This window comes from Erithacus rubecula (genome assembly GCF_903797595.1).
Source record: "Erithacus rubecula genome assembly, chromosome: 11".
NCBI classification, from domain to species: domain Eukaryota; kingdom Metazoa; phylum Chordata; class Aves; order Passeriformes; family Muscicapidae; genus Erithacus; species Erithacus rubecula.
The window spans coordinates 6,077,872-6,280,972 of NC_136663.1; the positions used below are offsets into that span (position 1 = coordinate 6,077,872).

The window sequence follows — 203,101 nt, forward strand, 5'->3', positions numbered from 1 at the left end:
GTCACACATTGTGAATAATAAGAGTAGACAATTTGTGAACAAACCCAGAATCAGAATAGAATTCATGAAAACAATTTAGCAGACATCTGAATAACAGATCTCCTTGCAGACAACAGCAGTGATTTGCAGGTTGCTTCTTAATTAAAAAGGGAACAGTTAAATCCATCAAGCTTTGTGCTTTGAAAAGTGCTATTATTGTAATCCTAATATTTCATCTATATTTCTGCTTTCAAAGTGGCTTTCAGGAGACTACTTCAATTTACCTTTTTTGACAAAAATAACATTTATTAGGACTTTAAGTTCAAAATGCTTATCGAGAACTCATGGCAAAATACATTACAGGGAATATTGACTGTCTCAGAACAAAGAATTCTAAGTCCAGGAAATGCAAAGAAAAAAGTTAAATATTACAAGAAATCCAAGCATGTAAAGATAAGGAAGAGTTTGCTGGGTTCAGCTTTAATTCTGCCCGTCACAATTTTAAAACACATCCTGAGAACTGACTGAAAAAAACCTCACTGTTCAACATGCACTATGCAAAATGCTTGGAAGGCTGATCTCTCTCAGAGCCTTTTCTCTTCCTGAACCAGCATGCAACCATTTTGTTGATGTGCAGATGTGAAAATCCAGTTCTGATTTCTCCTGAATTCACACAACAGAGTTTAAAAAATATCTTTTTTTTGCAGGCATTCCTAACACCAAGTCAGACTATCTGCAGTAAAAGTAAAGTGTCTCTGAAGCATTGGTAAGTGGGGTTGCTTTTGGTGGTATCAGCCACACAGCTCCTGCACAAATGGAGTGAACAACCACCACACCTGGGGTCTGCTCATTGCTCAGGTTTCCCATTTGTTTAAGGATTGATATTCTCATGGCTTCTCTTTGGGCTAACATCAGCACACCCCATGGAAAAACACAGCATTAGACCTTGATGGTTGTGAGTTACAACATAAATTGCATTGCCCACATCTGTTCTCAGTACAGAGCTCCCCTTCCCTGACACAGGAGTTTTACAGATTATCAGATCCCACTTTCTGTGCTCGTGGTGCTCATTCTAGACAGAATTTGTTTCTATACAGAGGATGAGCACAAGGCTATTTAAGCCACAATTAAGCCCTCAGAAATAGGCCTTAAGTGATGCTGCTGTCAGCTCCCTAAATTTCACCCTATGTAATTTCTGCCATCACCCACTCACATTATGTTATTGTCTATGGCTTCAGAAAATTACTACTAGCGCATGCATAACTTCCATTCAACAAAGAGCCTCAATGATTGTTTTCTTAAACGCCCTCTGAGCTTCCCATATTGACTCTTGTGCTTGTACAAAGACACTTTTCCAGTATGAAATTTCTCTCCCATCTTGCATGGGAAGGAGCATGATTCAGAGTTCACCCTGGAACATCTCATCAGGGAAAAAGAGTTGGCTATGCATCATTTCCATTCCTAACACTATACTGACCTCTAGAGTAAGAAGTGCTGCACACCTGACAAATCGGCTGGGTAGCTCAGAGAGAACAAGAAAGTGAAATGGGGTCTCTCCTTTTTGTCTCTCAGCTGTCTGCCCTTGGGACAGGTCCCAGGAGCAAAGCTCTGGGACAGCACAGAGCCCTGGAGTTGGATCTGGTTGAGCTGATAATATGGATTAAGGTTCTGGCCATGCCTTATCCCTTGTGACCAGGACTAGGAGTCTCACAACACCCCATGCAGCATTTCACATTTTGATTCATGTCCTGAGGATTAAAAAACTTCAGACTCATATAGACTGGCAATGGTTCACACAGCTTCAGCTCTTTACTCTCATTTTCACTTTTCAAACAATAGTATTTTAAGATCTGAACATGTTCTATCTCCTCAAGGGAAAGCAATAAAAAATATGTTCACAGTTTTCTCTAATGATATCAATTTCCTTTGCCTTGCCTTTTCCTTTCTCTAAGCACTCAACTGAAATATTGATTACAATATTCTTCAAGTATGAGTGAGTTTCTTTAGGAAAAGTTTTCAAGGCTTCAAAACATATTCCAAAAAGACTCAGTTTGAAAGTACGCTTTACTTGTCCTCACCTGGATTTCTCCAGGAAGACCCTACAGACTCTTACTGGTAAAGTATTGAAATGTGAGTGGAAAAGAGCTGCTTTACACCATATTGGCTGGCCTGTCTCCTAGGTATAGCCAAGAAATAGAAATGCCTGAGAACACATTACTAAGGTTGAGAGAATCCATTAAGAGACAAGTGGCTCCCATTCAGGCTCTGGACAGCCCACAGGAGCAATAAGGACAACCCTGCCACTTCCAAGAACTGCCCACAGAATTGGCTGGCTGAGTTCCAGTGTCAGACAAATGCCTAAAAATTTCATTTTACATCCTGACTACAAATATCTCTGGACTTATGAAGCTGTCTCACAATCAGAGATATTTTGGTGTGATGGATTTGCACAGTGATCGCCTTCAACAATTTACAGTAGTTTTTCATATCCTGCACCAACATATCTTTTCTTTTTTTTCCAGTGTAAGTCAGCTATTTCTGCTCTCCTGTTCCCTTAGGTGAAGTCAAACCAATCTCTTGTAAACAGGTATAAGACCTCTGAACTTCTGCTGACTGGAAGGCAGAAAGCCACTTCCTTTGATCTTCTGCATTACTGCAGCAAAGTTCAGAGTAAATTTAAAAACAGCACTAATAAAAGTTTTTCTATTAAAAAAAAGTTTCTCTAAGAATTATGTTGATACTTAAAAAGCCCTCCCAAGACGTATGTGGCACTACAAAAAGCTTTTCCATGATTTTTAAAAATAGCAACTTCCAATGAGACGTTAAATGAAAAGAAAGCCTCGTGCTTAAGATTTCAAAAGGTACACAGCTTGTGATGATTTTCTGCATTAATTCCCTTCAGGATCAAAAGCAGCATGTACTTTCCCACAGAACCATGAAAAGCTCAATTGTCAGTAAATACAGGTCAGCATTAAAGTGTTTCAAGCAGGCAGGGGCTAAGCATGAGCAGCAGGTGAAATGGCAGGGCCACAACCAGCCTGGTGTTAAAGCACAGGGAGCAGAGCTGGGCAGTAGAGGGTAAAACAGCTTTCTGCAGAAAGGTTTGTTTATTGGTTTCTTTCCCAGACTAAAGCAAGTTCCTGTGTGGAAGCTCCTGGCAGCCTCCAGCAGAAGGGGCTCAGTGTCTCCTGCTGGGAGCATTGTGCCAGCACACAGGTACTGACCCCAGCACAGCCACTGTCCCAGGGCCAGGGGAAGAAGACAGCAAGGGGAATCAGATCCCTCAGGATCCCCTGAATAACACACCCTTTGCACCCAGCAGATGTTCCTGATGACCCTTTCAGAGCTGTAAAACATCCCCTTGAAGATCTCATTGGGCAGCTAAAGATGACCCTGTCCTGGTGCTGCAGGGAGGAACTGTGAAGAGAAAATGCAAAACACTCTCACCCACTGCAGTGGGGCTGCAGGGCAATCAGAAAGACTGCAGGGAAGTTAATATCAGCCCCCAAGATGATGGACCTGAAGCTGCATTTTTATTATTAAGGGGATCTATATCTAAAGCTACACACAGAGTTCTTCTCTGAGCCCATTTTTGGTCTTGCCCTCTGCACTGTGTGACCCTCCCAGTCGTCCCAGGGTGTCTCTGTCCTTGAGTGCTGACATTTCCCACTCCCACCCTCAGCACACATTCAATTATCAATGGATGAGCACAGAGTCACCCTCAGCAGTGGATCCAAAGAAGACAAGCAGCACTGAGGGCTGGAGGTTTGGCATTGCACCACTTTGGGGTTAAACACACAAGGGTGTGATGGAAATTGCACCTTCAGGGAAAGTTTACAGCAGGGTCAGCTGGGGATCTGGGCTGCACAGGCTGCTGGACATTGCCATGGTGAGGTACCAGTGGTGGAGCAGCTGCAACCTGACCTGGAAGGAAGCCACCAAAGCCTGCATTTTATTTATGTTTTACATGCTACCTCCTAAAATAAAAATCAATATGTGTCAGACTAGTGGTGTTTAAATGGATAATTCCCTTTTTAGTGAACTGATGCTTCCCCTTGCCTGCATGATAAACAGCTCTGGGAACATAAAATAGGAAAAGATCTTGGACATAAGATGAGAGGTACTCAAGAGACTTGAGGTTACAGGACGAGGCAGAAAACCAAACTCACTAGCAAGCTGCTCAAGGTCAAAAACCAAAGTGGTTTGTCAAGATGTGCTGCTTAGTTTTTCAAACCCAGAGTAAAGAGAAACAGAAGATCCAACCTATTGTGTGCATCCTCCAGGGCAGCACTGGGAGAGGGACAAGTAGATAAATAACCAAAAGTCAACAATCCAGAAGACAATGAGGAAAGCAAAAGGGAGAGTGAGAGGACAAGGCATGTCAAGAGGGGGAGATCACCCAGCAGGTTCCTCAGGAGCTGGAGGAAACACTCTACAAGGGGTAAATACACAGGTCAAGGGTGAATCTCCATTCCTGCTGCCACGTGAGATGCAGTTATCTGCTTCAAAGGCACCTTGGCTGATCAGCAGCCAAGAGGAAGCCTGAAGGCTGTTTAGTAATTGGCACTATGCTGGGTTTCTTGGTTTTCCTTCTATCTGCCATGCTTTTCTATCTTTTTTATTTTACATCTCTAAATGTGTTTCAGTCTACGACTGACCCAGAAATGAAAATAATTAACCCTGTTGCTATTATTCATTATTGATTCTCTCATTTGGTAAGTGCTTGGCATTTGAGTGAGGAGCAGAGGGCAGTGGCTGAAGTCCTGTGGGCCAAGGTTTTTACAGAAATTTTTACAAATATAGATAGAAAATATAAATATAGGTGATTTTGCATTGGATGTTGTGTTTTGTATTTGTTTGTAAGACCCTCAGAGTGTGCTGGGTTTGTATCCATGCTCTGCCATGCTGCTCTTTATGGAATAACTTGCATGTTAAAGAGCAGTGCTGCTCCTCTCTGCAGTGGCACACACTTTGCTGCCAACATACGTGGTTAGATCAGGTTATGAATGTACAAGAAAATGCATCAAGTGACAGCACTGGGGACAGAGAGTGGGGCAGGACAAAACCATTTTGTGAACAGGAATATCCCAACTGGTACTCGGCAAGGGCACTATTTGATTGATTTTTTTTTCCCTGATGATAAAATTAGACCAGCATTTCCACTGGCCAGTGTATTGATATGATGCTACACTCAATATGCCCTGGAAATACACAGTTTATGAGGCTTTGGTGGGGACTAGTGGTGCCACAGACCTGCCAAGGGCACCCAGGAGATCCCTTGGCCCTGCAAGGAAAAGCATCCACACCTCAGAGAAGTTAAAACATGTTTGACATCCAGGGCAGTCACAAACTTGTTGTTTTGGCTACACAGCAGTTCCTCTTCAGGAATGGGTAGCAGCCATTTTACAATCAGATTAAATCACTTTGCACAAGCTGCCTAAAGACAAAGTCAAATTCTCTTCCAAAAACTCCCCGTGCTGCCAGCTCCTTTCTGTACCAAAACAAGATCTGCCTGGCCAGGATTCCCCTTTGTAGTGTTAGTTCTAACCTAGATCACTGTCTTGGCCTCCTTCTCTGAAAAAGCAAGAAGGGACAGTGTAGGATGAGGGACAAGAATGGGCAGGCAGCAGCACCAGCTTCTAGAAATAGTGACAGCTTTTCATTGCTTTACATGATTGCACAATTATGGCACAAGTTGCATGATACCATTCTTGGATGAATAGCTAGAACTTCCTAAATAAGGATTACAAGTGATAAATAATTAATGAAATTGCAGATAATACATGACAGGCAGTTAATACCTTTTCTAGGAACAAACTTCAAATAATTCAATTCCTCTGCAAGACAGTGATTCATCAAACATGTATGTGAGCAAGAGAAGTCTGGTGTGAACATCAGAGGTGAATCAATAATGGTCATGAGGGTGGTCAGCATGCACAGTCATTGAGGACTGAAATAAAGGCATTTGGACATGAGCAATGCTTCTGGGGCATTCAAACAGTACTCTGAAGATTTTATGAAGTTCTAAAGCTTTGTAGTGTCAGGCTCCTTTCTGACATTTGGAAGCCAAGTATCTTGAAAAATTTCAGAGGGAGTAGGGGAGGTGAAGAAAGGAAGCAGTGAAGAGGGGAAAATATAAAATATCATGGAAGGGCCACTTCTTTTCAGCTCAAAAGAATCTGTTGGGTTAAAAATGACATTTTTCTCATTGTACCCTGAGGCCTTGCTGCCAGAGGTGTGAGCTCTGAATCCAAGAGCAATCCTCTTTAAAACCAAACAGAGAATGTTCTTATAGTGGCAGCCATGGGAAGAAATTTCCAGGAATGCTTTGAAACATTCCTGTTTACTCCTCACTGTGTGAACAGAGAGCCTGTGAACTAAACTTCCACAGAGCCATGCTTTGAAACAGGATTGAAACTCGTTCTTTTTGTCCTCACCTGACTTCTACTAGAAGCTGAACTTTATTTCTAAGCTAGTTTGGGCCAACTTCAAGGCCCAACAGATGAAAATTCTTTAAGAAACTCTCACTGCATCAGCTCAGGGTTCAGCCTTGAGGGCAGTTTTCAAAAGGTTCCAGGGAAAATTTCAAATATTCACTATCCCAGGCTGTCACCAGAAATGCTCAAGCACTTGACATGGGGACACCTGGCACCCAGGCTCACACTGTCCCTGAAGCTCAGGTAGAATTTGCCCCCTTCCTTGGCTGCTTATATGGAAATGATCTCCTCTGCAAATCTTGCCTAGGGCTAGCAGTGCAATGTACAGCCTCAGAGAACAGGATTTGCCAGCTTCCAGGTTTGTCTGGGTTCCAAAGGCATTACTCATGCTAAATTCAAAGAAATTAAAAATAAGCAGAAGGTAAAATAAAATGAAGACACAACAATAGTCTAACAATATTAAAACCTGACTCAAACTGTTAACAGCCCCACCGTAGTTACTGACTGTCAAACAGCATCAAGTCAGTATATAGGCAGAATTTTTTGTGATGTAAATATAAAAGGGTATCCCAGACAACTGCAGCATTCCCCATGGCAACATCCTGTGAACTCTTCAGAAAATGTAAATAAAAACATAAAGTCATGTCATTGTGCACAAAAAATCCTGCAGAGGGGATGCCCTACAGATATGAGCTCTGCAATAATCTGTCCTCCTGGAAGCCTTGATGATTTTCTTCCCATGGCTTTTTGTGTGTGTGAAAGGAGTTTCCTTCATTTAACAGCTCACATTCTGTTCTGGGGCTTGTTAGTGCAAAGGAGACAAGTCTAATTTTGCTAATCCATGCTGTGAAGAGAGTCAAACAGCATTTCCTACCCTCACTGCCAGTATGAAACAAAATCACACTTCTATCAGGTTCTTAATACTATCTCACAAGATAAACCTCTGTTGCTAATAATATCTGACACTTCTATGTATGAACACACCAAAAATACTTCAGAACAAATTGATCTCTGGTGTAACTGTATTGAATTTACTGGAATTAAACTAGAACTAGGCTGGCATGTTAGGGGGTCAAGGCAATAAGTTGGAGAGGCTCTTTTCCCCTCAGGCTCACCTGACAGCCAAGGTTAATGGTGCCAAGCAGAGCTCCAACATTCCCTGCAGCCACCAAAGGCTTGGATCAGGATTGCACAGCACTGAGAGGAGCTGCTTTCCTGCAGAAACCTGGGCAAGGAAGCAGATCTCTAGTCAGTGTAGTTCTCTGATTCCTCATTCCAGGCTGGCACATCTGAGTGGGGTGTGTGCCTTTCTCTTGCCTTAATTATTAATGTACAAACTCATCCTGCCTCCAATGGAGAGAATGAGGGACAGAAAACTGTCAGAAATGCTCTGAAGTTAGGAGGAATGTTTTGCAAATATAAAGTTTGCTAGTCTGACTACTTACAGACATTTTTGGTTCTCCCAGGGTTCATCTCCAGGTCCTGGAACCACTCTTGCCTGGCAGTAACAGACCTTCATGTGCCAGTAAGAATGGAAAGATCACCTCAATCTCCTGAGGTGTGTATCTGGCTATTAGGGGAATACACTTGGTTTGCAATTTATGGCATCACCTCAGAGTTCATGCAGCATTTCATCCCAAATGACCTGCTCAAAGCAGACAAACCAAGGAACTGCTTCCTTTCTGGCAAGGTGCTTTACAGTACAATGTGAGTTCAACAGATTGGAAATTATAACAACTATAATCATGTTCAAGGATGCTCTGCACACAAGTGCCAGGACAGCAATTTACAGAATGTTCCTGCAAACAGCACCATGACTTCAAGAAAATATATTTACAGCACCTAAGGGAGAGGGAAAGACCCAGTGGCCTGGAGCCTGTGTTTTGGGACTCATAATACAGCAAAGATGTGAAACACACCCAGCAGACCCAGCCAGAGATCCCAAGGGGTTTGGATACTGACAAACAGCAACATACAGCTGAGCCTGATGTATATATATATTTATGTTTGGTTTTTTGTTATATATATATATATATATATATATATATATATATATATATACAGGGGTTTTTTTCCTGGGGCATTTCTCATGAAAATATTAATAAAGTGACATCAGCATAAGAGAACCCCAAGGTACTACAGCAATGGGTCATACACACACCTGAAAGAAGAGAAAGGCACAGAGGAGGCTGCAGGTGCCTGGTTGTTTCAGTCTGACTGCACTGATAACCTTCAGTGACTGCAGTTGCTCAGATAGGCACATTTGCTCCCTTATTGTTATATTTATTTAGAAATAAATGGCAAGAATATAACCATTATCAATGAATAATGCTTCTATAAAATGGCTCTCTACTAAAGCAATGACTCTGGAAGCAGATATTTCAGTGTGTATAATAATTAGAAAATATCTATTGTTGAAAAAACCTTTCTAAAAAGAACATTGCAGACCCAGGTGTCCTCTGTTGATGTTAAAGGAAATCCCTCATCACTGTCACCCCAAAGAAATAAGTGCAGTGAGAGAATTGAAGTTTGGATAAGTGCCCATGTCTTGGACATGCCATATGGTAGCCACGTCTTCCCGATGCTTTGGTTGCATCAAAATGTTTTTGGCATTCACATGAGCCACATGGAACCTCTCAGTGCCATTCTCAGCCCCACAAAAGGACAATCTGGAAGTTATCCAACATAAACCATCATGGCAGTTTGAGACTGCCATTCCAGTGGCCAAGGCTGGAATGTTGGAGCAGAGCTGTGTTACCCTGCCCTAGCCCACCAGCCCTGTGGCTGCCCTCCAGGCCACCTCTCACACCTGCACAGATATTTCAATCCACAGATGGAGGCTTTACAGGGAAAGCAAACAGGCAGAACCAGTGGGAACAAGGCTTAGAGGCAGCAGGGACACAAAAAATTATACCTGGAAACGAAATGCCAGAGATGGAAGATGCACTGGGACAGCAGAGTGAAGATGAAAGCAGAACCACAAACCTTTAAATGTTTAGAATAGCAATAGTGCAAGGGAGAAAAACACCAAGGCAATGTCATATTCAAGACAAGGTCAGAAAAAATTAGCTTTAGGATAATAAGAAGATAAGAGATAGCACAGGGAAAAAACAGGAAGAGATTACAGAGAAAAATCCATTGTAGAAGGTCTGACCAGACCTTGGAGTACTGCAGGTCTCAGCTCCCAACACAGGGTGCCAAGAGGAGGCACATACAATGGAAGTGCCTTTGGTGGGAATGCCAGGAGGCTGACAGCAGAGCCCAGCACAGAAATTAACTCCTGGCAGCAGGGATAAGGACAGGAACATTTCCATGTGAATAAAGGACAGCCATGGAGGTCACACTGAGACAGAGACCCAAGGAGGAAAACACAAGGATTTTTCAAGGCATTCATAGTCTTTTGTTTCCTTTCCAAACTCTTTCACTGGGAGCAATCACATACCCAATTATATCTATACTAAAAATCTAGAGGAATTGGGCAATAACACAGTTATCTCAAAGGGATGTGGTCAGGACTGTTCAGGTTTTTGCATGGTAACAGCAATAAAAGAATCTTAAATTCTGTCCTGTTTCTCTGGGAAGGTAAATATCAAGTTTGTTTGTTTGTTCTCATATTGTAGCTGATGTTTCCTCTCATGTTTTCCCATGGTTTACTCATTCACCTCACAGACAGCTTGAGTTTCAGGATTCAGTTTCCTCCCTATTAAAATGCAGCCCTTGTAGAGTGGAAATTGCAAGGAGAGACCTTGTACAGCAATGCTGATCAAAAGTTTGTGAAACAAGGTGTAAAAATTTACCTGGGTAGGTCTCCTCCAAGGTGATGTGGCATAGAAGAGGTGAGTCCAAGACATCAGGATACCGGGTTTGATTTTTACCTGAGCACACTCACTACTAGAGCTCACATTTGGGATTTGGCATTGCTGCAATTTGGGGTAACAGACACTACCCACACTGCTTCCCTCCCACTCTTACACTGCCAGTGTTTCCTTCCCCTGCTACCAAATGAAATCAAAATGCCACAAAGAGATGAAAGCACATCAGATATCCCCAGGATTGCCCAAGGAGAGAGCAGAGCTGGGCAGGCTGTGCTGAGCAGCAGTGCATGCCAGGCATTGCCCATGGGAAAAACTGACATCAGCAAGGATCCTAGTTAAAAGTTATCTGCTTTTGGGTGTAAAATCCCAGGGTGAATTTGTATCAACAAAGGGAATGTTTGTAAAGTACTGACTGGTTTTGGAAATATTCCTTCCCCTTCCCAATGTAACCAGCAGTGTGTGAGTTTAAGAGCATTTTTTATCCAGAGGAGGTGAGACTACATCTTAGCCCACTAAACATTACTCACAACCTCCCAGGAAATTTGGCTGCACGAGGAACCATCCAATATCTTAGAACAGCCTCTGGGCCAGGGTAAATTCTTTAATCTCAACCGTTCTAAATATTATTTCCACAAGACACATTCCTTTTATGCACCTAATCCCTGGAAATGTTTGCTTGGCTGCTTTTGCTGATCTTACATGAAACAAACTGTATTTTTAAAGTTCTGGTTCTGGGTCCTGGTTTTTATGAGAAATGCACAGGGAATGTAGCAGAAACATTATTTATGGAACATAATTTCTATATGTAATGTTTAAATGAAATTTATATATTTATTTATGGTCCCTTTCCAGGTAATGTAAAGGTGGCCTATCCACCAGAGTCCAGACTGGTGATTTTTATTTAATTAATGGTTTTGATGACACATCATGTCCTCAAGTCCATTTCATTATAGGATTTTTGGGTAGGTCACACTTAAACTCTCAAGGACAGATGGCCTAGAAAGCCTCAGAGAATTCTTCTGATAGTAAATTCTCCTGTTAGGATTTTGCAGGTTCTTGCAAATCTGCATTTAACTATCCTCACTATCTATTTAACATTTATTTTAGCAGACTGAATATTTCCTCATTATTTGGGGGGTTTTTTTGTTTGGTTTTTTTGGGGGTTTGGTTTTTGGTTTGTTTTTTTTTTTTTTTGTGGGGTGCTTAGGACTAATAAAATATCCCTTTCTAGAACTAAACAGATGGGGCTACCCTGAAAGGTCTTCCAAGGTGTTCAGTGTTCTCTTGGCTCTTCCACCCCATATTTTCAACCTGCATTTGGATCTACTGCCAGCAGGACCTGAGATAGAGTTTGCAAGAGATACATCCCTGTGCTGTGTATTCCTGTAATTCCTGTATTCCTGTAATTCCAGCATTCCTGCCTGGAATTAGGGCATCACATCAGCCCTGGCCACTTTCCACACTCATGTTTTTAATATTGCTGTCTCAGCTAGAATTCCCTACTGACAAACCATAAAACAGGAATGGAGAAGAGGAGCAAGATCACTTATTAACATGCAGGAGTCATTAATGAGGATACAGATCAAATAAAATTTAGTGGAAGGGGAAAGTAAATTAAAACTGACACCAACAGATGTTTATGAACAACGGACAGAAAAGAGACTGTAAAGATTTCCTGTGTCTCACAAAACATCAACAAGAGATGCACCAGTGAAATTGAATTGCAGCAACCAGAGGAAGGGATGATAGGGAATCTTTTTCTCCCAGAACACATAATTAATTTGTGATGCATCTGCCATGAATTACTACGAGGTCAAATTAGCAGGACTCAAAAACATTCAGCTGTTTCTATCAATAAGAATATCCAGAGACTTTTAACTATGAGTAAAATGTGAGAGGGAGTTTTTTGTAAGTGCTGAAACACAACTTTTATCACAAAACATGTATTATCCTCTGAAAACACGGATAGTCAAGCACCACAAAACTATCATGTGAAGGGGATTTTCTTGAAGAAAAAAGTGGAGTGGAGGGTGTTCTGGTCTGTCTTTTAACTTAGGTATAAATTAACCTGAAAACAGATGTGGGAAGGTAAATACTCAAAACATCAAAAGTCAAAGGCAATCCCCAGAGGCAATACAAAATGGTCGAGATCATTCAAAATGGTTAAAGGTCATTCCAAAAAGCAAAAAAAAAAAATATTAGAAAGGTCAAAGGTTACTGGAAAGATTGAGGGTCACTGAAATCTCAAAGGTCACTAAAGAGATAAAAAGCCACTAACACATCAAAGGTTTCATAAAGGTAAAATGTCAAGGACAGGTCAAAGGTCACACAAGGGTCTCTCACAATGTCACAGGTCACCAAAAATTCAAGGATTAGCCTGAAATGTAAAGTGGTCTAAACGACCATGGGCCACAGAAAAGTCAAAGGTCATCCTGACAGTGAATTTTATTTTCCTGAAAGTCAAAAGTCACCCCAAAATTCCAAAGGTGGAAAACCAACCATATGTAAAAAGTCATCCCAAAAGATCAAAGGTCATCTCAACAGGCCAAAGGTCATCCTAAAATGTTGAAAATCACTCAAAGGATCAAATTCTCCTCCTGAGGGTCAAAGATCACTGAGAGGTCAAAAGCAATCCCAAAATTCAAATGTCACTGAAAGGTGAAAAGCCTGTTGCTCTCTGCCTTCCTAGGGCAGCCAGGGAGGGAAATGGGAGGGGATGGAGTGACTTTGTGCCCCCTGAACCAGCACCCTGTGCAAGGACAAGCAGTGATGCAAGGGGGGGATGTGCCCACTGAGATGCAATTACACAATTAATTGTAATTATTTACAAAAGATAAATATGCATCCTGTTCAAATATTAATAAAATTAATACACAGAATGATACAGAGAGGGGACAGCAGGACAATTTCAGTATTTTGGGTGGTAACCAGCCCCTGGATTGACTATAAACCCTGTCCTTGTTGCACATAGAGCAAAGTTTGGTACCTAAGAATTTGCCCATGCTTCTGACAGTGCTGCTTAGCAATGAGGAAGAAAATATCTAACTTCAAAGGCCCTTTGAAAGCCAGTAGCTTAAATATAATTGGGCTGGAAGTACTCCCCTGCTTTTCCTTCATAAGGTGCCCAGCTTTGTGAATAGTGAGAAAGCACAAACCCATTGCTGGCAATTACTCCAAACAGTTGTACCAACCAATTTATAGCCTGGGAGGCTTGTAAATTGTGTTCTGCCATTAACCTGGCTCAATTATTCAGAGTTGACATGTCAAGCTTTCAACCAGCTACAAAGGCAGCAAGGCCAGATGCTCTTTCTGAGAGAAAATTATAAAGGAGGGAAAAGTGTGCTGTCATGTCACTCCATGTTGGCCAGACCTAAAGGAACATTCTAAGAGGAATAATCAAAAAAAAAAAAAAAAAAAAAAAGGGTTCTATGTTCTTCTAAAGGTCTGGCTTTATTCACAGGAACTTTAGTGGTGTAAATCAATTGTCCTGTACTTCCAAAATCAGTTCTCACCTCTTGTGCAGTATTTTCAGTCCTCATTCTTCAAACCTTGGCCAGATGCTGCTCTAGGTGCACATCCACTGCACTGGAGGGGAAGATGCAGGTTAGTCCTGCCCAGGGAGCAGTTCCCAGCCTGAAGGCAAAGGGCTGGGCACCCTTCTGCCCCTCCTGTCTCTGTGTCCCAAACCAGCCCTCACCTTCTTGGCAGTGTGGATGGAGAGGCTTCCAGGTTTGCTCCTGGCTGAGAGGACCCACACAGGAAAACTCCTTCAGAAAACAAGACTTGGAGGAGATGCAGAAAACTGCAGTTTTCAAGGAGTACCAAGGGCATGGAACTCCTGCTCTCTTGGCCTGAGAGTTTGGTGAACCAAGTGGATTCAAGTCTCTTTTAATATTCCAGATGGGAGCCAGATGACTCCTTTCTCCCATGATTTACTTTATCACCTTATTACATGATCTGTGTGTCTCCTTACATAATTCACAACTTTGTAAAATCCACCAGCCCATGGAGATGGAAAACAGCAAAGCAAAGATGTCACAGAGTTACAGGGGCACAGGGTGGAGTTTAATATTTTATTTAATAGGACAACTCCTGCAGCACTTCTTTCACACCTCTGCTACTGCCTCCAGTATTTTCTTGTTCTGAGCTCAAGGCAGACTTTATTCACCCCAGTGAATGGAATCTTAATTTCTCTCAACCTCCCTGAAGTAGTTCTAGGTTTATTCTGAGGCAAGAACCTGATACTGGCTGTTGGAAAACAACTGAATTTGCTACATGCTGGGAAATTTCACACACAACATATGTCAAAAGATGTCAATATATGTCAAAACACACGTCAACATTTTAAAATTCAAACCTAATTGTTTGTTATTTCTTCCAAGCCACACATTAACTGTCAGCACAAAAGTTTCCACAGCTACCCTATGACCTACACCAAGGAGCAGCCCTGGCTCTTGGAGAAGCTCAAATCCACTGAGGCAAGAATGTGAAAACACAGCTGGGTGCAGCAGCTTCTGCTGCTGCAGTAAATCCCTTTGCCCTTCCATGCATCTCTCTACCCTGAAAGCCTTTAGAGGTGAAATCAGGAGTTTTCATTCTCATTGCAGTTCTGTTTTGGCACTAAAAATCCTTCTTGAGGCAAGGACAGTTTGGCATATTCTCCTTGTCTGCCCATCAAGCTCTTAAAAAATTAAGTTATTAATCATCTGAGCATTCACCTCTGCTGCACTTGCTGACCAGAAACTCCCATAGGTGGTTATTTCAAATATGACTCTGCTTCTGTTGAAGACTTCTGAATTTAAAAAAAAAAAACCAACTTGAATTATGGACAAATGCACCTTGTCATAATTACTGCCTAGCAGAGTATTTTTAAAGCAGTCAGCTGAGCTTCTAGTTTATATTTCAATAATTTGCTTACTTGGTAAAAAAAACCCCAAAACCTAAAAAAATCCAAAAAGCCCTGACAAACCCCACATTCATCACACAGTTTATCTGAGGTCTCCTCTATAGCAAAGCATTGCTTGCAAGGAGGAAGAGAAGTTTGCAGCTAAACTGTTTTGTAACAGATGTATGGATGGAAAAAGTTACTAACTGGGAGTGTTCTCCCTGCGAGTCTCCCGTTGCTATTAGTGCTGCTCTGTAGGGTGTAGCTTTCCTCTGGGGCTGCTGTGTTTGCTTTACGTGTTGCTTTTCCTCTTCCTTTTGGTCAGGAGCCTTTTTACGACCTGGCAAAATAACACTGAGCAGCAGCACCAGATCTGCAGGACAAAAATGAGCCTTTGCCTCAAATACCCCCGAGACAAATGGAGGTGAGTAGAAACAAGTCTGGGCTGGGGAATTGCTGTTGGTTTTGCTGTTCAGGAGGTTTTGGCGTTATTTATTAGTTATTAGTACCTTGGATTTGTTTGGGGGTTTTCCCCCCTATCTGGCCACAATGTTGGGAATTTAACTAAAGTCAGGCGTGGAAATAAAGTGGAGTTGTAATTGCTTCCAGGCCTTGGGGAGGGATTGCAGAGTTGGGTGGGACAGGAATCCTTAGAGCAGGGTTTGCTGGGCCTTCATGGCAGACCCAGACACATTTTCCCTCCTCTTTTTCCCTGGTCTGACAGAGTGTCTCTGCGTTTCTGAGTCCCTGATGAGGCATTTACCCTGCTCCCATCACCTCCCTGTACCTCATATATAATGCAGAGGTTGTATTTGCTCAGCTGTATTGAATCCTGCTATAAAAGCAGGGGGCAGAGGGCAGGATGCACAGTGAATCTCTGTAACTAATAAAATATAGCACCTGCCCTGCTGGAAGTGTGAGTGTGAAACCAGAGTTGACAGGGTAAGTGATCCCAGTTCATAATCCTGTAATGCTGGCACAGTTTGGTGGGACTGGCAGAGAAGTGGTGCTGAGAGCTAAGCTGGACTTTGAGATAAATTAAAAATGGTGTCTTTAAAGGAAAATTACTGTGTAGGGGTTTGATGACGTGCAGATCTTTTACTCATAGGGTGTCATACCTGGCAGTTGGGTGGGTGAGAATGATTTTGTGTTGTACAAACAAGACTCCACATGAGTCAAAAATTGGCAATTAAAGACTAAATTTTCTTGACACTCCTTCTTTCTGTTTTCTAAGTTGTCTTTTAAGAATATTGAAATTTATTAGGATGGTTTTTGTTTGTTTTTTTCCTGCACTGTTCGATGAGTATTTCTAATATCAAGCTTCTAGGTTATATTAGTTTTGCATGCACACCTATGGTATGTTGGTCTCCTACTGTTTTTTCATGGGGTTTGGAGCCAGGTTTCCTGACTCAGCTTCCAAAAAAGAAAACACTGTTATTTCCTGTTTGCTGATAATTCAATCTTATGTCTATTTAAAAGTTTTCTAGGGAAACACTGACAGCAAACAACTGCAGGTCAGAGACCACAGGGCTAGTTCATGTATGAAACAGAATGAGCAACTTTATATTCCTAAAATACTTGATATAATATAGAATCAACAATTCTAATAATGTAGAAACAACAAACTTTTTTAGATTAGTTTCCTCTCCAGCTCACAGAGACCAGACACTGCTCCCTCATGTTGTAAAGTAGCAGAAAGCAGAGTTGAGGGGTCACTAAAACTCAGCAAGGGTGTCAGAGAGGGACAACCTCAAACTGGGGATATAAAAATTACCTTTGTCTTGGTCTGTCCCATGTAGTCCCAATGTGTGACTGGGTGCTCATACAGAGCTCTGGGTTTGTTCATCCCTTTCCATGGCAGAGTTCACTGCAGCTGATGGAAGATTTTACATGTCCATAGCAGAGCTCAGGATATGACTGCTCATGGTTTCATGGAAACACTGAGTTTAGCTGCCTTTTTGTTGGCAAACCCAAGCCCACACAGCTGAGTCACTCCACACAAAGCAGCAGCTTTGAACATTTGCTTTTTCAAAGTACAATCTCCCCCTTTCACCGAGGCTTCCAGGACACTTTTTGCAGCAGAACTTTGCTTTTCATGTGCTACACTGAGACAAAAACACAGGCAGTCACACACTTGGTAACAAGGGAACATAAACAAACCCAGAATTGAGGCCTGGATCGTGTTTAAAACCTTGAACCACAAGCACAGAGAAAACAATTAAAAATAACCTGAACAGCTATTTTCACAACCTGATTTTATGTGAGGGAGTATTTCTACAGGCTTTTCAGTTTCTCTTTTTGGACAGCTTGACATGCTGCCCACAGCCTGTAAATTTGAAGGAGCAGGTTTTGGGCACATGGAAATAACCTATTGCAGTCATCAAAGTCACATCCAGGCACTCAGGGTGATGCAGGACCAGCCATCCCTTCTGTCCTGAGCTCTCAGCTGGAGCAACCTTGGATTTCTGCTGTGAGCAGCTCATGCTCACCAGTCCCTCTGCTACTGGGTCATTCTAGCTGGCTATATATTAGTTATTTAGATTATTTTAATAATTATTCCACATTGGGGGAAAAAAAAAAAAAAAAGAAAAAGCATGTTAATTGTAGAATTGTAGAATCCAGAGACTAAGAAAAATATCATGCCAGGAGGAGTACACAAAATATCCACCTGTAAAATAAAAATGTGCTGGGGAGTCAGTGGAGAGTGAAGAGAAAGAAACACCAGAGCAACCAACTAGAAAAAGAAAGGCCAGCATAAGACTTGATGGTCACAGGAAGATCAAAAACAAAAGTAAATTGTTTAAAACCTCTCAGTTGGGATACATTTCAGAAGAGCCTCCTAGTCTCAAAGAAAGCTGTCAGAACAGCAAATTGAAGTCAGCAGGCGAATTTGAACAGGAGATGTCCTAAAAAGAGGTGAAAACTATTCCTATAAGTAACAACTGGCATGTCAGAAAGTAAAGTACTTTTAAAAGAAAAACATTGAGAATGGCCATAAACTGAATTTGAAAATCTTCCATCCAGTGTTTTACTACTTGCTGCTGGAGATCTGACAGCCATTTAAATTATTTCTCAAGCTCATTTAAGAAAAAAAAAAAAAAAAAAAAAAAAAAAAAAAGGCTTGCTTTCCTATTCCATCAATTAGAGAAAAATCATCACATCATTTTCTGTTGAGAGTTAGTTGATGGATGTCGTGTCATATATCACTGCCTCTGCATCTGACAGGAATCAAAGCAGACACTTTGAAAGGCAAGAGTCTTTGAACTGCTAATTATGCTTAACAAAGAAAGTGTTTCACATGTTGCTTCTTAATGAAATTTCTGCTTTTACCTAAAAGGTTTTTCTCCCATCTTATTTCTGGACAGCATGAAATTATGTTGAAGATAACAGCAATCTATTTATTTCTGATTATACTGTAATGTTTAAAAAAATGGGGGAAATATTCTGTGTTTCTTGCATAACTAAAAGCTTCTGGAGATTTATTGTGAAATACTGGCAAAGGTAACCCTCTGGTAGATATGTTTCTCTTCTGGATATATGATACTAAAGACATCTGTGAATGTTCTGAATGTTAGAATAGTATTTTAGCTCTATTTCTCTATCCCCAGGAATTTCCTCTTCCCCGGCTTTCTCTTTGGAGTCTTATTCTCAGAGTGGTGTAAAATACTCCAACAAAAGCTACACCCAAATAAATCTTCTCAAACAAGAGCAATTACCAAACAGGAGGATAATTTGTAGAGAGAAAAAGGTAATGAATGCTGGGGCAACAATTTGGCACTTACATTCCACCACATTTACATAAGGTTCAAAAAAAAGAAAAGAAAATGAATAAAGAAAACAAAACAAAAAAAAAATCAGCAAAACCCAAAGAAAGAACAAACACCCAGATTGCAGTGCAACCCCTCAGCGCCTCAAATCTTTTGAATTACATCCTTCTCTAATCTTAAAGCTCTGGAAGTGATGCCAAAAAGTGAAACTCTGCAAGTCCTGGGTTAGGAAGCAAGTGGTGTATGTGTGTCTGCTCTGCTTTTATCTGCCAGAGAAGGGATTGTTTTGTATGGTCAGCATCAAGCCATATCTTTCAAATTAGGAATCTTCAGTCTAGGAAAATACTGGAATGTGGGGCCATGAAGAAAGTCCCTGTAATGTAGAGAATGTAAAATGGCAAGTCAGGAATTCATACTAAAGGCTGGAGTACCTGATGTGAATAAATAAGTTTTATAGTATTACTCTCCAACACTGGAATAATGGATTTTTCTGCTACTAGCCAGACCAGAATTATTTTTTAAAATTATAATGTTCTCTGATTATATTCCATGAATTGAAGAAGGGAGTGCAAGATTTGTGCTAGCTCCTCAAACTGTAAGGGACAATGTAAGCTCAAGAGTGTCGATTCTCATTTTCCTTAAAACTACTTTTAAAAAGCTTTGCATATACAGGCAGAATAAAAATGACAGGTCTGCTAACTACTTCAGAATTGCTCCTTTCCACTGCCAGTCTGTCCCACACATTCCTGTGAAGTATGCAGTTTTGGAAAAATGCTTAAAACATATAAATAGTACAATTCAGTCAGTTGCTGTTCATCAGTAAATAAGAGAATTCAGAGGGACTGTCACACAGCAGAGCCTGGCATTAGCTCTCAATTGCCTCTTTGTGAAATCTCCCTGCTGTTTCCTCACATCCATTCACAAACATTCTTCCTTTTCACCCACTTACAGTCCCTACAATGTTTAGGAGCTCAGCTAATTTGACTGGGATTTAGATGTGGACATTAGATAATAAAAGCAATTTTTAAAATCCATAGTGTGCTGGCAGTGTCCTGAAATGCTCCTGTTGCTCTGGCACTGTGTGAGCTCTGAGTTGGTGCCAGTTTGACAGCACTGCTGGGATGCTGGGCTGCAGGGAGCAGGTTTGGTGCCATTCCTGGGCAGAAGTCCCTGGATGTCAAGTGTGGAAGAGGCTCACCATGGAACATGCAGCAACTTCTCCCTGTGATACTGAGCTGGGGGGTCCCTTTTGTGGGCCATGTTTATGCACCCCATAAAAATGTGCTCAAGGATGAAAAGCAAAAGGAAAAGAAGATGATGAACCAAAAAGAGAGTTAGCCCCATTCTGCCCTGGGAAGGCAAAGAAAGAGAAGAGTAACTCAATGAGATCACTACTGAGAGCTGCTCTGGTGCTGCCTCTTCCCTTCTGCTCCAATTAAGGTCCTAAAGGCAACTGCCTAAGTATCTTAGACCAAAAACCCCATCTAGCCAAAATTCATCTATGCACATCACCTCACAGGCAAATGTTAGCCTGTACCTTCCATTTTCCAGTCCTGGGATTTGCATTTTCCCAAAGGATCAGTGTGATTCCTGAAAACATTGGTAAACCACACAGTGGCTGTTGCACATCAGATTAACATCCCAGAGAGAAGCTGCTGGCTGGACAGCTGTGTTTTTCATGAAGCACATCTTTTACCTTATACCTGGTGGAGTGGTGGGTGATTTGGGAATTTGGAAATTATTTTGGAAAACAGGTTAGGACAAACAGAGAGAATTTCTGCAGGTAAAGCTGAACCTGGACCAGGTGACCCCTGAGGGACTTCTCAGTCTTTCTTTTCTGTGATTTCTCAACTTAATGCTTCTGTCTCAGTAACTAGGCAGCTGGACCTCTATTAGCCTACAAATAAGACAAATTATGGGGTATGGCTTAGATGAGGCCAGTTTGGACTGCTTTACTTGCACTCATGAGCAGCCCTGAGCTCTGGAGCAGAGCTAACAGGCTCCATGCATGGCCAGGTACTGTCTGGGCTTTCAGACAACTGAAAAGCTGAAATCTCTCCCTGCAAAAGGAAGGTTGTGCATGCAAACACTATCCATTCCACAGCTTTTATAGAAAATATCCAGCTGCCTACCCTAGTCTGTGATACTGCTTGTGAGGCACATATTCCTCCATTGCATTAGAATTCCTGTCACAATATTGACTTTTAAGTGAGGGAACAGACTTCATCTGTATGTTTGGAGGCAGAAGTTCTAAAAACTACTATAAAAAATGTCAGTTTCTGACCTTATCCTCCAGCTGAGCCCTGAGAACTTGGTCTCTTTAGAGAGGCTGCTATCAGTGTGCTCAAACATGAGCCAGGTTAATGCAGTTAACCCTGAATTCCTGGTGCTGTCCTGGCCCTGCCTGCAGGATAATGAACTCACCAGTTTCAGGTGTTGATGCTGCTTGGAAATGATGCAGCACTGGCCTGTGTGCTGCTGGTAGCACTGAGAAAAGGAGCAAAGGGAGAGGCAACACCATCCATTCCACTCTCACCCACTCTGGGTGGAATCAGTCCTGCTGTCTCCAGTGACAGCTCCCCTGCATCCTGCTGCACTGTATTTACTGTGCTCAGCAGCTTTGGTAAGGGATTGAAAGCCCTGGATTTAAAGCTATCACAAAGCAAATAGTCTTGAAAATAAGTGTATTTGAGCAAGAAGAACCAAGTCCTCATCTGGCAAGGAAACTTTCATCTCCCCACTTCAGTCTTTCTCCTATTTACAGTCTCAATTGTTCACAGGGGAAACTTAAGATTTATCTGAGTCAGAATATACCTGCCTTTTAGTTCTTCCACTGCTGAGAAATATGTACAGTTGTTCCCATTATTGCAGAAGGATTGGTTTGTTGGTAGATTTTAACATCACCCCCTGGTGTCTTCTAATTTTTTTTTTTTTTAAAGGCTCTTATTTTTGGAGCTTAGGAGTCATAATGAATAAAAACCTGTGAATGCAATTCATTTCAGATCCACATGTTGAGTCACGGGTTCCTCTCCAGTATGTGCAGGAGTCAAATCTTGCCCTTGTAAGGGGATTGGCAGTAGCTTTGGAAATATCTGTTCTCTTTCCCAGTTTGCAATCATGTGCTGTGCTTCCAGCTCACTTTTTATATAAAAGCAAATAAACATTTTATCTGCAGGCGTCAGATACTGTCTTAGTAACCACCCCTGTGTCTGTGTGCCGCTGCACAGGGTGGGAAAGGAGCCTCTGAAATTTGTTATGTGGTCTGAGCGTGTCTCACCCTGTTCATATTCCTGCTACTGTCAGGAGATCCTTCTCTCTCCCTCTCATCTTTTACTCAACCCAAGCAAAGCCAAACAAGTGCTTCCCACATCTCTCTGTCATCCATCACCTACCTACTCTTTTATCATACCTGTGCAGCCTTTTCAAAATCAATGCTTACATTTTGTCAGTCATTATTGAACAGCTTTTCAGTGCTCTAAATCCCTTGATTTGGAGAATGCCCAAGCTAATGATGTGAACAGAACAAAACCATTTCAGGCACTGATTCAGCTCAGCTCTGTCCCTGAGATCCTCCTCCCTTTGAAGAAGAATTCACTTTGCCTCTTGGAGTCTATTTCTGACCTTTGCCTCCTTTTACCTATTTGAAATATATGTTTTTGCCATGCACCTGCTTGGGCAGTAGTGCCTCACAGGGCCAGCCAGGGACTTCTTTGTGCTGTCCTGGGGGTAAATGTCACCCTCACAGCCTTATCAGCACATCAGAGAGACACACAGCTGCATTTGCCCCCTATATTAATTAATAAGATGAACATTATCACACATTTTGTTAAGCCATGAGTACAACAGCAATCTTAGGCAGTACAATCCAGTCTTGACACTGATCCTAATCTAAAGGCAAAGCTGTGCTCAGGCAGGACAAGCTTTCAGGTTTTGATGGCTGCTTGTGTTCCCAGGTTTTGGTAAGGGAAAGGTGTTGAAAACCCATTTATAAATGATTTATAATCGACTTTTGTGGCCCTGGATGGGTCAGATAAACATGAGAGTGAATTTGCTGAGGAAAACAAGCTGCCATTCTGAACAGCTGGAGGTTTAGCCATCCCCAGAGCAAAGTCCATCAAACCCAGAGAAGTGGCAAACTGCCAGACAGCTGCATGTGTGTCACTTTGATGGTCACACAGAAATGGCCTCTGGGCAGGAGGGGATTCATGGTAACTCTCTGAAGCCCCAAGTGCCTCATTTCTGATCTTCCTCTGGCAGTATATTTCTTCTTCCATTTTCACTTTGTTCTCAAAGATTCACTCTTCATTTAAACCCTCTAAGGAAACTCCTTGCAAGATAGATATACATTACCCTTTCAGGAGAAACAGAATCTCTGTCAGAAAAATAAATACTGAAATCTGTTTAGTAATGCCCCTCATGTAGACATCTCTCCCTCATCTTCTTTAAATATTAGTTTAGAAACCAGCTTTCATTGATAGAAATTTAATTGCCACAATCCAGATAGCATGGAATATTTCTATAGTGATGGTCTAATGTTAATTTGCAAGAATGGGAGAACATTTGCCATCCTAACAAATTCCTTTTGTCCTTGGATGAAAGAGACAGCAAAGACAGTGCCCCTGGCTAAGTGGAGACATGAGACAGATATTCACAATGCTCTATAGTCAAGGCTAGTGTTGGAGATGTTAATAATTTTCAGTTTAACTCCTACAGAATTAAAACTAAAGCTTTATACTCATTTTCATGCAGAAATCTGCTTAGAAATAGCCTGACTTGGTGTTTTGAAAGGTGCCAAAGATTACTTCTTCTTGACCTTGGAGATGTGGATCCAAATAATGATGTCTGGGGGTTTATATGAATGGTTCTTCTCAGAGCTGTCCATCACAGCTAATTTTGCCAAATGCACATGAAATTGATAAAACCAGAAATATCTTTTACTTATTCTGAGTCTGTCCATGAAAATTGATGAGCACTAAACTCTAAATCCAGCAGTCTAATGTAAGACTTAAGAGCACCATGTGAGGGACAAGATTTGGTGGACATTGTTCTTAACTACAATTAAATTCAGTGTGCAAACCCATGTGCTGATGATAGTAACACCAACCAGCCTAAACACTATTTCTACACCACCCTCCTCCTTTTCTAAAGCAGTGGTTTGGGGCTAAATCTGTGGGTGTAAAAATATTTAGTTGAATTCATCAGGCTTGATACAGGTGCAGGGCAGAGCCACCATGATTCACATCCCTTACCTGTGGTTTATCCCTGTTCAATCCAGCCCTTACTGGTGTGTGTGGAGCTGACAAAGACTGTCCCATGTCACACAGGGACCAGGCCCACAGAACACACTGAAGCTAGCAATGCTTGGGCAGAGCTGTATCAATCCTTGGCTGCCAGGAGGAAGGTGAAATCAGGGAAAAGATTGCTATAGAACAGAACAGAGTTCAAGAATTGAGTTTGTCTGCAGACCATGGTGAGACAGCAGTGCCATTGAGCCAGGCTGCTCACTGGGGACACTGGGGACACAGTGGGGACACTCAGTCTGCCAAGGCTCCATCTGCACCTTGGCTTGTCAGGACTAAACAAGTTCTCCTCTGCCTGTGAGCCCCAGAGCCCAGCACATCTAGGCCACAGTGAGAAAGCAGCACCTGCCAGTGTATCTGCAAGGACTGTTGTGAGTTCTGCACAAATATTATTTGTGGGGAGCAAAAAGAGATTAGCATGTAACCACTGGCTCTCGGTAGAGTCACCTTCAGAGCAGTCAGGCACTGTGCTATTAATCTGCCTGCATTTCCAGAGCACTGATCACTATGTATCTTTGCATCGTGGCCATCCATCACACCACCAGATTCTCATCTAAATACTGCCAGCAGCACTGTGAGCAGCAACATTCCCTCCTTCTCCCTCTGCATCTTATTACTGAAGCTGCTGCTGGCAAAGGAAAGGAAAGTGGCTGTGTCCACAGTGACACTAGCAGAACTGTCAGCTTAATCAGTGCTGATCCTTTCCCCCTCATCCATGCTTCTCTGCCCCTGGTCTCCTTTAGGAGGCAGCAGGAAATCCATATAGGTTCACCACTGTGCACAGCCATCCAGAAATCCTGCTCATGTTCCATAAATCCTTTGGCACCCTGTCTCCAGCTCCACGTGCTGTGTCCCCCTGGGCCACCCAAGGCCCCCAGGCAGCACTAGCAGGTAGCTGCATTTCAGGAGGAGTAATTCCATCTGGTCAATAGTCCCACCAGCTGTGGAGAGCTGCTTGTTAAACATCTCTAGATTGCACAGTGATATGAAGCTAATCAACTCCTGCCTCAATTTTCAAATCTCATTGAAAACCATAGCTTGTCTTCCTCTGCAGTACTGCTTCATTTTCCCCTTCCACTGAGCTATTATTTAATTCACTGGCAGTAGCTGGCACTGGCTGGAACACAGTTCAGAGGATTGACCTGAGGCCACAGCCCAGGGCTGAACAGTCCTGCAAGCTTGGGCAAAGCACTGTGCCCCTGTTTCCTCATCTCTGACATAAGAGTAATGTTTCAGCTGCCAAGGGATGCTGGAATAATTATGCTTCAGGAATATTCAATGCTAAACACTTCTGCCAGTCTATTTATCATGTTTATAGAGTAATAGCTTTCAGGAATAAGAGATTAGAGAATATCCCTGTAGTTGCAGAGTTGGGCCTGACTCCTGGCTCTTAGGAAACAGGAGAAACCCTAGGCAAGGTTTGGGCTTCAAACCTCCTCCTTTAGGATGGAAAATACAACCTTTCCCTCTATGGAAGATAAATAATTCCTATTTATGAGTTTTTAAATGGAACAGTGACTGTCAGTTTTTAAGTGAATTGTCACCTGTACAGTTCCAGTATGGATTCAGCCTATAAATAAAGGACAAGAAGGAATAACTGCAGTTGGAAGAGGATTTGCAGCACTTGGTCAATGTCTGATTCTTGTATTAAATGAAACCTTGCACACCAGGATTAATTCAATGAGGGAAATGTCTGTCACAGCCATAGTCATTCATGACATTGAGCAAGACAGCTATTACTTGTATCCCTTCCACTGAATTTCAGGAGAACACCACCAGACCCAATAGCTGAAAAACCAGAGAAGGCTGCTCATGTCTGTAAAACCAAGGGCCATGCTTTGTGAATTTCCCTTTGGCACAGTTTCCACACAAACCTCTCTGCCACAGTTCCAAGAGTCAAAGACAGGCCACACCTGATCTCCCAGGGAAGTTTTGAAGAGAAGCCCAGCAGATTTGATTAATGCCCAGTGGTGTGAGCAAACAGAGCCCATCCTGCTGCCTCCCAGTGCCCTGCAGCTGCTCCAGTGCAGTGAAGCTCCAGGGCAGATGCTCTCCCTGCTCCTGCCCCTGCTCCCTGAGGGAACACTCAGCTGCTCTGCAGCTCTTTATGCAGTTAATGGACTCCATGCAGCATCTGTGAGCAGGGGCTTTGCAGGGCCCCTCATTTGGAGCAGTTCCTCCTGTGGCACAGCCCTTATGGCCAGTGCTGACCAGCAGCTGCAAACCAAATGCTGTGGAGTTGCACTGACACACACCAGCTGCCCACTTGCCCTTATCAACTTTCACAGGTTTGATAAAATACACAATTTATTAGCATCAGTGAAGTTACTGCCAGAGCTGGTCTCTCTGCAGAGCAGTGCCTTGCCTTGCACAGGATATGCTTTATTTGCAATTATGCAACTTCCTTGTGGAATATATTTTCCTTTAGCCCTTTTCATCTTCTCTCTAGACAAATATTTTAGATGTAGACTACAGAAAGCTTTTTCTTTTTTCCCAAAATGTTAAGAAAAGCTGCAGGGGCAAGGATGCTCATTTGAGGATACCAGTAGATGTTGGAAAGGAAAACTTTGGATGGCACAAGGAGTGCCTTGGTAACCTTGGTTAACCTTGTTAACCTCTGGTTCAAGGAGAGGAGGAGGGATCACTGAATAAAAATTGCCTGTCCTTCCCCTTTCCCTTCCTGCTGGGAAGGTGAGTGATCAGAAGGATGCTCCAGAAATCACTCCTGGTGGTCTCCTTGGTCTCACAGATCTGGTGGGTCTGATACAGAAGGTAGGAATGGTCCTGGGATCCAGGACAGTTGGGTCCATCATGGTTTGACCCCAAATCCTCTGGGACAGTGGGAGAACTCTGGGTCACTCTGTGCCACAGCCCTGCAGCTTTGGGGTGCTCCCTGGGGCCCGGAGCCCCTCTCTTCATTCCCTGTGTGCAGCCCCCCCTGGCAGGGCTGTCCCTGGAATCCACCTCTAGGTGCTGCTATACTACCAGCTATGGATTTCCCGGCAGGAAAAACGGGAAAGGCACGGCAGCAACAACTTGGTGTTGCAGGAGAGAACTGCAGCAGCTCTCAATCACCAAAATGTGCCTTTTTAAAAAGCATCGTGTTAATTCTTGCATAAAGCAGCACAGCTTTCCCTCCCCATGCCCTGCAGGGATTGCAGCAGAGGGGATGAGCCTGAGCATCACCTTCTGCATCATGTTTTGACTGAGGGACAGCTCTAGTTTAGCTTTTCACACAAAGGAAAAAGAAGAGGTTAAACTGGACTAGTGGCATTGTCAGGATAGGACCCTACCAGGTCAAGAGCAAGGACATGAGTGATTTGTCACAGACAGCAGTAATGCACATGGGGCTGGTTCTGGAGAGTGAGGTTTAAGGCTTCAGGCATTAGCAAATTAGCATTTTGCCTAATGAGATATTGATCACTATCACAAAGCATCTCATGACCACCGTAAGCTTACCACAGTGTGATGGAAAATTAGAACATGTACCAGAAAGCACATTAATCCCTTCTCCTCCAGGAACTTTACTCAGACATTTAGCCAATCTGCAAGTCCTATCCTGCTGTTTACTAAATGAGTGACAAATATTCCCTTGTTTCCCAAGGGCAGCCTCAGTTTTCCCCTTTACTGCCATACAATGATTTTCACCTTGCATTAGGTAAGGCATTGTTTCTCCTTTCCTGATGCCCCAAGCTACACAATTCTAAGGTGTTTCATTCAGATCTGATCCATGCCAGCTGTGACAACTGAGGAGGAGGATTTTGTCTCTCCACCATCCACAGATGATGTATTAACTGTTTTCCTGTGTGAGTCCCATGCTGTGCAGGATTTAGCATAAGTTCTTTGTGACCATCCTACAACCAGCCTTACCTCTGTGTCCCTGGGTAACAAGAACTTTCAAAGTTCACATTGCATCCCTGACAGCACATGTAGACTTACATAAGTGGTTTATTCCTATATGTACTGCAGAGAGAAAGAATAAAGAAGACTGTGCTTCTTGTAAGTTTACTCTGGTCTGCAGGAACTTTCTGAAAATGCCCACAGGACACAGTATTTCCTTTGAAACCTTAATCTCAGATTAGGGCAGGAATGGGGTGTGATCAGGCACAAACCTTGGAGAGCAGGTCTTTAATTTTTCCATCTGGGAACTCTCCTTTCAACAGATGCATTTAATGCCTAATGTGATCTCTGGTGGTCTTTGCATGCTGAATGTGAGAGTTGTATGATGCTGCTCATCAGAAGGGAAGGTCTCAGGCACACCATGAGAATCAGTTGGGTGGCAGAGAGCTGTGTTAGGGTCAGTGATGGGAGCAGCAGAAGTTGGAGCACAGTCCAGCACAGGTGATCCTGAGACATGGGAGGCAATACCTCAGGGGAGGAAAAGCCTTGTTGTTAACCTTGGGATGTTCAGCCCTTGCCACTTCAGCATATAGAAAACAGTGCCTGGCAGGAATCACAGGTCCAGCTGCAGCAGTGTCCAGGCAGTCCAGCAAGAATATTGATCTGTGGGTAAGAGGTCCTGGCCAGATACAGACAACAGCTCTGCATGGAGGTGAACCTGTGAAAGAATGGCCCCTACCCACTGCTCTGCCCTGCCAAACCATGCCCCAAATAAGAAATGGTGCTTGAGAAACAGCAGGGAGCCAGAGGTACCTTACAGCCAGCACCACCTCCTGACAGAGCTCTGGAGAGCTTCCCTGCACCTGCTGGAGAGCCCAGATCTCTGCTTGTCCTTTCTCTAAGGAATGACAACGTTTGCTCTGAGCCACTCCTGGAGCTGTGCTGGAAGCTGAGCCCTGGGAGGGTACCTGGGCTCTCTGCTGGTGCCTGAGCTCAGCACAGTTTGGGAGCTGGCACTGCTGCTCTCTGCCCTGATGCCCCACGACCCTCACCCTGCAGGCTGAGCCTGTAGTGCTGAGCAGCTCCCCACCCAAAGGTGCATTCTGCAGCACTTTCCCTGCAGCCTGATCCAGAGCCATGCTGCTGCCCTGCCTTTGCCAGCCCCCTCATTCCTGTGCAGTTTCACACAGCCTGCAAACTTCTCCTCTGTGAGAACACACAGCCTGCAGGCAAAGCTGTCAAAGCAAAGTGCAGCTTCCTGCTGCTAAGCAGGGAAAAGGCATCTGGGGAATCCAGACCTGATGCCAAAGTTCTTAATGCCTGCAGAGACCTTAATGCCCCCACAATATTCTGCTGTCCCTAGATGGGCACTGCTGCCCTGGCTGACCCAGCTGCCAGCTCTGCCCAGGCATGAAGCCCCTCCTGGTGAATAGAGAGACAGGCTTTCCAAATATTATGTTGTGTAGAATCAATCTTGACTTCTCACCTATCAGCCAAATCCTCACACTTCCCCCTGTGTGCACACAGACATATCACAGCTTCTTTGCATTCAAAGCTGGAATGTTATTTCTAATTTTTATGGTATTTGTTGATACTGCTGCAGGTGTTTGGGGGCTGAGTGAAGAGGAGAGAAGGCAGTTTATGCTTTTCAGTAGTGGAGTAGGATGTGTCTGTGGGCATGCTCTGCATCTAAGGCAGTGTTACTTATATCAGGGAGGTTTTTCCTGGTCAAACCCTGTCTTCTTAAGCACTACAGACATTATCTCTTGCTCTGTCTTGCAGTACCTCCTGTAATTAGCTTTTACATTAGAACTCAGAGTCCATTTTCTGTGTCAGACAATGCCTCAGCAAATTTTGGCTGAAGATTGAGGATTGGTATCTGTGGGAACTGAGCCAGAATTTATAGCAGAAACACAGGTTCTATTTTTCACTGAATTATATCTTAGCAAATGTCAGCGGGTGTGATAATTACTTGCTGGATGAAATATGCTTTTTTTAATCATGTCATTTGTTCCAAAACACTGTTTCTGGTATTTTCTGCAAGGGTTGTTTATTAATGACACCTCACAAGCTGAGAAACTGGGACTTTTCCCTCCCAGCCTCTAACAGGAGTGAAGGGCTGTGTTTGGGGTTACTAACCCAGACTCACTGCAAGCTTGCCCAAAATACAATTACCTGCTTTCATTGCAGCAGATGCTCTTACAAGACCTCCTGTGATTCTGTGCTACCTGTGGCCCATGATTGCCAAGAGCTGTACAGGGCAATCAGAGGAAGGGCTGGGCAAGCCCAGGCTGTTGAGCAAGCCCAGCCTGTCCTCCTCAGTGCTGGTGGCATCCCAGCCCCTCTCACTGGTGAGCTGGTGGGGACCCAGCAAGGCAGGACCTGCTCTCAGCTGAGTGCAGCTTCCCTGGAGCTGGACAACACTCGAGTCAGAAGAACAATCACCGCTAAAAGTGGATGCAGGTCAGCTTTTTCACTGCTTTCTCTCAGGCAGGACACTCAGTGATTTGTCCTAGGCTGGGAGCAGTTTCTCTGCCCAGGGTGGACAGGCAGTTTCCTTTATCAGGAGTCCCCTCATGTCACACATGTCACAGCTGTCTTTCTGGCCCCTCTGTGTTCTGCATTCTTGTATCAGCTTTACTTTTTATTGAGTTGATCCTTAAAATCCTTCTCAGCATAAAAATCTAACAGTTGCCACCGTGACAGGGTGACATCTGTGTCCATCCCAGTCAGAGGCAGCTGAACCCTGCTTTAATTTCTCCCTACCCCACTCTTTTCCCATCTCTACAGCTGAGTGTAGGCTCACACAAAGGGGTTCAGTTCAGAAGAACAAAGGGGAAAAGATCAAATACACATCAGTAAGGTGAGGCATATATTCATATGACAAATGGCTCACTTTCTGAGAACAGACTGTATTCAACATGGGAGGAAACCTTCCCTGTGGACATGTAAGAGGCTGGAGTACCCACCACAGACATTTTAGGCTCTCAGAGGCTGTCAGGGTTTAGCATTAACTGTGCTTGTTGGCCCAGTCTCTGATATAAAACAGATGATGTGCCACCTCTCAGTCACAGATATTTTCTGTCAAATGCCTGAAATACAAACATATGTAATATGGGCGCTGATTATGCTTCAGCATGTTTTCTAACAAATTATTTTTTAGAAATAAAGCATTAAACAAATGGGAATTATAATGAAACAAGACAACAGTGATAATGCCATTGTATGTATCTGAAGTAATGATGGGGCTAGATCAGATAATGAAGGTGTAAAATGGATAAACATTGGCATCTCTAATACCCATCATAAATTCTAGAACATTGAAAAACTGCATGATATCAACAAATAAACAGTTCATAACACTAACAATAACAACCTCATAGAAAAAACGATATTTGGAATGCTAGTGATTGAAGGAAAGTGTTCCAAAATGCAGAAACCACTACAGGACCACATAAAATGGATATTTGAAGCATGAAAAATAATCAGAGCAATTCTCCTGCTATTCCTCAGCTTCTTGGCTTATGCTGGTATCTCACAAAGCACCTTTTGCTCTTCTGGTTTCATCCTTGCACGTGCAGTGGGGGTGACAACTGCTAAAGATAAGAGTGACATTAATTCCTACGGCCTTGGCATTAGCAAATTCTCTGCAGATCCCTCTGCCTGACAGGCAGGAAACTTTGTTATAACAAAATGTGCTGCCTAAAAGTGTTTATAATGATGAGGGGAGAGGAAAGGATATTCTGTGGCAGTGTCACAGGGGAGGGTGTGAAGCACAGTGGATGGGAATGGCATCACTGCTGCTTTGCACACTTGGTCCTCTGTCACAGAATATGTGATGGAAGCAGCAGAGGTGACAGGGTGATGGGAGCAGAGGTGACAAGGGGACAGCAAACTGCAGCACAGGTGCCTGGGGATGGCAGCCCTGCAGGGAAAGGCTCCAGAGCTGCACCCCCTCTGCACCAGCACCACTGGGATCACAATTCCAGCCCACTGGCTCGAAGAGGAAAGGGATGGATTGGCCTTTCCTAACCATCCAATCCTCACCTCAGAGCTTGCTGTTTGGTCAAAATCAAACCAACGAATCTGCTGAGGTCCAGCAGCCCCAGATTTGGCCATATATTGTAATAATCTGCACCAGCTCTGCAGAGCCCTTCTGGGTGTCACTGGGGATGAAGAGCAAGAAACCAGATATCCATCAGCATTAGCAGACTAATAACAGTGTCACAGAAGGCAGGACTGTGGCTTATCCCTCTCCTCCAGAGCTTCCTCATCACTCTGCAGCCAGGGAAGCGAGGCACAGGGTGGTGCTGCCAAAGGAGATTCCTGAGAGCACAGGATCATCCTGCAGGAACATCCCCTGCCAGAGGCTCCCAGCCCAGGGGGCTCCAGCAGCCCCTGCTCCTCAGGAGCAGCAGAGCACACCCTGCTGCCACGCTGGGCTCTGCTCAGCACATCTGCTGCCTTTGCAAGCCGTGCCTCTCACAGGCTGAAATTAACTTCTCAGACAAAAATCTGCTTTATTGGGAATGAAAATGAGCAGCAGACCCATCAACACAAGCACAAGTGTGTGGCCAGCAGGACTGTAACAACATTTGTGATTAAGCAGCCTTTCCCACTGTTCCCTTCCTCCACATATGATAATTTAGTTATGGTGCCATTTTTCCAAGACAGCTAAGTGAACATATTTTTCTCTTTTTAGTTGACTGTGGCTATACTTGAGAAAATTAGTTTTTATCTTTTTAATAATCTAATTTTCATAAACCTTTTAACGCAAAAACAAAAACTACTTAATGCACAGCAAGATAATTAATATTGAAAATAGACTCTGCAGGGGAACTGTAGTACCTGCTGCCTTGCATTAGGCTCTCAGAATAATGAATTAGCCAGGAACTTTAAGTAAGTTTGTAAGAACAAAATAAACAGTACCAACACAAACACCATTTTCACTTGATTTAGACAGATCACATCAAGAAGCTACTTAGTATGTTGATAACCTGACTTTGAGAATAACTTCACCAGTGTCCCTGCTGGAAATGCAGTGACTCTTAAAAAACAAAATCTTTCATATTCAGAATTCCCACTCTAGAGGTGACAGCAAAAAATGTAATTACTTACGTGGCCTGAAGAAGAGAATTTGCCTTTTCCCTTACCCACCAAGCCTTAATGGGGTGAGAGAAGAGTTTGCAGCTGGAACACAGAATGGGCCAAACCACCTCAGATCTGCTCCCAACCCTAGGACAACAATTGTCCAGTTTGGAGCAGGATGAGGCTCCCTGCTGCCCTAAGGGAGTGGTAAAGGTGGATATTCCCTTTTCTAGCAAACAGTAAGTTAATTTGGATTTGTTTTCCTTTTTTTTTTAGAGTGCAGGGAGAAACAGCAACTAATCTTTTCTGCTGAACACACCTACCCCTAAGCACATCATTCATTAATGCTGAGAACCAGGCACTGCCAGCAGAGACTGAAAGGGCCCTTAAATGCCAAAAATAATGTGTGCACTTAGAGAGCACTTAACACCTTCAAAGTACTGTACAAATATTAACTAATTATTTAAGGAAATGATTATTTAAGGAACTAATTACTGACAGCAAGAAGTTCACTGTTTTTTGTGAGCATCAGGTGCATGCCAGGGATCCTTTGAAGGACTCTGATGAATTTGCTGGGGCTGCAGCTCACTCTGGGGGGGGCTGATTGCTGATGTTTTGGGGTGGGAGCCCAACTTTAGCTTGTCTGGCCCACGCGAGGATGCTCAGCTTAGGGGGACCCAGTGGCATTGGTTCTGCACCCATAATTCACAAGGGACCATTTCCAGAAATATCCCCTCCAATCTCTCTGGCAGACAAGATGCACAATCTACATGATCAATAAATGTCCACAAAAGGTTTTTTATCTGTCACAGTTACAGTCACTTCACGAGGGACTGCTCAAAGATGTGAGGTTAAAATTCTGTGCTGGAATAGGAAATGGTGGGAGGGGAATCAAACAAGAATACAGATTTGTTTAAAGCTCATCAGGGAATGATAAGGATAGGAAAAAAATCAGAGTGAATTAATGCTGTCAAAGGGTTTAAAGAGAATATGAAAGATTATTATTATATGAGTATCGGGGGATGACAAGCACAAATCCTAGACAGACAAAATGTCCATTAATTAGTAAACTAAGCTGGTAGGAAAATAATGATGACTAGAATCTGTCTTTAATGAGACAGATAAAAGAAATGTGAACAATTCAGAAATGAGGAAAAGCCAATAAAATACATTTTCTTAGTGGCATATGAGAAAATACTTCAAGGAAAATGAGCTGATAACTAAATCAGCTGATACATATCAGTCTATGTTATTGGGGGAAGTGGTGAAAATGCCATGCTGCAAGTGATTATTCCTCCTAATTAGCCACCAGAAGAGTAAGAATTGACTAAAGAAAAGGCTATATAGACACTTAGAATGAGAAATAAATTATCCCAAACACTATTTTCTGAATATGTACTTAATACCCTTTCTGAACTAATCACCATTGCTCTGGAAGGCAGTGAAGGTGAGGAATACAAAAAATGGGACAGAGAATGGGATAAGAAATGGGTTAGGGAATGGGAAAGGGAATGGGACAGGGACAGGGAATGGGACAGGGAATGGAATAGGGAATGGGATAGGGAATGGGAAAGGGAATGGGACAGGGAATGGAATAGGGAATGGAATAAGGAATGGGACAGGGAAGTCGCACCACAGGTTGCTGTACAAGATCCCAACATTTTGGGACAGAAATCACAATCCAGCATTTTCACCTGTGCTTGCATTGGTACAATAATGACAGAACTGCCAGCCCATAATTCTATGGAGAATTAGCATAACAGTGCCCCCCAAACACCAGTTTTTGGGGGTGTTGACACATCCAGCTACCTCAGAGATAACTCTGGTCACAGGTTTTTGGCACCTGAGAGCTGGGACCAGCAGCACAGAGCCTCCAGCAGTGTTGGTCTAGCAAGAATAAATCTCAGCAGACAAACTTGATTGCTTTTCTGATAGAAACAGAAAATTAACGGATGAAGGGAATGCTGGAGCTGTAATATATTTGCATCTGAGCAGTGCATTTGATACTGTGCCTCATGAAATCTTTCTAGAAAAATTAATTTAAATCAGCTTGAAGATGAACACTGTCTTCTTAATTGAAAATGGGCTGGAAAGGCATAAAGAGAGGCTGACAGGGAGTGGCAAAGCATGGAGCTCAAGATGAGGAGACTGCAGAAGAACCACAAAGCTTACTGTTAATTTATGTTTAATATCTTCACTGTTCATCTAGAAATGGTGAAGGAAACAACATTTTAATAAGATATGCAGATGAGATGAAACTAGGAGGAATTAGATCCTCCACAAAAGATGCAAACAGATCCAGAGAGAAGCAGCTGGGTCTAGACAGTATAAAATGCATTCAGGGTTAGTTACAGAGCTGGAGACTGTGACCAGTTTTCCTGTTTACTGGAACAAACAGATCATTAGTTTTCATTGGTAGGAGGAAAGGAGGTTTGGGCTCATAATTTTGCATGTCTGCTTCTGTGGATGTGAGTGCTGAGAGCCTGAAGGCTTATGAAAATCCACTTCTACCCCAGCATGTACAATTTGGACACTTCCTAAGTTAGCGACATAAGGCAGGATTTGATTTCCACATGGGTGACATTTTCAGGCTGCAGTCTTCAGGACAGATGTGCATATTCAATAATACTTGCTATCCAAAATCATTAAAAAATAAAAAAGAAATTTTAGACTTTGCCTGCTAAACATCTGAAACAGAACAGTAGGTAAATTCCATCTACTCTCTTCAAACTTGTGGGCATGAGTTAGAACCCAGCTAGAAATGAGCCATGGCAGCAAAAAGGCAGTGAAGTTTGGGGCAGGACAGGTTCAGATCACCTTTGTGCTCCTCTGTTCTTCCTACACCTGGAACATTGTGTTCAGTTCTGGGAAGCTCATTAGCAAGGAGATATTGAAAAATTGTAGTGAGTTCAGAGAAGAGTAACAAAAATTATCAAGGGGATAGGGAGATTCATTTATAATGGAAGATTAAAGGAACTAAATCAGTACTGGAAGAGCTGAATCTGTAATACACTCAGAGAAAAATGGCTACAGAAAGATGTCACAGTGCTGAAAGGTATAAATGCCAAAGACAGGGAAGAATTAAGTGGTGGGGGGTAAAAGGAAGTATGAAAATTGGAATGAGAAAGAGAAACAGACTAAATATTCAGAAAGGATTCCTGACAAGGGAACTCCCATGTGTTGCAACCCTGGAAGTTAGTGAAGAAAAAGCCAGATGTGCACTGGATGGTGATCACCCAGTCCCCCACAGATCCAGGGGGTCACTGTGCTGCCCCCTGCTCGTCCTGGGATGGGCACAAATGCCCCTCTGGGGGTGGCATGAAAACAATTAATATATGTATGAATATGTATGAGGCCATTGTTCACTGTGAGCTGAGGTGACAGTATAATTTCCTTCATATAATTTCAAATTTCCTCCAGCGAGCATTTGTTCAGAATGGAGAATTTGGATTCTTGTCTCTGGGCAATTTTTCCCTTGATTATCTGAGAGATTTAATGCTTGGTGGTACCGTGGGACCAGAGACACACAGAAATTTTCTTCTCCGTGTAAAATTTCCAGATGAATCTCCCACACTTACAGTCACTTGTCATCACTCTACAGAAGTGCTCCTGTATGCTCTGTGCCAACAGCATCAAACTCAGGGCAGGTATCCTTTATGCCTTGCCCAGGCCAATACAGATCCTTCTCCAGGATTTCAGCCACCTAAGGATTATGTGGCTGATGCAACACATCAGCTTGGGCTCCTCATCTATTTTATTTTATTTCATAGGTAGTACTGCTTCCACCTCTCATATTGACTTAATATGGATTAAGTCAAGCCCAAGCCTTGTACTGATGAGTGCAGCACAGTTTGCATTGTTACACACGTGAGCCCACTGGTTTTGTAAAGCAGCATGTGAGCTATCTGTTTCCAGAATGAGACAATGTTTTAGCTGAGATCAGCTCTTATGTGTTCTGCATCACCTATGCTCTCTTCAGGAGGAATTTTCTGTGCATTAGAAAATGTAGTTTGGCCCTCCCCCACTCCTAATGATAGTTAATTAAACCTATTCATGTGCATAAACCACCTTCCATGAATGATTGAACAAAGGGAAAGATTGGATAGCTGCAGATCAACCTTGAACATAAGCTGATAGATCAGAGGAAAAAGTGGAGATTAATTAAATGAAGCATCTTTGGGAGTACTGTTCACCCAAAAAGTAGCAGCCTAGGAGAAGGAGACACACTTTTAGAACAGAGAGCTGAATCCTTCTGCCTCTTGCACAGGTGAAGCTCCTAAAACAAGCACAGATGCAGGAGCTTATCTGGAGGGGAAGCACAGACCTGCTCCATGAACTGGAGCCAGTGGGGTGAGCTTTGCCTGCCTGGCTCCCAGCAGCTGCCAAGGGTGAATTCCTGATCTCTGCAGAGCCGGAGATGGAGTCAAACAAATGACTTTGTATCATTGCCATTTGTATTCTGCCTCCGGATACTTTCGTTCCTCTTGCTTTGAGTAATATTTTTTCAACCTTGTCTTCCCATTAAAATTTCCTCTTCATTAGAGAGCATTTCAATATAATTTCCTCCTGAACCGAGCTCAGGGTACAGCCCAGCTAATAAGAATTGCATGATCTGCATTATTATGCACACATAATCCATTATAATTGAATCTTATTCCACTTTAATTGCACATGTTTACAAACACTGCAACAGATTATGTATTTTAGTTGATTGTGCCATTAATGATTGAAAAGTCAATGCTATTTTGTGTTAAACCCATTTTTGGCTTGCCTAACAAGTGAAACTGCAAAAAACTTCTGGAGAGTCACAAGATATATTTCTAACTCTCTCTGTTTTATTTTTTAAGTGTTGAGAAGAGTTGTCCCCAAACTGAAGCCATGCATCTTTAAAATTGCAACACTTGGTATCATCCAAACCATGCTCAGTCTTCCAGAGTTTGGCAGGGTCTTAGTTAAATGCTTGTTCTTGGTTGAATTTGGAAGCAAAAGGCACTTTAGTGACACAGACTTTGTTGCTTGCCATGATTTACAACAGCCCCACCACCCACAAGCTGAATGCTTCTGCATTTCCAGGGAAGAGCTCTGGACCCAGAGCTCACCCATTCCTGAGCAGGCTGAAATTTCTGAGCATTTCTGAGCAGGCCCCCATTGCCTGAGTGGGACTTTTGCTTTTGGGCAGTGAGATAAGGTCAGCAGATGCAGAATTATTTAGGAAATGGACCTCCTGAGACTTCAGATACCGAAGAGAATTGGAGAATTTGGCAGCACACTGTGCTGTTTTGGTGCAAGGTCAGTTAGATAAGGTCAGTCAGGATGTTAAATCTAGCCACTGCCTAGTTTGTCATCACATTTTCTAACAGGAACAAGGAAGCCTGATAGACCAGAATCCCCAGAAGAAAAACGTACAAAAGACCAAGTCAATATTTTTTACCAAGATTTATAGAAAATGTACTTCTTTTTATGTGTCTTTTCTCAGATACATTAACCCTGTGTAGCTTTAACAGAGATAGAAATGCTTTATCTGTGCTCTGTTCAGCTTTTCCCTACTTATTCTGCTGCTCTTTAAGCCTCTGTGCAAGGCATTTCCTCACCCTAAAATCTGTCCTTCAGGCATGAGTAACACCCTGCTGTATATACTGACAGAACCACCAATTTAAAGCAAAGAGTTCTCAAAACTAACTGCAAATTTTTGTCACCACGGTATCACAATTCCAGTGGGTTTCCCTCGAGCCTCCCCTGATCCACAAAGTCAGTAACTGGGAACTGACTTCATAACCCCAAAAATGAATATTATCTTGTTTAAATTGCATTATAATTTGATAAAATATTACTGTGCTAGTGAAGGAGAAAGGGTTTGTCCTGAGTGGAAGACAGTTTTGGCAGAAATCAAAATGCAGGTGATGTGCTCAGCATCCTCAGGATGTGATTGTTTATGTCTTTGACAATAAATAATACATCACAGGCACTGACAAATGGAGCTTCACAAAAGTCTTGTGAAGTAAATCAGCAGCTGTTATCCAGGACAGAGAGGGAGATGGGCCATAAAAAGGTTAAGGAACTTGACCAAGAGGATAAAGACACCTGTGGCAAAGTTCAGCTCCTGGGGGTGCCCTGGTCTGTGCTGGGAACACAAGCCCTTTCCCTCCCAATTCCCTTTTAGCTACCAACTGCAAAGAAATGGCCACTAATAATGCATTTGGATACTAAGTTGTCAGAAGGACGTGAATCCAGGAGATAAATTAATGATTTTTATGCTCTGTGATGGATTTACAGAGAATCTCAGAGGCTTTAGTTTGGACAGGCTGAGTTCTGCCATGCCTTATTGTTTCATCTATTGGATTTTTGATAAATATAAAGCTCTCCTGTGGGACTGGGGATCTGAAGTGCTTTGGAGTGGACTTAAGAAATATGGCATGATTCTGTGTTTATACCAGGAAGGCTTTTGTTTTGTGCTTTTAGGGATTTGGGCAGGAACCATGCCCTTGTCATTAATTGTTGTGCATTATGACTCAGAATAAACTTGCTGCATTGTTTAAACTATTTTCCAAGCATCACAAAATGTTCAGACATTTTGTCTATGTTGAAGTGTGAGGTTCTGTCCACCTCTACACAGCTGTGAAATATTCTAGACTGGGGATATGCTGATAATGCAGAGGTGATCTTGTAGACGTTTATGTTTACAATTATTTATGGCAGTTTGTTGTGATTTGAAAATACTTTGGGCTGAACCTGGTTAATTCACATAGGCAGGATTTCATTGCTCTAACTGCCTTATCCTTTCTTCCTTCCTTCCCTCCATGGATGACATCCTGCTGCCTGTAGCCACGTCCAGATCTGTACTCCACAGCTCAGTGTAAAGTGGCCACAACCACAGTGGGCATTTCTGTCCAGGTTTACACTCAAGCCAAGAATTTTTTTGTGCTTTTAGGGTAGAGGATGTCAGCATGCTCTCTGTAGTCATGACCCAGTGCTGAGGAAATGCTCTGCTCTCCTGTGATGGGAAGTGTGGCAGAAGTGAAAGCATCACTGTTCTCCCAGTCCTTTCCAAGCAGCCCCTGTGGGAGCTGACATTTGAAGGATTCCTGCATGGGGTGGGTTGTGGTGTCAGCCAGGGAAGCCAGGATCCAGGAACAGTGGCTCACAGGTACTTTGTGAGGAGCTAAAGCTTTTGTTTGTGGGGAGCAGCTCTGCAGAGCTCTGGAAGGAGCAGCTCTGCAGCTACAGAGGAGCTGGTACAAGGTCAGAGCCTTTAGAAAGGGCAAACAGAAAACAAACCATGCATGCACTGCCTGTGTGCATTTGCATGCATGTGCTTATGCAAGTAGGTCTGTGGCTGTAATTAACTCCTCATTCCTGGGTGCATGTGGAAAACAAAGCTGCAGAATACACTCTCCTCCTTGTGTAAGCATAACTACATAAACTTCAGAAGAGGAAAGAAGAGGGATTTAAAGCACTGCAAAAGGATGTATTGAAGCTGAATCCCTTGCAAAATCCTCGTGCTAAATCAAACCTGCTTGTTAATAAGCTCATACACTCCTCCATCATACAAACTATTAGTTTTACACTCTCAGTACTAAAACAAATGGTCAAAAGTATTATCACTGTTTTTAACCTGGCAAAGGTATTTGCTACTGTCCTGAGATGTGTCTGCCAAGCTTCAGGGCTGAAGCAATTTTTATGCCTGAAGTTTTGTACATACAAATCTCTGGAGGGGAAAAAAACAAAAAACAAAAACAAAACAAAACAAAACAAAAAAACACCAAAAAACAAACAAAAAACCACCCAAAACAACGAGCTATCTGATGAGTTGGCAAAGTCTTAACTGGTGTTGAGCAGCTGGAGAATCTGGAAAGCACATCAGACTTGGAGTCTGTGGGGAAAAGAGGAAATTCTGAGGTTACCAGAGTCTTGCCATTAAAGGAACAAATTAAAGGGAGAGGTGAGCAGGCAGAGCACTTCAAAGATGGAATAGTCTGCAGACAAGAGAGAGTGTTGATAAGGCCATTAAAAGCCAGCCAGAGAAGTGATTAATGGAACAGAATTGCCTTTTGGTTTGTGGGACTAACAGTCAATTGCATCCCAATGGAATCACCAGAGATCTGAGCACACAGGCCAAGCCATCACTGAAAATCTGCATTTTTTCTCACTGCCCTCCCAAATACCTCTCCTTCCAGCAAATGCTGACAAGCTGAACTTCCCAGATCTACTGGGATTTTAGTGGGCAAGCTTGGTGGAAGAGGAAAAAAGCAGAGAAATGGGGGAATAGGATTGGTGGCATGCAGAGCTTGAAGAAAAAATCTAGGAGTTCATTGAGTGGAAGCCTGGATGTGAGGACAGCTCAGGTCCCAGCCCCAGGAATTCCCTGGAGTCCTGCAGTGCAAACCCCATGGCCAGGGAGGGAGGTTCCATCTCAGCACAAAAGTTTTGTGTCCCTGCTGGGCAGAGTGAGCTGTGGAGCAGCTTTGAGCTCACACCCAGGAGCAAATGGAGGGGCTTTCACCACCCCAAATACCCAACGATTAACTCAGCAGTGACTGAAATAAAAGAAGCGTCATGCATGGAAGAATATTTGGCACATTTCCAGGTCTTAGCAAACACAAAACCCCATCAGTCTAAAGAAGCATTAGGAGTTTATGATGTGGAAATAACTGGCTGGTGTGTGACGCATTTCCAGCTTATGGTGAGCCATCTATTAGAAGAAAATGTTTTAGACATTCTGGGGCTGGACTCAAGCTCCCTGCTATAGGCCAAATGCCATGGACATGAGGCGAGTTTCAGAAACAGAATATCCTGCCATGTGCAGAGAGGGAAGAGATCAGGGAACATTAGGCATAATTACTTCTCAGCTGTTCAGTGCTCAGATGAGGTGATGGGGGAAAGTCTTCTGTAATAGCTGAGTTCAGGCACCTTCTGTCTGCTGTGGTGATACCTTTGCTGGCTTCCTCTCACTCTCAGGCATCCACTGGATGCACAGAAACCTTTTACAATTTGACCATTTGACTTGAAGAAAGTGCTCAGAGGAAAAGGGAATCTGCAGAAATGGCAGGAGTGAGTGAACTCTTCTCAGTGCATCTATTTTAGAAGCAAGGAAAAAAAAAGGGTGGCTTAGTCATGTGCAACAATCAAGGTCAGCATGACCTTGGGTTTGAGCAGCACTCCATCCTCTCCAGTGGAGTCAGGGAATGCAGAGCATTCCATGGACACCACCTGATTTTACAAATATTTTCAGCAGCAGGAAAAATACTTCCTTTACAAAGAAGCAAACCAAAACACAAGGAAATGCCCAAGAACCCAACAGCACATCCAGCAGTGACAGACTGTGGTTGCCAGTCCATCTCTGTACCTGCATTCTCCTTGGGAATAAGCTGGGAAAAGGATCAGTATGTCACTGTCAAAGGGGGGCAATGAATCCTTCATCACCAGGGTAACTCCAAAGGTATCCACAAGCACTACAGCAATTTCCTTAATGGGCACTTTGTGAAGAGTGTTTCTCTAGAGAAGTTAATCACTGGAAGAAAATCTCAGATAGTTTCAGCAGGGCTAGTCTCTTCCTTCCATGACCCTGGAGGTGCAGGAGCTGCCCCAAGGTGTCTGCAGTCTTCATGGTGCTAGCAGACCCAGCAGTGCACCTCTGACTGATAAATGCTGGCTTTCATATAGAGAATACAAGAAAATGAAAGCCAAAACTCAATCAAGCTGAAAAATAGGCCTGTATCTACTTTTTTTTTTTTCCTTCTTCTAAACACTAATTTTCTGCCCTCTGGGTCTTTTTAATTCTTCTCTCTGCTATTTTTGTCAAAGACAAGATTTGTGCTTTTTATTTGGCACAGTCTTTTCAGTTCCTCTGGGGAAAAAGAAAAGAAAGAAAAAGAATAAGCTGTGGACATATCAGCACCAGCTACAAAGGACTACAGGGAAGGATTCTCTGCTGCAGAAACTCTATTAGACAGCACACAGCACCAAAGGAAGGGATGTTTGGTCCAAGCTCTTTACCTTGGGCAGGCTTATTTTCCCCTTATTAACCCTGTGACATTAAGAACCTTCCCAGAAGTGTTCACTCTTCTCTCCTGAAGTACCAGGGCTTCTCAAATGCATGTAGGATGTGGACACTCACACACACTTGTTTCCATTTCAGACAATTCCACCTGGACATGGTGCACTTACTCTTCATGGCCTTTATGAAAGGAAATGTTCAGACATTTGCAGGAACAGAGTCCCTTTTGCTTCCTGACTTGAATATCACAGTAAATTTATGGACTCTACAAGTTCCTTCATGCTCAGAAGGCAGGATCTGTTGCAGGATGAGTTTTAATGCAGAATTACAGAATGTCTTAAGTCAGAGGGGACCCACAAGGATCATTGAGTCCAGTTCCTGACCCAGCACAGGACACCCCAAGAACCACACCCTGTGCCTGAGAGCCTTGTCCAAATGCTCTGGGAGGTCTGGAAGCCTTGGGGCTGTCACCACTTAGCTGTCACTCCTCTGAAAATGTGTCAGGAGGTATTTTCATGGGCAGCATGACATCCTAGCCATGCTGTTCCCAGCTAGCCTGCTTTACATGAGCTAAAGAGATACCTACTTTGTGCCAGCTGAAGGAGAACACTTCTCCATGAGAATGGTGCCATTCTGCTGAGAAGCAGCACTGTGGCATGGAGCTGTGGCATTTTCCAGCAGATAGGAGCAAGCCAAAGTAGCAGGGCAGGCTCACTATGTGTCATATCATGCAGCAGCACAGCCCTGACCTGGCATCACACCCCTGTGCCTTGGTGTGACCATAGGGGACCAGACCTGGGCTAACACAGCCCTGCAGAGCTCTGTGTGGTTAGTCTGGGGCTAAAAGAGCTGCTGGCTCTCTGCAGGAGCTGTGCCTGTGAGTCCTGAGAGCACTGAGCTGTGAGCAGCACTGCAGCAGAGCAGAGCCCTGCCTGCAGCAACCCTCACTGCACCTGGGGATGTAAAAACCCTGCCTGCAGCAACCCTCACTGCACCTGGGGATGTAAAACCCCTCCTGCAGCAACCCTCACTGCACCTGGGGATGTAAAAACCCTGCCTGCAGCAACCCTCACTGCACCTGGGGTGTCTCAGCCCCTCCTGCAGCAACCCTCACTGCACCTGGGGATGTAAAACCCCTCCTGCAGCAACCCTCACTGCACCTGGGGATGTAAAACCCCTCCTGCAGCAACCCTCACTGCACCTGGGGTGTCACAGCCCTCCCAGGGACATGGCTGGGGTCAGTGCTGTTCCCTGAGCAAAGCAGCAAGAGCTGAGGGTCACCCACTGAGGGACTCAGGAGGGAATAGAAGAATTGTCAATGCTGAGCTATTGGCTGCCTGCTCCTCCCGCTGCTGTTTCCTGGGAGCTGAGGATCAGACCAGTTCTATTTTCAGGATTTAGATAAAAGTTTCAGTCACAGGTCATGACTCCTTCAGCTACAAGGGATTCTGAGCATTTTTCCTGCGGGGTGGGAACAAGAGAGCAGCTGCTCTGCTGTGCCTGCCAAGCTCTGTCCTGCCTGGCTGGAGTGCCCAGCTCAGGGAAAGCTGCTTCCTTCATCCAGAGGCCATAAAGATGCTGACACCACCAATGTGCACACCAGGATATTCACACATGGTCTCCCAGAGCTGGCCTGCAAACATACTGTCTGAGTTCCTGACTGGTGCAAAGTCTCTTTTCTGTGCCCTCCTCAGACACTGCCTTGCAAGGCACAGGATTTCACACAATTACTGCAACACTGGAGATCTCCTGGCAGGAGCAGAAAAACAGAGGGCTGGGAGAAGGTTCTGCATCACTGAGCTCAATTGCCTGCAGTCACAGGCCATCATTTCATAAGATCCCCTTCACCCAGCAGTGAAGCTGTTATCACAAAACTAGTTTTACATAGTTTACTTTCTTTACCCCCTCCTCATTGTCATTTAATGCCTCATTCTTCTGATGGCTGGAAATCTTCCCCAAAATTTCCAGCCTTCTACCTATTTGTTCTTGTGTCAATGCTGTTTTTGAGTTGAAACAGCTCTTCCCACCTCCAGCCTGAGCTCTCCTCCCCATGCACTTGGCAATGGCATCTCTCAAAGCCATAGAAAGGAAAAGCTGCATTTGCTGCACTTCTCTGCAGCTGCTTCTTGTTTTAACAGACCTTTCCTGAGTTTCTGTGCCAGGACTGGCTGCTGGTGCTCCAGGTAAGATCTCATCAAGCCCTGGAGCAGGGATGTGCACACTGGATGTCTGGTGCATCATCATAGATTCACAAAGTCTCTTGGGGCATGCCAGAACATCTGACTTCACTTTTTTCTCTATCATTTCCAAAGGATATGCCTCATTTCTCAGAAACAGTGCATGTCAGGATTCTCTCAGTGCCCAGCCCTGCCCTTCATGTGATCACATTCTTCTTCACACTTTCATCTCTCCTGCTGCAGCCTTCAATCTATTCCATTTTTTAAGTAGTTTTCTAAACTTCCACTATTGTACTTATTCACCCTGGTTTCATCTCAGCCACAAATTTTGAAGCATCTCCTTTTGTGCCAGGAAAATTAGAATTATAAATGCAATCAATCTCCCCCACCAACCCTCAAGGGACACCAGGGTCACCACTACACCCCAAATTTTCCCAAAATATACTCTCTCTAGTTCTCCAGACATTTCCTGCACAATTCCACTAATCCCTGTTTTCTGCAGTTTGACTAATCTTGTCACCATGTCAAATACACTGTAGCAGTCCAGAGAGATTAGATCTACTGCACTGCTTTTGTTAAGAAAATCAATTATCCTATCAAATAAAATCATCAAATGCATTGCTTTGGTGAAGCTTTGCTGCATTCTTTCCTTTAAAAAGAGGTCCTTTCACTTCCTGAAGCTTTGTATAACTTTGAGGTCAGAAAAACCAGCCTTTAGTCACATAGATCATATTTTTCCTTTAAAAAATATACTAAGTGAGTACTACACAAAGGGGTGACAGGAGCAGTGCCCCATCTGGAGCCACATTCTGCACAAATTGGCTCTAGCAAAACCACAGCAGAATAGCACCTAACCTCTATTACCAGCCTTTCCACCTTTTTTAAAAAAAGATGTTTGGGGTTTTTTTATTTTTTTTTTATTCTTTAATTCAAAAGAGGTTTGAAAGTGTGCTTTTGCAGTGTCAAAGTACAAACTCATGGGTTTAGGAGTCAAGCAGACCAAGTTCCAGAAAAATAATATAAGCCCTGGATTTTCACAAGACCCGTGGAAACAAAATGCTGAATCTTCTCCTATGGCAGTGAGGAAATCTCTTCCCTAAAAGAGGCCAGAGAATTTGAAAGAGCATAGAAGCAGGTGATTAGAAATGAAAATAAAATTGTGAATATTACATGTGTTTTGTTTGGGTTTGATCCAAAGGCTTCTGGATGGTGCAGGTAATGGGCTATTAGATGTTCACAGCCTTCTGGCTGCAGATCTAATTTTTAAGCATTTCTATATTCTTTGGTCTCTCATGAAAAAGAACATGAGTTTGGGGACCTGGTGGGCTCCCATGTGCTAAATTTATGATGCCAAGTTATCCATCTTAACTTATTTTCTCTCCCTGTTTCCTCTCCTCCCTTCACCCTCCCCACTGAGGAACTCCTTGTTCTTGCCTCAGCCAGGGCAGATTTTTCACTTGGCCCACTGAAACCTAATTTTGGTTGTTCCTCCCCCTGAGGATGACCAGATGTGATTGCAGTGCCAGTTTTTCACAGCTCTGCTCTGTGAGGAAGCCCTGCAGAGATCATCAACCCACAGATGTGCAGGTGATTGGGGGAGGAGGACAGGGACAGGAGGGTAGCAGACCATGAGCTGGAGGGGTTTCAGTGCCAGAATTGTGGGGTTTGCAGGTCAAATCACATCTTTATGATTTTTTTCTCATGTCCTCATGCCTGAGGAAGAGTCTATCAGTCATTGCTTGCCCCTCTACCACTTCACTCAGCTCAGCCCTTCTGCATTCCCTCCTCTCAGTTTCAGCATCCACTGGGACTGTTCCAGTGGCTGCTGAGACAGATCTCCAAGCCAGGCTGTGCAGGTCTGCAGGAAGCTGTTTTTATTATCTGTTTATACTGCACACACACAATAAAGATGGCAAGTTAATGAAAATTAAGAAAAATGAAGGTATTTTACTTGAGCAGCTCTAGGACCATCTTAAACAGCCATGCATGGGTAATTTACCTTGTACTGCCATTAGGAAAAAGTAAAACAGTCAGTGACTGGAATTAGAAAAGAAAGTAATGAAATTCAAACATGATTATTACCAAAGATAGGCCCTAATAGGATACTAGAGTCCAGATGAAAGTTCAGACAAATTTGAACTTAGTGGCAAAAAAATCCCCACTTAAATTTCCTTTTCACAATGCATTTTTATGAACTTCATAAGGAAATTTTAGCAAATCTGATTGTGCAAAGAAAAACTCTTGTCATAATTAATCCAGCTCAGAAATTGGATGCCAGCAAAGGGGGAAATTTCCTTCTCATTTATATTCTTGTCAAACCACTGAAATCAAAAGAGCTTCAGGAAAGTTTAAAACTTCCTTTATAGAACTATATTGCTTGACAGTAACAGGACTCATACTTACATTTAGATGGTTCTCCCATCATATTTAAATATTATTGGCTGTTATTATTTAATAGATAAAAGATCCCTGGAGAAAAATCCAATGTCAGGTTTGAAGTTTTTCAAAGCAAAATGCATTTCTATATCTGGAAACAGAAATTAGAGCAGACAGTACTACTTATACAGTAGAGAATATATCATAAATATCATACCAAGTACATAAATGTAGAATCTTGATCCTCTCTGTCATTAGAAATAGCTATACTAAAAATTAATAGCATGAAATTTCTTCATGTCAGATATTCCAAGGAATATTCTAGTAACTAAAATATTGAGAGTTACTGAAATGAAGCACATAAATAACATTGGGCACACAATGTCTTTTTGTTCAGTGCCTGCACTGCTCTTGACACAATAGAGTTCTGGAAAAGAACCCTGAAAGGACTGAGCTGGCCAAAGTAATTAATGCACATGATTGTTTTCTCTGCAAAAGAGAGGACAGAAAAAGCACATCTGCTTTTGGACCCAGACTTGTGTTCCTCACTGTGGTGAGTGGGAGACATCCCTTGCAATCAATCCATAACACTGGGCTCCTGTTTGGCTCCACATCAGTTCCCTCGTGCTGTCCTGGCACAGGTGGGAGCATCCCCATCCACTGCTCTGTATTTACACAGCTGGAGATGAGAGATTAATCATGTCACCTTTTCTTTCCCCCTCTGGTGGGTATAATTTTGATTCCTTCTGTCTTGAAATCCTGTCTTGACAAACACTGAAGTATCTCTGAGCTCAAATGCAAATGCAGCCCTTGTTTTGGTTCTGCCCTGAGTTTTCTGACAGAGACAAGACACACACTCACACCACTGCCCACAAGGGCCCTGCTCTACTCTAAACAGGTTAGTGGCCCCAATGTGGAGTCTCTCACACAGATAATTTCAAGTCCTGCAGGCTCTGTGAAGACAGCAGCTCATTACTAGTGTAGGGTGTGAGCCTCTCATACCCCACAGTCTGGGGAAGTTCCAGAGCTCTCACAGCTGGGAAAGGCTGTGCCAGGCTCAGGAGGGAAGGCTGACAAAACAAATCCCCATCCAGGACCTTCCCTGCCATCCCCAGCATCCTGCCAGTGCTCCTCTGCAGCAGCCACACCACACAGTGCCCCACACACATCTGCAAGGGCAGAGGAAGCAGGGCTGCACACCAGGGAGCATCTTTCACACTGGGCTGTGCCTGCACAGCCTTCACAGCTTCAGAGACCTCCCTGCTCACCTGGCCTTCCTGGCCCTTCCATCCCACTAAACCAGAGCAGAGGTTCTGTATCAGACTGAGAGGGACTGAGGTTCTTTGCTTATTTGGTGGATTCCCCCAGGTTAGATTTGGGGAGACATGTGAGGATCAGTTATTCACCTCTGCTCTGCAGATAACACAGCCTTTACATTGAGCTGGCTGCTGGGGGTTGAGCCCTGCTCAAGCCCACCAGGCTGGCATGGTTAAAGATCCAGCTGGGATACAGAAGAGCAAGCAGGAGCCAGTGAGCATCAAGGCAAAAAGAGAGGGGGGAGTTGTTTTAGCCCTCTGTGCAAAAATAATAGTGATTCTGAGGGGGAAAAATCCAGGTAAATAGACATGGTGTGTGAGATAAAGGAGACCCTGGGGATGTTTGTTCCTGCAGTGCCAGATCCATCATGCTTCCCCCAAAGGGTACTGCATTCCCAGAGACTGGGGTTTTTTACTCATTTACTGCAGCAAGAGGCATTTGAAATCTGAGCAGGGGAATCAAGTGGAGAAAAGCATCCTTCTTGCAGTGGCTGTGGGTGGGAGGAGAGGGGATTAGAGGAGTGAGCCAAGGGTTAGAGCCACAGGCTGTGCCTGTGTGTGCCTTTATCCTTAAACACAGCCCAAATGCATCCCCAGAGCCTGATCCTGCAACACCCTGGTCACAATGCAGCTGGGTCATTCTTGCAGAAGTACAGACTTCCTGGGACTGTTTCTCCAGGTCTGTTTTATTCCCACCATTACAACATCACTGGTTTCTGTGGTGTGAAGCTCCAGCTGGGAGCTGCTGCACCAGGGGTTTGTGTATTGTTGGAGAAATTCTCATGCAGTGAGGATATGGCCCCTCACCCCAGTAGGGATGAACTCCACAGCTTGTAATGCATCTTCTGTGCTTCTCTCAGAGGCCAAATTTTGAGTCAAGGTTACTTCTAAGACTCCGAAAATAGAGCAAGTACAGACACAAAAACTTAAATAATCTTCTTAAAACTTTTCAGGGCAGAGGAAAGGTCAGATTACAGGTGTATCCATGGACAACTTGTTCCTTTTTTTTTTTGTTGTTGTTGTTGTTGTTGTTGTTTTAAAAACTCATGAAAGTGGAGAGATAATGAAACATTACTTCAATATCCGTAATGGGTATAAAATCATTTCAAGCAGATGTAAACAAACACCATTAGGTAATTAAAACCAGAGATGACTGACTGGATAAATTCCTCTGGAGTCCACTTCAGCTTTTGGTGATACATTGAAATTTTTGCATATGCAGAATTGAAAAATTCAACAGAGAGAGTGGAAAAAAGAGGCCTGTTTTATCAATAAAAAAAAATGTGTGTTTATGCCAGAGGAGTATCCCTGTAGCTGATCTTAAAAGCAAAGATTTATCCTTCTGCCTGTTTCCCTTTAGAAAACCTCTGCTTGGTTTCCAAAGCCATTTTTCCCCAACTAATTTATTCCTAAACACATCCTGTGCTCTCAGTTGCAGTGCTGATGGGGAAGAGGTGGCAGGTTTGTACAGGCTTTTCTTTATGGGGAAGGAATAACTTTGTACAAAACCTGTATAAATGTGGGAGATGTATGTTTAGGACCAAATGTTGTCCTCAGTGGTATAAATCCCAAACAACTCTGCTTCAGTAAGTATAATCAAATCCCTCTGGTCACTCTGCAGGAAAACTGAGAAGAGATTTTGAGCTTTGGTGAATATTTGGTGTTCACAACCATCAATCCTGTGCTAGAGGATTTATGTGCCACTCTAAGCACCTGCTGCAGAATATAGATCAGGAAAATTAAAAAGTGGCATCTTGTGTGAGGTTTCTCCTGTCCCTGCCAGCAGGCATTTTCTCCAAGCAGGCTGGGCTTTGAATCCAGCCCAGGCAATGTCCCTCCTTCTCCCTGGCTGCCACCAAACCCCTGCTTCACCCTCCAAACATCCCCCATGAGAGTCTGTGGTGTTCCAGACAGAACAGCCAAAGGACATCAGACATTGTGCCTTTGTGAGTGGCTGTGTGAGATCACACAGCACCAAACACCCTGCACAATGTGGGGGCTTCTCAGACAGTTCTAGGTTCTTGCTCTTCTGAATTTCAAGTTCATCAGCAAGACAGCAGCAATATAAGCTTAGCAAGACTGAATTTCAGTCATCCTGTTTCAGTTCTCAGGGCAAAGCTCATAAAGGAATTCACAAAGGCAGAGGATTATTTAGTTTACAAGTGGAAACTGAGGCATGGTGCTACAAAACATCCTCCCCACAGTCCTGCTGCTGGCCTGGCCATTTACCTGTCTGCTTCTCTTATTGCTTCACTGAAAACTCCCTCACTGGGCCATGGCAAAACCCCTTTCCCTCCCTCTTTGCACACTCTCTCCATAGCTGGTTCTTTCCATCTGGATCTTTCACTCCTGGAGTGCAGAGCTCAATGTACAGCACCAAATCATCAAAGAAAGCCAAAGAGGCATCTCACTGATGCAAAGGACCTTTCAAAAGAGAGGGAACAGAAATAGAAGCATGAGCTTCATCAGGCAAGTGACTATTCCACCAAAGCAAGCCAGCAGCAGCTGAGTAAAGAATAAAAAGAACAACAGATTAAAGGAGATATTGGATCCTGAAAAAATCCTGAAATGATGTGTAGGGTGGTGGCAAAAAAAAGGCAAAAGAATTATCTAGTAATATCTTGCTATAATTGCTGGATAAGTGATATTAACATAGGAACAGGAAAGTGTGAACAGAAATAGCAATGAAGAGTTGGAGAAACAGCCAGGCACTGTGTGTAAAATCAGCCAGCATCTAAGTGGCCAATTTGGTGTTTCTGTGAAAGGTGAATTGCACAATGCTTTATCTGCCACAGAGCAGGGAAATCACAGCAGTGTCAACTGGAGCAGTGCTTCAGGAAATTATTGAACAAGAGAGAAACAACCTCTGATCATGGCATTCCAGGAGAGGAGTAAATCCACAGAATTGCACACAGGGCTTAGACCAACGTGGCCTGCAAATGTCTGAGCAGTAATCCATTGCTTAACAAATGGGAAAGCAGCAGGCAGCAATTGCTGCTCAGCAGAACTGCTCAGAGCAGGGAACCATCTCTGCCCAAGAGTCTCACACAGTATCAGCCTGAGAAAGCACTGCTACTGAGAGGCTGGGGAGAGTAGAATTGCTGAAGTGTGAAATCCTGTTGGAATTACTCAACAATCACACTGGAGACTGGCCCCAGCAGCTGGGTGTGCATCCTCAGATACATATTTTACCAGCCTTTAAGCAGGAAACATTCCCTGGGCCCAGCAAGCAGCATTGTGTAAGCAGCCTGTTTTGTTGGATTCTGGTTTGTTGCCATTCAAACTTGCAGTCAATCTTCAGTGATTTGCTGAAGAGGATTGGGCACACTGGAAATCATTTAATTTCATCGTCTCTACCAAAAGAATTCAATAGTTTACACAACCCATTGTTGTGAAAGGTGATCAGTGAGCCTGGATTTCCCCTGCAGGCAATCACAAAGGATGCCTGACCTGTATCTCTGTGGAAAGCATAATAAAGTCAGTGGTGTGCTCCTGTTTGCACCAGCAGAAGCAGTCTAAAGAGCAAAAAAGGTTTATTCTGATGTCTTTGCTGATAACTGTCTTAGATATGTTCCAACCCTGCTGCTCCTCAACATCTCAGGACTAGACCCTGTTGCAGTTTGTGAAAGCTTTGATGTTTCTGAAAATTAGCTCTGCTTTAGGATATATTTGCTCTAGGTAACATCCTGACTGGCAAATATTAAATAATTGGCCCATCTAGAAGTGCAGGAAAACTGTAAGCTCTCAAAAGTAGAGAGGAAAGTTAGGGAAGGAAGGGTTAACCAGCCTTTATTTCTGCCAGTAACTCTGTTCCCCATCTGCCCCCATGAAGTATGAAATGCAGCAGATGTTTGATCCTGATCTATCAACCACCATACACATGAAGGCTGAATTAGTGAAGAAGGCGGCAGAGGAATGTTTGCCAGAGAAGAACAAGAAGATTTCCAACACCTGGGCAACTTAATGGTGGCAGATGGCAAAAAGCTGAAGGCAAAGAGAGCACCAGCAGCTGGTGCACAAATGGGGAGGAGAGAGGCCTCCTCTGAAACTGCACAGGAAGAATTTAATACCAGCAGTTCTGTAAGAATGATAGTGTGAATATACAAAGAGGAGCCTGTGTTTTAATTCAGACAACTCTCATCAAAAGTACTGGTGGATTGTCAGCCAAGGAGATTTTCACAGCAAGAAGCCATCTATTTGCATCAAACACTGTCAGTCTGCAAAACAGCAGCTTCTGGGTCATTTAACAAGACTCCAGATGTAGTTATTTTCTCTTAGGCAAGCAGCTCAGAGAGCTGTGCAGGAAGAAGGCAGAGCTGGCATATAAAGGGGGACAATCAAGCAGCATGTGGAGCAATTAGCCAGTCACTGTGATGTAACTCACTTAAATGAACACTTGGGTGTCCTGTGGTTCTCAGCACAAGGCTGCAAGACTGTGGGCAAACACGGGGTGGCATTCACACAGGTGCTGCCTGTTCTGCCACAGGATAAAGAAAGGAAACCAGGCAGAGCTGTAAATCTGGGGACTGACATCAACAGGGTTTCTTGATTTTTTTTTCATTTAAATGACAGAGGTGATTAATGCTTGCTGACAAGATAATTGTTAGGAATTTATCTTCCCCCACACTGGACTCATCCTTATTAGGGAATAGCTGCCCTATGCAAAATTCAGGTTTGAGCTCCACATCACCCAAGAGTATCTGGATCTGTAGGGCAGAATTTGGCCCTTTCTGGAGGATCCTTTTTCCTGCTAGACTAATTTTCACTGACACTGTGATTATAGATCCTGAGAACAACCTGTTTGTTACCTGTTGTGCACACCACACCTGCAGCCTGCCAGGCTAATGCTGCACTGAGCACTGACACTCTACAGAGACACCCAGCACAGAAGAGTCATTGACAGATCATTCCTCTAATACACAATTCACACCAAGTTTCTGTGGATTAGTGAGACTGCCTGCTGCTGTTTCAAAAGGCTCAGCAAGTGGGTAGAAGGAATGCTGTCTGATAGGTATGCAACTTCAAAATATCCTCCTACTGTTCCTAGAGAATTTGTGACCACAGGAGGAGAAAAGGTTATTGTGTGTGCAACCTGAAGCTTTAATTATATCGTGTCCTTTCTTTTGCAAGCAGAAATGTATATTTGTAACTGATAGTTACACTTTCTAGTTACGTATCTATCAAATTCCTGTTATAGTGAGGATGACTCATAATGAAATTATGCATTAGTTGCTCTGCTCATTATATTATTTGGCTTACTGTCAACATGCAAACTGCAAATGTCCTGAATTCCTCCTGTCCTTCATCCTCCTTGGCCATTTCCTAAGTACGTGCTGGTCAGAAACCAACAAATGCATTTTAAATTGTTGCAACTCCTTTGCAGGCAAAGGGTTTTCTCAAATAAGGTCCACTGCTGTACAGCTGAGCAGCAATTTCCCCTCCTACAGAATAGGATTTTCCTGATGGAATGCAGAGTGAAAGCCCATGTGAGCCCTCTGCTTTCCTGGACTGTCCTACTGTGCAACATTCATACAGTCCAGGACAGAAAATTGGAATACCTGTGAGGAAAGGGGGAGTATGGTGGAATCTCTCCCTAAGACTGAACCATGATAACTGATCAGCCCCAGGAGATCTTTCTGGTCATTCCCTGTCTACTCTGCACACCTTGAACAGTTTATTCTCCCCTTCAATTACTGCCCAATGTAAGAACCTCTCCTCTCCATTCAGTCGTGCTGCTCTTCCAGGCAGCTGTCACCTGCTGACCCCAAATCTGAGTGGCTTTAACTTGCTGTGAAGGACTGAGGCCCTTGGGATCCCCCTGGCAGAAAGATCCCTGGAGGAAGGGGAGCTGGGGGAGCTTTTTATGAGTCTTCTATAATCAGCATACACAACTGGGGAGCTGTGAGCATGGGTGGCACCTGCCACCTGCTTTAACCTGGCATTGAACATTGTGTCCAGTTCAGCACTGAAAGCTCTCAGAAGATCATCATCAGTCAGGACTCCTAGACCTGGTTGTCTCCAACCAGAATCTTATGTCCCTTGAGCTGCTGTGTCATCCCACTTACAAATCAATGGCACAGTGAGACCCGTACTGAAACAGAAATTTATTTCTTGGGACAATGAGAACTTTTATTTTTTTCCCTTTTCTTTTTCTGCCTTAAGGTGAATGAAGGGCACATGAAAGATGCAAGACAGGTGACATGAAAAAAATTTTTCTTTAAATTATTTAGAAAGCAGGTATTGTTCAGTCAGCCCTGCTATCAGTTCAGCATGTAGCTGCCCACCTTGAAATTCCTGCCCACAAAATTAAAAATCCCCTTTGCTGCCACCAGTTCTGGGAGAAGCTTGATGTGCTAATAATACCCCACTGTAAACTGAGAAACAAAACTGGAGCCTTGAGCCCCCCCTCCAACCCACTGACTGTGTAAGGAGCAGTGGCTAAAGAGGGAAAGGGAGAATGTCCAAGAGCAACAGCAAGTGTGGCACAGGGAAGCACAGAGAGCAAAGGCAGCTCTGTTAGGAGCAGCACTGATTCAGAAGCAAGCACCATGCTCATGGTCTCTCCAGATGTCCCCATCTATGGCTGGCTTGCACAAGCTTGCTGTCACTCAGTTTCAGTGAAGGCCAATGCAGAAGGAGGAGGGAGCAGTGGCCCATGCTGTGCACAAACACTGATTTGCAGTTTGGTGAAGCAAATCTGCCATTAGTGCTATCCTAACCTCCTAACCCTTTCCTTCCCAGGGTGTGAGGCAGCCATAGCTGGGGTTTGCTGTGATCTACTTTCCTCCTTAGTCTCTCCCAACACCATTCATTTCTGGGATGTCTCCTGAATGGTATTTTCATTTAGAGCAAAGAGTTGTGAACCAGGTGGTACTAAAAAAAACCGGCAGGAGTGGAACAAGCAGCAAAAGAACTAAGTCCCCACTTGCTCTGCCCCAGCCTGCCTTGGCTCCAGGGTGCCTCTCCAGTCCCCCAGCCCGTGTGTGCCACTGCTGCTGGCAGAGACACGGCTGTGCTGGTGGCTCTCACTTTTGTCCACTAGGGACCACACTGAGATCAGCAACACCAGCGATAGCAGATGTTAACAAGCCTTTCTGCATCTTGACCTGGGCTGGTCCTGAACTGACCACCAGGAAGAGACTCCAAGACCTCAGCAGAGCACAAATATCTCTGAGCTGGGATTTGGTGATTAGCAGAGCTTCACTGAAAACAGCAGCGTCCTGTAGCATCCCTCAGCACCTCTCTTCCCCACATCGAGGCACCTCGAATGCTGTGCTTCGGTCTCATTTCTTCTGCCCACCTCATCCCAGGTGCTGCTTACTCAGAAATTCAGACTGCGAGTCCCCGCCATCTGCAAACACTATTTTGCCATTTGAGAAGCACAGTGTACATCTGTGACTCTGTGCGCACAAAGCAGAGCACGGTCCCTCCATCCCCCTCGTTCTCTTTGTGCCACAGCTGCCTCACGGAGTTTGAAGAACTTTCAGCTTCCGATCCCTCCTCGCACCGAGCCCTGCGCCAGCCCCAGCCTGCGGCGGGGGCGGATGCTGCTGCTCCTCTCGCCGCTCGCATCAGCCGCGGCTCCTTCCATCCCCGGCTGGGATTTTCTCGTTACTTTCAAAACAATGTGTGAAAGCCTGCTCTGCAGAAACAGCAGCCTCAGTAAGTTTAAGGATGACTGAAGCTGTTTCCGCTCGCAGGGAGGTTTAAGAACCACGGAGGGATGAATGGAGTGAGAGCTAGCGCTGCATTCCGAGCAGCCATCCTATTACAGCCCTGAACAAAAGCGGGAATGGCAGGTCTAGCCTAGGTTAATAAACCCTACGGAGTGCATGCCTAAAAGCACCACGAAACAGCCTTAAGTCAGCTGAGAAAACTAATTTCAAGCATGGCTGTCTAGTGTGCCTGTCATTCCTATCATCCCTCCAAACTATTTCGGACATTTTGAGCAGCGAGTACTAAGCGATGAGTTAGCAGGGGCTGTGACATTAATGGTCCGAAAAGGTTTCGGCAGCGGCAGGGAACGATGACAGCGCTTAGCAAGCGGCGGCACTCCGGAGGATTCCGCTGGATCTGTGTTTGTTGATATCTGGGCTTCGCCTCGGAGGAAGATGTGAAGCTCTCGGAGGTAGGATGGGAACAAAGGGAGCTGTTGCTGCTCGGTGCCGCTGCCGCTGCCTGGGAGGGGGCGCTGGCATGGGGCAGCCGGGGTGGGAATTTGGGGACAGCCCTGGGTTTTATGGCAGAAATGCCTCCAGGACAGCCTGGCTCTAACCTCGCTGCCTGCGGAGGGGGCATTCCACGCAGTTCTTCCCTCGGAGTGAAATACTTAGAGGTCATACGAGAAAACACTTTGCTCCTTTCCTACCGAGCCAGCCGGGCTCTTTCTGAGACGGGAGAGGGGAGAGGGGGAAGCTGCCCTAAAATAAAAGGGGAAGAGGAAAGCTGTGGAGCCTGTAAACTGAGGGAGACATGCTTTTAATGTGTAAAATGTGTCTGAAGTGCCAACGATGTCATTTGAAAGGGGGAGAACATTCGCGGGGGAAGGTGGTGGGAGGAATTTTCCGGGTGAGAGACTCCTTAGGTTATAACCTATGGCAAAAGAAGGCGTGATGTGTCCATCCATTTTGCATAATCAAAGCTTTCTCTGCACTGTTGGCATTGTTCTGCTGGACAAGAAATGTAGTTTCAGACAGAAAAAGGCACGATTTCCTCCCGTGTCACTGCCAGCCCCATGACACCCTCCTCCCCTGAGAACCCAGCGTGGGGAAGGATGCACACGATGTTTAGGTGGATGCTGAAGGGACTGTGAGCAAGGGCTGGGGGTAGAATGAACACTCAGGATAACAGGAAGGCTTCCCCTTGAAAAACCTTGATCCTCCCCAGCCAGGAGCCCAAGAGGTGATAGGAAAAGTTAGAAGCCTCATGTACTTTTTTATGACGTGCCTATTTAGCATCACTAGGCAGGAAAATGTCCAAACATCAGAGTCAGGTCTGTATGGACAGGCAGGGCAGAGGGGTTTGCACAAGGTCCTGGGCACGGCTGGGCTGGGAGTCCCTGTTTTTGGGAGAGTGACCCTAACCAGGATGAACAGCAGGAACATAATGAATGAAAATCATATTTCCATGCATATGCAGAGCCCTTATCATTTGGTGTGCTTGATCTGAGTGTGATGTTCCCTGGGTTGATGAATTGTTCCAACTTGTTCATTAAAGTTTCATTTCCAAACAACAGAGAGACTTCAGAGTGAGTGGTATTTAGTAACAATAAAATGTTCTGCCTGTGGAAATGCTTCTCACAGGACCCATTAAAAATGCACTTAAAGAAGCTGAGAGTCATATCTTGCAGCAAGAGGTATGGAGTCACTTGCTGTGCTAAATGTTAAAATTAAGGTTATGATACCATTTTAAATCTACTTTAATGTGGATGTCACTAAGTATGCTTTACAATACTGTTGTCAAAAGCTCACAACTTCGAGAATTCTGTTAGACTGATTGTTTTCATTAAATCTTCATCAGAAAAAGAATTCCTACATGCAAGGACTTACCAAGTAATTTGAATTTACTCATCCTAACTAATGTTCTCTTTAAGGAGAACTTCAGTGTGTTATGCTGCATTGTAAATAGGTTGTGATACAATTCACTTAAAAACAAAATACCAATGAATAGGTTGTGATACAATTCACTTAAAAACAAAATACCAATGACAATTTAACAACAAGAGTGCTAAATGCATTCAGTCTAAGTGAATACTGGTTGTGCCAAAAAGAAGAAATATTGGATCAGGAATGGCAAGAATTGCTTTTAAGAAACATAAATATTCCCCATTTGATCCAAGCAAGAACTTTTCAGTTAACTGCATTACTTTGCATTGCAAATTTGGGGGCAAATAATTTCAACCCGTGTTATGTACTCTACTGAGTACATAAAGATAACAGTGAAAACTTTCTTCCAAAGAAATTGTTGCAGCAGTTTGCAATATGGATCAAAGAGTTGTTAGGCAGGGATATGAAATCTGTGCCAGAAATGAGCAATACATGCCGAAATCAAGTATATGGATTTTCTTTCCATCTCCCTTTTGTCCAGAAGCTTAGACAATTTTACTTTTTTTACTTCAGTGCCTCTCTGAGAGAAGGGCCTGAAGGGATAAAACCATGAGAAGGTGGGAGAATGCATTCAACTTGTGCCCAGGTTTCTTTGGGGGACTTGGGCAAATCCCCAGCATCTCTGGGAATTGGGCAGTGCCACAAGGCTTAGGTGGTAACAATGCAATGGAAATACAGCTCGTGGTGCTCAGGGAATGAGGCTGAACACTGGGCTCCAGACAGGGAACAATGCAATGCTAAATTGTGTCACAGAAGGAGGTTAATGTTTCAGTCATTTTCAATTGTAAAATATGACGCAACGCAAATCCCGTGATCCAAAACTAAATCTGCTCTCAAAACTATCCCAGAAAAATTGGTCACTTAGAAAAACTTCTGACCAAATACCCATTCACTGAGAGCCTGTCAGAAGTGACTCTAAACCTCCCATCATTCCATCAACGTGCAGATAGTGAAGCAAACTACATCAGATTGATTCACTGTGCTGAGGAACCATTTCCCTGTTTTCTTCAGAAGCTCAATGAGCCCTTTTTGCCACAAATCTCACTTGCCTTTCTGTTATGAACTGTCTGTGGAGGTCATGCAATTCTCTAATTTATTTATTTTATATTATTTAGGGCTTTCTTCAGCAAACAACTGTTGGCTTACAGATCTTTTGGGAATGGCAAATGTTTGCAAATTCACACTGTGTTGCTTGGTTCAGTCCTGTGGTGTTCCTTGATTAGATGACTTGTGCAGCTAACTGGCAGAAAACGAATTGCAAATTTCACAACCAAGTGTGCTGTTTCATACTGGATTTCCATCACATTCTGAGCAGTCAGGTTTAAAATTCACGTCTTGCAAGTAGTCATAGGAGCAACACATAAGCAATGAAGTGCTCCCACCAGACAGATGTGAGAGCCAGGTTAAACAGCTTTCAATTTCATATGAATATTCATGAAAAGTGTTTGGATTCCTGCAGCTCTGTTGAAATGAATAGTTGGCATCATCCATCGTGCCCTGCATGGGCCCTTCTCTCACAGCCCTTGTCACGTCCCCATAGTCTCCCCAACTCTCCTGTGTAACTCCACAGTGCCAGTGGAAACTGTTTGTGCAGCCAATTCAGGAGGAAAAAACGCCATCATGGAAATTTCTAATTTTTCCACATTAAAACCTCTCCTGTTGTGCCTGTCTTGCACATTCTGTGACATGAAGACAGCCAGCAGGGAGGACAGAAAAAGAGCAACAGTGAGGCAGTGAGTGCAGGAGAAAACACTGAAAGAGGGGAAAACAAGGGTGACAGGCAGAAGGAGGGATCAGTGGCACATAGAGCAGGTACAGGGGAGGTGGGAATGGGAACAGCTGGAACACCAATAGACAAGGACAATTTTTAACAGTGAATCTAGTGAATTTGGGTCACTAACCTCAAGGTCTATGGCTTTACCAGGCTCAGCCCTGGAGGTGTTGCTCCCAATCCCTCCCTGTGCTCACCAAAAGTGCCACCAAGCAAGGGGGTGACACAGACTAGTTTTTGTCATGCAAGGGTCTGATAACACACCAAGGAGGTATGGAAGAGTGTGAAAGTGGCAGATGAGAAGAAAACTAACATCTAATATATGGTTTAAAAGCAGTCAAAACCAGCTGGGTGAAGAATTTCTGTCAAACATATTTCCTCACAGATACACAAAAAAATTCAGCTGTCAAAACACCAAGCTCTTTTACTCAGAAACAAATCAAGGGGAGAAGGTTATAAAACATGAATATATTTGCCTTTTGAGATATTTTTGCACTGTACTTATGTCATATAGGAGGAAACCTCATGTCTCCCACTGAGTGAGCTCTATTGTCCATGTACTTTATATAGAAAGTCTGGTGTGAGCTAAATCAACAGGGCTGCTAAGACTTCATAAGGCAACCAGCAGTTACACCCCCGTCAGATGGCCCCTTTTTACCTTTTCAACGATTTTAAAGTCCAATGATCCTAGATATCCTTTTTTTTTATTCTAAAAATAGAAGTGGGCCTAAACTGCAAGTGCTGTGAGTCACACAGTGAGAGTCACTACAGGCAGCACACGTGTATTCATATTGTCAGAGCACACGTAACACCAGGCTGATACTGCCTGGGGAGAGTAAGAGAGTGAGAAGAATTAGAGGAACTAAAATCAGAGCAAATACAGAGAATCTTTGCTAGCACAAAAATTGACTCAATGTAGTCTGGAATAAAATCCCAACTTGAATTCCCCCTAGATACTGTTAAAACTCCTATTATGTCTTCTTCTTCTTTCTTAATACAAAGCTGTCCTGCTACCCATAAGTAATCTCTTCTTGTGCCAGTTGGGATGCCCCAGCCATCCCCAGGTACCAGCAATTTTGCCTGAATTCAGTGCTCTCCCATTCTGTGCCACTGCACTGTCCTGAATCAACCACTGCCAGAAGAATTTTGAAGACCAGAGGAGCCAAAAGAGCATTTGTCCCACTTCCCCACTTCCAGAGGATCAGAGCTCAGAGGGAGCTTTCTGCTTAAGCCCAAAGTGATTCATCTCTCCAAGGTTGCCATCCTGGTGGGACCCATCCAGAGAGCACTGTCCCTTTCTGTCTGTTTAGGTGTGATACCAAAGAAGGGATAATTGCCTGCCTTAAAGTGCTGCAGAAAACATCCAATATCCTTGGCTATGTTGTACTCATGGGCAAGCTATTTTCCACCTCAGCAGAGTGGTACTCCTCATTGACAGCCATTTGTTATTTGCAAATTTAGTTAGGCCTTATAAATGTCAGGCTCCCAAGTGCATAAATAATGTTTCAGAGTAGTAACCTGAAATAAGTCAAACTAGGAATGGTGAGAAGATCTGGAGTATGGTCCCTTTGGGACCTGCTACCACTTCTAATTAATATGTGATACTTAAAACATCACAGCCCATGGTTAACTCAAAGTCAGGGGGAATAAAGGAATATTAAATCCTCCTGGAGACCTGTGTCCAGGTGCTCCTCAGTGCAGCTGCCAAATACCCTGACTCCTGACCTTGCTCAGGGGTGAAAGGGATTTTTGGGGGGACAGCCTAGGGAATCCATCAGCCAGGCTGCCCCAGGGCTGGCATTGCCCCTTGTCCTCCTATTGCCTTCCCATTCCCATCTCACCACCCACTCCTGCACCTCCCACACTCTCCTGGCCCTCCAAGCCCAGAGAACCTCCTGAAAATTGTGTACGAGGGAGACAATGAGCTCCAGAGCTGGTGCAGGGAAAGCAGGAGAAGGGCAGAGAAGGAGCAAGCACAGGGAGGAAGGAGCAGCCACAGTCCTGGCACAGCTGAGCACCCCTAAATTGCTCTGCCTTATCGACCTGCCGAGGCTGCTGCAGAAACAGGCTCCAGACAGCCACAGGCTGAGCACAGCAGAGAGAGGAACAGCCCAGGGCTGGCTGAAGGGCAGAGAGGGACACCAGTGTCTGCCCTGGCTGGTCTGTGATGGGCAGGGCCCATCTGGTTATTGATGAGCTGGGCTTAAGCTTCTATGTGCAATTCCAGAGCTGCTGTGGTGGTGATAGGGAAAGAATTGATTCAGCTGTGAAAACCAGTCTTTGTGGAGCTGCTGTATGGAGGGCTGCTGTGGTTTGGCAAAGTTTGCTGCTCTGGAAAAGAAGAGTTTTGGAAAGAAAGCCTGAGTGGAAAGCATCACATTAACTAGGACATCTTTTTATTTCTTCAGCACAGGATATATAGTTCAAGGTTTAGGGAGCAATAACCCATGGAGGAAACAAAGGAAGTTCATTTGTAACCATAGCCTTTTATTAACTGGGAATATGCAAATTAAATGTCCCCTGACTCTTGAAAACTGCTCTCAGTGATGCCTCAGGGTATTTTAAAAACTTCTGGCAAATTCCCCCTTTTTGTTTGCTTCCTTATAGCAAGTTGATCTGAGTGTCACTCTGCTCTTTAAAAGCATTGCTGCTCTCCTAATTATTAATTGCATGAAACACACATTCCCCCATCTTGCTAAAAGTATCACAGGACAAACTCTCTGAATATGAAATATCTCAAAAAGTCCAAAGCAAAATCTCTTTTGGTTGAGTTTAATTAAGATGATCCAGTATTTTGTGTGCAGCTGATTTGGAAGGATTTTGTCGCAGGTAAACATGCTTTGGGAAAAAAAAATTGCTTTTATCTCTCCTTGCTTGCTGCTTTAGTTATATTTCAAGTGGATTAGTATAATCTTTCCATGGCCAAACTCCACAGCTAGTCTGTTCCATCATTGTTCTAATTTTATGAAAGGAAATGACTGAAAGCAATTAATTTAAAAACTCTCCATAGATGCATATGTGGATGCTCCTATTCACTAAAAACTCAAAAAAACCCTCTGTATTTTAAAACAATTTATCTGGTGCATTAAGCATGAACAGAATGTCTTTGTTAGGTGCACCTACCTTTTGATACTTCCCCACATAAATATGCTCATTGTGGAGACAGATCTGCAGTAACAGCCCAGTCAGAGAGCAGCCCCTGTTAAAGCAAATTTGAGTTCCAGGTGGGTTTTAATTTTCTTTTTTGCTGTGTGATAAAGCTGATTGATTTCAAGTGAGGAGTCTTTCCCTACTGAGACCTGAGCTGTCAAAAGCCATCACTGAACCTGCAAAATTCTGTCATAACACCAGAAGCCCAAACTCTGCTCCAGAACCATCAGAGTTCAGGGAAAATCCCCAGTAATTGACAAGTGAGGTTTTCTTAGCAAAGATATTCTGCCAGACTGAGCCATTATTTTGTGCACACACAGGCACCCACCTGGGGGCCAGTGCTAACACAGAGAGTCAACTCTTATTGATATGAGTGAATTCATCATCACTGAGGCCACACAAGAGGCTTCACACTAAAACCTTGGACTGGGCTATCCACAAACCCTTCAGATTCATCAAAAAGGCAAATTCCCACGTTGTAAAGTGTATTTGATTTCTTTGGAATTTAATGAAGCATCTAAATTTCCTTGAATTTGGGGGCAGGGATAAGTCAGAACTCCTGACCCCAGAGCTGTGCCTGCCCTTAGTAAAACACCTGAGCTGTGAGTGCAGATCAGTGCTGGCACCCAGAGCAAGGTGCAGGGACTCTCCTGGCAGGCCAGGAAGAAGTTTTCTCTGCAGAGATATTCCTGCTCTGTTCTGTGCTCATCCCCAGTCAATGCAGCAGCCCTGCTTATCTGCAGGAACACTTCCCAAGCCATTTAAACATTCCTAGGGGAGCTTCCTAGAAGATTTAGCACACCCTGCTTCTTTCACTGTGAAAATTTGAAGAAAAGGTGTTTTTCCACTCTTCTTTGCTTTTCAGTTCATTCATACCCTCTTCATTCTCCATTAAAACATGCTGTTTGTTTACCCTTTCCACTCTCTGTTCTCGTCTCTATTTAAAACCCTCACACACCACAGCCTGCTGGTCACTAGCCAGGTATCCAGATGGTATTTCTGCACCACATTGATAGGTGCCTTAGAAATAGCAGGGAGACAGGGGGGGAAAATATCACTGAAGATTTCAGATGCTCTTTTTGATAAATGGCAACTGTAGATCTAATTAGCCAGGTCCATCCTTTTGAGAAGCTGTGGAAACAACAACAATTGCAATCCCACAGAGCAAACACACCAGGACATGTCTCTCACTGTCAGGTTTAAGCTTTCCCCTCAGAGCAGTGTCAGACAATGTCCATCTGTCCATCCTTCTCCTGTGAAACACCAGGTTCTGCCAGGGTTTGAAGGTTTGTCTCAGAGCCCATCACCCTCCTGCCTCAGCACCACTGCACTGTGTCAACCACTTTTATGCAGACAACTGGTTTCCAGAATAAAGAGCAAACACTGCTCACCTTAATTGCATGAGCATCCCTCTGGCAGTAATCAGGCTAATTGCTTCAGTCAGGCCAGCAGGACTTGGCTCTGAATCAACCACCAAAATGATTATAGCATAAGTGCAGGAGTTCCTCTACAACTCCAAGGCCCACTTGTTAAACATTATTTACACCTCAGAAACACTGTTCATCTCTTCCATTTTATCAGGAGAAAGGTAGAAAGGTTCCAGAAGCATCTCTGGGAGTGGGGGGGCTGAGCCCACCCCAAATGCAATGACAGGGGAGACAGGTCTCCTTCCCCTCTGCTGAAATTCCACAAGAAGTGTGCCCCAGGGAGCTCCCATTCATCATGTCTGGAAATCCCAATTCCTCCCAGGAATGGCACAAAACTGCACAGAACCTGCCAAGAGTGGAACCATTTGCTCTAGCTGCATGTTTGACTTACACCTTAACACATGAGATAACATATCCTTGAAAATATTTAGCTTGCCCAATAAAATGGATAGATAGTCTCTTTACCTGCAGAAATTTCTAGGGGTTTTCTGAAATCCTATTAGGCAATTGCTCTGCATCCTGTGGTAAATATTTTAGCCTAATACAGAAGTTCCAGCAGATTGATTTTAGCAGTTGGTGCTGGAGGGGACAGGGAGTGAAAATCCCCAGAGCCAGCTGGTACACTGTGCTGGACATTCCAAACAGGGAACCTGGGCCAGGACAGGCTTGAAATCTCATTTCTACCAAGAGGTGTTGGGATAGAACCAGCTCTCAAGGGTGAGATCTCCAGTCTGGATTTTAGAGAACTGTGCCTTTTAAAATACCATTTTGGTCCCTTTTGACTGTTTCCATGAGCTCCACTCTCAGGCAGAGCCCTGGCTGAGCTGTGGTTTTTGGCCTGTCCCAGAGGACAGTGTGACCCACAGCTGGAGCAGGAGCTGCCTCTCAGCTCTTGGATTAAAATCCTTGGAGTTTATAGATTCAGGAGCCCTGAGGGTTAGGGTGGAGGTGAGCAAGGTGATAAAGGGACCACGTTCAGCACCTCCAGCCTGTCCTGGTCCTGCTGAGCTGCTCAAATCTCCTAGTGCAGCTAAAGCTTTTGTCTAAGCAGTTCCAAGCCGTTGCCTCCCCTCTTACAAAAATCTTTACACGTCTCTAATCATTTTTACTGTCAATCTCTGCACTCCTTTTATAACCATTTAAGACTTTATGAGATAGGATGACCAGAAATGAAAAAAGATTCTGAGGATAAAGCATGCAATTGATTTATGCTAATGGCACTGTAATAATATTTTCAGTGTTTGATTTCTTTTTCATTCTGTACACAGCTAAAATGATGATTACTTTTCTATACATCTTTCATTTATTGAACCGCCACTTACGTCGGGCTCCACAAATTTGTTCTCAGGTCTGTTTCCAAAGCAGTTAAAATATAATTAATTTAAAATCTGCCAACACATAAGAAGTTGAGGTGATTCTCTCCAATCAATCTTACTAGAATTCATCAATGAATTTCACCAGCTGTCATGCTTCTTGTGCATTTGTCTTTGTAAAGCTCCTCTGACTTCACCAGCTTTGACACACTTAACAACTGTTAATACTAAAAAAACCTCCCACTCTGTAATTTCTATTGAACCCCATCATCAGCCTTAGAAGCCCCCAGATACACATGAATAAATATCACAGTCACCTGTGACAGCATCTTTAATGATTTTAACATATTTTACAGTGAGCTTTCATCTCTTATGCATAAGTCAGCGATACAAAAGTGAAGTGTGCCAAGATAAGTTGGAGTTTATAAAGGAAATTAGAGAATAAATGTTGTTGCCTAATTTTGCTTTCATAATAGATTCTGTCTTGAAATATTAGGTGTCAAATCACCTTACCCCAAAAGGATTAGAATATGAAAAGCACCTCTCAGTGATGGGGGAATAAACCCTGACTATTGTTGTGATGGAGTTTGATAACCCAACAGAAAGGATTATACAGGACAGTGTCAACAATAGCCAGAGACTGAGCATAAATAGAATTTTAATCCTGTTTGTCAGCTAAAGATGAACAAAAAACAACACAAAGATGATACAAAATTCAACACAAGTATTTCATCAGAGGCGTGAGAAAGCCACTTGCTTTTCTTCTATTTACTACAAGGTGGTTGTGGCCATGTCTTATTCTGACTGGTAGGACACAGAAATAAAATATCACAAATTTAAGATCTGTTGGAAGCTGGAAACATCAACAATAAAAACATTTTATCTTCAAAGAGTTGCCAAAATTAAGGGTTACATTTTTCAAAGCTGCTCATCATCAAGAATGCCTTCAGAGCTCCCTGGGAACAAAACTGAGAACAGGGGCACTGGTCTTTCATTCCCAGCCTACAAAACAACTAACAGTCTTCACACCTTCCCTGCAGACTAGAAAACAGAGATGTGGGCAAGTGATTTTTTGTTAAAGGGATTTCACAGTTGCAAATGGCCTCACACAAACCTGTTTTGTAGGTGTCACCTAATATCCAAAGTCTCTATTTTTTGGGATGGAACATTGGCATCCTTAACTGCTGCAGGCACAGGAGCCCATCCCCAGCTCTGGATGTGTGCCTGTGCTCAGCTCATGGGGTCATACAGCAGCTCTGTGCCTTCATGCATGATACATGACACAGAGGAGTACCCACATAACAAGTACAATTTTAGCTAATTGCCATATTTATTATTAATGTGGGTGACATGCTAGCCAATTAAAGCCTCGTGTTGAGCCAGGTGGAAGACAAACATGTGTCCATAAAGATCAATTAAATGCATTTAGGAGGTTGCACACGAGTGCAGCATGCAGCCCAAGAATGTGCTGGGCCAAAATCCAGTGTGAAAAAGGGGTGCACAGACCCCAGCACCCCAACATCACACACCCCCCTCCTCTGTGGCTGCCTCAGTCTCCTGGAGGCAGATTTCTGAGCTCTGGTTGAGCACAGAGAGCAATGGAAGGTTGGAAGGTTGGGCCAGCAGCAGCAAACAAATTGCGGTATCAGGTGCTGATTGATGATTTTGCAGCTCTCAGAGGCTGGATGGGTGAGAAGTGATGCCCTGGGGTGGAGAAGGGACAGCAAAGTGGTTGGGCCAGGCAGGTGAAAGGCAGGGGGTAATTTATTAGAGACCACACCATTTTCTGGCTCTTTCTCTCTGGCAATGTTTTTTCTGGGTTGTGTGTTTACAGAATCGCAGCAGCAGGACCATCAGCTTTTCTTCCAAAGAGCTTGTTACCTGCCAGTAAATTGCAGAGTATAATAGCACAAATACAGCAGAATGACATTTTCATTCATGAGGTTTCATAGTAACTGCAGAAACAAACCTTCCCTCTCTGAAGCAGTGACTGCCTTTCAGATTCTCAAGCTCTCATTTCCCAGGACAGCACTTTTTTCCTATTTCTTCTTATGTGTTTTTTCATATATTCTATTTCTGTCTTTCATGTGCACATAACTAGGAAACATTGCTTATCCAAACAGAGTTCCTTTCCCTCTCTAACTCATCTTTTTCATCTATAACTTATTTTATTGCCAGACATGAAAAAACAGCTACAAATTATATGACAGCATCTCCCCAGCTCCTGAGATTTCAGATGTGTCTTGTGCTGTGGTATCCCTGTCACTAAATCTGTGTGAATAAGACAGAATATGTGTTGCAAAAGTAGTGTTTTGTCATAAATTAACCCTCTTTTCTTCATTCAGATTCTAGAGATATTGTCAAATTGCTTCACCTTCTGCTAACTCGTGGTTGTATTTACTATCTATCCTCACAATTGAAAAATCAAACTAACAGGCTGTTATATGTGAAAAGTAGTTTTTACTGTAAGAAAATGAAACATAAAAACAAATGCTAAAACCCATAAACTTCAGAAAAAGCAAAGCTACAGCTGTCATCCTTATCATCAAGAATGGCAGCAGCATCATAGCTAAAAATGAAAATCCTCAAATTCAATGTTCCACAACGCCAGGCACTGATTGTACCACCCCACAGCAAAAACTGACCCCTCCTCAATAAAAGGTGTGTGTTTCAACTGAAAAGGTGTCAAAAGAGGAATTGCATTTTCTTATTTGAAAGCAGATGAACAAAATCACAAGAAAAGTCTAAAAAAAAAGTTAGCAGCCTCCCAAACCACAGCACAATGACCAAACCCCCCTATATTCACAGAATTGTGCCCACTTTTGCTTTGTTCTCCTGGCTCAGTGCACCTGGTGTAAGAGCTGCCACCCAAGTAAGGCAAATGCTGTGCCTGGATGCAATCCTGCCTTCAGAGCAACAGCCTTCTGAGGAAGCCACAAGAAATTCCTTAATTGGTAAACACAGGATAATCTATGCCAACAGTGGCTTCACCCTGACAGAGATTAACTTTAAGCCTTGAAGCATGAATTTTTATGGAGTTGCAGAATTTAATTTGTTAGTGCTAAATGTTATTACTCCGAGCGCTCTCGTGGCTCGCAGACGTGTCCATCCCATCTGAACCATTCAGTGCTTAATTAGCACAATTCTTTGTGATGGACAGGAGAGGATCACCTGAAACCCAGAGGTTCATCTGTTAATGAGTACCAGGTTAATGAAGGGGGAGAATGGAGAGGAGCACACATATTTTTGACTAGTCCCAGTATTCCCAAGTGAGATTGTAGAGGAAGGTAAATAACACTGAAATGCTGCCAGCCTTGTTTCCCTGGATTTCTGAACTGCTTCCCCTTCGCTGTTGCCATGCCAAGCTTTGAATTGCATTGTGCCCAACTTTATACAAACAAATTTGCAGAAAATTCATTTCAAAGTCTGACTTAACCCTAATACAAACAACAGCCAAACGTGAAAATTGTGTGTTTGAGCAGTTGGGCTATGGCTGCTCTTTCTGTGATCACTTAAACGTGGAAGAGAAACAATAAAGCCAGATTTGCTTTTATCTCATCACAACTAAGCCCTGGATTTTGCATAAACAGATACCAAATGCACCTAAACCTCTTAATCAGCTTGCTTTTTTTTTTTTTTTTTTTTTCCTAAGTACACGAAATAAAGCATAGGTTTGGGGAAGGAAGAAAAGGAAAACTTTGTTGTGTCCTTACAGGAATATTTGAACTCTCTTTTCAAGGGTAATCTTTTCCCATTCTAGCCCCAGAAACTACACAATGCTGCAGTGGGGATGAACTTGCATCAAGCAGCTGAAGGAAATCTGTGACAACAAACCCATGTGGAAAACCCACTATTCTTATATGCACATTTCTAAAGTTTTTATCAAACTAGTGAGAACAAAAACATTTGTTTTCCCCCAAGTATCTGAGTTTAGAAGGATGCCCCAAGCATTCAGGGCTGAGCAGGGGAGGTGTGTAGCTGGTGTCTGGCCACAGGCAGCAGCTCCTTGGGCACCAAACCACAGCTGTTCCCAGTGGGGCCAGCACCTCCTGGGGAGAGGGGAGGCTGGCCAGAAAGCTGCAGGCAATTAGAGGTAATTAACCCAGCTGGAAATCCATCCCAGGCTGCTATTAGTGAGACACTCGGGAAGGAAGGGGACCATGAGTCCAGACTCTGTGTTTCCCTGTCTTGAGTGGCTTGTTTGACAGAGAGGTATCTATGGGAGGATCATTTCCCCTTCCTGCACTGATGAAAAAGCCCCCAGGGTGGGAGTCAGCCCCACATTGCCCTCACCTGTCATTCCACTCCCTCTCCAGCTCTCTCCAAATCTCCAGGTGATGCTTTGCCCCTCTCTGCTGCCTCCATGGTCTCACCAGGAGGTTTCCTCCACCCCAAGCCCAGGCTGTGAGGGAGTTCACTGGACAAGAAGAAGGGCATGGCCAACACCATGAGCATGATTTCCCTTAGGTGCCTCATGAGAGACCTACAGATGTAAAATGAAAGGGAAAATGAGGCAAGGATTGAGGTGGTTGAGGGACACCCTGTCCAGGGGAGTCAGGACAGCTCCCAGCCACCAGATCTCAGAGAGTGCAGCACTTCCCAAACCTTTTCCCTTCCACTCCCTGGCATGAAACAAAGCTGGGTGTTATCTGGGGACAGCCTGGTTTTTCAGATTTGCAATTTTGCTCATGGACATTCAGCTGTTCTATAAACAGGTTACAAGTTCAGGTCAGGCCAGGGCAGCCTCTTTCCCTCAGTAAAACTCTCAGTGAACTCAGCTTGGCCTGAAAGCAGCCTCAGCAGAGGGGCTCCAAAGGCAACAACTCAATTATCTCTGCCCCACAAGATACACAGAGCTCCCCAAAAGCTGTGCTTTTTTGTTCAAGAGAGCAAAGATGGCACGATTCCCTTCCTCACACCCTGCTCCTTCAGCCCCTGCTATCCAACCTTTTAAAAACAACAGACCATCCAAGCAAAGCCTTTTCCAGCCTCTCCTGCACTGTTGGAAGTGTGAGCAGCATGTGCTGCCAGCAAGGGCAGGCTGAGCCCTGCCTGGCCCCAGCACTGCTCTCCTCTGGCTGGGATGGAGCCCAGTGAGCAGCCAGAGGTGCCCTGCCCTCACCATTGCCACACAATTGCTCTGCTCTAGCAGACAGTGACTTCTGGTAGTGCAATCCACACCTCTGCCAGCTCCTGCCCTGCTCAGCTGTAATTCACTTGGCTTCAGAGACGGGTAAAAAGCAGATCAGTTCACTAGAACTACCCTCTCTCCTTCCATCCTATTTTCCCTCATTATGTCCTTCCCCTGACCACAGTGAGTGATCTTTAGCAGCACATGCCCCACCAAGGCAGGTGCACATTTATAGTGCTACTCAAGATAAGTTTAGGCCTTTAATCTTTCAGAACAATTTGCCTTGCCAGCTGTTCACTATCAGAGTTTGCTCCAGCTAAGACTCCCCAGCACCTAAATATCTAAAATATGTAGTGCACTTAAGACCTGTTATTTTGCTGTCATTAATCCCAGCTAGCAGTGGAATACACAAATAGTTGCAGTCCCTTCAAAGTTTCAGAGAAAAGCACAGGGCACAAACCCACAGCAAAGTCTAAGGACCAAAAAAACCCACACCCCACTTTTAGGCAGTGCCATGTCAGTACATACAACACAGATGTAGAAGATGGGTCTGGGCAGTTAAATATTTCCTCTTTTTTGGGCAGCAGCCCTTCTGCCCAGCCAGCATCATGGAGCTGAGCAGCAAGGAGCACAAAATGAGTCCCTAGTGCTGTCCCCACAAGAATAATTGCAAATACTGAATAGTCAGAAAATGGAGTTGACAGCATGAAAATGTCAGTTCAAAACTCAGTGGGGGGGAAAAAAAAGTGTAAATCACTCATTTTTAAGGACATGACTAGTTTCTCTAAGAAGTACATTTAAAGTTAAATTATCTTGACTACAGCAGAGAAAGGTCAGTTAATCCTTTTACTTGGAGCACATAGCTATTCCCTGGGATGTATTTTTTCCTTGTTCCATGCAAGTTTTTGTATCAGAGGGGTCCCAGTTTTAACACAATTAAGTTACTGAATTTTCATTTGCACTGTTGGTTTGTTCTCATCTTGCTGGAGTAAATGCAGTTTCCAGCCCCACTCCCCCACAGAATTAATTTTTCCTTTGGCTTTATGGAAGCCATCAATTTACTGCCTGGCTTTTCTCATGATTTAAAAGCATCATCTCAGTAACATTGTTATCTACCAGCCATATTTCACAGATATTGGGAAAGTGGTTTATACTGATATCTTACTTAGCATCTGGCTGACAGGACAATTGCAGGGAAATATTGCCAGAGATATAAGGCCATTTTGTGATAAATAATGAGCTTTAAAGCTTAACAGGTTGTTTTCTTCAGAAAAAATCACAGCAGTTCTCCTATGCACAAAATAGCCACTTACCATACAAAGGCTGAGATGGAAAGTGCCCTTTAATGCCTTGAATAAATCCTAGAGAGTGGCCAAGCAAGAGCTTAGTTCTGACCTGAAGTTTTTCATGGTTTCTTGAATTATCTAATTTGCTAGAAATAAGTGACTGCTTCTGGGAGTATATGTTAGCTAATAATGCATTCCGGAGTTATTAAGGTTTATCATGTAAATCTTTATTTGAATGCTTTTAAAATGCATATTACTTTCTTGATAAACTATGATGGCTCCTTAGGAGCCATTAATACAAATTAGGGTGCATACCAGATGTAGTAGAAGGCCTTATGAAAAGTACTTATTCCACAAGCAGAGTAATCAGCTTTTAAATTATATTAAATACTGCAGCTGTAATGTTTTTCCCCCAGTCTCAGGCATCAGAACACTTCTTAAAATATATTTTGTGCTAAATTTCATTTCCTCAGATAAAAGCCCAGTTTTCAGATGTGCAGCCAGGAGGTGAGAAGTCAGAGACTGACAAATTGCAGGGAGGGGAGGACAAGCTCCTTTCACTTGTACCAGTTACAATTCCCCAGATACTGTTCATAAATTTCCATAATCTAAAAAATGCCTTGCTTTTGATCAGAAACCTCCAATGTACATGCAGAGTTTCTTGGTTATTATTCTTCCCTCCTGGTTCTTGTATTTGGTGCCTTTTTACAACATCCCACAGCTACCCCTGCCCTGCACAGCGAGTTCACTGTGATAAATTTATTATTTACTGTGATAAATTTATTTTCCATAGTCATAGAGGGCTTGGGTTTATTCACCACACCACAGCAGCACTGCAAACATCATCCCCACGTGGAAAACCCTGCTGCATGTTAAATGAAAAGGATGATAGGAAGAAAAGTTTCACTGAGTTCAGCTGGAGTCAGGTCAGATCACAGCATCTCACCTTGGCCTCCTTTGAGCTCCTCCAAGGCAAAATGAGGTTTTGAGCCAGGAAAGGCAAAACCAGGGCTGTGGAAACAAGTTTCTGGGGGAATGCTGTAAACATAGCTCAGCTATAATTACAGATGGCTCATCTAAAGGAGATCTTTGCTGTGAAATAACAAAAAGACAAAAATCTGAGTAAAAGCCCCAGGATCTGCCCATGCTGGATGAAGTGACCTTGTAATCACTGTGAGTGGCATGTGACCTTCAGAGGCTGGTGGGCACAGGTAAAGAGAGGATGGGTTCATTTGTATATTGTGACAGATAGAAAAACTGCATAAAATTGCATTCATACAGGAAAAAGATCTGAGGATGGGTTCTGTTTTGCTTTTCACATGAAGTGTCCTCACAGCTCCATTTCTGCACCCCTGTGCTCCCATTGCCAAGCAGGGGAGGCAAGCAGCTTTCCTGCCTGGGTATGGGGCAATTTCACTTTGCAAACTCCTCAAGGGCTTGCAAAATATTGCTGGGATCAAACTAGCCATGAGAACTGGTCCAGAGAGCAACAGGGAGAGCTTCTGTAAGCACCTGGGGAGCCATGAGGTGCTGCAGCACCTATATGGTCAGCTAAATTAACTCAACTGGGGCTACAAAGCCAGGGAGAAATCTCCTTTCTGTCTGGCAAACACTGCTTTCTGATCACCAGTCACAATTTTTGCAAGCTTCTGTAGTGTCATGACTTGGTACTAATTATGCATTTGAAGACAACATGCTGGAAAAAAGCTGTTAGTATTCCCTGACATATTTTTGCTCTTTAGGTTGCAACAGGTAGCAGGGGACTATGGAAAGAGGGTTTGTTTATGTGTTAAGGCTGCAGGTATCCATCTACAAAGTCCATTATTCATCAGTGATATATCATGCTGGTGTTGAGCACATCCTGTACACACAGATATATCTTCTTGACAGACTAAGACAGGCAGGATTTGGAGAGAAATTCTGCTTTTTAAAAACAACCTCAAGCAAACTGCCCATATCAGATTCAGTTTCCCTTGTTTATGTTTTTGAGCCCCTTCTCCATCATGATCACATTCCTACTGAAACCTTGTGGTTTCAGACTTTGGCCAGTTCTGCTGAAAGCAAGATAATTGAAACACATTAAAACCTTTTTCAATGACTCCTTATTTCATCACAGATCAAGTGAGACTATCTGAAGGAGTCTTCTCCTTCCCTGCAGCTCTTACCTCTATTATTTTCTTTGCTATAATGAACTCACTTGGTCTAAGTTCAAACTTTTACCTTTTCACACCCTTTGCAGGAAACAAGTTTGGTTTGGTTTTACTATGGCAACTGTGCATCAAAGGTAGGATCTTTTATCTGTCTCTAGAGATAGAAGTCTCCAGACTTGTGTTCTCTCTTCTTTAAGCAAAGATTAAAATATATGTGGCAGCAAGGCTTGTAAGATCCAGTTTCCACAGCTGTTGGTGTGAATTGTTTGTGTTTATGGGAGCTTTGGACAGAGGAGGCAGATGCAGTGTCAGATCAGCTCTGCTCATCTCCCAGGTGTGGGGTGGATGGCTCTGGATGTGCTCCAGGCACAGGGACAACAAATGCTGCCACAATAATGCTGCACTTTTATCCTTTGGAAAGCTGTGTGAGGCACCAGCTCCCTTGCTGCTCCTTACATGGTATGAGCAGCACTAGGAAAGGTTGCAGTGCAATGGGGATGTATACAAAAGGTGATAATTTATATTATAATATCCAATAATAATGTATGTGCATGTGTTCCCATGAATGCTGAGACACCCTCAGTTTGTCACTTTCTGCACAACTGCAGTCACTACACAGTCACAGGAAGGCTTTCAGCTGCCAGCACATGTTGACATTTCTGGGTTTTTTCTGTTAAACTGAGCAAGCATTTGATCAGAGTTCCATTAACCCAGTCCTAGGAGGTGTTTTGGCACAGGATGCTCCTGTTGCTGCCACATCCAGTGGCTCCAGTCTCTGGCGTGGTGCCCGTGCTCAGGGCAAACACACTGCAGGGCTGTGAGATTAACACCTAAGTGCTGAGGAGAGCTAAAAATACTCCCTGTGTGCCCACAGCCGAATTTGGAGAGGTTTTGTGCCATTTCTTACCCCAGCTCCAGGCTATCTCCTGCCAGCATCTGAGCCAGCCACACTCAGCCACTGCCCTGGCAGCTTTGGAGTGGTCACTGGTGCTCCTTTCCTCTTGTTCTGTCCACTGGTCCTGTCACAGGGAGGGGCAGAGGAGCAGCACAGCCCCAAAGCTCTCTGGAAGTGCCAGCCAGAGGGCTGACAGGCACTTGGCCACCTTGCTTTCCAAATCTCTGCAGGTGGATCAGCAGCAGACTGAAAGCACTCGAGCCCCACTCCCACACAGCTCCAGAGGGCAGGAGCACTGGAGAGAGCAGCAGAGGAAGAATTACCCTGCAACACTTCTGAGATGATTACCATTTAATAGATGCTGTTCTGCTAGAGAGACCCACAGCTGTGTGCAAGGGGCTTGGCTCTCCTGAGAACAGTCTTTCAAATGGATTTTGTGACTGTGGGAGGGCAGACAGGTACTCCAGGTGTATCACACTGGGATTGCTCTCAACCTCAGCAGAGCAAAGGGGGTACAAATTCAAGCATACGCAGCAGGCAGAAACTGTTTCATACAGAAAAGAGGTGTGTTCAAAGAGCAGTGTGTTAGGGAAGCATTTTGCTTCCTTTCTCTGTAGTGTTGCTGTGCCTTTCATTTAAAATTTTTGAGAGGTGAAGTTAAATTTACAAGCAGCAAGGACATAGGAAAAGTTGATAATAGCCATGGGCTCAGTCTATAGGGATTGATTCTGCCAGTGATTGAGCTGCTTTCCATTAAAAGGCTGACAGCAATGCTGGGTGTTTGATTTCCCCTTCCAATATCAGGATTTTTTACCCAAATTTCCTCCCTGTCCTCTTCAGGACTGTTGGGATATCTTTCCATTGCACTTCTTTTCCTTGATTACTTCAGCAATCCACAACATCAGTGTGTAGCAACACACTAATCAAGCAGATGCAAAAATGTATTGGGCAGTCACAGTGACCACAGTGTCCAAGGGGGATTTCTGATAAGACTATGAGGCCAAAGAGGTTTTTAACACAGTTTTAGACCTCCCAGAAATGATGTTAAGACAGTAAAAATATTCTACAGACCTGGCACAGCAGTGCCCAGCAGCCTGCATTGATTTTCCTGAGTGGGTGAGCTTTATTTCCAGAAGAGCTCACACAAAGCCAGGTTGCTGTGATAGTCCCTAAGGACATGGTGTTTCAGGAGGGCAAAACACCATCCCTGTATATTGCACACAGCTCTCCTGTACCTCAGACCTCTCCAGTTCTCACTCCCATCCCCAGAAAGTCAGAAAAGTTCATCAATTATTGCTTGTTTTAAACAAAACACCAAAATCCCGTTAAAGTTGTTAAGGTTTCACAGGATGTTCTCTAAAGCTGTCACTGATACCAGAGGTGCACTCAGCCATGTCCCAAGCAGCACCAGGTGTCACCCCAGCTGCCCCACAGCCACATGTGCATGGCTGGGCTGGGAGAGGATCCCAACCCCAGCCAGGGCAGGATCTCACCCCAAATCTGGGCTCAAACCACACAGCCACCCCTGGCACCGAGGGTGCAATGAACTGCAGGCAGGCTGAAGTCACTGACCCTTGTGCAAGAACACCTCCTGCACCCAGAGATTTGCTGCAATCCCCTCTTTGATTGCACTCAGTGCAGGGAAATAGTGGAAAACAGACCCACTGAGGGACAAGGAACATGAAAACCATGAGAACTTTGTCTCTGAGAAAGCCAGTGCAGAGATTAGCCCTGGTAGCTCCAGCCTCACAATCTCAGATGATCTATGGCTCAGGTCTGGTGTGTGAGGCAGCCAGCCAGGAAGGGGAAAGCATTGCAGCTCAGGGTTATTTCTATTTTTAACGTTTCCGTGCTTATTCCTGCCTTCCAAACAAAATGCAGTGCAGACAACTACCTGTGCACTGAATTGCAGAGGTAACTTGGGTGGTTTCAGATGCAGGAGAAGCTGCAGAAGGAGACATTTCTTAAGTGAGAAAATCCCGTGATAACCAAGGAAATTAAATCACTTTTACCCACTTGGTAAATCTCCCTGCAGGCAGTTCTGGGACAAATTAGCAATAGGTTATAAACCCCAGAGGTGTATTAGGAAGCCTACATTCCATCTGATGATTTTTAGGTCATCTCTTAGAGATTCACATAAGAAAATGTTTTATTGGCCAAATGTAAATATTTCTCCCTCCAATTTTTTAACAATGTTGTTCCTGACTGAGAAACAGCTGCCAAATAAAGCAGCTACCCTCTTATCCAGGGGAGAGAGTTCACCCAGGCTCGTTATTGCAGGCAGCTACATTGTAGGGAGTAGTTAGCAGTAATGAATAATTAATGAATAAATAATGTATTTGTGTCTCAATACCCCAAGGTCTTTGGGCACCTTCACAGAAAATAATTAAAACAATAGATTACAAATAAGATGACAAATCCCCAGGCAAGTGGATGTACATAAAGCCACAGTAATGTAAAAACAGAGAGGACGTGAAGGCAAAAGCTTAAAAGTTCTTGTGCTTTGTTCTCCAGAGCTCACAGCTCCTGAAGGTGCACTGTGCCCTAGCCTGGGATGAGAAGAAACCAAAACCAAAGGCAAATACCAGCCCTAGCAAGAAATATTCACAAGCCTTATTGTCAAATCCATCTAAACAGTAAAAATGATAGCTGGGAAGGAAAGCAGAGGTTTGCAGTTTCAGAGGTGCCTGAATCCATGAGTGCAGCCTGTGTGAGAGCTCCTGGCTCCTGTGAGGACCTTTTCCAGTTAATCCTCTAGTAATTCAAATGGTTTAAGGCGGTGCAAAGAGCAGTTCTGAGTGTTTCCAGCTTTGTGCCCCTTACACAGACTGTCCATGTGCTGTAGCTGCTGATGGCTGGGCCAGGCACCATCAACAGCAGGAAGCAGCCCAGCAGCAGGTTACATACACCTTTGGACTTTGGGGTAGTCAGAGCCACCCCCAAGCACAGCCTGAACTGGAATTAAAGGGAGCAGCCACTGCTCCCTGTGTACACAAACACACAGACTGTTTTCAAACCCCTTTCATACCCACTTGAATAGCAAAATACAGTAGTCTAAAAACAGCTTTTTCCAAACAACCCAAAGAAAGGTTTCCAGCTACCATTTGAGAAGCCATAGGCATAATGTTTAAATAATTCACTGATCTGAATGGCTATGAGGAAAACGTGGAATGAGTCTGGCATTGCTGAGTCTTGGGGAGCAGAAGGGGAAAGTGGCTGTTTGCAATCTGGAACACCTCTGTCCTGTCTGTGCAGATGCTCAAAGAAATCTCTTCCCAGATTTTTATTTCTCTCTTGATGGTGCAGCAGGAAGGTCACTGGAATCTAAATCCTGATATGAAATACTTTCAGTTATTTGTGAGCATTGTGAAACCAATATTTCCCCACTGCAGGGAGAGAGCACATTTGTCATGTTTGCCCATATATCCAACCTACAGCATCACCCCTTTCCCCATCACACTCCCAATTGTACAGCAGCTTGGCAGTGCTGCCACTGCACTTCATCTTAAGCATGAGCTGAAATCCCCCTCTGATTTACACCCAGTGATTCACCTGAAACCCCCACAGGTCTGAGCAGAGCCAGCACCTGTGTGATGGTATGGGGTGAAGAAAGTGGCAGAGCCTGCAGAGCTAGGAGATGAGACAGCTTCCTTCAGCAGTGCCCACAGTTAGTTCAGCTTCAGTTCGTCAGGAAATTTCACCTTGGTTTTCATTGTTTACCTCATTCCATTCCCTATTACATTGGCAATTCTCTCAGTGAAGCTCATCATTACGTTTCTCCATTGTTTCTGCACTCCTCCCCAGGGCTCAATGCAGCGATGGGAAAGTGTGAACAGCCTCACCAATTAACACAGCTCTGCCAGCATCGGTGCTCCCCCAGCTCCTGAGGCAGTGACTTTTATCGAGGGGACAGAGCTTGGGTGAACACCTGGAAACCTTGGCAGAAAAATCAGGACCCAGATTTCACAATCCCTCAAAAGCAACCAGGTTCATTCAGAGATGCTAGAGTGCTGGTGGGAGTTAGTTGTATGTCCCAGCCAGATTCAGCCTGGATTTGGGGTCACACCTCCCCTGTCCCTGAGCTGAGGAAAGCTCAGTGTGCAGTGTCACTCCTTCCTCACGGGGTCACAGCTGCTGGGACAGGATCCACATCCACCCTTTATAAAAAGGAAAGCAACTTCTGGAGGTCACACTGCTCCCCTTCCTCCAGTAAAGCTCACAGTAATGGGAGCAGTTATGTCCCCAGGCACTGCTGACTCCCAAAACGAATTTATAAGTGGCTTACTGACCATTTAGACATGACCTAAGAAGCATCTCCAGCACCAGTAAATGTCATGGCATGGTGGGGAACACTCTGCCATCCAAGTGAAGTTTCTCAGCCTCAGCTCTCCCACCTGGATGGAGGATGCTGAGTCCTGGCCACATCTCACCACCACCAAAGTGAGGATTTAGGGGCAAAGCACAACTCCAGAAAGATGGCCATGTCCTTACACTTACCAGAACATCAACTTGGGGTGCAATAAAGCACATAGTGCTGGGTTCAGAGGTTCTCCTTCTTCATACTGGAATGCTATAACTATTTTTTAATAACTGCTTTATGTCCATTGCCTGGAGAATTTGGGTCAGTATGTGTTATAGCTTTAAAAGACATAAATAATTACTGCTTCAGAGTTGCTTAATCAGGCTGCCTCCAATAAGGTTTTTGGTGAGTTTTTTTTTGTTGTTTAATTGTTGTTGTGCTGTGCTTTGGTTGGGTTTTTCCAGTAGATTAAAGGGTTATTTCTGTTGGAAACAGACATCTTGGTAATACTGAAAATGAAATGTCCTAAATCAGAGCTTAGGAATGCATTATTTCACACACTAGCTACTGAATGATGAATTAATAACAGTATCTCAAATACATCTTCCATCAATATGCTTATTCAGATTCCATCAGCATTTAATTAACATAAATTATATGACATTAGGAGGATTCAGGCAGTCATCAAAAAGAACACTTCTCTTGTAAGCTACTGAAATTCTTGTGGTTTCTGCAAGGCAGCAGTTTTTATTTTTATTTTCCTCTAGAAATTCATCACAAATCAAATGTTTTCACAGCAAATTTAGAGCTGACATTTTCCTGATTTTCTGAGGATGAGAGATTAGATCTCTGGCTTTGTTTCAGGTGTTCTAAGTTTTATGCCAAGGAATAACACTTATAGAAAACAAGTAATGGCAGCATCTGACTGCAGAAGGACCTTCAGCAGTTCCTATAACTCTACAGTGAGGTTGAGCATCAGTAAACCACACAAGCAACTTTTCATTTAAGCATTTAAAGTCAAGAGAAAATAGTTATGAGTGTCCTAAAAAGACTGGGTTGGTTTTTTAAAATCTCATAACAATACAGTAGGTCTTGCTGTTCTGCCTTCAGAAGTGTGCAAGGAAAAGCACAATGAATCCAGGAATGGGAAAGTTTAGGTGCTAGAAGTGTCAGCCAAGTGTCCAGAACAACGAGGAGGAAAGAGCAGCTGTAGTTCCCCCATGGGGCTGAACAGCATCCAAATGCTCATTTGCAAAAAGGAGGAAACCAAGCACAGAAGGCAAGAGTGAAAACACAAGGGCATGCAGGTGCCTGATGACAGAAGTGGGGATATAAATTTTGCTGTGTGCCTTGCTGCAAGAGAGGGAGATGCCTGCTTTAACTTATCACAGAGAACTAAAAGCTGGCAGAGTTAAACTAATAAAAAGCTATTTGAGTAAAGTACCACTCTAAAAGCACATTTTGCTGATGTTTTTGTGGCTTGTGCTTCTGTTTAATTGCATTTTTTTGTCCTTAAGTTTTATGCAGCAAAAAAATTTAGTCTAAAGAGATGTGACAAACCAAAATATTTTATCCTGACAGATGTGGTTGTTCTTTAAACTAGGGCAGGGGATTGACAAGTGTCCAGCTCCCCAGCTATTACTCCAGGGATGCAGTAGTGCAGTTCACCTGCATGGATGCTGCTCTGCAGGCTGGGATGGCAGAGCTGCATGTGCAGCTGGAAGCAGCTTTTCCCAAAGCTATGTAAAAGCTTCTTATGCACAGTAAAGAGCATATCCCAGCCCCAAAAATTTCTGGGGAGTTTGTAACAGTCAAACAGAGTTTGGCTCTCCTCTGCATCACATGAAGGAGAAAGAGTGGCAGTATAAATAAATGGAGTTAATATATACTGCAAGTGGTGGGGAAAGGATGAGCCCTGCATTCCATTACCCTATTCTAGTCCATATAATCCACTCCAAATGACTCAATATAAAGCTCACTCTGCAATGGCCCTCCCTGCTATTGTTATGAGCTGCTGTACAGTGACAGTGCTAAGCACCCTCAGTCCTGCAGCAAGCAGCTGCTCCCTCTCCAAAGCATCCACAAGGGACCAAATAGGCAAAGGGAAGATAATAACAGCTCAAAGTGTCCAGGATTAGGCAGCAAGTCAGTAACTGAAGCAGGAATAAAGCCATCCCATGTCCTTCCTGCTCTTGCTCAGTGCAGTGGGCTCCAGGAAATCTTTGGTTGCATTGCTCCCCTTGATGCAAGATGCTGTGTTAATAATCCAGAATTGACAACCACAGTTTCCACAGGCATCATGCAGGTCTGTACAGGCTGGCAAATAAGCCAACAAGCATGGCACAGGGTCTGGAACAGGACAGTTCTTCCCTGAGATGGCAGAGGATGTGTGTGCCCAGGGAAAGATCAGAGATGTAGCTCTATTTTGGGAGCCTCTCTTCAAAGTGTGCCACTTTCATGCCCACAGTCAAAGCAGCTGTGGGTATTTGTGAAGCCTCAAAACTCTGCCCACAGAATAAGTGACATTTGGGTTTTCCCCACTGAAGAAAATCACTTGAAATGTTTGAGCCTCAGAGCTTGGAAAGGGGAACTGCAGGACCATCATTTTTATGTTGCCATTCACTTCCATCCCATCTTTTTTCATACCCAGAATTGAAGAGCTCAAGAGGAGTTCTTCAAAAACAATAGTAGTGGCCTTTAATCATCCTCCCACCTTAAGATACTATTAGACACAGGAAAGGTAAAACTATCATCCTTCCTTCACCCACAGGGCAACACATCCCAGCTGTATGTTTGCAGGACCCACAGATCTTTGGGTACACCTTCACACCCCAAAATACTCCCAGGAGCAGAGGGAACAGCACAGGCAGGGGATTGGGCACCACCAAGGCTCTGGAATTTTTACAATATTGACTGAGATTTTCAAAGGGGAAACAAACTGTCCCAATCTGATTCTAGCTCAGTGTGAATTGGACTCCCAACCTCTGGGGTAATTTTTTTAAAACATCCAGATCAGAATTAGTAACAAAAGCATTTGCCTTTTTTCATCCTCCCTTTACTTCTGCATTTTCCATTACACAAGTATGAAGCAGTACTGTACTATGACAAGCAGCCACAGCTAAGCTGAAACACCACTCCTGCTATAATCCCTCTCTTTCAGTTGCTCATTTCCCTTTCTCATGACATTCTCAAGAGGATTATTAATAATAACTGGGGACAGGGAGCTCTTCTGTCTCTAACTTTGTGATGGGTAAGTTTTCCCTGGAACATATTACTGAAATTTTTTTTGCCAGACATCCCTCTGCCATGCCCCACTCCTCAAGAGCAGTGGTATTTCCAGAAATTAAGTTAGCTCCACTAACTGTGTTATACCTTCCATTCTTGACAAACCACCCTTCATTGCCTTAATGTTCCCATTATGTTTGATGTATTGCATCACTGTTCATTTATTATGGCATTTTAACTTAGGTTCAGATTATATATCACTGGTGGAACTCTCTGGGATAAAGGGCAATGAACGTTTTAATTGCCTGATAAATTATTAAGGACACTCCTTTAATTGGGTAATGTGGTGTTTACATCTTTGAAGCAAACACTTATGGAATCTGTATGGGTGCAGATTTGTCTAAACACACAGCCAGCAGCCTCTATCTCCCCTTGAGAATAATAGTTTTATCAGGCTATTAAAATAAACACCACACAGGATAGATTGTACCAGATGCCAGGTAGATCAGCAGCTGGAACAAAGGGATGAGCCTCCATCAAAGTCAAAGGAGGTACATTGACTTACATCAGCCAAGGGACTGGTCTTCCACATCCAATGGATCTCTCAAAGCGAGGCAAAATAGCAAAAAAAACTACATTTTCCACTGCTTTAGCTAACCTAGTTCATTTGAACTGAAATGGGTCACAGTGTACCCACACAAGGAGTTCAGCAGCAAACCTGACTTCAGAGGGAGCCCAGGGAAAATGCAGCTGGGGAGAGAAAGTGCATATTGCACTGAACATAGCCTGCTATGGCAGAAACCCGGGCTTCTGGCTGCTTTTGCATGCAGGTCAAAAATAAAATATCCCCTGGAAGGACACAGCATAAGCAGCCCCTTCCAGCCCATAGAAAAAAGATGGAAGAGTACAGCTGGGAGGAAGCACAATCCTCCCTGAAACCTCTCTCCTCTCAGCTTTTTCTTCTGTCTGTTCACCTCTCTACTTTGAAACTGGGATTTCTTCAAGTTTTTGCAGCATCTCCTCCTTCCTGAGCTGTGTGGATGTAAAAGTATTTGTTGCTTTCTTTCCAGACAGATGCTATGCTTCTTGCTTATTAAAATAGGGAGAAGGGAGCAGATTGTCTAGGATGAAGCTTTATGCTTCTTAGAAGTGTTGAAGAAATAGGCTTTTTAGGATAAGTTAACATTTCAAAGGTGTTTCATATCTGTTTGTTATCAGCTTTTGGTAACACAGAGTGCCTGAGCTCAGTCCCTGCATACAGAATAACACTGTAATGAATTGCACTTTATCTCACTCTGACTTGACCCCTGCAAGTCAAGCTCTACCCAGGTTCAAGGTAAAGAGGTTCTAAGCCTGCAGGGGACAAAGCCACTTTTATTTCTGCAACTTTGCAGTGGCTCCACTGACAGCTGGCTTTGGAGCAGTCTCCCTGTGATTCAGGGCAGTCCTTGCTGGGCTAAGTGGCAAACAGTGCACAGATCCCATGGGGAGGGTGAAGACAGAGGAAACAAACCCATAGTATTGCCTGTTTTAGCAATTTGGGTAGAGATAACCACAATTTCCATTAAAGGCACTGGCAGACAGTCCCAGCAAGGGCAGGTGTGCTGGCACCCATCTGAGATGAGCTGGAGGATGGGCAGCACCATCACCCAGCAGATGTAATGGGGAGCCTCTCCTGTTTTCCTCTGGTACAGTTTGGGATCCTCTTCTCTCCACAAAATTGTTTTCACCAGAATTGCAGAGCATTGGGCCACCTGGTTTTCACTTTATCTAAGGTTTCTCACTCCTCTACAGTCAGAGAACAGCAAAGCAGTTTGATAAGAGAATACATGAACACAAATACTCATTTACATGCACATCTTATGTACTAGCCACACTACTTTTCCTAAGAAAAAGATGACACTTTAGTGTCTCCTTTCCCTGTCAAGAGGTTCCTGTGTTTTGTTGGGGTAAGAATCCACCCTTCTGTCATGCCACAACTCTGTCACACAGCTGGATTTGTTCCCACAGCATTTGAGTAAAAACACAGTTCAGCCTTACAGATAAAAGAGCCCTCTGTCCTTCCAAGGGCTGCTGAGGAAAATGCAGCCACAAACCCACTGCTTGCTGTTGGTGAATCTCAAAAACAAAGCCAAATTAGGTGAAATCCCAGTTGTTGCCTCCTTACAAAAGCTGAGGCTGAACCAGTGCATCCAGAAAAACATCTGATTCAATGCTCAGATCTTAAGAAAATCAATCCCTGTGAGCATGTACCCAAATGAAAACAAGTGTAGATGGAGAAATTCCTCAGGTTAATGCTTCCAAACAGATCAATACACAAATGCCTGTGGATTGATTTCCTGGAGCTTCAACCCCACATTAGCTCTTCAGGACAATCCTAATCAGCATGGATCTATGGAAACAGGGATTGGGGCTATTACATTTTCCTCTCCCACCTTCTCCAAATTCTTCTTCTTTTTACTTATTGCCAGACTCTGGCTGCTTGGGCACCTACTCCAGAAAAACAGAACAGCTCTCCCTGCTCCCTCTCCATCCTGTCCTTCTCTGGAGCACACCTTGCACCAGGGCAGCAGGACAGTGCTGAGAGGAGCCCTGAAATGCGCACCCAGAAACACTCTCCCTCACAGCTGAACTTTTAATTTGAAAAATCATGTTTCAGCACTAAAAGTGAGAACTTTGCCAAGGAAACCACCTTGGAGAGGCATACTGAAAGTGCAAGCAGCAGAGCATTCAGGCTCTGCTCCCTTGGCATCAGAGCTGCTCTATCAGGAGAGGCAATGCAGCTGAGCACTGAACATCCCAGCTCTGCTGCAGCACCCAGCAGGGATTCCCTGCAGCAAACTCCTCCTGCAGCCAGCCCAGCTGTGCTCCCTCCATCCAGGGTGGGCACTGGCAGCAGCAGCACCCATTTCTGGAGATCAGCGTTTCCATTTCCTGAGTATCCAATGCCCCTTGTAGAAATGGACAGGTAATGGAGTTTCCAGTCTGGTGGACAAAGTAGGTCAGAGAGGAAAAATTTAGTTGCAGTTGATCCGAAAATGATGTTTTCCATGTAATTAATAAAATCCACGTTTCATTTCAAGTCTGCTTTAAATATTTTTAAATACAGGGTTTTTTAAAATTAAGTGACATTCTAAAACTAAAAAATTATTTCAAAACAGAGTCCAAGAGTTTAATTTGAATTATTGAAACAGCATCTTGTGAACTTTAAAGCAGAGAGAGAAACAGTTTTGGAAGTTCTGAACCAAAAAATTCTGCAACAAAAACTGACTCAGGACATCTCGGTGAAAAGTCTGAGCACCACTGAAGCAAAAAAATTCCACTTGGAAAGAGTTAGTGACAACTTCTGCAGCCTGTTGCCCATTCTTCTCCTCTCTGCAAGTCTTTACAATAAAAACATATCTAGAAGGGTCAGCAGCAGAAGTGTGTCACCTACACTACCTGCAGGGATTAGAAAACTGGTATGAATTATCCTTTTCATTAATTACTTGATCCTACCTAATCCCCAGTAGATGATGTTGACCTTGATAGATCAAATCTAGGTTTCTTAGCCCACACAACCCCTTTAAAGTGTTTCCTAGCTCCCACTGCAGAGACACTTCCCATCTGTATTGCCTCCTGGCTTGCTTCCACTTGCTCAGAAGTTCCATGGCAAATCCCCTGTGAGTCCTGCCAGCTCCTCTGGGAAAATCCCAGCCCTTCTGCACCAAAACATTATAAATCCTCCAGAAAGGAAAAGGAAATCTTTGAGATGTGTGTCACTCTGAAAATTCAGGGAGATGCATGTAAAACCCCAGAGAGCCATGGGCTGTTGAACATCCCAGGCCAAACTAACACCAGAAGAACAGCATAAAACTGCAGCATGAAGGAGGCTGCACTTTGGATGATCCCAAGCCAGTTCTACTGTTCTGTGACATATGTAAATTGATTTTTAAGCTTAGTGGCTACTTATCTCTGATAGCAAAATTACATTCAATTAGGCTTGCTAAATAATTCATGGCAATACATTTGATGTGGCAGGAAGTTCCAGCAGTGAATCCCCAGTGTTTCACATCATGCTGACAGTAACTTGGATTGTTTCTTACAATCAAAGACATCTTCCATTTTTTCCACCATCCACACCCAGATTCTTCTGGGGCTTGAAGCCTGGAGAATGGATATTGAGAAGAAATTCTTGAGCCTGAGGAAAGTGAGGTCCTGGCACAGGTTGCCCTGAGAAGCTGTGGATGCTCCATCCTTGGAATTGTCCAAGGCCAGGTTGAATGGGGCATGGAGCACCATGGGCTAGTGGAAAGTGTCCCTGCACATGGCAGGGGTTGGAACAAGATGATCTTTAAAGTCCCTTCCAATCCAAAACATTCCATGATTCTATGAAAAAGAATTGTTCCAATTGCAGTTTTTAGCTTAAAGCAATTTAACCATACACGGAAGCTGGATTTACTGCTGGATTTTTCTCCAGCAATGAAACATTTTTGAAGCTCTGCAAATCTTTTGTAATGAGGTGATGCAGAACCACTGTTTAGTCATGCAAATGAAATGAGAATTAACTGTAAAGCATTCTGAGGACCATGAACTTTTTGCCAGAATTCATAGCAAAAGGTTTTTATTGTCAATCAAAAGGCACAAACACTTCAAAACTGTCCTTTGTGTGTGTGCATTGTTGGGAGAAGGGCAAACAAAACAGAGTAAACATTTTCTGCAGTCTGCAGAATACACAGGGTATCAAATATTGCTGGAAGGATGAAAATAATTTTATGAGAAACTTGTGAACAGATACATAGAATTACTACTGCAGGCTGAGAGGGAAGAAAATTTTCCATTCATCACTGAAGTACCCCAACCTTTACCAAATCCATTCTTTTGCCATCTCCTACACAAGACCAGAGCAGACTTTCAAAGAAAAAGATTACAGCAAGCAAGCTACAAAATTCAATCTGTTCTGCTTTGCAGTCTGAATTATGTTTTCTCTTGATGGTCAAACAAACTGTTTTTCTCCCAAGGCAAACCTACTATCCCTCCATTGAACCCTGGTGAGCAATCCCAGGCTTGGCCCAAGATAGCCAAAAATCAGCTGACTCCTTGTCTCAGTCACTTTCTGTTTTGGCATTTGCATTCTCATTAATTGCTTTGTAAAAGACTTTTATTAATACACAGGGAACAAAGAAACAATGACTGGAGCTTATGTTGGATTGGAAACTAAGAACCTGCAATTGTGCCTCCTGTTACCTGGCTGGTTTTGTTTATTTGTGCCATGATGTTTCACACTCTCTCCTGCATAGGAGTGTAATTAAAGCCACCTGGAAACATGAGCAACAAAAGCCACTGACTCCAGTCCTGCATGGCAGTATATTCCTCTAACTTGGTTTTACATTGTCTCTCAGATGCAGCCTGGCTCCAGGTCTGTTCCCAAAGGATGGGTAATTCCATAAATATGTGGTACCCCCTCCCCAGCTACACTTTTTCCCTGGAAATACCAGATGCCAGCAGTGCCAGCCCTTAGCTCAGAGCACCCACAGCACTGCCAAGTCAGACTTTCAGGTGTTTAAAGGCCAGCAGAGGAAGGCAGGAGGGGAGATCCACTCCACACTGCACATGCAGCACTTCCCTCTGACTGAAACACTTTCTAAACACGGTTTAGCAGGCTGTATATAGAATTTGAGCTCTCTATTACCCTAATCTTAGAGATTACTACAGTCTCTCTCTCTGCTAAGGGATCAAAGATGAATAACCATTTTAACCTGTGCTTCCAATGTAGCTTTTACAACATGAGATATAATGACCAGGTGCTCAGCTGGTAAAAGCTGCTGCAACTTTATATTCTCTGCTAGCAATAACAGCCAGTTCACATCATCCAATTCTTGCAAGATTCATATTAGACCAAGCTGATTCAGATCTCAGTAAACTCTCTAGCATTTATTCTTTTCTTTTGTTTGTTTTTGCTGACATCTCCACTGATGCGAAACAGCTCGGTAAGATACTGTCTCTGCTACAAACACTTAAGTTTGTTGACACATTAGATCAGTAATAGGTACTTTGGAAGAAGAAATATAAAAACCCTTCCACCATTTGCCAGATTGCAACTGGCACATTGGGATTAAGACCCAGTGGTCCTGCACAGCATGTGGCAAAGAAGGAGCATGAGCACTAGTCCCAGGTACAGGCTGTTTCCAAATTCCTGTTTGTCCCTGTTTGCAGGGTGTGCCCCCTTCTTTACACATCAACACCTTCTACCCAGCCAGGGAAACAATGTCATGGTCATCATGAGGGCAAGTAAACATTGAAGCTGTGGACTCTCAGCCTCAGGGTGTGGGTGTCTCCATGAGACAGAACCCAACTGGCTGGGGGTGGCTCAACAAGCAGCAGCATCCTCTATAAGGAATGAATCAGTTGTACTCTGCACAGAAACCCCACAGAATTGGGTTTGTCTCCAGTTCAGTCTAGAGCTATAACTGTTTGTGAAAGACATAGAGGAATCCAGCTAAAAAAGTTTTGAAAACCACACAGGTGTTCTAAGAGCCAAGTGCCACCCAGATCTCTGGTCATGGAGCCAGGTGTCTGCAGTGGGGCTCAGCCCTGCAGTGAGAGCAGGCAGCACACATCACAAAGCTCCAAACATCAGAGGTTAAAACATGCATTGCAGGAGGAGCACATGCACTACAAAAGAGTTGGTGGATTAGTCAGAGAGACTGGCAAAAGATGGGAAAGGCTGGAGAGCACTTGAGCATGATGCCAAAAAAGCACAAGCCGCTGAATGGCTCTGCTGCTCTGCAAGCTAAATGGCTATTCACACCTTTAGGACCAAGAGTGACAGCACTAACAAGATTTATCACACAGCATCTACTCTGGACTCAATGAAGGACTGCCCCAACAAAAACCTGCCAGCTCTGCTGATGTATATTATCTTTATTAGAATGGCCTCTCTGATAACTGCATTCATTAGGAATTTTAGCAATTCATTTCTTAGTGAGAACTTCTGTATATGAATTCAGCACAGACAGATGTGAATGGGAGCATTGGAAAGAGCATTATACTAATTCAGAGCTATATTTGTCAGTGGGTGTAGCAAAGAGAAAGGTTTAGTTATTTTTCTGTAAAGCACATTAAGTGAAATGATGAATTACTGAAGAGCCTGCTACCACCTGAATTTGTATGTAGCCCACACTTAATCCTAAAGTCAGATGCAACATGGGGACACTGAGGCCATTACCCTCAGGGTGCAGTAATTAGTGGGTTTTTTTACCAGAATCTACACATATTCCAAATTAGACACAAAACCAAAAGCAAGGAACCTTCCTAATGGCAACTCAGTGAAGCAGGATGCAGCAGGATCCAACATCCCTCCCTCTGAGCTTTCCCACCAAAGCTGTTGGGCCATGGCAAGAGCTTTTGGGAATGCCACCCAAACATGCAGGGTAAAGCAGCAGTTTCCACAGCTGCTCATTCAGCAGTCTAAAAACAGCAAAAACTTAAAGTCCATGCACAATTTCAGTGTTATCCCCTGGTACCACAAGATGAAGCTTTCAACAGCAAGGTCACACAGAAACTCCCAAGTTTGCCATGCAGCATCATTCCACTCCCACACAGCCTGACAGGGCTCTCAGAAAAGAAAAAACCATCTCTTGTTTAAATCTGTGTGCATTTATGAATTTCTCAGCTTTCCATATACTGAAAAGGTCACCCCATGCTGTAAAGGGTCAGGAATAGGAAATGCAACAGCCTTTGACTTCTGACAGCAAGTTACTCCTTTAATCCTCACAGCAGAGATGTTCACTCTGGTGCTGAGAGCCTAAAATTTACCTAGTCCTGCTGCTGAACTAGGGACATCATTAAATCAGAGGTTTACACTGTTTGTGAGCCATGAACATCAGTCTGACTGTTCCCCAGTCTCTACCAAAAGCCACAGGTCAACACCCAGCCCCTCCTTTCCCTGGACAGGGCTGAGGAGATGAACATGCATGAAACAGCAGCAAGGTATGCTGAAAAATCAACATTTCAGGCCAGTAAATCCATCCTGTTTAACCTGTGAAGAAAGGGGTTTAACCTTGCAAGGTATTGACACAAATCTCACAGAATAGGCAAACAGCAACTTAATTTTAGTGGCATATTTTTATCCCTGAGTGGCCAGTCTTGCTAAATGGCATGTCTAATCCTCCAGAGGGACAAAGACCAGCAAAACCTACAGCATGTTGTTATTGCAACAGACAGGTGAGGGAAATCACCCCACAGCCCATCCCATGCAAGGGGACACAAATGATGTCAGAGGGAGCAAGTGCCACAGTGCATTTGACCAAAGCTCTGCTGGAACAGCAGGAATAAGGGCTGACAGACCTGCTTTCATGACAAAAAGTTCATCATGGCCTCTGTGGAAATGAGATGTCCTTCCCTGCACCAGCTGGTAAACACAAAGAGACAAGGGGAGCAGATAGACCAGAATTCCAATTACATGGTGCCAGGTTGGACATGGGTGCTACATCCAACTTCCCTCTAATACTTCAAAGCCCTTCAGAGGCATTTTTAAACAAAAGGCTAAAATGCAAATCTCAGCTCTTGCCAGCTAGAGAAGAATTTTCCACAACAGCCTCTGAAACATTGGGCACGTTATTATTAACGTGCAAGAAGTGGACATTAATTAATGCTGAATTGCAAAGAAATTCCAGTAGTATCACATATTTCACTCCTGCTGCTGCAGCAATGAGCTCATTATGAATAAAGAAATTAAAAACATATATCAGAAGGCACAATTAATGGTCTTCCACTTATTATTAACTGTGAGCAACTTACACTACCAGAGCAGAATAAACGAGGAGGAGTGTATCTGAGCTTTTGTTACAGGATAAGATCACAGCCCAAGGCACATCCTTTGCTGAGAACAAAGTGTTTATCAAGTGACTTCAAAGATACTCACTGTGACCTTGAGCCAAACACTTAATATCTGCCAACCAGCAGGTTTTCTATCTACAGAACAGTAACAGCAGCTCTTACCTCCTGCAAATTCAAAGTTTAGGGCGTGAGGACCTCTTTTCTACTCTGTCCTTGCACGGTGCATCCCATAATGGTTGTGAACACCCTCAAGACTCCTCCAGCCACAGCAAGGGGACAGTGGAATCACAACTCAGGGTCAGCAGGGAGGTGTTTAGGAGCAGCCCTGCTGGGGTAACCAGAAACATCTGGACACAGTGGGTGGCAGCAATGGGTGGTACCCCAGACAGGGAAAACTGGGCTCAAAGAGCCAGAGGTGAGCCAAGACCAGCTGAAGGGGGTGAAGCAGATGAGCCAGGATAGGGTCAGTCAAAACTTTGTTTGTGCTGCCAGGAGAGGGGGTGATGCTCTCTTGTGCAGGTGTAGGATTGCACAATCATCCTTAAAGACAAGAGCCAAAGCCACAGCTGCAGTAAGTGACTGATGCTCCAAGGACACTGGGGTAGCTGAGCTCCAGCAGCAGACCTGGCCCAGGGACACCAGCTCTGTTCTTCAGCATTTGCCCGTTCCCAAGACATCTGTCACCTTGCAAATTAACCCAGGCTGACATTCAGCCAGGCACAGCTGCAGCTGCAGTGAACCTTTCCTGCAAGTTCCCATGTCACATACTTATTTCAGTACTTCTTGCTTTCATCTCTTTACTATTTTTACTATTTCCATCAGTCTTTTTGGCTTGAAGTGAACAGTTTGCCTTCACATTATTTCCATCATTGCTCTGCCCATATCCAATAAGTGTGTCAGTGGCTGCAAAATTCCATGAAGCTTAACTAAATCCATGTTTTCTAGTAAATAACAGCAGCGTGTCCCCCTGTTAAAAAAAAAAAAAAAAAAAAAAGAGAGATTTATTAATGTAGCATCAAATTAATTTCTGTTTTATGTAATTATGCATTGAATTTAAAAAGAGATGTCATGCAGGCAATATTTAGAGTCATAATAGACAATCTGTAAGAAAGAACAAAGGAAAATAATGTTAATAAAACATTATGCCCTAAGCAAGAAATATGCTTCATATATCAAACATGAGTAAAGATAGTTATTTGATGTAAAATGGAGGTGTGACCTTGCTGCAGAAGTGTTCATTACCTAACACTGCAACAAGCAAATTAATGGATTTTGGAATGGTGCAAATAACAGTAATAATAATAGTCACTTTGGTTCCTGGCATTTGCTTGCTGACAGCCAGATTTAGCAGCAAGTGGTTTGTGTTATTTTTTTCATGAAAGGGATTGCAAACAGAATTCCACATAACCTTAAAGGCATCATAGAAGCATGTGCCTCATGCAAGGGTATTGATGAGTAATCAAGGCTTTGCAAATGCTTATAAACCAGGCAGTGGAAACCCAAAAACAAAAGGCTGGCTGCCAGAAGAGGATGGACTTTGCACAAGGACACAGGTACATGTGGTACCCCCAAGTGTGCAACATCCTGAAATTCCAATCCCTACATGGACAGGTGATTATTGTGGTTATTGTGGAAATTACTCACACAATTTCATATGCATTTTGCACATGATAAACTGTGATAAACAATTAGTTGATGCTGCTGGAGGGAACTGTAGCACTGCTGGGAGGTTTGGAGTTTTTGCAGAACATCTTTCTCTCTGCAGAGAGTCTCTTGCTAAGTGATGAGGGTTGTCTTGAATTGTTGAATTACCTCCTCCAGCAGGTCCCAGTTCAGTTCTGGCCCTCCTGGGCTGTAGCTGCACAGAGCCCTGCCAGCCAGCATGGCACCACCTCAAATTATCAGCCCCAAACTTCATCTTCAGCAGCTGATGGAGGAGCTTTGCCCTTCCCACCCCCTCAGCCTGTCTGCAGAGCACCAGGAGCAGGCCACAAGAATAATGTGCTATTCTAGGTAAAAATTTACTGCAAGAGTGGCTGCTGCTCCTGGAGGAGTTGGACAGATAGGGAAAAGCTGATGTCACTGCAGTGATAGAGAGAGCACTGAAGTGTGCTGCCCCAGCTGAAGGATGTGCTGCCAAAATTTACCAAAGGGAGCAGGAAACTCTGTACAGGGGGTTTTACCTCATTAAACCTCACAAAACCTAAACTGAGGTTGCAACAGAGCATGTATTCTGTGTGGACCTGGCAGGGTTGCCTTTATTTTTCAACAAAGATCATAAATAGATTTCTAAAACACTTTGATGTGTTTAAAACAGTGAAGTTACTAGGCAAGTATGTACAATAAAAGAAACATCTCTGCAAATGGAAAACCCCCAGGCACATATGCCTTTCTAAATGCTATTGGAATTTTAAATCCTGATAATTGCTTTGTATTGTAAACAATTGCATTATGAGCATGAACAGCCCGTGCATCACCAGGCTGCACTTTCAGCTCTGTCTTCACTCATTTCCCTCAAAACACACTCTGAAGGCAATAGGCTCAAATCTAGCTCATGGCAAGGGCTCAAGTGAGGTCATTTAGTGGACAAACCTTGTTTCTCTGGTTTTCTGTTCAAGAGTGGCAGAGGGAGGGAGCTCTGCACTCTGGGGCAAGGCTGGGCACCAGCTCCAATGCTGCCAGCTGGGACCTTGTCCTGGAATGGGGAACAAGCTCCAGCAGCATTTCCAGAGAGCACCAAATGCTTTTAGGTGTCTACAGCAGTGATTTATTAGAGACCACTAGAACAAGGCAACTTTTCTAGCATAGAAAATTTCCCTCCTCAAAGTGAAACCAATTAAAATGGAGAAGGCTGAAAACAAACCTGGCTGCACCTTTGCAAGCTGTTGTTTCTTTCAGACTTGCTCTGAATTTAGCAGCTGCAGAGGCTGCATCTACAACATATTTAATCTGCCCTGGGTTCTGTGCATTTCTCCTCTCCCATCACACCCAGGCTGATGTTCAGCAGTGGAGCCCAGCTGCCCCAAAATGCCCCATGATATTGCTGCTTATGCTTTTCAGAGAATTTGGGCTGAAGTTGTGTGGTGGGTGCCTGCTGCTGAGTTTCTGGAGTGAAAGTTTCACAAAATAGCATCACAGTTTACGAGCAGTGGCCTGGAGAGAAAATGCTGTGTTTTCACCATGTTAAGGGCTCTGAAGCATTTAATTGAAAATCTTTAGGAATGCTGTGCTTAGGAGGAGGAGCAGGGAATTTGACAGTAGGTTTTAGGTGTCAGATGTGTGCCTTATGCTATTTCTGGGGAGAAAAGAAAGAAATAAAAACAAGCCAAACTGGCCAAATTGTGAACCTATCCAGCTTTGCAAATACTCAGTAAAGACCTGCTCAAACATAGGTGCCAAATTCTGCAGTCAGGCTTGCTCCCAAATGTCCTTACCCCACAGATCCCAGGAGGGGAAACTTCCTCTCCCAAGTCCTTGGGTTTGGGGATAAAAGCAAAAACTCCTTCTCTCTGTGTCCATCCAGGGGCTGCATTGTCCTCCCACAGATCCAGCACAGCAAGGGATCACCCACACTTGGGATGGGTCTGTTTTAGCCACTCCTGTACCATGGCCCAGACCTTTTGGCCAGGCTGCAGGTGCAGTCATTATCACTTCTGAGAGTGCTGTGATTTTCTGTACTTTCAGTTCCTCAATTACATTGATTATGACATTAAACATTCCTGGTACTACAGGAACAAACTAAAAATAATAAGCTTGTATCTTCCTAATACAAATGAAACCCATTTGTACTACTAAAAGTGTAGCAGGTTCATTGTTTCACAGTAATGAGGCTTTCATCTCAAGAGATTCAATTCATAAGAAATACTTGCCAAGGCTTTGCACATTTTCTTTTTTTTTTTTTTAACTGCCATTAACAGTCCTTTAAGTTCATATCTTATTCAGCATTAGACCAACAATTGAAATAAAATGGAATAGACACAGAAAAGCAGAATAAAACCACCATCATCTCTGATGGCAGGGACCTCACATCACCCTCAGCCAGGCAGCCCAGTGCCCACCCAGGCTGAAGGCATTGTGCACCTTCCCCTGCTATAAATAGCTGCAGACACCTTTGCTCCACTTCCCAAAATAGACACACATTGCAAAGGAGATAGGAAGAGCAAAACACTGTACATAGGCTCTGATTTTATTTCTATAAATATGAATTTGTAACCCAGGCAGGGTGGGCAGCTGAGGAGATGCTCTCTGCAGGAATCTGCAGGGGAACCAGGGGAAGGATGCAGTCACCACGTGGGGGGTGAGGAACAAGAAGGTTTTGATGCTTTTCCACTTTTCCCCCGTGACATGGTCCAAGTCACAGCACTGCAATTAAAATGTATAACATGAAAATTGAGAGCTGGCCCCTCCAGAGCAGCAAGGGGAAGGACGAGCATCCATCTCCCCTTTTCTTCCTAACTGAGGTGGAAGTCAGGCCTTGTTTATCAGAACTTTGATTACCTAAAAACTCATCCCTTAACCAGAATGAGGTCGTGCTCCTGACATGTTCAATTGCATCAAAAATGGGTGTGAATATATCAGCCTTCATTTATCAGAACTAGTTTATTCCTTCATAAATGTAGGTGTGAGCACTTTTGGCTTTGCTTGTATGGGCAGCACATTTACACTCTTTTTAGCTTTTTCCTTCTAAAATTAAAGACCCTGAAACCACAGGTCTGAATCTAAGCAGGGTTGGATCAGGCTTCCCTAGGCAGAGCATATAATGGTGGAACTCTCCTGCTCAGATATTAGAGATACCACACACCTTATGGGAGCAGAGATTTTGTCCCAAATTGCTGCATCCATGGAGTATGATCTCCCCAGTGCCAGAGCTGCACTCCAGCTGCTGGTGCTTCCCAGAGCTTGGCAAGCTTTCACAGTGAGCTCCAAACCCTCCTGCAGAAAGGGAAAATCATCTCATGGATCTGGTGCTTTGTTGCTGTTTGTTGTAATGATTCAGAGGAATTAGTGCCATGGAACATAAGGGAAGTGAGGAAATATAGAGAAGGATGTGGGTTGCTCAGTGTCTCCCTTGTGACCCTGCCTTGCTCTTCATCCTTCCTCTGTTCACTTCTGCCAAGGGCTACTGGAAGGGCTTTGAAAAGAAATCCAGGAGTGATATTAATTCCTGATTTATCTGGTAAAAAAGAATTGGAAGCAGCTCAGTTCCACATATTTAGATTTGATGTCCTCCTCACTAAGCCAGGGGTCTGAGCATCACAGAAAGCCCCAGACAGAGCAGGACAGTCCTGCTGGGGCAGGCACAGCATGCACAGAGAGCTGGGGCTTCCTGGCTGTAGCTGCACCAGACATGCACAACATGAGCAGTCACCTCCAGTCCAAAATATTCCCTCATCCCTGAGGAACCCCAGGCACCTCTCACCACAGAGCTCCCTGGCCTCGGGCATCCTCCACTTACACTGACTTTCTGAGCACAGTTACTTACTATTTCAGACACAGAGCATTCTTAGCCTCACCTTGGATCAACTTTTCCAACAATACTATTCCTAAGGAAACAAAATCTTCAGTGAGCACCTTCCCTGCACCAGAGCACAGGCAGCACTTTGCTCTGTGTGAGGAGGGGGTCAGGCAGCAGGGGCTCATTACCAGAGCCAGGCAGCATCAAACACACCAGGCACAGCTCCTGCAGAAAGTCACCCTGTCTCTGAATCTTTGTGCTTGGCAATCAGTCCCACGCAAGGCCAGAAATCTGGCTTATTAAATCATGAACTGCTGAGCCCCTCGTTAAATGCCAGCCTCATCTTCTCCTGGGGGATGATTTACCCTGCAGATGGGGTTACTGACCCTGGAGGAGCAAAAGGGATTTCTAGCACAGATGAGGCAATTGGGGCACGTTTGCCACCATAGGGTAATGCCATGCTGTCTCACAGAGAGGCTGCTTCCCACACACATCAGAAAATATCCAGTATAGCTGTGTGCACACAAGGCATATGTTTCTGTATAAGGTATCTGTATAGTGTAGCTCCTCTTTCTGCTTTCCCCGTGTTTTATCTTTAAATTGGGAGAGCTTTTTAGTAGCAAATCATCAGAGAGGAACTGCTAGTTACCAAGGAGATTCTCTGATGAATCAGAGACTGACTGGTATAAGACCTAGACAGGCTGTAGCTTCTTAATTTGTGAGACCTTACATTTCAAACAGGGGAAGAAAGATCCTAGCACAACTAGCTGTGGACCTCACCAGCAAAAGGTGCTTTTCTTTTTGCCACAGAAGGAAACAACAAGAGTGCAGAATGGGAAATCAGTGAGCAGCCGGGACGAACGGGAGCAGCTCTCCAGCACGTTCTTGACTCAGAAAAGCAAATTCCACCCAAGGACAAAGTGGCCCGATGGAGGTGACTGAGGGAAAGGCTGGGAAGCCCCTGATTGTACAGCAGCACAGGCAGGGGCATGCAGGGATGAGTGAGCCCTGGAGAAAGAGCTGCACGCCTGCTGCTGCTCAGCCCTGACTTTGGGAAGCAGAGGTGCAGCCAAGTGCTGCCTGTCCTGCACTGGCACTGCCCCAGCCCCTTTCTGCCTGACTCCTGCAGCTCTCTTCCAAGGAGCAGGGAGAGGGATGAGCTTTGCCCAATGACAGAGGAGGCACCCACCCCAGCCGGAGCATCCTGCCCTGGAGGGAATGGCCAGCATGCCCCAGAGGAGCCACGGCAGCCAAGGATGTGCAGGCAGAATGCATCTCAAGAAGGGCTTTTATAAATGTGGGGAGGACAAGGAGCTTCGTGATATAAAGTTTGGAGAGAGAAAGCTCAGCTTTTTTTGGGTTGACTTTATTCAGAGGGTCTTCACACCCACTTCCTTCTGACAGCTTGTTTCTGTGTAGTTGCTGAATTCTGGTGCTTTGCCTCTATTTAAAAACCAAAAGTAATTAAAACTTCCTGGGAACTGTGAAAGCAGCGAGAAATACTTGGACACATTGAGAGACAAGATATTTGGAAGCCTTCTGCTGGTAGATAGGCTGTTTTGCTAAAGGTGGCAACTACAGAAGTTCATAGATGAGAGGGAAAATCTCCCTGTCACATCCCATTGAAATCTCCATTTTAGGCACTGCTGCTCCTCTGCTGCTCAGGTAAACCTGATCCTTGTGGGGGGAAGCTGCTGGATGGGCCAAGGTATTTGGGATGGGGACAGTGGGAGAACTTAGGGAAGCACTGGGGAGTGGAGAGTAAAGCCTGTATTAGAGCATCTTCAGGTTCTACTGCTAAGAGCACACTGGAAAAGGATTTCCTAGAGCAATTACATCTGACAAGAGGCTGGCACCAGCCAGGCTTTAACCAAGGAGTCGAGTGAAGGACATTTTATTAGTCAAACAGTTTCAAGTGCTGCTTTGAGTTATAAATTACACTTGCTCATCTGAGGAATGAATTCACTGTTGGTAGCACTTGTGAGCTGGAGCTAGAGGCTTACAGTAATGTCTAACTGATGCATATTGTGATGTTTCAACTTATTAGTGTACCCTGTGGACCTCATTTGGAAAGCAAAATACTCTAGAATGCTGCAACAGAGACTGAAAAGAGCATATGGGGTAGGGAAGGGACACAAGAAACACTCCCTGACAGCAAGCTGCTCTCAGAACCACCATGAAAAAAATGTCAGGAAATTCCAGGCTGTGGCTCACAGCCAGGGGGGAACTCACTGTCCATTCCCCTGTAACTCACACCCAGGAGTTCATACAGCATTCACTGGCAGCACTCCCCAGTGTCAGGCAAATTAAAGGTGTGGGAGTAACAAATTAAAACAGGCTGACAGCTTTAATGCACTTATTGGGGGTTTGGGTCTTATTTGACTTCACATTTATGATCTTTATTTATTTTAGGGTTAACTTAAAGTCATTTATGAGTTTGCATTTAAAACAGAAAAATCATGAGGAAGCTATAACTGCACACAGAGCTCAAACTTCCACACTGTCCCCAGCTTCCAAGCATTGTGCTACAGCACAGCAGTGCCATTACTCCAGCCCTGGCTGATTGGGAATATCCATATTGCTCAGAATACATTCAGAGGTTGTGCTTCCAAATGTGTACAAGCAGCAGAAGCTGCTGGAACAGGAATGGTATTATACACAGTGATTTTAATCCAAGAATAGAAAACAGGCAGGTAAGGGATTTATGAACAGAAAATCTATGGCAGTGAGCATTTAAATAATTTGGATAAAAACTTGAAGCTGAATAGAAGTGTCCAGATGGGGAACTGTGTAATAACAATCTGGAAAGCCTTGGACATTGCTTGCTTGTGGTTTTTGCTGCACAGGGCAATTGGTCTGAGCACAGGGACCAGCAGCAGCAAAGCCCCTGGTGGTGTGATCCCTGGACTGGAGCAGTACCTGCATTCTGCCTTTGCTTGTGAATTTTGACTGCAGTAAGTGAGTAGGAGATTGACAGTGGTGTCCACAGTGGCTTTGGGGTTGGGTTTGTCACCACAAACATTTGCCTGTTTGTGGTAAGGTCAAGGAAAGAGGTAGGAATTTACATTCAGGAAGAGTGTAAACTGCCAGGTGAAAGGGGTTTCCACCAAGCAGGGGTGCTTGACAAGACAGTCCCTCCTACTAACCTGATGTGGGAATGAGCAGAGATTTTGTTAGATAACACTAAAATATAGAGACTGGCAGAGCTTGCTCCAGACCTCCACACATTCTTATATGGTGTTTCTGGGCAATCAGTGATTCTCAGCACATAGAGTGTCTGTTGCTGAGCACAGAGCCCAGGCACTGGGGAAACTGATGAAACAGCCATACAGATTAGCTCTCTGTCATAATCTACTCAGTCCCACTGGAGGAAATCCTGCCTTTGCCTAGCAGGCCTTATTGCCCCACTAGAAATCATCTTATTCTGCAGCAGCCCCTTGGAAGGGCAGGTGGGTTTTGCCTCACAGGAATGGCCTGCACCAGCCTCAGTCACTGGGTCCTCACCACCCAAAAAATGTGGGTAGATAGATGGTATTGTCCCTGTGTCCCCAGCATGATGTCCCAGCATCACCCAACCTCAGCCATCACCCAGGAGCCCCAAGGCTGCAGTCAGGCAGGTTTAGGGGCAGGACTCAGGATCAGCCCAGCACCTCCCATGCCCTGGAAGGCAAAGCTGTGTGCTGGCACAGCAGGGAGGTGCAGGATTAGTCCTGAAAACCTTCTCTGAGTGACCAGGTTGCATCAATGGGCTCTGGAGGACTCCTGCAGCCAGAGGTCTTGAGAGGGGAGGATAGGAATTACAACATGGGGCCCAAGACAGACAAGGGAAACAAAAGCAGAAGGCCTCAGCACCCTTCCCACCTTCAAAGCTGGTAATTTTTTATCTCCCTTTCTACTTTTGCTTTCAAAGGAACTATAGAAGTCACCCTTCTCTGTGCTGCTGTGCATGCCAGGTACAGAGTGCTGGGATATCCCCACACCAAGCACTGAACCAAGGTGCAGTGCCTTTCAGGCTATATCCAAAATGCCAGAGACAACCCAGACTGGAGCATTGCTGCATCCAGAATGGACCAACACCTCTCCCCTTTGTACTCCAGGATCATTTGGTCAGTGTGCCCTGAGCCAGGTGCAGGGTGTTGTGCCAACAGAGGGCAGGGACAGCAGAGCAGTCTCCTGGGTTTGTGCATGCTTCTTCATGTATTCTTCAAATACTGATGCTTGCACACCCTGCAGGTGAAGGGCAGGCAGGGGCAGCAAAACCCAACCAGCAAAGGGGTCTGCATGAACTTCCTGAAGTAATCTTTGGGGAGAGATGCCAGAAGGTCCCACTCCCACAGGAGTGCCCCTTTGGAGCTCTGCAGTGCCTCTTGGGCTGAGCAATCCTTTTGGCTCATACCATCTAGTTTAAATGCAACAAGCATCCTCCCCTAGGCAGGTGCAAGCCACAAGCACCATTATTCTGGACAGATAAGCCACTTAGAGCAACACTGCCTCTCTCTTAATGGAAAAGAGGCATCACAGCAGTAGCTACACCATGGACCATTAACTTACTGCCAGGCAGATTGATCCTAGACTTTAACATGCATTTAACTAGAGGTCTAGAGCAGAGGTATTGCAGTGTAACTGTGGAAATGCACTTTTACAGGAACAGCTTTAGTGCTGGTTGAACTCAAGTGGCAAAGCTGCCTCTGCTCTTGTGTGGCCAGGGACTCACTTCTGTGTGTCCAGGCACTGCCAGGTGGAATATCTGGATGCTAACAAAAAGTATGAGGCAGTATAACTTCATAAAGTGTTTCACCAGAAATTAGGCAGAAAATTACTTAAATGACATTTATGTAAAACTTGCTCAGTGCAGAACAGAAGATCTGCACTTCTGATGCAGCCCTACAGATGCTGGTAACCCCTGTGCTTCAGACACATTGATATTCCTTGCTGGGCTGCATCCAGGTGGAGCTGGCTCCACTTAGCACAACACAGGCACACACCTGCCCAGCCATCATCTCCCAGCTGCACTGCTGGGTGTGCAGGAGGGATAAGAGGCCAAATTTCTATATAATACCAGTCAGTTTAATTACAGCTTGCTCAGCAAAGCCTTGCCCATTTCTAAAACAGGTCAGTTGTACCCCTCAGTTGGTGAGCTGGTCTTGGTGACTGGTATGTGTCCAGCAGCAGGTTTTCTTCCTAAAATCAATGGAGATTTCAAATTGCCTTTAATTGGAGCTGTCAATGACCCCCCCTGTTTCTCAGCAATTAGCTTCTGGGTTTGAGCTGAAGAGTAGCCCTCCACACTAGAAATACAACAAACTGGAAAAACTGTCCATTTTTTGTTCTGCTTTAATTGTTAACTCTGTTGTTGATGTGTAAAGGCTGGTGGGGAGATGAAATACATCCCATATGCAGGAAGCACAAGTGACAAACCTCAGAAATGTTTTAAGCCCATCCATGTCCCACCCACATACTTACAGCTGGGTTTATTCTCCTTAAAACTAAATCTGATCCCTGCTAAAGACACAGTTAATAATCTCTGAGTGAAGCTGTGAGGTTTTGAGGAGCAGTGGACATTCCAGAGGCAGGGGAGCCTGTTGGGAAGCACTGCAAGGTGATCCAGCACTGCAGGCTCCCCTCCAGGGACCAGCAGGTCAGCATCAGGAGGCAAAGGGTGTTCCTGGGATTTTCTGTCAGCACAAGTGTAAAAGGAAAGGAGCTTTCCCTTCCTCACCTCATCTCCAGCTCTCTCACTTCCCACTCAGCACATCCATCCTTCTGTGTCCCCAGCTCTGTCCCACCCAGGCTTTATTCTACCTCCCCAAGTTAAGGCACTACACCTGACACCACAAATTGCCTTACTCTCACTCTTTTCCCATCCCTCTGCTCTCCATCCCACAGCCTCCTGCCCTCCTGCATTGCCCCCACACCAGCTCCAGAGCTGTCACAACATTCTTATCTGAGGGATGATATGTGTCCAGCATCTCAAAAAACCCTCCAGCCATATTATTGAAACCATCTAACACCACATCTGACTGGCACAGGCATTGAACTACTTAAAATAATTGCATTTCTCACCAGTTACAGATAAAACAGACCCTTTTTAATCATTTTTTAATCATTAAGATATGGCCTGATGTGCATTATGAGATTATTAACAGCCCCGTAAGTGAAATAACAGATACAAGACCAAAAGCTAAATCATAAGTGTTCTCAGATGTCTGTAGATTAATCATTTTATATCTCCATAAGAGAATTCACCAAGGCTTTCCATTATCACAAAGTCTCAAAGCCACAAGACAGGTCTGTTCCCAGTTGCAGCTCTGCCTTTCCTGCAGGTGGCAGAAGAAGGGAAGGAAGGCAGTTGTTTGCCTCCAAAAATAAATTAATAAAAAATATGGAACAGGACATAGAAGTTTTGATTCCTCATTTTTCTGTTTTAGTCAGTGAAAAAGCAGTGCCTTGGTGTGTCTGTCCTCTACAGCAATCATAGAATTAATACTGTTCTCAAAGCATTTTTTTCTTCAGCACTTTCTTGAAAGCACACAACCACTCCTGATCTCACAGGCTCAAACAGTACTGTTGGTATTTTTTCAATTGATTGCAGACTCTTGATTCATAAAAATAAGCATCACCAGGAGCAAAAAAAGGGTTCAGGTGCTGCTGAAAAGTGCAGTGACTGCTCAGAACCTGCAGTTCTGAGACAGAAACCTGCAGCACAGGGGCCAATTTCCCTCATTTGGGGTTTCAAGAGGTGCCTACACAGCAGAGTCTGAGCTCTGTGCACCCCTGTGGAGTGCTGCAAGTGCTGAAGGAGCAGCACAGCTTGGTTTTAATTGCATAAGCACACAGCTTGTTCAAGCTGCACTCAGGCCACCCTCGAGGAGCTGGAGTGGTCTTTAGAGCAGTCAGCCTCCTCTGTATACACATAAGGTGCTTGAGAGCTCCCATCCTTGCTGCTGGGCTGCAAACTAGTGTTTCCTTTCATGCTGGTGAATCAAAAAGACCAGGAAATTACTGATGTCAGAGTGGTCAGGGAAAGCAAGACAAAGTTTGAGCAGAAAAGCTCTACCAGGATTCACTGTAAAACATCAGATGAGTTTAATCCATCTGCTTTTTATCTTTACAACCACACAAGGAAGAAGCAGTGCACTTCATCAGGAAGCCACAGCACTGCTCCCAGCCCAGTATCTGCAGGAGGGACCATCCTGTCACACACAAACACCCATTCCAGGCTGACCATTTTTGGGTTTTTTGTTTGCACCTGACACAAGCCCCCAGCCACTCTCATAAGTCAGTCAAAGCATCCGCAGCTTCCACAGGCAAACCCATCATGTGAGACAAATGGCTCATTTGTTTTCACCATGGTTAATGGCCATGAACTTGGAGGCTGAAGTTTCAGTTCATGCCAAGGAATACAATAATCATCAATAAATTCTGTCCACAAACAACCAGAGAAATCCTGAGCTGTGCTATGGACCAAGGATGGAAAGAAGACTCGTTTATGCCTCAGTTGTTTGTGATCACTGCAACACTCCCAAAACTGGCTCCCTCAGAATTACATTTAGTGAGTTATTGCTATAGCCTAACCCAGAACAGCTCAGTAGTTTGTCACTAGATCTGCTGTCTGACACCACAGACAGCTGCTCCCACCCAAAATCACCCATTAGAGCACATGCACTTGTTCAGCTAGAGACAGAGCTCAGAGCTTGAGCATCAGGCCAGGAACAGAGCAGCCAGGTACTCAGGTCAGGCAGCAGAGCCATTAAATACCCTCTAGCCAGGCTGTTTGTTTAGGAGAGGTAGCTGGGAAAAGGGACAGCAAGTCCCTTGTCCCTGGTCAGAAGCATTACAGACTGGAGCTCCCTTTTGTGGGACCATGGCCAGGCTATTGCTTTTTCAAGGACCTGGCCAAAATCCAGCCCCTAAAAAGCATTATCAATGGCATGTTGTTAGGTGTCCTGAGGAAGGAGATATTACAGAAATATGAGCTATCATTCATTATTGCTGCCAATTTTATAGGACAAGTGTCAGCACTACACAGCCAAGGCCTCATGTTTCTGATGGCAGCAGGGGCTCAGAGCCCTGGAAAAGCAGGACAGGCACCCTCGTGCTTGGCACCAGCTGGGGACAGGGCCACCATAGACAACAGCTCAAATACCCTGCCACAGCTCAAATCTGTGTAAATTTATATCTTTCCCAAAGGACTTTTTCCCTTCCACCTATAACTAAAACCCCTGACTGTGCTTTTCCCAGGGAGGTGACCTGGTGCCCACATCTATCTCCTGGCTGCACCCTGGTGTTTCCCCCAAGCTGCTCCCCATCAGGGGTGTCCACAGGAGCACTCAGGCTCAGTGTCATGCTGCAAACCATCTGGTACAGGCAGCATCAATCAGCTTCCCTCAGGCAAGGTCTGATTATTAACAGTGGAATTTTCCAAATATTGACTCATTTTTGCCTAAATAATCCCATTCTGTTGTCATCACCCACAAAGCTGGCTCTGCTTCACCTTCTGCAATACTTCAAAAGTGACTTAGCTGCCTCAAAGATGCCTCACATATAAAACCAGCAGAAGCAAGTCAGGTTTAGTAGAGTCCATCAGCTAAATTGGAGCTCCCAGACCCCCATCTGCTCCTGTCAGACAGTGATGGGCATGAATCAATACACTCATTTCTGCACTCTTTTTCCACGACTGCATGCCTACAGCAGGGAGGGAAGCACATATGTTGAGCCTCACTGAACCTGAGCATAGATTACAGTGAGCACAAAATGTGGCATTTTGATGCAATATAATGTACACATCTCACCCCAGAGGGGTGCAATACTGTGAGTAAAGATATCTTTAGAAATAATATACATATAAACAGAAAATACATCAGACAGTACCTTGGAACACCAAGCACAGTTTTTCACTTGCTTGCAGCTCCCCATTCTTTAGTCCAACACCTCTTAAAAAAAAAAAAAAACAAACCCAAAACCCACAAAATTTCTTTAAAATATCTCACAAAGAAACACCACAGACCAAAGCCCCAAGGCTCCCTGTCTCCTGGGTGAACTATTCCTCTGCTCTTCATTAGCCTTGATTATGGGCACCTGGGACCCACAAGCACCCAGCTCATGCTGGGCTGATTGCTCTGAATTGCCATGGTTTCATTAACTCCAACAGATCCCTAATGATAATCAGTGTCAGCTGAGGATGCAGGGGCTGTTTCTGCTATTCGTTTATGAGCCCAGGAAATGTTTGGAGAGAGCAGATAAAAAAAATTCATGTTATTTTTCTTGTTAAGCCTGAATTCGGGAGGGCAGTAGCTAAAGTGAACTTGCTTGCAATCAAAAGGATTTGCTTTGTGATACATTGATTCTACCTCTGAAATTCAGGCATGAGGTTTAGCATCCATTTACTTAGAACAACTTCAAGGAACAGCAAGCAGGAGGTAGAGAGGTTTTGGATGTTTTCCTGTTGCTAAGGAAACTTCCTCAGTGGTGGCTCTGTGCTCACCACAGCTGGGTCACTTGGGCTTTGCTTCTCTGAGTAAGGGGTGAGTCATGGCTGGAGAGTAAATGCACCAACTTCCAAAGGAATGCCTTTATCCTGTGCCTCCACTCACATCTGAAAATAAAGATTATTAGTAGTGGCTCATAATAAAAAGTTCTAGCAAATCTATATTAACACTTTCATCAGTAGTCACATGCTCTATATTACCAATTGTATCTAACCCTTCAAACACACAAGAAAAATAAAATTATTTTTTCTACAGACTTACTGAAGATCTAACAGCTTGGCATTTGAGCAACAGTGACTTTGTTTCACTGAATTTTCCCATCCACTCCCTTAACTAGATGTTACCTCCCAACACAGAGCTGCAGGGCCAGCCCTGTGTCACGAGGAGCCAACGAGCAGCATGTGGTGACACTGGAAAAAGGCACTAAATCTTCACGTGTTATTTGGCCACTGATTGCAGCTGTACATGGCTAGGGAGAAAAACTCAGAGCAAAGTCTTCTGCTCTCCTATCAGTACCTGAATCATGCCTCCAGGGGAGCCACAAAATTGAACCCAAATCCAGCCTAAACTCATTTGCAAACTTCGTGCCTCTATTCTCCAAATCGTGACTTGCACTAAAGATAATTCCATTTGCTTCCAGATTGCCTTAAAAAACCCTTCACCTAACTTTGACCTCAAGTCCTTCTGCTACAGTAAGGGCTGAGAGAAGATTGTTCTTTAGGACTTGTTAATACTCTTGTTAATACTCTTAAAGAGATTAGTCAAGTCTCCTAAACAAATATCAGAATAGATTCTGGATTAAGCTTGGGTGTTAAAATGACCTTGCTGATAAAATCAGCATCATCAAACCTCACAGATTGAAGAGGGAAGCCTTGGATGTAATTTTGACTTGGGTTCATGGTAAGTTCTCAGATTGCTCTGCATCTCTCTCCCCCTATCTCTAATACTCTTGCAATATTCCTTGGGAATCAGTACAAGAAGTGTCAGATCTTCCAGATCCTTGTGGGAAGACAATATACTGAGACAGTCACTGGGGCTATGCACCACCCACTCTTCTCTTTCACTGAAGCTCTTTGCTTTTCCCAGTTTGGGTATTTGAGTTGTCTGGCTGGTTCTGGTGCCAGCACGAGGCTGGTTTGTGGAACATCCCAACTCCTGCATTGCTCAAAGTGCTGTTGATCAGATGTGGATTCAGCTCTGTGCATCTGGTAGGGTGGTCAGGAATGTTGGTGTGCCCTGGGGTCCAGCATGGACCAGCTCCTTCCCCTGCCACCTCTGAGTGATTTCCCCTGCCTGCAGATAATGCAGAGTTATTTATGTCCTGTGCCTGTGCAGTTTCCTTTGTGCCTCACTTGGGTTTCAGAAATAATTAGTCCTGCAAAGACTGACGGGGTTTTTGGCTTTGTAACAGATATTTTCTTAAGAACCAGGAGTGAGTTGGTGAGGTTTATGTTAAGTATTTTTGTCATTGCATTGTGGCCAGGAATGAATCCCAGAAATTTTCCCAGGAATCTGTGATGAGCATTTCACTAAAGAGAGGCCATTGCTTCACTTTCAACCTACATCTCTTCTGTTGTTGCTCTTTTACATTTCTTCTCAGATTTCTGTGCAAAATCTCTAGTGTCTGTAATGGAAAAAATTTAAATCAAATAAGAATTAACAGGCTACTGTTAAAAAAAAAATTCCTTAGAGGGCAAAGTCCATTACAACTGAAGTGTTCACATTTACTTCCAAATCTCTTCACCCAATTTTCAGTTTAATTTAGTCATTTGCTAATCCTAATTTCCCAGCCCTGTGCTTATGATATCTAACCAAATATCACTCATGTGGAAACACATTAAAATTCTTCAACAGACTGGAACTTTTGGCCTCTGAACTCTTGTCACTTTGCTCCACAACTATCAATGTGTAATGGTGGGTCTGACTCCCTCTCCTCACAAACATTTTAGTCACCAGTCCCTTCCTGAGCACTGTGCTCCATTTCACTGGCAGTGTTGTCCATTGTGACCAAAGTCCCACCAAACTTCAAGGACATCTAATGCAGGAGCACAACCTTTTCCAAAAGATTTCTTCATATACTATTATTTGGGTTTCCTCTGGTCTTAAATAATTTAATACATTTCAATGTTGACAGCATGGTGTGTTGTGCATAGAAATAGCAAATAAATACTGTGTCCAAATACTGGGATTGGTGTGATTTGTGCACAGCAGTGAGAACTGAGGAGCTGTATTGCACACCCTTGACTCCCAAGTGAAAGGATGAGTGATCAGGTTTGTTCCACAGGAGAGCTGCTGTTTGAACAGGGAGATCCAAAGGCTCTGATTGCCTCACACCACCCTGGTTCACCCACTCCAGATGGAGCTCTGGCAAAAACACCACACAAGGGACCTGATCCTCTGATCCCAGCTGGGCTCACAGGGACCAAAAGTGTCTGTGAGGACCCCAAGCTGAGGCTGAAAGTGCATCTCCAGATGAGGCAGCTGAGAGACACTTTGTGCTCAGTGATGCTGGCTCCCTTCCCTCCACAGCTGCCTCATTTGCTCTCTTCAGGGGGTTAGATTTCTGTCAGCTAATTTAAGGAGAAAAGCCTTTTTAATCTGGTATTTTACCGACTCAGAGTATGTATATTTTTATACTGTGAATTAAATATGAACATTAAGCTCTTTAGGCCGGGACTTTGTCTTCTGAGATCTCTTCAAAGCCCTTAGCATGCTGCTGGTATTACAGGTGTAAATACTACACATAATATAATACAGCTTGGATCCCAGAGATCTGTTTCACTGGGAATGGGCTCACAAAGTGTTTCTTTGTTGGACAGAAAAGGCTCAGGAATGAGGAGGGCTTTCCCAGAAGTTTGTGCTGAGCCTTGACCTGGAAGAACTTGGGGTCAAGAGCCTCTTTTGATTTAGGTTTCCTCATAGCTCATGAGGCTCTTCTTGCTTTGGTTCTACCAGTTAGAAAGGGACAGCCTGCCCAAGGAACAAAAACACAGTTTAGCATACAGAGCACTCCTTTGAGAATTGGACAAGAGCTGTTTAACCCTGCCAGTAACAGCATGTCGTAGCTCAAGGCAGAAAGGGAGAATGAATTCCCTAACCAGATGAAGGCAAAGAGGGGAAAAGGACTTAAGAAAGTAAAACCTTTGTAGAAAAGAATATATTATTAACTGAAAAAGTAATTTAACAGAATTGTAATGTTCTCATACCACTGAGCAAATCTAATACCGACTCTGCAAATTTAATAAAATCGCTAGAGAGGCAGAGAAGTTCAATCTGAATGCTCTCTTCTGAGACTGAGGCCAGTGCCCATTAAGTACAATAGAAATACTTCATCAGCTTCAACACCTGCCAGATCAGGTGTCCACTGGATTTGGATTGTCAGTGGCTGTTATTGTCTCCACAGAGTAATCCACTCAGATTTGCCATGACGACTAAAGTAACATCTAATTTCCACAACAATACAACCAAATTCTCAGTGTGGAATTATAACATCCTTTAGATTGGAAAATACCTTTAAGATCATCAAGTTCAGCCACTAACCCAGCACTGCTGAGTCCACCACCAAACCCTGTCCCCACATGGTTCCTCTGCATCTCTCTGGATCCCTTCCAGGGGTGATGACTCAACCCCTTCCATGGGCAGCTTGTTCCATGGCCTGACCACCCTTTTTGGGGAAGGAACTTTTACTAACAGCCCTTCTAAACCTCCCCTGGCACAACTTGTGGCCATTTCCTCTTATTCTCTTGCTTGTTACTTGGGAGAAGAGACCAACCCTCACCTTGCTAAAACCTCCTTTGAGCAGGTTATGGACAGCAATAAACTGTGCACACACATCCTGCAGCCTCCTTTTCTTCAGGCTGAACAACCCCAGCTCCCCCAGCTGCTCCTCACAGGGTTCCAGATCCTCTCCAAGCCCTTCTTTGGATGTGCTCCAGCCCCTCAGTGTTTTTCTTGTAGTGAAGGACCCAAAACTGGACACAGCACTCAACGTGTGGCCTCACCAGTGCTGAGTCTGGGGGCACAACTCTGCCCTGGTCCTGCTGGCCACACTGTGCAGGGTGAGATGAATTGGCTTTCTTGGCCACCTCTGACTCCTGTTTGGCCTGTACTCCCAGGTTCTTTTCTGCCAGGCATCTTTCCATGCCATAACCCACGGGGAATTCAGCAGGCTGCAATGTACATGGAAAACTCTGGCCACTCACTGATATTTCACCCAGCTATCTTGGTTTAGCACTTTTTGCAGGTCTCAGCAATGTCTCTAAGTTGAGTGTTCCATTAACTTCTTCACCTCTTATGTCTTAAAAAAGGCAGAAGTAATCTTAATCCCCCTTATCTTGCTGCACTATAATCTTTCTGCATTCCTGGTGCCTTCCCACAGAGACTTTGTGGAATTGTGGTTTTTGCTTAGCCCAAAATTGGCTTGGAGGGAGACTGTGCAAAAAGTTACCTGAACAAACAAAAATAGAAATTAAAGTCTTAGTTTGTTCCTGATTTTAATTCAGATCAGATTAGAGTGGGGTTTGTTTTACTGCATTTTGAGAGAAGGGAGCATTTGTCTTTTGAGGTAGGAGATTGATTCCTGTTAGAAGCTCTCAATGGATTGTTCCTTTGGATGATCCACACACTTGAGCTGCTGGGACCAGCAATTAACCCAAACCTGTCAACTCTGGAAAGAATGTCACCATCACATCAGTGGTGTTCCTTCCCCTGGTGAACTCAGGGTGACTGTAATGGGGAAAAAAAAAAAAAAAGTGTAAGATTGGAAACTGTTTAAATAAAAATGACCAGGAAGAACAGGTAAAAATCAACTTTCTTTTGTATGGTATTGAAGTAATTTTGTGAATCATACATCTGTAATATCTTACTGTATTAGTAAAAGCAGTACAGAAGCTTTCAAGTTCAAAGCAAGTCTCAGTTTATTGCTTCAGAAAGTGCAGCCCAAAAGCTACTGATCTATTTGTACAGATAAGCACCCCACAGAGTTCTCAGAATCAATGCAAACACTCAGGCTAAGATTCAATGCAAATAATAAATAAGTGCAGACTTAGGAGATAGAAATGTAAGACTTAAAATTAATTGAAATGCTGACCCAAAGAGTAGCTCTTTATGTGCATTTCTTCAAATGTAATTCCAAGAAAGGGAAAAAAGTGCAAAAATTTCAAGGTAGTAGACAAGAGAAGAGACAAGTAGAATCCAGAGCAAAGAAGATAGACAAGGGCTAGGAAGACCTGGAAGAAACACTGGATTTTTTTTTTCAATTATTTTAAAAATATATGAACTTAAAACTACTTTGTACAAACCAAGATCTATTTTTGTACCATGTTCTTTTTTGAGTTCAAGAAGAGTTTTGACATGGAACCTCTGTGTTTTGCTGAGCCATTTTCATCTGCTTTGGTTGTCTCTGAAGCTGCCAAGGAATGGGATGGGATGGGATGGGATGGGATGGGATGGGATGGGATGGGATGGGATGGGATGGGATGGGATGGGATGGGATGGGATGGGATGGGATGGGATGGGATGGGCCGGGCCACCAATTTTAGAAGTTCATATCAGCCAGTTAATCAGTTCAAGATTCTGCTGATGACTGTACAGTAGGGTTTGGGTCATGCCAATCCTGAAATCTTGAAATTATTTAAATTCTTCAAGGCCTTATGAATTCCAGGAGCTCCAACTGGACTGTGCAGGGCACAGCAGCAGAGAAAGGCCATCTCAGGATGGGTCTGGGAGGTCCTGGAGAGGCTGCTCAGAGCCCTCCTCAGAGCTGGGTGCAGGTCCATCAGAACCTGCTGATCCTCTCACCCATCCCTGAGCACCCATCAGCAGGTGCTCAGCACTTCAGCTGGATTTCACCAGCTCCAGGTGGAAGGAGCAGAGGGCAGGCCCCAGGCTGATGGAAATCAGCTCTACTGAAATCACACCAGACAGTCCTGGAGGATGAGAAACACCACTGACTTTCCTACATGGTCCAAAAGAACACTTAGGGAAAGAAAACCAGAGAGAGGGTCAAAGTTTTTTTTAAAAAAGAAGATAGAAAACAAGACATTGTCAAAATATCAATCAGAAGCCAAAATCTGGCAAGATCTGCTCTTGTTTAACCTTCAGCATGAGATCAGGTCTCAATCTTTCTATTCTTGGTAACAGCTGATGAACACAGTGTAACAAGGTATTAATAAACATCTGCCCAGCTCTTAGATTAATATGGAGAAGAATTAATGGAGGTCTTAGCACGTTCATATTTTCTAATTATGGCAGATGACTTTATTTATAGAAATAATAGAGAGAATGGAAATTGTCACTGACACCATGTCAATATACATAACCAGATCCAATCATTTAATTGCATTACATTTGGCCATGGAGTCACATCAATAAAGGTCCCTCCTTAGCCAGAGCAGTTCAGTGGTCACTAGGTAATTCATGTTAGAGAGCTATTGGGATTAATTTTACTTTCAGTGAATCATGAGGAAAGTAAGTAGCCTCAGACATACCTGTTCTGTGTGTCTCACCCTGAAATCTTTCCACCACTGCCCCTTGTGTATCTGCCTGATTTTCATGCTCATTTCTGGACACACTTTGCCTCCAGTCCCCAGAGCACCCAAAATAATGAAGCAGCACCCAAATGAGGGCTGTGCTCTGTTTCAGTGCTGCTGGCCATGGCTGAGCCAGCTCCTGCAGCTGCTCTGGTTCTTGCAGTGATAAAGCATCACCAGTGCCTCCGTGGGAATGATAACACACTACACCACTGGGATAAATAAAGCATAATGTTAAACCTTGATATGTTTACACCTCCTAAGAGAGGGGAAAGAGGCCTATAAAACTCCCACTAAAAGAGCCAGGGCTGTTCAGTTCATTTGCAGCTTGATAGGTAAACCCTGCAGCCTGATTTTATTGGGATGTACTGGTGCTGCTCTTAGAGAGCAGTTGGGGTTTAAGAAGGGTCTGGATTGAGTGTGGCTGATTCTTGAGGATTTAAAGTCCATTTCATAATGTTTAATTTAGACAGGTAGGGAAGTTTGGATCTTTCCTCCCAAGAGCAGGGAAAAGTAAAACAAGGCTGTAATTATGGTGACAGATGGTTTGTCACACCCAGAGCATTGCTAGTAATTTTGCTCCTTATACATTGAAAGAGGTCTGGAGTGATGCTGAAAAGCTGAGAAAGTCTTCTAGTTCTCTCTTGTTCTTCCAAAAAGTGTTTCCTAATCTGTTCTGGTCTTCTGAAGCTATCAGTCTGAATTAATGAAAACAGAGCAAGGGAATGGTACAATTTCTATTAATTATAGAGGCAGGTTTGTGCAATAAACAGAATTCATATCCCTACAGTGTTGCTTAAGTACCTATAATTCAGCTGCCCTGCTCAGAACTGCAGCATCTTCTTCACATTGTTTTACAAATTAGCAAACCTGGAATCAGCAGCTGTGTACAGTGTGAAGACATTTAGTTTAACTGCAGGGGATCTGATCTGCTGAAATCCACGGGTGGTCTTCCAAGTGCTGCTTTTTGCTGGGATTGAGTTGCATCTCCCAAATTAAGTGTTCCTAGATCAGCTAGATGTTTTCCATAGAAGTGAAAATATAGACACTTAGGAAATAGTATCAGTTATTGTGACTGCTGATACTCTTCCAAGTACTGCCAAGCTAACATTTGGGGGATGCCCTTTCAAAGAGGAGCAGGAAGGGGGGTCAGGGCACTGCTGGAGCCAGCCAGGTTTGTATTTACAGCAGGGTACATGCAATAGGAGCCCACACATGCTATCTTTACTCAGTGACCCATACCCTGCAGGAATTTATTCTGTGCATCAAAATCTGCAGGGCAGAACTGGGTGTTGCCCTTCCTCTCCCCCTGCCAGTGCTGCAATGAATGAGCATCCTCTGTCCCACCAGAGCAAGCCCAGAGCCTCAGGAGGACCTGGCTGCCAAAAGCACTGCTGCTCCAGCTGTGGGGAGGCCAGTGAGAGCTTTACAAGCGGTGACAAACAAAAAAAATCAAAGTTCCTGGGGGCATATTAAAGCTGAAAGGTGCAGAGTGAGAGTCATTTTTGTTCCACTCCTGCTTTCTACTTTCCAGATTCAATAAACTTCACTTTTCCCTGCACTGAGTGAGAGGAAGCAAATTGCTGCTTCCCAGTCAGCAAATGTGCTCGGCAGCAGAACTCAGCTGCAAGCCCAGAACTTTGCACCAGCAAACTGGTCTGACTGGGGAGCACTCTGGAACACTCAGTAGCAACATTCCCCAGCCCCTGAAATGTGCCCATAGCTGAACATTTTGGGTGAAAACGTGTTCTGATAGCAAATAACTCCAGCAGGCTACAGAAAAAACAAAAAGCCACTTCTCTGAGCTATAGTGCAAAAGGTTGATTTTTTTTTAATCTACTACTCACAGGGCTGCTGGTGTTACATTTTAAGCATATGACTCAGGCAGTGGAGTGGAAAGGTGATAAAATCCTTGACTTTGATTGAATTTCCATTGTGGCAAAACGTAAAAATAAATGCAAACACTATGAAGAAATAAAAAAAAAACAAAACTATTGGACAAAATGTTCCACATCATTTTTAAAAATCTGTACAGATACTGAAAAAAAACAAAACTCTTTTTTGCCTTTCATGAAGGTCAAAAATCAGCTTTCAAGTATTCTTTCAACAGGCATTATGTTTAAATACTGAACCTCCTGCCTGTTTAAGGAGCGTTTTCTTCAATTACATCCAACATTAGTGCAGCTGTTAGGATTTCCCAAGGCACCCCTGCAAACTGAAGAAAAGCCTTTGCTGTGGTGCTGACAGGCTCTGTGGCATTGCTCTGGCCCTTTGCTTGATTCTGCATTCACTGCTGACCTCACAGGTGTAAATAAGAAGAAAATCAAGTACCCAGTCACTTCTGAGTACATTTCAAAGAGCACTGGAATGATGGACTTCATTAAGCTTGTACAGCAGCTTAAAAAGAAAAAATGTTTAAAAGCAGCTCTAGTGTAAGGAAGAGTATGGGTGATAGTTAAAATTTTCACCTCCTACAATAAAAATGCAGCTCCTGATAATATTTTCTCTAATTGAATTACTACTATGAAATCAATAAGTGATAAAAGCCCTCCAAACACATAAGGAGGAAGACTAGCAGCTTTTATTTACTTACTACACTGTATTAGGGAAAAAGGTACAATTTTTCATCAGGGACAGCTCAAGGCATGAGCTGGGCATTAGCTGACACCTCCACAAGTTACCCTACAGGTATGTCTGCTTAAATAATCCAAACTATTTGAAGATTTCAAACATCCACTTTCAGGAGCAAGGTAATATCCTGAGAATAGCTCCAAATGAAAACATTTTTGGTTATACTTCCCTTAGCAGCCTCCTCAGCCACAAGCTCTGCTGTACAGCACCTTTAAAATGGAAATGGTCTTCAAGGTCAATGTGACAGCACAGCTTTTCTGCATTTTGATTCAAATGTAATTCACATGATTACTGAGGCTCAGAGATTCTCAAAAGAGATGGAGGCAGGAAGAATGTCCATAGAAACACCAATTTGGGTGAAAATTAATACCTAATTGTTAAACTGTCCTAAAGAGCAGAGAATACAGACATAATACATATGCTCTGATTTTCAGCATCTATTTCCTTGTTTCATTAATGGCAGTATTAAGTGATTAGTAAAAGCCTTTTGTTGTTTGGAAGAAGGTGGGTTGAAGCTGGCCAAATGATGGACACAAAAACCAGGGGAGGTGAGATGGTTCAGGCTGTACCTGTGGCAATTATTTGAACAAATCCCATCTGTGTGGCACTGGAGGATAGGAGCCAGCTCCTGCTCCCTGGGCAGGTCTCCTGTGTGTCTTCAGTGCACATTTTAGCAGCCAGAATCTGTTTTTTGTCTCCCCTGTGACATTTGGTGGGTCAGGACAGTGATTTCTTGCTCCTGATGGTTCTGCCATTCAGCAGTGCTGGGTGTCCTGGGGCCAGCATCAGCAGCACAGCCCAGGGCAGAGCCAACAGTGCCTGGGGTGAGTGATTCCAGGGAGGTGCCACGGGGCTCTCCAGCCTGGGAGTGTCCCCAGGACAGAGGTGGGATGTTCCTCTGGCTGTGACTCCTTGGTGGTGAGCAGTTTTGAGCCTGCAGCACACGAACCATTTCCCAATTTGGGAGATCCTTTGTACTCTGAGCGCTGGTGCCCAACACACAAACGAGCTTCCCTTGAGCCTGGGAAAGGGGGTGGTGCACAGAGCTGCTGGAAAACAGTGGGAGCTTTTTCCCTGAAGGAAGGTAGAACAGAACACACACCCACACACAAGGACATGTGCTGGACTCTGCCCCTGTCTGAGGCTGTGGGAGGTGGGTAGGGAGAAACCCACCCTCACTGAGTGCACATGCACTCCCCAGCAGCATGGGGATCAGGATATGCTGAAACAGTGGGAGTTGGAGAGTCTGGAGAGCTGAATTAGGACTTTTCCTGGAGCTGCAGCCTGCCCTGGTCAGCACAGCCAGGCATGTCAGGTGAACCCACCCGTGCAGGGGAAGATGCTCAGTGCCAGACCTGTCACTGACCCTCCCAGACATTCAACTCTCTGAGTGTCTTGCACTGTAACTCCAGGACTGATATGGGTGTCATCCTGAGAGCTATCACAAAATAACTTCCCACAAACAGCCCAGCCACCCAAAATCTATCCCTGCATTCTGACAATTTCACTGTGTTGCCAGCTCACACTTTGCTGCCACCAATTCCTTAAGGCAGTTTTGCCCAGCTCTACTGAAAAGGAAAACACTCACTGTGCCCTGGGGGAAGTGAAGCATGGAAGTCCCGTTATCACTGACAGAAGTTTTGTCTCTAATTCCCCATCTGCTCTTCTGAATGTTAACCTACAGTGCTGGCACATAAACTTCAATGATAAATAAGAATTCCAAGCAGGAAGTGACAAAGTATTAGTCAGATAGGATGGTGGTGTCTGCAAAAATGTGGTGTGGATGCTCATGTTTCACACAAGAGAAATTATAGGACAAAATATTATTATGCTACACTGATCAAGGGAAAATGCTATCACAGAATAAAACAAAGTAATGCTCAAAATCAGATTTTATTTATTTATTTATTTATTATTTAACCTTTAATACATGAAGGATCCTGCATAGTTGTTCCTTTCTAATCTTATTGCTATTTGTTTTTAGCAGCTGAGTAAAACAGCACACGAGGCAAGAAATCTGTGAGGAGAGTAATAATGTGATGCATAGTGTTAACTTGCTTGTTTTGGAAATATCAATTTATCTTGGTTAAATAGAAGCTTGGCCCAAGTACTAAGCCAAGTAATCATGATTAGGGTGAGAAGAAGACATTCACCTCCTGGAAACTCAATGCTCTTTAGCAGTAGGAGCACTGCAGTGACATTGTTCAAAGCTGGATGCTTGCAGTAATTAATATAGATTATTGTCATATGAGGAATGGAAGCATCTGTGACTACTCCTACCATTCCTTTCATTTCTAGATCAGTTATAAGACCAAAAATACACGGGGTTTTTGTTTCATGGACGTGGCCCTTTCAGTGTTCACTGCTCCACTCAGAGCATGGAGAGAACAGCAGAGATTTTGTTCTCTTTTTTGGTTCAAAACTGCATTGAAGGCATGTGCACACTCTTCTATCTTAGAGAGACTTTGTTTTTGTTCTTTCTCAATATCATTTTTTCTGACCCTCAAGAAAAATTTGTTTAATTCTAAAAATTATACTACAAGAACACCTCTGTAAAGAGATTAATGAACTCCTGAGCTATTGTTTTCCAAAGAGGCTGAGTCTGCATCTGTATCATCCAGCATATCAAGAACTGAACCCATCTGCAGAGCAGGTGCTTTAGAATTTACACTGAGTTTTATTTTACACTGAGTTTTACTTTACCCTGAGTTTTACCATTGTGGCTGGTGCAGGGCTAAGCCCAGTGCATCAGCCTTGTCTCAGCAGTGAATTGACTCCTCACCTGATTTCCTCCCATCCTCCTCACATTTGTGCCTTCCACCACTACCTTGCTGCCAGGTGCTGCTCTTCCTGCTCTCCCTTGTGCAGTCACACCACTACTCTCTTTTAGGATCCCTGTCTTTCTAACACTCTGCCTTCACATGACCCTCTTAGTTTCTGCCTTTCTCCCTTGCCTTGCTCACCAAGCTGGATTTGTTTGTGTCCTAACCACAAATTACTCCACTAGAAAGGCCTCCTTCTTCTTGCACTGGAAATGGTTCTCTGGGGCAGGTACCTGCCCAGGGGGAATTAGGGCTTTGCAATGTTCTTCCAATCAGCCAGTTGGCTTCTGTCCCTAATATGTGGCTTGGACATCCTTGCCATCACTCCACAGACTATTACAGAAAATATCTGGTCATATATGAGCACAGGACCCCAGCTGGTAAGCATTAGCTGTGTTTAGGGGTCATTAGAAATATTATTTCCACATTATTCCCAAGAGCTGTTCTATTTTGCTATGAACAGTAGAACTACTCAATGGAGAGAAACTTCTTCCATTCAATTACTATCTTAATATTGAGCTCATTGTTAAAACAACATCTCTTCTCCACTAATCAGCAAAAAGCAATCAGGCAAAGCAAACAGGGACCTCCAGAGGACACGTGTGAGTTCAAGGGTCCCCAGAGTTCTGGCCATGTTGCACATGACTCAGACTCAAGAGCCAATAGACAGCTGCACTGCAGAAGTACATTTTAAAAAATAAGGACATAAAGTCTTAAATTATGTGGAAACTGTGTGAAGTGTCTGCAGAAAAAAAATATGTCTGGAGCTTTTCTACAGCACTTGGGCACAAAATTTTGTTTTGTGAATCTGAGCAATTTATCATATTCAACTAAGAGGGCTACAGATGGTGAAGTTTGTGTTCTGAAAGGATGACAAGCCATTGCAAAGTGCTTATGATGCCAATTTTACCCTTTTCTAATAAGACAAAGAGGAAAGATGCTCATGAGAACCAAGCTGGGTGTTTGTTTTTTACCAGAGTTGCTTATTTCACAGCTCCATGACTCAGTATCAGTAATATTGGGAATTACAACTTTCTCCATCAAGCCCTTTCCTTAGTTTCAAGGGAGACAAGGACTTTCTACCCAGTGTCTGCCATAACCAGCTTTCTAAGCTGATGTGTCAGGACTATTCACAACCTGCCTGTGGACATTCCCCTGCATTCAGAGGTTCTCCAGCAGGTCCAAGAGGCCACATCTGATGGAACACAGCTGCCAGACAGCTGGAGATACACTCAGGCTCCTCCTGTTCCTCCAGTCCAGCAGTCTCTGACATTTAGGTCTCAACTATCTGTTCCTTGTATGTGTCAGCAGATTTAATACTACATTTTTCACTGACAGACAGAGAAATTAAACCAGCAGCACACAGTTGTCAGTAACTTTCTTGAATTTTCAGGTCACATTGGCAGGGCTGATCCAGCACTCCCAGTGCTTTTCCCTGGTCACTTTTTTGAATCAGATTTTTAGGAACTTGCCTGCACAAACACAGTGCAGAAGTGGTTGCCTGCAACAGTGAAGGAGCTTTGCACCAGTACCCAAAGCAGAGCCAACCTGCTGGCTGTGTGAGCAGGGCAGGCTGGAGCTGGTCTGGACCAGGGGTGATGCCAGGGAAGAGTTTCTGCAGATCAGGTCCCTGCCCTGCCCTGCTCTGTGTGTCACACCTGTGCCTTTGCAGGTGTCTCTGGGTAGTGCTATTCAGTAAAATGTGGCAGAAAATAAAGTCAAACAACAGCTAAAACTGGGGAGGGGAGGAGGGAAAGGGGAGCACAGAAGACAGACCAAAGGCACCAGAAGAGTTGTATTTATTTCCTAATCCCATCTCTTTTAGTGGCTGTGATGAGCGCTGTAACTAAAGGAATCTAACTGAATTAGAATTTCAATATGTCCTGAGCAGATTGGAGCTGTTTCCATTCATGAGCAGCACGTCCCAGCTGTAATTGCCTGCTTGCTTATCCACATAGCTCTTTACAGCTAATCCAAATGCAGACTCAAAAATAAATAGTGCCAGAGTATTCACTTCCCACTGGGCAGGAGTTTCAGCTCTCCTCTGCCTTGGCTTTGTTCTGGCTGGTGCTCTCCATGCACAGGGACTGGCTCAAAGCAGATAAAAGATGATTGACCCACACAAGGAATTAGGTGACAGAAAAGCCACTCCTGCCATATCTGCCCTGCCTGTTTGTGCTTTTCCTCTGGGTGCTGCTTTCCATCTGTTTATCTTTCTCTGCCTCCCCTCCCTCCCCTGCCACACCACTCATGCAATGTGCTTCTCCTTCGTGGTTTCCCTAAAAGCTGCTGGTGTCCCTGTGTCCCCACCACCCCTCCTGTCCCTGTGCTCCTACCCTCAAACACACCTCCAGTGCTTCAGTGCTGAAGTGAAACCCTCTTCAGGGACATTTAAAAGCCATGTCCTTCTCAGATCAGCTTCTCTGGAGGGGTGTAAAGCTGAGGCACAGTTGCACAAAGCTGGAAGGGATGTCCCCATGGACAGGACTTGGCACAGCCACAAAGCAAGGCTCTGCCTTTGCTCTCTGACACAGACATCTGTACGTGTCTTGGCTCTCCTCCCTCCTCCCTGGGGGAAAGGGTTGTCCACCATTCTTTAGGCTGTTTTTTTGACTACAACCACCACAGATTTCCTGGGAGCCTTTGGCCAAGTCACAGCAGCCTCTGTGCCTCTGTTCATCACCTCTAAAACAGCACTTCCAACACCCTACTGCTTCAGACTGTGGGGTGTAAATCCCAGGTCCCTCAAATGACAGCAGAGAAAGGACACAGGTGTTCACTTCATCATAGCCAGAGGCATTCAGCTCCCACTGTGCAACAAATTACTCTTAAAAATAGATTTATTAGTGCCCAAAACAGCATCCTTTAATATCTGGTCAAGTAAGTACCCATAAAAACTCAGCTAGGGAGGTCATTCCCTCCTGATGACCAACAAGAGACTGACCACAGCATGGAGCAGTGTGCCTCCACCCCATCTCCCTTCCCTCACCCCATCTCCTTTTCCTCTGTGTTTGTCAAGGCATAGCCCTGAACCACAGAGCCTCCTCAGTGCCCTTATCCCACATGCTCTTATCCAGCCAGGGGGATAAGATATCCATGCTCTTACCTGGCACAGCTCTGGTGGTGCAGTGCAGCACCAAAGTGATCTACCCTTCTGCAGTGGCAGGGGACTATGTTAAGGTTTAAAGAAGAGCATCAACTGAGGCAGTGCAGTGTTTTCACTGCCTTCCTCCTTACCCCAGGATCATTCTCCATCAGTGTAGCACTACCTGGTCTTTGACAGAGCAGATCTCCCTATAAAACACTCTAGGCTCAGCTGGATAGAAGCAAATTGGAGGGAGGTGACCCTGCACTTGCCACTGCTGCACTCCCTCCCAGAGCCAGCCCCATTTTACAGGCAGATTGTGCCCTTCTCTGAAGCCAGGCAGAGCTGAGATGATGAATATAGTTCTTGTCCAATGTGTCACTTGCTACGTAAATTCAAATTCAGCACGGAAAGCTAAAAATGTTTGCAGAATCCTGACAGGCAGAGTGGACAATTATGTTCAGCTGCTCCTCACAAACGTTGATCCTCACGACTGCAACGTGCCAAGAGAGGCATTGCCTCGTGCTTGGATTGCAAACTCTCCACACCAAAACCTGAGGCTGGCTCTGCACTGTGTGCTCTGCCTCCTGGAGATGGGCTGGGTGTCCCCAGCCAGCCACAGTGGCACCAGCACTTCTCCTGTACAGAAACTGATGGCAGTGCCAGGCTGCCCCAAGGCAGCCCAAAGGTCACCAAAGAAGGGAAGGTGTGAGTCTCTTGCTTGCAGTGACAGCAGCTCCCTCTTTTTTAGCTGAGCTGGGGACACAGGGATTTCTTCAAACTTGCTGTTTCAATCAAGTAAATCAGAATAATTGAGACTAACACAGTATGGCCAAGGTGAGTGAAATGAGTTGTCACTGGGTAGTCATGTATAGAAAGAGACACTTAGAAAAAAGAAGATTGGAGAAGGAAGTTAAAGGTAAAAAGATCACAAGGAATAAAGGCTAAAAAATCTACAGACATGTAGAGTAATTCAGGTAAGGGATTTTGTGATTTACCCTCAGAACTACATCCTTTTTTGGAGCAATATGAAGCAAATGCTGCCCTGTTGTGTTTTCTTCACACTGAAATACTCAGTCAGGTGGTTGCTGTTGGATGAACATATTGATATTCCTTAGGACAGGACAGAATATTTCTAATTTTATAAGAGCTATCTCAAGTCTTCACCTTGCAATGGCTGAAAAAATGAACAGCCTGTCAGGTTTTCTAGTGAGTTCCATGAAATCCACCAACAGGTAATGTTCAAAAATAGGATGAGAACAAGAGAAGATGGGAGGAGTGGGAACAGCATCACAGACTCATGTATTTGTACCAGACTGTGCACTCTTTACTCTGCATTTCTGCCCTTTACCTTGAGAATTTACTCTGAATAGACCCAGAGATGAAGAATGAATTGTGTTTTGTGAAAACCAAAGCTTGGCCTCCTTGTCTGTCTCTGTGGCAACCATGTCAAGAGACAACAGTGTTGATGCCACACTGTGAAAATAGTGAAGGAGGCAGAGATGCTCTGGCAGGGTGAGGCAGAAAGCCCAGAGTCCCACTCAGCATCCTGACTAGCAAAGTCACATCAACTACAGCAGTTTCTGGATATCCTGCAGGAATATCCCCCACACAGTCCTGGTAGTCAAAAAAGTAGCTTGAAGTATCTCTTCTCCACTGTTTTAACAGATATTTTAACAGGTATTTTTGTGACTTTAGGTGATCTATCTGTTCAAGCAATAACACAATCCACTCTGAATACAAGGCTGACATCCTGCAGCAATGAGTTCACAGGCTGATCACTTGTTGCATGATAAAAACAAGTTGCCAGCATCTGACTTTAAGAAGCAATGGGGAGAAAAAAAAACAACCAAAAAAACCAAAACAAACAAGAAAAACAGTGTTATTTTTTTCCCAGAAAAGAGAGAGGGGGCAGTGAAGAAACATGGCTCACAGTCCTGCCTAGAGACTTACCCAGGAGGGAGTAGAGCATGGAAGTTTGTTAACTGACCTGGTGGGGCAGAGAATGCTGGTGAAGGTTTCAGCTTTGGAGGTTGTGAATGCTCCAAAGGCCTTCAAAGCAGGGTCTTGGGGAGCTGGTATTGTTGCTGGTGCACAATAGGTTTTTATCTAACACCTAACCCTGCCTGAAGGAGCCATGGACTTCAGGCACTTGTGTTGACCTCTGGAGTAGTGTTATGATGTCATCAGTGTTACAATTTTACACAAAATTAGGTGTGCAATTGTGTGTTAAACAGTGGTAGTTAGCTTGGATTGCTCAACTAACGAAGCAGGCAGCATTAAAGCTGCCACATATGGACTGCTCCAGGGCACTGGCACTGTGGGGGAGTCTGAAATCACTCTGACTTCACTGGGAAGAGAAGCACCCCTTTTCCTTCTCTGGCACCCCCTCACCCAGCTCCCAGCCCAGCAGTGCTCCTGCAGTTTGCTCTGGGGTTTATAAATCTGCCCAGGTGTCCCTGTAGGCTCAGACAGGTGGCAGAAGCTGCTGATGACCTCTAATGTGTGCCCAAGATTTGCTTAATTAAGAAAAGGCTCTCTAATATCATTCACCACCATCCCCTGATGGCTCTGGGACCACTCAGGCTGTGGCAGCACAACCAGCCAGGCTTTCCTGTAGTGTGTGACATCCTAAAGAGTGCAGTGGCAAATAAGAATTTTATTTTCCAGCATTGAGGGGCTCAGCCTCAGGCTCAGTCCAGCATGCAGTGTGGCCCTTGGGTAGCTGGTCTGGCCCCTCCTGCAAGCCTTGGAGCAGAGTGGGTGGTCACTGTGGTGCTATCTGAGGTAGTGTGGGTAAAATCTTATCCAGCAGTGTGAGGATGTGCCTCAAGGTCTTAAAAGTGACATTTCTGACCAATAGCACTATCAAAACACTTAGTTGTTGGCTGTATTAATTAGATCCCAGCAGATGCTACTTTACCTTCTAAACTACAGTTATTTCAGGGAAGTTGTGCCTCATCCTGTTGATTATTCCCCAATACTTAACTACACAGGTTGTAAGGAAAGAACAGAACTGTTCTTGGCATTCAGATTGCAATGGTGATCACAGAATCAGGGAAAGGGCTGGGAGAGATTCCCTTCCTTCCTCCTCCCTTCTTTTGGACCACCTTCTTGCCCAATTTGCTGTTCACAAATCCAGCCAAAAGCCTCATTAAATATTGCCACCTCTTATTTTAAGCAAGGTCCTTGTCTGCAAGTCCAGAACTGAGCCAGCATCTGAGCAGGGCAGCAGGATCCCAGCAGGGAGGAGGTGACAGGCACACCAGTTTGCCCAGTTTGCCCAGTATGCCTGGCCAGCTGCCCAACCAGGGTGTGAATTTGGCCTGGGGCTGGGTCATGACCCTGTGGTGGGGGCTCCAGGTGGAATGCCCAGTCCCTTGGCACTCCTCAGCCTGGCTGCACACAGATGGATTTTGGCTCCTGTCCATGTCAGTCTTCCCCTGCAGCCACCTCCATGGTATTTAAGTATTCTCCTGGTTCACCACTATGCAAATATTGAAATTAGCCTTTGTATGATTATGGAGACAGTGGCATTAGAGACTTTCTCAGATCATGTGCCTTCTCTGCTGACAGCATCAGCCATCAGGTTTATTTTTCAGTGAGGTAAAGAGTGGCCCCCAGTGTATGAAAACTTCACAGTGAAGTATTTGGTATCTGGAATTATTTTTTTTCCTTAAGCTTTTACCTGAATGCATTAAAAACACAATGGTGTGCTGTAAAAGAATGCAAAATGCAGCCTTTATAAGAATGGGCAATTATCAGAGACCAAGATTTTTAACTGAGCCTCACTAAAACCAGGAGAATTTAAGAGGGGCTACAAGGAGAGTCAGAGCCCCACTAGCAGGTCCAATATGGCCAGAGACCCTGAGAAAGGCAACAGATCTCATAGTGAAGTGAAACAAAGGAGTCCTTGAGCAGGGATCTTACTGCCAAATGGCCTCAGGATAGTCATTTCTCCATGGGAAAATATATCTTTGTCATATCAATTATATTTCCACAAACTGCTGCATTTACATCTCATATTTGTGCCTCATTCAGACACCTTCCCTGAGAGCCTCACCTTAGAGAGCTGCAGAACAACCTAAAACCTGTAAAGAGTGTGTATGTGCTTAAACAATAGCCATTTTGTACCCAGCAAATACTGCCATAAGAACATTGGACACAGCTATTACCTTTTCCTAAACTACTGCTGATTTCTTGCCCATGGCATGAATCCTTTGCAGCGTGGAGCAGAGCTAAGCCTGATTAGCCAGCCTCATCTTTTGCCAGTGGGGCTAATGGGATTTATTCTCCATTCTAACACACTCTCATCCCCATTATTTTGCATCCCACCTCGAGTTAACAAACATTCCATTTCCAGAGCACACAGGGCATGGCCACAGGGGATCTGCACGCTGGGTGTCATGTGCTCTGCCACCCTGGATGGGCAGTGACAAAAATTATCCCTCTTCCCCCAGGTCCTTCCATCGTCCCACTGCAGCGAGCAGAGCCAGCCCAGGGCAGCCCTCTAAAATGTTTATTTGGACCAGTGGCCGGGGATCCACATCTTACAGACACGATGAGAAAAGGTAAATGGCACCGTGCCACATGTCTCCCGTGGGTTTGGATGCTTATGGGTGTGGCCCCTGGCTTCTCCCAGTGGGGCACTGGAGCAGAAGGAGGGATGCAAAGGGTGTCCTGTCCTCCCTGTGCCCCACAACCCCAGCTGCTCCCCCAGGAGCCCCAGGGTTACTGTGCCAAGCAGAGCAGAGGGGCAATGCCAGAGCCATGGCCAAAATCTTACTTGTTCCCAGGACACCAGCAGCACTGTGACCATCCCTGATTTGGGTTTAAAAGCACATTAATCCCCAGCCACAGGAATGCAGCCCCAACCCCTGTGAAGCCTTGTGCAGGTGTCCTGCCTGCAGCCCTCAGCCACACTGTGCCCCAGGCAGATCACTGCCCACACAGCTGTTGCACATCTGGGTGATGCATCCAGCTGCCAGAGAAGTTTTCTGGTTGTGCAGGGCCATGTGTGAGGGTGAGCAGGTGTGCACTACATTGCACAGTGGCTGGGGTCGTTCAGCTGCTGAAAGTGAGCTGTGGCTCCCCAGCCCACTTGAGTGGTGCTGCTAGAGGGAACAGGCTGAAGGACACAGAGGAATAAATGAGTTACTGGATCTCCCAGGGGAGCAGGGAAATGTGACAAAGAGAAGGAGAGGCAAGGAGAGGTTTGAAGTCCACAGACAAAGGCAGTGCTCAGTTGGGAATAAAAGAAGTTGAATATCAATGATGAAAGAATAATTGTCAGGAATGCTCAGACTCATCCTTCCAAAATCCCTCTCTCTTGCAGTAAGATTTGCTGGACAGCTTGTCTTGTCACAGCAAGGACACATTTGCCTTTCTTGTCTTTCCTTTGCCCCTTCCCACCTCTCCTTCAGTTCCTCTCACAGTCACAATTGAGTGTAAATCACTCAAGTGAAACTAAAACAGATATCAATGTATGTACAGTGCCAATTACCAAAACACACTCCTCAGTAATTCTAATAAGACATTACTGTTGGCATCTGCTTGGGAATATGCATTCCTGAATCCAGGCAGCAGAGCTGGACCCTCAGATTCTTTGGAGAATTGGCCAATCTGCTGGATGTTCCTGCAAAGGTTGCATAGATCTTTGGATTATCTGATCCCAAACAGATATTTTGAAGACAGAAAGGCCAGCTTTGCAGCATTGGAGCTGGTTGTCTAAATGCCTCCTGTACTTCTGCCTGAACTGAGTTTTCCCCAGGCTAATGTCCTCCTGCATTGGAACCCTGTCATGGTCCAAGGCTGGGCACTTGGAGGAGATATCTGCCCACACTTTGGGCTGGCTGGAAGCTCCTGATGAGCACAGCCTGTGGCTTGAAGCCAGGCTTATTAACTTGGGCTGAGGGCTCAGCAAAGTCTGGTCAGCACAAACCCAGGCAGAGCTCAGCCCTGCTGCCTGCAGGAGCAGGAACAGGCAGCAGCATCTCTGTGCCTACACACCAGCCATGGTAAATTCAAGCCTTTGGGTGGGTTTATTTCCAAGAGTTTCTGTAGAGCTGCACTTTGTACCTTGGACACTGAACTTCTTTGTACCTTGTGGGTGATTAATAAAATGCAGGAGGGAAAGGGAGGAAAATAAGATGGAAATAAGAGAGTGCTGATGGCAGCCTGAGGACTGCAGAGGAGAGGTGTGAACACAAAGCAAGTGCTGTTAGTGGGAGAAACTCATCCTCCAGTGTCTGGGAGTGATTTTAACACATGTAAGGTCATCAGTGCCATCATTATATCAAACAGGTGGTGCTTTTTAGAAAAATGACTCACCCTAAACGACCCTTGCCCAGGAATTTTGTTCTTTCAACTTCAGACAGGAGATTGTCAAATGGATCAGCAAACTTGTCACCCAGCAAATGCTACAACCACAGACTTTTGAGGGGTTGCACCATAATATTAACTGGGCTGCAATGAGGCACTTGCTCTGAAGGAATCACCTTCTCCTGGCTGGAAGGTATCTCTCAGGCATCTCTTTCTGCAGGACCAGCACCAGAATATCTGTATTTCATTGCTGTTTTACCCATTGACAATTCCCCAGCTGCCACTTTTTATGCTTTGGAAAACTAGTTGAGCCTTCATTCTTTCTCAGCTGTCAAAGAGTCCCTCCACACCATTGCAACAAAACAAAGCACTGGTTTGGTTTGGTTTGGTTTGGTTTGGTTTGGTTTGGTTTGGTTTGGTTTGGTTTGGTTTGGTTCTGTCCAGCCTGGTGAGGAAGAGGGGAGGAATTGAGTGAACAAAGCTGTTATTATCTATAGGAATCCACCTACAACCATCACTGAGTCTATTCTGAGTTCTCCAGAGAGATTTCTTGTTGCCATAGGTCTACTAGGAAAAACTGGTGAAGCCAAATACACCTGTAAAGAAAAATGTAAAGAAGGTGGCTTCTGAGCAGAAAAATCCCTGAGCAGGGAATTCTGCAGATAAGATACAGGAGCAGTTTCTGACCATTGCATTCAAGGATTCCTGATATCAGTAACACTTCACCATGAGGTGATTTGAGTGACATCTGCATTAGAACTGTGATATCAGAGAGGTGAATGTGAATCCAAGGCCATTGTGGAATATTCAGGCAGGCAGGCATCCCTGCCTGAGCAGCCCCAGGACAGTGTGGTGCCAGAGGAGGCAAAGTCTCCCTCAGTACCACAACATGGGCCATTTGCAAGGGCAGGCTTTGAAGGCAGGTAATCTGTCTTTATTTGAAATAAATCAAGTAATTGCAGGTGCCTGGTTATTCTAGCTTTCCCATGAGGACACTTAGCACTCTTGACAGAGCTCTTAGCACAGCTCATTTTGGAGCAGGAGATACAGAAGGATCTGCTGGGCACATTGCAGAGGGATCCCCTCACTGCTGCTGAGCAGGGACATGGGGAGGGAAACCCAGGCACAGGCACAGCTGAGATCCCTCTGGCACCTCAGCCTGGGGACAGCAGCCAGTTTTTATCCTCTGAGCAATTTGGCAGAAAGAACATGGACATTTAGCAGGGGAGAGCTGCAGTTTGGAGATGATCAAGGGCACTAAGATCTTTAGTCCTTGGGGGCTTGCTTCCTATGAAATGCCTTTGCAGAGGTCAGGGAGCCCCTGTGCTCTGACAGCTGGGGCTTCTTTAGAAACCAAGAGCCCCCCTGGATGTTACAGGGAGTGATCTCAGGTAATCACAGGTGTTGGGTGGTCACTCGATGTGCAGTGTCTGGGTGCAGCCAGCTGTGCTTAAACACAGCACAGCAGGCAGCTGGCTGTGCCTGGGCAGCTCTGGGATCCAAAATCAGCCAGCTAAGCAGGCATTATTCCAGCTGACCGAGCAGAGAGAGGCCCTGGGCTGTGCCAGGAGTTCACAGGTACAGCACCCACCCTGCCACAGCTGCTCCTGTGCAGGCACTGCTGCTGCCTGGGGAGGGAGGTGAGACTGCTCATGGACAGGCACTGGGCAGAACATACTGTGCTCCCCAAACCAGGGCTCCAAGGGGCAAAAACCTTAAGTTTTGTAACAACAGACATTCCCAGTATCACCCAAAGAGAACTGGCAGCTCCCCAGTGCAGGCACGAGGAGGAGGAGGATGATTGATAATGATGACTCAGGGAAAAAAACCTTCAGTGAGGGGTACCAGGCTATCACTTTGCTGTTGTTCAGAGCTTTGAATAACAAATATTTACAAAGGAGCAATGGAAGCAGGGCTCCAACCCTCATTTCTGAGGCAGAGCTTTCTTTAGCTTTATTTCCTGAGGCAGGTGAGCTTGGTCACCAGCCACCTTTGCCAGGTAGCTCATCTTCACTACACACCCTTCAGTCCATCCTTTTTTTACCTCTGATGGCATGTTCCTTGGTTCAAGGCCACGTGGGAAGCACTTGTAACCAACCTCAATTAGCTATTTGTTTTTAAATTGTCCATTTGTATCCCTTTTATGTGCTATGGCATTAGTGAGTGATTGCACTGGGCCTGTTTTATGCCTGCACGTTGACATAAGTTATGCTGTGTGATGGTTTAATGTGCTGGAACTGCATGACAATCTCTGCCTTCCTGTCTGCTTCCATTTGGGAGCAATGCAAATCCTACTGGCAGCAGTTAAATACAGTTTGATAAATAATAATAGAAAAGTAACATTAGATTATTACTCTACATTACTTCTTTGAAAGCAATTGCATCTGCCAGTTTACAATATATTTTTTCTCTCGAACAGCAGAGAAAATCTTGACAGGCTGAATTACCATTTCATTTCCAACTAGGAAAACACTGACAAGCTTTAAAGGATGGCTTTGAAGAGAAACCATGGACACCTAAAGATGTAAACTACAGTTGGATAAAAAAAACTCAAGGGTTCTTAGGTACAGGAGATTATTGACTGCAATACCATCTAAGCAAGATTTTTGCTATAAAACCCCACACCATATGTGCTTTTCCTGACTATGACTCATCATCTAAATAGAAATTCAATTCCAGTCTCAGGGAGTCTATGATTAAACATATTTTTTGCTGTTGTACAAGCTGTGTTTATGTATGATTTTACATCTGTCTCATCTCTATTTCTTTATCCTTAATAGTCAATGTAAGTTCTCTGGTTGACCTGACTCAGTGATTTATATTTTTTTTCCACGGATGAGTGAAACTCGGTGGCTTCAGCTGAAAGGAGTGGTGGGTTTGCTAGAGCCCAAAGTGACGTTGATGTTGCTCACCTGGCATTTTGCAGACAGTAGAAGAGGAACTTCTCCCACTGTGTCCATGTTATGGTGGTGCCAGGGCTCAGAGGTGTGCGGGTGCTTCGGGTGCTGCCTGGATGATTCAAAAGAACCATAACAGAAAACACAGGAGATTTTGACCAGCCTCAGGTCTGTAAGTACATTTTAAACCCACAAAGTTTGAGTGTGTTTGAAATGTACTCAAATATTTCCTTCTCCACCATTGTGTCCTCATGACCCATTGAATCATCAAAGGCTCGGAGATGAAAGAAGGACTTATGGTTAGAAAATGCAAAGGACTCTCTGCTGAAGGGGGAATGGTTTGTTGTATCTTCTTTTTCTTCTCTTTTTCTTTTTTTTTTTTTAATCCCAGAACAAATAGCTCTGGTGGATAATTCTCTATGAGGGCTTTTGCTGTAATGAGTAACTGGGCTTCCAAAATGCTGTTTTATGAATAAAGTAAATAAGCTCCCAACCAAAAAAAAAAACCCACAGAAAACAATTGCAGAATCCCCATAGTGTTTCATGAGCTTTGAGTCACACTCAGGGTGGAAAATTGCCCAAACCCATAGCCTGTAGTAAATCAAAAGAGAGCATGGTCCTTTCAGATAATATTAATGATGACTTTCCTCAGTCTATTTCTTGTGGTAACATAAGACCTGTCACCCTATCCAGCTGGAGAAAAGACACCTGAACACCTTCTAGTGGCCTGAGATGGCCCTGGCAGGTCAAATGCACCTCTGGGATAATTCTCCTGAGCCAAACAGGCTGTACCAAAGTATTTACTGAGCTGGCACAAGTGTCTAATGTTTGTATTTGCTGTAAGGGGTTTTTACCTTTTCAGAAATGGCTGTAATTTATTTTGGAGATGCATAAGTTTCCACCAGGTCAGAGTGAACCCGTTGAAAAAGGACACCTGAGGACCTTTAAGCCTTTCTCTGCCAGGAGATGGGTATGGAGGTGGAACTGCCCACCCTGTAGAATCTGCATTGATGATTAAATATGAACTTCACATAAGAATGTATTATTTTCAACCTCAGAAATATTTACCAAAAAATCAGGGATCACGACCTGCTGGACAAAAGGAAAACAGTCACAGCCCTAAAAGCTGGAGAGGACAGGGCCATCCTGCTGGGGCTGGCCATGATGGTGTGCTCTATCATGATGTACTTCCTGCTGGGAATCACCCTGCTGCGCTCCTACATGCAAAGGTAACTCCAATTATCCAATTATCCCTGCTCTCACACCCTGCTCCACCTCACTCTGTGTGGTTTTGACTCTTTTTATTAAAGTTTTGTAGCTGTTCATTTGGATGACATAAGCCTAACTCTGCACTTGCTTGCCCCAGGATAGATTAGGCACAGGCACAGTGAAAGCAGTTTGAGTAATTCTGGTATAAAGTGAGGCAAGAATTAGATCCCTGCTTGACAAAATCTCAATCCACAGGCTGCAGACCTGGCTCAGTTTAGCAGCAGTGCAATATCCATATCAGCTGGCCTGCAGTCTGCTGAGCCTTACAAGCTTCTAAGACACACAACAAAAACCCAAAAATTATTTTGCAGCCTTGAGAAACAGTCTGCTTCCAAATGAAGGATGGAGAATTAATTTGGGAAAGAAATCAAGCTCTTTGTAGCATGCAGTTTTCCATGTTGGTTATTGCTTTCATTTTAACAAGTGAAATCCTCGTGAAAGATAGTAATTTGCTGAAAGCCAAAGACCATCTTTCATTATTCCTGTGTTGCACTTAATTTTTCTGAGGTTTTCTCTGGTTTCCTCCTCTGCCACTGAGCAGAGAGTTTGGACTGTGATTCATTAACAACATTTGCAATCAGTTTTCAAGCATCAGCCCCATTTAAAATCCAGCCCAGACTGCAGTAAAACTGTGATGGGTTTTTTTCTGCCCTGATTGGTGGAGTTAAGAGAATGAAAAATGTATAACTGGGGATCAAAGTATGAATCTGCCATGCCCCAAACCACACTAAAGCAAGGGCAGTACCTGGAACATTTGGGATTAAACACCACAGGCTGCTTCTTTAGGCACATGCAAAAAATGCCCACATTTAACTGGTGTGAACATCCTCAATTATACTGGTGCACTGCATGAAAATATTCCCTCTTGACCCTGCAGTGATAAGGAATACAGATGAGGATGAGCTGTAGTGATTCACAGCACCTTATTTATGTGATAAAGTTATTTGCCTCTTTTTAAATCAAGGCAAAATTTCGATTTTGAAAACTGAGATCAAGATCTGTTAGCTATTCAAGGGCATTTGCTATTCCAAATTGCTCTCCCAGATCTTTCAGCAATATCAGGGTCAATTGCAGAGGCTGCTGAGGTCAAAATCACTCACGTGGAAGGAGTTGATTTATATTATATGATATGTGAAAAAAAAAATGCCAGGAGATATCAAAGCACCACCAAAATATCAACTATTCCATCTTCACAAGTCTGTAGTGGGTAGGTGTCACTTTATTACCCCCCTGCATGAATAAAACAGCAGCCAGAAAGGTGAAAGTGAGGAGAAGACAACCCAGGAGCCTTTGCTGTCACTTTTTTCCACACAGACAGATCTCCTCAGGGGTTATTCTCCTTTACAGCAATACCCCTCCAACAAATACTGCCTGGAAGGGGGGAAAAATCCTTTCATTCAATTTCCCCCCTGAAAACATAGCATAATTTAATATAAATGTGAAACGGAATATGCAAGCAGAATTACTGCCAAAGTAAAACAGCAATAGAATTAGTCAGGAATCTTTGATATCACGAACTGTGTCAGGCCTCTCACAGGTTTTTTGAGGGGCCAGCAGACCCTCATTCCCTTCATGGTAGGCAGGACAGTCCCACTGGGGGTGAGCTGATGGGCTGAGCAGGATTAAAGGGGTGAAACCTTCCCCCAGCCCACACAGGGCTCTCTGCAGAGCCCTCACTGTGCCCTTTCCCCAAGGGAAACACAGCTGCACATTTTTAAATACATGCCAGCAAACATTGCTAGTGCACAGCTCCATCGTTCCAGTTGCAGCCTCTGATGAGCTGGGGATGAGATGAAATCCTCCAGAAAAGTTACAACCACTGACTTAACTTACAGAAAACTGAGCAAGCTGCCACCAGGAAAGGTTTTCCATAGGTAGAGCAGCATGAGTACAACTTGAGGGCTTCATGCACATGAGAATCCATACCCTGCTAATTCAAAATTGTCCTCTCAACCTTCACTTTAAATTGCCCTGGATTTTGAGCTAACCCTCAGGTCTTAGCTCAGGGTGTTGTCAGGCAGCCCCGTGTGTGTTGTGCTCTCCCCAGCACAGGCTGCTCAGTTTTCTTCTCTCTCTGCTGACAGTCTTTCAAATACACCTTCTCCAGGGTCAAAGTCCCAGTTCACTCTCCATTTACACACAGACACAAGTGAATAGGGCAATTTTGTGCCAGAGCTAAAGTTTGTGTGCTATAGAATAAAACACTAGATGTGATGTGTGACATGAAGGAGCCCAGGCTTTGCTGCAACACAAGATGCTCCTACAAGATGCCCCCAGTATATCTCTGATGGGAATCCCGAATTGGCTTTAGTGCTTATTTGCCTATTCTTGCCATGTTCTAATGCCTCTTTTTTTTCCTGCTCAGTGTCTGGACAGAAGAGACTCAGTGCTCACTTCTCAATGCATCCATCACAGAAACCTTTAACTGCTCATTTAACTGTGGTCCAGAGTGCTGGAAAATCTCTCAGTACCCCTGCCTGCAGGTGTATGTTAATCTCACCTCTTCTGGCCAGAAGCTTCTACTCTACCACACCGAGGAAACAATGAAAATTAATTCTGAGGTAGGAGCACAGAATAAAATTTGTTCCTAAATGGGTTTCTTGAGGGCTTCTCATCTCATTACATCCATTCCTCACTTTAAAGCAATATAGTGCTCCCAGCTCCTGCTCCACTGATAAATACAGAGCAGAGAAAGCAGAGATCAGTGCACAAACCCAGCTCACATGGCTGGAGAGGGGCAATTTTCTGTCTCCATCCATTCCTCATGGGGGGCTGTGCCCAAGGGCTGGAGCCCCCTCATCCTTTCAGGGGATCACCCAGCACTTGTCACATTGATATTCTCAAGTTACTTCCACCCAGGGAAGTGAACTCCCTGTGACAGTGAACACCCCTGGAAATGTGCAGGGAGCACCCACATGGCAGTGAGAGTGGAAATGGCCATTCTGCTGGGCCAGGCAAGGTGGCAGGGAGAGACAGGAGCCCATCTCCATCTCTGGTGACAAACTCTGTGTCTGAGAGCTCCACCGAGGGCAGCTGGGCTCCATCACTGCAAAGACCCTCAAAGTTTGCTGAGTGGGGAGTGGGGACCATAAATATAAGAGGCCTGGCTTTGGGGTGTGAATAAGACAAGGAGTTCCCTGACTCCAAACACTGAACTAACAGGATTATTTTGAGCAAGTCTGAAGAATTCCCCTCTCTGCTTCTGCAAGTGCCAAGTGCAGGGTAGCTCCAGCCAGGTGGGATGGGGAGAGCTGCTGTGTGATGAGGAGGGGGTGAGGAGGCAGCAGAGGCACAGAAGGGTCTGCAGCAGTGGCAGCACAGCTGTGTGTGTGCCTGTGGGGATGTGCATCACTCCCTTTCACAGGCAGCTCCAGCTCCTTCCACAGAGAAAGGTGAGATGGGAACAGGGAAATGTCCCTCTCTTCTTCCTCTCTTCATATTGACAGCACCTCTGTCCCTGAGAATACAAACTGGGCTGAGCTGGGATGCAGTGCAATCATTAGACTTAGAGCTGCCAGGTTTTCTTTAACTCCTTGGCTGCCCAAGGTCACTGAACCCCAAACCTGGCAAAGCACACCCCAGAACAGCAGAGCCCCAGATCAGGCTGCTGACAACGTAACCTATTGTGTTTCTATTTATGGCAGCTGTTCAGTAGAACAAATTACTTCTGCATATTAAGATGAAGTGATATTAAAATTAGTCAAAGCGTGGCATGGTTGCACTAGGCTGTTTATTCTGCTGGATAATTAACTCTCCTTACTGAGAGATGGAATCCTCTGGATCTGAAGTGTGAAATGAAGATTTCCCCCTTTTTCCCCTCTGCTCTGGCACCAGTGCAGGAGAGGCAGTCACTGTCCATGAAGCCTGAGGCAGGACAGACCCACTTTCTGCTGGGGCACAGGCAAAATGAGTTTGATTAAAAGAGATCAGATAAATCTCTGGGCTCCACTGATTCAAATAAATTGAGAGATTCAGCATAAATCTCCACATTCTGTTATTGATCATTTTTGTTTGCTGAAATGGACTTTGAAATTTTCCCACATGCCACCTCCTCTTAATTTAGTGTAGGCACAGTTAATACTTCTCCAGCCCAAGGTTGTTTTACAGGTTAAGCTCTGCTCTCAGGAGGATTCCTAGGTTTTCCTGACATGCTGCTGGCTGTGTGACCTGAATGCAAAAGCAGTTCTGAGTGGAAGTTTGCAATGTCTATAAATTACCTGTCTTCTTGCTCATGGCTCAGATCAGCAGAGTTTCCAAGCTCAAATCAGCACAACCAGTCTCAGCATTCCAGATGTGCTTCCCCTCTTCCCTGGCCAGAGAGCATCCCCAAGCAGCAGGAATGCAGTCCTGGGCAGTGCTGGGGGGTGATGCTCCAGCTGGGTGCTAAGCTGTCTCTCTCCATCCACTTAGATCTGTGTATCTGTGCTCCCTGTCTTTACCCTTACCAAACAAACAAGAACCAAAACAAAATAAAACAAAACAAAAACAAAACAAAAAAAAAAAAAAAAAAAAAAAAAACCAAAAAAAAAAAAAAAAACCAAAACAAACAAGCAAACAAAAAAAACCCAAACAAAACAAACAAACAAAAAGAATAAAACAAAACAAAAAAACCCCAGCAACCTGTGCCTGGCTCAGTGAGCTGTGACATTACTGGGGACAATAGTCCTGACACTCCAAGGTCAACACCAGTGACCTTCAAAAGGTCAGTACCCCTGCACCAAGTCTTTGCTTTTCTGAGCACCCACACAGAGACAGAGCAGCCCCTGCAGCCTCTCTCTTCTCCCCACCAGCCAGCATGGACAGAGCAAAATCCACATGGATTTTAAATAATGGTTTATCCAGGAGAATTGCTGTCTAACCTGGCTGTCAGCTCAGAAGGTGGAATAAGGAGTAGGTACAATTTAAACTGAGATCTACAGCGTGCTGCTGCCAGTCTCTGGTGGGAATCAGTGGGAAGTCAGAGGATATCTGTCAAGCTGCTCTAGTCTTTCCAAGAAAAGAACATAAGATTTTTTATGGTTTTTCATTGCTCTCCCTGTGCCTACTTTATCTCTAGCCTTTAGGACAAGCCCAGCCCCTTGTCAATACCACAGACTAAATAGTTCAAATGTTTCCAGGGCTGTATTTTCCTTCCTCAGCTGCCAAAGGCTCTAACAGCCTCTGCAAGAGGTAAATCAGCCACAGAGCCAGGCTGTCAGCATGAGGAAGGGCTGTGGTAGTTAAAGCAATTAGAGAGGCCCCATTTTGATCTCATATTATGTAATTTTGACTCTTCTCATGTCATTGGAGCTACTGCTGATTTCTATCAGTTCTCCATTAATAGACAACAAGAGGGATTTAATCACCAAAATCAGCTGTAACTGCCTGAGACTCAGAAATGATGTGTACTCTCAGGGTTTCTCACTGAAGACTCAGGTATTTATAAGCCAGGAATAGTTTGCCTGGTGCAGGGAGGGGAAACAGAGCTGCTCAGCTGTGGATTCCAGTAGACCAATTTTAGAGCTGCAACAGAGAATTCCATCTGGAGGAATCAATTCAAGCCCATCCAGACACAGAACTCCTCCTTCAACCCTTCTCCAAACTTGCTGCACTTTCCAAAAGAGAGTATTTCTCACAAATATTACCACAGCATATCCTGCCTGGGTTTCCAGGCTCAGCTTGGACACCAATCCCAGCCACAGACATATGATGAGAGTTGTGTATCTCACTGCCCAGTCTGAACTGGAGACTTTTCTGGCAGTAGCCTTTCAAGTGTATCCTCATTGATTTAAGGGAAACTGCCTCCAGCTCACCTGGAGAAGTTGTGTGATCTCCATCCTTGGAGATATTCAGACAAGTCCCTGAGCAGCTCTGCACTGAGCAGGGCACTGGACTGGGTGTGTCCAGAGGTAGTTCAGACAGGACACCTACCCAATCCTTTATGCTAGGAAAGTAGAGATGAAAACATCTATGACAACTTCTATTTGCAATTGTCTGGTAGATCCTTCTTGTGCTCAGATTGCAAGGAACACAAGAATCACCTTTCTTATGCTGTATCAGGATCTTCACCTGAAGTAGAGTACCAGACTTTGTTTACTTGCAGATTTCCAAGTGTTTGACAATGCACAAGTGCCAAAAACCAGCATAGATTTAATCATCTACATCATGGTACAGCAAAAAAGTTGTGTGTATAAAATTTCTTACCAAGCATTGGAGAAAACTATTGAAAATTTAAACTATGGAAAACAAAGAAAACTGCATATATTCTGTTTTCTGTCAATGGGAAGTTGTATTTTGAAAAAGTGGCCAAGTTGTCATTTAATCACCTCATTCAGGATAATTCATAGGAATTTCAGAAACAGAAATGTATAGCAAAAAATTACAAGGAAAAAAAACCAAATTCCCCTCCAAAAAACACAATACAAGCTGATTTGAACTGGAAATATTGCTCTTATGACAGTGACAACAGATAATTTATTAAAGGAAAATGAGGAATGCTTCACTGAGAAATTTCCCCTACTTAGTAGATTATGATCTATTAAAGACTCATGGGCACTGGAAGAGGGATCCTGACTTTGGACATTTAAGACAAATTTGGTCAGAGTACAAGAGAATATCCTATAGGGAGCAGACACGCACCAGCAGCAAGATGGATGAGATATTAATGCTCTGATATTTTTCATCTCTAATTTCTAGAGCTCCATGAAATATTCATAATGGCAGTGTGGCCACGCTCCACCATTAATGCTCCAGTCTGCTAATGACAGACAATCTCTCTGCCATGCTTCAAATCATATCCTGTGTTAATAACTTGCCAATGAATCAATCAGATCCTGTTATGAGGTTAATCCTTTGATCATAATTAGGACTAGAGATTTGTTGCAGTGTGTTAAAAAAAGAAGTCACAGCACGTCACGAAGAAGAACAGAGGGACATTTACAAAGTATGTACATTAAAACAGTAATAATCAAAACTCATGGGTCACATTATTTTAATCAAGACATCTTTTTTCCTTTGCAAAACTCACTTCCTCATTAAATTATCTGGGGCTACTTCAGGTTCTCACCAGGACAAGCAGCCTGCTGGGTCTCCCCCAGCATGTCCAACAAGAAGCCAAGCAGCAGATTTCCACTCCTCCTGAAGCAGTTAATCAAAATCCTGGGCAGGAGTAGAAAACGTTCAGATTTGGTGGGGTGTAAGTGCAGAGAAGAGAGAAGGAAGTGAGAAGCCCTGGGCTGCTCCCATCAATATCTTCCAGAGCAGCAGCAGCAGCAGCAGGTTCAGGGGTTTCTGCTCTAGGTTAAAAGTTGTGCAGATGTTGCCTCAGTCCTTGTTTCTGCCTCCCACCTCTCCAGCCACACCAGCTCTTGGCAGGGACTGCTCAGCAGAGACCAGGGCCACTGTCCTGCCTTTCCCATGGAATATCTTCAATGCATGGACTCCATAAAGCAGTTTATTAAATAACTTGTCTTTAGTATTCCCTGGAAATTTAGGTTGCAACTGTGCTAGACAGAGCCACCCCCAAATCTTATTTCCTTTGGGACTAAAACTGAAATTCCAGGATCATATTCAGAGAGAAGGAACTTTTGGACTTATGTTGGGATCAAAAGGAAAAACATCACTAAGAGCCACCCTGGAAACCAAGTTGATTTTCAGCTAGAGGCTGCCAGTAGGAAAACCCAGACTACATATTTGTCTCCAGCTGAGGCATTACCCCTGTGAGAATATTTGTGTAAAGGTCTCTTCTCATCCCTCTCCCCTGAGTGAACTCCTGTGCCCACTGTGATCACTTTGATCCCAGCCAAGTGAGATCCTAAACTGCAGATTTGTATTTACAGAAAGTCAATTACCCATCTAACTGCGAGCATATGTGTGCCACTTAAGATGAAGAGGTACTTCATCAGTTCTATTTTTGCATGTGTAAATTAGCAGTAATAATATATTCACCTATCTCACAAGGCACTGTGCAGATTAAAGCATTAATGTTTGAACAGCACTTGGAGGTTCTCCAATGGGAAATTCTGTAGATGTGCAAAATATTGAGTTTTGCTGTGATAAATGTATTATTAGTGTAATAGTATTCCACTCTTGTTATGAAAAGCATAATCATCTCGAGAATCCCCCACTTGCCACCTGCAAACAGCCACTGCAACAGGTTTGGAGACGTTTCTCTCCCTCTGCTTCCTCCCCAGTGCTCCTACATCCCCAAATGCGGGAAGAACTACGAGGAATCCATGTCGCTGGTGAACGTGGTGATGGAAAACTTCAGGAAGTACCAACGCTTCTCCTGCTTCTACGACCCCCAGGGCGTCCAGAAGAACGTGATCCTCACCAAGCTGTACAGCTCCAACGTGCTGTTCCACTCTTTGTTCTGGCCCACCTGCATGATGCTGGGCGGCGTGGCCATCGTGGCCATGGTGAAGCTGACCCAGTACCTGTCCCTGCTCTGCGAGAGGATCCAGAGGATCAGCAGATAGGAGAGCATCCCCCTCCTAATCTAACCACAGAGAAAATACTGTTCTTCTCATTCTTCACCAAAGAACCTTAAGTTTGTAATGTGCAAGTCTGGTATAAGTTCCTTACTATATTCTTCTAAGTAGAGCAATAATGCAAAAGCTGTTCTATATGCAAACATGATGTTATTATTATGCAGACAACTGAAGAAGTTACTGTTTTGTGTTGACCGTCTCTATGATCATGTTTTGAGCTGGGATTAGTATTTTCTTTTTCTACAGCCAAGACAGGGCTCAGTGTGATCATTGGCCAGGCTTTTTGATGTTTTTGGTGTAAAAGATTCTGGGGAAATTCACTGCTGGACAAAGGGCAGCCGACCACTTGTGCATCTCACACCGGTTCAGTCTGTTCAATGGATTTGTGGCTTTGGCTTTTTTAATATTGGCTGCAGGGGTGAGGAGGAAAGCATTGGTTGGGCTTTTTTACAGTAGGATGGCACAAAAAAGATGCATTTTGAGGTCGGGATAAGCATGCAGTATTTTCAGCCTCAGTAGGACTTGGTGATGCTCTGCGTTTGCTCCCTCAGCTCAGAAGTCAATTGTACCCTATGGTGTTTATAAGGTGTTTTGGAAAACACTTTGGAGTTTTATTTTGTGTAGTGCTATAATTTTCTTCTGTCTTATCAACATAACTTTTGTCACTTGCAGAAGCTGTAGCCAAGAAGCAAAAAACACCTTGTTCCATTTTGTATTCTAGTCTGAGCTCTGTTGATGGAGGTGGGACCAGAACTCCTTATGTAAAGGTTTATTATTCATTTGTCTTGTATTTGCTACCATATCACTGTAAAGAAAAAAAATAACACTATCAGCTATTTTTTCATTTTTTACTTCCAACTATTTTAGATTTTTTTACTTGATATATATACAGATATATATATATATATAAAGAAAAAGCTATATTATATCTAGTTGTGTATTGAAACTTGTTTAGGGGGGTTTTTTTCTTTGTTTTTACCCACTGGAAAATGAACAGTACAATCCATGTATTTGTAACCTTCATCTTTGGATAATATCACAACATGGAGAAGCAGCACTGCAGGATCTTATCCAATATTCATGATGTTGTTTCAGTCAAAGGTCTCTGTTGCTATGACATGGGAAATGACAAAAATCTCATCCAATTCTATGGCTATTAACTGAATTGTTAGATAATCATCATAACACTTTTAGAAATCTCTCCTGACCTTAACTCACTGTGCAGTGCTGGCTGACATGAATTATGATTTACAAGACCCAGGTGCAATGATTTATTGGAAAAACTGAGAATCTGGCTAAATTGTTGTCCTATCTGTCAGATATTTACCACAGTATACTTGCCAGTCTAATTTCATACACAATGTAGTCACAATTCCTGCATAATTTATTTTTATTCCCCTGTAGAAAACATTCCTTCTTGCATTTTAAAGACATTTCTCTCAGTTCCTCATGTTGCACCCAGCCCTGAAGAAAAAACACAAGGCACATCCTGGAGGCAATCCTGTAAAGTCATTATCCAATAGCTCAAAGAAACCATATACAGGCCTACTCAAACCAAGAAAATAACACTTTTTCCTTCAAAAAGACTGCAAATCAAGTATTCTGCCTGGTTCATCTATATATATATATATAAGTACCTTTCCTCAACATAGCATTAAAAATTTCAAGATGTTACAAAACAAGTCATGCAAGTGTAATGTGAGCTGTAAAAAAAAGAGAGTTCTCAGCAGTGAAAATAAACCTGCAATCTTGTAATCAGTAGTACAATTTTCCTTAGGTAATTAAATTCCTGGAGGGTGGGGGGGATAATGAAGGTTCCAAAAATATGTAATAAAAATGTTCAATTAAATCTTCCAGATTTCAGTATCTTCTGCCTTCAGATCTGGCTTGTTTTATCAAACTGCTTTCTTTTCTTCCATTACCAAGGCAAGAGGAGTGCTGGTGCACCAGGGAATTCATAAATGCTCCTTGGCAAACACTGAGTTTTGATCAATCTGCTGGAATTGCAGAAGCCAGTTTTGGGAAGCTCAGCATCAGAGGGGCTGGGCTGTGCTGCCCATCACAATTCCCAAAGCAGGAATGCTGCACAGCCCCAGCAGCACTGAGCTCTGGGCTGCTGCCTTTTCCACACCACCACCAGCACTTGTGCTGGCCATTTCCACTTTGATTTAGCTGCCCTGGGATGTTTTTGGTGCCTGTGTTTGTGTGTTTTTGCTCGGTGACAGGGAAGCTGACTGTTCCTGACATTTACACATCAAACGCTGCTTTCAACATCTCGTGCCATAAAACATCACCAGAGCTCCTGTGGGTGAAACATCTTGCTGCTGTTGTAGGCTGTAATCATTTTGTTGACATTAAGGGAGAGATCTGTGGGATAGCAAAACAACTTGAGTAATTGGATGGAGTGAGGTAAAACAATAATTTTGAAGGGAATTATCCATCTGATGCCTGGCACTGTTAACCCCCTACTGAAGTGTTAGCACTGCAAATGGGATTTTTGGCAGCTCCTGCTGCCCCAAAGAGAGGTGGTGTTTCAGCAGGGATGTTAGTCTGCCCTATTTCTTTCTCTAGTCTATTTTATTATCATGCTTTCCCTTGCAAAAGGCATTGATGTTCCTATAGGCAGCTCAAATGGATGAGAAAAGCATGTAATGCAATTCAGCAGCCAGGCAAACCCACCCTGTTTCTAACACAGGTTCTGACTCTTTCCAGCACAAATCTTTCAAGTCTTGATGTCCCAGCTGGGCAATTGGGGCAGCAGGGAAAGACCTGTCCTGGAAAACCCTGGAAGGGAGAGGTGCAAGATTGTGCAGTATTTCCAGGCATCAGAAGTCTATGACAAGCACCCTTGTGTGATTTAAAATGATTTTAAGCATTCAGAAGTATTTCAGGTACCAAATTCCCCAGGCCTTTTAGTAGTTGTTATTTTCTTAATTAGATTGTATATGTCAAGCCTTATTCCTATTCTGGAACATCTAAATCTGAAGCTGAAGTGTGAACATCTTGCTGTAATACTTTGAAATTTGGCACCTTGCAGCAGATTTACTAAATGTCACCAGCTAGGACAACAGAGGGTTTATTTTGATTTCGTTTTCTTCATTGAGGAGATGTCAATTTATCTCACAAAATGTTCCAGTAGAAGAATACCTGTCTCCAGGGTGAGCTGGGGTGAATGCAGCAAGGAGAGAGGGCTCAGGAAATACAAGGAGAGGAGGCACATCTCAAGGAGGCACCAAGGCAGTGAAGGACAAACAGGCAATAAAGTCCCACCTAGAGAGTTTCTGTTTTTTCTTTTGTTCAGAGGATAGGAGTGAATTGGGTAATGAATTTTTAAATCCCGTTTTAAAAGCAGGGTTGGGTTAAGATTAGGGTTTGAGTTAGGGTTAATGTCAGTTCAATGGAACAAGAAAGAACTGGCTGGTGTTATTCTGTCCCATGAGGATTCCTGCTCTCATTTGACTGTCAAACCTTTGACCTTACAGCAATACAAACTCTGTCATGGGTGACATTGTCTGTTTAATGCCACCTTTATAATTTTTCAGCTAATTTCCCTTCCCATACAGTCATGCCAGCACTCAATTAGCTCCAGGTATTCAAGGGTGTTATCCAATATCTTTGCAGCAACACAATTTTTCTATAGACTCTGAGCATCTTCTCTCTATTATCCACTGTACTGTTCATCATCCATCAGAGGTTTGGGAGAATCCCTCACTTTTCTGCTCCACTGAGCACTTGTCACTTCCCAACACTCAGTTTTGCAGAGGAAAACCACACACAGTTTTTGGAGTTCCCAAACATCTCACAACTGAACACAAACTTTGCCAAATTGTTTTTGTTGTGCAGGATAAAGTGAAAAGCGGGAGTAAACTTCAATTATTTTGTTTCAGTGTTTTGAAAACAAAATGTTCCCATTTTTCAGTTTGAACTGAAGAAGCATTTTAAAATTGAGGGATGAGGGAAACATTTTATATAGAAAATCTTGAAAAATAATACTTAGAAACATAGAAGCTTCTCTAATGTGGGGAAAAAAAAAATATCAACAACTGATCAATTCACTGAATATTATGAGATGGGGGTTTTTTTGTGAGGTTGATCAGAAAGGTTCTTCCATTTTTATCTCCCACAGTGAAGTGCAGGATCCATCACAAAGATGTAACCAGCAGCAGCCCCAGGCAGGTCCAGGCACTGGGTGATGGTCATTTCATGGGATCTCCAGATGGGTAAAGCCAAGCCCAGCACCTTCTTCCAAGAGTGGAATAGCTGCAGGATTGAGCTGCTTGTGTGTTTAAAGTTAAACCAAGCTACCTTGGTTTTATTTTTTATTTACACAAAGCTCTGTCTTCCCCTGTGTTTGATAAATCCCAGTGAACCAGGAGGGGCTGATGCTGCCTTTGGCCACCTGCTGCCCCCCCAACAAGCCACATTTTGTCCCTGATCTTCAGCTGCTAAATGTAAAACAAACTTCATTGGACACAAAATGCTTCTTCATCCTTTAGATATGATCTAAAAAAAAAAATCAGCAATGCTGCCTTGTGAATTCACATCAAGATTTTTTAAATAAATCAAATTTCTCTACACACTGAAAAAGAAGTGTTAATATTAGCAGAGCTCTTCATACAGCCTGTCTACTTTTTACAGTTCTCCATTTCCATAGAAGGAGGTGGTAGGTAAGTGTTTATTTTTAAAAGAACTACATTTATTTAGGTAAGAATTTAGTGTATTTCATTGCTTAGTGATTTTATTATAATATGCCTGGTAAGAGATGCTCATTCTAAAATGCTTTGCAATTTCTGTTGAAACATGGCCATTTCCAGGCAAAATCTCAACAAATGACTCATAAAATATGGGCAGAGATGGAGGACCAGCTCTCACTGAACAGATAGAAAAGGTTTATTTAATTTGGAAGTTCAAGAGAAGCAGGTGAGATGTAGAAGCATCTCCAGAGGCAGTCAGGCAAGTCAGATTTAGGGAACCATATCAATTTATGTTCATACCCTTCAGTCTAGCACAGCAGGATCAGACACTGCTATAGGTTGGGAAAAAAAAAAAAAAAAAAAAAAAAACACAACTTTTTTTGTCCAGGAGTGTGCTCAATTTTTAGTATGTTTCAGGAAAAAAATGTTAGAAAAATGCTGGAACACTGTGACATTCAGTGCACACAAAAATTAGCTTCCTTTATAAAGATACCATTTCTACTATGACCTTCTCTTTTTTTGAAACTTGGAAAAAATGTAAAAGCAAAATCTGAATCTGAAGTGATCTCACCTAACTCTTTATATCGACCCAACCTGATTTTTTTTTGGATCTTTCAGTCTGCAGAATATTTTGAAGATTTTCTTCCCATTCACAGCTGAAAAAAATATAGTGGAATTGAAAACATGCTTCCCACTCAGCTCAGGCTAAAATCCCTAATCCTCCTACAATAGGTTTTCTAATATATCCTAAGGAAGGTGTCCTTTCCTGTGACAGGGGGTGGAACTAGATGATCTGAAGGTCCCTTCCAAGTCAAGCCATTCTGTGATTCCACCATGTGGAAATGTGGATGAAGAAGGTGGGAGGTTTCATCTGCTCTCTGTTGTGCCAGAGGAGGTTGAGCTGCTGGATCCCCAAAATCCAGGGGGCAAAAGGGAAGAGCACCTTGAAACCCTTCAGGGAAAGCACTTGTGATTTCACTCACAGTGCAGTTGAGCTCTCTGCTACATTCATCAGAAATTAAACAGGAAGCAGAGTCTGATGACTAAGCAGCAACACCTTAATCACTCCCCTCAGAAGAAGAAGCTCAAAGCCATTAATACAGCAAGACAGCTGAACAATGCCTGCAGAACCTGCACAGAGGGAGTCTGGGGGTAATTACTTGTCACTTGCTCTGCACCACCTCCCTGTGTGCTCAAAGGCAGTGGGAAGGCAAGTTTGTACACCAGCAGCACATTTTCCATCCCTGGCAGATCCCTCTCCTCCCCAGAAGTGCTGGCTCCCAACCCCACACAGGAGTTTCTGGGTCTCACCTCCAAGTACGAGACAAGATCTCCCATCTGAGAGTCAAACAGAGGCCAAATCTGTCCAGAGCAGGTTTTTCCACAGCATGTGAAGTGCCACATGCAAGGTTTCTATTAAACAGCCACCAGGAAGGAAAGACAAACAGCAATCTCAGGAGTAAATGAGAGTTCTGCTTTGCTCAGGAGAGTTGAGAATTATCTGCTCACACACAGGGTTTCCAAAGGCAGGAGATGTTCGGGGCTCTCATTCTCTGTTGGAAGACACCTCATGTTGGGAAATAACACCCAGGTTTTCATTTCATGGGCACAACACATCTCTGCTTCCCAAGGAAAGCCCACTGAACCAGGTGCTAAAAGTTTTGAGTATTTGGTATCAAAACAGAAATATTCAAACACCATCTGGACAAATCCTAGTATTGTGCTGTGTGGGAGCTTGCTGGAGCAGGGGTTTGGACATCCAAAAGTGCCCTGAGTATAGGTCTGGTCAAAGGAAAAGGAGTAGAGTCAGAAGCTGTGATGGACTTGGCTGTGAGTGGAGAAATTGGTTAACCTCGTTTAAAAACCTGGTTTTCTCCTGATACTCCATCACTCTCCATTTGTCACTCCTTTAACTCAAAGTATCCAGTAAAAGGCACAAAAGCAGAGCTGGCAGAGCTATCCAGGAGGCTTTCCCCTGTTAAAGAGCACCAAAATTAGAACTGGCATTAGAGACAATACAGATCCTCTGCTGTCAAAACCAGCAGTCTTTACCTGATAACCTCAACCAGAAGGTGAATCCTGAGGCAGCAGCCAGCAGAGAGGGACTGCAGCCCAGATCAGAGAAGGGCACAGGGGACAGCAGGCAGCTCCAAGTGTCCCTGTCCCAGCAGCACATTTGCCTTGCCCTGAGCACCCACAGCTCTGTGGACACAGTCTGTGCACAGGAATTTGGGGGCACTCACTGCCCCCTTTCCCCAGTGTTGTGCCATTAGCTCTGTGCCACTCAGCAGTGTCCTTAAGGACAGAAATCATCTGCAGTCCCAGATTTGCACTGCTGTCCCTGGCAGTCCTTCATCTTGAGCCAGTAACACTCTGGCTGCAAATAGCAAATTAATGATCTAGGAAATCAGTGTTCCCTCACACCCTTTCTGAGTCCTCTCCCACCCCTTCTGGCCTCTCTCCAGGTGAGATCTTGGCCATGCAGACCAGCACATGCAGGAAAACAGGAGAGGCAAGGATGGAATCCCATCTGCTTCCCATGGTCAGAGCCATGTAAGCTGGATCAGCACTGGCCCACACTCAGATGTGTGGGCAAGGAGACCTTGGGGGCAGCAGCCCTCTGAGTTTGGTGCTGCCATCACCACCAGCAGCTTGTTGTGGACCCACCAGCACCAGTGACTCAGGTCCCAAAGGAGCACCCAGGGGCCTCTCATGCAGCTCTGGCCAGTGACACTTCTGCTGAGCTGACCCACAGCCCCAGCTCCCAAACCACACTGCCCATGCCTGAGATAACCTCAAACCTTCCACACCTCACACCCAGAGCAGGACAGGAGGTGGCAGCAGCTCTGGGCATGCCACCATGCCCATGGCTTAGAATAAATCCCAAATGTCACTCATTTCTTCATTTTGGTGGTGATTTACCCTTCAACATGCCCCTCCAAAGTTCACAGGGCATCCTGCCCACTGCAGAGACTCTGTTAGGGTTGGGCTTGTCCTCCTCTCACTGTGTGCCTGGGAAATGCTCAGCTTTGTCCTTCCCTCGAGCTGCTTGGCTGCTCAATACTAGCCTGACAATTACTCCAGCCTTGGATAAAAATCTCCTGCCCTGATGCTGTTAAATTATGTAGAACAAGATTATAATTACATCCTTAAAAAAAAAAAAAAAAAACCAAAAACCTCCTAAACTCTATACTTAAAAGAACATTATTCAGGTTGCAAAAGCAGGCACTCCAAAGTAACAAAATGCCAGAAATAGAGCTGCCTGAATAGCTCACATGCTGCACCACTTGTATATATGATGATGATACAGGGACATACCACTTTCCCCAGGACCCCTGACCCTGCCCTAGTGAATGACCTTTAGGCAGGGTCACAGCTGTGGTACCATGCAAGCAGAGCAAGAGTGGAACAGACTTTCTCAATGGTCCTTGTTCTCTGTGACTTCATGTTTGGGGTTTTTTAAAATGTTTGTTTTGAATCTGGCAAAGTTCCTGCTCAGTGAGTCCAGAATATCTCCAGCACAGGAAACATAAAGAATTAATGCAACCTCAATGCATAACACATTTGCACTGTGTAGCATCTCCAATTTCTTGGGAAACAAGTAAGTGCATGCAAGTTGCAAATACTTGAGCCTTTGAACTGAAAAAAAAAAAAATAATAATTATGTCTACCTTCTCAATAATTTTCAGTTCTATGGAGGATGACACAATCTAGGTGTGGGCTAGGTAGCAGCTCAAGACTTTCCTGTCTCTTCATGACTATGGGTTACAATCTGGGCCTGAGCTTCACCTTCCATTCCTCACTCAACACACACCTTGGGGTGTCCCAGAAATACAAGCCCTGTCCCTGGCTTTGTGCTTCAGAACACTGCTGTAAAAAAAGGAGGTAGAAGCCCAGAAAAAATAAATCCAGAAAAATTTCATGGGAGTCCAGGACCTTGCTTTCATAGAACAATGACACAGAAAGCTGTCCCACAGCAAAGTTTTGTCTCTCCCACCTCACCAGTACCAGCTGCTTGCTCCCCATGCCCAGTGGTGTCCCCCTGGGATGTCCCACCATGGACCACGAGCTCTTTGGACTGCTCTGCTTTTACAGCTGAGCACAGCTGAGCCTTGTCACACACAGCTGAAACTCCCTTAGTTTCCAAAGTAAGCCCCAGCCTCAGTGGCAACTTAATGACTGATTTTCCATAAAAACTATACATTAAAAAAATAAAGCATCTCTGCAGCCAGGAGCATGAGACTGGTGGGATCTCTGAACAGTTTTGCCCTGGGCTGAATCCCTGCAGGATGGAAACTGCAGAGGTACAACTACAACACCCCTGTATGACCCCCAAGCCACAGGGAAGCAATTTCAACCCATCAGCCAAGAGCACACCCAGAGTGAAAGAGATTTTGTTGTCTTGCCAGGCCTGGCTGGGTTAACATGTAGAGAAGATGTAGATATTTACTTGGGAATTTTTTTTCTTTTCTTTTTATTTTCAGGGTTTACTTGCAATGCTATTTGTCACATCTCTGCAATCTCTTTGTACAGCTTTCATCTTCTCATCAGTGATGAAAGGCAGTGCCCTTAAGGACTTTTTTTCTGGCCTTTTAATTGAGTTGTTTAACTGATAAATTCAACTGGGGAAAACCATCTGAGAAGGAGTGATGATTTTATTAAATAAAGTGAGAGCATGAACATCTCTCAGGCCACAGCCAATCTGGAGGAGCAAGTGCTGGGACACAGAACCACTCTGCACTCCAACTGCATTTCTGCATGGCTAAAGATGGTGAGGAAAGGTAATGGGGGCACCAGAAATGCCTTAAATCAGCACCCTGGAGAGCTGGAGCACCACATCTGCATGTTCTGATGGTCTTTTGTAAGATGGCCTGGCAAAGGAACAGCCTTTAAAAATTACAGTGCATCCCCTTGCATAAATACAGCCTGTAAATACATATGATTGTGCAAGTGGATGAAACATCTCCCCAAATTTGGGGACTCACTTTCACTGCTGGAAGATTACTCAAGTAGAAAAATGCTGCTCTGTCTGGAAGAAGGGGTTTACAGGTAATAAATATTCCTTCCACAGGAAGGAAAAATTAGTAATGAGGAAATCCAAGCTTGGAATATCATGGTTTGAAACAAAATTTTCTTTTAGAACCTGCTGCAACATCTGCCTGGTATGAGTGAGTGTAACCCAGGGCTGGGTTCTGCTAAGGGGTTCACAGGCATTATCCACTCCTTCAGACACTGGCTTTGGCAGTGAATAGCTGAAACCCAAGATTTCCAGCGTGTTCTGGAAGCCAAACCTGCTCTATTTAAGTGGGACAGACGACAACACTCTCCAACTCAGTTTATCTTTGAGTTTTAAGTAACCACGAGTGCAAGACCCACATTAGAGCCAGGCTCATGGGACCAGCTGACAGCACAGTGCTGCCAGCCTCCTGGGAGCCACCAAATCCCACCTCCAATCCTTATTTTCTCTCTGGCACTTCAGTTCATTTCATATTTTCCCCTGTAGATTTTGATCCCCTGTATTCCCTCAAGTGTTATTAACATTCCAGCAGTTCCCAGATCAGATTTGCAGGGAAGCACCAGCTCCTGCAGAGCAATTCTGCCTTGCTCTAGCAGAGGAAAAATTCCTCCTGCTCCAGCCAGACCTGACACTCTTAGCAGAGGAATGCTGAAATATTGAAGCACATGAATATCAATCAACCTGAAGCAAAAAAACCCTGAATTCCCTGCAGGAGCAGTACACTTCCTTCCTCAGAGAGCTGCTGATTAGCAAGGTTAATTGCTCCCTGCCAGCAGCAGCCAGCCTGAGCTCACCCATGCCTTGCAAGGGACAGGAGCTGATAACAGCATCCTTGCTGTCCTTGGGTGGCTGGGCTGGCAGTGTGACTCAGGCAAGCCAGAAGCAGCTGTGGCTTCATGTACAACCACTGAAAGTCTTCCCCACTAATATATCTTTCTACAGGTGTCAGATATTGCTCTCAGAAGCAGAATAACTGATTTTTCAGCAAAATATTTTTCTAGCAGATATTTTTTTATTTTATCCCAAAATTTCCAAAGGTGGATTGTGATAGTATCAAAAGGATATTATCTTAAAAGGTACAAAGAAGGCGTTTGATCTCTTCAGATGAGGATTTTCTCTTTGAAATTCAAAGTAACTTATTTCTTGCTCTCATTTACTCTCTATTGTAAACAAATCAGATGTCATTTTGGTACTGAAATGAGATATCACCCAACTGTGGCATTTGCACTAAACTGAATCATCACATTGAGAGAAACCACAGATCATGGTATAGAGAAACACATTCCAGGCTCCGGCTACAGCACTCAGAGCAGGTATTTCATGCTCTCTCTTAAAAAATGAAAATTAAAATTCTCTTAAAATAAGTTTCTTTCCCATAATAATTCAGTTACACAGATTAAAAAAAAAAAAAAAAAACCAAAAAAAAACCCAAAAAAAACCAAACCATGAGTCAGGAGAAAAAGGGGTTCTAAAAGAATCATCATCAATTCTTCCAAGGATGCTTCAAAACATTGCCACAGCCAAGGTAGCTGCACTGTATTCATAACATTACAAGGCAAAAAAGGTGAAATATTATGAAAGCCTTTGAGCAAACAGTGGAGAGCTTCAATTCTGAGCCTGGCCTTGGCACCACACACCCTGTACAAACCACTGCCCCTCTCCCCCATTTTTACCCCACATCAGGAGCCCTGTGGTCCCTGCTCACCCCACAAACTGCTGTGCAGCCCCACAGTCCCAGAGAGCTAAAGGGTTAACCTGATCATTTGGGTGTTTATTTTGAGTAGAGCATAAAACCCTGACAGGCCATAATTGCAGTGTTGATAAGCAGGGGAAGAATATTTGATGTTTCAAGCATCACATGACTGATTGGTGCTGGAGCAGATGTGTGTGTGATTTGGGGATGCTGCAGCATGTCAGAGGCTTGAGCAGGACACCCAGGAGGAGGGGTCTTCACAACCTGTGCCCCTTCCTCACATGGTCCAGCCCAGCCATGCATCCCCCTGACACCCCCAGCACAGGGGGGGACCTTCCCCTTAGTGCATTGTCATGCTGAATGAATAGAAAAGTGAAGAAACTAACATCCATTTCCATTCTTTGATTATCTGTTTGCACTGGGATTCTCTGCAGAGCATTATGGACACCCCAGAAAAATGCTGATATTTTTCAGTCATTGGGCAAGACAGCACTCAGAGAATCCTCAGAGGATGCCCTGGGCTGTGGACAGAAAAGGTGTGAGGCAGGTTTCTGCTGTAGTAAAACATACCCTCATTTTCACATTCAGCCCACCACATTTTCTTTTTTTGAGCTGATAATGGCCAGGAATGTCAGTGGCCCCTGTAGCAAAGAGCTCCAGAAACACCTCAAAGCCCAGAGGGACAGGGTCACACCCTGGTGGCACTGCCAGCCTTTCTGCACCCTTCACAGTGGGTTGGTTCAGGTCACACTGAAACTTCATTGTTCCTTTTGCCCTTCAACATTTCTCCTCCCTCGGGATATCTTTCCACTCCCATCCAGTTGGGATGTTAAAAGAGTTCAGGGATTTATTTAGAAAGGGGTGAATATTTCACTGCTTTGAGTCTTCTTGTTCTCCTCCCTTTCTCTCTCTTTGTCTCTCCATTTCCCCCCTCCAACTCTCCTTGGCAAAGCTCTCCCCTCCCAGCTTTCAGTATTTCACAGGCTGATCTATCATACATTGCTTAGAATCACTTTTTCCTTCTGTAGTCCAGAGGGAATTATGAACTATCCTTAAACCAAAACTTGGTGTGATAAGAGTTTTTAATTACCAAATACAATGTGTGCACCAGGGTGTGGAGTTTGACTCTTTTTAAGTCTCTTTAAGGAAGAATTAACATGTCTGTAACTGCTCATGAGCAAAAAATGCTGACATTCATTGGTGGGAGCTATTTGCCAGATGAAAGGCAGAGAGTGCAAAAAAAGAGTGTAAAGGATGAGCATCTGACCCAGCCCAAGCTGGGATGGGGCCAGTGAGTTCCCACAAAAAGTCCAATATTCACCACAGCCCATTTGCTGATGCCAGAGCCTCCCAGTACTGACCAGAGAGCCCAGTTCAGAGACAGAATTCAGAAAGAGTTTGTACTTCTCCTCCATTTGCAAATGTCTGTTGGTACCATCCTGACCCGTGTGAAGATGGAATGAGTGACAACACTGAGATGGAGTGAGCCAGTGCTGGGGCACAGCCCCAGTGTCACAGACTCTTTAGGAGAATGTGGCCATCCCTCAGCATTTCCATGCACCTACAGCTCCCCATTCTTCACCAAAACCTTTGGTGTCCTGCTGGGACAGAGCTCCTCACTATTCACAGAGCTGCCACACAGCTCCCCCAGAACACAACCTCCCCATAGCAGCTGGATACAGCCAAAAACACCAAACAAAAGGCCAGTGACAGGTTGTGACCCATCCATTAACAGGCAGATTTGGCATCACAAGAACCTCTGGGGTGCCTGAGCACCCTCCAGGCTGGCTGGGACATCCTGATCTAGAGCCTCCAGCAGTCTCTGATGGAGTCAAACCAAGAGCCCACAGCTACAAAAATTTATTAAGAAATTCCTCTGACCTGATGTGCTGTCAGAAGAGCTTTTCCTGCAGCAGCCCCATCTCTGGCCACAGCTCAGCACCACAAAGAGCAGAAGCTGAAGCTCACTCAGAGCTCCAAACTCCCTTCCTGCTGTCAGGTGTGGTGGTACCTGGGGACACTCCTGGGAGCAGCAAACAAGGCACACATGGCAGCCAGGGCTGGGAACATCCAAACGTGGGGTCACGATTTCACCTCTTGCATTTTGCAAAGCTTGGTGTTTTACTGTAATTATGTTTTGGCTACAAACTGCAGAAGAGGGAAATGATTATGGGTTTTACTATCTCTTAGAATTCAGCACAAGAGCCACAGAGCAGCTGTGGCTGAAATGATGAAGTATTTATATTGCTGTTTTTCCATCACAGGTGTTTCCTAGCATAGAAAAAGATTCCCTTGCATTGCAGTAATGTGTAAGTGTACACTGATCAGAGCTACTGGCACCTGGTCTCACAGCCAAGAGAAAAACAACTTTTAGGTCATTTTCTATTCATATATTTATAAGCTCACTAGTTATGTATGATATCATTGTTGTATCTATGGCTCATGAAACAGTAAGAGGGGTTTATTCCCCAAAAAATGTTACATCGTTATATTTTCACCAGTGACTTGCTGTGAGGCAAATCTGGAAATCTTCACATAGATTTAGGGAGGAAGAAGGAATTTTTACTGTTTCCTTTTTGGGGTGGAGAGGGTGTGTGTATACATGTGCTATACTTGCTACATATTTTTTTGCATGGAAAAGCAGTAAATTTTTGTAGGAACCATTCTGGAGTAAATCCACTGACCGAAGGTGAGATAATTTAGTACATAATTTAAAATCCACTAATATGGATTTCTGAATGCTTTTCCTCCCCCAGGGCTGCAAATCAGGTGAGGGAGTGTCAGGGCCTGGCAGCACAGCCCTGCCTGTGACCAGCATCTCTTCCAGACTCAGCCAGGATCCTCAGCCCAGGGGAGAGCCCCTGGAGCCAGCGGGGCTGATGTGGGCTGGAGCTCTCCTGCACCTCCCAGCCAGGCTCTCAGACATTTCTGCAGCTCAGGGGACAAGCAAAGCAGCTGCTTGTTTGGTTCTGTTCATCCTGATCCATGGGTGTCATGGACTGGATCCAAGGACTGCTGCCAGCCACTGGGGCTCAGGATGTCCTTTCAGCCTCGTTTTCCTGCCTCCTCATTCACAAAATGATGTGTGAGCCCCCAAAAGCTTGAGCAGCAGCACCTCAGCTCCTTGCTGGGTGGGTGACACTGATTTCCCCAGCACTCTGTGCCCTCAGCTGTGCCTGCAAACTTGGAGAACCTTGGGGTGTCCTGCAGTGTGACAGCCCAGGGGATCACTGGGCTTTGCCCTCACCAAGGGGCAGGTGTGCCATAAATCAGGGGGAGCACAGAGACATCCCTCAGAGCTGGGCAGGTGTGTCCAAAGCCATGGGGAGCACAGGGACATCCCTCAGAGCTGGGACAGGTGTGTCCAAAGCCATGGGGAGCACAGGGACATCCCTCAGAGCTGGTGCCCAAAGCCATGGGGAGCAGAAGGACATCCCCTGGAGCCAGACTGAGCTAAGGGCAGAGTAAACCAAGAGCTGCTGCTCTCAGGACATGAAAGGACTCTCAGGACATCTCTGGAGTGCTGAGCTGTCAGCTGCCCCTGGCAGGGCTCTGGGGATGTGCCCTGAGCTGCTCCTCCCATCCCACTCAGAACCACTGGCTGATTCATGTGAGTAGGCAGAAAGCAAAGAGGATCCTGTGGGAGGCTTTTTCCTCAGGATTAACCTCTGTCTGAGAGGGCTGAAATCAAAGTGAAGCAAGTGGGCAGTAGGATAGCTAATATCTTCAACCTGTGGTGGTGGTGGTGGTGGAAAAAACTCAGCAAGGAGACAGAGATGACTGCTGGTAGTGAAAGGTTTGGGAATGCTGCAGCTCTGAAAGAATGCAGTGGGAAAAAGAGAGAGGAGTTTTCAGTCCAAAAGCCACTCTGCTTCTGTGCATAGTTTGTGTAGCTGTTCAGACAGCAAAGAGGACAACAGGATATGAAAGGCTATAGGTTCAAGAAGCATAATTGAATTTCTAATAACCACTAAAAAAAATCAGAATTTCTCACAGTTTATGACCCATGTTGGTGTCACTTGTTTACCCAGGGCTGTTTCCCAGGAGCTGCCTTGGTTATCCCACCACTGCTGCCACAGGTCACACAGTGCTTAGACTGGACTAGCAGCCAGGCTCATCCCTAGCTGTGATCTAATTCATTGAAGTTTATGCAAACTCAAGCTAAAAATTGAGCTCATGATGATTTAGAAAAAGCCTAGACTGGAAGCACAAAACAAGCATCTTGAAAGCAAAATGAGGTTTAACTACAGCTGATGATCCAACTTTCAAGCAGATAAATTACTTTGCAAAAAGATTGGTACAGCCAAGCCCCTTTTCATTTGCAGAAAGCTAACTCAATCAGTTCCTATTCTTTTTAGATAGATCTGCTGGGTGTAAATGAATGTGTATAATATGTGGACCATTTATTTCCAAGAACAGTGCAGTGAAAGTTTCTTTATGGATTTGCTGCAAAATCCTAAGTAAAGGGAAAAAAAATCAATAGAAAGTATCCACCTTTCTTAAAAAGAAAAGCCATTTTTCACCCCAAAGTTCATTTCATTTTGCTCTGGCACTTACTGACTTTGATTAAGAACCTTGCTGTGTTTGTGCAGGGGCTTTCCTCCAACCTTCCTGGAAGAAGTTTCAAGTCCTTAAGCCACAGGGGTGTGGACAGAACTGGAGGGGCTTTAATGGGGTGTGGGGAGAAATCACAAAGCAGAAACTCATCTCTGCAAGTGCAGATGACTGTGGTTTTATTGTTCTTAACTGGGGGTGGCTGTGGGTGTTGTCTGCATTGCAGCATCAGCTGCAGAGGCTGCACTGCCCCAGTATGACCAGTATACAGACCCAGGAAGGTCCAGTCCAGCCTGTGGTCACCAGACCCTCTGAGCTTGCTTCACTCCATCCACATTCAATGAGTGGCAGATGAAGAAGGTGTCTACACATGCATCATGCTTTGTAGAAGCCTGTTTCTCCTGAAAATGCTTCCTTTTCTTTACTGAAGAAAATCACAAATAACTTCTGGCTGAATAAATATTTGGAGAGAAATATTTTGATTAATTTCTTAAGATTTCCTTGACTGGAAAAAAAAATCCATAAAGTCATTATTAAAAAAAATACATCTTACCTTTGATAAAGCTTTTTTTCATTCTCTTTTTCTGGTGTTAAAGGAGGTCAGAAGAGAAGCCCAAAGGAGCAAATTATTTCTTGAGATGATTTTCAAACCCAAATATACGACTTGAGGCACTCTAGGCATTGACTATATGGAAGTCAGTTGTTCACAAATAATATCATGTAACCAATTAAACCTTGTTACTCAGCTGCTATAAATGAAGATATAATTGTGGTTTTTAGTAACATGTGTCTGGTACCTGATAGTTTTACCTATCTCTGGGGTTGGGGAGGATAGATGTCTCAGATTAATTATCAACCAGCTTGCAGATTAATGTGGGGAAATGTCTACCCTGGCCTTAAAAATGTCTGACTACTTTACATTAATTGGCAGCCAATTAAATTGTGGTAAAAATTGCCCAGAGTGGACACACTCAGAGGAAAAGAATTCACTCTGTGTGCTGTGTATGTTAATTTAAAATCACTCTAACAGCCATTTCAAAGCAAAGTCTTTCCCAGCGTGACCGAGGATTAATCTTCATTGGCATTCCAAGGGGGATAAGTGCACTGCTGTTAAATAAAGCCATTTTTCAGTTTCCCCAGCTAAAGCAGGAGTTATGACCTTTCTGTCAGAATATGTATCATGATTTTGGGTTTTTAAGTGACCAGTCTTTGAAGTTCTCCTCTGGACATTCCCCATCAGACCTTGTGATGTCACTGGAATATCCAACACAGAGTGAGGATTTCCCCTCATTCCCACCTTACCTGTGGAAGGCAGGTGAGTGACACAGGGTTAGGGAGGAAACTCACTTTTCTCTGATCAGATGGCTCCTGTGAACTGAGCACCAAGAGTTCATTTCTCCCATCTTGCTCAGAAAATCGAAAAGCTCAGCAAATAAAAAGTGTGAAATAAGAATTAAGAGCCAAACGGAAGTGCATGTATTTTATTGCAAGAAGGTTCATAGGGACACTAGGGGGTTTGCTTCATTGCAAATTGTTATTATGAACAATATATGAATTTCTTTTAGACCATTTTCTTCTTTCTTTACCTCAAAAAAAGAGAGGTATTAACAATGCTCTCAGCTATTAGAGAATCACTTTGTGCTGTCTGAAATTAATGTAAATTGAAATCAGAGCCTCGGGTGCTGAGGTGAAGTTTGAAGTTTTCTCTGATGTGAAGAAAAGAAAGCTGAAAAATCTCAAAGATACTCATCGAAATGGGCTATTTTATCTGCATGGCTTTTTCTATTTTCAGAAGGCAGGAGGGTTGAGATTATCACAGCAGTTAAGAGAAGAAACTGAAGTTTCACTGAGCTGGCACATCTAGATAAATTAAATCTGGTGGTGAGATGTAAATGAATAAAGAAGACAGCTGAGATGGAAGGGAGGAAGTTTCTCTCCTTCTGCCCCTGAATCCCCATCTCCTGCTTTGGCAGCAGTCTGGGCTGAATGGCCACAAGAATCAGAGTGGTGTGGGTTGGAAGGGACCTTAGAGATTATTTAGTGACAGTCCCTCATAATGGCATCACCAGATCAGGTTCCTTGGGGCCCTGCTCAGCCTGGCCTGAGCACTGGAGTGTTTTGTGGCAGCTCACATCCTCTCTCCTGCAGCAAAACCCTGGTTCAGTCCATATTTACTGATATGGTCACACCAGATTCTTCTCCAACATTCAGTAAAGAGGTTAATAAATAAGACTGAGATTCTTCTCCAGGGGCAAAACAGGCAAGGTCCATCACACTTAGATACTTGTGCCTTTTAATTAATGCTAATAGGTTCATTCTGGTCTGGAGCAGCCTGCCTTCCCTACATGGACCAGCTGCTGGCAGCCCTTGAAAACCCTCTGGCACAGCAGCACTAGCTGCACTCCTTCTTCCAGATGCTCACTGCATCCAAGAAAGCGAAAAATATAAATTAAAAGGTCACTTTTCCACATGGACAACTGCTATCCTTGCCAAGAGGGTCTTCTATCAACTCAGATAAAGAAAATGGAGAGAGGAGGTGAGGTGCAGAGCTCCAAGGGGAAATACTCCTCACTTCCAAAGAACAGGTTTCTGTCTGCCTCTCTTTCCCACATGCAGAATTAATTCAGATGTGCCACGTGGTTGTAAAACACAGAAGTATAAAAAACAGTCAGGAGTTTAAATAGTGCAATTGTAATGGAAGCTTTGGGGACAGAGGAAAATAGGTGGGAGTCTGAGTTTCCAGAGTAGAAAGCAGACATTTCCAGAGGATAATCTCTATTAGATTGAGGAGGGATGTTAGAGTAAATTGCCAGTGCTAAGCAATTTTCTGATTTAGGGGATAGGAGGTTTATAACAGCCCCATGTGCTTTGGTTTAGATCATTTAGTCTGTTTTGCTAGCAAATATCACCATGTGCTGAGCAGCTAATTTTCAGCAAACCTTGGCAGAGCCATCAGGGAACCAGATTTGTTCTGTGCTTTAACTTCATCAAAACACTTTCGTTCTTTCCTTTTCTTCTTCTTGTTATTTTTTTTTCTTTTATTTGACTGAAGCACTGCAAATACTCTGATCCCAATCTGAAGAAACAATCTTGCACAGCAAACACGAGCTGCAGCCCCTGGGAGCTGCATTGCCCCATCCCAGCTCCCCTTGGCAGGTTCTTTTGGGGAATCACAGTGACACATCAATCATTTCAAGCTCCCTTGGTGCCTCCCCAACATCTACATCAGTTCCTTGGTACCCAGTGCTTGGAGAAGAATAAACCCAGCACTATTTATGCTCTGGCTTCCCAACCTGAAGCTTCACAGTTATCCTTTGCACCTATGTACTGTAATTTGCCTTAGAAACCTGCATGTGTTAATTTCTGGCCCCCAGCCCAGCTCCTGGAGAAAGTTCACTGCATGCCAAGGTGGCTCCAGCACGGAGGAAAAAAGGAGGAAAGGTTTGCTTTTCTGTGGATATAATCACATTTCTGACACTTCCAAGTTATTCATTTGATTGGAACAGGGCAATCAAGGCAGCTGAGCTGTGTCTGTTGTTTCAGAGAGCCTCCTCCTCCCCCAGCAGCATTTCAGAGAGCCCAGCAGTGGATGCAACCCAAATCCCTGGGGTCTGGCTCCTGCCCATGATCCCACCCAGCCCCTGTGGACCTGCCTCACTTGGAGGAATTCAGACAAACAACAGGGCATGGCTGTGCTGTGCCTAATTGATAGTAATGTTAAAAGACCGATTGTAATTTGAATGCTAATTAAGGAAGATAGTTATTGATTTTAATGGGAGGCAGAGCAGGCTCTTGCACATCTACCACATAATGAGGAAGTACTGGGGTTGCTGTCAGTGCTGGGGAAACAATCACAATAATAATGTGTTGGGAAAAATGCAGCTTCCTCTTGATAAACCCTTAGCAGGTGCAAGAATGGCACTAAAGAAAGGATTTTCTGGTCCCAGCCTGGGAAGTTAACTCGTTTCTTTCTGTATAATTTACCACTTACAAACCTCAGTAAACACAAATATGGGTATTATGAGGCCACTAAGTTATATGAACAACTGGGGCTTTTAAGATTCTTGGGTAAAATGTTGTTCTCTCTCCACTCACAGCATTCAAAATTCTCAATTTTTAGTAAAAAATTATGATTTAAAAATTCTTTACTTTCAGTAGGTTTAGTGTGAGCTGAGTTCAGCTCAACACCCAGCATCCACAAGTCAGCACAAGGTCCAGATTACAGGGAAATTTAGAGAGAACATTATTTTACTGTGACATTTGGAAGTAAGCATTTGGTTTACAAATATCCTTCCCCAAAGTTCAACACCACAAGATTTTTCCTAACTGTAATTTTTACTTCTACCAATTCATCTTTGACTTATTGCTCCCTTTTTTAATACCAGAGGGGGAGAGGAATGGTGTGTTCAGATTCCACTCTATTAGGGTCCTCACAAATAAGTAAGAATCCAAAAATCCATAAAATTGGCCATTGTCTTTCAGCTGCAAAATCCACATCCCATGCCAAGAATTACCACAACAATAAAAACTTCTCCATCTTTATTGCCACAAAGCATATAATTCATTGCAGTTTCCCAGGAATATTTGTATTTTTGCACATGACTCCAGGTTGACCAGAGAGGATGGAAAAATCTCCAAGCCCCCTCTTTGGCCAAATTAGATTTCACAGCTGAATTGTTGAGATTGTATTTCGATTTTCAATGCTGGTGCTGGCATTTTTATGACAGTGGCTCTGGCTTATTAACAGAGCATATTGAAACCAGCTTGGTGATTTTCCCCTCCTTCTTTTCACTCTGTTATACCAAAGAACATTTATTACTTTTTGATAAAAGATGCACACCCCTCCCTTAGGAGAGGGGCACTGAAGCAGGATGAGATGGCTCCTGCCTTTGTCACTGTCTCCAGAGTAACTGGGGAAGGGCAGGAACTGGAGTGTAATCATTCAATGGAGTGACAAAATACAGGGCTGAAGGAAAAAAGCTTAGATTAAATAATTCTTCGGTGTCCCTTATGTCTTCATCTATTTCTCAAAAGGCATTATGTGCAAAGCAGAAAATGGTATTACTTTTTTGTGTTAATAGCAGAGATGAATCATCTAATGCCATTCAACAGTTGGAACTAATATCAAGATTCAGGTTTCACAGCTGGCTGTAAGAGACTAGAAAAAGTTGCATAGATCAAAAGACATTAATGTTTTGGGGAAGGTCCCTCTCCAGTCCCTCAGTCCGTGGCTTCGTCTGATTTTGGAAATTGAAGGCCTCCCTTTAAAGCCTTCAAATTTACTTCTTGTTCACCTGAATGCTAAACCTCCAGAGAGAGCATTTTCAGGACATGCCAGGAGGGCAGTTTGGGCTCGCTGCCATTCTCCAAAATCCCAACAAAACCTTTAGGAGGATGATGACAGAGTCCCTCAGGGTGTTCAGAGCAGCTTGCCAGGCCAGCAGCAATCTCCTGGCATCACCCTGAAGGCTCCAAAAAGCCAGGTGGCTGCTAAGGGTGGAGCCCAGCCTGCCAAGGACTCACTAGCCAGGGACCACCTCCCCCAGCCCCAGGGAGCTGGCAGGGTCTCCATGCACCTCTGGGAGATTTGGAGGAACTAGGGTAAAAAGAGGCTCTGGAGCAAGGCAGAGTAGGTCTACTGATAATGTCAGATTGTTTCCAAAGATCTGTGCTTTTTGGGAGGCTGAGGTGGCTTCACCCCATGGATGGTTCTCTCTCACCTGGGGGCTGCCTGGCCTCCACTTCCATCCATGCCCCACCAATCCCTGAACAACCACATGAAGTGGCACGAATTTGTTGGTACCAGTTGGTCTCAAAAACGAAACCATGAAGCACAGAGAAGCTGCTCCACATCAGGTTCAGCTGTTCCTGCTGCAGAGGTGGCACTCCAGTACAAACTGCCACTGCCATCTGTGCTTTATCCACCTGCATAACCAGTCAGCTTGTCTGGAAAAAGCCTGGATGTGAGTCCACCAGGACATTGTGACATTATGAGAGGGGAAATACAGGGAGGAGCACTCAAGAGGGGTATGAGCAGTACTGTCTCCAGAGCAGGAAGAATTAATTGCTTGCACCCCAGTTCTTTGCACATGGTGGAAGTCAGAGTGAGGGAAGGATGCTCACATCTCCCAGAAGGAAGGTGTGTAAAGCCAGGGTCACCTTTCACAGCAAAACTTCATAGAAATTAGATGACAGCCCAACCATGCTAAGAGTTTCTCCACATCAGAGGTTTTGAATTGCAGCAGAATAATTCCAGCATCTGTAATTAGTGCTTCCATTAAATCCTCGTTGCTCTCATATTAATTTCAGAAGTTTGGAACTGTCAGGAGCATTATTAAGGGATGCTATCCTTGTCAGGAGCTGCAAATAAAATTTGAGCCTCTGATTAAAAGTTTAGGGCAGCCCTCATTATTTCCTGCATCAGAAGAGCAGTCTGTTTTGGGCTACCCTTCCAGACAGTACTGTTTTATTATGGAGGGTCTCTAATTATTTCTGCCTTGGAGCTATTTAAAAAAAAACAACAAAAAAATTGTTTTTCACAAGCTCCTTGGGAAAAAAATTCCCATTTGTTTTCAGAGCTGGAAGGACACAGTGGCACTGAGAAGGTGCTGGAAGGAGTCATTGTGACACTGGGAAGGCTCTGGGAGAAGTCAATATTGAGTTTTCCAAGTCACCTATCTGGACCAACAAAGGCACTGGGAAATACAAGTCCCACATGACCTGGGATTAACTGCCCCTCTCTTTAAGAGCCACATCCAGGATGTGGCATCCAGGAAACACACAATAGACTCAAGGCAAACACATCCAGGACATGTGTTTCCATGGGATTCAGTACTATTATTTTGGCTTTAAAAATAAACCAAATTTCCTGAGTCTGGATCCAGCCCCAGCCAGGGGGACCTGGGAGAGGGGATTGTGGGTTTTGCATGGGGAACAGGCATCATGTGGAAAATCAGGTATGGGAGATTTCTTATGGAAAACCTGGCCACCCTGTGCTTCAAGGCTGCACTGCCTGTGTGCTGTTTGAGTACACTGAAAAATAGGTGTACAGGCTGAAGGCAAGGCAGGCTGGGGCTGGTGCCAGGGCAGGGCTGCTCTGGGCCTGAAATCAGGGCTAGAGCAGCTACATGGTCTTCAGCCAAATATTTGCCATGAAATAAAGATTTGTATGGACTTAACCTCATTGTAATCTCCTGTCAAACTTGTATAATTGTTAATATTGGAAATGGAAGTTTGAAAAACCAAGATGCCTTATTTGAGAAATTACAAATGAAGGTTTAAGCTCTTTCAATTAAAAAAAATATCCATGCATTTGGGAGGCATTGAAAAACATTTACTAAACTTGATTTTTCCATGCATACAGACAGTTGACAGCATTTTTTTCCTTCATGGGCAGTAAATAAAGAAACTGACTAAATCCAGTGAGCTGCAGATACTTTTTACTTTGTCTGAAGCTGAGCATATCTGAAGACCGAGTTCTCTATTCCCTCGGTTACTTTTTAATTACATTGCAATAAAATTGCAAGGAATCTAATTTTGCCAGACAAAACCCAGGGACTCAGTGGAAGGTGATGGGGGTCCAGCTATTTCACACACTAATTACACCAGCACAAGCCCTGAAATACTGTGCTATTTTTATTCATTCATGAAAAAAAAAAAAAAAGCTCTCTCATCTAGATCTGAGTGAGTGCTATTTCATTCTCAAAAATAGTCAATGCACTCTTCATTTCCCAAAAAACAGCTGCCCTCTTCTGTTTCCAGGGAATATTACTACCTTTCAAAATCCTAATGGGTGTGCTGTTGAAATAAAAATAAAATGCCATCACTCTGCCTGCCTCAAAACAACAACCTAATCTCAATAAAGCACTGCCACCTTTCTTAAAACCTCTGAAAATGGGGCAACATTAAACAAGAGCTTGAAATGTGGGTCTAAGGAGGGAGCTGTTGGGGATTTCTAAAAGTTTGTCTGCAGTGCCATCAGGAGGTGTGATCACAGCATAGGAAGGCTGGGCTGAGCTGGGGGAGGCAGGGCAGCCACCAGGACAGATGGACACGTGGATGGGGGGACAGCCATCCCCTTCCAGGGACAGCAGCATCCTGAGAGCTCCAGGCACCTCCAAGAGTCACCACAAGGTGTTGTTCAACCCTGATGAGCACTGGTGGGAATTCTGCATCCAGGGGGCTCAAACACATGGAAACAGGCAGTCTGCTAAGAGCCTACAAGAATTTGTAATTTTTTTCTCTTAATTTTCTGGAAGCCAATTAGAAAACCACAGTCTGAATCTGCAGTGGGTGAGAGGCTGGTCAGTGCTGTCCAAGCAGGGCACAGCCCACAGCAAAGCTGCTGGACCTGCAGGGAGGTGGCAAAATTGGAGCCTGAGAAGGTGAATACCAACTAATATGAGTTATTTTTGAGTTGTGAATTACTGTGACCCATTTCTGCCAAAACTGACCTCAGTCCTCTATTGTTCTCACCTTTCCAGTTACTAAAGCCATCCCTCCCAAGATTAAACACTTGTTAGAGAATTTCAGGAGGGATTGCTCACTCATCTCCTCAACCCCATAAAATGCATCATAAAAATGCCTTTTTTACTGCCTAGTAAAGGTTCAAGTATATCACTGCATTTACATGAATGTTCAGAATAGTCAGATTTGTCACTTATACATTACACCTTGAGTACTTTTTTATTCCTTGAAATACAAATGAATCCAGGAATGAATCACACACTTGTTCTTTCCCCAGAGAGACAGGAAAGATTCCACTGAGACAGAAAAGTATAATGACTTCACGAAGGTCTCATTTAAAAAAAAAAAAAAATAAAAAAAAAGCAGTGGCTCAAATAGGTGAAGGTGGAGCCAACAGCAGTTCCCTGTTCTATGTTCTATTGGAAAACTGGGATGCTGATTAAAACTGGTCTCTTCTTGTGCAAGTGGAAGTCTTTTCCAGGTAATAGAGCCTGCCTGGATTTAGGGCATCTGGCCTTGTGCATGTGCTCCAAATGAACAAGACAGCCACCCAAAATACTGCACTTCATCACCAGTCTAGCTTCAGAGCAAGAACCTCCACTGCAGCTGGTGATCTGGGTTTAGAAAGGTAACAACAGAAAGCGAGAAAAAAGGGGAGAGAAGCCAGGTGGCTGCACTCCTTCTCAGCTTGGCTCTGGACTGGCACAGCCCTGGCATCTCAGAGCCCCTGCTTTGTTCTTTTTTCCATGGGCTCTCCATCCACACCACTTAACTTTCAGCATTTCCCTGTCAGCAATACATTTCCAAGCTTTGAGGCTGTAAACTCTTTGGAAAGAGCCTCAAAGCACACAAAGCAGATGAAGAGCTAACACTCTTTTAGCCCTTCAAAGGCCTAATTTCTGCAAGGTGACAATTTGTTTTGGTTATACAGCAAGTCTATGGAAGCAAAATGCTGCAGACAGGATTTTTTCACAGTGCTATAGGTGGAACCAGCTGTATTGGGTTAAAGGCAGCACTTCCAAAATAGATAAGCCATTTCTAATAAACAGAAATTGGAAAAGCCTGCAGCATCAAAATAATATTAAAGATTGAATCCTTCTGGGAAAGACGTGATATTTGTCTGGCAAAATTGCCACCAGCTATTCGACACTATAATTGTGTAACATTAAGTTTTATTCCAAATGCCAAGCATTAAATGAAGTTCCTGCATGATGCTTCACTTCCTTCTGGAGGAAATCTAGATCAACTTCAGCAGCACCTGCTGAGCACAGGGTGACCTCAACCACTCTCTAGAAAGAGACTCAAATATTTATAGTTTGTCTGTGGCACTGCTGCACTGAGATGAGCTTCAACATGGAACATGTAGCTTGAGACTGGAACCAGAAAAGTACCCTGGCAGCAACAGGGGACTGTAATCCTTAATTTTGGTGTAGGCAGTTCAGCAGCTCTGGCTCTCTGCAGGGAGTAGCCCTTGAGAGCTCTAGTCAGGCTCAAAGGCTACACTTCACCCACTGCAGTTGCACAACCACATGCTGATGACTCTCTTAGGGTTAAATTCTGTAAAAGACTAATTCACTTGGAAGTTTAAACCTTAAAGATAACTTGCAACCACATTTACAGAAATGCTACAGCAATTTAAAATGTCTGCTGGGGTTGATGAAAACACCCAAGCAGATTAAGTTGTCAAATGTTTTTAAATGTTACCCGTGACCTGTGCTTGTCTTGGGTCCCAGGGTTGGCAGGATCATCCAAGGGAACTTCAAATTTTCCTTTTGTTTCTATTCTTGTTTCTTCCACTGATTATTACTTTCCCTTCTGGGATGTGTATGTAATATCCTCTTTTAAGTATGGTAGCCTGTGATCTGGACCCAAGGTGTATCTTTGGGTGCTGATATTTCAGGGACACGTGGTCTGATTTGGAAGACCTGTGCTATATTCACTGTGGGAATATTATGTTGTGTGCCAATGACAATAAATGCTGGCTGGCATTTTCCATCCTCAAAGCTCTTGTGAACCATTGCAGGGAGCTTGGCTGCTCATCCATTTACCACGTAGTTTGTTAAGTGGGCAGCCTGACAGTGGCAGTACCACAGCTTCATTTTCTCCTAACAGCTTTAGACAGCATTTCTTAAATCAAGACAAAGCCTTTGAAGTCAGTGAGTGGAGAAAGCAGTGCTGGCTTTGTTACAGCAATCAGAAATGCAAGTTGAAAGCATGTATGCTAATTGCCAAGACTGCTGCCATATAATTAGCATATACAGTCTGTACCCAAATTAAGAAGAACTCCCTTGAAAGCTTATTATGCCCTAATATATCCCCAGTCTGTCTACACCTATAGCTGTGCTCTGCCCCACCTTTGCATTTCTCAGCAGCTGTGAGAAGATCAATGTTGATCCATCTGAGCAAGGTGTCTGCAGAAACCTGTCCCATATGTTAGAAACTGGGCAATGCATGACAGGAGTCCAGGCTGATGTAACCATCTGTCAAGAACCCTGTGAAGAGGAGAGATGCTGCTCCCTGCACTCACCCCCACCTCCCAGTGCCTCTCTCTGTGTCCTGCTCTGATGCTTCAAAGCTCCAGGTATGTGGCTAAATCTTACATTTTAATAATGCTGTCATGTCTTCTGTGCTGACACCAGGCTAACAACAGCCCACCCCAAGGACAAGGCAGCCTGCTGCCTTTGGCCTTTGTGGGAGGAGAGTGCAGGGGAAGGAGCAGCCTGCTTGGCTCTGCAGAACAATCCCAAGATTCCTGCACCCTGCCTCTTGCCTGCAACTGCAGGTTAGCCTCGAGGGAAGGGGAATTCAAATGGTCAGCAGTGCAGCTTGGATTTTATCAGACTTTATTTCAGGGGTGTCTCAGGACTGTGGGATTGGCAACAGACAGATTGGAACCATCCACAGCTGCCTCCCACTCCCACATCCTCACTTTGTTTGCCTAAGGTCACTATAACCCTGACAATCTCTCTTATTTATATTCTTCTTCTGTTGTCCATTTTCTTTATGCTTTTCAATAATATCCACTAGAAATTGGGGTTTGCATAATAAAAATCTGTGTTTTGTGCAAGCAGTTAAATCGAGGTGTCCTGTTAATTGCATTTCTGTGACTGTGACAAGGCAAACCAAAGATGCACTGGTCAGAAACAGACCCTCAAAGACAGTCACTGAGAGAAGGCAAAATAGGAGTCATGAGAAGCATCCAGCCCTCATTCCTGGGTACCTTGATGCCAGCTACAGAGCAGCAGAATGGATGGCAGACCATAACCCCACCTGACATAAATAAATGCAATAAGCTGCAGATTAATGGCTTTGCTCCTGTGTCAGAACTCAGACCTGCTAATCCAAATATGCTCTGAGTATCACCAGCTTTTGCAAACAGGGGCTACATGTCCAAGATCTCATGTGTTGAGTGGTTTGGCCATTTCCTAATTAGGCTGCTGCTGAGATGCTGTGAAGTGTTAGAGGAAGCTATTAAGGAGCTACTGGAAAATGATCTTTAATAATTAGTGGACAAGAACAAGGTGGGAGAGTCCTGAAAAGGATAAACAGCATATACACGGCAGAATTTACCCCTGGAGGCTACTGAGACCACAGCTCTGTCCTGAACAGGAGCCTCTCCCATTGCTGAAACAATCCCCACCTACACAGGCTCACCCAGAGCAAAAGGAACCATTGTCATAAATGACATCTCAGCCCCCAAACTCTCCAGTCAGCTGCAATAAGAGATTCTTAACATTTTGGTGTTGTTTCTAAAAGTTTCTTAATTCTGAAGTATTCTTTCCACACTCCCCAAAATATCAGGTGTTAAAGTGTATGTCACCATCTCTTCTGGTGCACAGGGATTTGGCCATTTGACTTTCCTTTTTTTTTCATAATTATGTTTCCACTTTTGTGTTTTTCACACTATTGGTCATGTTGCATTTAGTAAAGTACAAAGCTTGCTTCTTCAGGTGAATACTGAATTCCTGCACAAAATTCTACCAACACACCAAATGCAACTTATTTTATTTCTCATGCAACTGTGCTCATTTCTCCTTAGAACCCTACACCTTGTTCTTTCACTCACAGTACCTTTGTACCTGGATACTGAGAAACAAGCCTTAGATTAATGCTTTTAAAACATCTTTATATGTAGTGAAAACACCTGCCACATTTCCTAGTCTCAGATAATATACTTTGGATAATCTTCCTATCTCTCTTTATCCTCATACAATTCCAGTGACTTCACACAGCTCTGCTCTGTTTCACACAGGTAGAGAGGTGAAGGAAGCCCAGTCAAGAACACACCAAGATAGGCCAATAAATCCTTGATATTATCTGTTACAGTAGCTTTTTACTATTCCAAAAGAGAGAAGCAGCCTTCACTCCAAATGTTTTAGGAGAACTAGAAGTAGGAATAAAGGGAATTTATGTGAAAGGGACATAAATGAATACAGAAGAGCTTCCAAACCTGCACTTAAAAAACCTGCATTCTTTACAATCCTCCTAAAACCTGTTGTTTTTCCATGTCTCCACTAAGGTTTAATGGCAGAAGCAATATTGGAAAATCTCTCTGCCAGGATTCATTATTTTCAAACCACATGCTAAAGTCCTAATGCTTTATAAAGCCACTACATGAACAATGAAAATCCAACTATTATTAATCAAATTGGTTTTAAAATCCAGTCATTTTCATCATCCTGGGAGCAGGGAGGCTGGATGGAGATGAGGCAGAGACAGCAGCTTGGTATTTAAAAGCATTGAGTCCAATGTTCCTTTTTAGCTATAGACTTCCTGGACAAATCATTTTTTCCCCCAAATTTTACTTCCTCAATTGCAAAATGTTACAGGACAAATATGTAAAATCCTTAGACACCAGGCTAACTGTAGAAGCAGATGGAGGGCTATTTATGCTTTCAAATTACAAATTTAGTCTTCGATTTTCATCTTCTCTTTATAGTACTTTATTTGCTGAGTAATTCAGCAAATGGCTGTGACTCTCAGGCTGCCCAGGTATCTGTGTGTCACTATGGTTTTTGGCTGCACCAAATTGCTGTAGAATTGACATAAAAAACAATTATCACATGTAAGCATTAAAAAGGCAGTGATTTATCAGAGAAATCTGATATTGGGGATGTGCTGCTTTGTAGGAGTTTGGTTTCCAGGATGACCAAACACAGCCTGGATGAACATAAACAGTGAAGGGCTGGAGTGAGATTTAACATTAAAGTGCACTTACAAGTTTTTATGACTCTATTTACTATAAGTGAGAACACAAAGCCTCTAACATTTCACTGTTAGCACAGAAGTCACCTAAGCACAGAGGCAGCTCATCCCAAATGGTAAATCAGGATAATTCCACCAGTGTCAGTGTTCTCTGTAAGGGTCCAATGCCTGAAATAAGAGAGGACAGGGGAGTGCAGGGACACATCCCTGTTCACAGCTGCTTTTACACCCAGACACATCCATGCCCCAACAGCAGCCACACCCCAAATATCTCTGGTGTGCCCCCAGGACACTGCCCTTGAGGCCAACAGCTCACTGCACCAACAGCATGGCTGCAGCACCACTCAAGGACTGTGCTTTGCTCCTACCTGAGTTGAACTCAAAAAAACTCAGATTTTCTCTGCTTACAAGGCTGCACTCAGAATGTCCTTTCTGTTTGGAAAGTCCTTTATGCTGCACAAGCATATGCTCTTCTGGAGCCCTCAGGTAATGAAAGGGGGAAATAGCACTCTGGTACAAAAAAAAATGTGCACATGTAAGTATCAGGCTCAGCTTGTCCCCACCTTTTCACAGTCAGAGTTGAAAGTCAGTCCGTGGTTCAGCCTGGGGCTGTTGCAGAGCTTGTGATGTCCACTCAAGGGGAAAGCACAGACAGAAGCAGAGCCTTTTGTGTCCCCCCCTAGCTCCCATCCTGCCAGATGCTGAGTGCTCCCAAAGCCAAGACAGCTCTCAGCTGGCTTTCAGTAACAGCTGGAACTACACTGGCCCTCCTCCAGAGTAACAAATTCCTGAATTATACTCCTTTACCAGTGTGTGAAAACATGTTCATGTAGCTGCACTCAGTGCTGGGCTCACTCAGTCCAGCCATGAGCAGAAGGAATACATCAGGGCTGTACAATGCTAAGAGCAAGATGGTTTATTATATAATGAAGAAGAAAAAAAAAATTCATTTTCATCAAGTATTCCCTCACGGGGGTCAGTACAATACAAAGGAAATAAGGAAAAATGTACAAAACAACCTGACAAGAAAGCTCTAGATGAAATATGTTCAAAGCACTTGCAAATGATGTTGCTGGACAGATGCAGAAGGAAATTAAATCAAGTAATTTTTCCCCTGCAAAATACAAACTGAAAAACTTATTTTATTTTCAAAAATTCAATTCTATCTTTACCTGCAGATATCTCAGGTAAGCTGACACTTTTAGCTGTGATACATTTTTTCAAAGGAAGGATTCCCAGAACTACTGTTTGACCACATTCATTTCAAAGTGGATTTTATTTTCCCTTCCAACTTAATGCAGGTGGTAAGCCCAGCTCGAAATAAAAAAAGCTTAGCCACTAACTTCAAAGAAACCAGGCCCATATTTCTCCATTTTCTGTTATCCTTTGGCAACCATGGCATTTGTTTTTCCATAATCAGCAACAGATCTCCATCTCATCCAGAGCATCCTTGTATATGTGGTTGTAAATTTAAAAAAAAATATATCACTAAACAAAAACCACATATAAAACATCAGCAGTGAGAAACTCCTGAAGGTCTTCAAGCCTTGCTCCTAAACCAACTAAAGTCAAGGTACTTCAAACTATTTTAGCTGGAGCAAGACCAAATCCTTACAGAATCAGATACATGGTCCTCAAAAAGCAAAACCATAAGAGTGTTGTAATCCAAATGGAGAAGTAAAAGACAAACTTAGCAATGTACCTTGCCTGGCCCCAGCCAACACAATATCTTTGCCTTGGGTATTTCATTTACTCCTGACCCAAGCAAGCCTCCCATTGGTTACAGTGAGAGCATCACTTAAGTAATGTAGCAAAAGGACATCATGCATTAGTAAGCTAAAATATGAATCCATGCTTATGGCAATAGCTTTCCCTTCTAATGCCCTATAATGGGCATCTAGGAAAGGAAATAAGCAGCTTTACAGAAAAAAATCTGCATTTTGTTACACTGGTGACCATCCTAAGCAACTCCACAGAAGTTTGCAGGGTTCCTTTCAATGTGCATGAAGAAAGAAAGAAGTCAAAAATAGACCAATGTTAGGCAAGATTATAACAGATTTACTCATTAGTGCAGAATGCAAAACAACAGCTAATGCTTAATACAAACAAAATAGTATCACTTTCATACTCCTCACAAATTCATGGATTCCACATGGTTTACTTCCTTGCCTTAAAAGAAATGAATGTTTAAATGAAGCATGAACTTTGTGTCTCTAAAAATAACACCCCAAGTTAGCAAAGGAATCATTTGAGGAAAAAGAAATTGGAAACGGACATTTAATAAGTTGCAAGGAAATCCCCATTTTGCTTAGCATGAAAAAATCCATGGGTTGGATTTGGCTGGGAGGTTTTGGGGTGGTTTTGCTGTTTGGGTTTGGTTGAGTTTTTTGCATCAAGGGAAAGAAAATAATAGCTATGTGGGAGGAAAAACATTTTCACAAATACAATAAATATAATTGCTCTGATCCAAAAGCAAAGTGCGATGTAGAAATTTTTCATTTAAAAACAACCTACAGCATAATGCCTTAAATATTAACAAATCAATTAGTGGTCAGCACAGTAAAATAAATATGAACATACTGATTTACATTTTGTTTCTAGCAGCAAAAGTCATTAACCTACTGGCCAATGTGACAGCTTCACAGAAGTCCTGTTTCTTGGGTTTGGTATGTGGTTTAAATGAGAAAAAGATTAATTGGGTCTGCAAAATGGCACTTCAGCTGTACAGTGTTCTCCCCAGCCCACCTGTGTCAAAAGGGTTTGCCCAGAGTGTGTTTTCAGTACTTTTTGAACAGTGATTTGGAGAACACCTTTCACAAAAAGAAATAAAATCAGGATCTACTCAGTATCTAATGCTGACAAGTATGAGTTTGGATTGTCCTGAACCCTAAGGATAATGGGGAAGTTGAGTGTTTTCTCTTTGCACTCAGCAACTTCCTATGCTGAAAGGGGAGTGGGAAGATCACAAGCCATTAAGCAATGCAGAAGAGGGAGAGGAAAGCTTTGGTTGCTTGCAGGAAGGGCCACAAGGAGCACTGGGGCAAAGTGAGTCTCAACTGCTTCTCCCAGCAAGACATCTTCCCTTCCATGAAGGAAATCTGTCCTACCTTGTCACTTGAGTCCCACTGCCTGCTGTACAAACCACCACTCTGAAATCACCACATTCACTTAAACTCCCTTGAATGGAGCAAAGCAGATTCAGGCTTCTCTGTTCAGGGGAGACTGAAGTCACCACTCCAAACCAGACTCAGCCCCAAGCAGAGAGGAGCCTGCAAGAACAGACCCCTGCACGTCCCTCACACACCCTCCCAAAAGCACAAGCACACAGCTGTGCTGTGGCACATCTGCACAGCTGGAGCAAACCAGGTTTTGACACCTCCAGCAGTCACTAGCAATGCCAAATGAGGAGCAGATGGCTGGGCTGGGAGTAGGAGCAGTAACCAAAGCTAAGCAGTGAACAGCTGATTTTTGGGACATGTGAAAGCAAGCAAAAATGCCTCCTCATCCCTAGCAATAAGCCAGGCAGCACCAGTACCTACAGCTCCTCTAGCTCATATGTCACAAAGGGTTGTTTTTCTGCTACTAATTGTAGCCTGTGGGAAATGCCACACTTTAATTTACAGCCACAGGGATGTTTAACCATAATGCAGGGATCACTGTGCTGAAGCACATTGTGGTAAGGCTCATCTAACTGCCTCTGTCCCTCTGGACAGTGGTGTCAGACTGGCAAACCAAAGGACAGGACACAAAGAGAAAACCACAGTCCTTCTGTCAAAACAAATGATGAGGGGAAAAGGCTGATGAGAGATTTTGGAAAGGCAAGTGTTCTTCAAGGCTACACAGAGTGGGGCAGGGGCAGAAAAGCACATAAGAAACAGACTTACAAAGCTGTCAGAACTGTTCAGTGAGTGCTCTACAACCTGGGCACCTGCTCTACCTTCTCATGAACTCCAGGACACAAACCTGAGTTTTGCACAAAGGACATGTCATGAGGACACCCATTCCTCTGCCTGTATCTGCAGGGCAGGGAATGATCTAGGAGGTTGTTTCCAAGTACTTTGCAAGCACTCACCTTGCCTGGATTTAGGAAGGCTGCATTCAGATTGTATGGCTCCCTGATGCTCACTCAGGGAGCTGAAGAAAACAATAATCAATTTCTGAGGAGCAGCCAAGTGCAACAAACCTTTTGAAGGTGGACTAGGAAGATGAATAAAGACTATCTGGATTTTTTTGTTACTCATTCTTCACTTTTTAAGGCAAGCAGAAAGTCCTTCTGGAATGCAAGAGGCAGGATCAGAATGGCAATAAAAGGAGGCAGGGGAGCTACCTTCAACACTATGCACTAGGTACAATTTATCCCTAGTAAAATCCTACTGAAACTAATGGAGCTGCATTTAAAATTGCAGCTGCCTGAAGAGGGGTGAGAGATGAGCCATGGTCCTTCCTGGACCCTCTCTCTGCACCTGCCACTGAAGTCAGTGAGGCTACACCAGTGCACAGCTCCAGCAGCACACTGGGGGATCAGGTCCAACAAAAGACACCTACATGCTGCATTTGCCACTGGAGACCATGTCTTAATGCCACTGAACTGGACTCCAATCACAGCTCCTCACATCTACCCAAACAAGCAGAAGAATAATTGACAGCCCTACTTCTGCTCTTTATCCTCTTCTTACTTTTGCTAAGGAATACCAAAACAATCACACACACCTTTTGAGTTTGTCTACAATTAAAAAGTTGCTTAACAAGTTTCTTGAATACTTCCATGAAGCCAAAAAGCTGTTACTCAATCATCACCCTGACATTTAAATCCTAAATAACTTTGAATTTTTGATGGTCCCTAGAACAGTCAAGTTCACATCAAGGAATGGAATTAAAACCCATCCTGAGATGGAAAGAGAGGGGGGAAAAGTCAACCAATATTGGTAGCTGTAGTTCAAAGCTACAAGTTTCACCTTTATTCTATGAACACCCATTATTAGGCTTTGCCCAGGGAATGGCATGGAAGTGGGACACACCAATATCAGCTACCCAGAGTCCAGGCAGCCCTGTTCTGCCAGAGCAAGGACTGCAGGACAAAGAACAACTCTTGCTCTCTTCTACATCAACATGCAACAAATTGCAACTGACAGCTCCTTGCATCTATTGTCAACCTGACTCAGTCTAAGGCAGAATCAGAGCACAGCACATCTCACCTGAGCAGGTTTGCTTTCCAGTTCACTTCATTAAGCCACTGAGATCCCCAGAGACACTCTTCAGGGAGATGAGCTACACCCATGGTATATTAAGGTGTCCAGGCAATAATATCAAGAGTAGAAGAATATTTCTGAATGGGGCTAATCATCTGAAATCCATGTTCAGAATGGAATCTGCATCGCAGAGGAAGCAGTAGGAGGAAAGAACCTCCAAGGAGAAGAGGTATGCACAGCCTTTCTACAAGGATGTGGAAAGAACCTACTCTGGACTGTAATGGGGGCCAGAAGCAGCAAAGTGTGGACAAGTACACCACCTAATTCACACATTCACAGGCCCTACTCCTGCCCCTCTCTAACAAGCTGCCCAGAGATTCAGTCTGCTGTAGGGAGGCATTCTGGAGCACTGCTCTGTGGTGTGCCAAGAGGGGAGAGGGCTTTGCACACGGTCCACACACGTGGAAGAACCACAGAAGTTCCCAGCACTTCTTGGGCTTTGCATATTCATGCAGAAGGCCGGGGAGAAGACACAGTTCCTCCCCACCACTCAACACAATGAAGAGCCTTAGATAATTAGCAAACAAACACCAAAAACACTTCATGTCCTGCACAGCGTTATCCTGCCGACTATGATAGAAAAAAAACCTAACCATACCAGTAAGTTTGCAGGTGTTACATGTACAGCTCGAGAGCATACTCCTACCCAATGGAGCACAAAGCAGGGCATGTGGCAAACAGCAGGCGAGAGACAAGCTGCTCTAGGCGCAAGCTAGGAGCGAGGGCGGCGCGTCACTGGACGTAGCCCAGGTTCTCCATCTCGCTCCGGTAGCGCTGCTCGGACACTTTGCTCTTGTGCTGCTTGCTCTCCAGGTGCTGCCTGAACTCCATCTCCTCGCTGGCGCCCGCGTTGCACATGGAGCAGTAGAACTGGCCGCTGGGCGTCACGCACATGGCCAGGTCCCGGGGGATCCTCTGCCGCGAGCGTGGGTTGAAGTAGGGACCTGGGGAGCCAACACAAAAGCCAGCTTTACCTGCAAGGAGTCAAAGCTCAGTGACACGCCCAAGTCCAGTGGATGACTGAAAAGCAGACTAAAATTTGCTTCTTTAACTGATTAGAGTCGAGCCTTACTTTCCCCACAACTGCTCTGCTGATTTCCAGAATTACAGAGGCGCAGCCCACAGGGCAGCACTTGGAATTTTATAAAATAGTAGAGTGGGCTTAATGCCTTAGTCTTAGTGAAAATCAGGAGTCTAATCATTCAGGTAATGAATCAATTATTTTTTTTCTTAACCATCTAATTCCAGAACTGGAACAGTCTTTTGATTAGAATAAGCTGCCTCAGTCTAAAACTCACAAAATTATATTTAATAGAACTTACAAAGATTAATCTTTTCCATATAACAGTGAGTAGAATGACATGATTAAACCAAGCTTCACCAGGAATCAGGGTTTCAGCTAATGCGTGCTTGTAAAACAACTTAAAATGAAAAAGAGAAATAGATGCCTGGCTGGAGACTGTAGTACACTCTGTAAATCATAGTAAAGAGGCAAAGTTAGTATCTAACACCTGAGGAAGGGCTCTATGCTAGGAACAGATGGTCTTAGAGGGAGGCTAACATGCTCTCTCATTCTGGTCATGGGAGTGCAAGTACAGGTTGATGTGCCACAGCAGGAGTTAAAGCACCTGGCCACCTGCCAAGAAAATAAAGCAGGAAAACTGTCATCACTTAGAGCAGCCTCAGAGACAGGCAGATGGCAAATTAAGTTACAAACTGAGAAAAAGAACTAACAAGCAGGCTGACAAAACAAAGCAACTTTAGCAGCTGGGAAAAAAAGAAAACCAAACCATGCAGACATGAAGGATCAACAGAGCTTGGACCAGCTCCTTTCTCAACTTGACTCTCCTAAAACAGACCTCAGGAACAGAAGTAAAACAAATCTGTTTATTATTAATTATTATTCCAACTACAGAACAGATGCCAGCTCCACGTTACCTGTGTTGTTCTGAACCGTGTATGTGTTTCTTCTGTTTTGCATCATCTTATATTCATTCCCTTCTTTCCTTGCCCTTCGTTTGCCTAGTTCTGAGGCATCCCTGCAGATAAAACAAATATGAACAGCTGCAATTCAGAGTTTTCTGACAAAAGGACTGCCAGAGACACTGCCACTCTTTCAGCCTGAGCATGAGGTTGAACAATACCTACGAGAATGAGTTATTCTGTGCCTCTGCAAGGCGCAGCCGCTTGGCGTGATTCTTCCCCTGGTAGTGAGCCTGTGCCACAGCAGGAGAGCTAAATGAGGCATCACAAAGCTTGCAGTAATCATTCTCTGTAGCCAAGATCACTCTGCCACCTGGTTTACTGGATCCCATCTAGCAGCAAAAGGAGAGACAGCATGTGAAACACAAGAAGGTTAAATCGCTGAAATATTTCAATCACAGGGGGCTGAGACCACTGCTGTCCTATGTGGAATTAAAGCCCATGGATTAGGACACTCTCAAGTTCTCCCCCAAGTGTTCTTACAAGAAATTCATTGTTCTTGCCTGAGCCTCCAGGAGAGTCTGCAAATTCCTGGCCTAAGGTGGAGAGAAAAGCAATCTGAACAAATAGCTCTGCAATAGTCACAGAGGCTTCTCTACATCACAGCATGATTTAACTCCTCCTAACTGCTGAGAGGTGATGGACAATGACTTTCACACTGAGAAAGACCCACTGAAAGGCAGAGGCTCTCTCTCCTACAGTCCACCTAATCTCTCCACAGCACCCTGTCTTTACACAGCTCCCTGACCACAGAAAGAGGGGAAAAAAAGCAGTAGCAAAGCTGCCAAACCTCTGATCTTTAACCTTCAGGTAGGAGGACATCTGAATCCACACTTCAAAGGAAGGACTCAGTCTCACATGAGTAGCTCCTGCTATATGAAGGACACCCTGTCTGTGGAGTCAAACACATCCAGTGATCCAGGCAGGAACCATGCCTCCTCAGCATGTAACATCCAGGGAAAGGTGTCTTGTAAACAGGGCAGCAGCAGTGATTCATGCAGCCATGTCACCACAGCACTTGGCAAGCCAACATTCTTTCACATCTCCTTTGATACTGCTCAAACTTAGGGACACACAATTCTGACTTCTGGCTTACAGCATGAACCCTCACATGGCCCCTGAGTGTATTTTTATTGCCATGGGCAGTTTCCTCCATTAAAAAACACATTACCCTGGCAGGTGCAGCAGCCATATCCCCGTGCCCAGGGCAGTAGCCCACCCCATCCCAGCTCACATCCATGAGCTGCAAAGCCAATTTACACAGGGCCAAGTCTCCCTCTGGTGGCTCCCTCCAGCCAGGAACAATCTGCCACTCTGCAAATGCTCTCTGCTTCCCTACAGACAACATGGGCTTAGGTTGTGGGGACTGACAGGCATAGCTTCAATCCCTGGGGCCCAGCTGTGTTTCCCTGCACAGTCACAGGCAAAAGCCAGGTTAGCTGTCACATCTCATGACAAACCCAAGGGATGAATTCTAGAAGGAGATAGCAAAAAAACATCTCTTTTGCCTCTCATATGCCCAAACAGAATTAATCTGGATTACTGAGGGAACAATCCATTCACTCTACACACAGGAATGAGCACTTCAAAAGGAGCAACAAAAGAGGAATTAGCTAACAGCCCTGGGCAATGGGTGTAGGAGCACCAAAGCACTTTTTCCATGTAGGCTTCCCTCACACAACAGAGGGATGATTATGCAGTGTGGATGTCACACCCTCACATCCAAATCCAATTCCAGCAATGCTGCTGTATATCTGCCCTTAATACAATCAGCAGCACATCAGACTTACCTAGGAATCAAACTATTTGCCAGGAAGAAACAGAACATTTGAAGTCCAGCATTGTGCTGCAAGGGCAGATCAATATCTGCATCTTCAAAGGCAAGCAAACAGCTCACAACAGGCCATTTCCACCATCCTGTGCCATCACATGGAAAATTCTTTCCCAACTCCTGTGGTAATCCTCAAAGCCTGAGATCTGGTTATCCTTACTGGGGGTTAGGTGACAAGCAAGCATGATCTCAGTCCCCTTCCCATGCCTTACCTGAGCTGGAAGAGAGACAACCTGAGGTGGGGCAGGCTCAACAGAATTGCTCATCCTGGCAGGTGCTGGACAGCTGTTGGCAGCATAGTAATTCCGGAGTTTCTTACTGTGGTTTTTACCCTGAAAGATGACACAGATTAATCAATGTCCTAATAATATTATCTTACTCTGAAAGACAAAGGATCCAGAGACTGAAATGAGAAAGTGTCCATGAAGGTGGGAGCTCAGGTAAAGGAGCTGTCACTCAGAAAATAACAGCTCTGAATTTAAGAGATGCAGGCATTCCTCCCTTTCTCTCAACGCCTATAATGACTGGGCCTCATCTTCAGCTGATTTTCTCAGCTGGAAGTTTAGAATTAGTTTCTCAGTCTGTTTCCATTTAATTTAAAACCAGTATTTTGTGTTCTAGGACTATCAACTGCTTTGCACAGTTTTTTGATAAGCCTAAACACAGACACAGATTTCATGAGACTGCAAGCTTGACTTAAAACGTGAGACTGAACATAAAAATCTCTTGGAAAACACATACCATAGTTGTTTTTGGTGTTCTGAAACCTGATAGGGCAACATAAGACTTTGTAATGCACTGTGGTTGCATAGTAAGGCAAATGCAAGTTATGTACAAATTCACTTGAGTCCTCTCATGGCAGAAATTCTGCAGAAATAAGATGTTAAAAAAGTAACACAAATCCAACCTACCCCTTCACTAGCAGGATACCACTTTTTCAGGGCCAGTAGCAAATCTCAAATCTGTGTCTGCTGTCCTGAGGTTATGGACAACCACCTTTTTGTATTCACTGGTGGAGAAAGTCACTATTTCCAATACTCATGCAAACACAGCACTAGGCAGAGAGGGTGTAGTAAAATGGGGTCATGCAGTAAAATGGGGTAACGCAGTAAAATGGGGTAATGCAAGGTTGACATGTCTAATATCTCAGCAAGAATCATATCCAAAGACTCCTTACCCTATTTCAGACAAGTCAGCAAGATCAGCTCAAACAAAATAAATTTGATCTGAGCCAACCCAGCTGATGGGAGTGTTTGCATAAAAGGCCCCACCAGATCAGTGTTGTGCTTAGTGTCAGAAAGGAGACACTGATAAACACATGGCAGCAACCCCCTTCCTAATGGCACAGCTGGATCCAGCAGAAAACACCTATCCAGGCCTCACAAAATCATGTCTGGAATCAGAAGGCCAGTTTTACTAGACCAGTGTAGATGTGAAATACAGATTGCATTAAACAAAGGAAAAATCACAAGTGTCTGCTTTTTCACCCATGCCATCTTGGCACCATTTCTCTGTCCCTGTGGACAAAGGTTTTGCAAAAAGCTCAGTAACACCTTAAATGAAAGCACTGCAGCATGCCTGGACAACCAGCAAATCCAAGTAGAGTGAAGATATGTCTACAGTTTCAGTCCACGAGGTGATGCAGAGGTAGCTCCAGCTGAGCAACTTGAATGCTGCTGCTGGTGTGCAGCACTCAAAACCCCCTCGAGAAGCTGAGTTAGTCCTCCTGCATTAGCCCACACTTCCCTCTGTGCTACCACAGCAACGCTGCTGGCAGAGCTCATGCTGCCACAGGAATGTCTCCATAAGCTGCAGATGCAGCAGCCCCAAAAGCTGAGCCTCCTGCTGCTCTCCTTACCTGGTAATGAGCCTGGGCTTGCTGGGCCGAATTCAGAGTGACATTGCAAAGCTTACAGCACAGGGGCTTACATAGTTCCTCCAGCATAGGGTCCTGCTCCACCACCTTGGCAAGTTCCTCTTCTTGTGTGTGATGAAAGGAAGGCCCCAGTCCAAGAGACTTTGGTGGGGACAGTGGTGAGCTGGCTCTTGGCCTTGTAGCCACTGACATAGGAAGGGATGAAGGCTTCTCAGGATGAGGAAGAAGTCCTGCTTGCTGTAGAAGAATCATTGGCCAGGAAAACGATGGGCATGCTATTGCTGAAGGAGGAAGAGTCTTCTTCAGATCTAGATCAGAAAGACACAAATGCTGAAATAAGCAACAACAGGAACATGAAGGATCCAAGGGTAATTCCTGTAACTCCACTGCCTGTACTTCATGCCTTTTCAAAATGCCAAGCAGGATAAAGTCAGTTTGCAACACTTTGCCACCCACGGGAACAGCAGCATCCCAGACAACCAGGGCCAGATTACAAGATACTTGTATAAGGAGTGGAGCCCCTGGCACCCTCCTGGCAGGTGAAGATTCCTTACACCCACAGCACCTGACAACAGCACCCTCTCCCCACTGCTCCATGCCCACGAGAAGTGGGGACATACAACATGCACAGCCCAGAGCTGTGTCATGGCAGGATACAACCACCATCCACAACCTCCTTTGGAAGCCCAAGGATAAGCTCATTCTCCAAGACCTAAACAAATATTACAATGGACCACTGAAATTAACATTTACAAAGAATTCAAATACTTCCAAACAGATTTGTGGAATATAGGTAGATGCAAAACACAATCACATCTACCCTTCAAGTACTCATAAAGACTTTCCAGAGGAAAAGCTTTTCTCCAGTAAGTCAACATAAGAAAATCAGTGAGAATGAGCTGGAGAACACCTTGTTGTACAGTCAGCTCCCAAGGGCTCTTTCCCATGGTCTTCTTGAACGACCTTGAGCTATTTTTCCTATTTCCATTACTAACTACAACAAGTGCAACATTTAAAGCTACATCTTCTTCTGCAACATGGAGAACTTATATTAACCTTTATTCAATTATTTATCAGTTAATTCAAGTTATTAGAACTAGCTCCACATTTCCAACAAGAGGTTCTGAGAAATTTATTTAATTAAAGTTTATAAATCACATCTACAGCCCAGATGAACATCCCTAGAATAATACACAGAAGTCACGTTATGAATTAAGGCACAGCTACTTTTGTTAATGTCTTATTAGCTTCTTATCATAACAAATCCTGTTCAGTGCTACACTGGGATCAAGAAAAGCATTATCTTGGCCTTTGCAGATCATTCCCAGCTAGGGCTGCATTGGTACCAATCATGTTTATACTCTGGGCTTTGCTCATTTGTTTAAGCAAATAATGAGACACATCTGCATTTTAAAACACTTGTGCAAAAATTAGGGAAAAGTAAATGAAATGCCACCAAGGAATTTTGTTCCTGAGTTGCTTCTGAAAATAGGGACTTCAAAGGCATTTAGGAACCTGAAAAAGCAGATAGCATTTATCTGGGATAACTTCCGGGATTTTCAATCTGCTAAAATTAGCTGAAGATAAATACCTTCTACACTCAAGAGATGGAAAATCCCAGTTGATGCCTGCAATTTTAGGTACTGTATTATCTTTGGATCTCTCCTCCCAGAGAGATCTATGTTCTATAAGGAAAAATAAAACATAATTTAAATGAATGAATGGAACCAATGCATTCAAGTGACAAAAACATTTCTGAAATGTTTATCTCAAACCCAAACATACTCTAATACAAGACTGGAGCCAGTTCACTTATTACTAATAACTACAGGTAAGGAAAAAAACCCTAAAAGTATTAAAAAAAAAAAAAAAAAAAAGGGCTGTATGCACTGGCTTGGGGACAATGTTTTAAGGCAATAACAGAGCCACCATGAGTTTTGATGTTTATATTATTCTTCCACCACCAAGGCTCTGTAAAATTTTAGAGCTGGAATCCACCACAAAGAAGGAAGAGGAGACACAGGAATGGTGCTGCAAATCATCCATCAGCAGTGTAAATTCTGTAGTGTTACCTAACCCCTCTCCTATTTTCAGAACACATGACCCTGGTTAAACAGAACAGAAGACAACTTTTTAATCTTTATTTTCCTCAACTAGTACTCTGTAGACAGTCTAATTAATTTCTGTGGGAGTACAGATGGAACAAGTTCATATTCATGTTGGTTAAATACATCATAACACAGGCCTATCAAAGCAGTTTAAATCAACTATGCAAGCAGGTAAGCATGCCAGCTAATTTCAGGATTTTATTACACGAGTATAATGGGCCTCTTACCTTAAAATGAGAGTAAATTATAGCCAAATACTTCACAGAGCAACATAAAGAGATGTACAGTAAATGGCAATTAGATGCATCTGCTTAATTTTGCATGGGCATTTGTTGCATCACATTTTCTTGCAACTGTCACAAATAGGATTTGTCATATACAAGAGGACACAGTACTTGCAGGATCCATATCTACAGGGGAAAAGGTATAATATAATATCCTTAGAAAATCTTTAAGGTCATTTACTGTCTCTTAAAGTAAGCAGTTGTCTGAAGATAAAATTAAGGCTGCATGAGCAATTTCAATAGTAAGACTTCTTGATTTGGCTTATGCAATATATGTAATTTTGGTTTTCCTCTGAGAGCGATCTTTAGTCACTGAAATTGGTTAAGTTATGCTCATTTCTCTTTTACTGGTATTATTTATAAGAAAAAAAAAAAAACAGCTTATTTACAGATCCCTTTAATCCTCCACTGCTGGTTGTTACAGCTACCCTGCCAGGAGAAGGAAAAATAGCATTTTTAACTCCTCCTTTCCCTTCACACGAAAAGCTATACAATTGTTATCCTATGACAAAGGAACAAGGCACCTCCATCACCAGGGACCCCAAGCAGCACAGCCCAAGGCAGGGTAAGGACCTGCAGCTCCCAGGGTGAGCTGAGGAGCTGCTCTGCCTCAAGCCAGCACCTCTCAGAGCTCAGCCATGCCAGGATACACTTCCACCCCATCCAGCTGTCCTTGAGAGGATGAAGGGGGGCAGGTGCAGAGCTCCTCTCCCTGTTTGCAGTGGGGGCATCCCAAGGGCAGCACCAAAGGGGGAGATGCAGCTCCTTGCCCCGAGTGCCACAGTCGGGAAATGTCACCTAGAGGGGAGCGACCTCCCCAGCTGGCAGCACAGCGCTGGGCAAGGAGCTGCTCTGGCCTCAAATCTAAGGATGGGGAAGGCATGGCGTGCCTCTCCTTGGTGAAAAGAATAAACCACAGTGAGAAATCTGCGTGTTCCCACCAGAATTGTTTTATAAACGCAGCTGAGGAAACTGACAACAGAGATGAAAGATGTAGAAATGGTGAACAAGCTGTGAGTTTCGCTGCTCTGTTTTCAAAACAGGAAGCGTTTCTTCTCAAGTTCACTTGTCTATCAATAGATGGACATCCCTGAATGTAACTGTGCCAGGAAGTTTCCTTTGGCCACGCACCGGGCCTACACCCTTCACCCTGACAGGAGGGTGTTTTGTAACGCTGCAGGATTGAAGGCAGCGCCAAACAAACACACAGCATGCACAGCTCGACCTTAAGGTGCACTGTCCCTCCCCTGAGGAGGATACACATTTAGCACCTCAGAGCCATTCCTTACGCCAATGGGGGCAGCAGAACCCAGGGTGTAAATCCCGACTCCCCTCAGGCATTCCCGCAGAGCCGCCTGCCTCGCGGCCTGGGGGATGGAGAGCAATTGAAAGAAACGAGCCCTGCTACCTTACTGCCCGGGAATCACCGCAACCTCCCGGCAGCGCCGCACCGACCACAGCCGAGGGGCAGGGACAGCCATCCGCATCTCCCGAGCGGCTCGGAACCGGGCCGAGAGCCCGCGGCACCGCCCCGGCCCTGCCCGGCCAGACCCCGCACAGCCCGCACCTACCGCGGAGCAGCAGCAGCAGCAGGGCCGGGCCCGGCCGGGCTCGCTCTCAGCTGCGGGAAGTGACGGCGGCGGGGCCGGGCCGGGCCGGGGCGGAGCCGCGCTCCGAACCGCCCGCACCGCCTGGGCATCGCCGGGCCAAACACCCGCCAGCAGCTGCTGCACTCTTCACTCCTGACCCGTGCTTCTGTACAGGAGCATTTACTCCTTTTAGCTTTTCTTTTCTTTATTTCTTTTTTTTTTTTTTTTTTTTTTTTTCGCACCGCAGACATTACAATGAACCTAATTTGCATATATAAACATCTCCTTATTCATGCTGCTCGTAGCCAAAATGAGTAATGATTTCCCCTCCAGCCACCAAGGCCTCACCCTCGTGGTTGGGCCACCCTGTTTCTAAGCACATGGAGTTTCTGTTGATTTTTCTCCCCCTTTTGTTGAAACAGGAAAGTGCTGAGAAGTCACTGCAGGCTGAAACCATCACCCAGATTTTACAGTAGCCATCAGCCAACGCACTTGGCAAACCGTTGGATAGACACATTAGACTGTTACTAATTTTTGTTAGATTTTTTAAAAAAATCAATTTATCAGATTCATAGAATCAAAGAACAGTTTGGGTGTGAAGGTCCCTTAAAGTCCATCTCATTCCAAGCCCCCTGCCATGGGCAGCGACACCTCTCACTAGCCCAGGTTGCTCCAACTGTCCAACCTGGCCTGGAACAATTCCAGGGATTGGAATTCCACAGCTTCTCCTGGTAACCTGTGCCAGAGCCTCCCCACCTCACAGACAAAAATTTCTTCCTAATATTTGATCTAAATCTGCCAGATTAAAGCCATTCTCCCTCGTACACTACACGCCCTTGTCACAAGTCCTCGTATGTCCCTTTGGGAGCGGTGCTGCAGGCTGGAGTCGGGAGCCGTGGTGATGTGGAGCAGCAGCAGCAAAGGGGCAGTCTGGAATACAAAGGAAAGCTCACGGAGCCTGTTCCAGCCTGTATTTGCTGGGTGTGCTCTGCCATGCCCAGGCTCTGCTCCCACCTCCTGCGGTGCCACCTGCAGCATCTCAGCCCGGCCACGGCTGTGAATATGGTCCCAAGGAGGAACCATACAGACCCTGGAGAACTATTCCAAGTAGGAAAATTCACCAACGCCCTTACATGTTCACACCTGGCTCCAAAACTTGCTTATGCCATCTCTCTTGTTGAAAGGCTAAATATCCCTTGACAATAGAGTGATTTGCCAAAAACACCTTAACAATTAATAACCCAGCTCATCCCTGCTCTCCTCCCTGTCACCACCTCAGTGCCACCCTCACTTGTTGCATCTTGTTGCTCTCACCAAGGCACCCCAGCCCGGCGTTCTCATTCCACACCCTGAAAACCCACACCACCTGGGAGTGCGTATTTACAGTGTTATTTCTCTAATTTGTACGGGCATTCGCTTGGCGGGCCACTCTTTCAACAAAACACCGAACTCACGTACAGCGACTTGATGCCAGTGGCGGCTGATTGTAAAGAAACCTGGGATCCAAGTGGGAAAAGGGTCAAGACTGGGTCAGACGCGCCGCGATGTGCAGGGCACGGGGGTGTCAGTGACTTTAGGGCAACAACCGGGGCAGCACGACCCCCCAGCACACCGCGCTCCCCGCCGCCGCGGGCCCGCGCCCGCCTCCCCCCGCCGCGGTTCCCGTTCCGGCGGGCGGTGCCTTCCCCATCCGGGGTCAGCCCCGCTCCCTTCCTGTTATTCCCGTGCGGGAGGCGGCGGCTGTCGGGGAGCGGCTGCCGGCGCCGCTGCCGCCCGCGCCCGGGGCACAGGCACCGGCCGAGGCGAGCGGGGCGGCCGCAGCGGCGGCAGGCGGCGGGCGCGGCCCGGGGCGCGGCCGGCCCGGGGAGGCCGCGGCGGGCGGTGAGTGGGGCGGGGGTCGTGAGGCGCCGCTCCGGGGTCGTGAGGGGCCGCTCGCCCCGTGGCCGTGGGGCGGTGAGGGGCCGTGGGGCTGCGCTCGGCCGCAGAGCTGCCCCGCCGCATGCCGCGCTCGGGGTGCCTGTGCCTGGGCAGGGACGTGACCCGCCAGAGGAAGAATAGCGGCTCGTTGTTTTGCAGCGTGGGTGCCTCCACCCCTGGCGTGGAGCTGTGTGCCGTGCCGGGGATGGGGTGGTGATGCCGCCGGGAGCAGAGCCTCTCCCCATGGCTGGCTGTGGATCCTGGCGCTCCTGCTTCCACATGCACTCGCTGCCAGCAGCTCTGGCTCGTCCCTGCTACCTGTAAAACCTTCTTGCCTATTTTATGCTACCCACAGAGCGGTTTGTACTCAAGTTAAATAGGAAACTGTTTCTTACTAGTATGTGTGTGTTTTCTGGTAGACTCTATACTAGCAAAACTTTGGCTAAACTAACACAAACTGCCTGTTTGTTTTTCTTTGGGGATTTTGTAGCTGTTTTCCTTAAATTGTTAAGATATCAGGCCAATTTCTTGTGTAGCTGTTACGGATATGTCTCTAATTTTTATAAATTTTTTGTCTGTATTTCTTTTCTTTTTGACTAAAGATCTGACTGAGCAAAGGTTACTTTATAAGCAGTGCCTATTCAGAACAAACAGGAGGCAAGCATATATGCTTTAAAAGTAGACAGTAGGGAGTATGATGCTTTTCTTGATTTAATTCTGCAGCAAACTTATAAAGGAGTGATAAATTCAGTCCAGATTTTGTAGAACTTAATAGAAAAATATCTGTTCTGTTATTTTCTGTTATTTTTATCTTTACATCCCTGCTTTGTGCTATATACCAAGCATTCAAATTTATCACATTGGATAAAGTTAGAAACTTTCCCGTCATGATCTGACTAATTCTTTAGTTTTTTCCACCTCACAGTTAGTTTACATAGATGTACTCATACTTGTTGCTTCCATGCTGCAATTCTATAATGCAGTGTAATAATCAAAGTCCACTTCTTGTGTGTAAACTCTGTTAGTTCCTAGGAATATTCCAGTACTCAGGGTGATGGGGTTTAATAGTGTGTCTGCTATGAGGAACTGTCTGGATAAGCTATTCTAAAATAAAGCTCGTGTGAACTTAAAGCTTCACAATAATTAACTTTATTCTCAAAGAATAGTATTGGAAAACTTCTTTCAGAATTGTTACTTATTTAGAAGCATATTTTAGCCAATGTAGAGAAACCACACATCAACCAAGCTCACAATGTTCACAGAGGAATTTATGAAACCACAGAATTCCTATGGGATCTATGAAATATTCCACTTTTAGGACAATAAATGCAGCAGCTCCAGAGCTGCAGTTGGAATTTGAGTGGTGAGATGCCCTGCATTTCCTAGGTGTTAAGTTGGTGCCATTCTTAGCAACCTGGAGACAGCATTTGGTGTTTTTTCAGGACAGGCAAAACCCAGCCTACAAATCCATGCTAAAGTGTTTTAATTGGCTGCTCCAAATTGTTATTCTGTGTCAATGACAAGTTTATTCTGCTTGTTTGTTGCATTTACTGCATAAATGGTAGCTCTGAGAGGGTTGTTTTGTTTGTTTTTTGTTTTTGTTTTTCATCTTTCTGGAGTATTCTTTGGAAAAGGAGGTGTAGCTGATTTGTTTACAAAGCAATTGTGCTTTTATTGGAAGTCATAAAGTGGTTCAATACTTAGTTAACTGTTTCTCTGATAATCAGGCTATTCCTGCTTTCTCTGAGCAAATGGGGGATACTTTTTCCTGGATAACTCTTTTCTTAAAAGTTGCTCAAAGCTTTAGAATATGAATTTCTGCAACCAGCAAGGAGTTCATGCTTTACCCTCGTGCTATCTCACAAAACGAGCTAAGTAACCTCACAGGAGGTTTCCAGTTATTGGAAGAAAAGCACACACACCTTTAAAAGGTGTTGTGGCATAAGGAATGGACTTCCTGATCCACAGATCCTCAGATTTTAGTGTATGTGGTGTGCTTTTTAATTGCTTGCTTGTGTGTATTACAACTTGGAACAACCTTGATGACCATCATAACTTTAATTTCTTTCTGATTTAAAATTATCTATAAATTACTAAACAACAAGCCTAAGGCTGACATGCAGTCTGCTTTCTTATGTTTTGTACATAAAGTGTCAACTCATTATGTAATCTTTGAGATTTCTGGTGCACATTCTCTGGGTGTCAGGAATACCCTGAACACCTTGCAAATATCCATTTCCAAATGTAAAATTGTTGCTGTTGGTTTTGTTTGCCTGTTAGGGGGGAGAGGAAATTGGGATGATAATACATTAGTTCAAATCACAAAAGAAATAATAGCAGCTTTAGATTGCTGTCATGTAGCTTTGTTGTGCCTAGTTGATTATATTAATGAAGGTTAACAAAGATTGTTAATAGTTAATTTGGTAATGTCCTTTAGTTAATAGGACATTTGAGGAGTGTTGTGTTTGGGTGAGGAGAAGCTAAGATACTTTGCTTTAACTTCAATGCTGATGCAGAAACTGGTTTTGTTATTTATAACTGGACAAAAATAGTACAGCAAAACTCATCTTTCTAGTTTAGTCTTCAAATACCATTGTTAAACTAAATTTTGTCTTAGTGGTTTGTAATTACTGAAAAATGTGAGCCCTAGTAAATCCTCCCCACTGAGAAAAAGTGAGCCATGTCTGCATTTTTTGTGTGTGTGATGATGTTGGAGGGGAGCACTTGGAAAAAACAATAGGAGTTTGAACTTTGGCTAAGTGGAGGACAGATTTGGCCTCTAGTGTGAGCTAAGGTTTGGGGTTTTTTCAGCTTTTTTATTCCATGCCATGCTTGTGGGAGTTTTGTCTCACTCTTTTAAAAAGCCAGACGTCCAGCTGCTCCAAGGGGATGATGCCTGTCTGAAGCTATGACTAGAAGAGGCCACAAAAATATTTATGTTAAAACTGGATGGGAATTTTCTTTTGCTCTTGAAGTTGAATGTGTCATGGCAAAGAATTTTGTTACAAATGTCTCTTTGTGGTATCCTCATCCAAATGGGAGGAGTGGAGAGAATAGATTTGTTTCTCTCTCTATTTAATTGGACAACAAATGTATGTGATTTGTTTTGATTACAGAGTTGGTCAAGATAACCTCCAGAGGTTCCTCCCAACTGAATTGGTTCTACAGATCCATTTTTGAATGGTTAATGAAGTGTTAAATGAACCAGAAATAATACTCTGAGTATTAACTGCTGGCTTTTTTTCTCACTCTTGCAGCACTGCTATAGTATTAACTTTAACAAAACCCAAACAAACAAACCCACACAATCAATCAATCAAACAAACAAAAATCCAGCACAAAACCAAGCCCAGCTAGGGGGTAGAAGGAATTAACTGGTTTAACAAGGAAAAAGAGGTGTTTTTATTAATCTTGTATGTTAACTTGTAGTCATATGGAAATGCAGCAGACTGAGTACAGTTTATGTAATTCTAGATCTGACTTCTCAGCCTATGGTTTTGCAGCACATATGTTGTTTTATATGGCATGTATCTACACTTGAATTCTAGAGAAGTATTTTTCTAGTTAATTCTGGGCACAGATTTTGTGCAAGGCAGTCTAAGACTCCTGTGTATTTCAAAGAAGAAATGTGAGGGACAGTAAACATCATCACTTGTTCTCTATTTCCAGTGTTCTTAAAGCCAGCAAAGCAGGGGAACTCCCTGGAAATGGTGATAATCTCTCTTTGAAAAACTGTGCTCACATACCTGAGCTCCAGAAATGTAAAAACAAGATTCTAAGAGACCAGCTTATCTTTGTTGAGTTGTATGGGACAAATGATGGAGCACTGGAGAAGTGGCTGCTTCAGTCAAGTTTAACAACAGTTGATCAAACAACTTCAGGCTCAGTGATCTCTGGTTTCATGCCCTGTTGCTTTTCACCAGTAGAGGGTTAGATAAATCCCAAACAGTGGGCTTTGTTGGTTTTTGTCTACTCGTTAACACATTTGTTTTAACTAACTTACTTTCGTGGATTTTTATGCAGAAAAAGCTTGGCAGTTTTGCCTAACCTTCTGATTAAAGAAACATTTGCAAATGTAGCTTTTGAGGGTTGTGAACCACAAAACATATTTGTTGAATGCTGGAGACTTTTTGAATTGACTTACTGTAAGTTCCCTGAAATTTTGAGGCAGCTGAGTCACATTTATTGTGATAAATCTGGATGTTCTGACCCTTTTCTAAGGCAAAGAAATGTAGAGAAACATCCTTTGGGTTGTTTTCTCTCCAACAGGAAAGAGAAAAAGCTGGATGGTTGCCTCCTAGATTGTACAATGTGTCAAAAAACTTATCTGTCATTAAGACTTCACTGTTTTTCTGTTTTTTGTACTCGTTAGTCAGTCTTTTGCCAATACTTAATCTAGCACCTAATGATGATGAAGAATGTCTCTTGCCCAATATGCTCCAAGACTGTTCCTGATTTTTAACTCTTGCTGTTAAATTGGGTCCTGCTCCTTCCAAAAATATGAATTTTCTGGTGAAATTGCATTTGTTGTCTTGGAAGTCTCCTTATCTGTCAGCTCTAGCTATGGATCCTTCAGAGGACACTAAATCATTGAATAAAAAATTATTCCTTGTTGCAGCCTTATTCCTTCTCTTAGCTATCAGCAATCAACAAAGAAAGCAATTCTAGAACATCCTCAAAAGGCAAGAAACTCTGAACATAACTGGAAGGGAAATATTCAAGATTCAGCATTTCATCTGAGACTAATCAGCCATAAGTAGAAGTACATGCCTGTTCTGTGATCTGAATCTAATAGAACAAAATTTCCAGTACCTTGGGACTTTGACAGATGAATTGCTGGAAAAGTGAGGAGATTGATCTCTGCAAAGACGTTGGCAAACTAAATGTGGAATGCTTGAAAATACAAGTGCAAAAGAGAGAGAATGAACAGAGGGGTAAAGGCTTGTTTACCAGGCAAGCAGAGTGGAGAGGAATTGTTTCTTTCTCAAATTTCTCTTTCAGTTCTGACAAAACTCAATAAATTTGCTTTCTGTGACAAGGAATGTTATGATCCAGCTTTGGTGCTTGTGCCATTAAGATGCTTTTCATTAAGTCTGGAAAAGACTTTACTTGACTCTTGACTACAGGCACAGTTTGAAAGATGGAAGTTAACAGTGCATAAGAAGTTTCTAGATAGAGCTAACTTCCTCTGGGAAAAGGGAAGTCAAAACTATCATTCCAAATACTCCAAAATATGCTGATGATGTCATTAAACTGCTTAGACTCTAAAACATACCACTTAGTCTTCATATTTTTTTATTTGTATTCCCAGCTCTTTACAGAATAATCAGGAAATGCTGTGACTAGTAGCAAAAGTGGAAGTGATACTAATAACTCTGAAAACTGCTCTTCTGTCTTTGTGGATGTTGAACAACCAGTTCTACTTACCAGTTTATCAAGGCAGTCTCCACTGGTGGGAGGGAAGTGATAAATATATTGTGTTTTATCTTCTTGCAGTTTCATGCTGTCATCTCTGAAATCTTCAATTTTAAGGTGTTAATACTATAAAAGAGCAGTTGTCCCAAGAAAGGCTCTGGTGTTTAAGAGCTAATTTTTAAGCAACAACCAGACATCTGGAATAGTCTTGATTGAGATGTATAATTTAGGATGTGCCTGTGAGTTCCACTGCCAGTCTAGCAAGTTTTTTACAAAGATTGATTTGTGATAAATGGCATTTGTATTTTAGTGTAAAATTATAATATATGAAGTTGTAGTGCTGTAATAAACTTATACAGTTACATGAAGTTTTGGATAAGAGATTGCTAGTTAAAAGGCTTAAATTGATTTTGATATTTTATTTGAGAAGGCAGAGATTAAGTTTTTTGCTCGTGTTTCAACCAAGGTTGAACATCTAAAATTCTAATAACTTGCCTTCCTCTTCAGCTTGCTCTGAAATGGAGGATGCAGCACTAATGTTGTTATCACTGCTCAGCAGCACTGCCTTGATCTCAGATATCCAGCTTGGAATGTTTTGACAGTTCAGGAGCGATGGCAAAAAGTACCACCAAGAGATAAAGATGAAAACAGAGGCCAACGGGCAATAAAATGGCAGAGTTTATACATGAAGAAAAGGATAGCAAAACCTATTCCTGGCTATGGAAACTCTTCTGAAATATGTTGTCAAAGTGCTTTGTAATCCAGCTCTTCAAGTCTTCTTTCATCACCTCCTTTCCAGGCTTTCCATTGTACATCAGCAGATAGTACAGTATCACAAACAGCTTCAGGGTGATATGAGAAGTGTAACCATCATTATAGATTCCAGTCTCTTGTTGTCCTGGTATGTGGGCAGGTTATTTATTTAAACAACAGAAAAGATGCTTTACAAGATAGATATGCTTCCCTAATTGGTTTTTTTTTGTTGTTGTTTTTTTGGATTTTTTTGATGGTTGGAAATTAAATCCAAAACACTCAAGCTTTTGTGGTCTTCTGTTCTATTCCACAGTTAAACTTCACTAGGCTGAAAGCTGATTTCGGTCTTTTTGAATATACCCACCTGCAAACACAGTAATGAAATGTTTCCAAAGAACCATCCATGTAGTTAAAAAATACTTCTTTGTTTGTTCAAATGTATAAAATTCTCTCAATGGCAGGGACTGATTACTGCCAGTATCATTTTGGCTTTTTTAAAATAAAGGCATTTCAGTGTAATATATCCTTCTCACAGAGCCCTGATTGTAGTAGTAGGCTGCATGTGCCTTAGTCTCAAGCCATTTAATCTGGATATGAAAGTGACTTTCTAAACTGGGAAGCTGGTAAATCCTTAAACTACTGTAGAGATGTGACTGATAGTCACTGCTTGAATACCTATGAGCTTATGTCACTTCTTTGGGAAGTTCATGTTCACTACAAACATTATCTATTTAGACAAACACTAGTCATTTCTTTCTTGTGCATCAACCACAAATTGCTGGTCTGCTGACCTTGTTAGAGAAACAATTTGGGTTACAGCTTGAAGTAGAGGAAAAGGACACACAGCTTGGTGTCTCAGTAGCCCAATGCTTACCATGCTTCTGTTGCACAACATGGTTTGCAAAGCAGATGCTGTCAGGGAGGGGGTGATAGCATTTGCAGCATCTACTTTAAACACTTGCTCAGTGGTGAAACTTGTTGCAGAAACACCAGAGCTGCCTCTACCTGAGCCACAGAAATGAACAGTTTCCGTTGTGACCAAAGGCGCTTTTCACAGCAGCGCTCCGATGTGGTGAGTGAGAACAAGGGTGTAACTGCACCAGCCGAGGAGCGGGGTCACAAAGAGGACACTTGGTGTTGGGGGATGTGTGCCTTGTATTACCGGCAGAGCAGACCCTCAGTGACCACCAAAATAAGACCTGAGCACGTGCATTGGTGGGACCACACCTATTCTCACTGCTCATGCTAATGAGGAACCGAAAACCACTCCCACTCTGCCCACTGATGAGAGTCCAGAAAACCACACTTACTCTCGCCTCTCATGCTAACGAGGAACCAAAAGCCACTCAAGGTCTCCTGCTGGTGAGGGATGGTTTAAAACTGACTGGGAGTGAGCCACGTGGGATTCCACCACCACTGTGGGAAAAGCCCAGGCACTGAAGAACCAACAGGACAGCCCAGGATCCATGCTGGTGACTCTCCTGCTTGCTCTCTCTCTCTCTCTCTCTCTCCTCTTTCCCTTATACTCTTAATGTGGCAAAATAACGTTGATATTGTTGAACAGGCATTTGTTCTCATTTGTAGCCTTATTTGTGCAGGGAACTTTAACATCAGGTCATAACAGGTACTTCTAACAGTCATGTACAGGAATGATCAACATTTGATTAAGGACGCTGAAGAACCATGTCCCAGTTTGCCAGAGCTGGTTTTGTGCTTCAGGCTGGAGCATGCAGGGCCTGCTGACACACACAGTCACAGTGAATCATGTTTGTTTGCACTTGTTGAACACAAATGCAAAGGTGTTGATGTCTTGAGCATCACGGTTGTGGTATCCAACCTGTACATGCAGGGAAAAGTGCTTGTTGTTCAACCAGGGTCAACAGCTACAACAAGCATAAATACTCCTTGATGTTCCAGAGAAACTTGGTTTTCTTTGTAACTTTCGTGAAGCAGTCAGATCAGTTTACAAAATCGGGAGTTTAGTCTTGCAATGTTGTTTCACATAGAAGGCCCATTTTCCTGTGTGCTTAGGTGCAATACACCGATGTGATCTGTGACTTTTAGGAAGATGAAGCCTGGTGGGAGCCATTAGTGGTGCCAAAATTCTTTGCAGATGAATTTATCCCCGCTTGGTGTTGGGGTTAGGCAGGACAGTCTTGGTCTGTTGAAAATGTTTTATGGAAAACTGTTGCTGTTTACCTTTCAGCAGGGTTATCATCTACTGCTAAATAAATATTTAGTTAATTACCATTGACTGTATCACAAACAAGTGATAGGGAGTAGGACTTCATTTCTGACTGACCCTTGAAGATCTATGGTATTTTCCTGTTGTGACTGTAGCTCATGTGGAAGTAGACAACAGTTTCCACAGGGCAGGGTTTGCATAGAACTGGATTTGTTTGCTGCTGAATTATTCCATGTGTCTTTGTATAGGATAGCCTGCTAAGAGCTCTCTGAGTTTCAGCTGTTTATAGCACAAGTGTAGCTGCAGAATCGATTTTTTTCATTAGCAGTGGCTGTGCCTTTGTGTTAACTCTGCTACAAACTTCCTTCACTTAACAAATGGTTTTGAAAAGGGAGCTAAGGAGTAGCTCAGTGGAGAAAGCATTGTTTTAGGTTTTCAGTTGAGGAGTTTAAACAAAGAGAAAAATAAAACAACCTACTTCCATGGCTTTTGCTGAGGCATGTGGTTCCTTACAAATCCTCTAACAAAAATGAAGTTGCAGATATCCTCTGTTTGCCAGTAAATAAAAGATAATGATTTCTGCTAACTCAATTCAGTAAGTCCATGCAGACTAAGCCCATGTTCCTGTTAAGTACTATTTGGCTACAGAAATCTGTAAAGATAGCATAAATGGAAAGCTAATTTATATGTGGATTACAGCACTGAAACTTTAATTTCCAGTTCACTCTTCTAGGCTTACTGCTAAAAATCTGTGAAGATGCAAGGATGATGCTGTCCACTGCCACTCCAAAAATCTTTTTTCTGGTTTTGCACACTGGTTACTTTCAGGGTCTGGAGTAACTTGGTGCAGCAGAAATACTTTTATCTCAATTTAAAGTTACTGCCAGACTGCATCCTAAAAAATGTCACATGAGAAGTAAACAAGATACTGTAAGTCAGTCTGAGTCTGATGTCTTTTTCAGCTGCTTCTTAGTAAAGATAGGGCTCACAGGGTGACTATTCTGAGTAAAGATGAATGTAAATTAATAATTGAACTCTCTTTACACTGTTTCTTGTGTTAGAGAGGCAAGTGTAGCTGTGTGAGGTCTGCAGCACCTCCGGAGTTTTATTTCAGTTCTTTCCCTGCCTTTCTGGGTAGGGACACTTGGGAGAGGAAACCTTTCCTCTTCCTCAGTGCAACTGGAGGTTCACTGAGCTGCAGCAGTTACTTCTAAAAGCCAAGGTGACCAGTCTGGGGAATCAGCACTGGATCTGAGTTCCAGGTCTGCTGCACATCTGCTCATGTTGGGTGGGGATTCAAACTAGATTGGAGCACAGAACACCTGGATTAACTCTGCTCTGGTTCCTTGTCTGTGTGCCAGCACTTCCTGTTTTTAAAGATCCTGTTTACTGTCTGCATTCCAAATATCCCAGGAAGGTGGGAGGATGGGAAGAAACATGGAAAGAAAAGTAAACAGCATTATTTAAGGTGGTATTTTTATAATTTTTTTTTTAGTTATATAACCAGTATTTGTTACTTTTGAAACCTGGTTTCATTAGTTACATTCTAGACTAAGCTTTTATTTACATTGTCTGACACTAATTTCCAAAAGCAGAACTGCATTTGAAAGCTGACATTAAAGCATTTGAAACATTAAAACATTTGAAAGCTGACCTATTTGCAGCAAGGAGAAGAGTGAGGTTTTGTGGTGTGCTTTGGCTTCATATTCTTCCTGAAGTTCACATAAAACAATGTCAGCTATATGAAATGGAGTATTAAACAAAAATTTGTAATTAGAGGAAAACCTTATTTCTATGGGTACAAATGTCATGTTGCTCTGATTTTGTTGCCCAAGTTTAAAGCTTTTGATATAAACAGTTTGAAAGAATTTGGGTGCTGATCACTGACCTTCAGAGCTCACAGCTTGCTGGGGAGGAACAGCACACAGCCAGGTGGAAAGATAATTCTTACCCTGCTACACAGCAAGCCAAGCTAATTGCTGAAATAATGAGTAAGCAGATATGTGAAGTGTAAATAGATGGTATGTTGCTTTTCTACTTCTTTATTGTGCTTTATGACTACTAGTCCTCTATAAATAACAAAATCCTGTCCTTTTAGGTGGAGCTAGAGCTGGAATTACTGAATGATTTTGGACTAAAAATGAAAATTTAATTCCAGGTTTTTCTTTGTTTAACAAAAAGTTCTGTCTTTAGCTGGAAGAAAATGTTCCAGGACAGATACTGTGCCTTTGGTATGTCATGGGATCCCTAGGGAGAAGGCACAGTCATAGTGGGAGTTCTGGAGGTCACCAGCAACTTGAAAATGCTTCTTTCTTGTGATCCTGTTTTCATGGCTCCCAGACAGTGAGGGAAGCTATAAACACTATGCTTGCATAGATGGGGGAGGGCAAGCAAGGGGATTTCAGAATAAGAACTCACAAAGGTCTTTTGGTTCACTTGGAGAGGAAGAAAATACTCCAGCAATAGTAAATCTTTTTAAACTGATCATTTTGGATTTGTTTCAGCTGTTTGATCCTGCAGCAACATAACACACATAGTTCCTCTTGGGAAATACTTTGCAGTGAGTTCTTTTTTCAGGATGACCTCACCATTAATTTTATTCATAGTATCTGAGAGTCACTAGGAGAATATTGTGTTCTGAAAAAAAATCTGGATGCAAGATAACTTTAAAGAGAACAACTCTGAAATGTAGCCACCCCATATTCTCATACCTAACTAAAATGAAACTTCACTAACTTCTAGTGAACTTTTGCATTCACAGGGAAGAACAATCTTGTATTTCAGCAGTACTGTTATTCTGCAGTTGTTGCCAATAATTTTAGTGGTGTTTAGCTCTGTCTAGAACAAGGCAAATGTACTCAGCACTGTTTTTGAAAGGTGGAACAAATGGGTAACTGCAAATAAAATTGGTAGTGTTTGGAAATACTTGCCTGTTTCAGAAGGAAACTAAATGCTCAGATGTTTTTGACAGTATTAAATCCTCCTGTTTGCTTCCCTTGGGCCCTGTTTGTGATCAGATAAGGAGTTCCGGGTATCTGCACATTTTCTGGGAAATAAGGACGAAAGCAATGCGTATGAAATAAGACACGCCTGCAACAGGCTGCTGTTTTCTATTCTGAACAAAGCAGTGTTTTTACCACTTAAATCTGTGTATAATAATGTTTTCATGGAGGACAGTTTCAGACATCTTTGTACTAGTCTTCCTGAATTCTGGAAGAGTGCCAGCTTGGCAAACAGGAAGAACAAAAGGACAGTACTGAAAATACCTCGTCTGGGGCAGTCTCACTGTCACTACACAGCAGGCTTGGACAGCAGCAAAATCAGACACAGCTCTGCCCAGTTTTCTTCATGTTTTCGAGTGCCTGATCTGTCTGATGGTGAGAATAAAACATTTTGGCCTTTAGAAAGATTGAAATGTCTCTTGCATTCTGAAAAGTGTTGTTCTTGTTCCAGGAAATCTTTGATTTGCACAAACTCTCGGCTTCTGTTTTGGGGATTGCACAGTACTTTATAAAGGCTTATTTGGGGTCATACTTGTAAGTGATATTTCTCTCAGTGTGACAGAGAATCAGGAAAATCATTTAACCTACACGTGAGCACACAGGAAATGAGGATCATAAATTGTTGGATTGTTAAATGGATAGAAGACAGTGCTGAGAGTCTAAAGTAAACTTCTACCTGGAAAAGAAATCAAATTCAGATACAAATCCTAATGAGCAGCTCTGTGATACCAAAGATGCCACAAAATAATATAAAACATTGCCACATCCTGTCTGTAAAAACAGTGTAATGGGATTTGTCTTGTGACTGGAAAAACTAATGGACTTCAATTAAAGTGTAGCAGTTTGCTGAATGACTCATTCAATTTCAAACGTGGGCTGATAAAATTGTATCGAGTGTTCAGTCTGTCCTTTTGAATGGGTTTGAAACACTGCCTGATGTGTACAGCAGTGCAGATTATTCCCTGCTCAGTCACTGGGATGTGGGCACCTCTTTGCATAAGCATCCCATATTTGATACTTCAGTACAATATTACAGCACAGGGCACTTCTTGCTTCCTGGTGTGATTGCTACATTTCTTGCTGGTTGGTACTTTAGAGAGGGAAGACCTCCTTGCAGAGCCTCAAGAGTAGCTGTAGGTACTTGTGCTGATGACACAGACTTAACTTTGCTAAAGTGAACAATAGTGTTTTTTCCCTAGATTGCCCCCCTGGTATACAGAGTGTATCTTCATCTGTGAGGCAATAAAACTGTCATAGTTTACTGGAACCAAATTTTATAGCTTTGAATCTCCTATTCTTAATAAGGAATTATATCAGCTCCATCAGATGATAGCTAATTTCTATCCTATAAGAAAATAGGTTACATGCATCAGCATTCATATGCTAAGTGTATCTGGAAGCAAGTAGGAATCTGTATTATGGAAGGGATGTTTATCTTCCTGCTGTCTTCCCTCATACATGTTTATTCTTTTTGAATGGAATCTCAGAACTAGAGATTGTTTTATGCTAGTCCAGATGTCCCAAAGCTTTTGGCAAGGAAAAATGTTTGAGGTGCTTTAGAGGGGTCAGGGATTGCAGGTGTGATGAAGTGTTCATTTGAAGTGTTTGCATGTCCCCTTAGTTTAATTTAAATAACATCTCTCTAGAATTCCCTTAAAATTACAGTCCTTTTACTGTCGAAGAACATAATTGATTCTATTTATTCCAGGCAGCCTTCCAGATTTGAAAGTGTACACAGAAACACAAGCTGCCAGCTATACTTCAAAACTGTTTCTGTTTACATTCTTGCTTTCCAAATCCAAACCCTGGAGGCGTGCTTACATGTGCAAGTGAAATGAATGTGCACACAGAGTGACTGCATGCACCATTCCAGCAAATGCTTGTGTCCCAGCATGAAACAAAAGCTGCTGTCTTGGTGCAGTTGCTCTAAAAATTGTAGATTTTGGGATGTCACATCTGGACCATTTGTAAGTTTTTAAAGAAAAGATACTGAGATGTCATTTAAGGTTTCAGTTCTTTAAGGAAGCCAAGGTTGATCCTTATTTTGAAGAGATGATTGGCTAAATGGATTTACATTTTTGATGTCTGTGTCCCCCCTGCTCCTGCCTCTGTTTCTTTGTTGCTGGTAGGGAGGGAGGAAAATTTGCAGTGGAAGGAGGCACCATCCTTGCAGCTGCTCTTGCCCAGCACTGCTGCAGCCAGGCAGCCCCCCAGTGCAGACCTGCATTAGGCTGACTCCATGGGGATCTCAGGGAGGAGCTAAACAACAGAAGGCAGCACTAGAAAGGGAAAGTGAGTTGTTCTCTGCCTCTTCCATCCATCTGACCTGTAACCAGTTGGCTCAGGGAGCCCCAGTGCCAGCAGGGTGAGGAGTGAGAACACACCTTGGGCAGGGTGAAAATGGGCTCTCATGGTTCAGAAGAGCCTCAGCAGGGTGGTGGAACTGAAATTAAAAGGCTGCTGGTATAAACTCAGTCTGTGTTGTGAATATTTAATTTGGTTGTGGTCCATCTGTACTATCATTGTGTGTGTGGACAGGAAAGCTCATATGACTGCATATTCTTGTTTGTTAGGGGGCTTTGTTCTGGTTTGTACCATAATAGTGATGAGCTTCTGCCTGTGTTTGCAGTTCAGAAATGTAAATAGGCATGTGATCCAGTGAAATGGAGAGGGAACCTCGTAAATGCTTTGCCTGATCAAAAAGATGCCATTTAACTTGTGTATTTTGTTTCATCTGTGAGCTGAGGATAGTTAGTGGTTTGGAGCCCTCCAACTTACTCTGAATGGGTTATTTGGGTTCACTGGTAATGTTTTGTAATTGGTAAGCTTCCCAAGTTTGTCTCTGTAAATACACTGTGTGTGCTGGGAGCTTTCCATTTCAGCATCCGCTCACTGAGGCTATTACCATGATGAGGGAAATAAAACAGCTTCTTTAAGCCCTTTCTTAAAAAGAAGTCAGTTGCAAAGCGTTTCTAAATATGCATGAGGTGGTAGTGGAAAAGCATTTTTCTAAATCTGCAGTGGCACTTCAGTGCTTTAGTGGATATTTTTAAAAGCCCAAACTACAACTACAAAGGAGGGATTTAAAAAGACAATCCTATTGCTACTCAGAGTTGCTTAGGAAGCAGTGGGTTTGGGAAAACATCATTTTTATTCTGATGTTTCTTTGTGAGAGCTGAAGTGTGGCAAGAGCAGGTACTGGATGTACTTAGAAGAAAACTGTTTGGAAAAGAAATGCTAATAGAGCAGGGAGGATCACTTTTTCTAACATATATAAAACATTATATATGAATTTTATATGTACATAATGAATATATACAGGCATACATTATTATATAAATACATATTTTTAAAATTTGCTGAGCAAAGAGCAAGCATTGCAACCAGTGCTTTTCCACAGTGAGAGCTTTCAGGAAGTTGATCCAACAGATTCAACAGAAGAGATGTGAAGCTGTTGGCTTGTGGGTTTCCCTTCCTTTCTGTTGTTAAAGAAAACTGAGATACAGAGGCAGTCCTAAGAGAGTTTGTAGTTACAGGACAAGGAGTAAAGGGTGCAACCTAAATGAGGGTAAATTTAGGCTAGGTAGATGTTAGGAAGAAATTCTTGACTGTGAGGGTGGTTTGACCTTGGCACAGGGTGCCCAGAGAAGCTGTGGCTGCCCCATCCCTGAAGTGTCCAAGGCCAGGTTGGACTGGGCTTGGAGCACCCTGGGCTAGTGGAAAATGTCCCTGCACATGGCAGGAGGGCTGGAATGAAATGTTCTTTAGGGTCCCTTCTAACCCTTAACATTCTATGATTCTGTGATGGATCTCTCCGAAATTAAGAGCAATGAATGCACAGAGAAGCAACTTTGTTTCATTACAGAAAAATCCATCATATTGTGTGAAAGTATCAGGAGTCCAGTAAAGAAGATGAAATATTTTGTAACAGGAAGTGTTCTTCAGTCTTGTCACGGGATGTGAACAGTTTGTATGTGAAAACATTCTGAACAAAGTGGATTTCTTTTGCAAGTACACAAATTTTGCCTCTGGCTGAGGAAATTAAAAATAGGTAGGGATTAGGAGTGTTTATTGGTGAAGTATCACTGTGTGCCTGCTGGGTAGTTCTGCTCTCCTTTTGGCATCTCCCCTCACCCACTGGGCTGTAAACATCTCTGCTCTGTTCAGATTCTGGTTTTCTCATACTCTGAACCATTCTCATTTTCTCTCTTTCTCATACTCATTTCCTCTGCTCTAAGATGGCCTGAGCAGCACAGATAGAAGGTCA

The 203,101-nt window shown here is 43.9% G+C and overlaps 2 protein-coding genes across 11 annotated transcripts; one reads left to right on the forward strand and one right to left on the reverse strand.

Moving 5' to 3' along the window:
• The first annotated feature begins 15,403 nt into the window (after window positions 1-15,403).
• On the forward strand, window positions 15,404-142,951 carry LOC306806614 (calcium-activated potassium channel subunit beta-2). 6 transcript variants are annotated; one of them, XM_079315525.1, is made up of 5 exons: window positions 15,404-15,540; window positions 126,519-126,629; window positions 132,335-132,505; window positions 134,911-135,106; window positions 140,717-142,950. In XM_079315525.1, the coding sequence occupies exons 1-5, from the start codon at window positions 15,503-15,505 to the stop codon at window positions 140,999-141,001; spliced, it is 801 nt and encodes a 266-aa protein (XP_079171651.1). In that variant the 5' UTR covers window positions 15,404-15,502; the 3' UTR covers window positions 141,002-142,950. The 6 variants fall into 6 exon arrangements, with proteins under 6 accessions (XP_079171651.1, XP_079171653.1, XP_079171654.1 ...); XM_079315526.1 differs by lacking the exon at window positions 15,404-15,540 and adding an exon at window positions 56,445-57,102 and having other exon boundaries at window positions 140,717-142,951; XM_079315524.1 differs by lacking the exon at window positions 15,404-15,540 and adding an exon at window positions 99,027-99,167 and having other exon boundaries at window positions 132,356-132,505; window positions 140,717-142,951.
• Window positions 142,952-171,535: 28,584 nt separating this feature from the next.
• Window positions 171,536-187,233, reverse strand: ZMAT3 (zinc finger matrin-type 3). Of its 5 annotated transcripts, none has more exons than XM_079315517.1 (6): window positions 187,021-187,233; window positions 181,564-181,889; window positions 179,918-180,037; window positions 178,040-178,206; window positions 177,830-177,930; window positions 171,536-176,835 (listed from the first exon to the last, which is right to left on the reverse strand). In XM_079315517.1, exons 2-6 carry the CDS (start codon window positions 181,831-181,833, stop codon window positions 176,624-176,626), a joined length of 870 nt encoding a protein of 289 aa, XP_079171643.1. In that variant the 5' UTR covers window positions 181,834-181,889; window positions 187,021-187,233; the 3' UTR covers window positions 171,536-176,623. The 5 variants fall into 5 exon arrangements, with proteins under 5 accessions (XP_079171643.1, XP_079171642.1, XP_079171640.1 ...); XM_079315516.1 differs by lacking the exon at window positions 187,021-187,233 and adding an exon at window positions 185,545-185,615; XM_079315514.1 differs by lacking the exon at window positions 187,021-187,233 and adding an exon at window positions 185,382-185,603.
• Window positions 187,234-203,101: the final 15,868 nt, after the last annotated feature.

Bases quoted from the DNA above. Each gene is read 5' to 3' on its own strand.
- LOC306806614 (XM_079315523.1), top strand. From the start codon at position 99,094: ATGAGAGGGAAAATCTCCCTGTCACATCCCATTGAAATCTCCATTTTA. The intron at 126,630-132,334 runs GTAAATGGCACC...TTTCAACCTCAG, and splicing joins TACAGACACGATGAGAAAAG to AAATATTTACCAAAAAATCA. The intron at 135,107-140,716 runs GTAGGAGCACAG...CTTCCTCCCCAG, and splicing joins CAATGAAAATTAATTCTGAG to TGCTCCTACATCCCCAAATG.
- ZMAT3 (XM_079315517.1), bottom strand. From the start codon at position 181,833: ATGATTCTTCTACAGCAAGCAGGACTTCTTCCTCATCCTGAGAAGCCT. The intron at 177,931-178,039 runs GTAGGTATTGTT...TTTTATCTGCAG, and splicing joins GCACAGAATAACTCATTCTC to GGATGCCTCAGAACTAGGCA. The intron at 176,836-177,829 runs GTAACGTGGAGC...TTGGCTCCCCAG, and splicing joins CACGGTTCAGAACAACACAG to GTCCCTACTTCAACCCACGC.